Here is a 243,793-nt window from a genome sequence, read left to right on the forward strand (position 1 = left end):
AATAGCTCAGGACCTCTCCCTCCCTTGAATCACCATATCATTTAAGGTGGCCCCTTGTGTTTGCTGCTCCTGGATCAGAGCTTCCCAGAAACCAAGCTCAGAGGATATCCCGCACATCAGATGGATGGACACTCCTTGGCATGGGTTCATGTCCTTCATAGGTCCACCTGCGGATTCAGTTAAGATACTGTCTCAGACTCACAACTGCCTCTCCAGGAAGGTTTGTTGAGGTCAGAAGAATTAGATAACTAGTTCTGATAACACGATTCTGTTTGCCATTTCCTTTCTCCCAGACCTCAGGTTTATTGCTGTTTATTCCTGTGACTCTGCTCTTTTGCTGGAAATGAAGCCATCAGACTGTTCAGGAAACCAACACAAACAGATGGAGTTAGAAGGTCTGATGCTCTTCCTCAGGCCCCTGTCTTCCTTCTTGCTCTTCTTCAGCATTTGTAAGATGCTGGAACCAGCCTCGCCAAGGAAGCTCTGTGGTCAAGACCACCAGAGAAAAGGGAAACGTAGAGTTGGCCAGATGGACCACATTTGTTTGGCTGCCTTTCTAGCATCAGGTGAACAACCTTGTTTCAGCTTCATAGGTTAGTGTGTGAGATTTGGGGGCAGGAGGAGCGCTGCAGTCACACCAGAGCCGCAGAGTTTCCATGACTCTGCCTTTGCAGAAGGTGGCTCTTCTTGGGTTCATAACAAAGACGTGTCATACATGTCACCCCAAGGCTCACACTATGCTTCTTCCATTTTCTTTTGGTTCTCTGCAGTGACAGAGGCACCCCATCCCCTAACCAGGAAATACCGAAAAATTCAGCATCGCGTGTGTTAACAAATTATCAGGAGGCAGCTACAAGGGGTGATTAAATGGTCTGGTGGTGAGTCATTGGAGTTAGAGGCACACCCTCTTTGTGACATGCCCGAGCGCTCAGTTCTTAGTCGTGTCTGACTCTTTGCGGCCCCGTGGACTGTAGCCCACCAGACTCCTCTGTTCACGGGATTTGCCAGGCAAGAATACTGGAATGGGTTGCCCTTTCCTCCTCCAGAGAATCCTCCTGACCCAGGGATCAAACTTAAATCTTCTGGAGCTCCTGCATTGGCTGGCGGATTCTTCGTGACACAACCTAAATATTGGGCCTACTATGATCACCTTCTATCAAATACAGAATTACTTATTAAACACATTCATTTATTTGGATTCAGAGTTTCACCAGAATCAGTGTACTCATGAAACCACTGATGTTTACTGGATGCTTAATTTTCTCGTAACAGTAAGCCCCCTGTATATTGAAGCTTCAACTTGCAGATTTTCAAAGACGCATTGAAATGTAGGTTCCAGCAACATCAGATGTGAGTGAAATTGCAGCTTGCCCTCTGTTTCCTATTGCCGACGATCCTTCAGCTCTACCATCTCCCACCTCCCCTTCCTCCTCCAGTCGGTAATTCTTCTTGCCTGTTCACTTGATGCCAGCCCCTGTATGCCAGCTGTTGTACTGTACTACTGTATTTTTCCAAGATACAATACTGTAAGACTAAAAATATGTTCTTAATTTTTTTTTAAATGCATTATTTGTGTGAAAAGTATTATAAACCTATTACAGCACAGTACTGTATAGTCAGCTGTGTTAGTTGGGGACCTAAGCTAACTTTGTTGGACTTACAAATGCATGCTTGGAACGGAACTCATTCATATGTAGGAGACTTACTGTATCTGCTAAATGAAACCATTTCTTTGGTCTAAGAAACAGTAGGGGTCCCTTTGGTTGTGGGGGCTATGCATCAGTGCCTAGGAAGTTGCTGGGCTTCACGGCACAAAGAGCTGGAGGTGAATAACAGCTGTCATCGGAGCCGCCAGCCCTCACCAGGCCGAGTTCCATGCTGATTGATCGCTTTTTATCCCTTCACTCTTCCACTGTTTCCTTACCTCTCCGCCTCCCCCTCCACCCAATTCTATTGCTACTTTCTCCCTAAGTAATTAGTAAATATTCGCTTCATTTTATAAATACTGAGATGTCAGTGACATAAGTGCACCTACAAGCTCTTGCATTTTAGTACAGACAAAAGGAAAAGGCAGCACTGAACTGAAAAGATGGCATCTGATCCTAGAACGTTAGGCAATGGATCAACCAAAGGAGTGCATACAGGTCTAGAAGACCTTGACTCCTCATATTCAGTGAATATTTGGTCTCCCCACTTACCATTGGTGCGTCTCCAAAACAGGCAAAATCCTGCTGAAAAGGCACGTGAAGAGAAGGGGATTAACTTGACGGAATTAGGACATCAGCTGTATTCCACCGAGGCTAGTGGGTGACACAGGAGGGATGGTTGATGCCCTTGAAAAACTGGGGGTTGGCAGAATGGCTTCGTTCTCCTGTCAACTCTTCCACTGGACCAGATCCAGGCCCGGTCATGAAGAGTAAGGATGTGGACCAAGTGGCCAAGCTGGTGTTGGAAACAAGAAGATCACACTGAGGTTAGGCCTGCTTGGCGCTAAAGGTCAGTCTTCAACTTGAAATGATGGACCTTGATAATTTGGGGAATATTGTTCTCTCTAAAAAAAAGAGATTTCTATTAGATGTTAGTGCTCCAAAGACCTTTTCGTTCTTCCTGAGAAAGTGTATATTTCCTCTCTTCTGATAATAAGAGCAGTCTACCAGACTAGCTTCCTCTTTTCCTTGCTAGGAAGCTCTGTTCATAGAGTTAAGCTTTCAATTTACAAAACACAGCAACTACTTAATAGGTTTTAATTCACATTCTTTCTCTTAGTTGCTCTACTTTTATAGTTTCTCTTTTCAATATTCCACATACATATATATAGTTTGTGTATAGAACTATTACAGTTTCAATGTCTTTATGTCTATTCTAATGTAATTTTATTTTGTGTTAGTATTGTAAGCTGCCTCAAATAATTTGTAAGTTACAGAGTGACTTAGAGTCAGCTACCTCTGATTATTGGTAACTGTAGAGTGTTAGTTTTCAACTTGGATGGGAGAAAGAAACTTATGAAAGAAGTTAACAAGGTTTAGCATGAGGTTTTCTAAGGACAAACAGCATACTGAAAGCATTTGTCCTGTGCGTACATGCCAGGGCTCTCCTTTGCCCACCTTCATTCTGTAGTATTCCGAAGAGAAGTCTGAAGTGGCTTCATCTGGGAAAGCAGCAAACCCATTATTCAGTGTTGTGCAAGAAAATCAGAAAAGGAGAAATAATATCTGTCTCTCGCCATACCCCACCGGTATGACCCACCTCTCCCCACCTGAAATTTACACACGGAGGGCTGCATTCCTTCCGCTTTATGAGGTATGACCCTGGGTGTCCAGAGGCTGGTTGTGGAAGCTGGACAGAGTGACATTGTGAAACACGCGAATCGAGGACAGAAGTGTCCTGCATTCCCCTGGAGCGTTTTCCTCCCATTTCCCCTCCGTCATTTCTGTCTGCTGGGAGAATTGTTAGGTCATGGGCTCTGAGTCCCTCCCTCTTACCAGGCCTGATAGGGACTCTAAGTGGGAGGGAGAGTCAACAGAAAGGTATTTTTCTCTTCCTTCTTGAAGGGGGTGTGTTCTGGGCTTGTCTGCCTACAGGGTAGCAAAGTGCTACAGAACCTGCTAGCGAGCTGCTGTGGCTCAGATATTACAACTGTCTTTCCAAACAGAACAAGAAGTGATTGAGCCACGATTACCCCGGAGGAAGGGCTCCCTGGGGCTGTGATGTGAAGAGTGGAATCACAGGTAAGCCCCAATGCTGTGATTTGATTCCTTAGAACGTGTCTTAGCATCATCCTTACCACCTGTTAATCTGAGATTAGTCCTCAATAATTGAAACTCATATTTCAATATCCCATTTCCTGAAGAAGGGTAACAAAAGGAATGGAGAGTGGAGAAAACAATGAACAGAAACCATTGAGTTCAGTGTTTTGGTAACTATATAAATTGAGATGTTATGTGAGTCTCAGGCTCAAAGCTGTTGATTCAAAGCATAACCTTCTCTCTATCGATTTCAATCCAGTACCCCTTCTTCTTGGGGGGTGGTGTGTCTGGGAGGTGGATTAACTGAAATAAAGAAAGCTCCGCCAAGGATAATTTTATAAACTTCAATCTCATGGCTTCCACAAATTGGCAATATATTAGTCTTGTTGTTTAGTTGCTAAGTCGTGTCTGACTCTCTGCCACCCCGTGGACTGTAGCCAGCCAGTCTCCTCTGTCCGTGGGATTTCCCAGGCAAGAAAACTGAAGTGGGCTGCCAGTTCCTTCTCCCTTGGCCCCTCCTGACCCAGGAACTGAACCTGAACTTCCTACACTGGCAGTGGATTCTTTACCACTGAGCCATCTAAGAAGATCAAGTCTATTTTCCCTTTAGGATGAATTAGTTTAAGATTTGACCTAATTGCTATATTTCCAGGAGTTTTCCCAATTTAACTTCTTCTCTGGTCTCTGAAAAATCCACAAACTGATGTTTTGTGTCACTTCCTCATCTCTCTCCCCTAAGTAAGTACAAAGGGACACGTTATATTTTCTGACAGGCCTTGAAACGTAGTCATTTTCCTTTTCCTTTTTGTTCTTTTTCATGAAGAATCCATGTATGGAAGCCTGATATTCGATTTAATTCATCCATGCTGCTGCTGCTGCTGCTGCTAAGTCGCTTCAGTCGTGTCTGACTCTGTGCGACCCCTAAGACGGCAGCCCACCAGGCTCCCCCGTCCCCAGGATTCTCCAGGCAAGAACACTGGAGTGGGTTGCCATTTCCTTCTCCAATGCATGAAAGTGAAAAGTGAAAGGGAAGTCGCTCAGTCGCGTCCGACTCCTAGCGACCCCATGGACTGCAGCCTACCAGGCTCCTCCGTCCATAGGATTTTCCAGGCATACCAAAGACTAAACCATGGGAAGTTGCCAAAGGAGGTATGGAAGGAAGGTCAGGCTGCAGAGGTGCAGGGGAATGATGACTCAGGCATTTCCATGGACAAATCCATTAAATCAAACCTGGTAATAACACATGATAGGCTGGAGTTTACAGAATCGAGGGAAGTAACAAAATCAGATTAAAATACATTTTGTAATTTACCAGAGTATTAACACAAACCTTTTGTTATGTTTTTAATAAAACAACTACTAATTATTCAACCGTAACCCAAATTTAAAAGGATTGTACATTATACGACCACCCAGAGTACTTTATTCAACTATCGGTTGTTTAATCACTAAGTCATGTCTGACTCTTGCGACCCCACGGACTGTAGCCTGCCAGCCTCTTTTTCCCATGAGATCCTCCAGGCCAGAAAACTGGAGTGGGTTGCCATTACCAAGTGGCATAATCTTGAGCAAATTATTCAGCTTTTCTTGTTCTAGTTATTTAATGTGCAAAATAGTAGCCATGAGCATAAAGTGTTAAAATTAGAGCATGAACATGTTGAGTCTAAGAGGCTTGACTTGCACACACTCCTATTTAATGCATGACCACAAGTTGATGTAAATTGTTGCTGACGTGCCTCATAGGTACGTATATCTTGCTTCTTTAAAAAGACAGTGTGTTCCTTTACTCTTTTTTAAAAACAGGGACAGGGTTCTCATGAAGGGTTTATGTCTTGTTGCACTGAGGGCGAGGGACTCCATACTTTGGTATCCTTGTGCCCTCTGATGTCATTCGTTCTGCAATTAAAGAGACAGAAATATCCTCTTAGAAAAGTAAATGAACACATTCATTCAAACTAGGGTGTCAGTGACATTTTTTGGTACTTTCAGTTCAGTTCAGCCACTCAGTTTTGTCCTACTGTTTGCGACCTCAAGAATCGCAGCACACCAGGCCTCCCTGTCCATCATCAACTCCCGGAGTTTACTCAAACTCATGTCCGTTGAGTCTGTTGATGCCATCCAACCATCTCATCCTCTGTCGTCCCCTTCTCCTCCCACCTTCAATCTTTCCCATCTTCAGGGTCTTTTCCAAAGAGTCAGCTCTTCGCATCAGGTGGTCAAAGTATTGGAGTTTCAGCTTCAACATCAGTCCTTCTGATGAATATTTAGGACTGATTTCCTTTAGGATGGACTGGTTGGATCTCCTTACAGTCCGAGGGACTCTCAAGAGTCTTCTCCAACACCACAGTTCAAAAGCATCAATTCTTCGGTGCTCAGCTTTCTTCACAGTCCAGCTCTCACATCTACACATGACTACCGGAAAAACCATAGCTTTGACTAGATGGACCTTCCTTGGCAAAGTAATGTCTCTGTTTTTTAAAATGCTGTCTAGTTTGGTCATAACTTTTCTTCCAAGGACTGAGTAAGCATCTTTTAATTTCATGGCTGCAGTCACCATCTGCAGTGATTTTGGAGCCCCACCCCCCTGCCGCAAAATAAAGTCAGTTACTGTTTCCACTGTTTCCCCATCTATTTGCCATGAAGTGATGGGACCAGATGCCATGATCTTAGTTTTCTGAATGTTGAGCTTTAAGCCAACTTTATCACTCTCCTCTTTCCCTTTCATCAAGAGGATTTTTAGGTTTTTTTTGCTTTCTGCCCTAAGTGTGGTATCATCTGCATATCTGAGGTTATTGATATTTCTCCCGGCAATCTTGATTACAGCTTTTGCTTCATCCAGTCCAGCGTTTCTCATGATGTACTCTGCATATAAGTTAAATAAGCAGGGTGACAATATACAGCCTTAATGTACTCCTTTCCCTATTTGGAACCAGTCTGTTGTTCCATGTCCAGTTCTAACTGTTGCTTCCTGACCCGCATACAGATTTCTCAAGAGGCAGGTCAGGGGGTTTGGTATTCCCATCTCTTTCAGAATTTTCCACAGTTTATTGTGATCCACACAGTCAAAGGCTTTGGCATAGTCAATAAAGCAGAAATAGATTTTTTTTTCTGGAACTCTCTGTTTTTTTGATGATCCAGCAAATGTTGGCAATTTGATCTCTGGTTCCTCTGCCTTTTCTAAAACCAGCTTGAATATCTTGAAGTTCACGGTTCACGTATTGCTGAAGCCTGACTTGGAGAATTTTGAGCATTACTTTACTAGCATGTGAGATGAGTGCAATTGTGCAATTCTTGGCATTGCCTTTCTTAGGGAATGAAATGAAAACTGACCTTTTCCAGTCCTGTGGCCACTGCTGAGTTTTCCAAATTTGCTAGCATATTGGGTGCAGCACTTTCATAGCATCATCCTTCAGGATTTGAGATAGCTCCACTGGAATTCCATCACCTCCACTACCTTTGTTTGTAGTGATGCTTCCTAAGGCCCACTTAACTTTGCATTCCAGGATATCTGGCTCTAGGTGAGTGATCATACCATCCTGATTATCTGGGTCGTGAAGATCTATTTTGTATAGTATTTCTGTGTATTCTTGCCACCTCTTAATATCTTCTGCTTTTGTTAGGTCCATACTATTTCTGTTCTTCATTGAGCCCATCTTTGCATGAAATATTCCCTTGGTATCTCTCATTTTCTTGAAGAGATCTCGAGTCTTCCCCATTCTATTGTTTTCCTCTATTTCTTTGCATTGATCACTGAGGAAGGCTTTCTGAGCACTTTGGTTTGGTGCAAGCATGAACTGGAAGAAGCAATAGGGTACTTGGTATGGAAGGATGTGAGCAGTGGCTGGGGTGTGTCCCCAGGGTGAACAACTCAGAAAGTAGAGGAATGGCTTCCCCACAACAATGTCACTGAATTCACAGTTTTGCTTAAGGACACTCATGTGGGCTTCCCCGGTGACTCAGTGGTTAAAGAACCCACCGGCCAATGCAGGAGATGCAGGTTTGATCTGTGAGTTGGGAAGATCCCCTGGAGAAGAAAATGACAACCCATTCCATTATTTTTGCCTGGCATATCCCATGGACAAAGGAGCCTATAGTCCATAGAGTCACAGAAGTCCATGGGATCACAAAAGAATCGAATATGACTTAGTGACTAAACAAACAAAAACGCCTTGTGAAACCACATTCCAACCAATCTAAACATATGTCTTTGCAATTTTCAAAATATTCTGTAATGTTCTCTTTCTAAAGATTTTTGGCAGGGAATACCCATAGTTACATAGATTGTGTTTGAGCAGAGATGTGCTTGAAGGATGTCAAGGCCTTCAAAGTTCTGGGCTGGATACATGGTTAATAGCTGTGAAAATAATCTAGGAACCTAGAAGGATGGTGCAAAAGATGTAAAGCATCACCCCCTCTCCCATGCCCAGCTGCTTCTAGTCTTGCTGAATTCCACCACTGCAGTACACAAAACCAGAGGAAATGTGGGGAGGGGGGCCTCTTATAGCACCCCACTCCCCAGCAAGCCACAGAGAATCTCATAGAAGCTCCAGTTCAATGGCAGATGAAAACCTGGGCTCTGGCATATGGAGGACAAATATCCATAAGAATTAATAAGTATGAAAGTGCCCTAGCATTTTCTAGAGTTATTGTAAATCTCCTGTGCATGGTCAGTTAAAGAAATAAAATCCAAAAAGGTGAACAGACATGAAAAAAGTGCAAAATACAGTTAAATTTTGTTGATGAGGATGATCTGGTCCTCATAGTCTCTGGGTTCTCAGTGCAAATGTCAGTTTTTAATCTTCAGAGGCCCACAGACAGTGAAAATTGTTGTTTTGCTTTAAAGAAGGTCTTTTGAAATAAAGAGTTTAAATGAAGTCTTGAAGATAATTTCTTTATCATTTGCCTCTTCCTCATAAGATAAAATTTTTTAAAAATCTGATCATAAGGGTTCCTCTATTATTTAGGGATAAGCAGACATTTACTATAAAAATGTGGTGTTAGGACTGGTTCACACCTGCAACGTTTTGGGTAAAGAGACTTTGGATTAAGCAGGTTATATTTTCCATGAAAACCTTTTAGACTTTTTTGTTTGTACTTTGGCCCAGTTTTGCTTGATGACATTCCCGTGCTTAATAGCTTAAGAATATCAGGTTAATTCTTTCTAATAAGACACTTAACGATATAGTTCTTAGGCATATAACGTAACACTCTTCTATACTGTTGATCCAGATGCTAATTAAGCAAGTAACTAATAAAAGAAAAGACAAAGACAGCATAGAATTTTAAAAATATTCAGGTTAGAGTTTTATGATGACAGTATGCACCTTTAAAATTGATAAAGATTTTTCTAGGTGGTCTTGATAAAGAACAGTTCAGTCAAGAAATGTAGTTGGGATAGCTAACTATTCATTTGGAGGAAAAGGAAAGTAAAGCCCTTGTTGTTTAGTCGCTAAGTCATGTCCGACTCTTTTGTGAGCGTGTGGATTGTAGCCCACCAGGCTCCTCTGTCCATGGGATTTCCCAGGTAAGAATCCTAGAGTGGGTCTCCATTTCCTCCTCCAGGGGATCTTCCTGACCCAGGAATTGTACCCTTGTCTTCCACTTGGCAGGCAGATTCTTTACCACTGAGCCACCTGGGAAGCCCTAAAGCCCTATTTTATACCAAAACCTAAAATAACTTCAGGAAGATTGAAGATATAAATGTGTATAACAAACAAACCAACGAACTTGCCTAAAGAAGTGTGAGAAGTAAATATGAGGATTTTTTTTTACCATATTTGCATAGAAAAAATTTTTAACATAACCCCAGATTTAACATCCATAACGGAAGAGATTGACAGATGTGATTCCATGAATGTTTTAAACATTTGGGCTGAACAGGACAACATAAAAAGTTAAGAGACCACAGACGAATCATGGGCAAATATTTATAACATGAGTGACAAAGAGCTGATATCTATGCCCTGATGAGCTCCTAAAAGCAGCTGTTAAGATAAAAGTGAACATATCAATAGAAACACTTGATATAAAGACTTAATAGTCAAACCAGAAAAATACATATAAATGGCCAATAAACATCTGAGAAAATGTTTTATTTTATTAATAATCAAAAGCTTAGAAATTAAAACAATTAGATTAAAATTTGCGAACTAGTTTGGCAAGCATTATAACCATGGTGGGGCCAGTGTGATGAAACAGGCATTTCTACACCTTACCAGGGACTGTAACTGGATACAAATTAGAAGGCTCATTTGGCCATGTCTATCAAAACTCAAAATAATCTGGAATGAAGGATGAACAAGAAAAAGGTTAATAGAAGGGACGTTTAAGACAGATTATAGGAGTCTAAATAACAATTCTACCATGATAATGTGTTTGCTTTTCGTCTGTACATAATGTGAAGGTGTTTTAGTTTTGAATTGGCATGGTATTTGCAGGATAGGTCGAATGCCAGGCAACTGGTTTTATTTCTAGAAAAAATCATTTGAGGAATATGATTGTAAAATAGGTTTTTACTTACTAGGAAATTATGATGAAAATACTTTTAATACGGTTAGGGAAACTTAATAAAATGAGTGTTTTTTTGGTAGATTTGAAACAAGGTTTATCAATGTGAGCACTGAATGAGAAGTCAGATATTGTTTTACTCATTTAAAAACAGATCACAAAAGAACAGTTTGTAAGATTTTAATCTGACCTTTCACCCTTGAAGACCCCACAAACTCTGCTCTGTAGGTTCTTCCCAGGAGGCCTGATGAATTCTGTTTTCACTCTCGAAGAGTTAGGTTTCCTTGGATACAAAATGACATTCACATTTGTTAGGAAGATAGCTTTGAAACATACATTCTTCTTTTTCTTGCACAAAGAGACCTTAACTGAGCTACACGTGGAAACAGCACAGTCATCTCTAACAGCCATCTTCAACAAATTGGTCATCAGTGGTCTGACCAACATCATCTCAGTTGTTTGGGGTATGGTTAATCTTTAGTTCCAGGTCCACTTGTTTCCATTTCTTTGCAGCCAGTTACTGAGACTGTGGCAGCTCATGTCCTGGGTACAGTCTGATCATCATATAGTTCACTTCTCCCACCCAGTGTTTTAACATCTGTGAGACAGCTCACAGGATATGGCTCTGAATATTATCTATAGACCTTGAGAAAGAACTAAAGGTCTTTGACTCTGCTTAATGACTGTATTATTATTATTTAGTCTCCTTTGACTCTTTTCCTTTGTTTCAGCATTTCTCTCTTTTATGATTATTCTTTGACTAAAGTTTTCCACAGGCAACAAGCAGGCAGAGGACATGCAGGGCAAGGACCATAGGGTCCTGCTCCGTTTCACAGGGAGCTCAGCTCGGTGTTCTGTTTTGACCTAGATGAGTGGATGGGGGAGGAACGGGAATGGGTTTCGAGAGGCAGGGGATATATGTGTACATATGGCTGAGTCACTCCATTGTACAGCAGAAACTAACACACCATTGTAAAGCAATTACACTCAAATTTTAGAAAAACCATGGCCCAAGCAATAAAATGAAGCAGGCCCAGAGTCTAAGAGAAGTATGAGGTTCTTTAGGGAGAGAAATTTAAGGAAATCAAAGATACAGTCTTTTTATTTAGAATTTAGGTTTACTCTTCTCATTTTATACAAGTGTGAAGCCAAAATAATTCCCACTTAATTGCCAAAATAATCAAAGCAATACATATGAAAGCTTTTTGTAAATTAGAAAGAATTATCCTTACTTCTTCTTATGTAACTATCCCCTCCCTTGAGTGTGATTCAGGTACTTTTTTTCAAGTTAACAGTCCAAGAGGAAGCTCAAGTTTTCTGGGCTTTACTGATTGTCAGTAGGCAAAATCAAGCAGGGAAGATGGCAAATAATCACCAGGGGATTCCAGGAAGGCTGGGTCCCCATTGCTAAGCTTAAGTCTTGGCTGCAAGAAAGAGCTTGGCACCTCCTCTGGAGTGCCATTAATCATGTTTTATGGGCTTGGTGGTAACTTGTGCTCTACTGAACCGTGAGTGACAGGAGAAAATCTTCAGTTACAGGGGGTTGGAATAGACCCAACCCTTGAGGCTGGCAGTCAGGCTTTTTACAGCACAACAGAGCTAGACTTGTCTATGAGAAATAAACTAGAACACCCTAAGAAGTACTGGGTGATGAGTTAAGAACGACAAGTCATTCTGTATCTCTTTGCCAGTGCAGGCGATGTAGGAGACTCGCGTTCGATCCCAGTGTTTGGAACATGCCCTGGAGGAGGAAATGGCAACCCACTGCAGTAGTCTTGCCTGGAAAATTCCATGGACAGAGGAGCCTGGTGGGCTACAGTCCATAGGGTCGCAAAGAGTCTGATAAGACTGAGCACTCTTGCAACTCTTTTAAGATGTAAAGTGGAGATAAATGAATTAAAAAACAAACAAACACCAGAATCCATGTGAGGAGGGGGCAGACAGCTGAGCTATACTGACAGCACCAGCAAGAGGAGAAATGCTCTCTAGCTGAAGTTCCAATTCATGGCAAAGGACACAGGGACTTGTAAAAAAAAATGTATCTCAATTTTTGAAGGAAAACGATCAGGGAAGAAATAGGGTCTTAAGCTGGACTCTGAAAGGAGATCCATTCAGTGAGCCATCGGAAATTTAAATAGGGACGTTGGAGGAGAGAAACTCAAGCAATGCAGCAGCTGTTTTCTAAAGTAGGTCTGATCACGGTTCTTGGAGTTTCCCCAAGAGGGTGGAGCTACGATGAGTAAACTCCCTGCCTAGGAAATTGGAGGGAGCGATTGGGCAAATTAAAGCTTTGCAGATTGTTGAAGTGTCCCAAGGGAAAGGCCAGCTTAGCTAAGTAGGTTCTTTTGTCTCTTCCAGCCTTGGGAGTTCTTAAAACACCCCACTGCTATTCTCATCCTAAGGGCTTAATTCTAAGTAGATTCTCAGATCACCTTAAAAGATGTTCAGTTCAGTTCAGTTCAGTCATTCAGTCATGTCCCACTCTTTGCGATCCCATGAATCACAGCACGCCAGGCCTCCCTGTCCATCATCAACTCCTGGAGTTTACTCAGATTCACGTCCATCGAGTCAGTGATGCCATCCAGCCATCTCATCCTCTGTCGTCCCCTTCTCCTCCTCCCCCCAATCCCTCCCAGCATCAAAGTCTTTTCCAATGAGTCAAAAGATGCTTACTCCTTGGAAGAAAAGTTATGACCAACCTAGATAGCATATTCAAAAGCAGAGACATTACTTTGCCGACTAAGGTCCATCTAGTCAAGGCTATGGTTTTCCCAGTGGTCATGTATGGATGTGAGAGTTGGACTGTGAAGAAAGCTGAGCACTGAAGAATTGATGCTTTTGAACTGTGGTGTTGGAGAAGACTCTTGAGAGTCCCTTGGACTGCAAGGAGATCCAACCAGTCCATTCTGAAGGAGATCAGACCTGGGATTTCTTTTTGGAAGGAATGATGCTAAAGCTGAAACTCCAGTACTTTGGCCACCTCATGCAAAGAGTTGAAAAGATGTTCAGGAATGATAATAACTAGAGAAAATAGGACTAGAGTCCAGTAAAAAAGAAAATTAATTTCCCCAAGCTCAGATTCAGTTACTGACAGGCACTAATGTAAAGAACAATTACATAAATGGTATATATATAGAAACTGTGAAATAAGCATATAATGGAATCTGAATGAGGACAGTTCTGAGTGCATCTTATTTTCTTGCTTACTTTAGGGAAGAGGAAACAGTCCAGCAAGAGTTCTTTTTAGCTTGCACAAATTCTAGCAGAAAAAGGACAAAGTTGAGGTTAGGGTCTAATTCATCTAGGTCTTTCCCCACCAAGTTTATTAAATATTAACATACTAAAAACATGCTAATATATAAAATATGTGTTTAAATTATACTGGGGACACAACACAGACACTCACTGAAATTTTAGATATCTTTATAGTCCTTCCAAAAGAATTTAGTCTAGCTCAAAAAAATGACCAAACCACCGAATATTTTTCCAAGTGTGACACTGGTTATCTTTTTTTTTCCCACCTATATGTCCACCTGTCTTCTCTACTGTATCTGCCTATTGAAAAACACGAAGAAATTCTCAAAGGCAAATGGCTGAAGGATTCCTATACAAAGGCAGATCCCAATGAAAACATGACCAAAAACTCATAAAAAAAGAATAAAATAAAAACAAGGTTTGGCAGGTTCTCACCTGTTAACCAGTCCTATTTGAATCATAATTTTTTTCATATCCCAGTTGGAGATCTGCTCTTCCTGTGTGTGTGTGTGTGTGTGCGCACGCGCACACGCGCTCTGGCACATATGTGTGCATGCACATAAGTCCAAGGCAGAGAGGAGGATGACGATTCTACTGGGAATTCTTTTATTTATAGAGGAAGAAACACAATCCCATAACTACTGATGCCAGGAAAGCCGCCCAAGTTCAGCTCTGCCTAAGAATAGATTATTGCTAAAAATTCTGGAAACTGTAGGTGAGAGCAGTCCCAATTCAGCACCACTGTTGATAAGGAGACAGCTGTTGACATAAATAAATGATATCTGATCCATAAATACATAACCGGAAGACTGAGAAGACATTGGGCAGCTGACTCCAGAAGCATAATAGCAAATGCTAATGATTGTTCTCCAAAAACTGAAGGACAAGGATTATCAGGAATGAATTCAGTTGAATGAATTCAAGGAAGTGAAGGGGTCCCACTATGGCCAAGCCTTCCCATGGATGCCAGGGCCGACACAGCTGCAGGTCAGGTATCACTGACCCCCAGCGAGGTGTGATACAAACAAACACACACAATCTGATGATAACAACAGCTCCCCATCTCTGGCAAGGACACTCGGATTCTGAGAACTTTTCTTTTTTTTTAAATAATCAGGACACTTCCATTTGAGAAGAAAGTGCTGAAAATACCATGGGGTTTGCCTCTAGTGAAGGCAAATTTAAGTAAGATTTAAGATTACACCTCCTCAACACATGGAGAAGGAAATGGCAACCCACTCCAGTATTCTTGCCTGGGAAAATCCCACAGACAGAGGACTTTGGTGGACTATAGTCCATGGGATCGCAAAAGAGTTACACATGACTTAGCTACTAAAGAACAGCTCCTCAACACACACACACACACAATTAAACATCTTTAGAATCAGTTAACTTAGTTATTGTAAACATGTATTTTTACTTCCCTGAAGCTTGGATCCCTCCATTGATACCATGCTGGCCATCAACCCAGGAGTAACTTTTATTTGATTAGTTAATTTGACTCAGATTGAAGTCAAATTCTGAAACAATCCAACAAGTTACCATGGAAACTGGTGGTGAGATTGAAATGCTAGTTGTGCTAATATTAGCAGCTATCAATCATTGAGGCTCACCATCTGCTGGGCATTGCTCTAGGTTTTCTATATGCAATTACTCATTCAATTCTCTAAAGAATCTCTGAATTTGATACAACTTTCCCCATCTTATAGATGAGCAAACTGAGGCATAGAAAGATTAAGAAAGTGTCAAAAGGCATCCAGTTAATAAATGTCAAAGCCGGGACCTGAATCCTAGGCAGGATAACCACAGGGCCTGTTTTGACCCATGCACCTTGAGATACCCATGTCTACGATTAGTTGTCAAGTATAAGATGCCCAGTTTAATTTTTTTTAATTTTTATTTATTTTTGGCTGTTCTAAGTCTTAGTTGCAGCACACAAAATCTTGAGTTGCGGGATGTGGGATCTAGTTCCCTGACTAGGGATCTCACCTGGGCCCTTGCATTGGGAGTGTGGAGTCTTAACCACTGGACCATCAGAGAAGTCCCTTAGTTAAATTTGAATTTCAGAAAAACAACAGTCATCCTGGACAATAAATAGTGTCTTAAATATTGTGTGGCCCATGCTGCTGCTGCTGCTAAGTCACTTCAGTCGTGTCCAACTCTATGTGACCCCATAGATGGAAGCCCACCAAGCTCCTCTGTCCCTGGGATTCTCCAGGCAAGAACACTGGAGTGGGTTGCCATTTCCATCTCCAATGCATGAAAGTGAAAAGTGAAAGGGAAGTCGCTCAGTTGTGTCCAACTCTTAGCGACCCCATGGACCACAGCCCACCAGGCTCCTCCATCCATGGGAGTTTCCAGGCAAGAGTACTGGAGTGGGGTGCCATTGCCTTCTCTGTGTGTGGCCCATACCTAACACTAAAAAATTATTCTCTATTTATCTGTAAGTCTTCCGACCCTACCCCAGAGGAAGCTGAGTGTACCAAGGAAGCAAAGAAAACATTCTGGTAAGTTGAAACTTTGGTCTCAAACTCCAAAAGAATTCAGATCACAGTATTAGCTTAAATTGTGGTTGTTCAGTCGCTCAGTGGTATCTAACTCTTGAGACCCCATGGACTGCAGCAGGCCTGGCTTACCCATCCTTCAATATCTTCCAGAGTTTGCTCAAACTCTTGTCTATTAAGTCGGTAATGCCATCCAACCATCTCATCCTCTGTCACCCTCTTCTCCTCCGGACCTCAATCTTTCCCAGCATCAAGATCTTTTCCAGTGAGTCCACTCTTTGCAACAGCTTCAGCTTCAGTCTTTTCAATTAGCCTTGGAGCAGAACCTTCTTTTCTTCTCCTAGAAGCAGTTTAGAATAACAGCTCTCAGATCTGTCTGGGGGTCAGCCTCACTTGGGAAGCTTTAATAACACACATGGCAGAGCCTGGTTTGCATAAGATTTAGTAGGTTTATGGTGGAATGGGGGTGCCTGTATTTTCAAATTGGCCCTGAAGTGTTTCCTTTTCTCCTTCTCAATGCCTCCCTCTCCTTGTCTGGCTATTCATGATTGGCCTCTGGACCAGTGACTGGGAATCCCTGGTCTGAAACCGTGATTAAAGTTCCAGTTTACCATTTCTAGCAAGTCCAAGGAGACAGAAAGCCCATGCTCCACCCACCTGGGAGGAAGAAAGAATAAACCAGGCCAAGAGGATAAGAGAGTTTCCTCCCAATAGTTGGAACTATAGCCCAGGCCTCCTCACGTTGGGTCTGCAGCCTCAGGCCTGGGTGCCATATGCGAGAAAGAGATTTTCAGAGAGAGAGAGAGAGAGAAATGGAGAGAAAGAGCTATGTAAGTGCCAAGCCTCCCACATGGAAGCAGGTCCTGGCACAAGAGAACAAGAGGAGATCATGTTAAAAATCATCCCCAGAAGTGGAGAAAACGTGGGAAAGGGGCTAGAAGGAGCACCAGTTCCCTCCACAATGTGACTTCACTTCAGGAAGATACTGGAAAGTTGGCTTAGCAGAATGTGGTAAATTGGAACTTAGGATCAGAGTTTCAGTTTAAGGGGATGTGGCAGTTCACCAACAAATAAGCAATAACAACACATGTATAAATAAAAACAAATAGAAAATATACAAAGGACATAGGAAAAGAAGTTCTATTTCATAAAAATGTTCAGCTATTTTACATCTATATGAAATTTCATTATGTATGAGTGTGTATATACACATAATACAGATATAGATAGACATGTTTTATCATGTATGTGTGTATCTATCTATGTTTACATCTATATTTTTCTTTTTCTTTTTTTCACTTAGTTGCTTATTAGGTCCAACTGTTTGCAATCCCCATAGATTGTAGCCCATCAGGCTCCTCTGTCCATGGAATTCCCCAGGCAAGAATACTGGAGTGGGTAGCCATTCCTTTCTCCAGGGGATCTTCCTGACCTAGGGATCAAACCTGGGTCTCCCAAATTGCAAGTAGATTCTTCACCACCTAAGCCACTAGTGAAGCCCCAATACAGATATGCAGGCATACCTGTGCACTAAGTCACTTCAGTCGTGTCCGACTCTGTGCAAGCCTACGGGTCATAGCCCGCCAGGCTCCTCCGTCCGTGGATTCTCCAGGCAAGAATACTGGCATGGGTTGCCATGCCATCCTCCAGGGGATATTCCTGACCCAGGGACTGAACCCACGTCTCTTACGTCTCCTGCATTGGCAGGCAGGTTCTTTACCACTAGTTCCACCTGGGAAGCCCCCATATCCATGTACTCATGTTATAAAATATGTCCATTTTTATGGAGTCAATTTTTAAATTTTTTAAAATTTGATTTTTAATTAAAATTTAATTTTATATATGTATTACAAATTAAATTAAAAATTTATTATTGGAATATAATTGCTTTACAGTGTTGTATTAGTTTCTGCTATACAACAACATGAATCAGTTATATACATACACACACACACACACACACACACATATATCCTTCCTCTTGAGCCTCTCTCTCATCCCCTCCATCCACCCCTCCAGGTCATCACAGAGCACCAGGTTGAGCTCCGTGTGCTACACAACAGCTTCCTACTAGCTGTCTATTTTATGCCTGATGGTGTATATGCATAGTGTATATCTGAAAAAACAAACACCCCAGAGACAAAAACCTATCACTTTCAGAAAGCAAAAAGCACGAGTCAGAGGGACCAGGACTCAGAGCAGGTAGGTTTTGGGAAGCAAGATGGAGAAAATGATCCGGAGTCTGGACTGCTGCCCAAAGAAAGTTAAAGCAGTCTATTTAGCGGGAGTCTTGGCAGGCAGGGGATGGGGGCATGTGAGCCCCATTCACTAAGGGAAGCAGGTAAATACAAAAGGGGTGTGTGTCCCATGGCTTATTTTTCATGCTGCCCTAGAAAGCCCTAAAAAGACTCTCTACTAACATATAGGCCATATTAGTGGCAGTAGTTGTACTGTCTTTAATGTCTTTTTTCTTTATTTAATCAATATTTTAAGAAATATTTATTTATTTATTTGGCTGCATTGGGTGTTAGTTGCAGAATTTGATTTTCAATGTGGCATGCAGGATCTTTAGTAGTGACATGCAGGATCTTAGTTCCTTGACCAGGGATCCAGCCCTGGGCCCCCTCTGTTGGGAGTGTGAAGTCTTGGTCACTGGGAAGCCAAGGAAGTCCCTTAATTGTAATTTTTTTAACTGAAGTGTAGCTGATTTATAATGTTGTATTCATTTCTGCTGAAAAGAAGGTGATTTGGGGATTATACTCATATACACATTATCTCTTATATTCTTTTCAGTTATGCTTTGTCACGGGACATTGAATATAGCTCTCTGTGCTATGCAACGCAGGAGACCCCCGCTTAATTCATGGGTGGGAAAGATCCCCTGGAGAAGAGATAGGCTACCCACTCCAGTACTCTTGGACTTCCCTGGTAGCTCAGGTGGTTAAAGAACCTGCCTGCAATGCAAGAGACCTGGGCTTGATCCCTGGGTTAGGAAGATCCCCTGGAGGAGGGCATGGCAACCCACTCCAGTATTCTTGCCTGGAGAATCCCCGTGGACAGAGGAGTCAGGTGGGCTGCAGCCCACGGGGTCGCAGAGTTGGACACGACTGAGTGGCCAAGCACACACAGCACAGCCCTGCTATACGGCAGGACTTTGTAGTCTGCGAAGTCGCTCAGTCGCGTCCGACTCAGTGCAACCCCATAGACGGCAGCCCACCAGGCTCCCCCGTCCCCGGGATTCTCCAGGCAAGAACACTGCAGTGGGCTGCCATTTCCTTCTCCAATGCATGAAGTGAATAGTGAAAGGGAAGTCGCTCAGTCATATCGGACTCTTAGCGACCCCGTGGACTGCAGCCCACCGGGCTCCTCCGCCCACGGGATCCTCCAGGCAAGAGTACTGGAGTGGGCTGCCGTTGCCTTCTCCACTTTGTAGCTTATCCATTATCTATATAAAAGCTTACAACTGCTAACTCCAACCTCCTCTTCCATCCCTCCCAACTGTTCTATTTTCATGTGGATCAGAGAGCAAAGCACAAGGCAGTGCTGTTGGGATGGCAAAGCTTGCATGAAGTTTAAAGGGCACCCAGAGAGGAAGGTAAGTGCTGGGCTGATCTGTGGTGCTGAATCCAGGCACTGGTTCCAATGCTGGGGACTCATAGCTCTTCATCTTTTCCCGTGGAGCTGTAAAGGGCATTTTATGGCCATGACTGTGGGCTGAGTTGTGTCTAACTTATTCTGAGATAACCATGAACTGGAGGACAATTTGTTGCTAGCCGCATGAACTATGAAGAAGGAAATTTGATTGCTTCATGACTATTTAAATTCTAAAATACTCTGATTCTATCTTAATATTAGTGTTTCTAGGGTCTTTGGTTATTTGAGTGTTTGTCTTTACTGAGATGAAAAGAAAACCTCAGTGAAATATAAAAGGCTGGATGTTAAATGCACTCAGTTGCAAAGTAAAGCAAGTCAAGATTTTAAAATAGCCTGTGTTGAGTCATGTAAAAGTGTTAGTCACACATGGGTGTCCAAACACATGGACTATATATAGCCTGCCAGGCTCCTCTGTCCATGGAATTCTCGATGCAAGAATACTGGAGTGGGTAGCCATTCTCTTCTCCAGGGGATCTTCTCTACCCAGGGATCAAACCCAGTTTCCCAAATTGCAGTCATATTCTTCACCATCTGAGCCAACAGGGAAGCCCTGTGTTGAGTAATATTTGATCACTTAGAAGAAACCCCAGAGAAATTTTCTAGTAAGTATGTAAAGAGAAAAATTCACTAGTTCTATAGTGAGAGTAGAAGAGATGGTGTCTCTGGTGAAAAAAGTAACCAAACCCTCAGAGTGTCTGATGAACCCACTTCGGTTTCCTCCCCTGGGCATTTTATTTTACTTGGCTGCACCAGGTCTTAGCTGTGGCATGGAGGATCTTTGAGCTGTGGCATATGGGATCTAGTTCCCTGACCAGGGACCCAACCTGGGCCCCTGCATTGGGAGCTTGGAATCTTAGCTACTGGACAACCAGAGAAGAACTCTCCCCTCCCCACTCCCACCCCCAACAATGCATTTTAAAATTTTGGTTTGAATGACTTGTCTTCATGTCTCATCCTTGCATGGCACACACTTCTAGTCACAGACTGTGACTCCAGCTGTTTGTGTCCTGTCCAGGACCAGGAGGGGCCAGCAGAAGATGAGATTTTCTTCTCTCTGGCTATTCCTCTTCCTCACGATCACCGAGGGCCGAGGTGGCTTCCTAGAGGTGAGTTGGTGTATGTCCTGTTTTTCTCTCTGTCTTTCTGCCACTTTGAGCTCCCATCACTCTCTAGGCAACTGAAATGACACAATTTCGTAGACTTGGAATCAGAAGTGCTGGGTTCTTGTCTCAACATTACCTGCCTTAGTTGTGTGGCCTTAGATGAGTCATTTTATCTCCTGGAGCTTAGATGATTTGACAGCAAAACCAGCATCTTGGACAAAGCCATCCTGGAGATCACATCTAACTCAGCATATCCCCTCCTATGACCTCTTTGTTGGAGAAAAAGCATATAAATCCATGTTAATCAACATTAGCAATCCTTGGACTCTTCCCTACCTAGTCTCACTTTCTTTTTTTTTTCCAATAGTCATTTTTAAAATAAAAAGTTGTCTATTTTTAAAATTTACTTATTTGGCCATGTCAGGTTTTAATTGCCAGCTCACAGGCTTAGCTGCTGTGCTGCAGGCAGGATCTTAACTCTTTAAGCAGGGATGGAACCTGTGTTCCCCACATTAGAAGATGGCTTTGTAACTGCTGGACTACCAGGAAGTTCCCATTTTTTTAAATTGAAGTAATAACTTACGTATTTTAGTTTAGCTAACATAGTTAATTTACAACGTTGTGTTCAGTTCAGTTCAGTCGCTCAGTCATGTCCAACTCTTTGCGACCCCATGAATCACAGCACGCCAGGCCTCCCTCTCCATCACCAACTCCCAGAGTTCACTCAGACTCACGTCCATCAAGTCAGTGATGCCATCCAGCCATCTCATCCTCTGTCATCCCCTTCTCCTCCTGCCCTCCCAGCATCAGAGTCTTTCCAGTGAGTCAACTCTTCGCGTGAGGTGGCCAAAGTACTGGAGTTTCAGCTTTTGCATCAGTCCTTCCAAAGAAATCCCAGGACTGATCTCCTTCAGAATGGACTGGTTGGATCTCCTTGCAGTCCAAGGGACTCTCAAGAGTCTTCCCCAGCACCACATTTCTTCACAGTCCGACTCTCACATCCATACATGACCACAGGAAAAACCATAGCCTTGACTAGATGGACCTTAGTCGGCAAAGTAATGTCTCTGCTTTTGAATATGCTATCTAGGTTGGTCCTAACTTTTCTTCCAAGGAGTAAGCTTTTTTTAATTTCATAGCTGCAGTCACCATCTGCAGTGATTCTGGAGCCCCAAAAAATGAAGTGTGACACTGTTTCCACTGTTTCCCCATCTATTTGCCATGAAATGATGGGACCGGATGCCATGATCTTCATTTTCTGAATGTTGAGCTTTAAGCCGACTTTTTCACTCTCCTCTTTCACTTTCATCAAGAGGCTTTTTAGTTCCTCTTTGCTTTCTGCCATAAGGGTGGTGTCATCTTTACTGACTATGCCAAAGCCTTTGACTGTGTGGATCACAATAAACTGCGGAAAATTCTGAAAGAGATGGGAATAGCAGACCACCTGACCTGCCTCTTGAGAAATCTGTATGCAGGTCAGGAAGCAACAGTTAGAACTGGACCTGGAACAACAGACTGGTTCCAAATAGGAAAAGAAGTACATCAAGGCTGTATATTGTCACCCTGCTTATTTAACTTATATGCAGAATACATCATGAGAAAGGCTGGACTGGAAGAAACACAAGCTGGAATCAAGATTGCCAGGAGAAATGTCAATAACGTTGTGTTAGATTCAGGTATACAGCAAAGTGATTGGGTTGTTTAGTTGCTAAGTTATCTCCAACTCTTTTGCGACCCAATAGACTGTAGCCCACCAGGCTCCTCTGTCTATGGGATTTCCCAGGCAAGAATACTGGAGTGGGTTGCCATTTCCTTCTGCAAGAGTTCTTCCCAATCCAGGGATTGAACCCATGTCTCTTGCATTGCAGGCAGATTCTTTACCACTAAGGCACCAGGAAAGCCCAATATATACACATATGTATTCTTTTTCAGAATCTTTTCCATTATAGGTGATTATAACACATCGAGTATAGTTCCCTGTCCTGCACAGCCCTTGCCACAGCCCAGAAAGTTCTACAGGACCTGCCTCCCCAGAGATAGTCTCTGACCTCATTTCCTGCCCCTCCCCCACACCACATAGCTACTCTGGCCTTCACATGCCAGGCATGTTCTTATCCCGTGGCCTTTGCATGTGCTGTTCCCTCCTCTTGGAAAATTCTTTCTCGGAGATCCTCACTTTCCCACCTCCTTCAGATCTGTGCTCAAAAGATGTCTCACTCACCATCTCGCTAGGTTTTAAATACATAATTTTAATTTATCTGGGAAATCCAACAAGGCTCTATGAAATACAACATGACAAACCCTTGTTGTAATTCTTTTTCTTTTTAACAGAGGGATGAAGGCATCAAAACAAAACAAGAACTCAATGTGAATAAGCAAAAGCCTCTAGGTAAGACTCTTACATACCCTGGAAGCACACACTGGAGCCAGGAGTGAAAGTCAAGACGTTAGTCACTCAGTCATGTCTGACTCTTTTAGACCCAAGGACTGTAGCCTGCCAGGCTCCTCTGTCCATGGAATTCTGCAGGCAAGAATACTGGAATGGATAGCCATTCCCTTCTCCAGGGGTTCTTCCTGACCCGGGGATCAAACCCAGGCTTCCTGCACTGCAGTCAGATTCTTTACCCTCTGAGTCACTGGAGCCTGGAGAGCAGGGTTTAAGTCCTAGGAGTGCTTCTGATGGGTTGTATGATCTTGGGCATGTCATTATATACCTCAAATCTGTAGAATGATAATAATAGTAATTCCTTGTGAGGATGAAATAATATAATAGAGGCATAGTATCCTACCCTGTGCCCAGCCAGTAGCTGCCCTTATTCTTCCTTTCCTTCCTCATCTTGATCCCAACAATGTAATTAAAGGCACAGACTTCAGTCTAGAAATGAGTTGTGGTCTGAAATTTGATTTGTAAGTGTGATGTCTCAAGCATTGAGTATATTTCCCCATGGAAACAATACACACCAATGGTTGTTAGATTCGTGGGTCAGACCACTAAAGCTTTGTTATGGTTCAGTGAATCTTCCTCCCCAATCCATCTGGGCCTCCCTCATAGCTCAGTCGGTAAAGAATCTGCCTGCAGTGCAGGAGACCCGGGTTTGATTCCTGAGTTGGGAAGATCCCTTGGAGAAGGAAATGGCAACCCACTCCCGTATTCTTGCCTGGAGAATCCCATGGACAGAAGAGCCTGGCAGGCTACAGTCCATGGGGTCCCAAGAGTCGGACACAATTTAGCGACTGAATGATGATAGTAAATTTGCCATCTGACAATATACTTACAGGGCCATAAAGTGAAGTCGCTGAGTCGTGTCCGAATCTTTGCAGCCCCATGGACTGTAGCCTATCATGCTCCTCCGTCCATGGGATTCTCCAGGCAAGAATACTGGAGTGGGTTGCCATTTCCTTCTCGCACAGGGCCATAGACCTTCCCACATTGTAGCAAGGCCACAATTCTTTGGGAAAATGAAATCAGAATTTCAATTTGGAATGCCACAGAATGGAAAATGCACAAGGACTCACTGAACTGCTACAAATGCCAGGCACTATTTTAGGTGTGTTAGATGACTTAAATTCCCCCATGGAGCCTACCAGCTAGGTTCAATCACCATCTCTATTTTACAGAGTGTGAAACTGACAGAGCCCAGGGAGGGGCGGGGGCGGGTGGAGGCTTGATTCAAGCCCAGTCAGTCTGGTTCCAGAACAAGAAACATTAACCCCTGACAGTGTGACCAGGGTCAGCCTTTCCCCAGTGCCCCACCTCTCACCTGTCTGAGCCATGGGAGTGGATATCTCCTTAGCCCTCATCACCGGGGGTAATTCCCAAGGCTGGGATAGAGTTTCCGGCCTGAAGGAGGTGGGGGAGAGGTGAGTAGGTGGCAACCATGACAGACAGGAGTCTCCTGTTCATGTCCCGGGACAGGCTGCAGCTTCTGGATTTCCTTCCAAGAAGCCTAGGGATCGTCCTGTGTGTGTGTTCAGTCACTTCAGTCATGTCCCACTCTTTGCCATCCTGTGGAGCATAGCCCACCAGGCTCCTCTGTCCATGGGATTCTCCAGGCAAGAATACTGGAGTGGGTTGTCATGCCCTCCTCACCTAGGGATTGATTCAGCTGCTTTTCTTCCCTATAAATCTTCCAACTCCCCAGGACCCCTAAGAAATGAGACAGTTTCATAGGTGCCCTCCCCATCTCATCTGTGCCCGTTGAAAGCACGGTGGTGTCCTGAGAAATCTAAGGGATTCTTAGAGGTTTCTTCGTCAATGGCAATGAAAGGAGACTCGGGGGGGGGGGGGAAAGATATTCACCTTTTGCCTCTTTGTCTCTGAAGTCCTTGACATTCTCAGTCTGGGGTCCACAGAGGACCTTGGGAGGCTATTAAGACCCCCATGGAATTTGATACCAAATTTCATGTGAATGTGTCTAAGTAAATTCTGGGTGGGGTTCCTCTTCTCTCCCAGCCTAAAGCACCTAATGGCCTCTCCTTAAGGAAACGAGAAGTGCTGCTCAGAAACGATAAGGTGGAGGTGAGAGTGTGTTAAGGTTCAAGTAAGGTTTGCTTTGGTTTTTACTTTTGCATTTCATCTCAGTATCAAACTCAGCTAACTAGTGGAACATTTGTGCATGAGAGAGGAAGGCTCTTTGGAGAGGAAAGAGGGGACTGGGGGTTTTATTTATTTATTTATTTTTTAAAGATTTTTCTGGCAGGATCATTTTTAAAGTCTTTATTGAATTTGCAATATTACTTTTTTATTTAATTTCAAATTTATTTTTATTAATTGAAGGATAACTACTTTACAGAATTGTGTTGGTTTCTGTGAAACAGCAACATGAGTCAGCCATAGGTATACATATTATTGCTTCTTCTTTTTTTTTTTTTTTTTTGGTTTTCTGGCCTGAAGTCATGTGGGTTCTCAGCTCCCTGACCAGGGATTGAAACCACACCTCCTGGACTGGAAAGCAAAGTCTTAATCACTGGACCACCAGAGAGGTCCAAACAGGGGGTTTAGTATCAGAGATGCTTTCAGAAGACCAGAACTGAGGGAGCAAGAGGGGAGAGTGATTAAGACTTCCTCACCTCTTTTCCCTTCAGTCTTGACCCTGAAGCTTGACTCTGGATGTGACCTGAGAAGCAGGGAGAATCAGGACGTCAGAGCTGAGCTGGATTGGAGAGCACGGAGCACCTAGTCTGGCAGAAGTCAGAGAAGAGATGTGTCTTGGGCCTGTGTGGGTGGTCTGCATGCTTTACTCTGGAGGTTTATTTTCAGTCCATGACTGGATGAGCGGAAGTGAATACCAAGCAGCGCCCATGAGCCCCACGCTGAACCTGACCTCTCTTCTGCCCTCACTTGCTCGGCAGTGTCTCCCTCCCAGCCCGAGAAAGGATGCCTCTGACTGTCTCTCTTCTTTCTAGGCTCAATCCAGGAATACGAGCTGCTCCTTCAGGTGCACTATGGAAATTCCAAGAAGAAAAGAGAGCTGAAGGAATTTCTGAAGTCGTGGGCGCCTCCCTTATTTTTCTTACCTGAGCCAGTGAATATAATCAGAGCAAAGGCCACCACGTGTGAGTCCATCTCTGTTGACTGGGAGTAGAAATGGGGAATATGATGCCTGAGTCGGGTAGAGCTTAGGCTATCCTGTGGAATCCGTCACCCCCACAATAACTATGGCTGAAAAGAATGTTGTTGCTGTTGTTTAGTTGCTAAGTTGTGTCCAACTCTGTGTGACCCCGTGGATGTAGCCTGCCAGGCTCCTCTGTCCATGGAATTCTCCAGGCAAGAATACTGGAGTGGGTTGCCATTTCCTTCTCCAGGGGATCTTCCCAGCCCAGGGATGGAACTCGCATCTCCTGCTTGGCAGGAGGATTCTTTACCACTGAGCCACCTGGGAAGCCTCACTAACAACCACCACAGGGGGGGTTAGGAGAAATTAAGAAATTTATCTAAAACAAGAGTTCTCAGGGTGTGGTATCCAGACTGGCGGTAGCAGCAGCAGCAACAGGGAATGCAAAAAAAAATGCAAACCCCAGACATTGCCTCATAAACTTTGGAATGAGACCCCTCCCAGAAGATTCTGATGCACGATCAAGTAAGAGAGCCACTTACTGGGCACAGTTGTGTGTAATTTCACAACAGTGTCTGGTAACTTTGCCCCAGGTTGTTTTTTTTTTTTTTTTTTTGGTCTGTTAAAACAGAAAGATTGTTGCTGGGAATTTAGGTCAAATAGAAACATACAGGATTGGTTAATAGAATTTTTCCTTATGACTTTCAACAGAAAGGTCTCTCTGTCTTTGCCATAAGGCTAACAGGGACTTTGGGGGACTGATGCTAGGCTGATGAGAGCCTCCAATAAGACAGTGGACAAATACCTTCTAGAATCCTTCAAATAACTCTCAGGTTGACAAACCTTCTTCTGCTTCTTTCTGCATTCAAAGGGTATCAATGGAACATACATCCTTCTTTTGGATGCTAGTGGCTCAAATGGTAAAGAATCTGTCTGAAATGTGGGAGACCTGGGTTTGATCCCTGGGTTGAGAAGATCCCCTGGGGAAGGGAACAGCTACTCACTCTAGTACTCTTGCATGGAGAATTCCATGGACAGAGGAACCTGCGGGCTACAGTCTATGGGGTCGAGAAGAGTCAGATATGACTGAGAGGCTAACACTTTCACTTTCCAAGATATTTGATTGTTTGCTGGATTTCTGATCCAACCTTAGTATCTATTGAGCAGGATGTTTCCTTAACTTTAAATATGCTTGTTTCCATTTTGGTTTCATTCTTCTAGCTTTTGGAGAGAGATACCTCTAGCTTTTGATTCAGATTCTGTGTCAAAGCCAAGGATGAGAACTCAGCTAGAGCCACTTTATGAAAAAGGCCTGGTAAGACCAAGCTCTGTTTTTCCTGCAGACTGTAGCTACCAGAACGGGGTCCTGCGCTGTGCCTGTGAAGACAGCTACTCCTGGTTTCCTCCCCAGTGCCTCGATCCCCAGATTTGCTCCCTTCTCAAGGCAGGATCACTCCAGAGCTGTGACTGTCATTCCAGCAACCTCACCCAGAGCGTATATTTCTGTGAGAGAACAAGTAAGCACCTACGGATACCCAGAGGGGAGCCAGGGTGCCTCCCACCTCCACACATGACAGAGAGAAAAAGGACTCTTAGCTCTGCGCCCTGATGTTTCTTTTGCCTTCCAGAGGAGAGCTAGTGTTTACAGGGAGATGGAAAGGCAGAGATGACATACCATGTTAGGCTTGGCTGGACACACTGAGAAATTTGGAAGTGCAGAAAATTCAGATATGCAAGTTGGTGTTTAGGTGCCAGTTTATCCTGGAGGTACTTCTAGTTCACCTCAACAATTCTATGATTCTTCTGAAATTTAGGGAGATTCCTTGGAATTCCAAACCAGGCAACAGCCTGAGTAAATAATGTTTTCTTTCCACTTCTTGGGCCAACATCAATTTCCAGAAAATAAAAAATTCAGAGGGGTGAAACAGGGAGGGTTATCTAGTAATTATAGTGAAAGAAATGCTCTAATTTGCCAACAAATACATGTACTGAATGACTTGCCAAAACTAAACGGAAGTTGAGTCTGGCTTAGGAGACCAGTGGATGCTGAGGGAGCTACTGCCAGCTTAGGCTGATGTTCAGTGTATGGTAAGGTGAGCCGGATGATGCGGGCCCTCAACAGACCAAACGACTTAGGAAATGTCCCCAGTGACTAGTTCAGTTATCCTGAAGCTCCAGAGTTTGGTAAAGTGGAGCAAAGAGTAAAGGAGGACCTGAATAGCCCATCTTCTCTCGGTATCCCTCGGTCCCTTTCTCAGGACCACAGCAATTGAGGTTAAGGTGATGCTTATTTATTTACGTTTTTATTTTTAAAATTGTATTGAAATACAGTTGATTTACAATGTTTAATTTCTGCTATACAGCAAAGAGATTCAGATACACACACACACACACACACACACTTACGCATCTGTGCATGCCAAGTTGCTTCAGTTGTGTTTGACTCTTTGCAGCCCAATGGACTGTAGCCCGCCAGGCTCCTCTGTCCATGGCATTCTCCAGGCAAGAATACTGCAGTGAGTTGCTATGCCCTCCTCTAGGGGATCTTCCCAACCCAAAGAGTGAACCCATGTTTCCTATGTCTCCTGCACTGGCAGGAGTGTTCTTCACCACTAGCATCACCTGCGAAGTCCATATACATATGTATATGTATGTATATATACATGTATTCTTTCGATATTCTTTTCCATTATGATTTATCAAAGGATATTGGATATAGTTCCCTGTGCTATACAGTAGGACTTATTGATTATCTATCCTATATACAATACTTTGCATCTGCTAATCCCAAATGGCCAATCCTTTTCTACCCAAATAACATGTAATTATTAAGCACCATCTTTATACCCAGATCTGGAGCAAATTCTGGCATTTCTCTTGCTGTTGATGAATTAGCAAGCTGCTTGGGGAGGCCAGATTGTTAACACAGGTAAAAAGACAATGTCATCTTTTTGATAGATTTTAATGGAATCCTACTCTTTGAAAAGTGGTCCATTTCTGATCCATCTTTGGAGGAATACAAGTATGAATCAGAAAGGGATTACATTCACAAGGGTCTTTCCCACATAGAGTAGGAACATATATACATGAGGTGTGTTCACAGATAGATGTGTAGGTGAAAAGGCTGGAAAGGAGGTATGGATAAAGTACTGTAGGAATTTGAAGGAGGGAAAGACTCTTTCCATATGGGACCTAGGGAAGGCCTTGCGAAAGAGGTGCATTTAACCAAGTCCTGAATGAAAGACACAGGATTTGTCCATCCAGAGGTAGGGAATAGCCTGTCCCAGAGCAGAAAGGCACCAGTGATAGGTAAGCAAGGGTTAAGCTGGAATTAGCAAATAATGATTTTTTTTAAGTGTTTTTTTTTTTTTTAAATAGGGACAGTGTTTAAGCTCAGTGCCTAAACTGAGATATAGTTCATTGCTAGTGACTGTTGTTTGTAACCACATATGAGTGCTTACTTGCTTACCTGCTTATAAGGTCATCCCCTTCATCAGCTTTACCATTGCAAAGGGGCTTATGTAAGTCAATAAAGTCATGAGCCATATCACTCCAGTAAAGGACAAAGGGAAAAATATACCCATCTGAAGCAGAGTTCCAAGGAAGGGCAGGGAGAGATGAGAAAGCCTTCTTAAGTGAACAATGCAAAGAAACAGAGGGAAACAACAGAATGGGAGAGACTTGGGATCTCTTCAAGAAAATCAGAGATACCAAGGGAACATTTCATGCAAAGATGGATACAATAAAGGACAGAAACACTATGGACCTAACAGAAGCAGAGGTGGCAAGAATACAGAGAAGAACTATACCAAAAAGGTCTTAATGACCCAGATAACCACAATGGTGTGGTCACTCACCTAGAGACAGACATCCTGGAGTGTGAAGTCAAGTGGGATGTAAGTACCATCACTATGAACAAAGCTAGTGGAGATGATAGAATTCCAGCTGAGCTATTTCAAATCTTAAAAGATGATGCTGTTAAAGTGCTACACTCTATATGCCAGCAAATTTGGAAAATTTAGCAGTGATTGGAGGACTGGAAAAGGTCAGTTTTCATTCCAATCCCAAAGAAAGGCAATGCCAAAGAATGCTCAAACTACTCTACTATACAATTGGGCTCAGTTCACTTGCTAGCAAAGTAATGCTCAAAATCCTTCAATCTAAGTTTCAGCAGTATGTGAATGGAGAACTTCCAGCTGTACAAGCTGGATTTTAAAAAGGCAAAGGAACCAGAGATCTCATTGCCAACATCTGTTAGATCATAGAAAAAGCAAGGGAATTTCAGAAAAACATCTACTTCATTGACTACACTAAACCCTTTGACTGTGTGGATCACAGTACACGGTGGAAAACTCTTAAAGGGATGGGAATACTCGATCACCTTACCTGTCTCCTGAGAAACCTGTATGCAGGTCAAGAATCAACAGTTAGAACAGGACATGGAACAGTGAGCTGGTTCAAAATTGGGAAAGGAGTATGTCAAGGCTGTATATTGTCACCATGCTTATTTAACTTTTATTCAGAGTTTATCACATGAAATGCAAGGCTGGATGAATCACCAGTTGGAATCAAGATTGCCAGGAGAAATATCAACAACCTCAGATATGTAGATGATGCCCCTCCTATGGCAGAAAGTGAAGAGGAACTAAAGAGTCTTTTGATAAAGGTGAAAGAGGAGAGTGGAAAAGCTAGCTTGAAACTCAGCATTCAAAAAACTAAGATCATGGCATCTGATCCCATCACTTTATGGCAAATAGAAAGGGAAAAAGTGGAAACAATGAGAGACTTTATTTTCTTGGGCTCCAAAATCACTGTGGATGGTGACTACAGCCATGATATTAAAAGATGCTTGCTCCTTGGAAGGAAAGCTATGACAAACCTAGACAGTGTGTTAAAAACTAGAGACATCTCTTTGCTGACAAAGGCCCATAGAGTCAGAGCTAGGATTTTTTCTAGTTGTCATGCACAGATGTGTGAATTGGACCATGAAGAAGGCTGAGTGCCAAAGAATTGAAGCTTTCAAATTGTGTTGCTGGAGGAAACTCTTGAGAGTCCTTTGGACTGCAAGGAGTTCAAACTAATCAATCCTAAGGAATCAGCCTTGAACTTTCATTGGAAGGACTGATGCTGAAGCTGAAGCTGTAATACTCTGGCCACCTGATGCAAAGAGCTGTCTCACTGGAAAAGTCCCTGATGCTGAGAAAGATTGAAGGCAAAAGGAGAAGGAGCGGCAAAGGATGAGATGGATAGATAGCATCACTGACTCACTGAACACGAATCTGAGCAAGTTCCAGGAGATAGCGAAGGCCAAGGAAGTCTGAAGTGCTGCAGTCCTTGGAATATCAAAGAGTCAGCCATGACTTAGCCACTGAACAACAACAAAAGGTAGTCTTGATTACTGCAATTTCCCATTATGTTCCAAAACCACAAAAGAGAATTATTTTTCTTCCTGTATTACTTACTTTAGGGGAACATTCATCATAAAAAGAAATTGACCAAAAAAATAAAAATAAAAGAATTGAAGTACCACTGTCACATAGATGGGCTGAATTAGACTTTTGTAATTTTATGCTATATCAAATGAGTAATTTTTATCTCTGTAAATTTCTTATTTTCCATAGAGGTTTGGGGTACTTTCAAAATTAATGAAAAATTTACAGAAGACCTTTTGGATTCATCTTCTGCTATGTACGCCAAATATACCACTGGAATTGAAATGCAGGTAAGCATTTTCCTCTTATTACATAAGAATTTGTTGGTTAAACATAAGTTCAGATGTTTCTAATTCAACAAGTTTATTTAACACATATTCTCTATTCATTTTTCAATTAGTTCTTACACAGCAGTTAATCACTCTGACCACAAGGAATATATTTTAAACATGTTCTTCCAAGGAGTATTAAGCAGCTGACCTCTTCTCATTCCTTTAGTGCTTGGTTTTGCTCATTCATTAGGGTAATATTAAACCAAGCCCTATTGACTATTTTCTGATTTTTATTTGTCAAAAGAAAGTTTTCATGATCTGAGTGCAATTGTTAACACTTGGGATTTTTTTTTCCCTTAAAGAAGCCTCTCTTGTTAGAGGCTAAAGAGAGTTACTCTCCAAAATTCTGGACTCCATACTGAAGTCACATAAAACCACTTCTGTCTAGGCTGCTGGTTCAGGTGTGGTCCTAACTGAAGACATGCACAAATACCTCACAAGTAGATTCAGTTTAGGCATCTGTCAAAATAAATGGCTTATTTAAGGGAAGGAAAAAATAGGTTTGGGGTGAATTTATTATACTATCTGGCACCAAATTCATCCTCTAATCTAAGCAATTGCTCCTATGTTCTTTATTAGCCATCTCAAGATTAAACTGTATGTGTGTGCACAGGCGTGTGGGTGTCCATTCTCTGCTGTCATTTTAATAGTATTTCTGTAACACACAATTACCTCCCGCCACGTGTCTTTTCTTTGCTCAGTGCTTCAGTTGGTTTATTTCTTGTCTGCATCCATTTGTTTTTTTGCTCAAATGCCTTTCTTGTGTGGGGACAAAGATCAACACATTGCCCTTTGCTCTCTTTGTAAAGCTGAAGGAAGCATACAAAGGAATCCAAGGTTTTGAATCCGTTCGAGTCACCCAGTTTCGGTAAGTACCACAGTGGTCTTAGAAGGGCCTCCCCGGAGCCAAGTAGGATGTCCCATGCTGTTTCCAAGCGACCACAACAGAAAATAGGTCAGAACTGGTCTTTGACGTAGGATTCTTACTAAGGCTGGATAAAAATCTGTGATGCTTGCAAAAGTCTGAAGAAGAAGGCCTATATTCTCACTTAAATGTTTTTGCAAGCATAAATATTAAATGTCATTTTCAAAACTATGGATCAGAAACTAGAATCAGAAACCCAGATGGCAGGGCAGAGCTTGGAAAGAAGCAGGAAGGCATGAATAGGAAGGGGCGAGGAGTGGGGATGAGGATTGTGGGTTGTGAAGGAATGGGTTTGCTCCTCAGCAGAGAGGGTGTAATGTTGTATAGCTGGGAGCCAGAAGGGGCTCCTTGGGTAAAATATTACATTTTTTGTGTAGATATCATGTATGTACCATACTTCAAAGCCCAGTAGTCCTTGTCTACAGCAAATAGAGAGGTATTTAGTAAATTATCCTTTTGTTTATACTTTAATTCAAAAGCTACTTGGTTAGTTACCCATGTGTGTATTGATTACCAGCTATTTATAGTCTGTTAGAGGAAGTGACTTAGAGGTCAGAGAATTTAGCTTCTTATTTTTTTTCACAGTTAAAGAAGAGTTATAGGAAATTTTCAATAACATTTGTTACAAATGTACTGTTTTGAACATTATCCTTTAAGTCTTCTCATATACTTACAAAAAGGATCACAGGTATAATAGTCTTTAAAATTTAGTGCTAGGAAAAACTCTGCTTCTTTTTTCTTATATGAAGGTCTATATTGTTCATGTAACTTCTGCTTCTGACTATGTCATTATTGAATTCATAAACAAAATTGAAAATCAGTCAACAGTTTTGTATTCAATATTCACATTTTTCTTTTCCTTGGTCCTTGTTTTCTATTTATATTTCTAATTTATGTTCCACCAAATTATCTATCTATCTTACAAATTGTCCTCAATAATTCATAGACAAAGTCACAGTAAAAGTGGACATGTCTATAAAATGCAACTATTTTGGTCTTGCTCTTTACGTATATGATCTAAAGTAAATCTTAATCTCTCACTGTCTCTATTTATCTGTCAAACAGACCTATTAATAGCTATGGCATCTGACTGAAGCTCAATTACATAAAATGAAATAATAGGCAGAAAAATACTTTTTAAACACTATAGAAGATCCATATCAATGAAATGACATTGTGACCATCACAACCTAAAATAAACCTATTTGGGTTTATTTATTGTGAGTTCAGTGTAGCTCAATGTTAGTTCAATGAAATGATTAATAATTTGACCTTTGGAATAATCTTTGTTTAAATCTAAAAAAAAAGAAAAGAAAAAAAAATTGAGCTTCAGAGAGCCAGAGGTTCTTATCCATCAATTAATAACTTTTAAGAAATATTAATTTATTTGGCTACACCAGGTCTAGTTGTGGCCCACAGGATCTTTTTAGCTGTGGCATGCAAACTCTTTGTTGCAGTATGTGGGATCTAGTTCCCCAACCAGGGATCAAACATCAGGCCCCCTACATTGGGAGGCTGGAGTCTTAGCCATTGGACCATCAGGGAAGTCCCCCATCAATTAATAATTAATGACCTGACCCAACTTCTCTTTAGGACTTTGTTCCCTTATCTACAAAATGAGAATAACCCTAAAGCTTAACCCTCATTGAATCACAGCATTAAATTAATATATATTATCTCACTGGCTTTCATAACTTCAAATACCCTCTGTATGCAGGTGGGTTCTAAACGTGTTATACAACTTCAGCCTCTCCCCTAAATCCCAAATTCAAATATCCAATACCTATTAATATCTCCAGGAGAAGGCAATGGCATCCCACTCCAGTACTCTTGCCTAGAAAATCCCATGGACGGAGGAGCCTGGTGGGTCGTTAAGAGCCGGATACGACTGAGCGACTTCACTTTCACTTTTCACTTTCATGCACTGGAGAAGGAAATGGCAACCCACTCCTGAGTTCTTGCCTGGAGAATCCCAGGGACAAGGGAGCCTGGTGGGCTTCCGTCTATGGGGTCGCACAGAGTCGGACACGACTGAAGCGACTTAGCAGCAGCATTAATATCTCCAGTTGATTTTCTAGTAGATATGTCAAATGTAACATGTCCAAAATGGGGGTCCTCCATCTCCTCCCATCATAACCTTTCACATTCTTCTCCCGCCATCTTCCCCATCTCAGTTCCAGAGATGCTGTTCTCCTAATTGTACAGACCCAGATCTTAGAGCTCTCCGTGCTTATTCTAGGGACTTTTCCTGGCTGTGTCATGTCTTAGTTACAGCGCATGGGACACGGATCTTTCACTGCAGCACACGGATTCTCAAGCTGTGGCGCATGGGCTCAGTTGCTCCACAGCACGTGGCATCTTAGTTCTCTGATCAGGGATGGAAACTGCATCCCCTGCCTTGCGGGGGGGGGGGGGGGTGCTCTTAACCACTGGACCACCAGGGAAGTTCCAATATGCTTTTACAAAGACCTATATGATGAAACCTTTATTTTGAAATTTTTATAGGATATAGTTGATTTACAATGTTGTCTTCCTTTCAAGTATATAACCAAGTGAATTAGTTATAAATATACATTTATCCACCCTTTTTTAGATTATTTTCCCATATAGGCGATTACAGTGTATGGAGTAGACTTCCCTGTGCTATACAGTAGGTGCTTATTAGTTACCTATTTTATATATCAGTTCAGTTCAGTCACCCAGTCCTGTCTAACTTTTTGCAACCCCATGGGCTATAGCAGGTCAGGCCTCCCTGTCCATCACCAACTCCCCAAGCTTGCTCAAACTCATGTCCATCAAGTCGGTGATGACATCGAACCATCTCATCCTCTGTTGTCCCCTTCTCCTCCAGCCTTCAATCTTTTCCTAAAATCTGGGAAAGATTTTATATATAGTGGTGTGTATATGTCAATTCCAGGCTTCCAATTTATCCCTGCCCCCATGTTAAACCCTGGTAACCATGTTTGTTTTCTATATCTGTAACTCTATCCCTGAACTTGTCTATCACAACGCTTAACAAAATTTAGAATTTATATACTTATATATAATTACCACCGGGTGGCTTAGACAGTAAAGCGTCTGTCTACAATGCGGGAGACCCGGGTTTGATCCCTGGGTTGGAAAGATCCGCTGGAGAAGGAAATGGCAATCCACTCCAGGACTATGGTTATTTGTTTCTATTTTCCTTGCCTTCTCTATCAGCATGTAAGCTCCACGTAGGCAAAAATCAAATCTGTTTGATCTATCCCTACAGACCTAATGTCACCCCCACAGAGTAAGCTCTGAGTGACTGAACAAATAAATCTGATTTTTCTTTCCACATCATCACTGTAGAAATGGAAGCATCGTTGTTGGGTATGAAGTTGTTGGTTGCAGCAGCACATCTGAGCTCCTGTCGGGCATTGAGCAGATGGCTAAGAAAGCTAAGACATATCTGTGCAAGCTGTATGCCCTTGAAGAAGATTCTTTCAGAGTGTTCGGAGAAGGTAATTCTGGATTCTATCCAATTAGGTTACCTGTATGTGGGCTCAGACGCTCAGTCATGTGGGACTCTGTGACCCTATGGACTGTAGCCCTCCAGGTCCCTCCGTCCATGGGATTTTCCAGGCAAGAATAATGGAATGGGCTGCCATTTCCTCCTGCAGGAGATCTTCCCAGACCAAGGATTGAACCTGCGTCTCCTTTGTCTCCTGCATCACCAGGTGGACTCTTTATCAGTGAGCCACCTGGGAAGCTCCAGGGAAGTAGGTTGGGGGAGCCTAATTAGTAGATTGTGTATTGGAGATGTTCCCAAAACAGCATTGTTCTAAGACTGACTTTATCAAGCAGCTGTTCCCTCCCCCCTCAACTCCAGCCAGGATGAAACTCAATTTCAGCTGACTATTTCAGACTATTTCAGACTCTTGCTCATGGGTGATCTGACCTCTTATTCTTAATGCAAATGTCATGCAAGACTGATTCACTGCAGGCTCTGTTGGAAATGACTCAGCAATAGTTTACTGGTGACCATATTGAAAGAGCCCTGGGGCTGATGACATTCCTAAATTATAATCCAAGGGACCCAGGAAAGAATGCATTTTTTTTTTTCAGGTCTTTCACAAACACACACAGGAAATACACAGGCACACACACTCCACTTCATTTCTTCAAATGCTTGAAAAATTCTTTACATTCAATTTCAATCTCTCTTACCAAGATTTTTGCCACTTTCAACATCTATTCCACAAATATTTACTAAGTGTACAAAGAGCTTAGACACTTACGACAGAGCAGTGGGGAAAAGAAACAAAAATCACCGCCCTTGTGGTTCTTCCCCCTCCCAGTCGCGATCATGGTAAGAACATATTATGAAGGGCCTGGTGCAAGGGGAACTAAGCGGTTGGTCACAATGTGAGAAGCTTTTAGGGGAACAGAGTAGGACATGTCATCCCCAAATGGCAACTGCCTATCTTTTAACCTTATCATGCCCGCTTTGTCCCATAGTATCTTAAAGCTTATCTGGTATTCTAGCATTCCCTTAAAGAGGGTAAGTATTTTCTGGGAGGGATCACACCTTGGCTTGTTTTCAGTGAATACTTACTGTTTGATAGCTCACTAAAAGTCAGATTGTTAGCCTAGATTACATACCTGGAGGGAAAGGGGGCCAGCCTTGGGGAGGGCAGAACATCAGGAAAGAGGAAAGGGGACTGATGGGGGTAAAGCAGGACATCAAAAATGAACTTCTTCTACTCCTGAACTTTGCCTAGGTTTGGCTCTGAAAATATGACTTCTAAAGCACTGCTATTAATACATAGTTTATATAGAGTGTCAAGACCTTCTAAAGCACTGCTATTAATACATAGTTTATAGAGAGTATCAAGACATTCTTCTACTATGTTTATATTCTTTTCTCTATTTCTCTGTTTCTATTGTTTTCTAGCCCAGTGTAACAGCATTGCCTTTGGATTTGGGTTTGAGAATGACGAGTACACTCTTCCCTGTAGCCTTGGCTACATCGGAAGCATCACGGTCAGGTGCCAACCCTCGGGGTGGCATATCCTCGAGGAGATGTGTGTGCTCTCTGAGCTGGAAGAACTGAAGAAGGTAAAACAACAAAAAAGGCATTTCCACTTTGCAGACTTGCCCTGGGTTTGAGTTTCACAGTGGGTGTCTCCAGTGAACCCTCCTGGGGGTAGGTAATATGTATCAGGTTGTCTCATTGCTCAGATGTCGGTGACGTCAGACCCTGGGAAACCCAGGGAGAGTAAGCATGAGTAGTGAACCTATGCGGCAGCTGAGAATGTCAGAACGGTCAGATTGGATGGTTTTCAGGGGAGGGTGCTGCAGAGGTGTGAATCAGTGCGGCGGAGAGCTACTATAGATGGCAGAATAGCAACTAAACCCAGAGAGCCTGGGAATTAAAGATCTAAGTGAAGGTGTTAAGTCAGAAGCCATAACCTTAGTACAAGTGAAGATGTCCATGGGTTAGCAATGGGGGTAGGGACTGGGTGGGCCAGAGGTGAACCATAGAGAATGAGAGAAATGCAATGGCTCTCCAGGGCCATGCCCCTTACCAGTTTCCTTCTATAAAAGGAGAGACTAGGGGGCTAATGGTCCCTCAGGTAGCAACAGTGTTGAACTAGAAATGTGGTCACTGGATTAGGGCTGTGACCTTCATGTGATGCTCTCTTAGGAAGATTCAAGTACTTAAGATAAATAGAAAAATGGAAGCAATGGTGAGGAGTTAAAACTCAGGTGTGGAAAAGGGACTTCAAGACCAGTTCACAGATATGGTCCTGCAAATACACCTTCATAGTGAACAGGGCTTCAGCCCCAGCTAGAGACCCCACTTCAGAAGCAGAGAACCCACCATGGTATTCATCAAGGGACTGTGGAAGCTTTACCCTCCCTTTCTGGATCTCAGTTTCTCATCTGTAAACTTGGGAGGGAGAACGGAGCAGATGACTTCTGGGGCTTATCCTTATTCTTGTCTTCTTTGCTTCAGCTCTGGACATAAACCATAGCTGGGACTAGGCCACCCCAGGTTATAAGGACAAGCAGATCCCAGGTGCCTGAGGCAGTGTACAGCTCTGTCAACTGAGAAGAGTAAAAAGGAAAACAGAGGGATCTGGGTTCCAGGGTTGACAGGCTTTGAGTAAAGAGAATATCCCTTCTAGCTGCCTTCCAAATTAGCTCAGTGTTGTGGAAGCAGGTGGGAGCCTCAAGGAAAAAGTAAAACCCCAAATCCAGTGACCAAGTATAGTCAGATCTCCACGTACAGCCATTTAAATCCTTTATAGCAGTGGTCCCTAACCTTTTTGGCACTAGGGACCGATTTGGAAGGCAATTTTTTCATGGACTGGGAGGTAGAGGAATGGTTTCTGGATGACTTAAGCACATTACATTTATTGTGCACTTTATTTCTATTATTGTTACATCAGTTCCACCTCAGATAATCAGGCATTAGATTCTGGAGGTTGGGGACCCCTGCTCTACAGGGATTTCTCAGCATAGTAATCGGATATAATATTTAGTGCCAAGCAGACCATGCCTTTCTGCTTCCCAGCGGGGTACTGTTTGGAAAGTCACTGAATCTCACTGAACTTCAGGTTCTGTATAATTAGGGTAATAATTTATATAAAAATACTTTTTAATGAAACTCTTCAAATTTTAATTTCCTTTTTTCATTTTTTATTTTATTTTATTTTTTTAGTTTTTTATTTTTTTAATTTTAAAAAACATGTTTTACATGTTTGGGAACGCATGTAATTTCCTTAATCAAAATGAAAATAATCACGGAAACTCCTTTAAAGGGTAGTGTAAGGAAAGCTGAAACTCCAATACTTTGGCCACCTCACGCAAAGAGTTGACTCATTGGAAAAGACTCTGATGCTCGGAGGGATTGGGGGCAGGAGGAGAAGGGGACAACAGAGGATGAGATGGCTGGATGGCATCACCGACTCGATGGACATGAGTTTGGGTAAACTCTGGGAGTTGATGATGGACAGTGAGGCCTGGCGTGTTGCAGTTCATGGGGTCGCAAAGAATCAGACATGACTGAGTGACCAAACTGAACTGAACTGAAGGATTAAATCAAACCAGTGAATCCCCAGTAAAGCATTTAGAACAGTGTATGGAAAATAGCACTGAAGGACAGCCACTGTGGTGTTATTGCCATTGTTATATGATTATCCTAGGTTATCAAGCACCGTATGTTAGTTATAGGTGGCCATGGAACTGATTTAAGTCTGATGAAGCACAGCATTACGTTGTTTCCTAGAATGTAACCGTTTCTGTTCCTAGGACTTAACTGAGCTCGCCAGCAACAATACTGACACTGAGGCAGCTGTGTCATCACTGGTGCAGAAGCTTTCGATGGTCATTCAGCAAAGCCCATCAACCACAGCTGGGAATCTGGCTTCCGTGGTGTCAATTCTGGGCAATATCTCATCTCTGAAGAAAAACTTCACGGTGTCCAATTCGACAATGGAGGTAAAGTCTGCGTGAGCTCGAACAGCTCACTTTAAATGCTCGATCTGGTAGGAGGAATGGCAGAAGCCCCAGGTGATGAGATGTTGTTGAAAAGGACCAAAGAGCCATGTAACAGTCTTTGTGTGAGCTTCGCTGCTTCCTCTGCAATGTATAAGAAACCCCTGGATTCAATTATGTGTGTACAAAGTAAGAGGGAGCTGCCCCCAGGCAGGCCGCCTGGGTGACACCTGGCTAAGGGAAAGGTGTAAGTCTCTGCCCTACGTGACACTGAATGACACAGGTGCCAACTTTTTGATACTTAATATTGAGTCTTCAGTTTTTCCTTCCCGTGGCTATAAGCTCTGACTCTAGTATATTATATTTAGTATATATATATATATTTATATATTTTATATTTAACATATTTTAAGAACTACATTTTTTGAGTGGGGAATTCATGATTTAGTTTGGATATTTTAAAACCAACTTTTTTTTTTTTTTAGTTTCAGGTGTAGAGGGTTTTTTTATTATTTTTTTTTTAATTTTTACTTTATTCTACTTTAAAATACTGTATTGGTTTTGCCATACATTGACATGAATCCACCACAGGTGTATACAAGCTCCCAATCCTGAATCCCCCTCCCACCTCCCACCCCATATCATCTCTCTGGATCATCCCTATGCACCAGCCCCAAGCATCCTAAAAATTCCCCAAATAAGACATGCTCACTATAAGATATGAAAGTAAACAAAAAGAAAAGTAAGTGATATGTAAGTTTGTCACTCTAGAATGGCCACTGCTTACATTTTAGGTGTTACATCAGTACCTAGAAGATTGACAAGGGACACATAGCAGATACTCAATAACTATTTGTTAAATAAATATCTTTCCAAAAATTTTGGATGTATGCATTTTATATGTTAAAGCATATAATATTTTACAAAATTGGGTTTTATATTATGTATACTGTTACATAATCACACAATGGTCCTTAACTATATAAGGTGAACGTTATATGTCAGAAGTGACATTAGATGTGAATAAGTGAAACTCCCTGAAACAAAGATGCTCAGATTTGTTTTTTTTTTTTTTCCAAAAAGTCTGAGTATGTATTGTTAATGAGACCAAATAAAACAAAATGACACACACAAAAAGCTAAAAATGAAATGAAGGGGAAAATAGAGCTGCAAACACAGACCAAAAGAAGGCAGAGGTTGCTGAAAGCAGTAAAAAAAACCCACTATGGGATTTGAGCCAGGAGTCACAGAGGGCTCAGGGTAAGACTCAGCTAGAGTGGCAGATGCCCACAGCAGATGCCTGGGGATCAGAGCCATTAAGAGTGAGTGAGGGTCCTAGGGGGGAAAACATTGCCTTTCAGGGATGTTTGGAAAAGGAATGTCTTAAACAGACATTAAGAATGACCCTTAAAACCCACAACTCAGTTCAATGGTTCCTTATTGCATGTCCAGGGTTTAAGAATTTCTGTTTTTTAGTTTCCTCTGTTAATGTCATAAATATACATGAATTAAAGCTTGAACATTCGTGACATGAATTTAGAACTTCTGATGTTAGCAAAATAAACATAATATGGGGAAGTAGTTACAAAGAACATCTCACTCTTGGACCCTCAGCCTGAGGAGGTGTGCAGTCCCATTTGCTATCTCAGAAGGAAGAAAATGCACATTTTGCAGCCCCCATTGCGGCATTCTCCTTCTTCACGCCTAAACCCTGTTTAGCTTATGAATTCCTGGCAGGTGTTCACCCTGGAACTGACGTGATTCTGTGGGTCTTTTTTCTTTAGCCCAAAGCTTTCCCTGTGTGGAGCACCATGCTATATTTCACTGCTAAGTTTTAATGTGTGATCCTCGACTGAGCCAATTCTCTGGGCAATTTTCTTGACCTTAAGATTAATGACTATCCATCCACAGTCCTCTGACCAGTTTACTCAAAATCCAAATTGACTTTCATCCTTGTATTTTAGAATGTCATCAATATAGCTGATCACATCCTTAATTCAGCTTCGCTAACCAACTGGACAGTATTACTGAAGAAAGAAAAGGATGCCAGTTCCCAGTTACTAGCATCGCTGGAAAACATCAGCGCTCTAGTACCTTCGACAGCTCTGCCTCTAACTTTTTCTCGAGACTTCATTAACTGGAAAGGGATTCCAGTATCTGCAAATCTCAGCAATCAAGGTTACAATTATGAGACTGAATTTTTCCCCCAAAATACCCCCAGTCCCATCACAGGCCATGTGTCTATTGGGCCAGAACAATTCAAGAAGCACCTTCTACATACTATCATCAGCATGACCTCTTTGACCCTGGGGAACATTCTACCCATAGCTAAAAATATAAATGCTCAGGTTAATGGGCCCTTGATATCCATTATTATCTCAAACTCTTCCATTGATGAAGTTTCCCTGACTTTTTCTAAGATGAAATTGAATCTGAGTCAACCTCATTGTGTGTTTTGGGATTTCAGTCATTTGCAGTGGACAGATACCGGCTGCCACTTAGAGAATGAAACTGCAAACTCGGTGACATGCCTCTGTACTCACCTGACCTCCTTCTCCGTGCTGATGTCCCGCACTGTCTCCCCTGCCATCGTCCCCATTGTGAAATGGATCACCTTTGTGGGGCTGGGGGTCTCCATCGGAAGTCTCATCTTATGCCTGACCATAGAAGGTCTGTTTTGGAAGCAGGTCAACAAAAACCAAACCTCACACAGCCGTCACATCTGCCTAGTGAACATAGCTCTGTGCCTCCTGATTGCTGACGTCTGGTTTATTGTTGCTGCCACGGTGGACACAAACTCTGGCGTCTGCACAGCTGCTGTGTTCTTTGCACACTTTTTCTACCTCTCCTTGTTCTTCTGGATGCTTCTGCTCGGGTTCCTGCTGGCATATCGGGTGATCTTCGTGTTCCATCACATGGCCACACTTTTGATGGTGGCTGCCGGGTTCTGCCTGGGCTACGGGTGCCCTCTCATTATATCCATCGTCACCGTTGTGGTCACGCAGCCCAGCGATGGCTACAAAAGGAAGGATGCATGTTGGCTTAACTGGTCTGACAGGAGCAAGCCTCTTTTGGCCTTTGTGGTTCCTGCCCTGACTATTGTGGCTGTAAATTTGGTTGTGGTGCTATTAGTTCTCACAAAGCTCGGGAGGCCAGCTGTTGGAGAAAGGCTGGCCCAGGACCACAAGGCCACTGTCATGCGTATAGGGAGGAGCCTCCTCGTCCTGACCCCTCTTCTGGGGCTCACCTGGGGTTTCGGCATAGCAACAATGGTGGACGGCTGGAATCTGTCTTGGCACGTTATTTTCTCATTTCTCAATGCATTCCAGGTAAGAACAATGAGAATAACCTATCGTATAATCAGGAAACTGGAGTGTAGAGAATCGAGGATGGGAAGACCATTCTGGAGATGATCTCATCTCCCTGCCTCCAGCAGGACTATTACAAACAAAACCGCCTACAACGGTGAACAGAAGAAAAAGATCCATTTTTTTCCCCTGATAGTAAATACTAGGCTTCTTCAGTAATCCATTCCAGGGTTTTAAATGTTCGAATTCATGTAGCTAACACTCATCTCCCTTGCTGTTGACCCAGCCCTCTTTGTCTTGTGCTGATCTCTGTGAAGGCACACAGGGAAAAGGAAATAAATCAAGAATACTTTTTGAGTCTGAATAGTGCAAAGGAAGTCCCTGGTGTGCCACAGAGCAGTGCCTGGCCAACTGCAGGCAGCACTGTTTTTGTAAATAAAGTTTTATTGGACCACAGCCACGCCAGTTCATTTGCATAGGGTCTGTGGCTGTTTCCCTTACATGGACAGAACTGAGCAGTTGTAAGAATCTGGATGACCTGCAAAACCAGAAATATTTACTCTCTGACTCTTTAGAGAAAAGGTTTGCGGACCTCTGCTGCCAAGCACGGGTTTTACACGCCATGATCAAGGAGTGTTCCGCAAGTAGGCGGGCAAAGTATTCCTTAGATTTGGAGAATCTGGAAGAGAGCCCTCAATCCTGGTTCAAAGAATATTGGCTGGGTCTCTTACGCTGGACAATGTCTCAGGGTAGTGGTGGTTAAATGTTTGTGCTCTGGAGTTAAATAGCTCTGGGCTCAAATATGTCATGTTATCCAACTCTGTGACTGCTAACAAGTTATTTAATTTTTCTATCCTCAATTCTTTTATCTGGTAAACAGGGATAATATTATCATCTGTGTGCTCTGGTGCTGGTGCTCTGTTGTGTCCAGCTCTTGAGACCCTGTGGACTGTAGCCTGCCAGGCTCCTCTGTCCATGGGATTCGCCAGGCGAGAATACTGGAGTGGGTTGCCATTTCCTACTCCAGGGGGTCTTCCCCACCCAGGGATGGAACCCAGGTCTCCTACGTCTCCCGAATGGGCAGGTGGATTGTTTACCACTCTGCCACCTGGGAAACCCAATTATTACCTGTATCTTAGAGTAAATACGAGGGTTCAGTGAGATCATTCAGCACTTAGCACTGTGCCTGGCACAGAGTAAGTGGTCAGTAAATGTCTCCAGAAAGCAGTTGGTTCTCCACCTACTTCAGCAAACCAGGGTACGTTTAGGTGGTGGCACAAGGATTTTCATGGAGAGCACACACCTCATGGTGACAGGTTTAGGGAGCTTTAATCCAGGATCCTTGGTGATATGCTGTCTGAACAGGCACCAACTGAGGGTGCTCCAACCAGGAGGAGGAGTTCAGGGTCCAAGAAAGACGCTACCGAGGATTCCCCAGGGGCTGGACCTGATGGAAAACGTGCTGATATAGTCAATTTCCTCCACTTAGCCTTGGACTTCAGAGCCAGCTGACATCATAAGATGCTGAGTTGGCATTCGTTTAATGTCTAAAGAAAGTGTAAAACACAGAAGCAAATGGAAGTTCTTTATTTGGGGTTTAGGATGATACAAAGGGGAACATGAAGCTCCACGTGTGTTTCAAACTTTATTTACTCAGTAATTTAATGAGCAACAACAACAAAGTTGTTGAGTACTTTGTGTTACTCCAGGCACTGTGGAGGTTTCTTAGTATCCTTGTCTTCAGGGAACCCACAGCCAGTAGGGGGACAGACAAGGAAATAATTTCAATGTTGGAGAATATAATAGAATAGTAATAATATAAAAACTTTCTTTTCTGGAAATGGAAGAGATAATACATGTGCTTTATTTCTTCATTTAAAGGGTCTTTTCATCTTATGTTTTGGAATTCTCTTGGATAGTAAGGTATGTGTATTCATTTCTCTCTTCCTCCTTTAACCCAGGAATCTAATCCCTCCCCTTCAGTTCTAAGGTCTTTATTCATATGTAAGAGGTTAGACCATGGGTACTTTCATTAAAAAGTTCTATAATTTTACAAAAGGCAGGTTCAGTCAGGATACAAAGAAACTGAATGCTCTTTGCTGATAATGGAGCTATAGTGAATCAACCGCATATAATGTGACCACTGTAGAAAAAAGGGGGAAACTTGATTTTACTTTCAAATTTCGACTTGGCATACTTAGCCAGCAAAAAAAGACTTTCCTTATGCTGGAAAAGCCTATTTATTTCTATGTTTCTAAAATTTTATATAGTAAATATTTTGTAGCTTCTAACATAGAAATAGAATTCTTAATGAAGGATGACTAATCCAAGAAAAAGATAATAGAAAAAAAAACTTATACTACTTTCATTATTTTTCCAAGCTTTTAGCAATTCTGCTGAGAGAAGTAAAGATAGTAAGTTAATAAACGTAGCCTTTGTTTTAATAAAAAGATAAGGATATTTTATAATTATTATAATTGTTGTTGTACATGCCCCCAAACCCCTGTTTACAAGGAAGTAATTTGCTTTCTTCTGGACTGGAAGGATTGTAAGGAAATAATTAAATAAAAATAAATAATTCTGTGGTCTTCACCATTTAGTCAGCGAGGAGACTCTTCACTTCAAAGATAAACTTCAAGTTAGCAATTACTGCCAATTACCAATGTCTAGAATCTGAATTATTATAGCTTTTGGTACTGTCATTCTTGATTTTTTTGTAAGAAAAGACATAAAAGAAAAACCCTGTCATCAGATCTCTATGCTTATAGTCTATTAAACACTGCTGGGAAATACTATTACTAAATAACAATTTTACTAGTTTTGTATTTGATATGTCTATGTATGACTGCATACGGGTAGCTCCTCAATATATCTTTTTTGCCCTATAGCTGCGACAGCTGCTACTCAACAAGTTGTCTCCTTTAAGCTGTTGGGACCAGGCTTCAAAGGTAATTATCTCCTGCTATCATGGAGGCAATCTGTGAAGTTCTGTACTTTTTACACAGTCCCACAACAGGCCCAGTTTTGTGTAAGCCCATTTAGTTTCTGTTGCCATTATATTCCTGGTATCTGGCACGATGTCCAGCACACAGTCAATATTCACCAGAAAGCTTTGCAGTGAGTGAGTGAATGAGTGAGTGAATGAATGAATGCAAATGTGTTGAAAGCTTCAAAGATGCTCAGGCATAGGGGTCTGCAGTGTTCGTGTGAGCAAATTCATTCGGAGCATATCACTTGCTGTAGTCGGACTTGTTCTCCAACATCTAGGGTCCTTTTCTCTGCCTAACTTTCTGGATCTCCTGTAGACCCCTTTTCCTTCTCCAGAAAAGCAGAGTGGAAAGTCTTCATTAACTTCTAATATAAAAAATTCTCTCTTTGAATTTTCTCTCTTATGCTGTTATAACAAACTTTGTCCCTTGCAATTTTAGGTCTTTAGTCCACAAACTGCCAAGTTTGTATGGAGACAGGATTTCTGTTTTCATTCTTTGCCACAAAAGTGCAATCCATGTAAGGAACTGTACAGTTAGAAACAAAAGTACTTGCCTCCCTATTTTGTATTTTTGACATTTCCTCATACTTTTGTCTTTCAGTAAGACATGGAGGGTCTTTCAGAAAGGATTCTAAAGCAGAAATTTGTGTTTGATAAAAATCAACTGACCTAAGTGCATGAAAAAAATACATAGATATTTAGAGGGTTTTTTTTTTTTTTAAATATGGGATAAAACAAACTTTTGAAATAAAGAAACAGGGAGGCAATTAGCTTCTGGCATTAAAGTAACTTTCCTAGGTCTGCATTTCATTGGAGAGTACTGTGAATTAGGACCCATGACTCAGGAACTGAGAGAACTGCCCTGTATTTCTGACTCTGTAACCAACTGATTGTGTGATCATAGGAAAGTCACTTAGTAACTTTTGGTCTCATGTTCTCAAACTGTAAAAATTCAGTGTTGGACTAGTCACTCAAAGCAGAAGTTCTAATGCTCTGTGATTTTAATTGTATGTCTTGAAGAACTAAAATGCCTTGAGCTAGAAAATGTGAAATTAATGAATAATTCTCTGCTATTAAGAAAAGAAGGTTCATTATTAGAGAAATACAAATCAAAACTACAATGAGGTAACATCTCACACCAGACAGAATGGCCATCATCAAAAAATCTACAAACAATAGATGCTGGAGAAGGTGTAGATAAAAGGGAATTCTCTTGCATTGTCAGTGGGAATGTAAATGAATACAGTCACTGTGGAGGACAGTATGGAGATTCCTTTAAAAACTAAGGATAAAACTACTGTGGCTTCCACGGTGGCTCAAACTAAAAAATTTTCCTGCCAATACTGGACACCCAAGTTTCATCCTTGGGTCAGAAAGATCCCCTGGAGAAGGGAATGGCAACCCACTCCAGTATTCTTGCCTGGAGAATGCCATGGACAGAGGAACCTGGCATGCTATACTCCATGGGGTCACAAAGAGTCAGATATGACTGAGTGACTAACACTTTCACTTTTCTAAAGTACCATATGACTGAACAATCCCACTAGTGAGCTGAGAAAACCATAATTGAAAAAGACAAATGTACCCCAAAGTTCATTGCAGCACTATTTACAATACTTAGGACATGGAGGCAATCTAGATGTCAATCAACAGATGAATGGATAAAGAACCTGTGGTACATATGTACAATGGATTATTCAGTCAGTTCAGTCACTCAGTTGTGTCAGAACTCTGTGACCCCGTGGACTGCAGCATGCCAGGCCTCTGTGTCCATCACCAACTTCCGGAATTTACTCAAACTCGTATCCATTGAGTCGGTGATGCCATCCAACCATCTCATCCTCTGTCATCCCCTTCTCCTCCTGCCCTCAGTCTTTCCCAGCATCAGGGTCTTTTCGAATGAGTCAGTTCTTTGCATCAGATGGCCTCAGTATTGGAGTGTCAGCTTCAACATCAGTCCTTCCAATGCATATTCGGGACTGATTTCCTTTAGGATGGACTGGTTGGATCTCCTTGCAGTTCTAGGGACTCTCAAGAGTCTTCTCCAACACCACAGTTCAAAAGCATCAATTTTTCGGCACTCAGCTTTCCTTATAATCCAGCTCTCATATCCATACATGACACTGGAAAAACCATAGCCTTGACTAGATAGGTGGACCTTTGTTGGTAAAGTAATGTCTCTGCTTTTTAATATGCTGTCTAGGTTGGTCATAACTTTTCTTCCAACGAGTTAGCATCTTTTAATTTCATGGCTGCAGTCATCATCACAATGTCACAATGGAATATTATTCAGCCAGAAAAGGAATATGTCTGAGTCAGTTCCAATGAGGTGGATGAACCTAGAGCCTATGATACAGAGTGAAGTAAGTCAGAAAGAGAAAAACAAATAGCAAATATTAACACATATATATGGAATCTAGAAAGATGGTACTGATGAACCTATTTGCAGGGCAGCGATGGAGACACAGATGTAGACAACAGACCTGTGAACACAGTGGGGGAAGGAGAGGGTGGGGTGAATTGAGACAGTAGCCTTGAAACTTACACATTGCCGTATGTAAAATAGAAGGCCAGAGGAAATTTGCTGTATGATACAGGGAGCCCAAGTCCAGTGCTCTGTGACAAGCTGGAGGGGTGGGAGGGAGGCTCAAGAGGGAGGAGACATGTGTATGTTATGCATACCCATGGCTGATTTCAGGTTGATGTATGGCAAAAACCAACACGGTATTTTATAATATATCCTCCAATTATCCTCCAATTAAAAGTAAATTTTTTTTAAAAAGGAAGGAGTTAACAGCCTGTGTGACTGCATTAAAGACAAACCTTTAGTAAAGTAAGACAGGACACCCCCGACCCTACAAACAAGGAGTCAGAATTTTCCTCACTGGATAATCAAAGAAAGAAAAACATTCAAAAGTAAAATAAACCCAAAAGTAAAGATTCCCAACAGTGGTTTTTTCTCTCTGTTTCTAATATAAAATATTCATTTTTCAGAAGGCAGCTGTGGTCAATGAGGGCTTCACATCTTCTCCATTTGTATTCCTCCAGTTTCACTTTCTGGAGAAGGCAACGGCAACCTACTCCAGTATCTCTTGCCTGGAAAATCCCGTGGACGGAGGAGCCTGGTAGGCTGCCGTCTATGGGGTCGCACAGAGTCAGACATGGCTGAAGCGACTTAGCAGCAGCAGCAGTTTCACTTTCAAATTAGGTGACAAAAATGAGATTTTCATCTTCAAAGAACATTTGGCTGAAGAAAAGATTAGCATTTGTAATCTTTTGAGGGAATGTGAATGAAAAAGGAAGCATGTGAAAGAATGCTTTGAATGCCTAAGTAACTTGGTTTTCTTTGGTGTAGCAGAAGTTACCAGATTCATCTGTCAAACTCAGATTCGAAAAGACTTTCAACCCATTCCAACAGAAAGGTGAGTAAAAACAGACCGAAGTTTCCAAAGGGTAGGAAGAAAGAATATGCATCTATCATGGGTAATTCACTTTAGATTCTGATCAAAATTCTTTGAATTTCAGATAAAGTTCAAGTGTCTTAACTTGAAAAAGCATTTCCCACCCCAAATGCTCAACGTGCTCATCCAAAAGCATCGGGTCCTGTTATTACTGCCACCAACCAGTGTGAGGGCTTTTGTGGGTAGTGGTGGGGGATAATACGTTATTTGTGTAATTAAAGGTCTTAGGGTTAAAATAAAGGAATGCGTGGCTATACATGACAAAAGTTGCACCAAAGTCGGCCTGAAGGCTTTTAATAAATCTCTTTACCTTTTTGGACATTGATTCCTCATCAGTAAAATGAAAAACTAAGAGACCACTAAGGTTCCTTCCAGCAGTAACATTCAGTGGTCTCAAACCTTTATCTCATTCCCCAGGATCTGAAAATGTGGGGTTTCTCTTCTCAAATGAGAGAAATATGAGAGATGTAAGCTTCGATGGCTTTAATAAAATGCTGTGTACCCTAAGTTCTTCATGAGTCTGTCCAGAATTGTAAAGAATTGCATAGGCTTACTCTAATTTTGATCTTAAGCTTGTTCCAACATAACAGCAATAATTCTTACCCTCTTTTTCCTCTTTTAGGCCTCTATGTATTTTCTTATACTGGAGAATCCTCACATGACATCATGCTAACTCAGTTTTCATCAGCTGAACAAAGCGGGGAATCCTAAAATCAAGGATAATTTTGTTTTTTTTTAGTAAATCGACATTCAGAGCTCAATGTCAGTGAAGAAATGATATTCAATGGAATTTTCTGATTTAAAAATCTGGAAATAAAATAAAGAATTTTCAGCAGCTTCATGACCACCATCTTTTATCTTCAATTAAATGGAGAGATTTACTTCCGTACGGTTTGATTTAAAGGAATTGCTTCACAAATGTAGAAGATTAATTTTGTGTCAGAAATTTTGTCAGTTGTACTAGCTTCTCACTGCCACAAACTGTGGTGTTCTTTTTCATAAATTAGCATTATGCATGTGACATTTCCAATTATCTGAATTGGAATAAGGAAATGTCATGAATCACTTTAAATACATTGATGGACCATGTTTACTTTCTTATAAGAAAATCACTGGTGAAATTTCCTAGAGAAAAGGCATTTTCTTCCCCAATTTCCAGTCAAATTTTTACTTGTTCTTATTTTTTAGATTCAGTCACTGAAGTTTGAAGTTTAATCAGAAGCAAAATAAAAAGTGTCCATTTCAGACAGCTTTGTAGCCATGACTTAGAAACCATAACAATGTGATTATATATATATATATATATATATATATATATATATAATGCAGTATTTGTCAAAGAACTTTCATCTGGTCCCATTCCAGTGACTTGAAGAGTCTGGGCAGACAGAATGAAGGGATGAGGAGACTTAGGCTTTGACAGGTCAAGTGACTTCCCAAACATTGTGATGAGCCTAAAAAGGTATTGGGCACTTTAGGGCTTTGGTTCCTAGTCGATTTCTACAGCCCCGTAACAGCCTTGAAAATTACCTACAATCCTAATCAAGCCTTGTGAGGTTCAGTTCTTTATTTCTTCCTCCCAGAATTCTCTCTATGTCAGAGGCAAAGTGAGGGAGAGTTTGACTGTTGGTTTTCAGGAAAACCTTAAAGCACCCAGATTTTCTTTCATACAGTAGGCATTTACTGGAAGTTACTTACAGGTATAGTTGGCGCTACTTTTGGATGAGATAAAAGGCAGCAGGTGAAGACACTCTAGGAAGTGACATTTCCCTTCCATACTGCTATCACTTTGGGCTCACCTGAATTTCAGCCCTGACCACAGAGCCCAGAAGAACTAAGCCCTTTGAGTCATCCTTGCTTCCAGAGTTTCCTAAAAAATCTGCAGCGGTATTTCTTAAAGCAAGCATCCACTCCTTTCAGTAGCAGTAGCGAGGATAATGATGCTGATGGTGATGGTAAGAAATCAAAAAAGAAGAAACAAGATGTATATGTGCTCACGATGTGTCAGGCTCTACTCTGTATTTATTTTTTATTTATTTATTTTAAATAACTTTTTAATTTTGTGTTGGGATGGAGCCAATTAAAAAATAATGTCGTGATAGTTTCAAGTGAACAGCAAAGGGACTCAGCCGCACATATACATGTATCTGCTTTGAGTTTATTATCTCATGTAATCTTCACAATAAGCCTGAGGTGGGGGGATATTATTATCCCTGTTTTATAGCAGCTGAAACTAAGGCACAGAGAGGTGAGATCATGTGAGCAGGGCGACATGGATGGGAAATGGCTGTGCCTGGATAGAAGTTATAGAAGTTGAATTACAGTAAGAGAGGGGTTATGTAAGTCAGTCTAGCCAGATTGACATTGTTTATTTAATTGTTCTTAGAATCCTAGACTGCTTGGTCTGCAAGGGAGCTCAGGCCTCTTCTAGCCACTATTTTACGCATAGCCCTGATATGGCAACCCACTCCAGTGCTCTTGCCTGGAGAATCCCAGGGACGGGGGAGCCTGGTGGGCTTCCATCTGTGGGGTCGCACAGAGTCAGACACGACTGAAGTGACTTAGCAGTAGCAGCTGATGTCCTAAGACCCAGCAGTTTGTGATTATGAAAGCAAATCATGTCCATATTTACGGCTATCGTAGGAATATATTAGTCAGCTCAGACTGCTGTAATAGAACATCCCAGACTTGTGGTTTAGACAACTGAAATGTATTTTCTCACGGTCCTGGGGCTGGGAAGTCCAAGTTGAACGTGCCGTCAGACTTGTCTTCTGGTGAGACTGCGCTTCTGTCTTGTCTGTGTCCTCACATGGCCTCTTCTTCATCGCATGCAAATAGAGCTCTCTGGTGCCTCCTCCTCTTCTTATAAGGACACTGATCTTATCAGATTAGGGCCCCACCCTTATCAGCTTGCTCCACCTTAATTCAGTTCAGTTCAGTTCAGTCACTCAGTCCTGTCTGACTCTTTGCGACCCCATGAATCGCAGCACACCAGGCCTCCCTGTCCATCACCAACTCCCGGAGTTCATTCAGACTCACGTCCATTGAGTCAGTGATGCCATCCAGCCATCTCATCCTTGGTCGTCCCCTTCTCCTCCTGCCCCCAATCCCTCCCAGCATCAGAGTCTTTTCCAATGAGTCAACTCTTCGCATGAGGTGGACAAAGTCCTGGAGTTTCAGCTTTAGCATCATTCCTTCCAAAGAAATCCCAGGGCTGATCTCCTTCAGAATGGACTGGTTGGATCTCCTTGCAGTCCAAGGGATTCTCAAGAGTCTTCTCCAACACCACAGTTCAAAAGCATCAATTCTTCGGCACTCAGCCTTCTTCACAGTCCAACTCTCACATCCATACATGACCACAGGAAAAACCACAGCCTTGACTAGACGGACCTTAGTCGGCAAAGTAATGTCTCTGCTTTTGAATATACTATCTAGGTTGGTCATAACGTTTCTCCCAAGGAGAAAGTGTCTTTTAATTTCATGGCTGCAGTCACCATCTGCAGTGATTTAGGAGCCCAAAAAGTAAAGTCTGACGTTGTTTCCACTGTTTCCCCATCTATTTGCCATGAAGTGATGGGACCAGATGCCATGATCTTTGTTTTCTGAATGTTGAGCTTTAAGCCAACTTTTTCACTCTCCACTTTCACATTCATCAAGAGGCTTTTTAGTTCCTCTTCACTTTCTGCCATAAGGGTGGTGTCATCTGCATATCTGAGGTTATTGATATTTCTCCCAGCAATCTTGATTTCAGCTTGTGTTTCTTCCAATCCAGCATTTCTCATGACGTACTCTGCATATAAGTTAAATAAGCAGGGTGACAATATATAACCTTGATGTACTCCTTTTCCTATTTGGAACCAGTCTGTTGTTCCATGTCCAGTTCAAACTGTTGCTTCCTCACCTGCATACAGATTTCTCATGAGGCAGGTCAGGTGGTCTGGTATTCCCGTCTCTCTCAGAATTTTCCACAGTTTATTGTGATCCACACAGTCAAAGGCTTTGGCATAGTCAATAAAACAGAAATAGATGTTTTTCTGGAACTCTCTTGCTTTTTCCATGATCCAGCAGATGTTGGCAATTTGATCTCTTGTTCCTCTGCCTTTTCTAAAACCAGCTTGAACATCAGGGAGTTCACGGTTCATGTATTGCTGAAGCCTGGCTTGGAGAATTTTGAGCATTACTTCACTAGCATGTGAGATGACTGCAATAGTGCAGTAATTTGAGCATTCTTTGGCATTGCCTTTCTTTGGGATTAATTACTTCCCTACTAACCTTATCTCCAAATAACCACATTGGAGGTTAGGGCTTCAACATAGGAATTTTGAAGGAATACTATTCAGTCCATAGCAAGTAGCTAGAAATGTTTACTTGCCTGTTTTAACTGAAATTAGGGTCTTTTAAAAGTGTGTCAGGTCACATACCATGTGCCATTGTTATCTAACTCACTGATTGCACACACATTCACCTCAGCTTCCTTCCAGTATGCAACTGAAACAATGATAAAAGAACTTAAGGAACTTCCCTAGTGGCCCAGTGGTTAAGAATCTACCTTCCAATGCAGAGGGCACCAGTTCAATTCCTGGTTAGGGAACTAAGATCCCACATGCTGTGTGGTACAGCGAAAAAATAGAGAAACTAAAAAAAAAATAGAATTATAAAAAGAGAAAGACATTAGAATAGTTTCTATGTATAAAAAACTGCCACAAACTTAGGGGTTTAAAGCAACATGCATTTATGATCTCATAGTCTCCTGACTTGGAAAACCAGGCACAGTTTAACTGGGTCCTCTGCTCAGGGTCTCACAGACTGTTGTGAAGGAGCTACCTGGGTGTCATTTTCATCTGGATGCTCAACTGGGGAAGAATTCATTTCCAGCTCATTCAGGTTATTGGCAGAATTTATTTCCCTGCAACTGTGTGAATGAGAACGTTGACTTTTTGCTAACTATTGGCCAGAGGTTATCTTGTGACCCCAGAGGCCACCTAGACATCCCTCCCATGGGGATTTTCCTACAAGGCCACCTTACATCATTGAGCCTGAAAGGAGAGTCTCTTATTCCAGTATGCTTTTAAGACAGAGTCTTGTACAATATAAGTTATCAGGGGAGTGACATCCTATAACTGTTGTCATATTCTATCAGCTAGAAGTGAATTACAGGTTCTGTCTGCACTCAAGGGAAGGGAATTTCTGAAGGTGTGAAGAGCAGGAGAAAGCGATTATCTGTGGTCACAGACATGAACTCCCAAGAATAAAGAGTAAGAGAGGAAAAAATAACAATAGAACTTTAGAAAGCAGGTGGGATGAGTGCAAACTGACTTAGCTAGCCTAAGAAAGCTAAATATTAAGCCAGCAGTAGGACTTCCCTTGTGGCTCAGACAGTAAAGCGTCTGCCTACAATGAAGGAGACCCTGGTTTGATCCCTGGGTTGGGAAGATCCCCTGGAGAAGGAAATGGCAACCCACTCCAGTACTCTTGCCTGGAAAATCCTATGGATGGAGGAGCATGGTAGGCTACAGTCCATGGGGTCGCAAAGAGTCGGACACGACTGAGCGACTTCACTTGGTCTTGGAGAAAGCCAAGGGGCAATCTGATTTTATCCTGCAAAATTTCTCAAAGACTCGACTTGGCAGCATCAATTTCCTTAAGAAGTGAAGTGAGTCTGGGCCTAAACCATACATGTAGTTCAAAGTCAACTTAGGAAACAGACTCTCAGATGCCTCCTTCACCCCAAGTAGTCAAGTAATCACCTCTTTCTCCATCCTAGCTATAGACTATACGGGGATATTGAGATAGGAGGTAGATGCCTCTTCCCCCCCATAAAACAACTGGACATTCGTCTCCTATGGACTGAAACTCCAAGGCGAAAATAGTAGGACAATTAAGGGGGGAGGCTGGGCCCTAGACAGACCACGTATTTCTCATTCCCAAAGGCAGGAGACCTCCCTGACCACATGTGCGCAGAAAGGCTCCTTGGAGGTCAAAGGGGAAGTAATGTCAAGGGATGCTCTACCCATACGGCTTTGTGGTAGAATCTATCCTGGCTAAGAGATGTGTGCCCACTAAATGACAGCTCACTAGGCTGTCTAGGAAAACCCCCAATATTAAATGCAGAAACAGACAAACAAAAATACTACAGAAAGAGTCAGTATGGTGTCACTTAGAATCCAGTTTATGGACTTGACTAGAAGATGAAGGAGAAAACTAAGAAAGGCAACTTGGGAGAAAAAACACAACTAGGAAGAGAGGAAGGGCAGGGATCAACACTACCCTCCAACAGAACATTGCCTTTATGAGTAGGATGCCGTAAGAAGGAATATTGGGGCCACAGAAAGAATCTTTGGAACTAAAGATAGAATAATATAACTACTGATATATTTCAATTGAGGTGATGGAAGATAAAGTTGAGGCAATGACTTGGGAAATAGAAATAAAAGAAAAAGAAGCAAAATGAAAGAGAAAAAAAATTAGAGGACTAGACCCAGAGTTTCACCATTTGAATAACTGGATTTTCAGAAAGAAAGTGCAGAGGAACAAAAGGAAGGGTATCATTAGAGAAGCTAATAGAAAACAGCTTTTTTCACTTAGGGACATGAGTTTCTCTACTGGAATGGCTGAATGAATGCCCAGCATGATAAATGAAAATAGACCAAATAAATTCAGAAAGAGGCAATAAACCCGGAAAGAGGAAGACTTAGAATTCAAGATTCAGTAGAAGAGAGAGAGAAGGAAACTCCAGGGTTGCAGTAAAGAGAGCTGCTAGCCAGACAACAGCTGGGGGGACAGGTCCAAGCTGGATCTTCAGGGGAAATTGCTCAACAAGGTGAAAATGGTAGGGTACCTGATATACTTAAGTGGTTATTTAGAAGAGACTTACATATCGTGAGATGGGTTGGGGATGGATTTTTCATAAGAACACAGAAATCCAAGCAACTGAAAAAAGTCACATATAAGAGAGATAAAATATTGTGCCTAAAAGGAAAAACAATTAAACATACTACCTGCCTTAGCTATAAATAGAGCACGCAGAGTGCCAATAAAGTGAAATGATTTTGCTATAACCCAAATGATAACAATATCCTGGGAAGGTGGAGAATAGGAGGTATATTTGGGAGGACGGGTAAAGAGATCTAAATTTTAATTGTTTGTTTCTGGAAATCAATAAAACTGAGAAATCAAGGAGTAACAATGCAAGCACGTTATTTAGAAACACAGAAATAAATATCAAAAGAATCAAGTAAATGAGTTAAAAGAGTTGATTTCAGGGACTTCTCTGGTAATTCAGTGGTTAGGAATCCGTCTGCCAATTCAGGAGACGTGAGTTCAATCCTTGGTCCGGGAAGATTCCACATGCTGTGAGGCAACTAGACCCATGTGCCACAACTACTGAACTCCTGAGGCCCGCACACTCTTGAGCCTGTGCCCCGTAACAAGAGAAGCCACCACAGTGCCAGCCTGTGCGCCACAACTAGAGAGCATCCCCCGCTTGGCACAGCTGAATGAGCCTGAGCACAGCAACGGAGACCCAGCATAGCAAAGATGAATAATTAACTTAAAAAAGAGTTGATCTCCAAGAATCAGGAAATTATAGAGTTATTTGACTCTTGAAACCATATCGTGTGACTTAGGTTAAATGCAAGTGTGTTTGTGTGTGTGTGTGTGTGTGTGTGTGTGTGTGTGTGTGTGTGATTAGAGATAGCGTGGTGACTTCTGAAGTTAGAAGTCACCTTGATTGACTTGCTTGGCCACAAGCTTATGTTGCTTTGGTCACCTGCTTCAGGTCTTGGAGACGCCTATGAGAGCTTCAATCTGTCCAGTAGGTCACTTGGTATACCAGCATATGGTTCAAGGGAGGGTCTGGGCTAGAAATGCACTCTTAGAGTCCTCAGCTTAAAGATGACGGTTAAAGCCATGGGACCAGAGATCAATTAGCAGGTATGGGGAAAGAAGTGACGAGGTCCAGGCATTGAACTCTGAAGGTGCCCCATCATTTAGAAGTAGGGAGAAGAAGAGGATTCAGTAAAGAGGAAGGAGAAGGGTAGCCTGTGAAGTAGGAGGAAAACCAAAAGAATGAGATCCAAAAGCAAAGAAAAGCATTTCAAGAGGATTTCGAGGAAGCAACTGGGTTAACTATTGCTCAGAGTCAAGAAAGAGAAAGAGCCTGACTTGCCTATTCCAGTTTGAATATGAAGATTACCAATACACAAATATAATGAGCATTTCGAGTAGGAAATTTCACTAGAGGAAATTTTCACATTGAATACAGAGAATGGAATTGTGTTTAGATGTTGCCATGCCTCATGCTGGATAAGCTCTTTACAGATCTGCAACTAGTTATTTCAGAAAGATGAATTTCCCCCCCTGTTTTTCTGATGCTTCCAAACAAATGAAGGGGCTGAAGGATGGTCGTTTTGTCGAATCTTTCTAGATCCCAGCCAGGTATAGATTTTCAAAAGCCCCAAATCTATTTCTTTCTAAATGGTTCTTATGGGGAAAGACAATTTGCCTTTTGTTAAGAAGACAGCAGAGCTGTGCTGTACTTACCTTTATTAAACTTCAGGGGGCGGGCTCTGACCAAGAAATAAGCTCTGGACGAATTGCTCGATGCTTAAATACACCCGAGAGCCAGCCTGGAATCTGGGGAGATGAAAGGCATTTTAATCCAACTACTCTAATTAGGAACAATTTACAGTGTTGCTGCTGTGTTTTGTCTAGTAAAAGAGATTAGGGAACTAAGAGCATAATAGCTCTGTTTGGGACTGGGAAACAAAACCTCTGTTTCCTGGATTTATGCCCAAGGGTGCTGGCAAAGAGTTAGAAGTTGCTTTTAAGCAAAAGGAGAAATTAGCCATGGTTGGCAGGTGATTTTCACTTGCTAGAAAACCAGTGTTTTATTTAAATGTGAGTTGTCTCAAAGGATGTACATTGGGTAACTTAGGAAAAGGAGAGGTCCTTACGCTCGGTCAGTCGACTCTTCACAACACCACGGACTGTAGCCCACCAGGCTCCTCTGTCCATGCGATTTTCCAGGCAAGAGTACTGGAGTGGGCTGCCATTTCCTACTCCAGGGAATCGTCCCGACCCAGGGATTGAACCCGCATATCCTGTGTCTCCTGTATTAGCAGGCGGATTCTTTGCCACTGAGCCACTGGGGAAGCGCTAACTTAGGAAAATGCAGAGTTAATTCAAATGCGTGGTGCCAAATGGAGTGAGAATATTCCTAGACTTTCACATTCATTGTTTACTTTGGGAGAAAACAGTCTGGCAGATCTTCTGCAGTCTTGTCACACGTGAACTTCCATGTACAAGTTACCCCAACTCTTCACAGATTCCATTTTGTACCCAAGGTCATAGGAGCGGAGGAAACAAAACAAAAACATAAAATAGTGACTTCATTCAAGCAAAGATTTGCTAAGTCCTCAAAGATGTATCCGGAAAGATCAAGGCTGCTTACAATTTGCTCCTCAGCCCTGCACTAGCTGCCAGGGCTTGCCTTTGTGTCCCCCAGTCCAAGCTCCTGCTGCTCGCCCCACGACAGGCCAATAAATCCAGAGATGAAGTGTTGGGGTAAACAACGGAGGCTTTATTTGGAAAGCCAGCAGATGAAGATGGTGGACTAGTGTTCCAAAACACCATCTTGCCCAGATTTGGATGCTAGTTTCTTTTAAGGAGCCAAGACAAGAATATGAAGATGTCAAGTGAAAAAGGTGGTGTGTGTGTGTGTGCTAGTCCATCAGCCGTGTCTGACTCTTTGTGACCCCGTGGATTGTAGCCCATCAGGTTCCTCTGTCCATGGGATTCTCCGGGCAAGAATACTGGAGTGGGTTGCCATTTCCTTCTCCAGGGAATCTTCCAATCCAGGGAATGAATCCAGGTCTCCTGCATTGCAGCCAGATGCTTTACTATCTGAGCTACTAGGGAAACCTTAAAAAAAGTGGTACATTGTAAATATTTCCTGGTTCCAATCAGACTTCAAGAGACGTGTTCATTTCTTTTTTTCTACAACTATTTGTAAGCGGGCTAAGGGCTTCCCTGGTGGCTCAGATAGTAAAGAATCTGCCTGCAGTGCAGGAGACTTGCATTCAGTCCCTGGGTTGGAAGATCCCCTGGAGAAGGAAATCGCAATCCACTCCAGTATTCTTGCCTAGGAAATCCCATGACAGAGGAGCTGGCAGGCTACAGTCCATGAGGTCTCAAAGAGTTGAACAGGACTGAGTAACTAACACCAACACTTTCTTTCACTGGTCAGGACGTTTCTTGTTAGCTAAACAAAGGCATTTTGGCTTATTGCTCAGGCAGGGGAGGCAGGGTTCCCCCAGATGGGCCATTATGTATACTTTACATCTTAGGCAACAGCCCATTAGTGATTCAGTTCAGTTTAGTTGCTCAGTCGTGTCCGACTCTTTGCGACCCCAAGAATCGCAGCACACCAGGCCTCCCTGTTCTTCACCCTCTCCCGGAGTTCACTCAAACTCACGTCCATCGAGTCAGTGATGCCATCCAGTCATCTCATCCTCTGTCGTCCCCTTTTCCTCCTGCCCCCAATCCCTCCCAGCATCAGAGTCTTCTCCAATGAGTCAACTCTTCGCATGAGGTGGCCAAAGTACTGGAGTTTCAGCTTTAGCATCATTCTTAGCTTGTAGCAAAAGCAATAGCTTTCTCTGTCCACTCCATGTATCAATCTGGTATTGCAGTACCTCCAGGAATGTTGCACCTCCCCAGGGGAAAGAGGAAAAACAATAGAATACATAATTTAAAGTAAAAGAAGCAGATCCAATGTGGAGTCACGTTTATTCTTCCCAATTACACTAGCACAAAATGGGTTTTGAAAGAAAAGATAGGAGAGGGAATAGAAGGGACCAAGGCCCTTGGGATTCCAGTTTCTGTGCTAGACTCAGCATAGATCACACCCTTTGATCCTAAAAATGACACAGTAAGTTGCCTATTATTTTCCCCCTTCTACAGATGAAGCTGGGACTCAGAGTTTAGGTAATTTGCATGCCTAAGAAGGGGTCCAGAGCACTCCGCTCTTTGCAACCCCATGGGGCCCACCAGCCTCCTCTGTCCATGGGATTCTCCAGGCAAGAATACTAGACTGGGTTGTCATTTCCATATTCAGAAAGCCTCTCAGCTTCATTCCATGCAAGCAGCAACCATTCCTAATATTCTGAGAATAAAGATTTATTGCTTTGGAATAAATACCAGACTCTGAGTCTGTACCATGAAGTAATTTTTCCAGACTTGACTCCAGATTCTCCAGATAACCCAGGCAAGGTCAGGGAAGGGTTAGAACTTGAGAAGAGGACAAATGATGGGGGAAGAGCCCCACTGATGACCACAAATTCTTTCATAATTGGTCCCCATTTCAGCTGGCTTGTTCCTAAAAAAATGTGCCCAGGTACATAGCCTTAATGGGCTCCGTGGGGCTAACGTAGAGAATTCTCTTTCAGACGGAGTCCTTTGGCTCAACCTCAGGTGGTGCAGTGGTAAAGAACTCGCCTACCAATGCAGGAGACACAGGAGACTCGAGTTCAGTCCCTGGTTAGGGAAGAGCTCCTGGAATAGGAAACAGCAAGGCATTCCAGTATTCTTGCCTGGAGAATTCCATGGACAGAGGAGCCTGGCGGGCTACAGTCTGCGGGGCTGCGAAGAGTCAGACACGATTGAGCATGCACGCTCGCACACTAGTTTGCCTCCATCATTTCTCTGCAGGTCAATTTCCCATCGGTAAAACCACAGTTCTGCATTCATGAGATAAGCTCAGCGATCCCATCCAGTCCTGACCTTCTCTGATTCTGTGCCTCTGCATAGGTAACACCTTGGGAGAAAGAAATTTATCACCAAAGAATACCATGTGGGTTTGGCATGACTTTATCTTGCTGGCTAGGAATCACAGATGAAGCACTGCCAACAGCTACATTTATGCCAACCAGATGGGAGGCAACACCCCTCTGGAATTCTGACCTGATACTTGAAACCAGAGCAGAGGAGCGCCCCAGTGTGATGTGCTGCCAAGGGACACATTGCTTTTGTGGATAAGGTTTCCCGGTTCTTAGATCTCAGCCATGTCCCCCAATGGGGCATGGCGAGGTGGCTGTGGATTCCGTGACAACACATGACCGGGCACTGCCAAGGACAACTCTTTGTGGCATGAAAGCTTTGCCTGCTGCTGGTGATAACATGACTTTGTTTTCCTGAAGTAGACTGGGTTGGGGCAGACAGTCCTGCCTGTCCTCTACATCACCTGATGATGGGAATGTTATACAGCCCTTCCTCATCAAGCTTTATTTAAAAATAAGCTGTATTCATGAAATCACTTCCAGAATTTATGTTAACAAGGGTTTACGTATTAAATTCTGCAAACATGCGGTGCACCTGCCCACTTTCATTTAGACTCGAGCAATGAGGCCCAAACTATAGTCCCAACCAGCAACATCAGCATGTCTGGAGATTGTCAGAAATGACAATTTGTAGGCCCCACTCCAGACCTCCTAAATCAGAAACTCTGGAGTGGATCCCAGGGACCTCTGTTGTAAGAAAGCCTCCTGGGGGAAAGAACCTGATGCTGGGAAAGACTGGCAGAAGGAGAAGGGTTTGGCAGAGGATGAGATGGTTGGATGGCATCACTGACTCAATGGACATGAGTTTGAGCAAACAATGGCACCCCACTCCAGTACTCTTGCCTGGAAAATCCCATGGACGGAGGAGGCTGGTGTGCTGCAGTCCATGGGGTCGCTGAGAGTTGGACACGACTGAGTGACTTCACTTTGACTTTTCACTTTCATGCATTGGAGAAGGAAATGGCAACCTACTCCAGTGTTCTTGCCTGGAGAATCCCAGGGATGGCGGAGCCTGGTGGGCTGCCATCTGTGGGGTCGCACAGAGTCGGACACGACTGAAGCGACTTAGCAGCAGCAGCAGCAGCTGGAAGATAGTGAAGGACAAGGAAGTCTGGGGTGCTACTGTCCATGAGGTCACAAACAGTTGGACACAACTTAGTGACTAAACAACAAATTTGGGGACTCTGATGCACACTCAAATTTGGGAACCACTGACTTAGAGAACTCTGAGAGGGAATGTTCCAGGCTGAGGGCAGGAGATTAGGATCTGAATAAACCTTGCCCTGTTCAGGAGGTTAGTGTGGGAATTTTCTGTTTGTTTCATTTTCTTGTCGACACTTCCACGAACCTCAGGAATCAAGACAATATTGGTACTGGTGTGAACAGGTGTTAGTGCTGGATGGCCATATTCTGCACAACAATCCATAACTGGTAAGGAAGAAAAAGGGGGTTGAAGCCTGGCTCCAACACTTACTGTATTAACTTGGTTCCATTACCAAGCACCACTTACTTCATCTGCAAGCAAAGTATAACAACTCTTTGCAAAGTTGTTGTTAGGAGTTCATGAGAGAAATGTGAAAACTCTCAGCATACTGTCTGGTGTTTGGTAAACCTTCAACAAATATTGGTTATTACTAACATTTATAATGCTGATGCTAATAAAGCAGCATGAATTCTATATGATATTGTCACTGCCCCCAAAGCAGTGCACATAGGGGATAGCTACAGTCTTTAGGGACCAGAGACAAGGGTTCATATCTCAGTCCTGGTACTCACCACATTAGATAGGCGGTCAGTATCAATATATTTTCTCTAATTATTTGTTTAAAATGGGAAAGATGATAATCACCTATTGTAAGTAAATTAAAGCAGCTTATTTAATTCCTGAATGATATAGGAAGGAGGTCAGTACATTTTCTTTTGTCTTCTTCCTTTTCATTGGAAAAATAAACCCAATTTTCAAGGGTATGAAGGTCAGTGTGCCAGAGATTTAGTCAAGTAGAGCATTCATATTGGAGTATTCAATCGAGGCAGCTTTGAAAATACCTGTTTAAAGCTGAGAAGAAAGGCTATGGCCAGTTATGAAGGAGAAAGGGACCCTGGATGTATATTTCTCTTTCTTCTTCATTATCCTATAGAAAAGTTTAAGGATCCTGACAATTAGGAAGAAAAATAGCCCAGGCCAAAGAAGGCTTTTACAAGGAAGATTCCTGAAGACTCACTAACTGAAAGAAATGTTGAATTATATTTCCCTTGTTGAAAAAAAAAGAAAAAGATAGACTTTAAGCATATAAAAAGCATTACCACAACTTCTGCTTAGGGCATCTCCAAATGAACAGGATACTCAGGTTCCTAAATTACAATCCCTTGCCAGTGCTTATCACTTGGCCTTTGGTTCTTCACTTTAAGAAGACTGGCCACTGGGCTCAGATGTCTTTTTCTGGCCTCTCTTCCCTTCTGCTTCCACTCCCCTCCACTGTGTATACATTTTCCTCATCCTGTTGTTGCAGGTGCTGGGAGCGGTTATGTAATACAGTCATAGACATTTGGTTGAGTGTCTAACTGAGCCAAAGTGTACGTCTCCAGTACAAAGCATAAGAAATAAAAGAGGTGTGACTATAAGATAGTAAGATTGAGTCTTCGATTCCAAAAATGAAATCTTAACTTTTCTGTATTTGAGGAAGTTGAGTATGATGACTAGAAGTATGGACTCTGGTCTCTGAGTTTACACTATGCTTCTTTTTTAAAAAACAAAACTTATTTGGTCACACAAGGTCTTAGTTGAGGCATGTGGAATCTAGTTCCCTGACAAGAGACTGAACCTGGGCCCCCTGCATTGGAAGCGCAGAATCTTAGCCACTAGACCACCAGGGAAGTCCCAGGACTGTAGCTCTTGAACTTAGCCTTGTGTCCTCTGGCAAGTGATTTTTCATTCCTTTAAGGCCTCGGTGTGCTCAATGGTAAAATTGAAGCAGTGATAGTATCTGCCTACAGAGTTGTTATGGGAATTAGATGAAATAACACATGAAGCAAAATTCCTGGAACATAGTATGTACTTCATAAATATTAGCTATAATTACTTTCAGGGCTTCCCAGTTACGCTTAGTTTCTCAGTCATGTCCGACTCTTTGTGACCTCATGGACTGTAACCTGTCAGGCTCCTCTGTCCATGGGGATTCCCCAGGCAAGAATACTGGAGTGGGTTCCCATATCCTCCTCCAGGGGATCTTCCCAACCCAGGGATCGAACCCAGATTGAGCCACCAAGGAAGCCCAGGAACACTGGAATGGGTAGCCTATCCCTTCTCCAGGGGAACTTCCCAATCCAGGAAGTGAACCAGGGTCTCCTGAATAACAGCTGGATTCTTTACCAGCTGAGCTACCCAGAAAGCCCAAAGGGGACGCTATGGCTGCATGGGCCTGGAAGCTAACTCCAGCCTCCCATGTGGCAGGTGGTTCAGTGATAAAGAATCTGCCTGCCAAGCAGGAGACATGAGTTTGATCCTTACGTCAGGAAAATCTCCTGGAGAAGGAAATGGCAAACCACTCCAGTATTCTTGCCTGGGAAATTGCACAGACAGAGGAAACTGGAGGGCTACAGTCAATGGGGTCACAAAAGAGTCAAACACAACTCTTAGCAACTAAACATCAATAACGGCAATTGCTTTTAGCTTTTATTTAATACAAATATAAACATTCATAAGATAGAATATAAAAATTCCTTCCTATATTTTATTTTTGACTCCCCAGTACCCTGAGCCCTTGCACCCCTCTGGCCCCTCACCTATAAGACATTACCATTGCTTTTGGAATACATCGTTCAAGCTTTAGCCTTCCACCCCAAAGGGATCCACTTGATATATGTATGTATTCTCCCTTGTCAGCTTATGTTTATTTCAAGAATTCACAGAAGAAATTTGGAAAATTTCTATGAGACTGAACCAGGCATGAAATACGGAGTGAATAGATTAAAAATTGCGTTGTTCTACATGGCTGCTTATATCCACAAAAAAGGGTCTGGATGAATGTTATTTTCTCAAAAAATTCATACCTTTCTCAAAGCTGCTGATACTGTCATCACAGCAAATATTCAAAAGATTGTGCTGGTGGCCCTGAAGGGCGCTGGAATGATAATTCTGCATACACACACACCTTTTCGTTCTCATCTTCCCGCCAGAGAATTTATCTTTTTATTTGCTAATTTAAAAGCTTTTCACAACATTGTCAATCAGCTCTGCTGAATAAAATACATTGTTTTTAAGCATTTAATAATTGAGGTATGTTCTGAGTTACTCATGCATTTATAAATTTATTTAACATATTCTGAATTCCTATTATGCCCTAGCAATGTTGTGCTGAGGGGGATGGAAAGGAAGTCGAACACACAACATATACCCTTAAGGGATTACATTTTCCTAAATGAGCCAAGAAATGCTAAGAAAAGATTAAACAGTTGTAAAATTAAAAATAAACCCATGCTGTAATTCCTGGTATCGATGACCAGAAATTGGTTGTGTATATGTATGCGTGTGAGTGTGCATTCATGAGTGTGTGTGGTGTGTATTACATTTGGCTGATAAGAGGAAAGGTCAGCTTTGCCTTAATTTTTTTTAGAGAACTTTTATGCTACGTTAAAATTTCCTATAGGAAAACCAGGTGATCAGATAAAAGCTAAAAAAAGATTTAATTGATTACACAGATGTCAAAAACACAGAGAAGAAACCACCAGAAGACTGACCTGCATTTTCTCAGTTCGTGTGTGTTAACTGCACAGTTGTGCCTGACTCTTTGGGACCTCATGGACTGTAGACCGCCAGACTCCTCTGTCCATGGAATTCTCCAGGCAAGAATACTGGTGTGGTTTGCCATTTCCTTATGCAGGGGAGCTTTCTGACCCAGGAATGGAAGCTGAGTCTCCTGCGTTGCACGCAGATTCTTTACCATCTGAGCATTTTCTTGGTACTAACCTACTAATTCATAAACTGGCCTTAATTGTTTGTACACAGACATCTCATTCTCCATGCAATTTGAATAATGGGTCTCTCTCTGACCCAAACAGTTGTTTGTTTGTTTGTTTTCAAATTTTATTTATTTACTTATGGCTGTGCTGGGTCTTCGTTTCTGCACACGGGTTTTCTTTAGTTCCGGCCAGCAAACTGCTTGTTGCCCTGGCTTCTCTTCCTGCCGAGGCCAGGCTCTAGGCACACGGACTTCGGTAGCTGTGGCTCATAGGCTTAGTTGCCCCCCAGCATGTGGAATCTTCCTGGACCAGGGATTGATCCTGTGTCCCGTGCCTTGGCAGGTGGATTCTCAATCACTGGACCACCAAAGAAGTCTCTGTCTGGCCAAAAGAATTTTGTCTTCTGTATTATTCATGTGTAAATCTGGAGTAAAAAGGAAGTAAATATGGCTGGAAGAGATGAGGAAAGTAAAGCTCATCCATTGAATGTGACTGTCTATTCACCTCAACCCACCAGGATCCAGAGCCACTCACATCTCCCTGTTTTTTTGTTTTTTTTTTTTCTCTAAGCACACAAATCAACACTTCAAGCTGCATCTTGGTATTTTCCCATCTCAGTTCTCTCCATTGTTTGCCAAGCCCTTCTGGACTAGGCAAAACGAAATGTATTTCCTTCTTGGTGATTGTTTGGTCTGTAGACCTGTGTGTGTGCGTGTGTGCGCGCACTGCCTGGCTGGTAGGTAGACAGATTTCCCCCACACCCTCAGGCTTTGAATGGAGCAGAAAGGTGGAGATTGTTTTTTAACTTAGCAATAACAATGATGTTATGAAAATAATTGAGACAATACCTAAGGCAGCATCAAAAACAACTAACTTAGATGTGACACATAGCAGCTGTGACTGTCATTAAAGACAAGGCCAAAGATAATTCTTCTAGGTCCTCAGACCAAAAATCATTGAGGCAGACTTTGTGTATGAGGGAAAGTGGGAAGTGATATCTTATTTCCCCAAGTAGGATATCCCAGGTCTATTTCTGTATTTTTACAGTCTTTTTTGCAGATGCTATGATATTTTCCGCTTGGTGCACATGTAAGTATACCTGTGTTTATTTTAAAAAGCTGTAACTTATCCTTTCAATCAATCATTTATTTTGAAGGAACATAAACTTGTGTTTTATATTTTATTTTGTTTCATTTTATCTATTTGTTTTCCTCTGCAACAAATGGCAAAACCAGAAATAGTCCCAGGTGAATGACCGTGAAACTGTCGGGGGAGTGTGTAATTTCCTCAGTTCTATCTCATCGCAAGAAAAATTTGGAGCACCGGATGGACCAGCGTTACAGCCCTTGGATGGACCAGTGTTATAGCTCCATGTTACAGCTCAGTTTTATTTAGAAAGTAAAACACATCTTTGAGGCATGAGGGCATACAGATCCAAAAGATAGGAAGAGAAGAGAGGCCCCTGGCACAAATTTGGCTCCTCTTTTTATATGTTTATTCTCTTCCCCCTGGGCCTGCCCTATGTAAATTGGGCTAGCTAGGAGAGCTGTTTGTTTTACCAGAGGTCCTCACTTAGGTCCTCAGGCCTTTCTTTGTTCTATTTTCGAGGGGTTTTGCCTTCCTTATCTTTTAGCCAATGCCATTCTGGACTCCTTTTTCCTATTCTAACTACCTAACATTCTCCTCTCAAGAGGTAAAAGGCCCAATTCTTTGGGAATAGGGGCATTGAAGTCTTTCTGGCTACTTCCTGCTGAAATGGGATGGCAAGGGGCATTGGGCCTCCCCCTCTTGCTAGTCTCAAGCCTCAGAGTCCCTATAGCAGTGTCCACCTAAGGGTGAGTGATATTTCCCGTGGTCAGCCTTAGTTTTGTATATCCTTGTTGAATTGGCACCGCATATTGTAGCTTGTTGACCTGGGCAGAGACAAAATGGGTTAGACAACTGATAATTCAGGGCAATCATAAGCAGCATAAATATGGTGATAACAAGGACTAGCAGGGGCATTGCTGCTGCTGCTGCTAAGTCACTTCAGTCGTGTCTGACTCTGTGTGACCCCATAGATGGCAGCCCACCAGGCTCCCTCGTCCCTGGGATTCTCCAGGCAAGAATACTGGAGTGGGTTGCCATTGCCTTCTCCAGTGCACGAAAGTGAAAAGTGGAAGTGAAGTCACTCAGTCGTGTCTGACTCTTAGTGACCCCATGGACTGCAGCCTACCAGGCTCCTCCATCCATGGGATTTTCCAGGCAAGAGTACTGGAGTGGGGTGCCATCCGCCAATTTCCCCATCACTAGGAGAATCCCCCAAAGAGAGATTGTAGCCACCCCAAGAACTCTCCAGCTCATTCTTTGAGATCCTGTAGGGTCTGAATGTTTTTCTTGAGGATTGTGAGACTTTCTTTAACTTAGTTGGAGGTATTTAGACAGAAACAACACGTCTCATTCAAGATGGCGCAAGTCCCTCCTTGTTCAGGGATCAAGAGCTCTATCTCCTGTCTGTTTTGGAGTACAACCCCTGCCAAGCTGTGCTGGCTCTTTAGAGCTGTCCTGAGAAATCTTATCCCCAGAAATTTAATTTGGGGATGTTCATTAGAATGGCACTCATTGGTAGTTCTGAATAGGTATCTGAGATCTCCCAGGGGCTCACAGGTGTATTGAGTGCCCTCTTCTGTTCTCTTCCACAGCTTGACTGGTGAGTAATGAATCCAGGAGTCATGTCCTGGTACCTTGACTGCTGTGGGGATAGAAAGTATTACAGAGTAGGGGCCCTTCCATGTGGGTGGCCCAATTTTGGCTTCTCTTTATATATGTTTTTTCCTCCCCCCCCGGGCCTGCCCTATGTAAATTGGGCTCGCCAAGAGTGCTGTTTGTTTTACCTGAGGTCCTGACTCTGGTCCTCAGACCTTCCTTTGTTCTCTTTTCATAGGTTTTTCCCTTCCTTATCTTTTAGCCACCGCCATTCTGGACTCCTTTTTCCTATTCTAACTACCTAACACAATCAATGAAAATTGGGCATGGGAACCTTGATGTCACTGGAGGTGCCTCCTTTAGGTATCGATCCTGCTATTCTAATGACTTGAATAGCAATGCAATGGGCCTTTTGAGTATGAGAGAAGGATGGGAAGCAAGTGGTCAAGCTACAAAGGAAATAGAAGAAAAGAAAGATAATTGTGATTCTGGGTCCATAAGGTGGCAGATGCCTGTGTCTCCGTCTTAACACTGCATTCTGAGATCTGTTTATGGCCTGAAAGGTACAGGATCTATGGAAAGAGATGAGTTCCTTGTGGTTGCCCTACTTCTATGGCTCCAGCTAGAGGAAACTCGCATTTATTTTGTAAGTTTCTAGACTGGAACATGGTGGGGCACTTTGAGTTTTCAGGAGGTCAGAGGACACCTTGTCACACGTGGTGGTTTAGTCTCTATATGTCTCCTGTGGCCAGATTCCTAGTGCTTTGAGCGTATGAACACATGGCTCATGCATCTCTATAGCCCCAGCCTTGCACATATTCTGTGAGCTTTGTTCAGTGAAAGAAGGAATGGGGAATAGATTTAACAGGCAGAGAAACTTCTTACTGAGAAATTCTCTTCTCTCTACAACTGACTTTGTGAAGTGATTTTCTATTCATTGACTTTGTAAACATGGCCCCAAGACCTGGTTTGGGGCTAAAGGTGATCAGAAAAATGGAGAAACTTCTATTATTCTATAAGAAAATGCAGAACTTAAATTGGGGAATAAAAAACACATTTCGTGGAAGCTAAATTTGTGGACAATTGGAAAAAATCATTAAAGCATAAAAATGTAAATACGTGACTGTTTAGCTGAAAGATCTTTCTTTCTCTCTCACACACACATACCCACAGAGTTTAAAAGATGTACAAGGACTGTGTATGTACACGTGTGCGCTGAGCCACTTCAGTTATGTCTGACTCTTTGCAACCCTATCCGCAAAGGCTCCTCTGTCCGTGGGGACTCTGTCCATGGGCAAGAATACTGAAGTGGGTTGCCATGCCCTCCTCCAGGGATCTTCCCAACCCAAGGTTTGAACCTGCCTTTCTTATGTCTCCTGTATTGGCAGGCATGTTCTTTACCTCTCAGTTCAGTTCAGTCGTGTCCGACTCTTTGCGGCCCCATGAATTGCAGCATGCCAGGCCTCCCTGTCCATCACCAACTCCCGGAGTTCACTCAAACTCACATCCATCGAGTCAGGGATGCCATCCAGCCATCTCATCCTCTGTCATCCCCTTCTCCTCCTGCCCCCAATCCCTCCCAGCGTCAGAGTCTTTTCCAATGAGTCAACTCTTCACATGAGGTGGCCAAAGTCCTGGAGTTTCAGCTTTAGCATCATTCCTTCCAAAGAAATCCCAGGGCTGATCTCCTTCAGAATGGACTGGTTGGATCTCCTTACAGTCCAAGGGACTCTCAAGAGTCCAACACCGCAGTTCAAAAGCATCAATTCTTCGGCACTCAGCCTTCTTCACAGTCCAACTCTCACATCCATACATGACCACAGGAAAAACCGTAGCCTTGACTAGACGGAACTTAGTCAGCAAAATAATGTCTCTGCTTTTGAATATGCTATCTAGGTTGGTCATAACTTTTCTTCCAAGGAGTAAGCGTCTTTTAATTTCATGGCTGCAATCACCATCTGCAGTGATTTTGGAGCCCCCAAAAATGAAGTCTGACACTGTTTCCACTGTTTCCCCATCTATTTGCCATGAAGTGATGGGACCGGATGCCATGATCTTCATTTTCTGAATGTTGAGCTTTAAGCCAACTCTTTCACTCTCCACTTTCACATTCATCAAGAGGCTTTTTAGTTCCTCTTCACTTTCTGCCAAAAGGGTGGTGTCATCTGCATATCTGAGGTTATTGATATTTCTCCCGGCAATCTTGGTTCTAGCGTGTGCTTCTTCCAGCCCAGCATTTCTCATGATGTACTCTGCATAGAAGTTAAATAAGCAGGGTGACAATATACAGCCTTGACATACTCCTTTTCCTATTTGGAACCAGTCTGTTGTTCCATGTCCAGTTCTAACTGTTGCTTCCTGACCTGCATACAGATTTCTCATGAGGCAGGTCAGGTGGTCTGGTATTCCCATCTCTCTCAGAATTTTCCAGTTTATTGTCATCCACACAGTCAAAGGCTTTGGCATAGTCAATAAAACAGAAATAGATGTTTTTCTGGAACTCTCTTGCTTTTTCCATGCCCTTTCTTCTATACAAGGACAATGCTCTACAAATTTCTGCATGTCCTAAGTAAGTTGCAAAACATTTTTAGTGAGCTGCACACTCCTCCATCATGTTGTACTAGATTTAATTTAACCAGCTCCCCTACTTGGGGGGCTCTGTAGTAAAGAATTAATCTCACCCAAAGAGAGGTCTGGTATCCAACTTTGGCTGCGGGGAAATATTCTTTTGGCAACTGAAATGTCCTGCCTGATAAAAGAGTCTTTGTTTACCTTGGGGTCTTGTGCCAAACCAGATAGCCTAACAGTATAATTTATGATGGGGTCCTTTGGCTACACAGCACCTGTTCCATCTGCAGAGGAGCTGGAGACTAAGTAGGATACGCAACACAGTGATACAGGGAGTCACTCAAGTCTACAAGATCGAACCCGGTAGACACCTGGGTCCGCCAAGGACCAGGCGGCCTTCTTTGGGTGGCAATACTCTAGGTATAATGTCACACACTATTTTGAGGGGACTTCACACTGTCCATGACTCTACGGAGAGAGGCCAAATGGAAACTCTGCCTCTAGAATTTCCTTGGGACTCTACCCTATCACATCTGTCCTTGGCTGATTTTAACCTGTAGTCATTCTTTGTAATAGACTATAACTATGAGTGTAATAGCTTACAGTGAGTTCTGTGAATTCTTTTGCTGGATAATCAGGTCAGAAAGTGACCTTGACAACTAACCTCAACTCTGCAGTTGGCATCAGACGTGAGGGTGGTTTTGTGGACTATACTTCCTAATTGTACTCCCTCCAGCACAGGGAAGCCTGATGTGCTGCAATTCTTGAGGTCACAAAGGGTCGAACACGTCTTAGTGACTGAACAACAACCACAACTCCCTAACTTCACCGGAGCTTTACTGTTTCCCTCTGTACTAAGTTGTCAAAGATTTTTAAACGAAAGGTGAGTTTAACATTTTGTAGACTAAAAAAGATTACCTTAAGTATACATCATTTGCAATATGCATTAGAAAGGCTAAATGTGTTAAGATATGGCTCTTAGAATTAAGAAAATAAAATAAGATGCTTCAATTTTTTGGAATATATAATAAAATAGTAATATATAGAATGCCAGTGGATATGGATCTTGGATCATTTCCTCATATTAGGTTTGTAAAAGTAGAAGTAGTGGGTTCAAAGACCTGGACATCAAGCTTGAAAGATGTGGAGCTTTGAAAGTGTAGCACAAGATGGGAAACAGGGGGAAAAGCCTTCCAGGTGGGTCAATGAGAAGAGGCCAATGAATGGAGGCAAGGAGACGGGAGAAAATGTATTTCATCACACTCTTCCATTTGGATAATTAGACCTTTTTTTTTTTTGCACTAACATTATGAAGGACAAAAAGCTTATTCAAATGAATTTTCCATTGGAATGACTTATATTTCCCTACTTAATGGGAAAAGAATAAAAATATCATCAGCAGACTGTACTCTTCTTGGAAGTTGCAACCCTGAGTTCCAAAAAGAGACAGTTGGAATTACATTTGGAACCAAGTTCAGGTTTAAAGAGTGCCTACTTTGTGCTCCTGAGTATCCAGGGAGAAATTCATTCTCTTCTTAAGCATTTGAGTTGCTTACCCAAGTCCCATCAGAAGGCTGTCTCCTCTCCAGTTTTCATGCTCAGCTCTCATTTGCTTTTTTGCTATATTTCAAAGGGATTGAGAAGTGATAGCTGTATGGCAGCTGTGTACAGACTGAAAGGGCATTGTGTAAGAGAGTGACATAGCCCTGTAGTTCCCCATTTGCAGAGGAGTGACAGCTTGATTCAAATACTGGCTCCATCACGTACTCTGTGGATGACTTTGGCCAAATACTTAGCTTCTTCAAGCCTCAATTAAAATGTACCTATTCACACCAACTATGCCAAGGGCACATAGCTGAACCAGTTTAACTGTTAAATGTTCTATGAACACCTATCTGGCTAGGCTAAGGGCACAAGAAGAGATGCAGGTGGAATGCGAGGCATAGGGAGCCTTTCCTAATCTAACTGGGAGATTTCCAGGTTCTTCTTATTTCCAGAAACTATGCTAATGCCTCCACCTAGGGTGGAAGGCTTTGGTAGTGAGTACAAGCAAGTCATGACTTATTCTGATCTTCAACACCAAACAGGATCCTCCTTTTATATTCCCGGTCTCAGAAAATGTCACCATCACCGATCTCCTCGGTCTTTCGCCACCCTGGACATTGTCTTGGCTCCTTTAACTTCTCACCGTGCCCTCTATCAACCAGTCTACTAGAAAATCATTTCTGCCTCTTAAATATTTCTGCCTCATCTTTCTCCTCGCTGCACCCACTAATTCAGAGAAGAACCTTGGAAACAAAAGTACAAAACCTGGCATAGTTTAAGCCCCAGGCTTTCAAGGCCACATCTGGGGATCACTGGAAGTCCCCAAAGTGGTCAAGGACTGCAGAAGTGTTCAAGGTTGTAATGTTCTCACTTTGCTTCATTGCCCTTTTCAAGCATGTTATATTGTTGTTTCTGCAAATATTTTGTATTATATCAGGACTGTGTGATGAAGTCATGTATAAATCACACAAGCTAATAATTGACTGTAGGCATTTAAGATTTTTCACTTTATATTTAAAATTACATACCATGCTGTTTGAAATCTCTCTCCCCTCAAACTCGGAATGTTTGTGTAAAGAAAAAAATAGCTTTTCTGTCTAAATTTTTACAAAATCCCCAGTAGACCTGTGAATCTATTCTTTTATAATTTACCTTTCTGAGACTGACATGTATGTGAAAAATTAATTTTGTGTTGATTGAAGCCATATTTCCTGATGGCTTAGGTAAATATTTGCCTTAAAGTTTCAGAAAGATAGGAGCAAAGTGTTGAAATAAAGGTATCATTTGTCTTCAATGCGAATTGCCCTAGTAAATCTCAAAATGTTTGCTTTCTTGAGGGAGGGACTTGTCAGTTTCGTCAGGCAATCCACATCTTATCAGGAGTTGTCTGTACTTTTGGGTCAAATAAGAGCACTGGAGAAAATAGCTACATTGGTGAAACAAGAATAATATTTATGAAGAATGAATTAATTACCCTCCATTAATAACATGTCATATTTATGGCTTTGCAAAACGATTAGCTTCAGGGAAAGCGATACTTCCACTTTTCCCAGGCTCAAGTTTTGTTCTTTCCTTTCTCCTTCCAGAGGACAGAATGCCCTTCAGCATGGAAGCAAGCAGACCAGGTAGCCAAAATATCAGCAGATTCTGGTTGAAACATACAGGAACAAACACACTTGGAGAGAGTTTCTCTTGTTTGATGATATGGTTCCAAGATTTTTCAAACCAGAAGTTTTGAAAACAAATGTGTTCCACAGTCTCCCACCTCTGAGAAGCAGTTATTTATTCCTTTTCGTACAGGTGTGTTTACTCCCATAAAAACTGAGATCTTTTTCTGAATCAGCAATTAGATTGGTTATCCTTGTATCGAAACTACAGTGAGGAACCAACTCACGTGGGTCAAAGTGGCCATCATTTAAAAGTCTACAAATAACAGATGTAGAAAACAAGTTTATGGTTATCAGGAGGAAAGGGGAGGGGCAGGATGAATTGGGAGATTGAAACTGACGTATACTCAGTACTATACATAAAATAGATAACAAACAAGAACCTACTGTATTGAACTCAATTTAATTTCTATAATGACCTATATGAGAATAGAATCTAATAGAATAGAATCTAAAAGAGTGGGTGTATGTATAACTGATTCACTTTGTTGTACAGCGGAAACTAACACCTCATTGTAAATCAACTCCAAAAAATTAATTTTTAAAAAGTCTACCAGAAAAATAAAAAAAAGTCTACAAATAACAAATGTTGGAGAAGGTGTGGAGAAAATGGAACCCTTGTACACTGTTGGTGGGAATGTAAATTAGTCTGCCACTATGGAAATAGTATGAAAGCTCCTTAAAAAAGTAAAAATAGAGTTGCCATATGATCCCGCAATTACACTCCTGGGCATATATCCAGAGAAAACTCTAATTTGAAAAGATGCATGCTCTCCCAATATCTATACAGATCTGAAGAACCAAGGAATCCTGTTAGGGTAAATCAGTAATATGTTATTTGTTTCTTTCCCCCTCTTTTTTTAATGCCAAAGGAAAGGCAACTCCATGTCATTTATTTCTGCTTTCTGATGCTTTCTAACCCTTTCAGCGACCCTAATACCATAGACTAAAGAGTTTGTCTACACATCTGAAATCTGACTCATTAGTCACACAATGGGAAGCTGTTAAGAAAAATTATACTTAACTCCTCGAAGGACGTTCTATTAGAGCCATACATTTCTCAATGTTTAAGACAAAGAAAAAATATTTAGTGAAAAATTGAGCCTGAAGAGATGTTAAAACTGGCTCATTTAGAAGAGCAGCCTTCCATCAATCCCTGTTTAAGTGTATTCAGCAAATTTTTAGTGATGTTGTCTGTATATAGGGGATCATATTAGGAATAGGGAGGAGATAAGAATAGAGAGATCAAGACTTTGACTACAAGAAGCTCATAGTTTATAAGGGGAAAGAGACAAGGAATCAACCAACAGCAAAACAAGAAGAATGTCCTTCCCAGAGGCGACCAGGATATTCTGAGAGGGAGGTATCCTTTGGTTGGGAAGACCATCTAAAGCTTCATGAAAGAGGAAAAAAACCTGATATTGATTTTGAAGGATGCATAAGATACCTGCAAAGGGAAATCTGGGAGAATGAATGTGTTCAGCGAGCAGCTTGACTTGAGCATGAGAGAGCCTGGGAGAAGGGCATCCAACTTAGAAGCCTATTTAAAAGTCTGGACATGCTGTAATGATGGCCCAAATTAAGAAAGTGTAAGTAAAGCCCAAAAATGGAGGACCGAGAGAAGAGACATTGCTGAGATAAGACCGTGGGACTGACAGATGACATTAATCATGGGGTAAAGGAGAGGGCTGAAGGAACGGCTGAGCTATTATCAGAAGGCTAAATGTGGAGAAAATGGCTTCATTAACACATTTGAAATCGGCTGAAATTCCAATATGGCAGGCAGAATAGTTTTAAAGGAGACATTTTGTCTTTGTGAATGAATAAAACTACCCCTGAAAAGTTATAACTTTTGCCTTAGTCCTTCTTAATAATTTGAATGGTATAATAAAACGGCCTTGTCTTCCAAACATATTTATTTACAGATATAGAGTGAACTCTGGGAGATGGTGATGGACAGGGAGGCCTGGCGTGCTGCAATTCATGGGGTCGCAAAGAGTCGGACACGACTGAGCGACTGAACTGAACTGAACTGATAAATAGTAGACTGGGTCCTAAAAGCACCTGATTAGAGATGTCCTTTAATTTATTTTCCTCTTTAAATTCATGTGCATCTTTGTATGAAAGCTCTGGGCATTTTAATAAAAACAGAACCCAAGCCTTCTAACTAGGCAACCGATTTTTATTTTAAATTCAGAGTATTTTGACACTATTGGTCCAAGTTTCATAATCCACCTTCAAGATCAGCTTTGGCCAATGAAATTATTTGTGACTGTAAACTCCTAGACTCTCAATAAAGGAACCAAAATGATATACACAGAAAAAATAGCATTTATTAGAACTGGAAAATAAAGGTTGAGTAAATGGAAAACAATTCACAGTATTTAATCACTAAAATAGTCCATTGGGCATTAGGTGATATTATTAAAGGAATAATATTATGTTCAATGTTTATCCAAGCATAATGATGTTTTTGTGGCAATAACAGAATAGTATTTACAGAAAACAATGGAAAATTTCTAGGTTAAGCAGGAATGATTTCGAAATTTGATGCTAAAGTGGCCAAACATAGATAAAATCACAGATTAAAAAATAATGAAACTAGTGATCAGTATCTAGAATGGAAAAAATTTTAAGGGATTTTAAATCAAGAGTCCTAAGATAAAAATATTTAGTACATAAAATTTTGAAGTATACATATCTCAAGTCAACTGAATTATATTAGTAATAAAAGTCTACTTGTATGCCTACATTTATTATACAAATTATTAAAAACTACTAGATGAAGAAATAAAGAGGTGAACATTTACAAATGTTTTGTAGGCTTTTACATTATTTGTAAAGCTAAGAGTTTTGGCTTATATAAAAAGCTGGCAAAAACAAAACTTTTAATTTTAGGCATTGATTTAAAGTTTGCTAAGAATTTTGCTCAGATGAAGAAAAAACACATAAACCAGAAATGAACTCAACATAGTTTAAATTTGTTACCAAGAGACAAGATTTCAACTTTAGGATAGTAATGGCATTCTATGGACAAATGTAAAGATTATATATGTTATAGTCTCTGTCTGAAACATTGAATAAACCAATGTAAAATTCAAGCTTGCAACCATCATTAAACATGTCATGGCAATGCTAACTGAACACTAGTAAAGCAGTAAAATTTAATTTAGACAAGATGTCAATGTATAGCAGATTTAAGTCAAACCACAGAAGAGGTTCAAATATACACCAACTATGGTCTTCGGCAGAAAATTAAAATTCATTTTGAATGTGAGTTTCCCATGCTATTTTGTTAGTTGGAATGAACTTTATTTGGTATGAACATTTAAGCGAAACCTTGTAAAAAGAAAAGATTAGAGTTCAACTATTTCATTTTAAAAGGGTTAAGGATTTTTTTAAGGAAAATATGTTTTTATGAATCAAACGAAACTGCACATAACCTGCACAGTAAAGTGACATTCCAATAAAGTATTAAAACAAGGAAATAAAAATGTGCACATGAATGTAAAGAAGATTCATGTACAAATAATCCCCAAACATAATTGGTAAGGATGATTTTCAGTTTTTTATGTATCAGTGTGTTCTCTATTAGAGATTTGGGCAAATGTAACAACACAGTGGTATTTTCAATTTTCTTGTTACTAATGCTGCATTAAAAACTGAAAAAAAGAGGACATTTTAAAACATCATACATGTCTAAATTTTGCTTTAAGAAATGGTTAAAATTACAATATGTGACAGCAATTTATATGATAAAACATCTCACAGAATTTTCTATGATAATGTTAATTTATCATATGTGATTCTATTATTTGAACAAAACACATAAATTCGTGATTATTTCTCAATCTAAATATTTAAGACATTTATTGGGAATTCTAGTTGTCCCTTCCCCATAAATTTTCCAAATTTAAATCAACATATAAAACTACCTAGATGGGACTGCAAACTGGTACAGCCACTATGGAGAAGAGTGTGGAAATTCCTTAAAAAGCTGGAAATAGAACTGCTATATGACCCAGCAATCCCACTCCTGGGCATACACCCTGAGGAAACCAGAATTGAAAGAGATACGTGTACCCCAATGTTCATTGCAGCACTATTTACAATAGCTGGGACTTGGAAGCAACCTAGATGTCCATCGGCAGATGAATGGATAAGGAAATTGTGGTGCATATACACAATGGAATATTATTCAGCCATAAAAAGGAATGCATTTGAGTCAGTCCTAATGAGGTGGATGAAACTGCAGTCTATTATACAGAGGGGAGTAAGTCAGAAAGAGAAAGACAAATACCGTATATTAGCGCATATACATAAATATATGGAATTTAGAGAAATGGTAACAACAACCCTATATGCAAGACAGCAAAAGAGACACAGATGTAAAGAACAGACTTTTGGACTCTGTGGGAGAAGGTGAGGATGGGATGATTTAAGAGAATAGCATTGAAACATGTATATTACCATATGTGAAACCGATGATAAGTGCAAGTTTGATGCATGAAGCAGGGCACCCAAAGTCAGTGCTCTGGAACAATCCAGAAGGATAAGGTGGGGAGGGAAATGGAAGGGGGATTGATGATGGGGGGCACATGTATACCTGTGACTGATTCATGTTGATGTATGGCAAAATCCTTAACAATACTGTAAAGTAATTATCTTCCAATTAAAATAAATAAATAAATTAGAAAAATAAAACTATCTAGAAATGATAATGACTCAAGAAAGATTGTCTGAGTTGAATTATTATTAACATAACAAAATCTTGATAACAACATAACGTGATGTTGTTGCAGTTAAGACAAAAAAATAGATTTTTATGAAATAAATACATAATTGGAAAGCTGCATGTATCTTTATTTTATGAAGTGTCCAAACTTTACCGAGTGGTCAAGAGAACACCCAGAAGTGGATAATAATAACTTTGAGCCATCTTTGATACTTTGCTGGTTTATCACTCATTTTAAAACCACTGCTTAGTATATATTTTTAATATTATCATGATGACTAGAATTATCTCCCCAAAATGTTCATCTCCCTCCTCTATTTAGACCCGTTTCTTTCAAACTTCAGAGTTCAATATTTAAATCTTTTTTGTCCAAAATATTTAAGTTTCTGCATAATTTTATTACTAAGATTGTACTTATTTTTTGTGCTTATTTTTCTTTGCATATGGACAATTTCATAGCTTGCATGGTTGGTTTCAGGAAGCCACTGGTTCATTTATTTCTTTTTTAATTTATTTATGCAGTATTTACTATGAGAATCAAAAAGTAATTCTGTATTTATAAAGTACAGCTAAGTGTCCATGAGTAAGTTACACAATTTCTCTGAGCTTTAATTTTCTAGCAAAGATGAAAGGCCTCATATCCACCTTTCAGAATTATTATTAGAATGGAATGAAATGTCTTTCAAACTAGTATAATATCTGGTACATTATAAGTACTCAGCAACTGTGCTAAGTTGCTTAAAAAGCCGTGTCTTACTCTTTGTGACCCTATGGACAGTAGCTCACCCGCCCCTCTGTCCATGGGCTTCTCCAGGCAAGAATACTGGAGTAGCTTTCCATGTCCTTTTCCGGGGGATCTTCCCAATCCAGGGATTGAACCAATGTCTCTAATGTCTCCTGCATTTGTAGGCAGATCTTTACCACTAGAACCACCTGGGAAGCCCAAGTATTCAGTAAATGGTAAAAATTTTTATTGTTGTTAATTTTAGTAATTTTGTCTTTGTTAAATTTACATTCTGCCTTCCCAAATAAATGACTGTGTTTTGGAGTACAACATTTTTGGTGACTTCTAAACTACCTTATCCTCATGTCTACCCTATTTGCATCAGATATGGAAATATGATGGGAACAATTGAAATAATTTTTTTTTTTAATGGTTGTGAGAGTTGGACTATAAAGAAAGCTGAGTGCCGAAGAATTGATGTTTTTGATCTGTGGTGTTGGAGAAGACTCTTGAGAATCCCTTGGACTGCAAGGAGATCCAACCAGTCCATCCTAAAGGAGATTAGTCTTGGGTGTTCATTGGAAGGACTGATTTTGAAGCTGAAACTCCAATACTTTGGCCACCTGATGCAAAGAGCTGACTCATTTGAAAAGACTCTGATGCTGGGAAAGATTGAGGGCAGGAGGAGAAGGGGACAACAGAAGATGAGATGGTTGGATGGCATCACCGACTCAATGGACATGGGTTTGGGTGGACTCCAGGAGTTGGTGGTAGACAGGGAGGCCTGGCATGCTGCAGTTCATGGGGTTGCAAAGAGTCGGACATGACTGAGTGACTGAACTGAACTGAATAATTTTTTTCCAAATGACATTAAAGTTTTATTCAAACTCTCAGTGAGGTTAACATTCTGAAGTTAAAGTGTCTCTAAACTTTAAATAGTTATGAAATTACTTAATTGCTCAGACTGTGAACTTCTTGGTTCTTTATTCTTAGGAACAAAACCTGACTTGGAGGGACTCTGGGCTGGAATTGTCACATCTTGGGTGGTGTTGGCAGATTTTTCTCCCTAAGGTAGCTGGGGATGATTAGGGACAAAGCATGTTAAATGAAGAAGATTCTTTGTGATTCTCAGTGAGGAATCAGGAACATGTTTCTATAAATTCAAGCTGATGTGAAGAATGAAGAGCTGAGAACATTGCTATTTCTGTGAAAAGAAATGACAGCTTATTGAGGCAGAGAGACGAAAGTTATCCCCTGGGAACGCACTGAATCACTAGCTTTGGGGCCATTTCAACAATGATAAACCAGAGGAAGTGGTTTCAATTCAGGGCTGCCCACGCCCTGGTGTGAGGGTTCAGTGTAGGGAAGCCTTGATGGCAACTGAGTTTTCCTCCATTTCTCATTCCAGAACACAAAGGACTTGAGAGTACTGAGATGCTCAGTATTCTGTCTTTACAGAATACATTTTTTCCTTGTAATCTTGGCCCTAGTAAGAGGCAGTGTACTGTGGAAATTGTACAGAACTCTTAAGACCTAGTGAATTTTTTGGTGTGCTTTCTATCTCACAGCTTTGGATTATCTGCAACCATGCAAATGAGGCTTTCTAAGTTTTCCTAGTCTTTAATAGAAACCATTGTCCCTTCTCTTTATCCATCCTAAAAGCCATCTGTCCTTATGCTTTTTCTTTCTCTTATTCATTTATTTATTCAAACAAGTATGTGCCATACAGGAGGGTACAAAGCTGTTTAAAAGATGCAGCCAATGGATATATGTCAATGTATGGCAAAACCAATACAATATAGCAAAGTAATCAGCCTCCAAAAAAAAAAGACAAAGGCTGTCAAAATATTCTGACTTCTTAAATGGTCAATCCATCAATAAATTTACTAATAGGAAAAAAAAAGATGCAGCCAAGATGCTTACAATATAGAATAAAAGATAAGCCAGGAATATACCAGGAAGCTACCATATACACTGGTGAGGGAAAAAAAAGAAAATGTTACTGTTTAAATTGAGAAAAATACAGCAACCTTCTAAGGGGGTAGCATAGACAGGGAAGCTTATTTCAGAAGGTACTTCATTTGGGTCATTTTGGAGGTGGAAGCTAAAACTTGCTGGGCATTTGGATGTAAGAGTGCAAAAGAAGAAGAGAGATGAGTTGCTTTGCATCATGTGGGTGAGAAGTATTAGAAACTGACACAGCAATGAGAGCATGGGAGGAGGCAGACGTCAGAGGAAGAAGAGCCCAGGCATGTGAGATAAAGACTTTAGGAGAACACCATCCAGGAAAATTCCCTGTACGGTGGTACAGAGGGAGTTTAGGACAGTAATTTCAATGATCAGTGCAAGCTGTTTTCTAGATTTTGATGTAATTACCCTCTTCCTTTTTGCAGACTGTCAGCAAAGAAATCTGTTCCCCAGTAGCCTCAAAGCTAATGAGGCTCTGGGGAAATGAAGTCTTTAGGGTTCAAAGGCAGGAACCAAGCGCTATATCCTGGCAACAAGCCATTTGGTGCTGCTTCCAGTATAGCCTCCAGTGAGGACAGCTCACAGGAACTCAACTCCTTCCCCCACCTCCTTCTTTGAGGATCCCAGAGGAACAGAGGGTGGGAAGCCTGGTGGAGGATTTCCCACAATACATTGGACGGAAACTCCTGCCATTCCTTTGGTTATCATATAGGAAAGGCTGATATCATCCCAAAAGATTGTGTGTTGGAAGAATCAAATAGGCTATTATGTCAAGGACTTGGCATATAGTAAACGCTCAGTGGGTTTTGGATGTCATTATTATTATTATTTGAATATCTGGGTTATGAAATCATAAATAGATAATATACAAGACCAAAAAGATTTACAAACCATAAGAGTACAAACAATATGTATTCTAGACTTTTAGTCATGGGAGAGCTTACCTCTGGCATCATTTATCAGAGAAAGGCTTCTGGAAGAGCTAGATTTCTTGCTGCACGACTGGATGTACGTGAGACTGAAGGATGACCCCACCTGATGCTCCATTGGCAGGGAAAATCTCAAGGAGGTGAGAGATCAGGGCCTTGAGTGTAGGGATGCAGAAATCCTAGAGAACATTGCAGAGGAAAGAGTCAAAGCATGAGCCAGATGCCAGTGATCAAGAAACAGTGGAAGAACAAGGTGTGATGGCTGAGTACGAGGAGGACAGAGTGGGGAGGGAAGGGGAAGGACTTGTGCCTGAAGGTACAGGGTGGGGCAGGTGTGGTGACCAGAATGGGACACCCATCTTCTCCTGAGAAGGCAGAAGGCTTTAAACCCAGAGCCACATTTCCTACGTTGGTGGAGTACAGAGATGCCTCAGGGTAACAATCCAGGATGCAGAGGCCCAGGAAGCCCTGCATCACCAGGGGCTGTAACATCATCACAGTACCTTCTCCTGGGCTATGAGTGGCTCCCCTCTCACAGCTTTAAAGAGATATGGTCTTTGTTTATTTACTTTTACATCTGAGATGTTGACTCGCAAGGCTGGATGTGAGTCTGAGACTCACCTACCTCTCATCCGTTATCTACTAGGAAAGTCAGAGTTTAGAGGAATTTAGGACACAGCTTACAAAGCCGCAGTTTCTTCCTCTATCACTACAACAAGAAAAATTCTTCAACCCACACTAGTTTGCTGCTAAAATTCCATCAATCAAACCAACCAAACAAAACAGGATTTATGCTCGAGGCAGAATACGTAAGTTTAGTTTTTAAAAACAAGTTTCTCCTTACATCATTCAAATAAATTTATTTCTTCTTAAACTTCCTAAGGTACACATATTTTTAGTCTTTGGGAAGTTTTTAGATGTATTCATGGAGGTTTTGCTGGTTCTCTGGTGAACTGTATCAAAGAGTAGGTGGAGTAGATGATGCTGAGCTGCCAGTAAACATGTGGGTCTCTGTGTACCTAAAAGGCCCCTGAGGACGCAAGGTTTCATTTCACGTGGAAGGAGTGAGTGAATCTGAGATGGTAATGCCATTCCATCAAGGACTGAAGACAATGATCATTTTCCCAGAGTTCTTTTCCTGATTATTTTTTCTGCCACAGTTGCAGGTGAAGGATATGAAAAGAATGTGTCTAATCTATGACTCAACATATCTCTATTTTTTAAAATAATATTTTAGTGGCTTTGATCTTTTCTTTCTAAAAAGATAAACTATAGAGAAAAACCAGCATCTCTATTACATGCCAGACAAATTTAAAGTATTAGTATTTTGCCATTTTTCTTTTTTACACCAAAGACATAGAATAAAATGTAAAAGTTTATATTGTCTACTTAGTTGTGTTCCATATTTTCCTTTGCCTGGATTGTATTGTGCATTTTTTCATTATATATCATTGTGTATAATTTTTGAAACTGGCTTTTTTCACCTGGCCTTTTTTTTTTTCAGTTAAAAAAATTATCCATCCATGTTGACACTTAGAGATCTGGTTTACTATTCCTGTAATAATATTAAAATATTTTTATTCATCTCCCTATTGATAGACATATATGTTTCTTCAGATTTTAACTATTAATAATAGTAATGATACTGAACACCCATATTTTCTCCTTATATATACAGGCAAGAATTTCTCTCAGATATACGGTAGTCAGTGGAATTTTGAACTCTCCTAGACACACCAGGGGACTCCCTGGTAGCTCAGAGGATAAAGCATCTGCCTGCAATGCACGAGACCTAGGTTCGATCCCTGGGTTGGGAAGATCCCCTGGAGAAGGAAATGGCAGCCCACTCTAGTATTTTTTGCCTGGAGAATCCCATGGACAGAGGAGCCTGGCGGCCTACAGTCCATGGGGTCACAAAGAGTCGGACACAACTGAGCAACTTCAACTCACTTTACTTTACTTTAGACACACCAGATTGCCCTTGCAAGTGATTTAACACTTACTAGTGTGAATTTCTCGGAGAAGGCAATGGCACCCCACTCCAGCACTCTTGCCTGGAAAATCCCATGGACAGAGGAGCCTGGTGGGCCGCAGTCCATGGGGTCGCTAAGAGTCGGACACGACTGAGTGACTTCACTTTCACTTTTTACTTTCATGCATTGGAGAAGGAAATGGCAACCCACTCCAGTGTTCTTGCCTGGAGAATCCCAGGGACCGGGGAACCTCATGGGCTGCCGTCTATGGGGTCGCACAGAGTCTGACATGACTGAAGCGACTTAGCAGCAGCAGCAGTGTGAGTTTCTAATTTCCCTCAAAATGCTCAGAAGTATATGAGAATTCCTAGTTTTCCAAAACACCTGGATTTATGTCTTCCTTCTTTCCTTCCTCCCCCTCTCCCCGACCTCTTTCTTTTATTTTTCTCTCTTCTTTCCTCCCCCTTTCTCTTTTTCTTTCTTCCTTTCTCTCTCTCTCCCTTCCTCCCTCCCTCCATCTCTTTCTTTCTTTCTCTCCCCTCTCTTTCTCTTCCCTCCCTCCTTCCTTTTTCTGTCCCTCCCTATCTCTTTCTCTTTCTGTCTTAATGTTTTCTAACACCTTTATTTTCCATGGGAGCATGTGACCATGGTCTTATTTAAGGCAAACAATCACTTTCCAAGAACAACCCTGCTGATCTTTCTTGTATGTGTTCTCTCCTTGACAGTGTTGATATTATGGAACACACACTTCCTCTTTACCCCTCAGTGACATAATGAAAGTCATAGAGCTCCTCAGTAGTCCCCTCTCAGCGTTCCATCTTCAATGACAAGTGTGATATAAGTAGTTGACAATGACTTAAAAAAGGCTAATGGAACATGACTAATTTCACCTCCAGTGTAGGTGGAGCCAAAGCTGGTTGGACTGACTTTCTATTCAGGAGACTTTTTGAGCTCGTGCAGAAGGAGCCCTGTATTTCCAGGAAGTGATCTCTGAGTATCCAGCAGATCACACCTGTTCTGTTACTTGCCATGATTGTTTGTGTCTCCCAACTCAGGAACCATTCTTCCCAGGAAAACATACAAACTTCCACATTGAGCTCTTAGGTGTGTTATTCTGTTCCTTCAAAAAATAGAATCAATGACAAATTAACTCAAAAGCGAAAAACAAAACAAAACATAAAAGCCTGTATGTAGACCTGCTTATCTGGCACCAAGAGCTTTAGGGAGCAGACTAGATTGATTGCCTAGAACATTCCTTAAAGATAAATCATGTTATGTCTTTAATATTAAAAAACTTAAACTAAAAACACAACAGGTATCAAAATTAAACAAAAAAAAAACCACACAAGTATACTGATGGCAAGATATTTCTGAATGGTTGTATATGTGATGGCAGTCTCTGAAAATAGTGTGTTAAAATTTGTCAAATACCTGAAATATATGCACTTTGCTTTTCAAGGTCATCTTGCCTCCAAGTAACTAGTTTCATTAGGTCCAGGCATCACTGCTTTTCCCTTGCCCAGAAAACCCGCATCCAGTTATGTTTTGTAATATCTCACTTTGAACTTCCCCAAATTCTGCCCTTCCTGGAACTCTGTATCCTCCTAACGGTTCAACTGAAGCAGTTCTGCCATTTACTATCATAATCAACTTCATTCATGCTTCATTCACAGTCAGCCTCATACTTCATTCTTTCTCTGTTTTTATTTTACATACTCAGGGAACATACAAAATTAAGCAAAATATCGAAGAAAACAGAGTTCTGCCCCTGTAAATTTCAAACATGACTTACTTCACTGATTATCACCTGACTTCTGTTAAAAGATCATTTTCAAAAGGTGACATCATCAGTCTCATACAAATATAAAGCACGTGACAAAGGTTTTATTTAGCTCATCTATTAATGAAGGGATGGTAAGTCCTGAAAGCTCTTTCACAAACAAATCTCAAGAGTAGGTCTATTAGTGCAGGCAAATCAGGAACACTAAACTGAATTGGCTCATAGACGCAAAATTGACTCATATCCTATAGAACATTTGTATTTCTATGGACAAGAATCATCTGTGTTACTATCAGAATTATAAAACAGCCAAAATAATCGAAGATATAGACCCCCTATAGATTCAAAACCTCACACAGGGTCTGCAACAATACTTCGTGTTCTGTTGACAGGACACTCAGTCATCTTTTCACCTTTTCACATCTTTCACTATGTTTCTCGACTATTCCACTTTCAGTGAAAGTAACACCCATTAATTAGAAACAAAATTGAGAATCCATGAAGAAAATTCAAACTGTTGGTTTAAGGAATATCTTTGCTTTATTATAGATCTCTGTTGCTTTTGTTTAGTTGCTAAGTCATATCGGAATATTTTGTGACCCCATGGACTGTAGCATGCCAGACTCCTCTGTCCATGGGATTTTTCAGGCAAGAATACTGGAATTGGTTGCCATTTCCTCCTCCAGGGGATCTTCCCAACCCGGGGATAAAACCCGTGACTCATGTGTCTCCTGCATTGGCAGGTGGGTTCTTTACCGCTGAGCCACCTGGGAAGCCCCTTATAGGTCTCTACATATACTAAATTACAGTTAACTGCACAAAACTAGATCGTCAGAATAATACACCTTTACCTTATCTTTATAAGTATTATGTTATACATCTCTGCTACTACAGCTTTGTTCTCCAATCCAACAACCTCAGCTGAGGCTTCTCAGTTAAACACAGCCCTTATATTTACACGAAGTGACCTTTTGGTCCAGAGAAACCATGAGAAGTAACCAGAATACACAAATACAGGCTCAGAAATTCTAGCAGGAACATTGTCACGAAGTATTCACAATCGTGAAAAGAAAAATAATTCTGTGACTTTCAAAAAGTTCCCAGACCCAGGCAAAAAACAGAAGCTAATTTCTGTGTCCTAACAGCTACTCTGTGGCACATCCCGGACTCTCTTCTGCCCTTTGGGTTTTAGGAAACATGGGTTTGACTTATTTGTGAGCATAGGAAAGGCACTGGGGAGTCATGTAGAGAACAAGGAGTTCTAGATACTTCTAGAGGAGAAGACGACCTGGATAGTCACCCCTCCCCCCTCCCCCATCCCTCCACCCCCATTGTTTTCAAGCCTTCATTGGACTCTCCTGTTTCTTCCTGCCTCTCCATTTTTACCTGTCTTCCTCCCTTCCTTCCACCATCCACCTGCTTCTTCCCTCTTTTCCTTTCCTTCCCTTTCCCATTTGGCATCACCTCCAACCTCTTCCCATTTTCCTTCACCCTTTCTTACTAACTTAAGTCCCCCTCCTCTTGGCATGTCCAAAGCTTCATTTTCTGAATAGGGATCATTTCCTACTCCTAACACAGTCCCTATGGGAATGGGGATGGACAGCCCATGGCAAACTGTGGCATTTCAGTAACTGTTCAGCAATAACCCTGCCATATTGCCCATGAAACCACTCCACTCTGTCTGCCTGAATTTAAACGGTAAAACCATAACAACAATCTTATGTTTTCCTCTGAGTCATATGTTTTCCCCTTTTCAAAAAGTGGAGCTCTGTAATGAATAATGCTCCTCCTGCTAAATCTCATCTTACACAAATCATGCCTTTCCAAGTCCTAGGCTTAGGATAGATGCTGAAACAGACACCTTCATGATTTTATCAAGATTACAAGCGGGAGATGGGACAAGTGACAGACCTTCAGTGCCTTAAGCTGTGAGTGCTCGGAGAGAGAGAAGCATGGTCACCTAAGGATGAACACCAAAGGGGTCCAGCAATCCGAAAAGGACTTTCTAGAGGACTTGATATTCGAAGGTTTAGGGGTGTGTAGAGGGCATCCTTCATAAGAAGATTTCTAGGAGAGGAGAGGGGTGGAGAGGGAGGGAAGGAGAAGAGTGTGAGGAGAAAGAAGAGGATTAGGGCTCCGAGTCAGGTGGGAGAGGACAGCCAGTGCTGGTCCTGAAGGCATTGTGAGCCCTGTTCAAACATTCGGGCTTTCTCGTTAGGCTGCTGAAAGATTTTAAGCTTCAGATCATTTCACAAAGACAGAAATTGAGAGGTTGCTCTGACTTCAGGAGGGCTTCCCCTGAAGCAACTTAACATGCACGCACTGACTTCAGGGAAAAGAATGGATGAGGGCAAAGCGGTGGACCAAAGAACATCCAGGAAACCACTGGGGATTTTAGCTCAGGGATGTGTCTGTGGTCTGTGCCTGCTCACATCCGCAACCCAGCCTCTGCCGCTTTGCACCAGCTTCTGAGTGCCCTGTCCTTCAAAGTCTGGCTGTCGCTCCTCAGAACGAAATAGCCAGAGTCCAGCCTCTTGATGACAGAACTTATTAGACCCAGCATGCCCACGGTTCCAACCTTCCAGCTGGACACTACGGGATCTTTCCGAGGAGAACCCCTCCCCTACATCCTCTGCTTTAGTTCCTCTCCAGAGTGCCCAGATAATTGTATTTCATGCATATTTCCTGAGTTTTTCAGATGTTAAAAACCACCACCAAACAGAGGAAATTAACTACATGTTGATCATGAGCACTAGCCCTGGGACCTTCCGGCACCTAAGCTTAATGTTAACCCCTGTGACCCTGTCCTGTTACCTCATCACCAGCCAATCAGAGAACTGTTCTCCAGTTATCACACATTCTTCAACCTCACTCCTCATCCGGGCTTTAGAAATGCTTTGCTGAAACCTTTTGTGGAATGTAGGATTTGGGGGGTGTGTGCCCCTTGTTCCCCTCCACGGCCCTGCAATTAAACCTTTCTCTGCTCTGAAGCCTGATGTTTCAGTTTGGTTGGCCTTAGTGTGTTTCAAGCACATGAACTTGTGGTTGGTGACTCTAAGGTAGATGGGCCTCATGGAGATACTAGCTACACAAGCCACAAACGACTCCCCTCCTCAGAAGGGTCTCCCACTTGGTTTAAAGATCTGCTGTTACCGTCTCAAAATTCTTTTTTTTCTCAATTTTTTATTATTTCGGACCTGCCACATAATATCTTAGTTTCCCTACCAGATTGAACCTGTACCGCCTGCAGTGAAAGCAGAGTTTTACCCACTGGACCACTAGGGAAGTTTCCCCATTTCAAAATCCCTAATTTTTGAAGGAGCCTCACATTTCCATTTTCCACTGAACCCTACCAGCTATGTAGAGAGGAGTCCTGTTGCTAGCAATCTATAGATATTAGCCCTCAGAGAATTCTTTAAACCCTAGGGGAACATGGCCAGAGAGTTTGAGGAAGTGTTCCAGAATTAGACACAGACTGTCATCAGCGTTTCCAGGGTCAGAGCTAAAGGGGTCTGTCCCTCACTGGCAAGCCAACCCTTCCCAGGCCCGTTCCCGCCTGCCTCTGACCAATGGCTCCACATCACGGCATCTGGAATGCGGCCAGAAAATTCTTCAGCTCTCTACAAGAGGATGAGGACATTCTTGACTTTTGCAGAGTTAAACACTTGGAGAAACTTCAGGAAGAAAGCACTTGGTGCAAGGTTAAGCTAGCTGGCCCACCAGTCCTGCAAATTTTCATTTCCACGATTCTTAGCATGTTTATTCTCTTCTTGCCAATGGCCAAAGGACACGTTTAAATGTCTTATTTCCTCCAGGGAGCCTGGAGAGAAGCAACCAGCACCTAATACAGGAAATCGTGAAGAGATTTAACACAGGCTCCTGTATAACTTCCCTTCCCCCAGCCTCCGCCCCCACCTCCAGCCACACTGAGTCTGTCGGCTTCTTCCTGCAACAGAGACTAGACGGCAGTTCACCTCTGCTCCCTGAGGTCCCTGTGAGTCCGAGGAGCTGGAGTCTGGTCTTGGGAAAACCCCACCCTCCCACAGCTGATATTGAACCGGAGGTGCTTCAGTGCCACCTTCCCAAAGTGGTTCTTTGGGGGCTTTCCAATACAGGATTAAATTTCAGAAGCCTGCAAAGCACAGAAGAGAAAGGTGGGTTCCTGTAAGGATTTTTTTGTCTTGTTGACTGTGAACCAGGCTGTTCTGAATTGCGTGTCCACATGGCTTTTCTCGTAGGCTGTGTGTTTTCAACCTGTGTATCTGGTTGAGGCTTATTCATTTATAGGAATGTGGAAGGAAAAGAGTGAGAGGGGAGAAGACCTTTGGGGATTTTAAATTTGTGCATCTTTGGATAAAGAATGCTGCCCAGCAGAGTACCTAGAACACGGAGCTGAGTCTTCTTCCCTTTGGAGAGAAATCTCATGAGAAGTTGCATTTGGAGGCTTCAATATAAAGTAAAAAAGTTTACCACCTGCCTTTCCTTTACAGCAATATAAACCCCTCCTTAGATTTTCTTTTTTTTTTTTAGTCCTTTCTGAGTTTTGTTCCTTTCAGTTAAAGATGTCCTAGGGGATTTTCTGACACAAATATAAATAGGTGTTTCTAATTTGGGGTGCTATTGAGTTATAAGAAATAAACAAGCACTGTGTTCAGGATCTGGTGGACTGCCGTGTTGTTTTCCAGAACTTGCTGTGAATCAATTGTTCTTCCTGAAGCTTCCTGAAGCTAGATGCAAGTGCCTCTCAAGTGATGGCTGAGAAAGCTAATTTTATTTGCTCTCTTGTGATTATCGTCTACAGGATCCTGTTTCCCTTGTTGTTGTTTAGTCACTAAGTCATGTCCAACTCTTTGCCACCCCATGGAGGGTAGCCTGCCAGGCTCCTCTGTCCATGGGATTTCCCAGGAAAGAATACTGGAGTGGGTTGCCATTTCCCTCTCTAGAGGATCTTCCCGACCCAGGGATTGAACTCTTGTCTCCTGCATTGGGACACAGATTCTTTACCAGTGAGCCACCTGGGAAGCCTTGCTCCCTTTAGCTGGTTGCTTTTTCAGTCCTTACTGGGGCTTGAGATGATGTGTCCACTGAGACCCAAAGCAGGGGTTGAGGTAGGGGGCGGTTGGTCAAGGTTTATTCAAGTAACACTACACACAGCATGTTTCTATGATTTTTTTTTTTTTTGCCTCTTATGTTTTTATTGTTTCATTTTTGTCCTCATAAGCAACTCTTTCTCTAGGAGAAATATTTTATAGTAAGTCCATAAAATATCAGTCAACTTACACCTGTTTATTTGAACGTTGACAGTTCTTTCCTTTACAGCTCTTTTCTTTCCTGAACTTTATTTCTTTCAGGTGCTGAACATTTCTTGCCACTTTTGCATTTCACCCCAGCCACAGTCTCCTTCCATTCTGTTCTCCATACTCTGCTATAGGGTTCTTGGGAAAATGCAATTCTGATAATGTCACTTTTCAGTGAAATACTTCCATTGCACCCCACTGCTTTTAGCCTTGCTTCCTATAAGGTTGTCCAGGGACTGGCTGCCTCAGGACAAGCTGCAAGGGCAGCTTGTTAGAGATGCTAGTTTTCCATCCCCTCCCAGACTGACAGAATCTGCATTTTAACCAGGTCCCTGTGTAGTTCACATGCACTAAAGTTTGTGAAGCCCCAGCTTAAACTCTGATCATTATCATCCTGCCAGCCTTACCTCTCACTCCTGACTTTCCAGCTGTATCCAGTACCTTATAAATACATGAGAGCTCTGCTGCCTGTCAGTGTCTAGGTGTGCACTTCTCTCTGTCCCCAACAACTTCATTCATCTTTTCCACCCAACTGCTCATTGCAGGCTGATTCTCCACCTGCCTCATCCAGTCCACCTTATACTAAGTGCGCCTCAAGTCTGTGATTTTATGGCACTTAGCAAAATGCTTCTGCCATAGCCCTTAGTACATTAAATGATGGTTGCTAGGTTTATTTTCATCCTTGAGGAGTTACTGGTCATTGATTTCTGAATGCATAATCCTTGAACCAATGCCAGATACATAGCTTGTACTCAGTGTTTTTGAATTCATGAATGAATGGATGGATGGACCCATGAATGGATACATTGTCCCAAGAACCCCATATCTTCAGACTGAAATCTTGAGTTTGGAGTTTTCCAAGGAGATTGCCAATCTCTATAACATTTTCCCACACTCTCCTTTATGAAATTTGCTGGATTCTTTTCTTCACCACATACTTTGAGTACCTCCCATGTGCTATACCTTTTTGAATCTTTTTTTTTTTTAATTTCACCATGAATAGCTTCTCCTGGGAGGTGTTTCTCTATCAATGCCCCCATTCTCCACCACTCCATTCTCCGACTCTCCAAGATGGAGACTTACTCATTTTTCAGCAAATATGTATCGAACACCTTTCCCACACCAGTTCCAGTGTTACTCTCGAGGAATATGATGCCCGAAGACAGAGATGTGAGTCCTGCCTCCATGTAGTTGCCCATAGAGAGGGTGTGTTTTTTTATTTTCCTTGATCTTGCTGCTTCTCAAAAAGCCTCAAGGAAAACTGGAAGCCTCATCTCTAACCAAAGCTGGCACATCCAAGTAAAGACAGCAGGAGTTCGAAGGTAGAGTGATTTAGTTGAAAGAAAGTTGGGCTGTGTTTCAGCATCTGATTTAGTACACTACGTGCAACTCCCTTACCAAGTGACCTTGGGTGGGGCCACATCCATCTTGTGGACCTGGATTTTCTCAACTGGTGAACGAGACAGAGAGCGATAAAGGAAAAAAGCCCCTGTCTTCATGAGCGAACAGAGAAGATACTATCCAGGGACCCTATACACTCAGGTCTGTCATGTCACCAGAGGACTTGAAAAGCAGGGCTCGGTTGTTCCCTGGGTCAGACTGGCAAAGAGGAGATCTTAAGGGAGTCATTTCATATGCCCAGGGCTTAGTCATTACATTGTCCTTGTCACCTTCCACGGAACACAACGAGGCAGTGGCTTCCAGGGAGCAGCACCCTGCAGCTTTGAGGAGTCCACTTGGCATTCGCTGTTGGGTGGAGAGCTGGTTTGAAGTAGGGCAGCTGAGGAGGGAGGTAGTGTCATCCTCAGGCAATCTCTGCTTTTGGAAAGCAGCCAGGAGAAGGGAAGGAAGTAGCTCCACCAAGTAGTGCGCGAAAAATCCAGGAACCTATGAGATGCGGAACAAAGAAGACATCCCGGACCCCAGCTGTGTGCGGCATGGCTGTGAAGACTTCCGTCCTGATTACATTGGGTTTTTTCTAGTTTGTGTTCATTTCACCTAGAATCAGAGGTTGGGAGCCAGCCTTGGTTTCCTTTGTCCCCAAGCTTTGTACCTGCGTGGAGTGCATACACAGCTGGGAGGAAACAAATACTTTCTATTTGTTCTCCAGACACAACCACTAGGCTTAGGCTGCAGCAGACTCTTTAGGCATTTGCAAGGGACCACCCTTCCCCTGCCTGAGCCTTCCCTTCCTGCTCCATCATTGTGTGAAGCTTCCAAATGAAATGCCTTCCAGACATCCTGAGTTCCTTCTTGATTCCTATTCCTTGAGCATCTCTTTGCCTCAACATTTCCTGCACAACCACCTTGCCACCTAGCAGGCAAAGTACTTTCTGCCGGTCATTTCCTAGCCTCTCAAGTTAGCATTACACCTTGTAGCAACAGAAAAAAGAGGTTTGCCTGCGTGAGGTGTCATGGGTCTGTTGTGGGTCTCGGGATGTGTCTGAGATCAAGCTTGCCTGTACCGGATGAACAATTTTTTTTTTTTCATCAAAGGCATAGAGTGGGCTTAGAAAGAGGCAGACCCACTTCTGAATCCTCCATCTGCCACTTCCTTTAATAAGTGGTTATATATCGAGTCTTAGATTTCTTTCTGAAAATGCAGATAATATTTACCAAGCAAGGTAGTAAAGATTAGTCATTTATAAAGTACCGAATATGTTGCCTGAAAAAATAGATCAGATCTCAAAAGAGGAAGCTAACCAAGATGGTGAAAATGATTTAAAAAAAAAAAAGTCATGTGCAGAATAGTTGAAGGAACCAGGGGATATTTGGAGTAAGAAGTAACTCTTGTAGTCCACGAAAGTTAAAGTGTTAGCCACTTAGTTGTGTCCATCTTTTTGCGACCTCACTGACTGTAGCCCTCCAGGCTCCTCTGTCCATGGAATTCTCCAGGCAAGAACACTGGAGTGGGTTGCCATTCCCTTCTCCAAGGGATTTTCTTGACCCAGGGATCGAACCCAGGTCTCCTGCATTGCAGGCAGATTGTTTACCATCTGAGTCACTGGGGAAGCCCCGTAGCCCATGAATGCTGCCTTCAAATATTTAAAGGTGGTTGTGTGTGGGAAAAGTGGTCAACATGAGTGGAAATTAAAAGGTAAAAAGTCTTAGCTCACTGTACAGAACGATTTACCCACCATCAGAATTGTCTAAGCTGGGTAAGCTGCCTTGTGGCAGGGTGAACGCCCTGTTCTGGGCAGTATTCCAGGACCCTGGAAGCATGGCCGGGATGTTCCCAAAGGGATGCCTGCACTGGGTGGAGTGTGGATGATGACCTCAAGGTCTTTCCCGCTCAAATCTACTAAGAGCCTTGTGATATCAGGGTTCAAGTCCAAGCCACCAAATAAAGGTATACCAAAAAAAAATTATCAGGCTACAGAGTGCCTGAGGCTGCCTTTTGACTAGCTAGCTCTACCCAGACATGCTGCTAAGCTCTGTGATGCTTTTTAAATAGGTTCTTGGCAGCAACAATCAAAAGGTTCGACTTCCAGGAAAAAGAAAAAAAGAAACGAGAACAATGAGATGGGAAAAGTTCACTCCAAACCACTCTTCTTGGGTTACTCTTCAACTAGATTGTGGGTTACTCCTTGTGTTACAAACAGGTTTCTATTTGATGGCAAATTGCCACATTTTAGGATATTTTCAACTGCACTGGGGTCAGGCAAGTAATAGCAAGACTCAAATCTTTGTCCTTGATTTCTGTTCTATCTATAAAACAAAAGCACAGCAATATGACTATGTATTCTTTGTCATCCAGAAATCTATTTTTTTTTAATTTTTATTTTTAATTGGAGGATAGTTGCTTTACAACATTGTGTTGGTTTCTGCCATACAACAAGGTGAATCCACTGGAAGTATGGCTATTGCTGTATCCCCTCCCGTTTGAGCCTCCCTCCCACCCCTCTAAGTTATGCTGGAGCACTGGCTGAGCTGTATGCACTACACAGCAACTTCCCACTAGCTAGCTATTTTACGCATGGTAGAGCTACTCTCTCAATTCATCCCACCCTCTCTTTCCCCCTGCTGGGTCCACAAGTCCATTCTCTATGCCAGAAATCTAATTTTAAGAAGTGCAAAGTAAAGTAATGCCATCTTCTAAATTGCAGGGATTGTGAGTGCAGTATTTCCCTTTGGGGGGAAGAGGAGAACTGGCTGTAGCTGGCTGCCTGCTCTAAGTTCACCAACCATTATTTTCCACCCACCTTTCCTTTTCTGCTAAGTGAGCCACATAACAACAACTTTCTGCCAGCTAAGGACCTGGAGACTTTTATAAAAAGGAGAATTTAGCTTAGGCAGAGAAGGACCTGTACTCAGCATCCACTGCTCCCTAGGATGTTTTGCTCATACTTCATCCTTCTAGGACTCAGAAGAACTTTCTGGTCTTGTCATTTTTATCCCTCACATCTTTCCGCAGTCGCTTGGGCAGCATCTTGGCATGGTTTTCGTTTTCGCAGTCTTTGTTTTGAAATCTCAGGGAAAAGAAACTGTTGTTCTTTCAACAGAAGCGGACATCAACGGATGATGTGTTTTGTCAAATCGAAACAAAACTACAGTATATTTTATTTTCCAGGTTTACCTAGGTTTCTTGAAAACAATTTTAAAAAATCCTTTTGAAATATAATCAACTATGCAGGACAAAAATCAGAGAAATCCATGCAGAGCAGCATGTTTATTTTTAGATGCACATCAGCAAGCAGCACAGCATAGCAAAGCAACTGTCTAACGTCCAAACTAAGGCCCTGGGAATTTCCTCTAACAAGCCTGCGCTTCCGCGCATTGTTACAGTACAAAGGGCCGTGGGGGGCCTGAGTGCAGGGCTCCGGGTGACCCCGCCCACCGTGAAATCTGGACCCTGTCACTCCTTAGTCTACATGGTCCTCAGGGCCGGGGTCACTGTGCAGGTCGCCCCGGCAGCTCTGGGCACATTCAAATGAGTAGATGTGTATGCTTATTTCATCTAAAAATATCTCAGAGACCACTGATGGCGTTTCAGAAACAAAGGTTCAGCTTTCTATTTTTGGCTGTGGATCTCCTCAATCCTCACCCTTGTCGTGAAGTGGACTCTGGTCTAGCCCAGAACTGGGTTAGATTACAATTAATAAAGTGGTTTTAAAGCATATTTTGTATATATATATATATATATATATTTTTTTTAAGCATAGATGCCTATACACACAGCCCCAACACACACACACATACACACACACGAAAAGAAATCTGACACCTGAACCACCTAGATCTTTCATATTATCCTAGATTAGTTTCTGATTCTTGATTTATCTGCAAAATGGATGCAACAACATCCATTTTGGATGCAACACATCCTATTAGTTTGAGGAGAAATAACATGCAGCATTACAAATAAACTGACCCAAACTAGACTTCCACTTAAAGTTTTGTATTTTGGCCCTAATATACTTTAAGTTGACTCTAAGAAACTATTGTCAGAATCTCGGTTAGTGCTGGGTTAGTCGGTGGAAAGTCTTTCTTCTCTCTAAAGTGACATACAATTTGTTGTGTTTAGTTCCTAAGTCATGTCCAACTCTTTTGCCACCCCATGGACTGTAGCCCACCAGGCTCCTCTGTGCATGGAGTTCTCCAGGCAAAGAATACTGAGGCGGGTTCCCATTTCCTCCTCCAGGGGATCTTCCCTACCCAGTGATGGAACACACGTCTCCTGCATTGGCAAGCAGATTCTTTACCACTGAGCCACCTGGGTAGCCCTCTTGTAAGAATATTTGCCATCAAGTCTCCAGGGGTTTTTGTTGTTTGGAGGTTCTGCATGTTTTGCTTTTGTTTTGGTTTGGTTTGGCTTTTTGCCCTTGCAGAGGAAGAGTCCTCATTTGTTACTAAATGGACACACTATGCTTGGAGAGTTTTCAGGCCTTTGTCAGTCTCTCGCCACCCCGGGGAAGGTCAAGGCTGCCAAGCTCAGGGCTGTGTTGGGGATTACCAGGGAAGAGGAAGAGTGGGTCTCAGAATCACGAGCAGGGGTCCATACCTGCCCTGTGGGGTCTACTTTCTGCATACCAGCAGCCGCCTGTGAGGATGGGGTCCGGCATGATCAGACACCGCGGGGGACCTGCACAGAGAAACGCAGGCTCTGAGCCCGGATGAGATGGCTGGGCTTTTTAGGCAGGTGGACGGCCAGGCCACCTCCGGGCCCACAGATGCAGGAAAAGGTGTTCTAGTCCTTCGGTGAAAAACGTGCAAATGTTAGTAAAAAACGCCTTTATGGATTGTTTTGTTTGCAAGTGTTTATTATCAGACACTCCTCAGGGGTTCACAGGGCAGGTCGCGAATGTCCGAAGTAGGGCCTGGGAATTTCCTTCCACCAAGGCTGTGCTTCCTCTCTTTGTTACTCCTCAAAGGACAAGTGGAAGCATTGCTCGAGAGCCTTACTTAACCCTTTCTTCTGTCCGCCTGCCCCATCGCAGACAAATCCATTTCTCAGCCTTTGAAGAAGCAGAAAAATTGCAGACTTGGGTTGTGTGGGGACACCCACAGGTGCATATGCAGACAGGCTTGTATATATGTGTGTGTATATATGTATATGTATTTATGTGTATATATGTGTGTGTATATGTTTGTATATATGTGTGTGTGAATGTGTATATGTGTGTATATGTGTATGTACGTGTATATGTATATGTTTGTGTTTATACATGTATATGTTTGTATATATGTGTGTGTGTTTGTATATATGTATGTATATGTGTGTATGCATATGTATGTGTATATACAAGTGTGTGTGTGTGTGTCTTAGTCGAGAGGAGATAGATAATAAAGCATAAAACTTACTTCTTTTTTTAAAACTTTTTCTTTTTTATTGGAGTATAGCTGATTAACAGTGTTGCGATAGTGTCAGGGGGACAGCAAAGGGACTCAGCCATCATATATGTGTATCTATTCTCCCACAAACCCCCTGCCCATCCAGGCTGCCACATAACACTGAGGAGAGTTTCCTGCGTTGCACAGTAAGTCCTTGTTGGTTATCCATTTTAAATATAGCACTGTGTACTTGTCCATCCCAAACTCCCTAATTACCTCTTCTCCCAACCTCCCCCCTCCAACCATAATAAAACTTGCTTCTTTTTAAAAATTCTCTTTCAGTATTACTACATACACCCAGTCGTTGAAATTTCTACTTTATTTACCAAAACATACTTTCATAGTAAAAATGCTCACCCAATTTTAGCTCCCTGTCCCCAGAGCAGGCCCCTCCTAGGATAATGGTTGTTGTTCCCCTTTGGAGTCGGTAAAATGAGTGGAAAGATCTTTCATGAGCCAAGTTCTTTATGGAGCATAGGTCACCTGCCTGAACTCCACTAGGGACCAAGGGAAAGCAGAAGTTCTGCCTGTGAGAAAGTTCAAGCCCATCTGATGTATTTGTACCTGTCTGCGACACATACACGCATGCCTTGTAGTGGAAGTACAAAGCAGTCAGGGGACTGTGTGATCCAAGTCCAGGAAGATCAGAAGAGGAACCCAAGCCCTTGTGTAGCCAGAGATGCTATTATGATACCAGACACATTTTTCTGGTGACTCCATTGTCCTCAGCTCTCCAAGCACCAACACAGCCAAGTACACGCATACAGACACACATACACACACGGAGGACACACAATTCACTCTCAGGAGACAGCTCTGCCATCTCAGACGAAATTGCCTCTCAACCCCAGCTTCACAAAAGTTCCTTCTTCCACATCCATCTCTTCTCATTCTTTTCCTGCCTCCAAGGAAGAGACAGGCCTTTGCTGCATCCAGAGCTTGGCTTTAACCCCATGTTATCTCCCAATAGGCTTTTCAGATGGCACAGTGGTAAAGAACCTGCCTGCGAAGGCAGGAAACACAGGAGATAAGGGTTTGATCCCTGGATCGAGAAGATCCCCTGGAGAAGGAAATGGCAACCCACTCTAGTGTTCTTGCCTGAAGAATCCCATGGACAGAGGAGCCTGGTGAGCTATAGTCCATGGGGTCACAAAGAGTCAGACATGACTGAGAACACACACACCCACTCACCCTCCCAATGGCATCACTACCTCACTACACTCTCCTCTGATTGGCTCCTCCCACTGTCATTTAAACCTGCGTAGGACCATCTCGTGGCAGAACCTTTACTGACCACGCAGCTACTCTTCATCTTCCCTTCCTCCTCACCATGAAATGCAAGAAAGAACTGTTGATGTTCACGTCCTGTGTCATAATTAACTACTCAACCAGCAAACAGCTCTGTTCTGTCTCCTCATCTCCATGACTTCCAAGACTCTCTGAGACCTTCATGCCTCCAAGCCCACCTCACTGCCTTGTCTACAGCATGTGACCTTGTGGACTACACCCTCTGTGCTCTCCTTCTGCCTTCTGGGGTTCCAGAGTCTCTGAGTTTCTAACTACTCAGTTTTCTTTGCAGGTTCCTTTCGCCTACTGTTCCTGCCACTCCCCAATGGCCACAATCTGGACCACCTTCCCTTCTCCATCTCCATCACCCCCCTGCTGAAATTCACCTCTCTGTCCAGAGTTCTCTTTTCTCCCTTCACTGTTAAGTAAACTATTGATCATCCAAGGGCTCAGGCACTCAGTCCATGTTCGACTCTTTGTGACCCCACGGACTGTAGCCCTCCAGGCTTCTCAGTCCATGGAATTCTCTAGGCAAGAATACTGGAGGTCTTCCCGACCCAGGAATCGAACCTGCGTCTCTTGCATTTCCTGCCTTGGCAGGCAGATTCTGTACCACTAGCACCACCTGGAAAGCCTTCATTGATCATCCAAGTCTGCCTGAAATGCCACTAGATTACTTCCTTTTTACATGTCTCTCCATCCATGAGCTGACTTGTCCTCCAGGCATCCTCTCAACCCTTCCTTATAGTGCCTTTCGTATTTGTATTCTCAGTAATTGTTCCCATACACTTATTTCCTAGAACATAGAGATGCTTCCTCATTCATCTTTGTATTCCTCATCCCCAGCACAGCTCCTGGCACATTGGGTTTTTCACTAAATTATAAACAGTGGAGGATGTCAAAGGGTCATTTAACAGACACTTTAGTGAACTTGTCCCTAAGTTAAATAACAGTAAATGTAAATGGCTTTACTCTTTGGGGATAAATGGTATTAGTAAATTTTTATTTAGATATATATTTAAATTTTAAAAGTGCAAAAATTATATTTGAATGTAATTTTTAAAGTTAAACAACTCACATTTAGACTACTAACAATATTTCACTTTTCTTCAAGATGGAAGTTAGAATCGTGAGCACCTCCTATTTGAGTGTTCAGCCTCTGTTTAAAAGCAGAAAGGAATGACAATTTGGATTTCTTGTCGGATTAAATTTTCCCTCAGGGAGAATGTCTGAATGTGTCATGAATGACGCTGAATTTTCATGCACCTGAAGTGGGGTTGCCATGGTGGAGCAGGGCTAATATTTTGCCAAGGTTTTGCCACTTCACTATGCAGCTGGCATTACGTAAAGTTTCCCCAGCTGCACCTGCAGGTCTTTTGAAGCCACGGAGATGGATTTGCTGAATTGTTTGAAACAGAACCAGGGGCAGCCCAGGAGAATCAGCCTTATCACTGAGTCAGTACCAAATCTACTCAAGGTCCTGTCTCCCAGGAGCTCAAATGCATGGGTGGGTCTCAGAAGGTCGGGCCAGAGGCTCATCCAACTCTGGGTGGTGATAGTATTCTACCTCCTCTCTGGGGCTATGAAGAGGAAACATAGGAACTGCTATTTATGTTGAAAAATGTCATTCCTTTAAATCTCTACATTAGGTTTTTGTAATAATGCATGTAAAATATTAGTACAAAAGAGCAGGAAACGGCAGGTAAAATATGAGCCATAGGTAGCATGGTTTGTCCAAGTATGGTTGAGAGATGGCTGGAGCACTGGTCAATATGCAGATTGCCAGGCTCTACCTAGATCTATGAAATCAAGGAGGAATGTGGGGCAGGAAGCAGGAAGTAGAGTTGAGCTGGGGAATCCACATTTTTTTAACCAGCACTTTAGATGGTTCCTCTGAAGTCTGATGGACATTTTATTATGCATCAATAACAATATATAGGAAACACCTGGCAACCTGTGTTTAGAAAAGTGTCTACACTGGGCAGGTCGTGCAATGGTAAAGAACCTGCCTGCCAGTTCAGGAGATGCAAGAGATGCTGGTTTCATCCTTGGGTCAGGAAGATCCCCTGGAGGAGGGCATGGCAACCCATCCTAGTATTCTTGCCTGGAAAATCCCAGGGACAGAGAAGTCTGTAAGGCTACAGTCCACGGGGTTGGAAAGAGTCAGACACGTCTGAGAGCACACATGCGTGTGCACACTGGGCACCCCGACCTTCTGTGCACCCCACTGGGGAGCTTAATGATTTTGCCATCGGGGCTCATCTTTGATGCAGTATGCTTCCTGCTGAATGTGTGGCCCTTTCATGGGCTCCAGGTTTGGAAGAGAATCCTGTACCGTTCTGTAGCACCCTTCACACTGTCATTTTTAACAATTTGTGTGTTTATGTCTTGGCAGCTTGTCTCAGCATGATATATTATAGAAGCAAGAGCTGGATTTAGGATTTGGATCTACCCCAGATTCTTCCATTTCTTTGATCGCCAATCTATGTCATTCTTAAATGAGACTTGACAAGTTGATTAACCTTTCCAAGCTTCCCTTTCTCAAGCGGGAATAGCTCACCAGCTCCTAGCTTATTGTGAAAATTAAACATCATGCACACAGTTTTTTTAAAGGCACTCAGCACAGACCCTGTGACAGAGTGGATTCTCAGCAAGAGAGAGCAATTGAAAATAACAACAAATGAACAAGCTCCCACTGCATAGCACAGAAGACTGTATTCAATATTCTCTGATAAACTATAATGGAAAAGCATATTTTTAAAAAGAATGTCTATGTATATATTAAATATATGTATAACTGAATCACTTTGCTGTACAACAGAAATTAACAACATTATAAATCAACTATATTTCAGTAAAAAAATAACAACAAAATTTCATCAACACCAACCACTCAGGAAAAGAGATTAAGTAATTTGTCCAAACTTACTTAGCCAGTAAGTGGTAGAACAAGGACGTAAACCAAGGTAGCCAGGTGCCACAGCCCATGTCCTCAATATTTTATAGCAATCCTAATAATGTGCAACCTGGGGAGTCATTATTAACAAACAGGAAATGAGCACCAGACTATAGTGTGTTATGTGCCAGGATATAGCAGTAGACAAACAAGGCCCTTCCTTGGACATGAGGGTGGGGCCAGGAAAATCAAAGGATAGAAGAAGAGCTCACAGATCTTTTTGATGCAGTTCAGGAAATGCCTTGATGGAGGCAAGTGACAGGCAGAGGTGTACACACAACTAGGAGTCAAAGCAGCTTCTTGCCTGGAATGACGTTGACTTGGGCCTTGAAAGACAATGGGCATTAGACCAGTGAAAATAGGGGAAGAGGGCAGTTCTAGGCAGAGGCTGGAGAACATGCTGCTGGCAGGGCACAGAGGAGGGTCAGAGAGGGGAGAGTAAGAAGAGAAGAAAGTGATGGAGAAAAGTGAAGCTGGGAGGGTAGGCAGAAGCCCTAATGATTCAGGGTTTTAGCTGAAGACAATTGTATGTCAAGCTTCCCAGGTGGCTCAGTGGTAAAGAATCTGCCTGCCAATGCAGGAGATGCCGGTCAGTCCTGGGTTGGGAAGATCCCTGGAGAAGGAAATGACAACACACTCCAGTATTCTCACCTGGGAGATCTCATGGACAGAGGGGCCTGATAGGCTACTGTCCATGGGGTCACAAAAGAGTCGAACACGACTGAAGCAACCAAACAGCAACAGCAAATTGTACGTCACTTTAGAGAGAGGAGAGACTTTCCGTCAACTAACCCAGCAGCTGTCTCTCTGCCAGTGTTTCTCTAAATTTAGGCACAGCTTCTGATTCTACTGGCCTGGACCTGGAGACCAGACACCAGTACTTTCGCAAACTGAGAGGCACTATGGTAAAAGAATCATTTTATATCTCGGTGATTATGAAGCTTTCTTGTGCCTCAGAATCACCCCCTGCACATTTTTAAAGCACTGATATCTGGGTCTACTCCCAGAGTTTTAGATTCTGCAGGTCTGGAGTGGGCTCAAAAATTTGCATTTTTAGGAAGTTCCCTGGCAGTCCAGTGGTTAGGAGTCTGCACAAAAAAGCGTTTGCATTTCAAGCAAGTACCTAGGGAGTGTTAAAGCTGCCAATCTTCAGCACTTTACAGAGGAGAATCTCGGGGTGTGAAGCCAGGAACTTAGGCAACAGTACTTAGGTGATTCTTAAGCTGCTGATTTGAAAATTCCTCGGAGGAGGAATCACTGAAATCTCTTGTCTTCTTTGCTCTAATGCTTCTTTAACTTTTAAATATTTTCATAGTGTAAGAAAATCAAAGCCAAGTATTCCTGATATTCTGGGTCATTTTGCCCTATGCTGCTGTGCTGTGCTCAGCTGTGCCTGACTTTGCGACTCCATGGACCATAGGCCACGAGGCTCCTCTGTCCATTGGATTCTCCAGGCAAGAATACTGGAGTGGGTTGCTGTTCCCTTCTTCAGGAGATCTTTCCTCTCCAGGGATCAAACCTGTGTCTCCTGCATTGCAGGCAGATTCTTTACTACTGAGCCACCTAAGGAGCCCTCGTTTATGCTCTGTAAGTGGTCAAAATATGGTGACTTGGAGGGTTCTTCGGAATTTTAAAAATCCAAAATTTGAAACGTTTGTTTGCCAAGCAGGAAGTTTGTTTGCAAAGCAGGAAGTCACTTGCTGCGCAGAGCAAACACTCAGGTGGAGGGCATGCCCACTCCGAGGCTTTAGATGTGCGATTTTTGAGCAAGTTTCTCTCCATTTTTAGAACAGCTTGAATTTGAGTCTCCATGGAAAGGGCTGTGAATGTAGAAATGTGAGATGGGTGTCTTTGTGTGTGGTCAACCAGCTAAGTCAGGAAGAGGCTGGGAAACCCAAAGGCAATGAGAACAAGAAAAGTGAGGGCTTCCCTGGTGACTCAGATGGTAAACAATCTGCCTGCTAATAAGATTCAGGAGGCTCAGGTTTGATCCCTGGGTCAGGAAGATCCCCCGGAGAAGGGAATGGCAACCTACTCCAGTATTCTTGTCTGGAGAATTCCATGGACAGAAGAGCCTGGCAGGCTATGGTCTATGGAGTCACAAAGAGTCGGACATGACTGAGCGAGTAACACTTTACTTTTAAAAACCAAATCCTACCCAAACTACCTTTTTTAAATGCCATGGCCACAAACTAAATTTCTCACACCAAAGATTTGAAGAAAAATATTCGTGGCCAAAATAGCTAGTGGCCAAATTAAAACTCTTTAATACCAGTGAGTAATGAATCAAAATGAGGCTCCCAGGAACAGAAATAATTACAAATCATAAAAAAGCAAGTTGCGGTGAGGGTTTTATTACCAGTCTGGTGTCTTACGTTCCTCTCTCTGGAGCATTGAAATGCAAACACTTTTCTCAATATCTGGAAGCATCTGGAAATCTTCATTCGTCCAAAGAGGATTCAGCTCCATTAACTATCTCTATTTCATAAAGAACAAATGGACTAACTGTATGCTTTAAGGTTTTCCAATACTGCAATTTTCCAATTTTTGACCTTTGTTTAATAGGAAAATGAATTAATGGAGTTCCCCCGTTCCTTGGGGGCTTCCCTTGTAGCTCAGCTGGTAAAGAATCTGCCTGCAATGCAGGAGACCCTGGTTTGATTCCTGGGTCCAGAAGATTCTCTGGAGAAGGGACAGGCTACCCACTCTAGTATTCTTGGGCTTCTTTGGTGGCTCAGATGGTAAAGAATCCACCTGCAGTGCGTGAGACCTGGGTTTGACCCCTGGGTTAGGAAGATCCTCTGGAGGGGGGCATGGCAACCCACTCCAGTATTCTTGCATGGAGAATCCCCATGGATAGAGGAGCATGGCAGGCTACAGTCCATGAGGTCACAAAGAGTCAGACACGACGGAGCTACTAAGCACAGCACCCATTTCCTATCCTCACAATATATTCAACCTCTGATGTAAGTTACTTATGAATTTTAAAACAATGAGTTCAAAGGGAAGCTACTAAAAATAACTGACGTGAACTATGATTGTATGAAAAGGAAATCAACAGAAAACTACTTTCATTGAGTCCGAGAAACAATAAACTTTTATTGACTCGCTCTTTCCCCTCCATTTATTTAATTTGCACATAGGGATTTTAGTGGAAACTTTCAGGTACACCAGTTTGGTTGCCTAGTTACTTTGTGCTTCTGCGAGCTCACAGGCAGTGGGGTGCCTTCACATTTCCTGATGTTCCCCCTCAACACTTTTGAACCCACCTGGATTCCAGTCCCAGCTCAGCCCTCAGTTCAGTTAGTTCAGTTCAGTTCAGTTGCTCAGTCATGTCCGACTCTTTGTGACCCCATGTACTGCAGCACACCAGGCCTCCCTGTCCATCACCAACTCCCGGACTTTACTCAAACTCATGTCCACTGGTGATGCCATCCAATCATCTCATTCTCTGTCATCCCCTTCTCCTCCTGGTTTCAATCTTTCCCAGCATCAGGGTCTTTTCAAATTAGTTAATTCTTCACATCAGGAGGCCAAATTATTGGAGTTTCAGCCTCAGCATCAGTCCTCCCAATGAATATTCAGGACTGATTTCCTTTAGGATGGACTGGTGGGATCTCCCTGCTGTTCAAGAGACTCTCGAGAGTCTTCTCCAACACCGTGGTTCAAAAGCATCAATTCTTCAGTGCTCAGCTTTATAGTCTAACTCTCACATCCATACATGACTACTGGAAAAACCATAGCTTTGACTGGATGGACCTTTGTTGGCAAAGTAATGTCTCTGCTTTTTAATATGCTGTCTCGGTTGGTCATAAGTTTTCTTCCAAGAATAAGCATCTTTTAATTTAATTCAGCCCTGCTTGTGTTTAATCCAGATGCCTTGAACATGGCCATATAGCTGACCCTGTTTACTCATGATTCCTACCCATAGGAAAGAATCACTAGTTAAAGGAGGAAACAGTCTCTTTTGCTTTGATGATGTCTGAAAAACAAAAGGTGAATCACAGGGGGGAAGATAAGGGCCCCTGTGAAGACCTTTGTGGTGGAACATGGTAGGTGGTCTCTAGGATGACACTCCTCAGAGTGTAATTTGCATAAGAGTCACCTAGAGAATTTGTTAATGATTCTGGAGATCACCACCCCGAGATTCTGGTGAGAAGGCTTGAGAGTCCCCATCATTGAACCTCATGAGCTTATTAAGCATTCTCCCCATGAGGATCAGCCAGTCCAGGTGCTGATCGGTACCCACCAGGAGTTTCCCTCATATGGTATGAAGAGCAGTGGGCCCCAAGGTCTCACCACTGGCTTTGAGGTGAAGGAGAGGAGAAAGCTTCCCTCGACCTCTTAGAGTCACTGGCTCCGTCTGAAACTTGGACTGACAAAGGCAGGTGAACAGGAGGAAAGTATACACATTTATTTAATATGTTTCCCGTGACGATGACTCCTTTATGAAGAAATGAAGACCTGAAGAGACAGTTAAACCTGAGTGCTTCTGTGGTAGGGCTGGTGAAGAGTGGCGAGTGGAGGAAGACTAAGGAAGGACAGAGTGGGAGGAAGTGTAGGGAACTGGCGAAAGCTTAGCAAGCTTAGCAAGTCTTCTTTGCTCAGATTCTTCTCAGCATCCCTGGGGCAGAGAGAGGGCACCTCTCACATGAACGTCCTGTGATCTGCTTCAGAGTGGAAGGGCAAGGGAAGATCAGGGAGACTTTCCTGCTTCTGCCATTTTCCCAAACTCTCACATTCCAAATCCCAAGATGCCATCAGAATTCCATCAGAGAGCAACCCACCTCCCGTGGCCTCATCCCATCACTTCCCTTTTTGATGGCAGCCTCCAAAGTGGCTCATTATCACTGGCCACCTAGATGCCTGATAGAACAGAAGTTACAAAAATATACAAGCACCAGTCAACAGGTGGTAGGGTCTAAGGCCAGCAGAAAGCAGGGCAAGAGAGGAAGATGCTTTGAAGACATTCTGAGTATTGTCTTTCTAGTAAGAAGTTTCAAGAACAAGCATTGGAATTAGTTCTGCAGGGAAAGAAGTGCCTGGGTTTCCCAGACACACAAAATTTAATTATAAATCATGTTGACCCACAAACTACATGACGTAGAAAACATGTCTGGTTGTTGGTAATGGAGGATCACCTTGGAACTAGGATGGTAACTGAAGGAGTGCATTTAGCTTGGGAAGTTGGGATACACATTTGAAGGGCTGAGGGTGATAGGTTGACCTGCTTTGATTAATACAGATAAGAAAAATTGAGGATCCAGTGGAAAACCCAATAATAAGAGATTTGAACCAGTGAGGCTGGGGAGGGATGGCACAAGGGTTGGAAAGGGGATTTTGGGAAACATGTTAGAAAGAGTAGTGTGATGCCACCTCATCAACACACATGGACACACACACACACTCTTTATTACTTTTATGTTTCTACATAGCATGTTTGCCCATCTGATAAATAACTTATGTGTTTGTTTATTGTCAATATTACTGTACCTGTCAAGGCCACACCAGGAAAGAAACCACACTCTCAAAGGTTCATTGAAAAGGTGTAGGCTTTTAGTCAACAGGAGATTTGCAGCACCAGGAAGCCCTTGATCACCTCCTGTAGGGCAGGAAAGGGTCAGAGATTGGGGTGGGGTGTCAGAGAAGCCTGGCAAGACCTGTGGCTGTGGAAGAGGGGGTTCCCCAGAATCTGTGGCTGAGGATGGAGCAATGCAGCCACTGCCAAACTGTAGCCCAGCGAGGAGGGAGGGCAGCAGATCCCCAGCGCCGCTTTCCTCCCATCCTACCATCTCCTGCTGGGATCTCCTGCTCTCCCAGATGACAAGGTGCTACAGGGTGTGGAGTGGATCCCTCGGTGCACAAAGCCAGGCAGCGAAGAGGGGGGATGGACCGGGAGTCCAGCCAGCATGCTCTTTCAGCTGGAATGAAGCTCCTTGGGGACAGTTGTGTTCATTACCGCTTATCTCTAGGGTCTCCGTTAGTGTCTGGTGTGCAGGTTTTTAACAACGTCTGGTGAAGGAATGAATGATGCATGGCTTGGAAGAAGAGGCCTGGCATCTGATTATACACATATTATACTAGTAAGTTATCCAGAAGCCCACTTGGCCCACTTCTAAGTCTTGCTCTGTGAGCAGACACGTGATTCACAGTACCCCATGGGTCCCCATGCTGTACATCCAGCAGCACGACCACAGGTTCACGCTCCAGTGTCTACAGATGCTAGGAGCACAGGAGGGACTCACCCCCCAGCTAACTGCCCCCAGGCAGGACAGAAAGGCTTTTGGACATGGGCTGCTCTGGTTCTTGCATTCTCACGGAGTCAGAGGCTCTGAGACCAAGCATTCCAGACTGGCAGTAAAATGGGGATGAAAATCATTCATCCCTCCCAGAAACATGAAGCTTGGCTGGGCGCTGACCCACTGTCTGGCATGGTGTAAACACTTAGCAGTAGCTGTAAGGATTGTTTCACATCTCTGCTCCTGAGAGAGGCATGGGGCCTGCGGCAGAGGCTCTGTTTTCCGTGCTGGATCCTTGATCAGGCAGAGGGTCAGGGAGAAGAACAGGACAGCTCGTCCCAGAGGGGGCTCCACCCCATCCCCATGCAGGGCTTCCTGCTTCCTTCCTTCAGAGTTAAGTGGAGCGAAACTGGTTTCCCTTCTGACTTCCGGGTCAGTGCCACAGGCACACTTTTTTTCCTCCAGGTGGCCTGGGGAAATGCTTAGAAGAGTACTGAGAAAGAGACTGTGCCATTCTTCCTTCCTCAGGGTCAGGGAGATGTTTCCAGATGGAGACGAGACGAGAAGCAGGTAAGGGACTCCTGGAAGATGAGCTTCCCTTGGAGAAGATGGGCATTACCTTAGAGTCTGGGGATTCAAGTGGACTTCCTTTGCCAGAGGGTCTCCTCCACTTCTGTTTGCTGGTGCCAAATCCTTCCTCCAGCCCTTTGGGTCTGTATTTCTAATAGCACCGCTCCAAGCTAAAACAGAAGAGGCTAATAAAGACAGGATAGGTGACCCTCTAATACCAGTCTCCTGTAGTTGTGAGACAAGTTTACAAGACACTCTGGAATCCAGCGCACAAAGGTGGGTGGTGGGGAGAGGTTCCTCTGGGTTGCAGGCAATAAGGTGGTACATGTCTGGGGAGAATTTAAGATCAATAATGAAACAAACTAAACGTCTTTAAAAAACAAAAATGATCACTGTGAAGTGGCAATTCCAAACAATGTCTGACAAAATGCTCTTCCTAAAAAAATCGTTTGTTGGTTTAAGTTCTATATAATTACTATTATCACAGGCAAGTTTCCGTAATAGAGTCTAAGCTCCTAGTTACCATATTTGTATTACTTATCTTTTGATGAAGGTTGTGTTCTGCATAGAAGTTAATTCAGAAAACTCTGTCATATACTGGCTCCTGGCACACAGGGACTTTGCTAAATATGCTGGTTCCAAGAATAAGTTCCTGATGGTTTGGAACTGTCTGAGGTTGCTCCAAGTGCGTCTGCGTGTGTGTTAGTCACTCAGTGATGTCCGACTCCTTGCTACCCAGTGGATGGTAGACCACCAGGCTCCCCTGTCCATGGGATTTCCCAGGCAAGAATACGGGAGTGGGTTGCCATTTCCTTCTCCAGAGGACCTTTGCATCTCCTGCATTGCAGGCAGATTCTTTATCATCTGAGCCACCAGGGACGCCCCCTGGCACGTGTCTCTGTCCCCTTGCATTTGTACAGTACGCTGCCCTGTAAACTGCTACGCACGGTCTGCCCCTACATTTGAACAGCGGGCTAAACATAAGCCAAATTAGCGTGGTAATTGTATACACAAATAAACTGGACAACAGTTGCTTCAATTCTGTCATTTTGTGGGACTTCACAGAATTTTTACTTGTGTTTAAAATTTAAAACAGCCAAGGAGAGTACTGCTTGCACAGTGTCCTCATTTTGTTTGACAAATACAGGTGTTAGCTCACACCAAAATGTTTTACTGAGAATTAATGTTTCCGTGAATTTTTTTTTCTTTAGTTGTTCTATATCTAAAGAATTAACCAAGAAAATAAGGGTTATTACTGAAAATAATGTTCTCATATAAAAGAGGGGAAAGTCAATAAAAGATCTGGTCCAGATGTCAAATATACTAGAGGCTTCCATGGTCCAGGATTATGAGTGCTGGTTGCTGCCTTATTCAATCTGAATTTACAGTGCAGAGGAGTGTGTGTATGTGTGTGTGATAAAGGTGTACATATGCAGGTCTGTACCTGTGTGTATGTGTGCATTCATGGGCTTAGGGAATACACACATGTATTTTCTTTGTCATTATATAATTCTTGGGAAAGTTTATGATGTCAATCATAAAAGGATATTTAAATATTGCTCTTAGTACACATAAATATCCCTAGACAGGCATTTGATGTATAAGGTGATCCTGGCACTTAGGAAGGGACAATATGGGAGAATTACTGATGGAGGTCACTGACCCAAGGGCCGGAGGTCACTGATAAGAGTTCCCTTACTTAGTGAGGGTCTGTGCACTTAGTCACTCAGTCATGTCCAACTCTTTGTAATCCCATGGACTGGTATGTAGCCTGCCAGGCTTCTCTGTCCATGGGGATTCTCCAGGCAAGAATACTGGAGTGGGTAGCCTATCCCATCTCCTGGCCAACTCTTTGCAATCCCATGGACTATATGTAGCCTGCCAGGCTTCTCTGTCCATGGGGATTCTCCAGGCAAGAATACTGGAGTGGGTAGCCTATCCCATCTCCTGGCCAACTCTTTGCAACCCCATGGACTATATGTAGCCTGCCAGGCTTCTCTGTCCATGGGGATTCTCCAGGCAAGAATACTGGAGTGGGTAGCCTATCCTATCTCCTGGGGATCTTCCTGACTCAGGAATCAAACCAGGGTCTCCTGCATTGCAGACAGAACAGCTGAGCTACCAGGGAAGCCCTTAGTGAGGGTCTAGAAGGTTCAAATAAAGAAGTTATGTATGTGAACATCCCACTGGATAAAGCACAAAGACCAGATCCTTCTGGCCATAAATAAGATGGAAAAGGGAACAACACTTGAGGAATTCAAGAAAACACTAAAAATATATGTGGTTTTCCCCCAGTTAATGTTCCAGGTCAGACAAGGCAAACGGAAGGGGTGGGTCCTGGAGTAATCATATTGTTAAAAGGTAGCTGTGTTTTGTGTACTATGCATCAACTCTAAAAATAGTTCAGTGGTCCCAAGAGGCTGGCTTTGAATTATGGAGGGTGATGTAGTTAGGAAAGGTCTTGAACTTGGAGACTTGGACTCATTGTTCTGGCCTAGGTTGTGGAGTTGGTGGGGGCTGGCAACCCCTTGCTCCATGCTGGGTCGTGGCCCAGGGGCATAGCAGCCACTGTGAACACCTTTCCCTTCCTCTCTTAACTCCATCTGTCCCTGAAACACTCAGTACAGGCTAGAACCCAGGACAACTAAACTTTGGGTTTGCCAACCTGATCGCCAAGCACGCTGGCAGGTCAGACAGACTCTCAGAGTTTGCCATCATGGCATGAAATGAAACAGAGGAGTTTCCAAAGAGATAGCTTATGCATGACTTAGATTTCAGGAGACAGAGAATTCCCTCAACCTCTGGGTAGGGCACTCGAAAAACGAATGCTTTTCCCAATATTAAAACAGATAAGTTGCTTTGAACAGGAGCTAGTTTATTGAGTAATATGCGTAATATCTGGTATGTGCCCTTCCATTTTCTTCAAAAGCGATTCACTTCTGGTAAAATAACAAGCGGTGTTCGCGGTCTAATGATGGACTAATCGCGCTAATGATGGACTAGCTTGTTCCCTCAAGGCTCAGTCATGAGCCATCTGCACTCCACATCTCTGGGCTTTTAAAAGCACATTCTTCCTGCTCCCCAAGGAGCTGGACTTCAGAAACGTTGATGGATTACCATTTGTGCTTCATTTTCCATCTTCATCACTCTTCCCCCCATTTTATGCTTCTCCCCCTGGAGCTTATTTTAGGCCCCTTCTTGGAGCTGGACTTGAGAGCCATTGTTGTTCACAGACACAGGCATCAGCCCAACCTTTTCCGATTTCTTTCAGAAACAAATGCTGTCATTGTGCCTGACATAATATGTATTCTTGAAAGAGCATTTTAAAAAGAATATATCATGGCTCCGAAGAACTGAGGGAAGTGGAGGTGGAGAGACCCGACTGTTAGATGTGAAGCAGCCTTGGAGCAGGGATTCAGATGGAAGACAAGAGGTGTCCCTTGGGGGCAGCCAGTTTACCATAGGGATGGCCTTCGCTGGTTGACCAGAAGGTAATACTGACCAAGTAATGTTACCCTTGTGTTGTAGGTCTTGGGAAATTTATTGAGTGTCTCCTATGTGCTGAGGATTTCTAACTTTACCTTAAAAGTTGTTTTCTCTCTTTGGCTAAGATGGTGGAGTATCTCCTGCCCACCACCAACTGCCTCCCTGTTCCCCGCCCACCCCGGTCCGCATGGGGGCTCCTGCAGCCTTATAAATGAGTGGGGGATCTTGGTGGGCATGGTGTGTAAGCAGTCAAAACCACTCCGTGTCTATGCCCTTGAAAATACTGGATTCTCCTGACAGTGTATAATCCTAGTCCTTGGAAAGGGATGAACCCATAAAATAAAATCTCCCCTTGATTCATTTAACGATCAGAAAAATATTCATTGAATACATACCATCTTCCTTGTCACAGTTACTTATTATTTTGGTACATATTTTCTTTTATAAGCTTACCTTCAAATTAGTCATTTTTAACTAATAATTTTTTAAAAAACTAATAGCTAAAAAGTAGATTTTAAAGGATCAGTTCTCAAGAACTCAATTTTTTTTCTTAAATACATTAAGTTTCATGGACACCACTTGAATGAAATTCAGGGGTGGTGTCCACAAAATTGAAAGGAAAAAAAGTCTTTATTTTTTATTAACACCTAATTGCTATATAGGATTTCCTTTAATTAGGAAGCTAAGTGACAAGCCACAGCCACATTAACAGTACATATGACTTTGTCACCAAGAAATGTCATTACTGTGTTGCAGACCCTCAAAAATCTAGTTTATTCCCATCTCTTCATAAAGTGTGTGATAGTTATTAAACCTGTCTCATCAAAACTTTTAATTGAATAGATTAAGAAAGAAGCAAATATGTTACTGAATCACATTATTTTAATATTTTGACAACCATATTTCAGTATTATTATTTTGCCTTGTAATACTATTTATTTGTTTTATGCATTTAAAAGCATTATTCTGAGAAAGAATCATAGACTTCACCAGATAGCCAAGAGGGTCCGGGGCACAAATTCTGATTTCAAATCTTATTTTAATAGTCCTTCCAGCCAGGGCCAGGGAGATACAAGCTCTTTTAGTCTATGTCTAGAGATATCTTTTTCTTAAGACTTTTTTTTTTTTTTTTTTTGACATGGACCATTTAAAAAGTAGTTAGTGAACTTGTTACAGTATTGCTTCTGTTTCATATTTTGGTTTTTTTGCCATGAGGCATGTGGGACCTAAGCTCCCTGACCAAGGATCGAACCTGCACCCCTTGCATTGGAAGGGCAAGTCTTAACCACTGGACCACCTAAGAAATATCTTTATTTTGCCCTCACCAATGAAGGTTTTTTTCAAGTGTAGAGCCAGGTGAGGCTACCCTGTAAGAAAACATAGGTGGAAAAGAATGCTGGGACCAGGGACCAGGCTAAATTTAGAGGGTAAATAGAGGAAGAAAGGCCACCAAGGGGATGGAGAGGAAGGAGGAGAGACCCTTGGGTAGGAAGAAGATCTGAAGACTGGATGCCACAGAAGCCCTGAACAAAATGGGGTTTCAAGGAGGAGGGAACAGCCAACTCTGTGACATGCTGGGTCAAGGACGATAAAAACAGCAAATGCACCAGTGACCGTGAAGACGTGGAAATGAGGGTGACTGTCGTGGGGGCCACTAGCGCAGCGCCAGGGAAGGAAGGTGGACTGGACTGACGCAGAGGTCAGAGAAGAGACACGAGGAAGTGGAGAGAAGCGTCAGTGTTTTCAACTCTTTAGTCAAGAGTTGCTGTGAAAGGAGCAGAAAGATATTGCAGTCAGTGAGGAAGGATGTCAAAGCAAGGCTTTTCAAGAGAGATTCTGGAGCATGTTTGTGTGCTTCTGGGACTGATCAGTGCTGAGCATGAAAGAGGAAATGGGCCTCAGAGCCAAGAGAAGAAAGAGGCAGGGAAGAGCAGGGCTGAGTCATCCTCTTAAACCAGACAGAGGGATGATTTTAATGAATAAGCTGTTTGTCAGCCGTCAGGCACAGTTAAGAACTGCTCTCTGAAATATTCCCCTCTTTCCATGGTTCTCCACTTCTCTCTAACCCCACTACCCTCTTTAAATTTTTTTTTTTATTAAGGTATAGTTGATTTACAGTGTTGGGCTTGTTTCAGGTATACCACAAAGGGAATCAGTTGTATGTATATCCACTCTTTTTAAGACTCTTTTTCCATGGAGGTTATTATGGAGTATTGTGTAAAGTTCCCTGTGCTGTGCAGTAGGTTCCTATTAGTTATCTATGTAATACATAATAGTACACATATGTCAATGCCGGTCTCCTAGTTCATCCCTCCTCCCTTATCCCCCATTGCCCTCTTGCTATCTCTGTGAATGAAAGTCGCTCAGTTGAGTCCAACTCTTGGTGACCCCATAGACTATACAGTCCAAGGAATTCTCCAGGCCAGAACACTGGAGTGGGTAACCTTTCCCTTTTCCAGGGGATCTTCCCAACCCAGGGATCAAACCTAGGTCTTCCACATTGCAGGCGGATTCTTTACCAGCTGAGACACTAGGTCATTTCCATATTAGAGCCTCATTGAAGACTTAAACTAATTCAAGCTTATATGCAGCTCATTGGAAATGGACAACATGTCCACCTTTCAAAGGCATTTGAGTCAGAGCAGAGGTTGTTCTTTTGCTTAAAGCAATTTGTCTCTGAAAGTATAAGTTTAGGAATTAGGGGCAGGAGGACATAGGTTTTTTCTGTTGCTTCTCAAATCCTCCCGCAGAGGTGATAGTCTATACTGCTAATGTCACCTGGCACCCTATTTTTTCAGACCAACATGGTGCCCTTCACTACACTTCTGATCCAGCTATATCCTAATATGATAGCAAGAACCATTTAACATTCTTTCTTGAAAGACTATAAGCACTGAAAAAATTGGGATGATTCATTTACAGCTTCATTTCTGGTACTAGTTAAATTGTGGACCAATCATCATAAAGGAAAAAGATTAACACAAGGTTAACACTGTCTCTGTCTACTCAGGAATCATCACTCTATTTTGGGCATTAGGCTTAGGGATCAATCCCTTACCTGTACCTGGAGAATTGTCACGATTTAGGTGAGACAAAAATGTATCTGAGTATCTGGAGAGGATCGGGGCAGGCTCCAGGGCACAATGTTAAGAGTCCCGCCTGGGAAGATGGAAGATCTCGATTCTAAATCTGTCTCTGACACTAAAGGGTTCTATGAACTTGGTGAAGCCTTTCAATTCCCTCTAACATGGTCCCTGGGAAGAATGATCACTAGGCCACCTTGGCTCTAAAATCCTTTGAGTCTGATTTTTCTCCTATCATGGATGACTCTTCAGCTCATATTGTCTGGTGGTTTTGGCATCATGGCTCTTCACTCATCAGCTTGATAAATTTGGAGGTAGTTATTTCTCCAGTCAAAGGCAAAAACAGGGGAATCTCTGTTTTGGTGTCAGAGAAAGTGCTGAGGCCCTGAAAACAATAAAGAGCCCTGGTGTCTGCACCAGGGAGGCACCTTAGGGGAACGGAGACTTGCAGCCCCAAACTATGGTCTGCTAGATGTTAGCAGGTTCCCTCACTGCTGCTGGAGGTATGTGAAACCTGCTGACACAGGTTTCTGCACCCAGGACACACAATAGAAAAGCAGAAGTTATAAGAGGAGTGACCGCCCAGTGTTCATGAGCAAAGGAATTTTGCACACTTGAGACCAAATGCAACTTCCTTCAAAATAGCTTCCTTCCCAGACCAAGACAAAAGGGCATACCCATGTCCCCCAGGACTCAGCTTTTCTCCGTGATACTCACATGGCAGGGGGAGGAGGAGTCAACGACAAGTGTGGTCAGTCCGTAAGTCTGACATCATCTGCATCACGACTGGAGCATGTGGGTGATATATGTCACGACATGGGCATCAGTGAGCTTTTTTTGCTATGCTGTATGTCACCTCTAAGAGCTAAAGGTGAAATCTGAGGGCTAGACATGGTTCCAGGCCATTGCTGGTAAACCCTCCATAAGAAAAGGTCGTGAGACAAGGTCAACAAAATGCAAGAGAAGGCTGTTGATGGCACCTCTATGGAGCTGTCTCCTGAATCTGCCTCCATTTCCCCTCTATGCTGTCTCTACCTCTTTCAAGAAAAGGCAGGAAAGGTAGTCTTGGCAGTGATCCAAAACAGGGCTTTCCTTGGAGGGTACTTTGGATTTCTAGCCAAAGTTGGTGACATCACTGGAGACATAAGGTGGGTAGAATATGGCTGTCAACTGTATCCAGTTGGTCCAAAAGATGGAAAGCTTTACAGCAAAGCTTCTACAGGAAAGCTACTACAGCAAAATAAGTCTCTGAAAGATATGCACACCAAGAATGCGTAATAAATCTGTGCATTGGTGGAACGTGTCCAGTAACAGCAAGTGCAAATAAAACCTAAAAGGCCACAGCTGAGCATAAATATGAACAGGTCCAATTAGCAGAGACTCTGCCAAGATATACACATGAAAGATAAGAATGAGCCCATTTGTATACTATAAAACTGCCCAATTATTTGTCGGTTCCTTCCTTGTGTAAGGACAGGTCAGTGCCAGAAGGGAATTTTCCTGGCCTCACTATAGTAAATACCAAAAGAGAGTGGACCCTGGGCCACATTGGGTCAAGAGGGTTACCAACATCTGGTTGTGAATTAAAAGGGGAAAAAAAAGCTACTCCATCCAAATGTGAAAGTATGTTTTGCAAGTGGAGGCTTCATGGACTTTTGTATACCCTTCTGTTGGGTATATACTAATATTGTGGCTTTCTTAACTTTGCTTGCATGTTAAACTTTCAAATACATTTCTTTAATGAACCAAATAGACATCTCTGCCCTCAGGGAGCTCGCACAGTAGTGGAGGATTGGAAGGTGGAGACAACCAGTAAAATATTAATAAATAAGTATATTGAGGGAGGAGCCTGGTAGGCTACAGTCCACGGGGTCACAAAGAGTCAGACACGACTGAGCGACTTCACTTTCACTTTCAAGTACATTAAAGTGTATTGGACGGCTTCCCAGGTGACGCTAGTGGTAAAGAACCCACCTGCCAATGCAGAAGACATAAGAGCCCTGGGTTTGATCCCTGGATTGGGAAGAGCCCCTGGAGGAGGGCATAGAAACCCACTCTAGTATTCTAGCCTGGAGAATCCCCATGGACAGAGGAGCCTGGTGGGATACAGTCCATGGGGTTGAGAAGAGGGGACATGACTGATGTGACTTGGCACACGTGCACAGTGTATTAGAAGTGACATATGATGTGGAAAAAATTCATCATGGAAGGGGGTTCGAAGGGCTGAAATGTGACATATGGTGGTCAGGGAAGCCCTCACTAAGGAAACAGTGTTTGGAGCAAGGTAGGAATGAGGTGAGGGAGTGAGACAGGAGGATATCTGAGCTAAGAGCATCCAAGCAGAGGGAACAGCCAGTGCCAAGACTGCGGGTGGAACATGGTGGCTCACAGGGAGGCCAGCACAGCTGGAGCAACATGGAAAGAAGAGGAACTAAGTGAGGTATAGTCTGTTCGTTTCCAAGGCAAACCATACAATATCACGGTAATCCAAGCCTATGCCCCAACCAGTAATGCTGAGGAGGCTGAATTTGAACGGTTCTATGAAGACCTACAAGACCTTTTAGAACTAATACCCCCAAAATATGTCCTTTTCATTATAGAGGACTGGAATGCAAAAATAGGAAGTCAAGAAACACCTGGAGTAACAGGCAAATTTGGCCTTGGAATACGGAATGAAGCAGGGCAAAGACTAATAGAGTTTTGCCAAGAAAATGCACTGGTCATAGCAAACACCCTTTTCTAACCACACAAGAGAAGACTCTACACATGGACATCAGCAGACAGTCAACACTGAAATCAGATTGATTCTATTCTTTGCAGCCAAAGATGGAGAAGCTCTATACAGTCAGCAAAAACAAGACCAGGAGCTGACTGTGGCTCAGATCATGAAATTCTTATTGTCAAATTCAGACTGAAATTGAAGAAAGTAGGGAAAACCGCTAGACCATTCAGGTATGACCTAAATCAAATCCCTTATGACTATACAGTGGAAGTGAGAAATAGATTTAAGGGCCTAGATCTGAGTGCCTGGGGAACTATGGATGGAGGTTCATGACATTGTACAGGAGACAGGGATCAAGACCACCCCCATGGAAAAGAAATGCAAAAAAGCAAAATGGCTGCCTGAGGAGACCTTATAAATAGCTAGCTGTGAAAAGAAGAGAAGCAAAAAGCAAAGGAGAAAAGGAAAGATAAAGGCATCTGAATGCAGAGTTCCAAAGAATAGCAAGGAGAGATAAGAAAACCTTCCTCCGTGATCAATGAAAAGAAATAGAGGAAAACAACAGAATGGGAAAGACTAGAGATCTCTTCAAGAAAATTAGAGATACCAAGGGAACATTTCATGCAAAGATGGGCTCGATAAAGGACAGAAATGGTATGGACCTAACAGAAGCAGAAGATATTAAGAAAAGGTGGCAAGAATACACAGAAGAACTGTACAAAAAAGATCTTCACTTCCAAGATAATCATGATGGTGTGATCACTGACCTAGAGCCAGACACCCTGGAATGTGAAGTCAAGTGGGCCTTAGAAAGCATCACTACAAACAAAGCTAGTGGAGGTGATGGAATTCCAGTGGAGCTATTTCAAATCCTGAAAGATGATGTTGTGAAAGTGCTGCACTCAATATGCCAGCAAATTTGGAAAACTTAGTAGTGGCCACAGGACTGGAAAAGGTCAGTTTTCATTCCAATCCCCAAGAAAGGCAATGCCAAAGAATGCTCAAACTACCGCACAATTGCATTCATCTCACATGCTAGTAAAGTAATGCTCAAAATTCTCCAGGCTTCAGCAATCTATGAACCGTGAACTTTCAGATGTTCAAGCTGGTTTTAGAGAAGGCAGAGGAACCAGAGTTCAAATTGCCAACATCCGCTGGATCATGGAAAAAGCAAGAGAGTTCCAGAAAAACATCTATTTCTGCTTTATTGACTATGCCAAAGCCTTTGACCGTGTGGATCACAATAAACTGGAAAATTCTGAAAGAGATGGGAATACCAGACCACCTGACCTGCCTCTTGAGAAATCTGTATACAGGTCAGGAAGCAACAGTTACAACTGGACATGGAACAACAGACTGGTTCCAAATAGGAAAAGGAGTACGTCAAGGCTGTATATTGTCACGCTGCTTATTTAACTTATATGCAGAGTACATCATGAGAAACACTGGGCTGGAAGAAGCACAAGCTAGAATCAAGATTGCCAGGAGAAATATCAATAATCTCAGATATGCAGATGACACCAACCTTATGGCAGAGAGTAAAGAGGAGCTAAAGAGCCTCTTGATCAAAGTGAAAGAGGAGAGTGAAAAGCTTGGCTTAAAGCTCAACATTCAGATAACTAAGATCATGGCATCCGGTCCCATTACTTCATGGGAAGTAGATGGGGAAACAGTAGAAACAGGGTCAGACTTTATTTTGGGGGGCTCCAAAATCACTGCAGATGGTGATTGCAGCCAGGAAATTAAAAGATGCTTACTCCTTGGAAAAAAAGTTATGACCAACCTAGAGAGCATATTAAAAAGCAGAGACATTGCTTTGCCAACAAAGGTCCATCTAGTCAAGACTATGGTTTTTCCTGTGGTCATGTATGGATGTGAGAGTTGCACTGTGAAGAAGGCTGAGCCCAAAGAATTGATGCTTTTGAACTGTGGTGTTGGAGAAGACTCTTGAGAGTCCCTTGGACTGCAAGGAGATCCAACCAGTCCATTCTGAAGGAGATCAGCTCTGGGATTTCTTTGGAGGGAATAATGCTGAAGCTGAAACTCCAGTCCTTTGGCCACCTCATGTGAAGAGTTGACTCACTGGAAAAGACTCTGATGCTGGGAGGGATTGGGGGCAGGAGGAGAAGGGGACGACAGAGGATGAGATGGGTGGATGGCATCACTGAGTCGATGGGCGTGAGTTTGAGTGAACTCTGGGAATTGGTGATGTACAGGGAGGCCTGGCGTACTGTGATTCATGGGGTCTCAAAGAGTCGGACACGACTGAGCCACTGAACTGAACTGATACACATGTTCGGGGCTTCCCTGATGGCTCAGCAGGTAAAGAATTCACCTGCAAAGCAGGAGACACAGGAGATGTGGGTTCAGTCCCTGGATCAGGAAAACCCCCCCAGAGGAAGGACATGGTGACCCACTCCAGTATTCTTGCCTGGAGAATCCCACAGACTGAAGAGCCTGATGGGCTGCAGTCCAAAGGGTCACAAAGAGTCAGACACAACCGAGAGACTGAGCACACACATGCATATACATAGTCATTCTTTTTCAGACTCTTTTCTCAAATAGGTTATAATAGACTATTGAATAGAGGTCCCTGTGCTATACAGTGCTTGCTGGCTATCTATTTTATATATAGCAGTGTGTGTGTATTAATGACTCCTAATTTATCCCTCCCCCCACATTTCCCCTTTGGCAACCAAATTTTTGGTTTTCGAAATATGAGAGTTTGTTTCTGTTCTGTAAATAAGTTAATTTATATCATTCTTAAAATTAGATTCCACACATGAATGATATCATGTATTTGTTTTGTCTGGCTTACTTCACTTACTATGATAATCTATAGGTCCGTCCAAGTTGCTGCAGGTGGCGTTATTTCATTGTTTTTTTATGGCTGAGTTGTATTCTACTGTATATAGGTACTATATCTTCTTTATCCATTCATCTGTTGATGGACATTTAGGTTGGTTCCCTGTCTTGGCTACCTGTAAATAGTGCTGCTAAGAACAGTGGGGTGCATTATTTTTTCAAATTATGGTTTTCTTTGGATGTATATCCAGAAGTGGGATTGTTGGATCATGGGGTAGTCCTTTTGTTTTCTTTTCTGGATTACCTAGAACGTACCAACACAGAACAAGGATCTGGGCATACAATACATAAGATAAGGCCCAGCCCTCAAGGCACTTACAGTCAATGCATTAAAATGATCATTTGAGTATAGTGTGGTACGTGCAGAAAGACACATACCTCCTCATTTGAGGTCAGTGAGAAAAAATACTTGACTCAGCCTGGGAGGAGTGGGAAGATCTTTGGAAGAAATAACATCTGCTGCTTAACTGAAGACTAAAAATTAGCCAGATGAAGAAGGGGGAAGCATGACACAGCCTGGAATGTTCCGGAAAGACACATTTACTTGGTGCTTACATTTCTGCCTGAGCAAATAGCTCTGTCTCCAGTGAGGCTAACCCCTCAAGTCCTAAGCGATGGCCTCATACTAACACAAATGTTGATAACACGACTAGTTGAATTAGTTACTCAGGCTACACCATTGCGGTCAGGCAGAAGTCTGGTTTCAACTTGCCACCAACTCCAGCATCTTAGAACTCAGACAAGGGCTCTTTCCCAGTGAACAGCAGCTGTAGCTGCAAAAGGGCAAAGTCTTCCCATCAGCACTGGCCTCTGGGTTGCAGCCGAGACCATATGGTGGTTCCATCTTTTATTGGTCTTTGTTTTCGCTGTGAAGAGAGTGCCACAAGCACGGAGTGTTCCTAGCAACAAACAGGACAGCGGGTGAGAGAGGAATTGCTCCTCAGGGAGGCAAACGGACAGCCACCTTGACAACGCCCAGTCTGATGTCAGAGTTGACGGCGCCCCACAACCCGAGGCAAACAGGAAAAAGACAGTATTTTCAAAGTGTGAACCCAGGATCTGACTCTGGCAGCAGGGTGTTTTTTAAGGCAAGAGGTATCCAAGTCAAGGTCCCCCACATTGTTACTCTTTCTTTATTGAAGGACAATTTCTTTACATGCTGTGTCAGTGTCTGCTGTACAACAAAGAGAATCAGTTATATAGATACATATATCCCCTCCCTCTTGGATCTCCCTCCCACCTTCGCCCTCCTCCCCATCACCCCTCTAGGTCATCACAGAGCACTGAGTTGAGTTCCCTGTGTTGTATAACAGCTTCCCACTAGCTATCTGTTTTACACTTGTACACATGGGGCTTCCCTGATAGCTCAGTAGGTAAAGAATACTCCTGCAATGCAGGAGACCCCGGTTCAATTCCTGGCTCCGGAAGATCCCCTAGACAACGGACAGCCTACCCCCTCCAGTATCCTTGAGCTTCCCTGGTGGCTCAGATGGTAAAGAACCTGCCTGTAATGCAGGAGACCTGGGTTTGATCCCTGGAGGAGGGCACTGCAACCCACTCCAGTATTGTTGCCTGGAGAATCCCCATGGACAGAGCAGCCTGGCGGGCTGGAGTCCATACGGTCACACAGAGCCTGACCCGACTGAAGCATCTAGGCAGCAGTGTATGTATGTCATTTCTAATCTCCCAATTCATCACACTCTCCCTTTCCCACCCCACGTCCACAGTCCATTACTCTAAGTCTCTATTCCCGCCCTGCAAATAAGCTTGTCTCTATCATTTTTTTCTTTTAGATTCCACATACACGTGCTAATATATATCTCTCTTTCTGATTTACTTCATTCTGTATGACAGACTCTAGGTCCATCCACATCTCTACGAATGACCCTCTTTTCTGAAGGTCTTCGAGCTTTCCTCCCCTGGACTAGGTAAACTCCTCTATCAGACATTCAATCCTCCCTTGCAATTACTTTCCAAAGCTCTCAGCCTGCAACATTCTTTTAGGGACACCCCCTTTTTTTGGAGTATAATTGCTTTACAATGTTGTGTTAGTTTCTGCTGAACAACTAAGTGGATCAGCTATATGTGTACATACATCCCCTTTTTCTTGACCCTCCCTTTCACCACCACCCCCAATTCCACCCATCTAGGTCATTACAGAGCACTGAGCTGAGCTCCCCATGCTATACAACTGGCTTTCCTCCCATGTTTTCTCCATTCCTTCCAGTACAGCTGATGTCATTCATCTACACTTATACTAATCCATTCAAGCTACCCACAAAGGAAACAAATCTCATGACAGAGTCAGGAAGATATATTTCGGAGGCATCTTCAAAGTGCCAGTCTGTGTGGAACCAGAGGCAAAGCTAGCAGAAAGCAAGAGCAAAGGCAGTAGCAAATCCCTCCATGTTATTACAACAAAAATCTCATTCCTGCAGAAATAACATTTTTGTTGTTGTTCAGTTACTAAGTCATGTTTGACTATTTGTGACCCCATGGACTATAGGCTCCTCTGTCCTCCACTATCTTCCAGAACTTGCTCAAATTCATGTCCATGGAATTGATGATGCTATAATAACAGTAGCAATAGCCAACACTTAACACATGCTTACTAAGTGCCAGGCACTTTCATAAGCATTTTTACAGGTGTGGAACTCATTCAATCTTCCCTACAACCCTGAGGTAGTTCTTATTATTACTCTGATTTTGCAGATGAGAAAACTGAGGCACAGAAAGATGAAATAACCAAGTAAGTTTTTTCTGTGGAGCTATGAGTGGGCAGATCTGGTGTCCACACGATTAACCCCAAGTTACTCTGGGTTTTCAAGACCCAGGTGTTTTTTGCTACCTATATTTAATATTATAGGTTTTTAGTGTAAAAATGAATCTGGAATATCTTTGTCCATTTTATATAGGAAAAGTCAATATGCAAATATTTAGCACAAGAAATTTGGAATACAGTAGACCTTTGAACAACATAGGTTTAAAGGTAATCACTTCTTCACAGCTGAAAATCTGCACATAACTTTACAACTGTTACTCTGTATCCTGGTCCCACATATAAGGAGTCAACCAGGCAACTGTGGGTCATGTCACACAGTGCCTTGAGAACCCCATGAACAGTATGAAAAGGCAAAATGATAGGATACCAAAAGAGGAACTCCCCAGGTCATTAGGTGCCCAATATGCTACTGGAGATCAGTGGAGAAATAACTCCAGAAAGAATGAAGGGATGGAGCCAAAGCAAAAACAATACCCAGCTGTGGATGTGAATGGATAGAAGAAATATCCAATGCTGTAAAGAGCAATATTGCATAGGAACCTGGAATGTCAGGTCCATGAATCAAGGCAAATTGGAAGTGGTCAAACAAGAGATGGCAAGGGTGAACGTCGACATTCTAGGAATCAGCGAACTAAAATGGACTGGAATGGGTGAATTTAACTCAGATGACCATTATATCTACTACTGCAGGCAGGAATCCCTCAGAAGAAATGGAGTAGCCATCATAGTCAACAAAAGAGTCTGAAATGCAGTACTTGGATGCAATCTCAAAAATGACAGAATGATCTCTGTTCGTCTCCAAGGCAAACCATTCAATATCACAGTTATCCAAGTCTATGCCCCAACCAGTAATGCTGAAGAAACTGAAGTTGAACGGTTTTATGAAGACCTACAAGACGTTTTAGAACTAACACCCCCAAAAGATGTCCTTTTCATTCTAGGGGATTGGAATGCTAAAGTAGGAAGTCAAGAAACACCTAGAGTAACAGGCAAATTTGGCCTTGGAAAGCGGAATGAAGCAGGGCAAAGACTAATAGAGTTTTGCCAAGAAAATGCACTGGTCATAGCAAACACCCTCTTCCAACAACACAAGAGAAGACTCTACAAATGGACATCAGCAGATGGTCAACACCAAAATCAGATTGATTCTATTCTTTGCAGCCAAAGATGGAGAAGCTCTATACAGTCAACAAAAACAAGACCAGGAGCTGACTGCGGCTCAGATCATGAACTCCTTATTGCCAAATTCAGAGTGAAATTGAAGAAAGTAGGGAAAACCGCTAGACCATTTAGGTATGACCTAAATCAAATCCCTTATGATTATGCAGTGGAAGTGAGAAATAGATTTAAGGGCCTAGATCTGATAGATAGAGTGCCTGATGAACTATGCAATGAGTTTCATGACATTCTACAGGAGACAGGGATCAAGATCATCCCCATGGAAAAGAAATGCAGAAAAGCAAAATGGCTGTCTGGGGAGGCCTTACAAATAGCTGTGAAAAGAAGAGAGGTGAAAAGCAAAGGAGAAAAGGAAAGATAAAGGCATCTGAATGCAGAGTTCCAAAGAATAGCAAGGAGAGATAAGAAAGCCTTCTTCAGCGATCAATGCAAAGAAATAGAGGAAAACAACAGAATGGGAAAGACTAAAGATCTCTTCAAGAAAATTAGAGATACCAAGGGAACATTTCATGCAAAGATGGGCTCGATAAAGGACAGGAATGGTCTGGACCTAACAGAAGCAGAAGATACTAAGAAAAGGTGGCAAGAATACACGGAAAAACTGTACAAGAAAGATCTTCACGACCCAGATAATCATGATGATGTGATCACTAATCTAGAGCCAGACATCTAGGAATGTGAAGTCAGGTGGGCCTTAGAGAGCATCACTATGAACAAGGCTAGTGGAGGTGATAGAATTCCAGTTGAGCTATTTCAAATCCTGAAAGATGATGCTGTGAAAGTGCTGCACTCAATATGTCAAATTTGGAAAACTCAGCAGTGGCCATAGGACTGGAAAAGGTCAGTTTTCATTCCAATTCCAAAGAAGGGCAATACCAAAGAATGCTCAAACTACCACACAATTGCACTCATCTCACATGCTAGTAAAGTAACGCTCAAAATTCTCCAAGCCAGGCTTCAGCAAAAGTGAACCGTGAACTCCCTGATGTTCAAGCTAGTTTTAGAAAAGGCAGAGGAACCAGAGATCAAATTGCCAACATCAACTGGATCATGGAAAAAGTAAGAGAGTTCCAGAAAAACATTGATTTCTGCTTTATTGACGATACCAAAGCCTTTGACTATGTGGATCACAATAAACTGTGGAAAATTCTGAAAGAGATGGGAATACCAGACCACCTAACCTGCCTCTTGAGAAATCTGCATGCAGGTCAGGAAGCAACAGTTAGAACTGGACATGGAACAACAGACTGGTTCCAAATAGGAAAAGGAGTACGTCAAGGCTGTATATTGTCACCTTGCTTATTTAACTTCTATGCAGAGTACATCATGAGAAATGCTGGGCTGGAAGAAACACAAGCTGGAATCCAGATTGCTGGGAGAAATATCAATAACCTCAGATATGCAGATGACATAACCCTTATGGCAGAAAGTGAAGAGGAGCTAAAAAGCCTCTTGATGAAAGTGAAAGAGGAGAGCGAAAAAATTGGCTTAAAGCTCAACATTCAGAAAACGAAGATCATGGCATCCGGTCCCGTCACTTCATGGCAAATAGATGGGGAAACAGTAGAAACAGTGTCAGACTTTATTTTTTGGGCTCCAAAATCACTACAGATGGTGACTACAGCCATGAAATTAAAAGACGCTTACTCCTTGGAAGAAAAGTTATGACCAACCTAGATAGCATATTCAAAAGCAGAGACATTACTTTGCCAACTAAGGTCCATCTAGTCAAGGTTATGGTTTTTCCTGTGGTCATGTATGGATGTGAGAGTTGGACTGTGAAGAAGGCTGAGCGCCGAAGAACTGCTGCTTTTGAACTGTGGTGTTGGAGAAGACTCTTGAGAGTCCCTTGGACTGCAAGGAGATCCAACCAGTCCATTCTGAAGGAGATCAGCCCTGGGATTTCTTTGGAAGGAATGATGCTAAAGCTGAAGCTCCAGTACTTTGGCCACCTCATGTGAATAGTTGACTCATTGGAAAAGACTCTGATGCTGGGAGGGATTGGGGGCAGGAGGAGAAGGAGACGACAGAGGATGAGATGGCTGGATGGCATCACGGACTTGATGGACATGTGTCTGAGTGAACTCCGGGAGATGGTGATGGACAGGGAGGCCTGGCATGCTGCGATTCATGGGGTCTCAAAGAGTCGAACACGACTGAGCCACTGAACTGAACTGAACTGAAGTGAAAAAAAAAAATCTGCCTGCAAGTAGACCCACACACGTTGTCCAAGGATCTACTGTATTCTAAAATATGATTTAAGCTTTTTGATTCTGTGTCTATGTGTCTTACTATTTTATTTATTTATTGGCCAAGGGTAGCATTTTATTTATTTTTTATAGAATTATTTTTTAATTGAAGTATCTTTGACTTACTGTGTCATGAGTATTTTCTATAGAAAGAAAAGATTTATTTTTCATGATGATTCACCACTTTACTACAGGTAAGGCAATTAGTACTGGATTAAACAATAAGGCCCTTTATTGTGCCAGGTGGCTCAAGGGTAAAGAATCCGCCTGTCAGTGATCCCTGTGTTGGGAAGATCCCCTGGAGGAGAAAATGAAAACCTACTCTAATATTCTTGCCTGGGAAATTCCGTGGGTAGAGGAGCCTGGTGGGCTACAGTCCATGGGGTCACAAAAGAGTCTTACATGAGCATGCACACACATTGTGCCATTGATAGTAAATCCAGAGGTGACATACATCCACATCTGGCCACATGTCTAAGCATATCCCAGGGTCCAGCAAGGAGAATGACGTCCCTGCACTTTAAACCTATCACAGTGTACCCCTGAGTGCATAACCAGGCCCAGGCTGGCAGCAGAGAAGAGGTGAAGGGTCAGCTGTTGGGGGCAACCACCACCATCTCCCATGCTGGTGTGGAATGGGCTGGAGAATACAATTGAGAATCAGTACCAAGAAGTAGAATAATAATGTTGACTTGGCCAAAAATTCGTTTGGGTTCTTCCATAAGAGGTTACAGAAAAACTTAAACAAATTATTGGCCAATCCAATATTTTGAAGGTTCATCCTCCTTTTGCCAAACACTTCACCCTTGTCCCCAGCCTGAATATGACAAGTAGTTGCTGACCTGCCTACAGGATGGGAGCTCTGGCTGGAAGGGAAGGCTGGCCAGGAGGAAGGGAGATGATGTGGGACAGGGAAGATCCAATAGCTTGGAGGATTCGAGCCCAGGTATCCTGTTCTGGAGTTCATCCTCCATGCCAGGCTTTTATCAGAGCCTTCATAGCCTCAGCAGTATTATTATTCCACTTTCACACATAATAAAACTGAGTCTCAGTGAGGTCTCATCACATCTCCAAGGCCACATAAATAGGAATCAGTGGCCCTATGGTTTGAATCCCTGCAGTCTGACTCTGGGGTCCTTGCACTGACACACTGTCCTGACATTAGGAGGGTATCTCTCAATGCAGTCCGGGGATGCCCTTTTTACTAGGGCACTTATAATGCAGATTCCTGGGCCCTAGGCCAGGGTCCATTCATCAGGCTTTCTGTGGGCAGGGCTTCAGAGTAGGAAGTTGAAGAGTATTCCACACAGAGAGATGTTTAAGAACAATGAGGTGACCATTTGTCACTTCCCATCTGTGTTCTGACCTTGGGCAAGTCACTGTTTCTCCCTGGATCTTGGTTTCCTTGTTTGTAAAATGAGGATGGATAGGTCACTTTCATCTCAGGAACTCTAATTCTAATTCATCTTCATTTTTTACTGCAGTGTAATTGCTTCATCTAATTCATGTTTAAACCCAACAAATCAGCTACAGCCTGCCTTTTTCCCATGTATCTCCTTATCTTTAAACATTAGTATTAACTGAGACAATAGGTTAAATATTACAGAATTTGTAATTTGATGCACAAATATTCACAGAGTTCCCCTGGAAAATCTGGAAGAACTACATATCTCTGAATGTGGTGTATTTGAAGGGCAACCCTCCCTAAAACCCAGGGCTAGGACCAAATGATTTCATTAGGTCTTCCCATGTTCAGGACTTTTAAAATCTCTGATTTCTTGGTGCTGCTAGAAATGACGCTGATTGATAATTTTAATTTTCCTTCCACTCTGAAAACACAGTCTCATTTAGTGGGCATCTTTCAAAGATTTAAACCAGGCATCCTACACTGGCCATAAGCTCAACCCCATTTGCGGACTCTCTGGTTTCGTTTTCTGAAGTTTTTTCTCTGAAGAAAGGAAAGCAAGGATTAGGGGCTTTGGCCAAACAAGTCTGGCTACTCAGTGAATAGGTTTCCAGATAAGAAGGATCTGAAGGACTTCCCATGGGCGGGAGGGAAATAGCACACACCATCTGGGGAAGAGGACCAGGAAATCACTTCTTGTTTTCAAACAGCGGCCAGCCGTCGGGGATGGCTGTGTGAGGCTGGAAGGACCACAGCAGAGAGGCACCGGTCAGAGAGGAGGCTGAGCTTGGCTCGGAGCTCCCAGTCCTGTCTGAGCCCTCCTCATGAGCCCAGCTTGGCTCACCCTTCACCGAGCATGAGGCTGCGGGGCGAGTGGCCTTGTAGCAGAGAGCTGGAACTTTGTTAGACGTCTGATTAGAGCCGGAGCTGGCCTGGGGACGACGGTGCTGGGCAGGTAACAGGCATTTCTCCTACTGGGGTTTGTCTCTCTTGGTAGCAAGACCTCAGGGGCACCTAGGTCACTCTGAGGCTCCTTTTAAGGCACTTTTCAGTTACAATCCTCTTTTCTGTGGCTGTGACTTGCATGTTGCGAGCACAAAGCATGGCTGGCCAGGGGCATTGGGCGTGCGGCTGTTGGTCAAGTCGATGAGACTGTGTTTAGGAAGATGGAGTGTCAGGCAGTGAGCTGGGGTGCTTTTAGGATTTCCTCTATAATGAAAAAAGCTTTCCGTTTTCTATCTTTTTAATGAGTTTTCCCATCCCTGAGCCAGAAACTACCATAGAGACCAGAAGGTTCGTGAATTGCTGGCTGTGGATCTCCACGCCAGGCAGCCGGGGAGGCTACCCTGCGTGTAGCAGGAGGTGTGCAGGTATTCTCACATCCTAGGCAGTCTGGAAACGTAAAATGCAAGCTACTCCCTTCCTCCCCCAACTACTGAATGGAACGGGGTTTGCAAGTCATCTCTGGGAAGGAGGTCAGATAAAGCACTGGGATCAAGAGCAGGCAGGCTTGCCTCAAGTGTTCTGGAAAGGAGGAGTTGCCCTATGGTGTGCGGTTTGCTTCAACTGTGTTTTCTCATACTTTGCAGAAAGCCGGCTCATACCCCTTCACTGCAGCTCAGTTTTTCCCTTCATAAAGAGCTAGTGTATCTGGACTTTCATTTCTGAATGATGCACGTAATGCATGGTTATATTCTTACTATAACAGAATATGTCTCACGGTTTTTCAAACCCCACATGCCCTGTATGCATTAGTTTCCTTCCCTCCCCAATGTTATCCAATCAATTGTTTGCCATCTATCTTACCAGTTAAGTGACTGATTTTTCTGTCTTCCCAGCTCTTAGGGCAAGCCAGGGCATTTAGGAATACAAGAAATTCTTTTTGTCAGATCCATGTATTGGTCTCTAACAATCCCTTCCCCTCACTGCAAAGAAAAAAATAATACATGGGGAATGTGAGCAGTTGTTTTAATATTTAGAAAAGCTTGAAATAGTTTTTTTTTTTTTTTTTTCATTTTTACCATTGTTGTTTATATATTGGTTTTGGCTTGAACAATGCATAGTATTTGTAACAACCTCCCACGGATTAAATTCTAGATTTGTCAACTAGTAGTTTGGGATTCTCTCTTGAAGTCCATCAAAGGTATTTTGTTCTGGAAAAAAAAAGAAGATTAACTGAATAGATGGATGGATTTATAGATACATAAATGACAGCTAGCCAGCTAGATTAAGTAGTTGGCTCTAGGGAAATGGGGGGACAATGGGAGAGATTCCCTTTCTTAGTGAATAATAGATGTATTTAACATGTGGGTTCACTTTCTATTTCTTTTAGCTTTCTGTAAAAAGGTGACCTTTAATTTTTTCCTTCTATTCATTATTATGAGACAAGTGAATTATAAATAAAATACTGTGAACAAATGAGTATGGGTCATGGAGAGAGGATTTGCAATGAAGTTACACATGCAAGGTCAAGTCTAAGAATAATCACAAATTACTTTTCAACGGCTATTAGGCATTTTCTTACCCTTCCCAAGGTTTCTCTACTCCGAACTAGAGGGCCAGTTGGCCCTGATTTTGGACATTCTCTGGTGCTTTCTTGATCATCTTGTTAAATTTGCCCATGTTGATTCTTTCTCTGGGTATTTTGATGAACATTTCACCCCGCTGCACAGTGCTAGCCCCTGACAGAGACCTCCTTCTCTTTCAACTCACTCATCACAGGTAAAGCAGGTAGCTTGTTCCCATTTTATGAAATACGAAACTGAGAGGCTCAGAATTCCAGGGGCACTGGAATGAGAAGAAGCCTTTCCAACCAAGAGGCTGATAACATCACGAGAGTGAAAATCATACAGAGTAGAGAATGAATGTGATTGGCTGGATTCTATCAGTTTTGGAGCAACGTGGGTTTCCAGTTGTGCTGAAAGTCTGTCGGTAGATTCAGCTATTGCCTGGTCCAGATTTGAGCACATTCTAACACCTGCCGTTGATTGGCATCATCCTCAGCAACTTAGCAAAAGAAAATGGTGCCCAGACACTTCCCTGGAACAACTGAGTGAGAATCTCTAGGGAAATCTCATGCTGTTTTGCTTGGTTGGTTTTGTTTGTAAGTCTCCAAAGTGATTCTTTTACGCAGCAAAGGTTGAGAATTGAGTCCAAACCGTAAGAGACAAAGTCTAAATAGTGAAGCAGAAGTAATACTGCTTCAGGTTGCTCAGAAGTTGGGGTCAGACATGCCAGCAGGGGTGAGCATCTTGTTTTAGGATCTGGCTGCGGCTGTTAATGAGTGGAACGCTGCCCCCCACACACACATCTGCAGGTGAGAATGAGGAGGCAACCCCAGCTCCCCAGACATGGCCCTATCTTTCAAGTTTCAACTGGAACCACCCCCTAGCTTCCATACAGAGTCACTGGCTCCCTGTCACTTGCAGAGTTTACAGAATCTGATGAAATGTTCCAGGTAAACAGGATGTGTTCTTCTGCTGCCAAATGACTATGGGTGGGAGGGGGTCATCCTTTTATTCAATGTCACTTTAACATGTGTCTCAATTCCCAGAAAAAGAAATACTAGTTATCTTTTGCCTGATCTGCCACTTTCTGGATTGATCTATATAGATGGGTAGAAAATAAATCAGAGTTGGGTTCTTGTTGTTGTTGTTTTTCAGAGCTTTTTTTTTTTTTAAATCAGAAAATGTGCCCCTAGAAAGCTTCCCTGCCAACATTCCTCACAGAGTCCAAATTAGTATCGTTCATCGCTGTAATCTTTGTCTCTAAGTGGGGGCCCTCATAGGCTCAGGTTCCCCCATGTCAGGGACTTTCAACCCAGAGTAGCTGCTTTAGGAAAGCTAGTTGAGTTAAGTATCTGTGTTCACTGTGGGGACGCTATGAATTCACACGGCTCAGCATTTCAACTCACATTGCCTGATTATGGTGATGATGGTTAAAATAACTGGAGTCTTGCCCGTTTCCTAAAAGATAATCACAAAACTGAAACCTTTAAAGTCACAGCTTAGTAGAAGCATCTATACTGATAGATGTGCAAAGAGCTGTGGAATTACAAAGACAGAGAATCCTTTCCTTTAATCAGTTTATACTCATAACTGGAGGCAAAGCACTGGTCCTGGGGATTTTAATAACAACAGGTAATGTTTACTGAGTACTTACTTTGTGCTAGGCACTGTGTTCAGTACTTTACAGAGGTGGTTAAGTCATGTAGTTATTTCAATAATCCCATGCCTCAGTTTCTATTATAATGCCTAATTTATAGACAGAAGGACACACAATTTTAACTAAGCTGCCCGAGGCACAGAAAGCTGGCAAGTAGGCAGTCTGACCAGTCCATATGCCTAATAACTATGCTGTGCTACAAAAACCACAATAGAGCTACAGAGAAATCCGCATGCCAGGGCCAGAGAAGCAGCCAAGGAGGGAGATGCGGTGTATTCCTAAGAAAGGGTAAGAGTTCAGATTTAGCAACAGAATTGGCTATTATTGTGTGACTTGGGGTGTGTGATTTAATTTACCCAAGTTTCAGTTCCTTCGTTAGTGAAATGGAGATAACTGATAGTTCTAACGATATAGGGTTTAAGGATTAAAATGAGCCTGGCATATCAAGTACACCGTTTAGTCTAATGACCAGCATATAGCTGGTGGTGCTGGTTTAGTCGCTAAGTCGTGTCCGACTCTTGGAACCCAAAGACTGTAGCCCGCCAGGCTCCTCTGTCCATGGGATTCTCCAGGCAAGAATACTGGAGTGGATTGCCATTTCCTTCTCCAAGGGATCTTCCTGATCCAGGAATTGAACCCAGGTCTCCTGCACTGTAGGCAGATTCTTTACCAACTGAGAGAAGCCTGGCATATAGCTAAGGCTTGATAAATGATAGCAATTCTTGTTGCTACTAAGGAAGTACAAAAGACCTGAAATAATGAGTAAATCTCAGAAGGGAGAAATGGGGCATTTCAGGTTGCCAAGAATAGTGTGAGAAGAAGTTAAGAGGTAGCAATCTCTTCAACCAATACTTAGTGTTAATATTTATGATGCATTTTGCAAAAAAAAAAAAAGGTACAATAAATGCTTGTGAGTAGGTCAGCCAGCCAGTTCTGTCTCCAAGTGGTACAGAAGAAAATTGTGTCAGAGCTGGGTTTCATTCAGTTGTGGTAACCATGCTTGCCAGGTGAATTAGCCCAGATTTCCTCTGAGCATTTGAGAATGTTTAGAGTATCTGACATAATAGCAATATATGCTACGTATAGAGTATGGCATAGTAGCAATATATGACAAATAGTGTTCTAGGCAAATGAACTGGCATATGGTATTGGATATTGGACAGAGAGGGAAAGAGGAAGGTTCAGGAGGTTGCTGCAGTCCTTCTGGTGATAATGCTTCTGAGGAGATGATACCATCCACGCCAATATGGCGGCCGAGGGAAAGAAAATGCGGGCACTGGAGGTATTCACAAGACTGAGCGAAGGGCTGGATTGCTCATTCCTACCCTCAAGGCTTGTGACCCGGAATACCTGTGGGGTTGTGAGCCTGGGAACCTGGAGAAAGAAGCCAGCAGTTTGTAAATCTGGGAAGAGATGGGTTAGGAGAGAAGAGGCACATTAGTTCTGGATGAGCTGAATTTAGACCCAGGTGGAAATAGTGCATTTGGGAAGATGTTAGAAAAGTGACTAAGGTGGAAATAAAGTCTGAGGGATTCTCATATAAATGGATAGTTAAAGCTGTACCCTAAGAGTGTCAAGAGAGATCAGCCAAGGACCCAGGGGAGGTTTGCAAGCCTACACTCAGATGGTGTAGGATGAGGAGGACAGAATCATAGGAAGAGGGAAAGGAGAAAAGGCTGAAGCGAAGAGAGACCCCAAAGTGAAGTGAAGGAGAAAAAGGGGAAGGCATGAAGGAGGAGCAGCTAAGTGTTGTCAGAAACCAACAAGAAACCAGGAAGGACGAGGATTAGTGAATATCACACTTTAGAAGATGCTTTTCATGATGAGATGAGGACAAAAGTCAGACTATCCAGATTAAGAAAATCTTGGAATGGCCATGACTTCCCAGTGTGCTATATTTGGGGGGAGGGAATTTTAATCTGTAATATTTAATTAATATGCAATATTTAATCTGTAAATTTTAATCTGTAGTTTTTTTTTCATTTTAAGTAGCACACACACATCTTTTCTTCAAAATAGGCAAATAATTATTTCTATTGAAGTATAGTTGACTTACAATGTTGTGTTAGTTTTTGTTGTACAGCAAAATGATTCAGTTATACATATATATATATTCTTTTCCATTATAAGTTATTACAAATTATTGAATATAGTTCCCTGTCATCCAGTATTCTTAAATTCTACCAAAATGCCTAGGGAGGAAAATAGAAATTTAAGAGAAGTGAAGTCATTGGCCAAGGACCCCATGCCTGATGTCAGGGAGATGGAGGAACTGGGAGGTGGGAAGGGAGGGAATACAAAGATCTAAGAGGGTCCTGCCAATTACTAAAATGTTGGAATAGTTTAAACCACGTGGTAAAGACATAAGTGCTACCCTGGGGCCCCTGGAGGGTCTGGAGTGTTGCCTCCAGTCTCTGCCCCCATCACTCAGTCGCTTGCCTTGGGCCCTTGGGCCCAGGGCCTCTGTTCTTGCAGTGACCAGAGATTGCTCTGATTGGCCCATTATTGTTGCTATTGGAAGACTCAGTATCATTTCAGATCTTACCTCATAAAGAGTAGGACCACAAAACTGTAAGGCTTGGACCCATGCCCAAGCCCTTGGAGTCTCACAGCCAACCCCAGGGCCACCCTCCATGGCAGCTGAAAAACACCTCAGGCATTGTCTTGCCAGGGCTTAGGAAAACCCTTCCACGTGGTAAATGAAAGTACCAAGATGGTTGAGACAAGAACAGAGTTAGGAACTCACTGGTTTCATGGAGATGGCAATCTCCTGCTCAAAGGTTTCAGGGAGATGGCAATCTCCTGTTGTAAAATCCTCCAGTGATTTACAACAAGAAGGATGAAAGGTTATCAACGCCACACACATGTGCGTGTGTTTTGGAAAACTTGACCCCATTGTGTACAAACAAATGTTCCTCTCTAATCTGATAGGACTGAGTTACCCTGACACAATGCTTCTCCTGAACCTTATTTTAAGGCAAAGGAAAATGAAACAGGAAAAAAAATTTTTTCAAGGCAGTTCTTTTATTGGTATTGTGTTTCGTGTTTGTGTTAAATAAATATTTAGTTTATAGTTCTGCATGTGCAAGGGAGATTCATCTCATTAGATAAGGTCAGCAAAGGCAAGTCATCACCTCTTGCTGTTGAAAACACAGATTTGTGAAGGCAGGCTGTTAGAGGAGTCCTTGAGGGCTTTTAATCTGTACTTCTGCACTCCAGGAGGGAGGTTATTGGTGCCATCCTGTCTTTATTGCAGTCTTGAGCAAAGAATAATATGCTCTTTTCTCAGTCACTAGTCATGTCTGACTCTTTGTGACCCCATGGACTGTAACTCACCATGCTCCTCTGTGGGATTTTCCAGGCAAGAACATTGGAGTGGGTTGCTATTTTCTTCTCCAGGGGATCTTCCTGACCCGGGGATAAAACTCGTGTCTCCTGCATCTCCTACATCTGCAGGTGGATTCTTTACCAACTGAGCCACCTGGGAAGCTCACGTGTGCATGCTAAGTTGCTTCAGTCATGTCTGACTCTTTGCAACCCCACGGACTATAGTCTACCAGGCTCCTGTGTCCCTGGGATTCTATAGGCAAGAATACTGGAATGGATTGCCATGCCCTCCTCCAGGGTATCTTTCCAAACCAGGGATTAAACCCAACTGTCCTGTGTATCCTGCATTGGCAGGCAGGTTTTTTATCACTAGCACCACCTGGGAAGCCCATAAAGAATAATAATCTCAGTCAAATTTTCAAAGAAAGTCCTGAAATTTGCTACTACCATCCATCATCTGCATTGAGGAACTCTGCTTTGAATTATTCTCTAATAGTAGAATAATATATATGCATATTTATTTTTAGTCTCCCATCTAGTCTCTATTTTGATCAAAAGTACATGACTCAGGCATATATATATGTGTATATATAGAACAAAACGTAAGAAGATATACCTTTGGCTTCGTTCAAAGAATACAATAACCTGTTCAGTTGGTCAGACGCAGGCCACAATGCATGCTTGCCTTGTTAGTGTCCTAGCATACAATGCAATTCTTTTGTTAAAAAGAAAGCCATGTATATAGCACCACGTTCTGTGCATGATCTGAAACCAGGAAGTTTACCTATGGGAAGAATTGCCACTCTTTCTCTTCTACTTTTTAACAAGATTTCTTGTGTTCTATGTACCTGACCTCCTGTTTATAGTTGAACAAAGCAGAGAATCTCCAACCAGGATGTAGTCATTTTCCTGAGCACTGAAGGGTGGGTAGAACTGAATATGCAGCAATAATGTTGAGGCAAAAGGGCAGGAAAAAAAATGGAGACTCAGAAATCAGGTAAATCACAGGATTACTTTGGTTTTGCCAAACAGTGAAAAAGAGTTTGAGCAAATAATTACTCTTACATCTCAAAGATTAATTTTCATATTTTTACCTTTGAATGGACAATGGAAAAATCTCTTGCACTATTTTATTTATTTATTTTACTTATTATTTAATTATCAATAATCCATTTTGCAAACAAGTAAACCAAGTTTCAGAAAGGCTAAAAAAGAAACTTTCAATTCAGGTTCATATCTGAAGGCAAAGTCCCTGCTTCTCTATTCACTATTGCCTATGGGGCTGGTGGAGTCAGTGAATAAAACATCAACTGTGAAGGTTTGACCACAGTGTTTTTCTTTCAATGTTTATTTAAGTATCTGCTTGCATTTTCTGTCCCCCTCCCTTTTTTTCATAGTCTTTTTGTTATTGTTGTTTTATTTTTATTTACTTATTTATCTTTAGGACATGCTATGTGGCTTGTGAAATCCTAGTTCCCCAGCCAGTTATCGAACCCCTGTACCCTGCTTTGGGAGCTCAGAGTCTTAACCACTGGACTGCCAGGGAAGTCCCAGACCATAGTCTTAATTTTAAAAGCAAAACTACTCCTAGCTCAAGATCTGTCTTGCCTTATTTTAAATGATGAAAAAGTTACCAGCTTTAGTCGAGAAAATGTGATAGATGCTTATTAACATGCCAGATCTGAAAAATAAGATCCAGGTCATGGAGGGCCTCCAGCATCAGCAAACACCATTGTCTTTGTTCTGGAAGCAGTGAAGAGCTGAACAGAGGTAACAGGTGTGAAGAGTGCTTGCAGAAGGCCAGTCTTGCATCTATGAGGATGGTAGGGTAGAGAGGAAAAGAAGGGAAGCCATTGCAGTGGTACCTGTGTGGGGCAGTGAAGGCTTAGCTAGCAGAGTCAGTCAGAGGTGGAGCGGACAAGTGCAAGAGAGAGTTATGATTAGGCTTGGAAACGTAATGAGGTTACAATGGATTTGAAATAACTGTGAGAAACTTTAGACTGTTTGAACAGCAATGGGACCATCAGAGTCCATGTCTTTCACCTCAATTTTGAAATCACCAAGGGCCATCAACTCCATGGCTTTGCCAAAAAGAAAATTGAGATGCAGAGGGGTGAAGTGACTTGCCCCAGATCATGAATGAATCAGTAGCAAGGTGAGGCTGGAACTCAGTTGCCTGGACTAGGGTTCACGTAGAGAAAGCTTTTCACTTGTTGATAACCCCCCAAGAAGATCTCTAGCCCAAATGGTACCTTTTTCCCCAAGAAACAGATGGCTAAGTTTATAATTTTGTCACTACTACCTATCAGCTCTTTGACCTTGGTGAGTTACTCATCCTTCTAACCTTCCATTTCCATATTTGAATATGGAATAATTAAGGATAATTTAGTGATATTATAGGATTAATTGAGAGGGTTAAATGACATAATTCTTGAAGTGCCTCTTATAGCATTAGGCCTGAGACAGATATAATAGCACTATGAATACTGAAATAGCTCTAGGCCTGAAACAGATCTAATACCCGTGATCTGTAACCACCACCATCACCGTCATCACCATCACCATCATCATCTTTGCTGATAATTATTCTCCATCATTATACGACAAATGACTTGTCCGACTATGGGACAATATAGTTGTCATACATTGTCCGCTATAGGACCATATTATTATCTAGATTCTTTGAAATCCTTAATTAATCTCTTTAGCCCTGACTAATTCAGCTCCCAGCTGCCTTTGAGACACACAGCCATTGCCAGGTCTTAGTTTTGTCATCTAAAAAAATTGGACGTGTGTGTGTGTGTGTGTGTGTGTGTGTGTGTGTGTGTGTGTAGAGGGCTGGGGGTAGTATTTAAATGAAAGGCAAATTCTTTTTCTTTTTTCCTTAGCAAATCATTTGCTTTAAATTTATTTTTAATTGGAGGATAATTACTTTATAGCCTTGTGTTGGTTTCCGCCATACAGCAATGTGAATCAGCTATATGTATACATAGATCCCCTCCTTCTTGAGCCCCCTCTACCAACACCCCATCCCACCCCTCTAGGTCATCACAGAGCACCAGGCTGAGCTCCCTGTGTTACACAGCACGTCCCACTGGCTATCTGTTTTACACATGGTCGTGAATATATGTCAATGCTACCGTCTCAATTCATCCCACCACTTCCTTCCCCCACTGTGCCCACGAGTCTGTTCTCTACCTCTGCATAAAGATTAATTCTAATCTGTCTTTCAGTTTTAACTGTGTATGTTTTGTGCTATAGTCAGATAACCCATTTTTTTGATTTGCATAAAAACATTCACAGTATAAATAATAAATATTGGGTAGCAGACCAGAGGGTCAGACTCATACTTCTTGGGTGATAAAAAATAAAAAGAAGTATCATTTTTATTAAATTCTGTATTAGTTTTCTCAGAGTGCCATAATAAAGACCTGCAGACTGGGTGACTAAAAACAGAAATTTATTTTCTCACAATTCTGGAGTTTGGAGGTCAGAAATCAAGGTGTCAGCAGAGTCGGTTTTTTCAGAGGTCTTTCTCCTTAGCTTGGAGATGCTGTCTTCCTCCTGTGTCTTCACGTGGTTCTCCCTCTGTGTAGGTCTGTGTCTTAATCTCCTCCTCTTATATAAGATGACTGTTCATCATCTCTCAGCCTTTGGGCTAAGATCAAGTATAGTATCTGTTCTTATAAGGTCACTGGTCATATTGGATCAGGGCCCCACCCATATGACCTCATTTTAACTTAATGACCTCGTTAAAGACCTGGTCTCCAAATAAGGTCACATTTTGAGCTAATGGGGGCTGGAATTCAACATATTAGTTTTGGAGGGCACAAATCAGACCTTAACAAATTCAACCATGACCAGGCTTTTTCAAGCTTCATGGGCACAAGTCTCTAATCTCCACAACAATGCTGCAAGGCCAGTACTGTGATCCCCATTACTCATATCAGGAAACTGAGCCTCTGTGGGGTTAATGTTTCACCCACAATTAATAAGTGGTGAAGCTGGAATCAGAACACAGGCCTGTTTGGCATCAAAGTTGGTGTTCTTTCCACTATAGTCTATTACAGGAAAGAGGGAATCACTGGGGCCCTAAAGCCATTACATTCATTTTTTTTCCCAAAGCAGAGCAGAAAATAGCTCTGCCTTCCCTTGTTGAGACTGTTCAGGAGAACAATGTGCTCTCAGGGATGGTGGCCGAGCCTTCATCACAGCGGTTGGACAAGCTACCCTTGGTAACGTCCACTAAGGGCTCAAGGGACAGGTAAACATCACCCTTTGGGATGTTTTGTTCCCTTTAAACAGGGATAAGCCTCTCCACCTATGGTCTTCTCCTTTGCCTGAAATTCTCTTTTCTTTCCCCCATCACATGTTTAAGCATTGCCAATCCTTCAGGGTCTGGTCAGTGACCCTGGTCACTCCAAAATCCACCCAACTCCCCCAGGCCAACTTTTTCTAGTCATCTTATTGCTTCACACTGCAGCTCACTTTCCCCACCAGGCTCATCTGTCCGTGGAATTCTCCAGGCAAGAATACTAGAGTGGGTTGTCGTTCCCTTGCCCAGGGGATCTCCCTGATCCAGGGATTGAAGCCAGGGCTCCTGCACTGCAGGTGGTTTCTTCTCTGATTGAGCCACCAGTGAAGCCCCGGAGACAGGCCCAAACGGGGGCAATTCTTACTGTTATTTACTAGCTGGACAACCTGAATAAGTCTGGTAACCTCTCTGAAAGCCTTCATTTTCTCATCCATGAATTAGGAGGAAACACCTACCTCTTAGTCTTATTGTGAGGCAAATTAAGTGAACGAACATACTAATAATTACATTTAGGGCAGTGTTTGGTACCTAGTAGACATTTAGTAAATAGCATCTTTTAAGCTCACATTTTTCTTTCAGTCTGTTTCATGCTTTCCTGATATGATTGAGAGCATTTTTGAGACAAGGAACATAACTTATTTCATTTCATGCATGCTTAACTTAGCACTATTTTAGGCCTATGGAACGTTCTTTGTCATGTTGTAACTGTGCACCACATTTGATACTACGTGAAATATATGACACAACCTCAAGTAACAGCCTTGGCTGCTGAATTGCATCAACTATTGGGTAGATGACCTCTGAGTCTATACTCCCATGAATCCATTCATTCATCCACCATTGATTGATTGCCTCCTAAATGCATCCCCCCTAAGATTCTGTTTCTATGTAATTTCTTTAGTGGAGAGAGGACTATAGGCTTGTGATAGAAAGTGCCAGGAGTATGGCTAGGGCAATGGGATGCTGAAAGCAGGAGCCTTGCAGACCTCAAACCTCCGTCTGCATCAGAAACAGCTGGGGTGGATACAGCCACCCTCTCACTCCTGCCCCCACCAAAAATGCTAATTCAGTTGATCTGACATGATGTTAAAACAACAAATGAAGAGAGGAAGCAAAGAAATTCCCCTGGAGCTTATTCTAATGCGCAGCCAAGGATAAGAACCATTTAAGCAGATGATGCTCAAATACTCCAGCAAGCTTCCTTCTAGGGTGGTGCTACCCAGGGTGATGTTAAGGGGAGAAGTTGTGCTTGGACCCAAGCCAGAAGCAGAGACCTGAACTGGAGGAAGGAGGAGGCACCTGGGCAGAGGGTAATCAAATGTGGGCATTCTTTTACCTTCTGCCTTCTTTCTCCCCAGGGGGAGCCAAGGAGAGTATTAAGGCTGGGGTCCCCAGGGAACAGGGGCTGAGGACACCTGAGAGCACAGCAAGGCAGAGCTGTGTAGAGCTTAGGAATCATTTTCAGAACAAGCCTCACTATTACCCTCTATATACTAAGCTTGGAATCACATCTTGATGATGATATTGGGTCATCAGACCTCACAGATAAGGCCATTTCATGAACAGTCTTCGTAACTTGCAAGGCGTACAACCTCTTGACTTCTCCTCCCACCCCTTCAATCAAAATTGGGCTGCTCAGAGCTGATGAAGGGATAGAGACCAGTTCATTTGAAGCCCTGGTTGTTCAGAAGATTTAGGAGAACAGTTCCCTGATGTGTTTCAGGTCAGTTTCACAATGAATGTTCCTGGTGCATAATCCCTCTGAGAGAGAATGTGGTTTAAGACCGCTTCAAGTAATCTAGACCTTTGTCCTCCAAGAGCAGTAGTGCTGAGAATCACTGCCACTTCTTCCCGGCATATGATGTCAGAGTGCTTTGTTCCCCTCCCCCATCTTCTGACTTCACAGACAGGAAAATGGAGTCTGAGGAACCAGGAAGTTGCTCATCCATCACAAGGTTACTGCTGAGCATGAGGTCATACCTCTCAACTTTTTCTAAGACACAGCAGGCTCATATAGGTTGGTGAGTTTTAGTAGACAGTGTCCAGAATTTATAATTTCAAAGGATAAAGAAATTGAGAATGACATAAGATAATTCTCTTCTTCTGTCTCTGCTTGTCACTGAGTCTTTTAGTTGTTGTCTGCCGTTTATGCTGGAGAAGGAAATGCCAACCCACTCCAGTATTCTTGCCTGGAAAATCCCATGGACAGAGGAACCTGGTGGGCTTCAGTCCATGGTGTCGCAAAGAGTGTGACATGACTGAGCAACTGAGCACATTTATTCCAGGAATTTGGAATGAATAGGAACGTCTTGGGGATTTACAAAAAAAGGGGGAGCCCTACTCAAGATATATCACCTTGATGGTGGAATTCTACTCTGAGCTTTTCATTGGATGGATTGGGAGTTTTTTCCCATTAGCCAAGTTAAACAGCCTCCACTAGCTTCCTCACTGATGAAAACAGCTGGAGGGTTACTGAGACATTTTTGATGTAGGTGAGAAAAGTTCATCTTCAGAACTCCTCCCAAACATAGTAGGAACCCTGGAAGTGGGACTGAGCTTCAGCTGGTATCCTTGTTCATATGGGTCAGGCTCATGCCATATTGGTTGTCAAATATTTTTAATATTACCTCTCTCTCAAAACGATGGCCTTCTTCCTTTAAGTGAAGGACCTTCCCTTTATCCTTATTATGTAACTGATGACTTATTTTGGGGGGCTCCAAAATCACTTTAGATGGTGATTGCAGCCAGGAAATTAAAAGACGCTTACTCCTTGGAAGGAAAGTTATAACCAACCTAGATAGCATATTTAAAAGCAGAGACATTACTTTGCCAACAAAGGTCCATCTAGTCAAGGCTATGGTTTTTCCAGTGGTCATGTATGGTTGTGAGAGTTGGACTGTGAAGAAAGCTGAGCGCTGAAGAATTGATGCTTTTGAACTGCGGTGTTGGAGAAGACTCTTGAGAATCCCTTGGACTGCAAGGAGATTCAACCAGTCCATTCTAAAGGAGATCAGTCCTGGGTGTTTTTTGGAAAGACCGATGCTAAAGCTGAAACTCCAATACTTTGGCCATCTCATGCGAAGAGCTGACTCATTGGAAAAGACTCTGATGCTGGGAGGGATTGGGGGCAGGAGGAGAAGGGGACGACAGAGGATGAGATGGCTGGATGGCAACACCCACTTTATGGACATGAGTTTGGGTGAACTCCGGGAGTTGGTGATGGACAGGGAGGCCTGGCGTACTGCAATTCATGGGGTCACAGAGTTGGACACAACTGAGCGACTGAACTGAACTGAATTGATTCTACATAGCTGTTATCTTTTTTCTGCATCCAGAGAACACCCCCTTCCCCATAGTGTGGTCCTTTCTATAATTGTATTTCTGTCGAATTGTGATTCTGTGGCTACAAAATAGGTCAACAGAGAAAAAGATGTCAATTTAATCAAGAACTATGTCCAAGGAAGGTGGGGGAAGTTGGGGACAGCAGAAAGCATTGGCCAGTAGCTATTATACAAAGGGACCAGACATGACCTTTTGGGGGGCAGGGTGTGGCCATTTGGTCATTATCATGACCAAGGTAATCCTTGGTAGCTGACAAAGGCCAATATTAAAAAGTGATGAAAAGATGTGCCGTCAACTCCAATCCCTTTAATACCTGAGTCCCTTCCTGGCTCTCAAGTATTAAGGGAGACTCATTAACTGAAGCTACTAACTTTTCTCTCCTTGATTAACTGCTTCAAAATGGAACCAGTTAGTAAGGCAGAAAGTGGATGCCTAAAAAGATTAAATTACCTCTGAAATACCTGATTCATCCCCCAGACAGTTGTTACCCCCAGGCCAAATCAGCCTGCTCCATACCCACCAAAGTCTACTGCTTTTCAGCAGGGAATGAGCTGCTGTGCTTTCCCTATGGTAGATGCATATGTCCTTAAATATCTATTCCTGTAACCTAAATTGCGAAGCATTTTCCAAAAGCCATTGAGTTGCAGAATTTAAAAAATGCATTTCATTGCCAGATCTGCAAATTGGGTCAGTTTTCCAGGGCCTTATGCTTCCTTCTCTCCCACTGGGGAAGAGGAAAAGGAGGCAGCCAACAACTGGTGATTGAAACATGACCCTTGCTGGCGTGTAAGTCTTGGCTGTCTCTCCGTGTGCCAGCCTGGCCAAGTCCGCTGATGCTCATGGCAATGCCTGGACCAATGCCTGCCCTTCCTGGAGGCTGCCCTCTGGATTCTGCTGTCAGGGTGGTTCCACTGCAGCTGGCATCACTGAAGCTCTGCATGGCTTTTAATTACATTTGAGCCCCAGAAAAGTCAACGAGAGAATTAGAGGAGGTCTAAGTATCCCCATGTCATAGACAGACAAACTGGCTTCAGAGAAGATAAATGACTTATTCAAGGATACAATTAGATTAGTTTTTTTTCCCTGTAATTTTGTTTATTTATTTAAGGCTCTGCTGGGTCTTCACTGCGAGTCGGGCTTTCCTCTAGTGCGGCGAGTGGGGCTGCTCTTTAGTTGCAGCTTACAGGCTTCCCATTGTGTGGCTTCTCTTGTTGCGGAGCCCGGGCTTCAGTAGTTGCGGCACGTGGGCTCAGTAGTTGTGGCTCCCAGGCTCTAGAGCACCGGCTCAACAGTTGTGGCCCACGGGCTTAGCTGCTCCGTGCCATGTGCGATCTTCCTGGACCAGGGATCAAACTGGCGTCTCCTGCATTTGGCAGGCGGATTCTTTACCACTGAGCCACCAGGGAAGCCCCAGATGCAATTAGTTTGGTTCCTACCTCCTGCCCCTTTGTCAAGTATTCTTTTCACAAAAATATGGATTTTTAAAAGTCACTAAGGAAAGTAAAGTAGTTTGTCTGGTCCCTAGACCCATAGGATCTGGGATTATTCCATGTGATTCTCTACTTTTCATATGCAACCGTGATTAATCTGGTCATCAAAAAAACCTTGTTATCATCACCAAAGTTGTAAAGAGATAGCAATCAAGAATCAATATATGATATATTCTCTATTAATATTCTATGTTATACACTCTAAAAATCTCTAAAATATATCTTGTATTTTTGTGACCAGTTCCAGGATTTTTCATACTAATAGGGCATAGCCCATTAACATGGGTCTTAAAGTCAATTTAGGGGCCTCCCTGGTGACTCAGTAGTAAAGAATCCACGGGCAATACAGGACATGTGAGTTCGATCCCTGGGTCAAGAATATCCCCTGGAGAAGGGAATGGCAACCCATTCTAGTGTTCTTGCCTGAGAAATCCCATGGGCAGAGAAGCTTGGCGGGCTTTAGTCCATGGAGTTGCAGAAGAGTCAGACAGGACTCAGCGATGAAACGCACACACAAAAGTCAGTTTAATGGATTGTTGCCAGGCTTAAAAGAAGACATAGGGTAAGAGAATAGAACAGAACTGAAAACATCAGAGTGTGATGCATGCAAGCAAGGAAAGTGCTGTTCTCTGAATCCTTTGGTTCATATGTACTGAACCACAAGGTTAAAAGTATCTCATACTGAGTAGTCTTTCCTCTTTCTCCTTTCTCTTTCCTCTTCTCTCTGCTTCTCTCTGTCTCTAGGAAACCTACCTAAAGATCTGCTATCTTTGTTCCATTCGCAGGTACCATCCGCGGTCTTCCCCAGCCACCATCTTTCCTGACATTATCCTTTCATCACCCCAGGGTCTGGAGTGGACACTGTTTTCTACAGTTGATGCCTTTAAGCTCTTTCCCTTCTCCCCTCCACTGAAAATGCCCATTTGTAGTGTGACCTTGGAGTCAGCATTTCCTAGTCCTTTTGTAAGTTTGATAAATAAACAACTCTGTCTCTAAGCCATCTTTATTTTCATTACAGGCAAGGCAACTCAAACTTGAAGACATGAAGTCCCCAAGGAGAACCACTTTGTGCTTTGTGATTATTGCGATTTATTCTTCCCAAGCTACACTGAGTTTGAATTTAGAGTCTATTGTCTATCATTCGGTGAGTAAATCCATGTCTGCTATATTTCCCTGTCACATTTTTTTTCTGATTTCCTGGGAAAATAATAGACAGAAACTGGTTTACACAAATGTTCAGAGCCTTTGAGAACATGTCACAAATGGTAGGAGTGAGTGGTGGACCATAAATGGTATTCATCGACAATAACACCCTGGGTACAGCACGTCATACTCTGGAGTCAGTGGTGGTGTCAAGGGAACATTCTCCTGGCTTCCCTCCTTAATGAATTTACCGCTTCTAGGCTTGGAGCTCCACCCTATGAAACTGACAGCACCATTGATAAAGCAGATTTTGAAGACAGAGGAAAATTCAAAGGAATTTTTTTTTTTTTTTTTAACCAGGAGCATCAGACTAAAACACATTTCAAGAGGTGTTAATTTGTGTCGTGTTATAATCACAGATCGATATAGTTGAAAGGGCCATGGGTGATCACCCAAGCTTTTGTAAAACAAATTAGCCAGGTCATTTTGTCCTTGGGAAGTTAATGGGAGTTTAGCTCACCCCCTTATTCCTTGTGGGAATCACTGGGATCTTCTTTCCTTAGGCTACTCCATGCACCAAAGCGGAGCTTATTACTGGTTATGAAATCTCATGGGACAGATGTGATTCTCTCTGTGTCTCAGCTTTTTCATCTGTAAATAATGAAAATAATAGTATTGATTTGCTGATTGCTATGACTCATTGGAAAAGACTCTGATGCTGGGAGGGATCGGGGGCAGGAGGAGAAGGGGACGACAGAGGATGAGATGGCTGGATGGCATCACCGACTTGATGGACAAGAGTTTGAGTCAAGTCCAGGAGTTGGTGATGGACAGGGAGGCCTGGCGTGCTGCGATTCATGGGGTCGCAAAGAGTCGGACACGACTGAGCGACTGAACTGAACTGAACTGATGAGAATTAAATTAGTTAATATTTACAAAATGCTTTAGACTAGTGTCTGACACATGTAAAAAGGCCTTATCACTGTTTGCTATTATCATTTCCCTTCTTGTATTTTTTTCTACTGACTTTTTGAAAAAGATATTTCAGTGTTACTTCGTTCAGTCTGTCAACGATTGTTAGAGTTTTTCATTGATAGATTTTAGCATCAGAAAATGTCTTATCTTTTCCTGGTTGGAGAGTCTCAACTTTAATCCTCTGTCCTCTATTCTAGTTGTCGGTTCTGTTTTTGTGTTTGCTTGATCTTTATTCTTTATTTTTTGTGTAGCTTTTAGTATATACCTTTGCTTTACTGGTTCTTTTATAAACAATGCATGTTTGAGATTCCTTTCTTTTAACATGTGGAGAAGGAAATAGCAACCCACTCTAGTACTCTTGCCTGGAAAATCCCATGGACGGAGGAACCTGGTAGGCTACAGTCCATGGGGTCGCAAAGAGTCGAACACAACTGAGCGACTTCACTTTCTTTCTTTCTTTGAATCTGACTGTGACTGGGGAGTATAATTTATTTACATTTGATGTCATTGAAAATTCTTGCTCTTACTTTCAGGATTTTTTTATGGGTTTATGCATTTCCTTCCTCTTTTTCGTTTTTGTATCTTTCTTTCTGTGACCTAGGTCTTCTCTTTTTATTTATTTCTCTCATACTTTGGGAAGTATACTTTGTATCTCTTCTTCCAAATTGCAATATGCAGGATACAACCCTTGCAATTCTATGCAGCAGCTTGCTCTTATAAATAGAAGGTGGAAACACTACTTTTCCCGAGGATGTGCATGGTCAGTACAGAAGTCTACTTACCCCATGCATATGGGGAGAAAGCCAGAGACTGACCTGATCTTAGCAGTGGGGTCAGCCTTGCCTCTGTTCCAGAGATTCCCAGCATTCCTGGCTACAGCCATGCCCTTCCACTGTGCCAGCTCTACCTTCGTGAACATCCATAACAGAGCTCCTCCACCAGCCTGGTGGACCAGGATATCTTCCTGGATATTCCCACCACCATCCTAAAGAGCCCCACTTGCCCCCTTTAGATCTGCCTTCAAGATAATATTTTCATCCAGTTCAGAGACTGAAGACCTCCATTGAAGAGATGCCCTTGAAACTGCCTTATCAGCTTATACGGCCCTAGGTTGCCACTCAGCTACTATTGTAACAGTACACGCAGTGTAACATACAGTGATGACCTGTTAAAAAAAAATGACCATTGTCACCATTTTTAAGTGTGTATTTCAGTAGCTTTAAACATATTCACATTGTCACACAATCAATCTGCAAAACCATCTTGCAAAACTGAAACTCTGTATCCATTAAACAAAACCCCCTCAGCCCCCCACAGGACCCCAGCTCCTAGAGCTCACTGTTCTACTTTCTGACTCCATGGTTTTGATGACTCTTGAGTACTTCATACAAGTGGAATCATACGGTATTTGTCTTTTTGTGACTTGCTTATTCACTTAGTGTAAAGTCCTAAAAATGTATCTGTTGTATTAATAGTATGCATCAGAATTTCCTTCCTTTCTTAAGTCTGAATAAGGATCCATTGTATGTATATCCTACGTTTTGTTAATCTGTTTATCCATTAATGCACATTTGGGTTCCTCTCACCTCCTGGCTGCTGTGAACAATGCTGCTCTGAACAGGGGGGTGCAAATATAGCTAGACGGCCTTTTGAAGTGTGATTGATGATGTAGCTTCTTAAACTTCAATGTGTGCCTGAGTCCAGCTGGGAACCTTCTTAAAGTGCAGATTTCAGCTCAGGAAGTCTGAGGGTGGGGCTCTGGGTGTTGCCTTCTGACTAGTTACTCTTGTTCCCATCCCAGTGATCACACTGGGAGCAGCAAGGCTGCAGATTCTCAACGCTGGGATCAACCCTGAGGCCAAAGCCCAGCTCTAATGCTCACTAACTTTGGAAATTCCATCTCATTTTTTCATCTCCCTGAACCTGTTTTCTCACATACTATGAGAAATAAATAGTGTCTCATTCTTCAGCTTCTTCAGGATTACATGTTCTCAGATCTACATGGCTTAGCATCATGATTGGCACACGGCAAATGCATAAGATTTGGTGGTTATTTTTACTATTCTGATACAAATAAACCTGGGTTTGCATGCCCAGGAAGAAGATATTTTAACGGGATCCTTGCTGAGACAATTGAGGCAAAGATGCAAAACTGGGTGAGATCTGTGACTATTTATTTGTTTGTCCTCTGGCTCCCTGTTTGTTTTTTTTTTTCTTTTTCACTTCTAAAAATGCCATCTCTCATTCCTGTCTGTCTGCTCCCTTTTCAGGCCACTTCCCACCCTCCCATTACTTGTAAAGTTCAACAAGTGGGGCATTTCCTGGAATCGGTGACCTTGCATCTTCTGACTGAAGCTTGGCAAACAGGAAATCCCTTCTGGGCAGAGCTGGTCATTGTCCTCCGATACCCATCTGGGTACCTTTCCATGGACAGGCAGAGGCTCTGGGTTTTGTCTGGAATCGTACTCAGCATTGGGAGACCCTGGCAGGATCTGTGTGCAGCCTCATAGTTCCCCGAACTGGGGCGACGTGAGACTCAGGCAGGCAAGACTGTCCCCCTATGAGCCCAGGCCAGATGGGCACGTGGGCTGTCAGCCCTGCCAGAGATGCATCACGTTTCTCATGCTCGTTGTTTTTCAAAATGTGAGGCTTGGAATGAATGAATGACTTTTCCAGTTAGGGAGAAGAAAAGGCAGAGGGATCAGTTCTTGGTGTGACTCCAACACCTGCCTTCTTGAAATCCAGGCCCCATGACCTAACTCTTGGTGCTTAGTCAAATCCGGGTGGCCGAGGGTCTTTGCCCCCACCAGCATCACCAGTGAACAACCCAGAGGCTTCACTGCTTTTAGTATGTTTTCCCTCCGTCTTTTCCCAGTGATTGTTGTTCAGTCACTAAGTCATGTCTGACTTTTTGCAAGCCCATGGACTGCGGCACGTCAGGCCTCCCTGTCCCCCACTGTCTCCTGGAGTTTGGCCATTGAATCGATGATGCTATCCAACCATCTCATCCTCTGCCGCCCTCTTCTTTCGCCTTCATACTTTCCCAGCATCAGGGTCTTTTCCAGTGAGTTGGCTCTTTGGCCAGCAGGCGGCCAAAGTATTGGAGTTTCAGCTTCAGTGTCAGTCCTTCCAATGAATATTCAAGATTGATTTCCTTTAGGATTGACTGGTTTGATCTCATTGCTGTCCAATGGACTCTCAAGAGTCTTCTCCAGTACCACAATTCGAAAGCATCGATTTTTTTGGCACTCAGCCTTCTTTATGGTTCAACTCTCACATTTATATGTGACTACTGGAAAGACCATAGCTTTAACTGTATGGCCCTTTGTCAGCCAAGTGATATCTTTGCTTTTTAATACACCATCTAGGTTTGTCATAGCTTTCCTTTCAAAAAAGCAAGCAACTCAGTGATTACAGGGTTTAAAATCAAAAGTCAGTTATTCTCATAAAAAGCTGTGAATCCTCACTGAACAATGGAGCCAGTAGGTGACAGCTATGTGGAAGCAGCACTTAATTAGAGGTATTCCGTGTAAGTTTCAGATAATCACCATGAAGATTCAAGAAGTAGTTAAAGAGCAGAGGTTCTCAAAAACTGGCCTCCTGTCCAGGGATGTGCTTCTTAAAAAAAGCAGTTTTCTTTACCCTATCTGAGACCTGCTAAATCTGACTGGGGGAGGGAAGGGAGAGGAGTCTCATGCTCATGAAGATTAGAAGTGCTTTACTAGAGAGGACTGAAATGTACCTTGATTTTAATCCACTGTTGCCAGTGGCAAGTCATTAATTCTCTAGTGACCCCTGGAAAATGGAGGAAATGAAACCTTGGCCTGCTTCCCAAAGGTGACCTCCGGTAGTCACCTTCTCCTGGGCTGAGTCCCCCAGCAGCAAGCCCACAAAGAACAGAGAAAGCTTCCTGGTGGCTCCCCCTACCTCCCCCGAATCCCACGGAGGATGGAGGCAGGAAGACAGCCAAAGAACCTTTCCTTCTGCCCAGGTTCAGCGCCAGAGCAGGCTCCCGGGGAAGTCGGGCAGGAACCAGCCTTACACATTGACTTTGTTATTTCTTGGTCCGTTCACATCTCGGTAGAGCTGAGACAACCTCCCAACAGAGGAGGCAGAGCCTGAGCTTGCACATCCCAAACATCAGTCATCACTCCTCTGTTCACGTCTTCAAGAACATTTATGGACTCTCAGGGCCCTTCACATTTCCTGTGGACATTAATACTAGTAGCTGCAAAGAAGGCAGGGGTGGAAGAGGCAATAGAGAAACAGACGAAGTACTGGTTAAGAGAGACGGGGTCACCGAGAGGAATAGTTTCCCCATGCTTTCCCAGGATATCGCCTGGTAAGATGATGCTGTGCCTGTGTGGATAAGTGCAGACTTAGGAGGAAGGTTAGCTGGGTTTGAGTCCTGATTCTGCCATTTCAAGGCCGTGTGACCTTAGGCAAGTTATTTGACCTCTCCGCGCCTGTGTTTTCTCATCTGTGAAATGCAGATGATAACAGTATCTACACCTTAGATTGTCATGAGGATAAAATAAACAAGCACACACCAAGCACTTAACAGTGCCTGGCACCGGGTGTTGAAGACGAGTTATGAATTATTCTTCTTGATATCGTTAAGATGGGAGATAACTAGGAAAAAATGGCAGAGACCACAGAGGGCAAAACAAGCTCTGTCTCAGGTGGTGCTCTCTGGTAAGGGGGAAGTGGTGGTGGGGGGTGATGGGAGTTCAAGGTAAACTACACACCCTGGAGGCAGGGGTTATCTGGCTCCTCTACTGAGGCTTAAAGGAAGTTGGGTTGGGAAACTCATTGCAGGAAAACTCACTTGGAGGCAGGGATGAGCTAGGAGCCCCATATCAGCTCAAGGTGAGGTTATAAGCTACAGAGCTGCAGTGAGCCCAGCAGCAAAGCCAGTCAATGTCAGTTCTTAAAGAGGCCCATGTTGACAGTAGATGAGCTTTATGGAGATGAAGCAAGTGGTTTATGCAGTCGGGGGGCAGGGGGTGGTCTGTGTGAATGGTGCCCCCAGAACAGTGTGAAGCTGTGTCCCAGAACAGCGTGATGCCGTGTCCCAGAACAGCACTTACTATGTCACTAAAGCTATTCTAGTGTTCTACATTGATTAATCATTTGCTCCTCACAACAACCTTATGAGGCAAACTATTTGTATCTGTATACTACAGTTGAGTACTGAGGCACAGAAAGGTTAAGTAACTTGCTCAAGGTCACACAGCCATTTATGGAAGAGCTAGGATTTGAAGCAATGTCTGCAGAGTACTTAACTCTTAACTATCATACTATCAGTTCAGTTCAGTCGCTCAGTCGTGTCCGACTCTTTGCGACCCCATGATTCACAGCACGCCAGGCCTCCCTGTCCATCACCAACTCCCGGAGTTCACTCAGACTCACATCCATCAAGTCAGTGATGCCATCCAGCCATCTCATCCTCTGTCGTCCCCTTCTCCTCCTGCCCCCAATCCCTCCCAGCATCAGAGTCTTTTCCAATGAGTCAACTCTTCGCATGAGGTGGACAAAGTACTGGAGTTTCAGCTTTAGCATCATTCTTTCTAAAGAAATCCCGGGGCTGATCTCCTTCAGAATGGACTGGTTGGATCTCCTTGCAGTCCAGGGGACTCTCAAGAGTCTTCTCCAACACCACAGTTCAAAAGCATCAATTCTTCGGCGCTCAGCCTTCCTCACAGTCCAACTCTCACATCAATACATGACCACAGGAAAAACCATAGCCTTGACTAGACAGACCTTGGTCGGCAAAGTAATGTCTCTGCTTTTGAATATGCTATCTAGGTTGGTCATAACTTTTCTTCCAAGGAGTAAGTGTCTTTTAACTTCATGGCTACGGTCACCATCTGCAGTGATTTTGGAGCCCCAAAAAATGAAGTCTGACACTGTTTCCACGGTTTCCCCATCTATTTCCCATGAAGTGATGGGACTGGATGCCATGATCTTCGTTTTCTGAATGTTGAGCTTTAAGCCAACTTTTTCGCTCTCCTCTTTCACTTTCTTCAAAAGGCTTTTTAGCTCCTCTTCACTTTCTGCCATAAGGGTGGTGTCATCTGCAGATCTGAGCTTATTGATATTTCTCCCGGCAATCTTGATTCCAGCTTGTGTTTCTTCCAGTCCAGCGTTTCTCATGATGTACTCTGCATAGAAGTTAAATAAGCAGGGTGACAATATACAGCCTTGACGTACTCCTTTTCCTATTTGGAACCAGTCTGTTGTTCCATGTCCAGTTCTAACTGTTGCTTCCTGACCTGCATGCAGATTTCTCAAGAGGAAGGTTAGGTGGTCTGGTATTCCCATCTCTTTCAGAATTTTCCAGTTTATTGTGATCCACACGGTCAAAGGCTTTGGCATAGTCAATAAAGCAGAAATAGATGTTTTTCTGGAACTCTCTTGCTTTTTCGATGATCCAGCGGATGTTGGCAATTTGATCTCTGGTTCCTCTGCCTTTTCTAAAACCAGCTTGAACATCAGGGAGTTGACGGTTCACGTATTGCTGAAGCCTGGCTTGGAGAATTTTGAGCATTACTTTACCAGTGTGAGATGAATGCAATTGTGTGGTAGTTTGAGCATTCTTTGGCATTGCCTTTCTTTGGAATTGGAATGAAAACTGACCTTTTCCAGTCCTGTGGCCACTGCTGAGTTTTCCAAATTTGCTGACATATTGAGTGTAGCACTCTCACAGCATCATCTTTCAGGATTTGAAATAGCTCAACTGGAATTCTATCACCTCCACTAGCTTTGTTCATAGTGATGCTTTCTAAGGCCCACTTGACTTCACATTCCAAGATGTCTGGCTCTGGATGAGTGATCACATCATCATGATTATCTGGGTCGTGATCTTTTTTGTACAGTTCTCCTGTTTATTCTTGCCACCTCTTCTTAATATCTTCTGCTTCTGTTAGGTCCAGACCATTCCTGTCCTTAATTGAGCCCATCTTTGCATGAAATGTTCCCTTGGTATCTCTAATTTTCTTGAAGAGATCTCTAGTCTTTCCCATTCTCTTGTTTTCCTCTATTTCTTTGCATTGGTCGCTGAGGAAGACTTTCTTATCTCTTCTTGCTATTTTTTGGAACTCTGCATTCAGATGCCTATATCTTTCCTCTTCTCCTTTGCTTTTCACTTCTCTTCTTTTCACAGCTATTTGTAAGACCTCCCCAGACAGCCATTTTGCTTTTTTGCATTTCTTTTCCATGGGGATGGTCTTGGTCCCTGTCTCCTGTACAATGTCACGAACCTCATTCCATAGTTCATCAGGCACTCTATCTATCAGATCTAGGCCCTTAAATCTATTTCTCACTTCCACTGTATAATCATAAGGGATTTGATTTAGGTCATACCTGAATGGTCTAGCGGTTTTCCCTACTTTATTAAATTTCAGTCTGAATTTGGCAATAAGCCACAGTCAGCTCCTGGTCTTGTTTTTGTTGACTATATAGAGCTTCTCCATCTTTGGCTGCAAAGAATATAATCAGTCTGATTTTGGTGTTGACCATCTGGTGATGTCTATGTGTAGAGTCTTCTCTTGTGTTGTTGGAAGAGGGTGTTTGCTATGACCAGTGCATTTTCTTGGCAAAACTCTATTAGTCTTTGCCCTGCTTCATTCCGTATTCCAAGGCCAAATTTGCCTGTTACTCCAGGTGTTTCTTGACTTCTTACTTTCGCATTCCAGTCCCCTATAATGAAAAAGACATTTTTGGGGGTGTTAGTTCTAAAAGGTCTTGTAGGTCTTCATAAAACCATTCAACTTCAGCTTCTTCAGCGTTACTGGTTGGGGCATAGACTTGGATAACTGTGATAGTGAATGGTTTGCCTTGGAGACGAACATACTACATGATATAACTAATGTTTTTAAGAGCTTAGTATATTCCACATTGCCATTGGCTTAATTCTCATAACAAGTCTGTGAGGTCGGCACTATTATTCCATTTTATAGAAATGAAAACTGAGACTCAAAGAGACTAAATAACTTCTTCAAGGTCGCAGGCAAGTTAAGGGGCACAGCTCTTTAGCCTAGCAGTCTGGCCCTAGAGCTGGGTCTCAAAGCCCTTGACCCAAAAAGCAACCATAAAACCATCTAGGAGTAAAAGGGCTAGAGAAGGAGAAAATAATTTCTAAACATGCATCACCTAAATAGTCCCAAGGCCACAGAAATACTGGGGTGGGGACAGGCCGAGTGAGTGCAGAAGAGAGGTTGTGAGACTTGTCTGAAGTGCCGCCTGAATGACTCAGGATTCAAGCCCCAGTGCAACGGAGCGCAGCATAATTTATATTTCTTGACAGGCCTCAAGCTGCAGGAACCCTGAGAGACTCAGATAGGCTGATTTCTTCCGCTTCTGGATCTAGTGACTCGGCTATAAAAAGTCAATGCCAAGGTCATATCCCAGAGGCCAATCCATTGCATTCCCTACCTCCCATTGCTGGTGGCCCGCCATTCACAGGGCACGAGGTATTGGCCCAGAGCCGCAGCCCTATGCTCAGCTTGAACATTCTCGGGCCTGTGAGCAGAAAACCATCATGAAAAGACATTGCTAACACTCACTATTTTCTAAAATGTTCTTTCAGCTTCTCCGTGAGCATGAGCTAATGGAAGAGGACCCAGTAAGACCAAAACGAGCTGGTATGTAAACATTTCCTTGACCATCTTTTCTAGTAAGTCCAATCAAACAGCATGTGTTGTAACTTTTTGAAACACTGGGATCTACATGATTTGGTCTCCAAGCACCCCAGGATTCAATTTCTAGAAGTAACTGCGAAGGCACTCCATTCTCTGTCAAATGACATTAAAGGGATCTTATCAACACCTTCTATCCAAGTGTCCTGTCCCATCACCGCTCCTCAGATCCCAAAGATTACCCCATGGCCCTTCCCCCAGCAGCCCTGTAGCACCACCAAAAAGCCTGCTTCTCTTCTCTCAACCCAGCAGCCTTGCCTCTTTTCTTTTTCCTTTTTCTTTTAATCTTGGCTCCTCTCACTCCTCACTTAATCTCATGGATCAATTTAACCACTAGACCCAAGTCCTCCTCTGTTTCCCATTCTAATTTCCTCACTAAATTCCAAAGAAGAGGTCTGGGAAACCCAGGGCTCTGCCTTTTGGAGGGTTGGGGGCAGGTGAAAGCTGTGAACACCTGCGTGATGAGCCTCAGTGTCCCCTCCCCCATGGGAGACCTGAGGCAGGTGGTTCTGTCTGGAGGCTGCATTTTCCAAGGACCAGATCCTCCTTCTATCACAACAATCTTGTGATAGCATCAACCGGATGCTGTCATTTCCCTTCATAAATCCGATCATCCTCTCACATATCTCTGTATCTGCGAGAGTCACAGAGTCAGCATCCCACCCACCACGCCCCCTTTGCTTGTCTGGGGAATCAATTCATATGGATTCGTGTCTTAGAAGCTCTTCCATCAATTTCCCCAGACAAGGAGGGCTGTTTTCCTGGGTTCTCATTATCCATGACACATCCTCATGGCCCAACATCTATCCCAATGCATTGCAATTCTTTAGCTTCTTGTTTGCCACTCCCAGGAGACATGAGCCCCCTTGAACCCTCTTCCTCTCTGTAGCCTGGCCAGTAGCCCAGTGTCTCAACAGACCAATGAACAAATAAAGAGAAGGCGTGTCTCTGCCATAGCCACTTGTGTGAATTCAGAGGCTGTGTCCCTTTTTGCTAGGAGTCTGCTGGCTTTGTGGCTAGACCAACCATCTAGAAACTTCTTAACTTGAAGCACGGTGGTGAAATCGTGACTTGATCTGTTCAATCTTGTGGTAGGAAAGAGACATTAGACTGCCAGAGAAAGCAAGCTTGCCCAGAGCGCAGGATAGAGGTATCTGGTAGACCCTTCATTGGCTATAACCAGGTCCGACTGTTACCCAGTGCCTGAAAGGAGAATTCGACCACATTGCTAATAAACTATCAAAAAGCTCATCAAAAGTTTATACTGTTGTTCTTCTCTCCTTCCCTTCCCTTCCTTCCCTTTCTTTTCTGTTTTAGCCTGGTTTTATATCCCTGTGGGATTCTCACTCACCCTCCTCCTTGCTTTCCCTGAAGTGATCCACAGCAGGGGTCTCCAGCCTCCAGGATCTAATGCCTGATGATCTGAGGTAGAGCTGATGTAACAATAATAAAAATCAAGAAAAAAAGTGAAAGTGTTAGTTGTTCAGTCGTGTCCAACTCTTTGTGACCCCATGGACTGTAAACACCCAGGCTCCTCTGTCCATGAGATTCTCCAGGCAAGAGGATTGGAGTGGGGTGCCATTCCCTTCTCCAGAGGATCTTCCCAACCCAGGGAGTGAAGCCAGGTCTCCTGCTTTGCAGACAGATTCTTTACCATCTGAGCCATCAGGGAGGCCAAGTGCACAATAAATGTAATGTGCTTGAATCATTCCAAAACCAGCCCCCCCCCACCCCAGTCCATGGAAAAATTGTCTTCCAAGAAGCTGATCCCTGGTGCCAAATAGGGTGGGGACCACTGGTCTACAGCGCAGACTGTACTTCCTGTGCTTTAAAACAAGTATCATCGTCTCTACTCCATCCCCGACAACCCCTTGAACCCTCCCGTCCCCATGACAGCTACAGGGCCAACGAGGTCCCCAGTCAAATATTTTGAAAGACTTCTCTTCCTAAAATCAAACCACCTGTGTTGAGTCCCAGCTTCCTCAGGGATGGTTGGTGACCCCCACAGCTGGAAAAGTATCATCTTCCTGCACTTCCCAACTATTCGTGACCCTTGGTGACAGCCTGCGAGGTCAGCCGTCAGGGAGGAAACCACTTCCACGTCTAGGAATTTTACATTCCACAGTTTTTCCAGACACGCTTTCATTAAAAACGATCATGGCAATGATAAATCACCATGAGATGTTTTCTGTTTTTTAAAATATGTGGTCCTGTGTGCTCTTGGGCCTCTGGAGTCATTTTGGAAGTGTTAATGACTCAGCTCATCACCTGCAACAGATGGTTTGGCTTTGCTACTTTTACAAATCACTGAAGCAAGAACTGATCATGGAAAGTCCCAGGCACTAGGTCACGGACACTCAGGATGTAAGCTGCAGTTAAGAGCATCGCACCCCAGGAAAACTAGGAAAGCAACAGGAATGTTAAATCCAACAAGGCCCGGACAGGAATGTCTGTGTTCTGGAGCCTTAATACCAAACAGAGGCAAACAGAGGTTTCAGGAGAAAAGATTCTTAAAAGAAATTTTCTTTTGAGGCACTGGACCAAATATTTAGAGCTTTAGGTTTTGAGATAGAAATCACCTTTCAAAAGAGCATCAATACTCGCATTTTTTCTGAGCTATAGACTTCTTCCTCTATCACCTATTATGTATCAAGAATCTATCACACATACCCAAACCCACATATAGATACATACACACAAATATATGTATGCTTCGTCACTCAGTCATGTCCAACTCTTTGCAATCCCATGGACTGTAGCTCGCCAGGCTCCTCTGTCCATGGAGTTTCCCAGGCAGGATTACTGGAGCAGGTTACTTTTCCTACTCCAGGGGATCTTCCTGACCCAGGGAATGAAACTGCATCTCTTGTGTCTCTTGAATCGTCAGACAGATTCTTTACCAACTGCGCCACCTTGGAAACCCACATACAAATCTCCAAATATATTATTACTATACAGGCATTGAGAGAATTAAATAATATTTAGTACATATTGTTCAATATTAATAGCATCATCTAGAGGGTACTTGTTTCTTTTAATGTTTTTTTAATTAAAACAAATTTAATTGATTTTTAATAAAAAAATGTTGTGTCTGAAAGAGCCCAAACTATACACTTGGTGCAGAGAAGATTTCATATAACTCCTGAAGGCAGAAGGAAGGATGTCGTGACATTAGCATTTTAGGAAAACTCTTTCGAAACTCTGTTAAGGAAGAGCCTGCGCAAAAACCCAGAGGCCAGAGACAAGAATAGCGTAATACTTCCTGTTAGAGCAAAGTGGTTCCTGGGGAGCAAGAGAGAAAAAAACACTGGCCAGAGTATTCAGAATTCTGCCTCAGTTCCACCAGGACGTGGATTCCATACCAGCTGGGAGGCTCGCAGAGAGAGAACTGGCGGAAGCCATCAGAAGTGAAAATTTGCCAGGTGGTTATGGCTGAAGGAGTTAGGTGAAGTCAGCGCTGGGAGACCAGCAAGGATGCTCAGCAGTGCTGACCATCATGGGCCAGGTCTCCGGAGTGACCTACGAAAGGGACAGAGGGAACACTTGTGAAAGACATTTTGAGGAATGAGTCAAAAGGACCTGGGGACAGGCTTGGCATAGGGGCAACAGGGAATACACAGACCTGGGTAACTGGGAAGGTGGAGGCTATAAGCAGAAGCCGGAGCTGGAATGAAAATCTTATTTTGGAAACATGCCAGTCAGCTGGAAACTTAGTCTTTATGGCACTCTTTCCAGGGGATTGAAAGCAGAAGTTTCTTGGAACTTCCCTGGGGGACTAGTGGTTAGGGCTTCGTGCTTCCTCTGCAGGGAGCGTGGGTTCCATCCCTGCCTGGGAACTAAGATTGCACATGCAGCGAAAAACAAATAACTAAAGTGGCTGGATGGACTGACTTAAAAGTATTTTCTAAAAAAAAGTTTCTTGTTGGTTGGAAATAATACAAATGTATCCTCAACATCAGCTGTCAAGTTCCCCAAGCCAGCTTTTTTAGGTTAACTGGGAATGCGTCTCGGGTCCTGGACTGAAGAGTCCACACTGATTCTTCTTTGGCTTCAGAAGAAATGGCTGGTGGAAGAAGACATTGGGAGAAAGGGAGCCCCAGGATGTCCTGACCCCGAGCTGGAGGCGCTTCTGTCTTCATGCCTGTTCAGGGAGAGCGAGGTTCCTACCAGGTTGGGTTGCCAGCTGCCAGCCTGGAAATCCTGAACTTTCTGCAGATCTGCAGTCTAGGTGTGCTGGCTCTTTTTGATCTGGATTTAGGAAATTCAGTGCCTTCTCCAGGCTGGGGAAGAGATTTGCAGGTTTTCCTGGCATTCATCTTCCGTATGATAACTTGTGGCATTTCTGGCTCTGAGCCGGCAGTGGTGGTGGCAAAGTAAGGAGAAAGCAGTGCTGGTGTTCTCTGCCTGTTTGTTTGCTTCCCTAGCTCAAAAGGGAGACCTGATTAGAATAGAATCAGAAGTTTTGTTGACCTGCCAGCAGACATGTGCATAAATGCTAATCCTTATTATGATCATTATTATTATTTCTACACTGTTTCAAAGTGGCTACTATATGCCAGGCAGTTTGTTAGGGGTCTTCATACATCAACTCCTTAGCAACAATTGAGCAAAGAAAATAGTGCTTCTAATTTACAAACAACCAAAACTTGGCTCACAGAGTTCAGTAGCCTCCCAGGTAAGAGGACATTTACCTCAGCTCTGGCTCCAAGTCCAAGTTCATAGTTACAAGTCATAGTTTTCAACATGTATTTCTGGCTCTTGCCTATGAGATTCCATGTTATGGTTTGTTTTGTTTTTTAGCAAAAAATTGTCTCCAACATGTACTTAGTATGTATGTGTTGAATGCCTTTTGGGCACCAAGAACATAAAACTCACTGACTGACTGCTGTCAACTTTTAATCTGGTTATGAGGATAGGGTATACACTGACCAAAGTTAAATTCAAAGTTTGTAATATGGAAAGTAGAGTCATCACACACTGGGAGTCTGCAAAAGGCAAAGCTACTGCCAAGGAAGTAGTAGCAGCTACAGAGAAATAGGTCTGAACTAGATGTAAGTTACTAACAGAACTGACTAATGATGGGTTGCACCACTTACATGGAGGCGAGTTTGATGTCATGCGAAGTATTCAAGCCAATCTAATAAGTACTTGACAGGAGTGTTTATAGAGGGCATCTGAAGAGTGGTTACCCAAGATGATCTTTAAAATACTCAACTTCACAATGCCTTGATTCTGTGAGTCCTCGGGTCAGTGAGCACCCGTGGGCTCAAGGAGTGACCAGGTTGAGGCCTGGAGGAAGGAGCAGATACGGGACAGAAGAAGGGAGGGAGGAGGGAGCTCCAGGCAGAGGGAATTCCAGGAGACTGATGGTGGTCTGGGGCTTTTTCTTGTGCATATATTGCAGGAGGAAACTGAGATCTCGCTAGCATATTTAGGGGAAGGTTATGTAGCTGTGAGTCTCAGAGCAGCTTTACTGAGTAAGGGGAACTATCACCACTTTATATGGTGCTGACTTTGATTATTTGGGTGTGTAACAAGCGACTAGAATTGACTCTTTTCTTTAGACCTCACAGCCCAATGTTTTAAGCCATAGTGCTGTCTACCCTCCCCACCCCACCCCATCCGCATCTGCCCCTGGGGTTCTGGCAGTTTTCTGCTGCGTGAACAAACCTTTCTAAAGGCTAAAGGGAGAACCGGGATCTTTGATTCTCCACTGACAATGGTATAGTAGAGCCAGACGATGGTGCCAGACTGCTACCTACTAGAACATGTCAGGAAACAAGCAGAACAGGTAGCTTTTAATATTTACCTGCTACAGGACTAAGGGGGAGAAACCAGAGAGCCAAATCTTCCATAATAAAGAGGCGTGGTCCCTGCTGGTCAAGAGAAAACCAGAGCGAACCCATTTTTTCCTGGCGAAGTCAGCAGGCTCGTTCTCTTGCAGGTGGGAGATTGATTTATGCATTGACTGCGTCTCTCACTTCTGAAAGAGCCATATTTCCCAGTGAAGTAGTCAGGCAAAAATCACATCGTTGGCTTAAACAGCTGTGATTAAGACCCAGAACTGTGTGTCACAGTTTGTGGCCAACTTTCCAGAAATGTCTCTTTAAGATAAGTGCTGTGCGGCAGGCAGAGATTTATGGGAAAGGAGAGGGGAAATCCTGCCTGGTTTGTGCCTCCCAGGGCCGACGAGAGGCCTGCATCTGTGACATTGATGATCTGCCTTCCACTGGGGCATCGGTGAGTCTGTGAGAACTCAGACAAATAATACCAGGGTGAAGGAGCTCGAGACAAAGCACACTGAACTTTCTGGAATCCGGTGGCCCAGAGGCAGGCGAGGAGCACAGAAGGGCATCGAAAAAGTACACTTACAGAGCAGAGGCAAGGTCGGTCGTGTTCCTCCTGGGTCCCTTGTGGCCTCAGCAGGACCACCAGCTTCGCTGTCCCAAGCTCGGAAGTCCTTAGGTTTGGAGGAGGCAAAGAGGACAGAGAGTGGTCTTTTGACCCCAAATCATGCCCCCTGACCCCACCCTCTGCAGTCATGCTGATCCTGAGCATCTGGGCTTCCTCGCTTAAATTCAGGTACTCTCCCTAGGGCATTACAGGGACTGGAGGCCCAGTGGTGTTTGCATGTTCTTTTTGCCCATAGCACAGTGATACTCCAGATGGGGAGAAATGACCCAAATTAGGAAGGGCATCTTCTTCAGCCCAGGCTACAGATTTCTGGACCTAACTGATAAAGATTCTGCCTTGACTCACCTGAGTTGAGGCTCCAGAGTATTTGTGTGTAGAATTCCCTACCTGTGGTGATCATCAGCCAGGGGTGGGGACCGCTAGAATAGGTGATTCTCAAGGACCAGTCTGTACACAGCTTTCTGAGTTACTACGCCTGAGTTCTTGAGCCTGTTTGAAGAACTGACCATTTTCAAGAAGATATTTCTCTATTAAAATTTCCCCATCCTTATCAGTCTCTGGAGAATCGCTGCTCAGGCTGAGGGTTATTCTGAAACTCCCTTAGAAGTTGTCAAGAACATAAAATACGGATGAGGAGAAGAGGGTCTCAGAGGCTCGTGTTTTAGTGATTACTTGCACAGGGACTTCCCTGGCAGCCCAGTTGTTAAAACATCGTGCTCCCGCTGCAGGGGGCATGGGTTCAATCCCTGCTCAGGGAACCAAGATCCTACATGCTGCTCAGCAAGGCAAAAAAGAAAACTGACACAAATGCCATAGGCTAGAGCTCACTAAAATCACAGGAACAGTCCTCATGGAATATACTTTCAGAGAGCTATTTTATTATTCCTTTATTTTCATATTTGTGTATTTAAATATTTATTTATTTGACTGTGTCGAGTCTTAGCTGTGGCACATGGGATCTTCTTGAGTCATGTAGGATCTTTCTTGGTGGCACAGAGACTCTCTAACTGTGGCACAGGCGTGGTTACTGTGTGGCATGTGGGATCTTAGTTCCCAGCCCAGGAATCGAACCCACATCCCCTGCATTGCAAGGCAGATTCTTAACCACTTGACCATCAGGAAAGTCCCCTCTTAGTATTATTTTAGGCTTTCGGCTCAGCTCCTTGTAGGGTCTCAGCAGAAGAACTACCTTAGTTTCAGTGGGGAATGACATCCAGGAATTACCATGTGCTTTTCAAGTACATGCTTGTTCTCCAAGCATGTAGAGAAAGGTGGGCTCAGGGATGGCTTACACTGCCTTCAGGCAGGCACGGAAATCATGCTGGGATCAGACCCTGGGAGGCAAAGATGCAGGTGATGAAGTGGGTGATGTGGGATTGTTACTGACCTCACTTATCACAAAAGCAGCTAGTGTCCAGGAAATCCTGTTTACATTCATTCATGGGAGGGGAGTAGACTGACCACACCAAAGAGGATCCTGGAGCTTCTGAATCCTCTGGAAAGTATAAACATTGCTGCATTACCTTTCAGGAAAAAGAATGTACTCTCAAACAGACCTTGTAAATATCATGCAGCCACTATTGCAAACGTTCCTAGAAGACAACAGGTTAGGATAGCTCAGGAGAAGATTAGCAGTCCTTCCAGGAAGCTTGCTTTTCATCATAGAATCATTTGCAAATCAGAAAGAAAACAGGAAACCTCAAGATATGCCGCAGTATCATGACAGACTGAGATGTCATTCTAGGTTTTAAAAGTCACTGTGTTCTACTTGTAAATACATGTTTATATGGAGGAAACATAGCTTAAGAGGCATTTGTAATTTTAAGAAAATGTGCGCAGACATCTTTAAAGGTTTGAGTTAATTACAGCAAGTTGATGAATGCCAAAATGAAATAGTTCTCAACAAGTTTGATAAATAAAACCAAACTCCTAGAAAAAAAGAGTTTACACCTCTAAATGGACAAATGCTACCATTTTCTGCAGTAAACGTTTATCAGTTGGAGTTTCCCATAGTAAATGTATTTCATTTTAAGTTTGCAGATAAATAATTCTTGGAATATTTAAAACAAATCTGGCAATATTATGAGAGAAATTCTTTGCCCTTTTAGAAAACAGATATAAATTTTAATGTTAAGGTTTTAGATTTATATATAACATATCATGTATATTTATATATTATATATTTTATATATCATATATATTATCATTTTAAATATATAGTCATATATATGACATTATACTTCCAGATTTTATATTTTTGCAGATTTTACTTATATTTTGAAAGGAAAAATTTTACAAGTATTCATTAATCTTTTCCTTACTTGACCAGCAAAATAAAATAAGCCACAACTTGCCTTCTCAAAGCATCTGTATAAAAAGATTCTCCTATTTGCCAAAGGCTCTGCATTAGCTACTAACTAAGCCCATGGCTTCAGCTCCAGTTATGTATTCCAGCCAAGAGTGAGCCAAAGATTCTATCTATGACATGAAGGTGAATCTGAGGCTCAACTCAGAAATCACAGGTTTAACAAGAATCTACTGGACATGAATTTATTACGTGCTGGGCTCCATGCCAGATGGAGTGGGTAAGGCCATGAGAAGCGAAAGAAGCAGTTTCTGCCTTTAAGAAGCTTACAGCCAGTGGCCCAGATGTGATGTCATAGTGGAAACTATGCAGGCACCTTCTGATAGATCTATTGTCTGGCTTGCCTGGTGTGGGAAGCAGACGCATCTAGAATGCCATCCAGGCAACCAATCTGGAGACAATTTGGAAAAACAATGAATTGCTGAAGGTCTGTATTATTTTACTTTACAATTTGCCAATTTCACTTTTATCGAGTGTCTATCATGTTCTGGACATGGGAGATACAGAGTGAGAACAAAGAGTCCACACTGCGTGCACAGGCTAAGAACAAAGGGAATTAACTAGATGGCTTTCCCCAGAGGTCTTCAGACCGTGCATCCTTGAGCTCTCAAAACACGTGCATGACCACTTCACGGTGTCAGGAATGTACTGACTCATTCTGGAGAGTCAGGACCCTGGCTTTGATTGCCTAGACAGTTGCCAAGTCCCCCTGCTGGGTCTCCCTGCTTCTGTTCTTGTCTCATTAGAGTCTGTTCTCACACAGCCTTGGACATCAAGAGGGGTTATGAGAATGGAGAGGATGGACAAGTCCTCATCTTGGTCTGTGAAGCTCTCAAATGCCTGGAGACCACAATGCTGATACCAGTTAGATCTATTTCATTTCTCCTCTAAATAGCAAAGTCATAGAGAGGAAGCCCATGAAGGGAGGACTTGGTGGTGATCAGTAAACAAACTTTTCTTTCTCAGTAAACAAACGTAAAATAAAAATGTTTATTAGAACTTCTTAAAGGGTGATGTGTCCAGGCATCCATGTGTCTCCGTCACTGGCTTTTAAAAAATGTTTCATTTTATATTGGCATATAGTTGATCTTCAGTGTTGTGTTAATTTCAGGTGTACAGCAGAGTGATTCAATTATACATATACCTATATCCATTCTTTTTCAGACTCTTTCCCCCATATGTTATTACAGGGTATTGAGTAGAGTTCCCCGTGCTATATGGTAGTTATGCATATAGTATTATATGGTAGTTCTTGTTGGTTATCTACTTTATACATAGTAGTGTGTATACGCTCATCCTAAACTCCTAAGTTTCACTGGCTGTAAGTTCTAAAATGTCCATCTGTTCTCGCTCCTCCCCACATGGTAAGTGCTCACAGCCTTTGTCTGCTTTCTTTCCAGTTGCTGTAAGCAGCCCTGCAGCTCAAGAGTTCACCATCGATGTTGAGATCAGTTTTGAAAATGCCTCCTTCCTGGAGCCTATTAAAGCTTACTTGAACAACCTCAGTTTTCCAATTCAAGGGAATGACACTGACCTAGCTACCGATATTTTGAGCATCGAGGTGTCAACAGGTGAGTAAAAGGCCTATTGCTTGAAAGAGGAGGATTGAGTTAATCAGAAGAAACTACTCTGGGCTGCTTACTGTTAGAGGGGGATGTGGGGTGTGAAGGGGAGCAGCCTGGGAAGAGGGAACCTCAGGCAGGAGGCGGTGGGATGGGTGGGTGAGGAGACTTACTGACCCAATATTTATATCTTAGCACCCCAAATTTCCTCCACCCCCCCTTTTCTGTCTCCCCCTTCAACGCTTCCAACAGCTTATGCTATAATCCTTTCAAGAAAGGCATTTTTAATTAATGTTTTATTGAAGTATGGTTGATTTGCAATATTGTGTTAGTTCCCATTGTACAGCAAAGTGAGTCAGTTATATATACACATATATCTATTCATTTCTAGATTCTTCTCCCATATAGATCATGACAGAGTATTGAATAGAGTTCCTTGTGCTATTCAGTAGGTTTTTATACGTTATCTGAAAGGTATTTTAAATCCTAGTACACAAAACTGAGTATTTTGAAGGCCGGACAATGTGTGTCAAACATTAAACAATACCTGGAATGTGGTAGGTGGTCTGGGGATGGTCACTTTTGCCATCCTCTTAAGGCATATTCATTTTTCACGTGGGAGTCCAAAGTTATTCAAATCCCACCCCCACATCAATCTCAAAAACAAGCAAATTGAAAACAGCACCAACAAAACAAAACAACCAAGAAGGCTTTAGCAGTGGGATTTCAGGTCAGTAAGAGAGAGATTTTTGACCAAGAGGGCCTCGTTGGTTTCCTTCGAATTACCAGTGCCCACCACACTCACTAGCAGCCTCGACTTCCCTGTTTCCACTTCACCCTGTCTACTGCTGGCTCACAGGACGGCAGCAGTGTCCAAGGATTCCAGGAGACTTGGGTGTCGCTCCTATTTCAGCAACAGTTCTTAGACGACTTTGCTTTGGAAAGTCATCCTGTGGGCCTTTGCCTTGATGCCCACCTGCAGAATTCCCAGGAATATGGTGTTAGTCCAGTTTTAGATATAACCTCAAAGTCTTCAGAGCATTTTTCAATGTCAGTTTTCAATGGGATATAGAGTCTGCTTGGGCTGTTCACATCTGGCTTGAATACAAAAGGCACAAGTTTAGAATTATATTCTATATTTGTTATCTATTGCTTCCCCGAAACTTAGCATCTTAAAACAACAAACCCAGGATTCCCTGGCATTCCAGTGGTTAGGACTCTGTGCTTTCACTGCCAAGGGCCTGGATTTGATCCCTGGTTGGGAAACTAAGATCCCATAAGCCACATGGTGCAGCGAAAGCAAACAAATAAAAGCAGCAAGCATTTATCATGCTACACAGTCTCTGAGGGCCAGGAATCCAGGAAGAGCTTAACTGGATGGCTCTGGCTCAGGGTCTCTCGTGAGGCCGTAGTCAAGCCATCAGCCTGAGCTGCAGTCATCTGAAGGCTCAACTGGGGCTGGAAAACCCGCTTCCACGCTCACGCGTGTGGATGCTGGTAGATCCTCAGCTCCTCCATAGCTGTTGGCTGGAGACCTCAGTTCCTAATCGTGGGCCTCTCTGTGACATGTCCTCATCAATGCAGTTGGCTTCCCTCAGTCCAAGTGATCAGAGGGAGAGAGAGAGAGAGAGACGGAGTACATGTAACCAAGAGGAAGCCACTTTGTCTATTAGAACTCAATTTCAGAAGTGATATAGCACCACCTCTGCTGTATACTATCAGTCACCCAGAACAATCCTAGCACAATATGAGTTATTGTTGCTGTTTAGTCACTAAGTTGTGTCCAACTCTTTTGCAACCCCATGGACTATAGCCCACTAGGCTCCTCTGCCCATGGGATTTCTCAGGTAAGAATACTGGAGTGGGTAGCCATTCCCTTCTCCAGGGGATCTTTCCAACTCAGGGGTTGAACCTGTGTCTCCTGCATTGGCAGGTGGATTGTTTAGCACTAAGCCAGAAGGAATCTATAAAAGGGTGTGGGTACACAGAGGCAGGGATGGCTGGGGCCATCTTACAGGTTGGCTTCCATATACTCAAAGTCTGAGAATCTGTTTACCACCTTAACACTGTAGGCAGAGGCTGGGATAGTTGGCATTGCCCTCTTTTAGATGGCCATGCCTCACAAAAGGTGATATGAATGGGAATTACATGAACCTCATGCAGAGCCACTGAGCTTCCCAGAAGGGCTATATGGAGTGGCGTTAGGATTTCCTACAAGCATAGGTACTTGTAACCTGTAAATTACACATGTTTTTCTCCTCACTGTTCCGGTTGATGACAGTCTGCAGACCTAATGGAAATGAAATCTGGTGCTCCTGTGAGACAGGCTATGAGTGGCCTCAGGAAAGTTGTCTCCACAATCTCACTTGTCAGGGACATGATGGCTCCTCTGCAGGGCGTCACTGTCATTGCCTTAAGGGACTGCCTCCCAAGGGACCTTTCTGCCAGCTCCAGGGAGGTAAGTAGCTGCTCATTGAATGCTTGTTTGTTGAGTGCCCATTTGCTTTCAACTCAAGAAAATGTTTCTCTGTCTTGTGTGTACTGTGCTAACATGGGATTTTTTTAAATATGGCCCTGTGTTCTTAGCAGATGTTATCCTGAGAATGTCGGTCAGACTCAATGTGGGCTTTCAAGAAGATCTTAGGAACTCTTCCTCTGCCCTGTATAAGTCCTACACGACTGACCTGGAAACAGCGGTAGGTTGTGGTCCCAGGAGTCTCTTCACCAACAAACTCTGAGCTGAGCGGAATCTATTGCATTTACAGTGGGTTGTTTGCTTGAATCTGTCAGAATTCATGAAGCTTATGTTGAAACAATTTCTATACCTCTGGGATGATGATTTAAGAACTGCTCAAATCATACTGTGTTCAGAGGATGTTTTGACTTCTTGACATGATATAGTCTTGACCCATGGCATTATCTTGACCTTCGACATCATCTTGACCTTTGACATCATCTTGACCTCTTTGGCTTCATCTTGACTTTTGGCATCATCTTGACCATTTTGACACCATATTGACCTTGACATCATCTTGATCTACCATCTTTGACATCATCTTGACATATAGGTGGAAATTCTTCCCGGAATAGAATTGATTCAGATAAAATTCGGTGGCATTAACTCACTAAAACCTGTTCAAAGGTCCAAAGCCTTGGTCTAGAAGTATCAGATGGTGCATTTCTATTCATTTTTACACATCACACTGATGAAACCCCTAACATCTTTTGTGCAGACCAGTTAAGTCTGACATAGAGGATTCCACACCACTCGATACTAGAGGTCCTTAAGCATCCACACTTAAGGCAGATTTAAATTTTACTCATGTAGATAGGTTTATCTGTGTCATACTTCAGATGCCACGTACCAGAAACAGACTCACAGATCCAGAGCACAGACTTGCTCCCAAGGGGGAGTGGAGGAAAAGACTGGAAGTTTGGGGTCAGCAGATGTAAACTATTGTACATAGAATGGATAAAAAACAAGGTCCTGCTGGTAGCATAGGGAACTATATTCAGTATCCTGTGATCAACCATAATAGAAAAGAATACGAAAAAGTTTGTATGCATATGAACATCTGCTCATGTTAAATTAAAGCATATTTCCTCAATGTAAAATGTGTGCCGGACACTATTCTAAGTGCTTTACATTGGATTAATTCAGCTAAACCTAAATACTTTGGTTGAATCAACTCATTTGGAATAGAGCTTCTCAACTAGGTGTGGTACAAACTGCTATAGGTAGACTGATGTAATGACTCCCCTTAACTCTCCAGGCAGCCAACCGCCTGCCTCAAACCAGGAGCAGCCTTCCGCTTACCCCAGTCAAGTAGGGGTTAATATTTGTTATCGGTGCCATGATGCAATGCTGATACAGGAGAGGTCTTGGATATCTGATTTGTATATCAGGCATGCAATAGTTCTGCACAGCATGAGAATCCTCCTCACGCACACAAGTCACACTACGCATATCACACGACATAGTTTACTTTTGAGGAAAAAAGACAGTAACATATTAATTGTTTGATTCTGCCCATCCAGCTCCCTAACACAGCACTTTGCAGGTGTAATCTACCCTGTAAATGTAACTTGATTCAAATAGAATCTCCTGCGGAGTTGGAATTCAGGGAAACAAAGTGGAGTTAAAAACATCAGTAAAAACCACATTGGCTCAACCAAAGCTGTGATATGTTTAGTGAGGAACAGGGCAGTGTATTGGTCACAAGAGACACCTCATAGATTTTCAACTTCAGGAAATGTAAATTGACTGTGGCTCCCAACTGCTGCCCACTACCAGTGAATGAGCAGGGCAGATCTGTCTAACAAACACCTGACTCCGTTGAAGGCTAGACTGCACGTCTAGGCTCAGTCTAGATGATTTCATCTAACCCCACCCCACTCCTGTTCAGTTTCACTTGGGTCTGCTGTCTCTGTCTGCCTTCCCTGATGCCTCCTCATTGCTTTCCTCTAGGCATTTCCCTAAGTCTTTTTTTAAAATTTGTTTGTGGTTGTGCTGGGTCTTCATTGCTGCATGAGCTTGCTCTAGTTTAGTGAGTGGGGCTGCTCTTCTTGTGATGTGGGAGCTTCTAATTGCAGTGGTGTCTCTTGTTGCAGAGCAGGGACTCGAGGGCAAGTGGGCTTCAGTAGATGCAGCACGCGAGCTCAGTAGCTGTGGGTTTCGGGCTTGGTTTCCTTGAGGCGTGTGGGATCTTCCCAGACCAGGGATTGAATCCATGTCTCCCCCATTGGCAGGTGGATTACTACTGAGCCACCAGGGAGCCTCCCTAAGTCAATATTTTTGCACATTTACTCTGGCGTTTGCTTCCTGGAGAACCCAGAATGACCTAGGTAAATAGAAATTACTTCTCCAAAGATTTGACAAAGCTAGCGCTTATTTGGCCACTTAGCAAAATATACAGAGAGCATTTTACAGAAGGAGATAAGAAATGTGGGCTTCCTGGTGGCTCGGTGGGTAAAAAATCCACCTTCAATTCACTAGACACAGGAGACACGTGTTCAGTCCCTGGGATGGGAAGATCTCCTGAAGGAGGGCATGGCAACCCACTCCAGTATGCTTGCCTGGACACATCAGAAGTGACCGAGCATGCACACACAATAAGAAATACACACTTTTTATTCTGTTTTGAATCATTTGACGTATCTTTCAGTGGACCTTGATTAATGGTACTTGTCTTGCTTTATTTTCCAGTTCTGGAAGGGTTACAGTATTTTACCAGGCTTCAAATTGGTGACGGTGACAGGATTCAGGTAAGAATGCTATAATAGGGTAATTTTATCCAGTGGCGGGCTCAGTGGTAAAGAATCCGCCTGCAAGGCAGGAGCCGCAGGCGACATGGGTTTGATCCCTGGGTGGGAAAATCCTCTGGAGGAGGTCTTGGCAACTCACTCCAGTATTCTCACCTGGAGAATCCCATGGACAAAGGAGCCTAGCAGGCTACCATCCATAGAGTCAAAAAGAGTCGGACACAACTGAAGCGACTTAGTGCATGCACGCATCCAACAGCAGACACCAAAAGGTCAGTGAAAAAGCAAAAGCCTGTTAGAGGAGCACTGTCTGGGATGCCCAATGGGAACAGTTTGATAGAGGTGAAGACAATGCCAGATTTCCAGGGCTTAAAGGGGAAGGAAATAATGGTAACACTAGCTCACTCCTCAGAGATATACCTATCTAGAGGGAAGGTGAGAAAAAGATTTGTTATTCTATGCATGCCTGAATTTTGCAAAGAAAGATGTGGCATCTAGAAGGTCAGAAATACAAAAATGAAGTAATGTCATTCAATGATGCCCTTATTTTATTTTTTTTTAACATTTATTTATTTGGCCGTGCCAGGTCTTAGTTGCGGCACAAGAAATCTTTAGTTGCAGCATGTGGGATCTAGTTCCCTGAACAGGGATCAAACCCAAGCCCCTGCATTGGGAGCATGGAGTCTCAGCCACTGGACACCAGGGAAGTCCCAAATATGCCTTTATTTTAGAAAATTAGCCAGCCATGGCTATCACGTTGCACAACACCGTGTAATGCCTCCTCGTGGAGTTAGGTGCCCTGACAGCGCTGAGTATGTTTGCCCAGTGTCTCAAAAAGTCACTTGCCAATTGAAAACTTAAGAATGTTTCCAGAAGCACTGAAGATTTTGACTTCACTGGATATTCAGCATAGCTGGTAACCCTGGGTCAGCATGGCTGTGAGCCAATAGTCTCTACCTTGTAGTTAATACCCTTTGACCACTTGTGGGATTCAATTCACTCCACCCCATCTGGCTATTCTGGCCATTTATGTTATCTGTCTACAGACATTTGAGTGTTTGAACCCTGCCTCAGGCTTTCAACTAGAGCTTAGAAATAAGTGGATTTCAGTGGACCCTCAAAGAAAAAGGTCCCCAAGCTCTTCCTGCCATTTTGTTTTCTTATGCAAACAAACCATAAGGATCTAGACTCTTCCAGGTCACTTACTGCTTTTACTGAACTGAGTGGTCTCCATCCAGGCCTGGAAGTGTGGTTGTGACGTACGAAATCACCACAACAACAACAACATCACCTGCGTTAATGCATAAAGCGAACGAGAAAGTCACACAGAACCTCAATCAGACCTACAAGGTGGACAGCAGTTCCTTTCAGGTCACTTACAGCAGTAAGTAGACTATTGCTGTGTTCTCCCTGTGTGCATTCTACTTAGATGTGGTAATAGCATTTAGCATGATGTGTAGACCTGAGACGTCACATGCCGACTTCCTCTGTGGGAAGAAACTCTCCAGTTCCTGGCTTACAGGCTTTCTGCCTTCTCCCCACCATCGGCCACTTTGGCACCTCCTTTGGTTGGTGGCAGGCATGGAGGGTCCCAGCAGGGAGAGATTTTACAAGGCCACAGAGCCGTCTGGCCACAGAGCCACCTGGTTTAAGGATTTGTTTTTTTTAGTTAACAGACTCAAAACATTCAAAAAGGAGAACTAACATTGTGATGGTTGTTGCTGTTGTCACTCAGTCATGTCTGATTCTTTGTGACCCCGTGGACTATAGCATACCAGGCTTTCCCATCCTTCACTATCTCCCAGAGCTTGCTCAAACTCATGTCCATTGAGTCAGTGATACCATCCAACCATCACATCCTCTGTCTCTGGCTTCTCCTTCTGCCCTCAATCTTTCCCAGTTGGAAAAGACCCAATGAGTTGACTCTTCGCATCAGGTGGCCAAAGTATTGGAGCTTCAGCCTTAGCATCAGTCCTTCCAATGAGTATTAGGGTTGACAGACCCAAAACCTCCCCAGAAGTAGAACTAACATTGTAATGGTGGAGGGGGGAGGTATTTATGAGATACACTGATATGGACCAGGGGTGCATTGTTACTTTGGAGCAGCAGTTCTCAAAGTGTGGCCCCACCAGCAGCATCCGCACCATCTGGGAGCTTGTTAGAAAAGCAAATTCTGGGGGTCACCCCAGACCAACCTGGGCCAGCCTGTATTTTGGCAAGCCCTCCAGGTGATTCTGCTGCAGGGGAGATTTGAGAACCACTGCTTCGGATCACATATAGCAGTGATAAGAGTCCTGGCATTTCAGATGCTCTCCCTCATTTTCCAAATGGGCTATAGAGTTGGGCTCTGTTGTGTAACTAGGTGGGTGGATCTACTGTTACCGGAGGGAAAGCAAGGGGAGTCAACTGAGCAGAGATGTGACGAGCAAGTGATGACTGGCAGCTGTTGTGCGTAACTCAGGCCCATGGTTCACGACTGAAGGGGACGCCTCTTTGGAACAACACAGCCCACCATGGGGACGGCACTGGAGGGACTGTTGCAGGCACAGCTGGAAGGAAAGGCACCTCTTCTCAGGAGTGAGACCATCCTTACAATGGAGTCATACTCTATCTCTTTACATTCAGGGCTAATATTTTTAGACATCCTCTCATTTGGGAAGGAGAGGGTGGGACAAACTGAGAGCAAATCACCCTCAGGGTAAGTGACTTGCTCCAGGCCACATGGTGAATAACATCATTTTGCATGCCTCAGGTCACTATATGAAATATGCACAGGTGGCTTTGCTTCTGAATAGTTGACTGTGATGCTCTGAAATCTTATTTAATTCAGGAGCCCGAAAAATGTGGCAAGAGATATTTAGATACCTGGTTATTTTGAACATCATAGCACCCCAAATTAATTCTATGGTATTTTAGTCCCATGTTTACAGTACGAATGGGCTTCCCTTGTGGCTCAGCTGGTTAAGAATCTGCCTGCAATGCGGGAGGCCTGGGTTCGATCCCTGGGTTGGGAAGATCCCCTGGAGAAGGGAAAGGCTACCCACTCCAGTATTCTGGCCTGGAGAATTCCATAGACTGTATAGTCCATGGGGTCGCAAACAGTCCGACACGACTGACTGACTTTCACTTTCACTTTACAGTAAGAACAGGGTGTGGCCTAAGCATGAAGAACCATCCAGAAGATGCCTCCCAGAACCTTATTCTTCAGCGCCTTAGATTTTCTCAGTACATGGAATTCATGAATAACATAGCTCAGCTTAGAGGGAAAACCTGTATGTTATATAACCTGTTATATAAGCCATAAAAGCCCCAAAATAGCGAGTACTGTGTTTTTATTTCTGTCTGTGAAATGACTTAATGCCACTTTTCTCGAGAAGTTTACTGTGAAACCAATAAGAATAGCTACGGTCCCTCCAAGTCACCCCCCACAAGATAGCTCTCACTGCTCCTATTTTCCAGACAAGGAAGCCAAGGTTCAGAGATACTCAGCAAGCTCCCCAGTGCCACACAGCTATGCCTGGCTCAGAACCGGAATTCAAATTCAGATCTGTGTGTCTATAAAGCTGCCACTTTTATAGGCCCATCAGTCTTAGGTCTTTAAAAAACGTCTTGTTTCCCAAGCACACTTTATTGTAAAAAATTAATTGGTTTTCCCACTTTTAAGTTATCAAAGGCACAAGACAGAGCTTTCAGTCAGCGTGAGGTATCAATGATCAGTAACAAACAGTTGATGTTTCTCAAATCAGGGGCAAAGAAACTTGATGTTTAAGTTAGTTGGTGTGACTTTTTCATAAGATGTGCAATTTTCTACCAGACTATTAGAAATTTTTTTGTGTGCTTTTATTTTATAAATTTTATTGAAGTATAGTTGATTTACAATGTTGTGTTAATTTCTGCTGTACAGCAAAGTGGTTCAATTATCTATATTTATATTTGTATGTTCTTTTTCACATTCTTCTTGACTGTGGTTTATAGTTCCCTGTGCTATACGATAAAACTATAATAGTTTGTATCTGCTAATCCCAACCTCCCAATCCATCCCTCCCCTATTCTCCTTCCCCTTGGCAACCACAAGAAAATACAAGTTCCTTGTATCTGTGACAGACTATTTGAAACACTGAAAATAGATTCGGAATCCCCATTAGCATCATTGACAACTCTTAAAGTGTGCAAAAATCCCAAGCTAGAAACCGTGTCCCTAATAGCTGGCTCGGTCACTCCCGGGCCCTCAGGTCCTAGCTGTCCAGGGAAAGAGTGTGGGGAACACGTTGCATCATTCATCACCACGGAGACGTCTTGAGAACACCAGTGGTGGTAGCACTGGGGAGTAGCATTAATTCCATTCATTTGCTTTGGGATCCTAATAGCTTTTGTTTGGGTTTCCAGATGAAACGAAATTCTCCATCACACCAGAAATCATCTTTGAAGGAGATACAGTAACCCTGATGTGTGAGAATGAAGTTTTTTCCACCAATGTGTCCTGGATGCACGTGGAAACGGGCCTCGACATCCAGAACAGCACTGAAGTCTCCATCTACACCTCCATGCTCAACAACATGACCTCCATGTCACGCCTTATTATCCACAACATCACTCGGGTTTACATGGGTGGGTTGCCATCCAGCAACTGGGGCGAGGAAAGGAATGAAGGGCTAAGAAAGAATCAAACTGTGGTAGTGTGTGTAGACAGCCTTTTCCTCTTCAAAAAGAAGCTCCAATTTTCACAACTGAAAATTAATCCCATGGTGAATGAGCCAAGCAAATTCAGCCTGGGGAAACAAATATAATTTGCCACATTCACTGAAGCTTATGAGCTGGAACCTAAGACAAAAAGCAGGTTTCTTTTTTTTTAACATTTTTTTAAACTATGAGAAGAGCTTTGTTGAGGTAGAATTGACATAGAATAAACTGTATATATGTAAACTTAATATGCTTACATTTATAATTTAAATTATAACTTGCAGTATAATTTTGCACATATAGTTTAATAAGTTTTGATATGTGTGTACACCTGTGCAACTACCACCGTAATCAAGATAGTGAACATAGTCATCATTGCTCTCCCCAAGTTTTCTTCTTCTCTGTCGTAAACCCTCCCACCTGTTCCTCCCCAGCAACCACGGAAGCATAACTCTTACACCTGACATTCTAAAATTTAATAGCATCACTATAATCCAGATGTCAACAGAGGCATCTCATTTTCTCTGAATGAGAAACTGGACTGCAGACATGGATTCTATCAGGTGTTTGTTGACTCTGACTTTGCCACAGAGTTAAATAGGATGCTAAAATGATCCACGATCTTCTGATTCTCCAAGGTTTTCCCATCTTCCCTTTGTACCTCTGAAGCATCCCCACACATTTTTTTTCTTACCAGCAAGGACTCAGATTTCTGCTTTTTCCTTAGAACCTCTCTCTACTCCTCACCTTGTGGCATCAGAAATATCTCCCTCAACCTTCAGTACCTCCTGAATATTCCTTTAGGGATGCTTACAAGAAGTCTCATATGCTTTTGAAAATGATGTTTCATGAAGTACCACCACGATACATGAGATGAGGCCATCCTTCTTCTAGGGAACTAAACATGTGTAATAGTAATAATTCATGTCTTTTTGTGTATTCGCTACAGGTGAATACATTTGCAAACTGACATTAGATATTTTTGAATATGCATCCAGAAGAAAATTGGAAGTTATACCCATCCAGATACTGGCAAGTGAAGCTGTGGAGGTGATGTGTGACAACAATCCTGTGTCTTTGAACTGCTGCAGTGAGGTGAATGTGAATTGGAGTCAAATTGAATGGAAGCAGGAAGGGAGTATAAGCATTCCAGGTGAGCCTGTTAGAAACCCTTTCGCAAATAGGGTTTTTGCCTTTTGGCCAAGTAAAAGTGGAGATGCGGTGGGTAAAACAGCAAATGTCAGGTAGCTGGGTTTTTTCTAGACCTCAGACTGTGGAAGAAGTACTAGGTTTGAGGCCAGCTCCAGCTAAGCCTTGCTGGAACGAAATTCCCAAAATATGTACATATAAGTGTCTCGTGTGCTCTGTGCTTAGGCATGGCCAGCTCCTTGTGACCCCACGCACTGTAGCCCAGCAGGAATACTGGAGCAGGTTGCCATTTTCTCCTCTAACAGATCTTCCCAGTCCAGGGATTGAACCCGAGTCTCCTGCAGCTCCTTGAATAGCAAGTGGATTCTTTACCTGCTGAGCCATTGGGGAAATCCACAAGTGTCATGCCTGGGTTGTAAACAAGACTCTGGCAGAGAAGATTCAAGAGGGAGTGATGGGATGACATAGGTTTATGGCATCTCCCCTGCAGAAAATCTCGTCCCCAATTCACTTTGCTTTCCCTCTTCAGCCAAGAGACAAAGATGAGGTCAATGGGTTTTGCTTTGAAGTCTGACTTGGAGAGTCGAACTCCTGAGTCTCTCCTTCTGGTGCCTGTCTTTCCCACTTATTATCTGACGCTGTGTCTTTGGTTCTATATCTTTATCTATCAACCTGTTTGTCTCTCAATCAGTGTCAATTTCTGATCCTGTTGGTTATCTGAGATCACGCTTGAAATTCCCGCCTTTCAGTTTGTACTGATGAACAATAATAAGTGAAAAGTGAAAGTGAAGTCGCTCAGTCGTGTCCGACTCTTTGTGACCCCATGGACTGTAGCCTACCAGGCTTCTCCATCCATGGGATTCTCCAGGCAAGAAAACTGGAGTAGGTTACCATTTCCTTCTCCAGGGATCTTCCCCACCCAGGGATCGAACCTGGGTCTCCGGCATTGGAGGCAGATGCTTTAATAAATAATAATAAGTAGAAAAAATTTAAATAACAATAGTGCTCTTTTTTGTGTAATGATTTATGATCAATTTTTTAAAAACATGTTATCACTTGAAAAAAATTTTATATATTTTAATTGGACGATAACTGCTTTACAATGTTGTGTTGGATTCTGCTGTACAGTATGAACCAGTTATAAGTATGCACATATTGTTATCACTTTAATCACATTTAAATTTGACCACAAGTTTGAAGCAGGCATTTTTTTTGCCTTCCATTTTCAAATAAGGAAATTGAGGTTCAAATTCAATGACTTATCCAAGGATGTCACAATAGAAAAAGAAAATAATTCACCTTGCTTCACAGTCTTTGTCTTGGCCAAGCTATATCACACATGCCTGGTGAGTCAGCCTTGGCATGAGCTGATCCAGCAGAAATTGTGCTGTGAAACAGAAGACTGTTCTCTGCCTAGAAATCTCACATAGGCCGTTCTTCTCTTAAGAAATGACACTATTATGTGCTCATCTTTCAAGTTAAAAAAAAAATCATTAAAGCAATTGTAACTTTAGCCATGAAATCCATCAGTGTGGTAGAACTTTTATAAAGCCTTTCCTATTGGACAATATTAAATCATAAATAAAATAAGGATCAATTGAGATGTAACATTTTCTGAGCACATCTAGTTTGCAAAGCACATTTGTTTGCACCTTAAAGTACTCCGCAGAATGGTAAAGGCATCTGGTAACTGTTGAACAAGTTGACATATGGTCCATTTAGCCACTTCCTTGATTGTTAAGGAAGAGGAGGTGTAGACATCCTGAAGGAACTGCCAGGTGGGAGAAAGACCTTGCACAGTTCCCGTGACACTGACTTAGACGCTTTTAACTGTGAGTGGTGAAAAGCCTCACCCTCTGGCAAAGGAACCAGGAAGTCTACAGTCCAGATGCTCAGGGACCTCTCTGTGGCCGCCCCTGCTACAGACATTCTTAATGCCCTGGGCAGGCTCAACCAACAACAGAACAATGGATTTCCTGCCACCCAGCTGGGGCTGGCCACATGGGGACCCTTACAGGGGGTTCTCTGATGAATTTAACCTCTGCTTTCTCTAGACACCTGTCCTCTTTCCTTCTCCTTTGCCCTCCCCTCGCTGGGGCCATCTTTCTCCAAATTCCACAAGTTCTCTTAGCAGCCATTTTTCTAGATCAGGAGAAAGCAATCTAGCTAAATAATTCACCCCAATGTGTTGGAACTGAACGCATCGCCTCATCTCAGAAATGGTTGCACTCGGTTTTCAAAGCACTTCTGGCAAGGGATAAGATGGAAAGGAAGTAGTCCATAGTGTCAGAATTTCTAACTTTTAAGAAGATGAAGGTGGTCTTTTTCAAACAGGTTGGGCTTTCTGGGATTTTGGGGTATTTCAGGGCTTGTGGAATCTTAAAGATTGAACTCTCCAGGGACAGCGAAAGTGCCAAATCCTAATCAATAGATCGCTAAGGAGCTCCCAGATTTTCATCTTTTAAATAGAGACAATGGTACCCATTTTGTGAGACTTTTGAAAGAAGAGAAAAGAGATAATAAATGTCAACATTTAAAACAGAGTTGAATACATTGAATCTGCCACAATAACTGCTTTCTGATAATGATGATAGCTTTGAAAACCACGCCTTCACTTATCCTCAATGTCCTGGGAGTTCTTCATTGGATATTATTTAATCTTGAGCAACAAACTTGTAACTGCCTACTACCTCTACCCTGGAAAACAGAGTGCCAACTTACAGGCTGCATTTAGTACCTTCCATTGTTCTGCAGCCAAGGGAGAGGGATGGAGTGAAAGGTCCTGAAGGAAGTGGAGGAAGTAGGTTTTCCAAAAATGAGTGGAGGTATGAGCCTTGGAGATGAATGGACATTTGTACCTATGAACCAGGAGGTATTAATAATATACCCAAGGTGGGAAATCAGTTTGGTGTTCGGAATCACCATTTGGGAGACTGGGGAGAAAAGCTGGTTCCTTTTCAATCAGAATATTTTAAATATCATTGATCCTCCAGCTAAGGCTGAAAAAGATGCATTTATGTTAGAGTTCATCAGAAGGGTTTTTTCTTTTCTTTAATTTTTGGAAGATTATCAGTGTTTGAGGCACCCCACTCCAGTACTCTTGCCTGGAGAATCCCATGGATAGAGGAGCCTGGTAGGCTGCAGTTCATGGGGTCTCTAAGAGTCGGGCACGACTGAGCGACTTCATTTTTGCTTTTCATTTTCATGCATTGGAGAAGGAAATGGCAACCCACTCCAGTGTTCTTGCCTGGAGAATCCCAGGGATGGGGGAGCTGCTGTCTATGGGGTCGCACAGAGTTGGACATGACTGAAGTGACTTAGCAGCAGCAGCAGTTGCGATGTGAAAGCTTCTCATTGCAGCGGTTTCTCTTGATTCAAAGCACAAGCTCTAGGGCCCTTGGGTCTCCTTACTTGTGGCATATGGGCTCACCAGTTGTGACTCCCAGGGTCTAGAGCACAGGCTCAATAGTTGTGGTGCACGGGCTTAGCTGCTTCGCAGCATGTGGGATCTTCCAAGATCAGGGATCAAACCCATGTCTCCTGTATTGGCAAGCAGATTCTTTACCACTGAGCCACCAGGGAAGCCCCCGATTTGGCTTCTTTGCTACCAAATCAGAGAGTCAGATAACTGTGACAGTAAGAGAACCTCTTATGTCGTTGCAGGAAATGCTGAAATAGACACAGACAGTGGCTGCAGCAGATACACCCTCATGGCCAATGAAACTCAGTGTCCGAGCGGGTCGTCTGGAACGACAGTGGTCTACACGTGTGAGTTCATCAGTGCCCACGGAGCCAGAGGCAGAAAGGACATAGAAGTGACATTCATCTCTGTAGGTAAGGACTCTTTCACTAGTATTTTGGGGCTTACCCCCTCAAACTAGGGGCTGCCAATGAACTGGGAGCATCCACGAGCAGTGAAGCCGGACCTCCCCTGGTTGTGAGAGGGTGGTTGGGGTAAATCACACAAGGGGTTTGCATCTCTGCTGTTTAAATTCACATGAATTCCTTACAAGGAAGGGTAAGAGTAGGAAGCAGTGGTTGCAGGGAAGGAACCGCCTACGTTGTACTGAGAAGGCAAAAAGCTGAAGTAGGTTTCACGCTCAGATTAGTCACTGAATAAGGAAGGAATCCCAGGGTCTAAGAGTCGGACACGACTGAGCAACTCTCACTTCACAAGGATAATGCCGTTTATCTCCTACTTTTTCTCCCATAATCTCATTCTCTCTCCCTTGAATTGCAATAGGTTGGCTCACTCCCCACCATCCTTCATTCCCCCCTTTTCTCTCCCGTTTTATCTTTTTCAGAGAGAATGCAGCAGAAAGCTTTAGGAGTCTGGTATTTCCTGGTCATCTTACAGTTGTAACAAGTGGTTTTTTATTTTTTTAATGTTTCAATTAATTCTAGGACTCTTAAAAGTATCATTTCTACTGCTTATATCTTAAAGCATTCTAACTTCACCCCTATATCAGACGCTTAAAACCTTCTGCTGCATTCTCTGCAAAAATTGGGCAGGCAAACATGTTTTTGCGCCCATCACACAAAAACAAGTTAGATAAATCATAAGTCCCCACTTCTGAACAATTTGGGTGTCTCTGCTTCTCAGTCCAGATATAATTATTTGGGCAGTGTAACTGCTGTGATCCCTCTGCTTCACAAGTCATTCCAGAAACTACTCATCTGCTTGGTAAGCACCGACTGGGTACTGGACCTAGTGCTGATGCTGGCGATGTGAACGAGGACACACATGAGAGGGTCCTGCTCTTAAGGAGCTCACATTTTTATGGAGAAGAGATACAAAAGAGCGAAATGAAAATAACTATGGCATTTTAAGTTATTTCAAAAGAGTAGAAAATGGTACAGTCATAGGAACTGAGCCATTAAGTCTCCCTTGAGGTACCTGGAAGAGGTTGGAGGGGAGTTTGGGTTAAGTCAACACTCTTAAGTTTGCAACCTTTTGCCCTGCTGATCATTAGGAGATAATTCCAGCCACAAAGGGGAAGTGCGCGAATCCCAAAGGCTTGTGATGGAAATGAGTACAGTTCAGAGCACCACCAAGAACAGCCTAGAAACAAGTAAAGCCCCGGAGCAGCAAGGTACCAATGCCGCGTTGACCCCAGTAGAGTCAGGACCGCTCATGCTTTCTGTCTCCATGTGAAATTTCACTCTCTGTGGACGTCACCAGAAAGACTAAACGTTATACTTGTTGTTGGTTTTCTTTTGTCTGTTTTATTTGCATTCTTTTAGCCAAGCTAAACATAACCCCGGACCTAATTTCTGTTTCTGAGGGACAAAGCTTTTTTATAAAGTGCATCAGCGATATGAGTAACTATGATGAGATGTACTGGAACACTTCTGCTGGAACTAAAATATACAAAAGGTTTTATACCACGAGGAGGTATTCGGACAGAGCAGAGTCGGTGCTGACAGTGAAGACCTCAACCAGGGAGTGGAATGGTGAGTGAAAGCCCAGATACCCTGCACCCTGGTTCTGGGACCCCTAGAAATACACTGGAATCATTGCCATCCATGAAGGGCCTGGCCCGAGCCATGCCTGTGCCAGCCACTCTACAGGTCATACGTCATCACTCAAGGCAACAGCCCTTTGGGGGAAGCTGTCACTATTCCCATTTTACAGATGTGGAAAGTGAGGTTCAGCGAGGATAATAAATGTGCCTAAGTGTCCACAACTTAAGTTGTAGAGAAAGAATTAAAACTGGTCTCTGATTCTAGAGCCCGTGCTTTGCTGTTAAGATTTTTTGTTTTAATTTAACTATAGGTAATTTACAATGTTGTGTTTAGTTTCAAAGTGATTCAGTTATATATATATTTATTTACACACATATATGAAGATATCATGTATATGTGATATATATAATCCCCATGTAATCACATATAATCACCTATATATGTGATTCAGTTTTAAATATAAAGCGATTCAGTTTTTATATATGTATGTGAGTCAGTTTTTTATATGAAGTGATTCAGTTATATATATATACATATATGTGTTCTTTTTTAGGTTCTTCCCCATTATAAGTTGTTGTAAGATATTGCATATAGTTCCCTGTGCTGTACAATAGGTCCTTGTTATTCACCTATTTTATGCATTAATGGTATGCATATAATTCCAAACTCCTAAGAGGATTGTTTTTTAAAGTATTTTTACCAGATTCTTGTTTCACCCAACTGAGGTATAAAAATTCTTCCTAAAGGTTTTATATGCCTGGTTCCAAAAGAGGAAAGAAAAACATTTTTGTTTTCTACTTATCCCTAGATACTGTTTAAGTTGAGAGAAAATGCAAATTTTTGAAAGGAAATGAAATTTGATAGGATCCCTTTGATAATAACTGACATTTCTTGAGCTTCTGCTGTGTGGTAGATGCTGTGCTAAGTATTTAAAACAATAAACCTAGAAGAGAGTGTTGTTATCATCTCCATGTCACAGATGAGGACACTGGGGCCCAGAGAGGGTGAGAAACTGCCTGAGGTTATGTATGTGTCTGCTGAATGGCGGAGTCAAAGGGAAAAGGTGACTGGCTCAAGGCCAGTTTTGTTTTGTTTTGTTTTTTTTTGGTGAGGGTTCTGCACTTGTGGGATCTTAGTTCCCGGACCAGGGATTGAACTAAGTGTGGTGTCTTAAAACACTGGACCACTAGGCAAGTCCGCAGAAGCCAATTATTAACTACTTTTTTCTAGAGCTTTTCATGAATTATAGGCTTAATCAGTCCAGATCCTGTGAGTTCCAGCTCATCTTGATATTTTCCTATAAGGAAGGCTTAGGCAACACTGTAGAAATAACTGCTTCTTGTCTGGCTGGACTTGGTGGATACCATCAGAAATGGGAAATATTCCCATTTCTCCTATGCTGAGCTCATACTTGCTCTGCCCAATAGCCCTTTCTGACTATCAGACAATATTGAACTGTTAAACAGTCCCACTCAGGTCCTAAAAATCATCTGTTCTCATCAAAATTGACTACACTTTTCTATTCAATGTTAAGTTCCCTCCCTCACAATGGGAATCAGAAGGCATTTTCTCTCTGGTCTTTTCTACTTGTTTTTTCTCTGCCCAGCAGCTGCTCTGACTCCCCCAAAGTTAGGGCAAAGAGAAGGGATGTCAGCAACATTGAAATGTCCTACTTAACTGTAGATGCTGTTATAAACTTCCGGCTGTCCCCACCGCAGCTGACCCAGCAGCGGCTCATTCCCTGATGGGCTCTGGTGTGAAGTCCAGTGGGAAAGGTGGCTTTTATGAAGGTCAACCCAAGCCCTGTCCACAGTCCACTCTGCTTCACCAAGTACTGGGCTTGCAGGCAACTCCTGCTGCAGCTTTCTCTTTTCACTCCTGCAAAGTTGAGTCGGCCCATTCTCATCTTCAGACTTTTCTAGATAAGCGTCAGACATGTAATCCCAGAGTCTACAGGACAAGCTCTCCCAAGAGTTCACCATCCACTTCCTCCACCTTCCCCCTTCCCTCTGCTCTCCTTAGTGGTGCCATGATGTGCCAGAACCAGAGGCATCTACTCCCTTAGAGACGGGTGTCACAAGACCCCAGGGCTCCAGCTCCATCTCACTGACAACTTTCTTCAAAGAACTCCCCAGCCCAGCACACACCAAAATTCTCATTTTTTTCCCTCCTGGTTAAAGAAAGAGCCTTGGAGGAGGTCTTGGGAACCTGATTTGAAACTTGATCCCACTCCAACAGGCTGTTTGACTCTGGATAAGCCACTATACTGTATTCAAAAGTAAGTGAATATTTCCTTGAGGATGGGTTCAAATGCATAGAGAGCCCAGGAGGGGACTCGATGGAGCATTTTCTCATCTAGGGCCCAGGAGGGGTCACTGTGCGCTTGTCCCAGCTTGACAAGGAAACCCAATCCTCTTCTTAACTTTTTCAGCCAGTGCCTTCCTGTTTTTGTTTTTTGATTTTGCAATGGCTTTATTAAATAAAATTCATGCACTATAGAATTGATTCATTCAAAGGATACAGTTCAGTGGCTTTTAGTATACTGGAGTTGTGCAAACTCAACCATAGTCGACTTGAGAACATTTTCATCACTCTCCACCCCCACCAAGAGAAATTCCATATGCTTTACAAGTTACCTCATTTTCCCCCAAAGCCCCAGCCCTAGGCAACCACTACTCTATTTTGTGTTCCCGTATATTTGTCTACTGTAGTCGTTTCACAGAACTGGGATCATACGATATGTGGCCTTTTGCGTCTGGCTTCTGTCACTCAGCATGATGTTTTTGAGGTTCAGCTAATGCCTTTCTGGAGCGATGACTTTTGTTCTGTCTCATCTTGGCTTCCTTCCACTCAGGAACCTATCACTGCGTATTTCGATACAAGAATTTGTACAGGGTCATGGCCAAAGATGTCATCGTGTACCCGCTGCCTCTAGAGTCCAACATCATGGTTGATCCTGTGGAAGCTGCAATTCCATGCCGAAGCTCCCGTCACATCAGATGCTGCGTTGAGGAAGATTCAGACTACAAGGTCATTTTTCAAGTGGGTTCCTCGTCCTTTCCTGCTGGTAAGATGCCCACTGCTGAATTGTTAGGACATAAGATTCCATATACGTGGAGTCTACATATTTACTGTTAAAGCAGGGGTAAAGAGATGTAAGGATTCCATCAGACAGAATATAACAGAGGAGTCCATGAGGCTTTACTGCCTTCTATTTTGCTATGTGGCCAGTGGCTCATTGAAAAGTGAAAGTGTTAATTGCTCAGTCATGTCTGACTCTTTGAGATCCCGTGGACTGTAGCCCACCATATAATTCTCCATTTAATTCTCCAGACAAGAATACTGGATTGGGTACCCATTCCCTTCTCCAAGAGATCTTCCCGACCCAGGGATCGAACCTGGGTCTCCTGCATTGTAGGCAGATTCTTTACCATCTGAGCAAGTGGTTTGTGACAAAATCTTGAGAGTCAGTGAGAGTGGAGCCCATTGTTTTTAGTGATGGCTGTTGAAGACCATATTAAGTTACTGTCACGAGCCTTCTACATGTTCCATATAGTAGACTAGATATTCTGATCATCCCTCCCTCTATGCAGGAGTTAGCATGCAAGCAACGTACCACAAGAATCCTGTAAATGCACAGTTGAGCAGCCCAAAGAGTAACAGAAACAATCAAAAAGAATTAGAGGAAATGTTTTTGCTAATGATGGGATGCCCTGAAGGCATTTGCCAAAATCAGTAACCCAGAATCGTGAATTTGAATTTGAAAGCTCTGAAATGTATGAGACAGAAGGCCTTGATCCCAAGGCAGTAACTAAGGCACCCCACCCACCAGCACAACGTCAGGGCCCTCAGATGATAACAGGCTTAGTAAAAGAAGAAGAATCTAGGGAAAAAAAAAAACAAAATTCATCTGCCAAAGTTAAGAGCTTGGCCTCATTGCTGATAAAAGGCAAAAATTTCAACTGAGAATTATGACTGTCTTGCCCAGGTTTGGGGCTTGAATTTATACTACCAATGTGGTCCAGGAACTCCAAGCTGAGGAATAATTAACTTAAGAGGGTCCACTGGTAGCACTCAATGGTACCTGACCCCCCCCCCCAAAAAAAAATTCAAGTCCTGTCTGGTAGAATGTACCTTCCACCCAGATCCCTCAGGATTCAATCAGATAAAGGTCAACCAAATATGACTTCACAACCCCAAATCTCAACTCACTGACACCATCACCAGGGATTTAGGAGCTCACTCATACTTTTAAGAATGGTTCTTGGGGACCTCCTGCTTAATACAGAACACAGTGAATACAGGAGGAAGTGAGAAGGAGAGCAAAGAAGTGGGGCATGTAGATTAGTATCTAGAAGAGCATATGTCATAAAAGGCAATATATAGAATATTAGATACCCCAAAATGAGCACTAACAGATCAAAAGCACAATAGAAGTTCAGAAAGGTGGGGAATCCCATAAAGACTAGACAGTGTGGAGAAGGATGCGTGGCTGGGGGACATGAAATCAATCTGGGTACTGAAATATTTAAGCATTTCAACATTCTGTGGTAAACACGCATGCGTTCAGTGTTTTCTGTGTGCCAAATACTGAGCTAGGCACTAGGGATGCAAAGATAAATATGATCAGGTACCTACTCTCTAAAACCTTAGGGTCTGGTAGGAGTTGTTGTTCAGCCACCCAGTTGTGGCCAATTCTTTGTGACCACGTATGCTGCAGCATGCCAGGCCTCCCTGTCCCTCACCATCTCCTGGAATCTGCCCAAGTTCATATTCATTGCATCGGTGACGCTGTGCAGCCAGCCATCTCATCCTCTGACACCCTCTTCTCCTTTAGTGAAGTGTGAAAGTCGCTCAGTCCTGTCCGACTCACTGCGACCCCATGGACTATGCTGTCTGTGAAACTTTCCAGGACAGAATACTGGAGTGGGTAGCTGATTCCTTCTCCAGGTCTTCTCCTCTGGTGACCTCTAAACAAATGCAGTGAAATCAGGATAGGATAAAAGTGCAGAGCATGATGGGGTTTTGTAGATAGAAGGATGCTGAGAAAGCATTCTGATGGTCCGAAACCGGGTGGGCATAGGCTGGGAGCCGTGAATGGTGGAGGTAAGGTTTTGGCCAGCACGCCTGTCAGTGCAGGCTTAGTTACTTCTAGGCAAGTGACATTTTGAGAACCACATGGAAGATGGATGTGGCACATAATCCTGAAAAGAGTTGAAACAAGTTTATCCACGTTGGATGATTTTAACAAAATCCGTGCTTTGAATACTTATGTTGTGACTTCGTTCTTTGATTTCATTTTAGTAAAAGAAGTTGATGAAAAGCAAGTGTGCTACAAACACCATTTCACGGCAGACTCAGTTTCCTGTCCAGAAAATGTGGATGCGTTTTGTCACTTTACCAATGCCGCTAATAATTCAGTCCAGAGCCCGTCTATGAAGCTTAACCTGGTTCCTGGTGAGAGTGCTTTTAATTATTTTAAAATGTTACAGTCATGAGCAGAGATTCATTTATTGATTCACTTCCTCATTCATCCATCAATAAATGTATGTTAATCTCTTTCATGTGGCAAGACTTGAGCTAAGCATGGGGGATTGAAAAGAAATAAGCTGTGTTTCTTGGCCTCACATCTAGGAGAGAGATACATGTGATTTTAAAATGTTATCACATATAGTGTGGGAAGTTCTGCTCTGGAGACGGTTGTGGGTGGCTAGAAGAGGCTATCTGATTAACTCTGGTAGTGATTAGGTGAGAAGAAATTGATTAAGAAAGCTCGGCAGATAAAGCCATATACCCATTGATTCTGAGAGTTGAAGCCCTGCCCTCACCAGTTAAGAGTGGATGGTGTTTGTGTAGGGCTGAGGCTACAGCCCTAACTTTGAACTTTCAGCAAAGTTATAGACTTTCAGCAAAGTTCAGATATCTAGTCTACTTTATGCCCCCATCAGCACTGTTTCCCAGAGCTACAGAAAAAGAATCAGAGGGACTTGCCTGGCAGTCCCGTGGGTAAGACTTCACGTTCCAATGCAGGGGCTGTGGGTTCCATCCCTGATTGGGAAGCTAGGATCCCACATGCCTCGGGGTCAAAAAACCAAAATATGAGACAGAATCAATACCATAACAAATTTAATAAAGACTCTAAAAAATGTTCCACATCAAAATACCTTAAAAATAATAAAACATCGGAAACTGTCTTTCCCATCCTTTGTCATCGTTGAGCCAATACCACCTCATATACTATTTTTCAAGGTAAAAAGATACTTCTGGGCCTGCATCATAAGCAATCCCCTGGCCTCAGAAATCATCTCTATAAAAGACCCCATGATATTGAGGGATTTTTGGTCCTTCTCATCGGTGTTGGTATCTGAGGCCCAGACACCAAAGTAGGAAGCAATGAAGAGCTCCCTGTGTCTCTGAGTCACCATCCCTTGACCCCACCAAGCACACCTCTTCCAGAGGGCAGCCAAGGTCACTTCTCCTCTGTCCTCCCATCTTAGCCCAGCTGCCATCATGTTTTATTCTTACCTTTGTTCTCCTCTTTGTTCTTCTTGCAAAGTCTGATTCCTCAGCGTTTTCCCAATAGAAAATTACTTAGGTATTTTAAGATTTTTCTACAGTGGCTGAGAACTCAATAAATGCTAAAAGGTGATGGGGAGGTGGTTCTACTCATCAGAGAGTCCAAGTTCCCTGGAGATGGAGATTCTCAACAAATGCCATTTTCCAATGAAGTCTGGTCTTAGGTAGAGGAAAAGTCAAGTCATCCTTAAGGGAAACCAGAAGGAATAAATGCTTATAAATATTGTCTAGAATATTCAGGTCACGGGTGCCTAGAATTCCTAGGGCTAATTATAGCTTTAGATTAAAATGGTGCTTCATGTCCTTGGCTGCACCCAGGAATCACAAGGATGCTTTAAAAACTGTTGGAGCTTGAATTTCAGCCTGAGAGGTTCTGATCTACTTGGACTGGAGTGAGCCTAGACATGGGTATTTCCGAGGGTCCTCTGGTGGTTCTTAGGCATCAGAGTTGAGAATCCCATACCTGAAGATCCCATGCGTCCCTAACACTCAAGGTCACCTGCATATCTTTTATCTGGATGAGTACACATTAAGCTCTTGTTATTTTCATGGCTTAGATTTTACAGGCAGCAAAGAGAAAATTCCTGGAGATCGGAGGTGGGAATGAGGCTTAGAGGAAAAGCCAGTGCAAATTAGAACCAGATCTGTGTGGAAACTCGGAAAATGAACTGAAAGTGAACTGAAAGTGAAGAAGATGAGTTCAAATATCAAAATGGCACCTAAGCCTGGTCCTGTTTCAACTATCTTTTCTCCTCTTTTCAACTGTGCCTTTTATGTCCACGTTTCCAATGCAGGGGAGAGCATCACTTGCCAGGATCCTATCCTAGGTGTTGGGGAGCCTGGGAAAGTCATCCAGAAGCTTTGCCAGTTCTTGAACATTACCAGAAGCCGTGAGAGTCCTATTGGAGGGATCATAACTTATAGATGCGTGGGTTCCCAGTGGCAGATCGAGAAAAATGACTGCATCTCTGCTCCAATAAATGCTCTGCTCCAGCTGGCCAAGGTGATCCTTAAACCCTTGACTCTGAGCTCTTGGTGGAGAGCTGTGTTTAGCTGAGCCTATTTCTTAGCACTTAGGAAAATGGACTTTGAGCTGCTTTGTGTTGCTCTCAAAGCTACACTTGTTTATTTCCGAAGAAAATGCAACCTTAGACATGCTTAATATTTTACTTAAATACCAATAGAGAGGCAACACAATGTGTGTTCTGCCCTAGGGCCAGCTGTGCACCTTCCCCTTGGTTTCCGTTAGCTCAGTGATAAAAGTCATGGTGGTGAAGTCATCCCCTCTTTTGAAGACTTTTTATATCAAGCTAATAGTTCTAATCTTTTCAGAAAGAAACCAAAATAAAAAGTAAGATTCAGGGACCTCCCTGGTGGTTCGGTGGTTAAGAATCCTCCTTCCAATGCAGGGGACACAGGTTCAGTCCCTGTTCAGGGGAACTAAGATCCCACACACCACAAGGCAACTAAGCCTTCACACTGCAACGAAGACCCAGCACAGCCAAAAAAAATTAATTTTTTTAAAAGTAAGGTTCATCAATAGGAAGAAAAATATTGGGCTTTATGTTTTTATACGTCTGAGATTTCCTTTATCCTTACAAGTCATCTATAGTCCTAGAAGGGGCTAGCTGACCTCTCTTACCTAGAGTAGAAGTGAGTGCCAAGTGGAGAGGACACATGTTTCATTTCATCAAAATAAATACTTCCACCTCTCGTGCCTATGTTGCTGAGAATGCAAGAGTCCTCAAATTCCATGAGTTACGATAAATGAGTTGCAAATATATATATATATTTTTTGTCTTGTCTGATTGTGTTGGCTTTTTTGTTCTTAGGCTTTGGTTAAGAGCCCCACCCAGGATGAGAAGCTCCCGTCCTACCTAGGGAATCTTTCCATTAGCACAAAGCAAGCGAAACTTGAAGTCGATTCATTTTCTGGGACCCTGGGAGCTATTATTAACATTCTGGACCTGTTCTCAACAGTTCCAACCCAAGTGAATTCAGAAATGATGACGGTGAGTTTGTTCGTCTTACAGGAGTCTGGCTTCTCATCTCTTCATCCCTCAGCACTTGGGGTCAAGAAACATAACTTCTCTCCACTGCAAATTCTCTCTTTTCCTAAGCAGTGCCTTGCCAGCTCTGGCTTTTAGCATGTGCGTGTATATCTCGGGATCTTAAGATGATTTTTTTAAAAATCTCATTAGTTTCTTCATTAAAAGAGAATGAATTCTTACCTGCTTTCTAAGAAAACTAGGAATGAAAGGTTTTCAGAATATGTACAAGGTGGGATTCTCAACAATCTCTCACTAAACACGACCTTTGATGCAATCAATGTTCTTTTTTTTTTTTTAAATTGAAGTATAGTTGCTTTACAATGTTATGTTCATTTCTGCTGCACAACAGAGTAAATCAGCTATGCATATACATATAGCCTCTCTTTGGGGGATTTCCTTCCCACTTCAGTTGGGGGCTTCCATTGTGGCTCAGCTGGAAAAGAATTCACCTGCAGTGTGGGAGACCTGGGTTCGGTCCCTGGGTTGGGAAGATCCCCTGGAGAAGGGAAAGGCTGCCCACTCCAGTATTCTGGCCTGGAGAATTCCATAGGCTGTATAGTCCATGGGGTCACAAAGAGTCAGACGCGACTGAGCGACGTCCGCTTTCACTTTTCCCACGTCTGTTACACAGAGGACTGAGTGGAGTTCCCTGGGCTGCACAGTAGGTTCTAATTCACCATGTATTTCACATGTAATAGTGTAGGTATGTCTCAATCTCCCAGTTCATCCCATTCCCCTTTTACCCCTTGGTATCCATAGGTTTGTTCTCTACATCTGTGTCTCTATTTCTGCTTTGAAAATAAGATTATCTATACCATTTTTCTGTATTCCACATATATGCATTAATGTACAATATTTGTTTTTCTCTTTCTGACTTACTTCACTTTGTGTGACAGTCTCTGAGTCCCATCCACATCTCTTCAAATGACACAATTACATTCCTTTTTATGGCTGAGTAATATTTTATTGTATATATGTACTACATCTTTTCCCGTTCCTCTGTTGATGGACATTTAGGTTGCTTCCGTGTCTTGGCTATTGTAAATAGTGTTGCAACTAACATTGAGGTGTATTTATCTTTTTGAATGATGGTTTTGTCTGGGTATATGCCCAGGAGTGGAATTGCTGGATCATATGATAGTTCTATTTTTAGTGTTTGAAGGAACCTCCATACTATTTTCCATTCTGGCTATATCAATCTACATTCCCACCAACAATGTAAGAAGGATTCTTTTTTCCCAGCAGTTAGTGTTCTAAGAGGAAAGAATTCACCCACCAGAGTTCAAATGAAGATACTTTAGTGAAGGGATACTTAGAGAGGTAAAACTAGGAATTGTTTAAAAAGTGTGAGGCAACCAGAGACCAGAAACATTTAGAAACCTTTACCACCCTGAGGATTAACAGGAAGAGGAGGGAAATAGTGCACCCATCACCTTGGAGGAGGGTCACTGAGCAGCAGCTATACTATGGGAAGGACATAACTATACCAAAGATATGCTGACAGTAGAAATGAGGATGCAGGAAAAGCAGATCTCAGCTTCTTTCTTCTCTCATCATCTCACCTCCTGCTGATGCTTCTCACTGGACAAACCCAACCAGAGGCAACCGGCAAGCAGCTTGGGTTACAAGAGTCCCAGGAGCTTATACAGATCTCCGAGGGCTGTTAAACAAATTGCCGTAAACTGGGTGGCTTATAATGACAGAAACTTCCTCTCTCACACTCCTTGAGGTTAGACGTCTGAAATCAAGGTGTCTGGGGACCATGTTTCCTCTGAAGGCTCTAGGGAAGAATCTTTGATCACCTCTTCTAGCTTCTAGTGGGTTTTCCTGGTGGCTCAGATGGTAAAAAAAAATCAGCCTGCCGATGCAGGAGACCCAGATTCAGTCCCTGGGTCAGGAAGATCCCTGGAGAAGGGAATGACTACACACTCCAGTATTCTTGTCTGGAGAATCCCATGGACAGAGGAGCGGGTGGGCAGCAGTCCATGGGGCTATACAGAGTCAGGCAAGACTGAATGACTAGCACGTTCGCTTCCCAGCTTCTAGTAGCTCCAGGCTTTCTGTGACTTGTGGCTGCCTCACTCCAACCTCCGACTTTGTCCTCACACGACTCATTTTCTCCATTTATCTCCTCCTCTTCTGTCTCTTTTAAGGATACTTGTCACTGGATTTAGGGCCTACCCAGGTAACCAGGATAATTTTTCTCTCAAGATCCTTAATAACATCTACCAAGACCCTTTCTCCAAATCAGGTCACATTCACAGAGTTTGGGAATTAGGACAAGTCATTTTGGAGGCCACCATTCAACTAACCCCAGGGCTCATTATTTCAGAGAACAGAACCAGGCGAAGAAGGGCAGAGAGAAGCCACTTCTCTCCACGGAGATAAGCCACAAATGACAATTCCAAGTTTATGGGAGAGAGAATCAAAATGTCAAGCAAAAAAGAAAGGTGCCTTTAACAACACTCACGTGTCTTATTTGATGCTCATCATTTGAGACGGTCTTCTGAGACTCTCTCACCCTTGCTGGTGAAATACCACCCACCCAAAAAGCCTTTACCGGCTTGAGATTTAAAAATAAAACATAAAGCAATTAATAAATATCTCTGCCAGCCTGCTGAGTTGACCTTAGTGAGTTGTATGGATGGTTCTCACGATCACGACTGCTAAACATTTCACAAAGTCTTGAAGTTGGGGGCGGGGTCTATCCTCTGCTAATTTTCCCCTTAAGAAGGTGGATCATTGTCCCCTCAGCCTGTGATGCTGCATTTTCCCCTTCTCTTTTCTTCTTCCCTGTACCCACTTAGAGCTTCCCAGGTGGCTCAGTGGTAAAGAATCCACCTGCCAATGCAGGAGACACTGGAGACTTGGTTTCCATTCCTAGGTCAGAAAGATCCTCTGGAGGAGGAAATGGCAATCCATTCCAGTTCTCTTGTCTGGGAAGTCCCATGGACAGAGGAGCCTGGTGGCCTGCAGTCCATGGGGTTACAAAAGAGTCTGACATGATTTAGCAAATGAGCATGCACGCCTGCATGTACCCACTTAACCCGTTTCCAAGGAGATGTTCTGTTTTTTCCCCTCTCTCTTTTATGATTGAAAACATTCAGTTGGTTTGATCTCATGCCTTGTCAATTACAGCACGTCCTCTCCACGGTCGATATCATCCTTGGCAAGTCTGCCTTGAATACCTGGAAGATTTCACAGCAACAAAAAACCAATTATAGCTCGCAGCTATTGGATTCAGTGGAAAGATTTTCCCGAGTTTTACGGGCAGAAGACAGCACCATCTCCCAACCTAACGTGCAGATGAAGAGCATGGTCATAAAACCTGGCCACCCCCAATCGTACAGGCAGAGCTTTGTCTTCTTAGACTCTGACCTCTGGGGCAACGTGACCATCAGTGGATGCCAGCTGGAGCACCTGCAGCCAGATTCATTTGTCGTCACCGTGGCTTTCCCAACTCTCAAAACCATCCTCGACCGGGATGTTCTGGGAGAGAATTTTGCCAACAGCTTGGTGATGACCACCACCGTCAGCCACAGCGTAACCACACCATTCAGGATTCTGATGACTTTCAAAAACAGCCACCCTTCGGGTGGGATACCGCAGTGTGTCTTCTGGAACTTCAACCTCGCCAACCACACCGGGGGGTGGGACAGCAGTGGGTGCTATGTGAAAGAAGTCACCGAGGACAGTGTGTCCTGCAGCTGTGAACACCTCACCTCCTTCTCCATCCTCATGTCCCCCGACTCCCCAGACCCCGACTCGCTCCTGAAAATCCTGCTGGATATCATTTCCTACATCGGGCTGTGCTTTTCCATCTTGAGCTTAGCGGCCTGCCTTGTCGTGGAGGCCATGGTGTGGAAATCGGTGACTAAGAACCGGACCTCCTCCATGCGGCACACCTGCATTGTCAACATCACCGCTTCCCTGCTGGTGGCCGACGTCTGGTTCATCGTGGCCGCCGCCATCCACGACCATCGCTTCCCGCTCAACGAGACGGCCTGTGTGGCCGCCACCTTCTTCATCCACTTCTTCTACCTCAGCGTCTTCTTCTGGATGCTGACCCTGGGCCTCATGCTCTTCTACCGCCTGGTTTTCATCCTGCACGACACAAGCAAGTCCATTCAGAAGACGATCGCCTTTTCCCTGGGGTATGGCTGCCCTCTGGTCATCTCAGTCATCACGGTGGGGGCCACCCAGCCCCGGGAGGTCTACATGAGGAAGAATGCCTGCTGGCTCAACTGGGAGGACACCAAGGCCCTGCTGGCCTTCGTCATCCCGGCCCTGATCATCGTGGTGGTGAACATGACCATCACGGTTGTGGTCATCACCAAGATCCTGAGGCCTTCCATCGGGGACAAGCCGAGCAAGCAGGAGAAGAGCAGCCTGTTCCAGGTCACCAAGAGCATTGGGGTCCTCACGCCGCTCCTGGGGCTCACCTGGGGTTTTGGTCTGGCCACCGTGTTCCAGGGGAGCAATGCTGTGTTCCACATTGTGTTTACCCTCCTCAATGCCTTCCAGGTATGCTCTGCAGGGCAGCGCTCTCAGCGAGGATCTGCAATGATAGAAACACAAATAAGGGGAGGAATGAGGAAGGGTTTAAGTTCAGAGGAGGCCCTGGCCCTAAAGACCTCAGTGAAAGAGAAAAGGCACATTCCTCTGCTCCCATGGAACCTCATACCTCTTATCACCTGCATTATAATTTAGTTGCATATGTGCCCCCCTGCTAACTGCCTTGATGATGCACATGGGAGGAAAGTCCCTCCACTACACTGGACTCTGCTATTTATCCAGTGTTATCTTGATGCCATCTATTATATCCTAAACGCAAATACCACCATTAAACCAAACAGCCTCTCCAGTTAATTTCCACAAGCATTAAATGAGCTTTGCCTTGGTGAGGTGGAAGCACCTCTCTTACTTATCAGTATATCCCTAGTTCCAGCAAAGAGCTTGAAACAGGCTAGAAGTTGGGTAACCTTGACAAATGAAGTGAATGCTTGGTACCACATAGTAGGTTCTCAGGTAACATTTGCTGAAGGCTGAAAGAATTCTGCTCCATTCATCATATGAATGGGCTTCCTTGGTGGCTTAGATGGTAGTCTGCCTGAAGTGTGGCAGAGCTGGGTTTGATCCCTGGGTTGGGAAGATCCCCCAAAGAAGGAAATGGCAACCCACTCCAGTATTCTTGCCGGGACAATCCCATGGGCAGAGGAGCCTGGCAGGCTACAGTTCATGGGGTCACAAAGAGTTGGACACGACCGAGCAACTTCACTTTTACAGTACGAAAATGAAACAGACATTCCCTTTGCTCTCCAGCAGTGCAAAACTAAGTATAATACAAGTCACATTGTTAGGAGGGCTTTAGCAGAGGTGCAGACAACAAGCCTTTGGAGCACAAGGAGAGGATGCTTGATTGTGATTCAACCAATAGATGAATGGTAACCCTAGGCTCCCATGCGCTGGTGAGTAGGCAGGGCAGCTGGAGGTGACGCTGAGACATCACCCTAGATGCTCATGCCGAGACCACACAAATCCTGCTACTCCAAACTCCAAGGCTCACATCTAATGATGTCTTGACTAGGAGGGACTGATTTTTCTCCTTCATGCCGTATGTTCCCATTACAACCATGAGGGCTACTGTAGACATAAGAGGCATGTTTAATAACAAAACCAGCAGGACCTCCAGCTTACAGTTCAGTGGAAGTAGAGAAATTGAAAATATCCTTATAACATTGAAGGTCCCTTGGCGTGGACCTGCCACATCATTGTCATCCACTTGACCATAAATGCAGCTGTAGAAAGAAGTAGCTTACAAATCCTATGCTATGTGAACAATAGTTTCTATTTTGCTAGACAAAAATATGATTAGTAAATAATATGATTACAATGCACCTCTTTCTAATTTTTTTCAGGGATTATTCATTTTACTCTTTGGATGCCTCTGGGATCAGAAGGTAAGAACCGTGACAGTGATGCTCCTAGAAAAGTCTAACGAACCATGACGTGTTAGGTTGACAATGGCCTCTTTCTTCTTTAACCTTTTCATTTTAGACTGGAATAGAGCTGATTACCAATGTTGTGATAGTTTCAGGTGAACAGTGAAGGCACTCAGCCATACATATGCATGTATCCATTCTCCCCCAAACCCCCCTCCCATCCAGGCTGCTACATAACATTGAGCAGAGTTCCCTGTGCTATAGAGTAGGACCTTGTCCGTTATTCATTTTAAACACAGCAGTGTATACATGTTGATCCCAAACTTCCTAACTATCCCTTCCCCCCACTTTCCCCTCCTGACAACCATAAGTTCATTCTTTAAATCTGAGAGTCTGTTTCTGTTTGGTGAGTAAGTTCATTTTATCATTTCTTTTTAGATTCCACATATAAGAGATGTCACACAATATTTCTTCTCTGACTTACTTCACTCAGTATGACAATGTCTAGGTCCATTCATGTTGTTTCAAATGGCATAATTTCATTATTTTTAATGGCCGAGTAATATTCCATTGTATATATGTACCTTCTTTATCCATTCCTCTATCAATGGACATTTAGGTTTCTTCCACGTCTTGGCTAGTGTAAACAGTGCTACAATGAACATTGGTTTGCATGTATTCTTTTGGACCATATCGCTCTCTGGGTATATGCCCAGGAGTGGGATTGCAGGGTCACATGGTAGCTCTGTTCTTAGTTTTTTAAGGGACCTCCACACTGGTCCCCATAGTGGCTACTACCAATTTACATTCCCACCAACAGTATAGAAGGCTTCCTTTCTCTCCATACCCTTTTCAGCATTTGACAATGGCTTCTCTTAAACTCTGCAGGTGCAGGAAGCCTTGCTGAATAAGTATTCACGGTCAAAATGGTCTTCACAGCACTCAAAGGTAAATAGTTTCTTTGTAGAGACTTTGAAAAACCCCTCTCTCTCCACTACCAATTGTAGTGTAGTGTAATAATTATAGATTATGCCACTGTGTTTGCTTTGTACCTGATTCTGCCTTTTAATCAAAATCATGGCAATGAACTAGCATTTAGATGCTGTCCCCACATCTTAAAATAGGGGTTACAGGGGCCAATAGCACAGATAGTATCAACTGGAAGCTAAGACCAAATTTCAATGGGAAGCAATCTTCTGGGGAAACTCAAGGCCATTTATGAGCCTTGGGAACACAATTTGAAGAAATGATGAATTTTGTCTGGTTCTTCTTGGAAAATAACTTTGTTTTCACATGTCGGACGATAATAAGCCTTATCAAACAGTAAAATATGTATTTGGAAGTCAATTGCCTAATACCTATGATGAGATTCCAGTGTTTCAAAAGGTGGCTTTCCTGCTTAAATTGAAAGTGGTATTCACTCAGTCGCATCCAGCTCTTTGACACCCAAGAACTTAAGCCCTCCAAGCCCCTCTGTCTATGGAATTCTCCAGGCAAGAACACTGGAGGGAGTTGCCATTCCTTTCTCCAGGGGATCTTCCTGATCCAGGGATTGAAGCCAGGCCTCCTGCATTGCAGGCAGATTCTTAATGGTCTGAGCCACCAGTAGGCTTTCCCGCTTAATTTGTCTGAAATAGAAATTCAGGTCACCCAGGCCCTCTCCTTAGGTGAGATGAAAGATGCAGGCAGTGACCACAAGAGGGCAGCAAACAAATCATCTTACAGATTCAAACCGGACCTTGGACTAAAATGTTTACTTTGTAATTCTTTTTTCCTTCTCTAGTCAACATCCATAGGTTCATCTACACCTGTATTTTCTATGAGTTCTCCAATATCAAGAAGATTTAACAATTTGTTTGGTAAAACAGGTACGTAGCGTCCTCTGGATGTCTCCTGGGTTGACCTAAACGTATTTGCCCTGGGGGGACAGCTCACCCCTAGTGTCCAACTGTCCACTTCATAACTTTGACCCACAATGGCCTTATTTGGGGCAGAGTTTAAACACTTGCTTATATTTTCCCAAACTACCAGGAGGTTGGTACAGAGGGCAAATGCCTTCAGCCTGCAGAGAACTCTACATCAAAACCATATCCACCGTAAAAATGGGAACTGTATGTTAATTGCTATCCTGATCAAACACAAACTTCTATTCATGTTATATAAGAATAGGTAGGTCATAGTTCTGGGTTACGGTACAGCAAAGAAAATAATTAGAGGATCCTACCATAGCATCCCAAGCTGTGAGTTTCATTTCTATTTTTTTCTCTTTTTGGAGTGTTCTCGTTTTACACATGGGCATTTTTAAAACCTTGCATACGTATGAGGGATCACCCGAGTTAGCTATTCTATTAGGGACATGTGCAATGAACATTTTCTCCGTTTAGACATAAGATGAAGGATGTGAATGATTTTGGGCAGTGGGTCTCAGCGGTTCTGGCAAGCTGAAAGCCCTGTCCCATGTCACCCCAACTCCTCACCTCCTGCCAGGGAAAACAGGCATTAGAATTCCTTCTAGCTCCTCCACACTGAACAGATCTCTCAAAAGAAGAAGTGTATGAAATGTGTCGAAAGCCTTCCACACTGTGGCTCTCTGGATAAGAGTGAATTTGGGGAATGCCTATTAGTTATTAAAGCTCAGGAGAACTCGGCATTTGGGGCTTCAGCTTGATGTTTTACTCATGAAACTGGAGGACCTTCGCTTTTGGTTGGATCTGTTGTGAAATCATCCGAGATCCAGGGTATGTTAGAACATTTCCCCTTGGGGGGCATTGTCCCTGGATCGTGTTTGTGCGTGCTAAGTCGCTTCATTGTGTCCAACTCTTTGGGACTGCATGTACTGTACCTCACCAGGCTCCTCTGTCCATGGGATTCTCCAGGCAAGAATACCAGGGTGGGTTGCCATTTCCTCCCCCAGGGGATCTTCCTGATCCAGGGATCAAACCAGCATCTCTTAAGTCTCCTGCTTTGGTAGGCAGGTTCTTTACCACTAGCCCGCCCTGGGAAGCCCCGGATGGTGTTTAGCATTTGCATTAAAGTGAGAACAGTGAAAACTCTACGAAATGATTCCACAGAATCTGAGTTACACACTATGTAAGGCCAATGAAGTGTGTTCCCTGCTCCTGAACCAGTCAGATCAAGAGCTGGGGCCCAGATCCCAAGGTCCTAGGACCCGAGACTCCGGGCCGCTGCCACTCAGCCTTTCAGGGTCATTCATGCTGATCCACGGTGGCCTATGCGAGGGCTCCATAATCACTGTAACTTTGGTTTATGTTGTCAGCAGCCCCAAGGGCTCCCCCAGGCAATGATGGAAACCCTGTTAGCCGTGGCAGTCCGCCCATCTGATGGTAGGGTGGGCCCTGTGTCACTTCCCCTGCCCAACACACAGCCCCTACTGTTCCCCTGCTCTGTGCCCCGCCCCCACGCTGGCATCAGTCTGTGCCCTTGCTCCCTGCTACCCCCACCCTCAGCACTTCTGTTGCCATCCCCTGACTCCGGCTGCTTTCCTGGTCCTGCCTCTTCTTCCCCTGCAATCTCCTCTTTTCTTTACTTTCCTCCCTTTCCCTGGCTCAGACCCCTCCTGAGAGCTTCCCCAAGCCACACCAACCCAAGGGGACCAGGGATGTTCCTCCATATGGATGTCCCCCAGGCTGTTGCATGAGGCAGCATGCAGAGGGCTGCCCGTGTCAAGATCGCCCTGTCCTCTGTAGAAATCTGGCTGCTGGTGTGATGTGAAGTAGTTAGTGCTTGACTTATCGGCTGCCACGCATGCTTGAGAACAGCTTGGTTTGTTCTCCAGGACTTCTGGGTCTGGGGAGGCGGGCAGGCACGGGTTGGTTTCCAGGCATGGCTTACCTGGCTCCTGCAGTACAGCGCCCCCTGGGCGATCAGCAGAGATTCACACCCCAGTGATCACGAAGCAGTGTGACCTTCCGCTGAGCCGCTGTTCTGTTTTTTAGGAACATACAATGTTTCCACCCCCGAAACAACCAGTTCATCCCTGGAAAACACGTCCAGTGCTTATTCATTGCTCAACTAAGGACAGGAAAATCCAGCCCATGGGACCTCTTGGGAAACAGTGGATGTGCTCTGCAAAAGAGATCCTTTCCAAGCCGTGGGTAACATGTTTTTTCTACAGGCCTCTGGGAGCAGATGCTTAAGAGACTTTTTCATGAAGGAAGAGGCTTTCTTTTGTAAAGACAGACCAAAGGAAATTGTTGCATTTATGTTGCTGCCCCACCCCTGTCTCCTGTGTGATACCAAATGTGTATAGTATTTAATTGAAACTCACGCCAACTTCTCTGTCTATAGTGTAAAGTAGAATTTCAGAGACATTTTTCCTTTTCACACCCTGGGCCCAAAGATAAGCTTTGATTAAAATAATAAGTAAAAGGCCAGGACTTAGTAAACTCTTCAGTGAATTCTAGGAAGGAAGGATGGAAGAGAGGAAGAAAGAAAGAAGAGGGGGATGGAGGAAACTACCAGGAAAAAATATAGAGAATAACAGAAGGACCATGTGTTAAGATTTCTATGTTAATGACCCACTACTTTTACTACTCAGATAATGCAACACTGAAAATTAAAAATGTCTCCAAAATGAAAACTGAAAATTAGCCATGGAGAAAATTGAATATTTTCCTGGTGTTTTCTTAGCTAAGAGAGATCAAAAAAGGAAAAAAAAAAAAAAAGGCAATGAAAAACTAGGGAGGAAATTATATCGTCAAGATGCTTTTAAGTGGATGATGATATTTACAAGAATTTCACAGAAGACAGGACTCTCCTTATGCTAAACACATACATATGTGTTACTGCGTGTTAAGGTTGAAGCTAAGAGGAATGAATGGACAGAGGAAGTGTGATTAGATTATTAGATCCCAGCTGACCACCTGCTGATTACATTTTTATTATTAATAGTTTAGCAGAACAGCCTTAGGTTTTGGTTTGTTCCACTTTTTATAAGCAAAAATATATATATTTGTCTATCCATTCATTTCCAAATGTGATATATTGCACTGAAAACAGACCCCCCAACTGTCATGAATTATATTTAACAGCTTTAACCAGGTACTTTTCTGTGCATGCTAGAAAAGATTTTAATGATCTTACAGTGTTGTATATTATTATTTTTGTAGTTACTGTGGATGAGAGGCCCTGGATGTGCTGTATAGCTCTGTTAATTCTTTCAGTTCCTAAGTTCCCAGACCAATATACATTTGGAGTTTTCTACTGTCTAAATGGCATTTATTCTAACTACTTAGAAATCTTCTGGAAAAAGCTCTACAGCTGGCTAGTCTGTGCTCCTAATGACACTTTACCTTGATGAACAGATGGTGCAGATTGTTTGTGAACTATGTGCATGTGTGTGTTTCACCTGTGTGTGTGTGTGTGCATTTCATAAAAATATAATATAAATATTTATTAAAATATTATCCATAGCAAAGTTTACCCTGTGCTGTTGCTACAGCAACCAAATATTCCAAATCAAAGTCTGATCCTAGGGCCATAACGAAATAGAATAAAAAATGTGGGACTTCTCTGAAAATACGGGCAATGTGGTCTTCATGAGGATGGATCTAACGGGTCCAACCATCAGGAAGAAAGGACCAAAGAGGCTGAGATGCAATGACCATTTATTCACCGAGGTTTGAAAGAGTTTTCTTTTAATAATTTTACTGTTTAAAATCACTTCCCTTTATTTTTAATTAAATTCTACCTCTGTCTCTCTTTATGGGAAGGGAGAGATCAGACAGACAGAAATCCCAATCACGTTTCAAGGAAATGAACTCTTTTTTTTTTTCCTTTTTCTACATACTCACAAGTGACATAAATGTCTATGCCCACATTTGCCAGCAAACTGTCACATCATTATCCCAACTGAAGAGTTCGTTATTTAAAGTCCCTGAAGGAAATGATTCTAAAGCTCAGAATTCTCCAGGGAATGATCAACTTTGGGCAGAAGCTGGTACTGAGAAGACAGAGCCAGAGGTTAGGCTGATGATCAACTGAATTTGATTTAGACATCAGGAAAAGAATGGCTTTACTGATTTGGTTTCTGGGGTTGTATCCGTGAAAACTGAGACAAGGTTAGACAGTATTGATGTGATCAGCCAGGGAAAGCATTGCATTCAGAAGGCTGTGGTTCTCTTGTTCGAAATCACAAAACTGTAAGAAACACTGACCTTCCTTCCACCCACTTCTTAAGGATCCTCTGGGAATTGTTGTCCTGAACTTTGTAATGACAGGAACCTCCAGTGGGGCTCCCCAGCATGGGGATCTGGTTCTTTGCCAACGTTCATTAATGGAGGCATGTTCCCTCACCCCCAAGGCACACACACACATGTGCACACACACACATGTGCACACACACACATGTGCACACACACACACGTTCAAGGTGTGCCTGTACCTCCCCCCTTTCAAGTCAGAGTGTTGGATCCACGTTCCAGAAAAGCTGTGCAAACAAAACCCTGGAGAAGTACAGTACATGCTGGCTCTCTGCTCAACTGCAAGAGACATAGTTCAGTCACTGCTCTTTGCCAAGAATACCCTGAAATAAGCCACAGAATTCAACACTGTAAAAAAGAGTGGTCTGTGAATCTGTTTATTACAGCAGGAGCCATGCTTGGCCCTGGGGTCACCTGTTTTCAAACAGAAATGCTTTCAAGGCTCTGGGCAGCAGATTTCCGAGGGAAGGAAGAATGGGAACTCTGGTGTTGGCACAAGGTGAGATGCGGCGCCTACCTCAGCTGGAAAGTGTCCACTACTTTCCCACGTCCCTGAAATCTCAGTGTATAAAGCCGGTTCCACTGGGCAAAACCTTCTTGCATTAAGGGACTTTCTGGTAAGTCAGTTTCTTGCAATGGAGTCTATACTAATGCTTCAGAGGCTGTGAGGTCAGGGCATCCACCACTGAGCAGTGGATACAAACCACAGAGGGAGTCTCAGCCCAGAATAACATTCTGAGTCCAGTGCAACACATCCTCTCCTGGATGAGTCATACATCTGCCACCCTCCCGTCCGAGTCATACTGTTTACTTGGAGAAAGAGGTAAATACAAGTCCGTGGGGGATTTCAGGATCTAGGTTGCTAAGGCCAGAAATTAAGAAAGACTGTGGGAAGACATAGCCCTTTGTGGTTTGTGCAGGGAACTTCACAGAGGTTGAAAGACTAAAACAAAAAAGTTTTGCGAGGATGAGAAAGATTATAGCAACCAGCAAGCACAGAGGAGGCAGAAGACATTATCCTGAGTCACAGGTCACAACCACTTCAGAAGACAAAGGAAACAGTCGTGAGGTCATAGAAGCGGCCTGTGGGCAGAATGCACTGTGTTTGTGGCAGGTGAAGGTGCTGTCGAATGGGGCTCCACGTCCCCTAGAGAAAGTCAGTGACTCAGGCCAGCAGAAGTCTGATTCCCCAAGTGTCCAAAATAAAGGAGGGGCTTTGTAGTTTTTGAACACCCATGAAAACAGTGTCTCATCATATCAGAGGTATTAGCTTTGAAGTGCGGAGAAAGCGATGGCACCCCACTTCAGTACTCTTGCCTGGAAAACCCCGTGGATGGAGAGCCTGGTAGGCTGCAGTCCATGGGGTCGCTGTGAGTCGGGCATGACTGAGCGACTTCACTTTCACTTTTCACTTTCATGCATTGGAGAAGGAAATGGCAACCCACTCCAGTGTTCTTGCCTGGAGAATCGCAGGGACGGGGAAGCCTGGTGGGCTGCCGTCTATGGGGTCGCACAGTCGGACACGACTGAAGCGACTTAGCAGCAGCAGTAGCAGCAGCTTTGAAGTGAGATGCTATAGGTTTCTAAAATTATGACTTGGGATGTTCAATCATGTCTTAATAGCATTCCAGCATACAGCTCTGTTCACGGGGTTCTTGACTCAGTGGACATGAATCTGAGTGAACTCTGTGAGATAGTGAAGGACAGGGAAGCCTGGCATTCTGCAGTCCATGGGATCGCAAAGAGCCAGACATGACTTAGCGACTCAACAACAACACATATCTCTATCTTTCCCCTGCTTATAATAATAAAATATCTAAAAAGATGGTGTGAAGCTTCTTTTTAATATAAATTGTCACCACTTTTGCAATAGGCTACTGCCACTGTTTCAGACTTCTCCACGTCCACCAGAATTTAACTCCTTCTTCTCCAGCGAATGGTCACTTCTCTTCTCCAGGCATGGGGACGTTGGGGGGTGGGTGTCTGAAGCTCACAAGCTGAGGGCTAACATCTTTCCTCACACAATTCACGTTCCCACTCAGCATATGGAGCCCAGAAACTTAAGAGGCTTTAAACAGGAGACCTGGGGGTAAAGTTTTCAGGACCGGACTGTGGGTGAATCAAATTTTAAAAAATGTCTGTTCTGACATTGGCATGTGGCTTGGTTGGCATTTTCATGGACAGCTGAAAACACAGCCCTGTGGCTTCTGTGAGCAATAGATATTTCTGCATTTCCTGTATTTCCCAGATTAGTTTTATATGGCTGTGTGACATATTACCACCAAGTTAGAGGCTGAAAACCATATCCGGTAGTTAGCACACAGTTTATGGGCATGGTTAACGCTACCTTCTGCTCAGAGTTTTACCAGGCTAAACTCAAGCTGTCAGCTAGGGCTGTGGTCTCATCTGAAAGCTAGGGTCCTCCTCCAAGCTCAGCAGTTGCTTGGCAGATTTCTACTCCTCAGTTACAGGACTGAGGTCATCCTTAGTTCCTGGAGGTGTCTTACCATCCCCTGCCCTATGGTCTTCTCCCAACAGGGCAGGTGGCTTCTTCAAAGTCAACAGAAGAGCTTCTGCGGCCACTCTGAATCTCTGGCACTTCTTCAGTCTCAGATCTCCAGACACACTTTTAAAGGACTCACCTGATTAGGTCTGGCCCACCTGGGATAATCTCCCTTGAGATGAACTCAAAGCCAGATGATGAGGGACCTTAATTACACCAGCAAGATCCCTTCATCTTTTCCCTGTAATGTAATCTACTCATGGGAGTGATATCTCATCAGAGACGCAGGTCTTGCTCACAGTCCAGGGGAGAAGATGACACAAGTTTTATCTTCAGATTATTTTTAAAAAAGAAGTTAAGGACCCCACACTGCTCTGTAGAATCTGTATGAGGTCTGAGCTGTAGACATGGTGACCTGCAAACTTTCCTTTATCCTTAGGTGTAATCACCCAGAGAAGGGTCTCTCTGGACAGTATCAGTAATACGGCTTGTGTGCTGCAAATATGTCCATCCTATTCTGTCCACTAAATATGCAAATACAACCAAAGTCACCTTTCCCAAAGGCATGGCTTCCAGGTGTGTGGACAGTTCAGGGAAAGGGTGTCATGTGGGAAAGCTTGATTTATCCAGATGAAAAGAGGCTCACAGCTCTGCAGCTGACAACCTTCCCCACACTGTGTGTGTCTGGTGTGGCAGGTAGAGTGAGCCCAGGAGCTACTATACCATTGAGGTTTAGGTCAACAGGGCAGAGATCTGAACACACAGGTGCTGGCCTGTCCTCTAAGCTTTTGTTCTCAGACCTCTCTCTCCTTAAAAACCAAACCAAAATGCTTCTCCCATGCTGGGCACGTCGCCTTCGAGTCCTCCACCACCAGTGAAGTACTGCCACCTGCAGGTCATATTTGGGACTGCAAACATTTTCATACCTTAAGAGAGTCGTGTGTGTGTGTGTGTGTGTGTGTGTGTGTGTCTGTCTGTCTGTCTGTCTGTCTGTCTGTCTATCTGATAGTTGCTTAGTTGTGTCCGACTCTTTGCAACCCCATAGACCGCAACCCACCAGGCCCCTCAGTCTATGGGATTCTCCAGGCAAGAACATTGTAGTGGGTTGCCATTTCCTTCTCCAGCCACTATGGAAAACAGTGTGGAGATTCCTTAAAAAACTGCAAATAGAACTGCCTTATGACCCAGCAATCCCACTTCTGGGCATACACACTGAGGAAACAAGAATTGAAAGGGACACGTGTACCCCAATGTTCATTGCATCACTGTTTATAAGAGCCAAGACATGGAAGCAACCTAGATATCCATCAACAGAGGAATGGATAAGAAAGCTGTGCTACATATACACAATGGAGTATTACTCAGCCATTAAAAAGAATACATTTGAATCAGTTCTAATGAGGTGGATGAAACTGGAGCCTGTTATACAGAGTGAAGTAAGCCAGAAAGAAAAGCACCAATACAGTGTACTAACGCATATATATGGAATTTAGAAAGATGGTAATGATAATCCTGTATGCAAGACAGCAAAAGAGACACAGATGTATAGAAGTCTTTTGGACTCTGTGGGAGAGGGAGAGGGAGGGATGATTTGGGAGAATGGCATTGAAACATGTATAATATCATATATAAAATGAATCGCCAGTCCAGGTTCAATGCAGGATACACTGGGGCTTGGAGCTGGTGCACTGGGATGACCCAGAGGGATGGTACGGGGAGGTACAGGGAGGGAGGCGGAAGGGGGGTTCAGGATGGGGAACACGTGTACACCCATGGCGGATTCATGTAGATGTATGGCAAAACCGATATAATATTGTAAAATAATTAGCCTCTAATTAAAATAAATAAATAAAAAAGTAATAATAAAAGTGGATCATAAAAAAAGAAAGTGAAGTCATTCAGTTATGTCCAGCTCTTTGCAACCCCATGGACTGTAGCCTACCAGGCTCCCCCATCCATGGAATTTTCCAGGCGAGAGTACTGGAGAAGAGACTCACGGAGGGAGTGAATTTGCAATGCTGGGGTCCCAGGTTCCGTCTCTGGTCAGGGAACTGGATCCCACGTGTTGCAACAGGGTTTGCATGCTGCAACTAAGACCCAGCACAAGCAAGTAAACAGATAAATATTCTGAAAAAAGATTCATCGATCTCTCGTGGGATAAGCTGCTACCACATGCCTACATGGGTCAGAGGACTTTGGAATTTTCTGGTCATTTGCCCTGATGTCTTTTTTTACTTTGTGTGTGTGTGTGAATATTTTTATTTTTTTATTTTTATTTTTTGGCTGTGCTACATGGCAGGTAGGATCTTAGTTCCCCAACAAGGGATGGAACCTGTGCCCCTGCAGTGGATGCTTGGGGCCATAACCACTGGACCAGAGGACAGTCCCTGCCCTGATGTTTCTCTTTGTAAGATAATGTATACATCATCCAGAAAGGAAGACATGTAGTTTCGTATTTTGAAGCCTTCCTCCCCAACCCTGACTGTATGAAGTTTATACTTTATTCATGTAAATAGGAAGAAAAATATGCTTCCTAAAATCCTTTATGTGCAAAGGAACACATTTTGAACTATTGAGGAATGTAGGGAGGGCAGAGTGATCTGGTTGGACTATAAGGTGAGTCACGTATATATATGTGTGTATATATATATATATATATATATATATATATATATATATATATATAATTGGCTGAACCTCACAGCATGTGGGATCTTAGTTCCCCAGCCAGGAACCAAACCTGAGCCCCCTGCATTGGAAGCACAGAGTTTTAACCACTGGGCCACCAGAGAAGTCCCACGTGTATTTTAAATTTTGTAGGAGCCACTTTACAAAACATCAGGAGGTAAAATGAATTGCAGTAATATATTTGATTTAACCCAACAGATCCCAAATCTTGGCATTTCAGGGTGTAATTTATGTAAAATTCTTAATTAGTATTTTATATTCCTCTTTGTTTTAACACCAAGTGTTCACAACCTAGTGTGTGCTTTACGCCACAGGTGCCCAGCAGATTTCCAGTGCTAAGGACCCACGTGTATCTAGAAGCTGCTGCACCAGGGAGCACAGCTTAGAGCATAATCAGGCACAAATGCTTCCGCTGTGCTGTTTCCTTTCTCTGTAGGAACACCAGGGTAGGAAAATGAATTTAAAACAGGCCTTGCCACATCATTCGGGCCGGTCTCTGCAGAGATGCTGCACATATGGGAGATGGAGGGACCAGAAATCCATAATATTGGGGGTGGCCATGAAGTTCGTTGGTGTTCGTGTTCATTCATGTTCATTTGTAATAGCTTATGGAAAAACCCAAATGAAATTTTGGGCCACCCCCAATACTTTTCTTCCATACAACTCCTGCCCCTCCAAGCTGGCTTGAAAGCCACACTCTTATACCCTGTCCTTGGAGATCGCTGACAAGCATGGGGTATCAGCCCCGGAAGATGGCAGTTTCACGTCTTTTCGAGGAAGAAGTAAGGGGCCAAAGATCCCCATTGCCTTCTTTGTTGAAGGGAAAGCTTGAGGTCTCATTGGCGGGATGTCGCAGAAAGCACATGGCTCCTGGAACAGAAGACACCTTTCCTCATTCTTCTGGACCCTTCACGAAAGCTCTCTGGCCCTTGGTTTACCCATCTGAAAAATGGGAATCATTTTAATTACCTCTCAAGTCTATTCTTAAGCCCCCAAAGCATAGTTTATAGGAATATGTTTTGGAAGCGTCAAGTATCATGCAAGTAAAAGATCATTTTCAGGACTTTCTTGGTGGCCCAGAGGTTAAGAATCTGTCTGCCAATCTAGGGGACACAGGTTCGAGCCCTGGTCTGGGAAGATTCCATATGCTGCGGGGCAAGTAAGCCCGTGTGCCACAACTACTGAGCCTGTGCCCTAGAGCTCGTGAGCTGCAACTACTAAAGCCCGTGTGACCTCGGGCCTGTGCTCCACAGCAAGAGAAGCCACCACAATGAGAAACCCGCGCGCTACAATGAAGGGCCCCTGCTTGCCACAAACAGAGAAAGCCTGCGCAAAGCAACAAAGATCCAGCGCAGCTAAAAATAAATAGAATTAAAATAACCTGTTTAAAGCAAAAGATCATTTCCAGTATCACTTTGAAAGGCAGGGAGAGGCTGACCACAGGGGAGCTTTGGGAAGGGGACAGTAAGCTCTGGTGACCCTAGTGAGAGTCCAGGGGAGTTCTAAGCCTGGGTTTCAAGGGTCATCAGGAGAGACACAGGGGTCATCAGGATGGGTAGGGTACTCTTCATCAGATGCCCATGGGGGCGTGAGGGAACACGCAACAAATGACTGACTTTGAAGATTTCCTCCAAGGAAATCGTCCTGCAGGTGACAAGATGACTTTTCTCCCAAGGACCCAAAGCCCATGGGCAGGTTGGCAATCTTTGGGCAGTGTTGCTCCAAGACATGCCTTTACATTGATGTTCTGTACTTCCCACAAGGGTCCAGTCTGTCTTCCTGGAGTCCTAGGCATGACCCTGCCCCAGGCACACACAGCCCAGTGGGCATATACCGGACCCCTGTCACCCGCCAGTGTAGGGAGAGCCATCAGAGGCCCAGACCAGCCCCAGGTGCCTTCAACCCTCCTGCAGGTGGGGACCCCTAGAGATTGACTTCTCGCCGTGACTACCTCAGGGCCCTCTGAGCTCAGGTCAGAGGGCCTGTCCCAGGGGATGAAAGCCGGGGGAAGCAGGAAAGCCTATGAAGCCGTGATGAGTGGGTTGCCAGGGGAGGCCTGCTCTGAATATGGCCTCCCCAGCATCAGATGGACCCCAGGTGTCCTCTCTCCCAGGAGCAGCAACATCACTCACAGGCCTCCTGTCCCTCTGGGGGCTCATTGCAAATCACCCTTTATCTCCGCCAATGTCAAGCAGTGGCCAAGAGCAGAGAGCAGAATTGCCCCCTGGGCCAGGCCTGACACAGCCCCCTGTCTCTCTGTTCCCATCCCTGGTCCTGAAGGAAGTGGGGTGGGGATGAAGCCCCTAATTGTTCCCATTTACCAACATCACCGCCCCATCTTTCCTTATGTCCTGGTGGACAGATGTCGAAGTTTATCCTCTTACATGCTCTCGAGAGGAAACAATTTTCATGACTCTACAATTAACTGAATATGGAGCAGACAGGGGAAAAAAAAGAAGAAAGATGGGCACAATTACTGAAGCCAGCCCTGTGCCAGACTCCTATTATTTATCTCCAAATACAAGTTTCCATGTGGTGTGGGTTTGATCTAGATACAAGCATCTTGTCTATTTAGAAAATAATTATCTAAACATCTCTTCTTTCCTTTTCACCTGAGAATTTTGAGGGGACAAACTGAAAGGTCATGAGTGTCCCCCGTGCACGAATGGGCCAACTTTGGGGATTACTCCAGCCCGTTCTCATCCCAAGGTTTTTGTTTTTTCATGCAGAGCCAAGTCACAAACGAAGTATGCTGATGACTATTAGAAACTAAACAGCAAATTCAGAAGTCCAGAAAAAAAGCAAACAAAAAACAACAAGGAAAAAAAAACCACCAGGCTCTTTCCTCATCATGAAAAGAAACAGGAACTGAGTGGGCAAGTCCTGAGCAGATGGCTGCCACCTCCCACTTCCCATGTCCCTGTGTTGACTTAGGACCCCGCCTTTTTGGGAACCACCTTTGATGGGTATCATCCTGGGTCCTCCATCCTGCCAAACGGCCCACCCCTACCCGCCACCCCACTCAATGCAAGAGGGGCCCGCCGGCTTCTCCTGAGGCTTGATCGCCACCTGCTGGTTATTAGAGGAAGCGCCTTCTCTGAGCCCCTTGGCAGGACCTCGAAGGTGTGCAGCTACTGTTAGCTGGTGGGTGAGAGCCTGGAAGGCGGCGGGCAGAGGGCAAGTAACTTGGGACGGACGTATGAGAGGAATGACAGAAACCAGGCACGAAGAATGACTCTCGACGCCCTCCTCCTAACACTTTCATATTATGGTCCTGGCAGGAGAAAAAGAAATGATGCAGAAAGTGATGTCAGATTATAGACACGCAATTGCACTCGGTGTGATGGGTTTGCAGGCAGGCGTGCATTTCTGAGGGGTACTAGCCGGGATCACTCCCTCCTTCTGTCTTTTATCCTCCTTCATGGACAGAGTCTTATTTATGGATCTAAAAGCAAAGCTAAAAGCAGCCCCGGAAATCACCCGGCCCCCTCATTTCAGACAGGAGTGTAGAAGGCAACTTGAGCTCCTAGGGACCTTCCCACTTCCCCCTCTATGCGCCTTCTAGAGGGTGAACCAGGATGGTCTTATTCCTTTTTTTTTTCATTCACCCACAGAAACCTACTGCTGGGCTGGGCTTTCGTTTTCAGACTGTGTTGATTCTGCAGCTGTCTCAGGGCTAGGGACACATCAGCCAGCAGCCACGGCCAGCTGGTAAGGTTTTAGCCTAGTCTCTGGGACACACAATGAAGAGGGGGCCACTGACTCTGCAGCCAAATGTGATCCAAGAAGATTCAGAAGTAAACAGTACAGCTGCCGAAAGGGCCGGCCCCTTGGGGCAGAGGGACAAGCTGACCCGGCTTTGCATGAGAGGCAGATGACTTCCGACTGCAGGGGAATGTCATATGCCTGGGAAGTTACTCATAGCCCTCAGGATAGCTCTCAGCCCTTCCCTCTTGTGCAGGACATCCTTTTAACAAACAAAATCACAAGGAGAGATGAGGCTTAACATGGACCAACCTCCAGGAGAGGGACACAACAGAGGACAGGAAATGTACCCTCCGTGGAAAACAGCTGATAACTCTCTATGTTAACCAACATTTATTGAGTTCTTGCTATTTATTTGGTGCTGTCCTAGAATCTAATTTAAGCCTGACAACAACCCCTGACAGGGTGGAGGAAGTATTCTTTTTCTCTTCATTTCACAGATGAATAAACTAAGCACAGAGAGGTTAATCACTTTCCCAGAGTCACACAGCTCAAGAATGATACCAAATGCAGTGTCTGACCTAGAACATGAGCACATCGCCACCTCACTTGTTGCTTTCCTGTGATGGAGACAGACTCCCACGGTGGGGAGTGTTCTGAACACAGGAAACAAGAGAGGGAGAATCAGATGACACAAAGGGTGGAGAAGCTAAGACATCTCCAACCTTAATTCCACTTTATAATTTCATCTTGGGGCAGCCCATGCTAGTGTTTTGTGCAAACATGGAACCACTTCCTTTTCCAGTCTCTGATGGAGCATGAAAGGATGCCAGCTTTGCTGAAAGTAGATCTCTCCAATCTGAAAGTTAGACAGCACTCGGCACATATTTTAACTCTACGCTCTTGTCTATCATCCCATTTTATTACTCTGTAACCCTGCAGATATTAAAGTGGGCTTAGAGACGTCGCTGGTGGTCCGGTGGCTAAGATTCTATGCTCCCGATGCAGCAGGCTGGGGTTTGATCCCTGGTCAGGGAAGTAGATCTCACATTCCACAACTAAAGATGCTGCAACAAGGACCCCATATGCTACAACTAAGACCCAGTACAACCAAATAAATAAACAGGTTTTAAATAAAATAAAGTGAGCTGGGAGGAGGTAGACAGCTATTACTTCCATCCGACAGATTAGTAAAGGAAGACCGAGCGTATGAGTGATTTTATGACAGTTGCAGAGCAAGTTACTAATAGATGGCCCACTCAAGCCTGTAGCCAGGGAGCCTAAAGTTCAGGCCTCTTTTCTGTCCACTAAAGCAGCAGTTCTCACATCAGCATCACCTGGGAACCTGCTAGATGTGCAAATTCTTAGACTCCATCCCAGAGCTACTGAATGAGAAATTCTGGGGGCAGTGCCTGTGATCTGTGTTTTAACCAATCCTCCTGGGGATGCTGACACACCTTTGGCTGGAGAGTCGGTGTTGGGTGCAGAAGCTGCACCTGCTACAGACTCTTCTCACACCTGTGCATGAAAGGGACTCTTCTTAACCCCTTATGTTTATTTCCAGAATGGCCGTGAAGTATATGCTTAGAAGGCTGATAATGTAACGCCTTCCCAGGTGGCGCAGTATGGTGCAGTAGTGAAGAATCCACCTGCCAACGTAGGAGACGAAGAAGACTCAGGTTTAATCCCTGGGTCGGAAGATCCCCTGGAGGAGGAAATGGCAACCCACTCCAGTATTCTTGCCTGGAGAATCCCATGACCAGAGGAGCCTGGCAGGCTACAGTCCGTAGGGTCACAAAGAGTTGGACACGACTGAGCAGCTGAGCACACACAAGGGATAGCCTGGACTACTCAGGCTCCGTTAAGTACTGATATTTTCTTTTAGGAAACTTCTGGAGCCAGCGTTTTCTGGGGCTTGTGTTGACTGAGGATGGGAACCTCAGCTCTCCTTATTTAACCTCTCTCGTAGCTTTCTCGCCCCGGGCAGTTTGGTCTCCTTAGGAGCTGTGGAAAGAAAGTATGTCTACAAATACTTTCTTCTACCTGATACTTTCAATTTGTTTATAAGATAATTTTATATAGAATAGCATATCAAATATACTTTAAAACTTAAAAAGAACTAAGGAAGACCTTTTGAATGATTATTCCCTGCCCCCCCAAATGGACACACACACACAAATTCGCATACAATTCTGGACGTTTTGAAGGTACTGACAAAATAGTTAATGAATTTATTAAAGATTTTCCCCTCAAATCGGAGGAGGAAAGCAAATGCTGTTGCTTGGAGAAGCCTTTATTTAAAATTCTTTAACACACAAGATCCTCAAAGAATAATAACACTATTGTGTCCGATGGAAAAACAGGTATTTGAGAATTGGATTCTGGTACAAAAAGAAGTGTGCATTTCATTGTCCATGTCTTACCTGCAGTCGAAAGCAGAGAGTTTCTATAGCTTAGTTATTCATTCAGATATTGGTCCATTCATTTGCTTTTGTTAAGTGATCCCCCGTGCTGGGCCAGGCAGGCTCCCAGGCATCGGGCTAACATGGTAAAGGAGGGTCTGCCCACATGGAGCTTACCGTCTTTGAGAAAGACAGTCTGTTAAAGAAATAATTTACAATCAAGTGATATGAGTGCTGTCACAGGACACCCTGGGTACATTGGGAGCACGGAGCAGGGTAACAGAACCATGTGGGGGCAGGGGTATAGAAAACAGAAGGGTCACACAGGAGGCTGGAGGCAAAACGAGGCTGAAGAAAACAGCCCCAAACTACACTGAGCAGCGGAAGCAAAGGGAGGGCCCAAGGGCAGGGGGCATTTCTGTTTCTGGCTGACATCCTTGGGCATCACTGCCTTGACCTTTGGTAAAGGATGGAGATGATGGTGAAGGTCAAGAAGATCACGCTGGCCACGCCTCCGATCAGCAGGCCTAGGACGCTGCTGTGCACCTGTATGGCCTGACATCGCTCCCCTGTGTAGAAGAAGGCGTGACCTGAGACGCACCTGGGGAGACAGGACAGAGGGGAGGGTGGGAACCACATAAGCCCCCAGGGCTTCCTGACCAAGAGACCGACTCAGCAACAACAGCTTTGTTAAGAGCATTTGCATTCGTTAACCCCCATTTCTTGGCTTTGCTAATTGGAATTTGGTTACCGAAGATGTTGACTCTAAGTACCGGGAATTCTGTAGTATTGTATCAATGCATGTGCACATTTGGAATTCTCTCAAAATAAAAGTTTAACAAAGAAGAAACAAAGTGGAGATCAAAAAATGCTGAGAAGGGAAATTCCTGGTAATCCAGTGGTTAGGATTCTGCACTTTCACTGCAGAACGGGTTCTGCACTGGGTTGGATCCCTGGTCAGAGAACTAAGATCCCACATGTCACAGAGTGTGGCCAAGAAAAAAATTTAGTAATTAAAGAAAATTTCCTTTACTATTAAAAAAAAGAAAAAATAATACAAAAATCCATGATGAATAGAAAAAGTCAGTTTAAAGAAAAAAAAGAGGTGAGAGGAAATGTTGATATTTTGAACCTATCAGACCAGCTGCCACATCTGCTACTATTGTGTCAAATGAAAGTGATGCTTCTGTCATCCCATACATCCTTTTATGAAATATTTTATACAAGTAACAAGTATTATCAAAAGAACTATTAAATGTAACTAAGTACAGACAGTCAGACCTGGATGCAGGTCCCAGCTCCAACATTTACAGACAAATTACTTATGTCTCTAAGTTTCAAATTTCTTATGCCCGACTTATGTCTCTAAGTTTCAAATTTCGTGTGCCATAAAGGAAGGGCCTTTATGTCACAGGGTGGCTGTGAGGAATAATTCAGATCATGAATACATACCGCTTGGGGAAGCACATGACATACAGTAAGCAGCCCCCAAATATCAGATATTTTTATTACTATCATTGAAAACATAACTATGATTATGGGACGAACTAGTGGACAGTAGAAATAATCATAATTAATAACTCATAATAATATCTATAGTCAGGGAAGATTTAAGCTTGGTCCTGAGTCTCACCGTGATGGAGCATGGAAGCTAAAAGCTCTGGGTCACTTTCAGGACCAAGGAGGAGAGTTCAAAACTCCAACAACATTCAAGCTGTTGTTGACGATGCCCCAGAGGAGATTCAGGACTCTTCTGCTCTGGCAGGACCCTTGCTTTGCCCGTCAATTCGGGGCACAGCCTCGAAGTTAAGAGCAGCCACAGCTGACCACCTGATGCTACGGACGCCTGACCTGAGACTGTGCCTTCTAGCAGGGTAAGAAGACATGGGGCTCCTCTCTGCCACCCCTCACCTGTGCCCCCCCCCATCACCCTGACCACAGAGCCTACCTGCAGCTCACCATGCCCTTCACGTTCACGCAGATGCCCTCGTTTTGACAAGGGTTCGGGTCACACGGGTCTCTGAAGTACTGTGGCCAGTTGTGGTCCTCCAAGGGGCCCGTGTTGTCCACTGACCGCTTCTGTCGGCTGCTCTGCCCCTGGTCCAGGCTGCTCAGGAGGGCTGTCTCTAAGGGGGCCTTTCTCGAATCTTCTGAGGTCTGCTGCTCCTGGCCATGGAGAACAAGGCCTTGGGGGCTCAGCCTGCTGTTTTGAACTTGAACTTCAGTCTGGTTAAGATGGGTGATATCTTGAGGAAATAGACAAAGAGACATGAGGGCAACAATGCACTTCTGCTCCCGGAGAAAGTCCCTGGGCCACGTCCACCCCTCTTGGACCTCACCTTAGTGACACAGGAAAGTGGCTTTGAATCCAGTAGATTTTTTTCATGTCAGCTATTTATTTTTTTATTGATGTATATAGCTGACAGATATTCTATTCGTTTTAAGGTGTTCAGCATAGCAATTTGACATTTTTATAGATTACACTCCCCATAGGTGAAGGTGAAGTCGCTCAGTCGTGTCCGACTCTTTGCGACCCTGTAGATTGTAACCTACTAGGCTTCTCCGTCCATGGGATTCTCCAGGCAAGAATACTGGAGTAGATTGCCATTTCCTTCTCCAGGGGATCTTCCCAACTGAGGGATCGAACCCGGGTCTCCCGTATTGGAGGCAGACGCTTTAACCTCTGAGCCACCAGGGAAGCCCTAAGGTTATTATAAATATTGACCATATGCCCTGTGTTGTACATTACGCCCTTGTAATTTATTTCATACATAGTAGTTTGTACCTCTTAATCCCCTCCCCCTAATTTGTTCCTTCCTCTATTACTCTGGTTCTCTATATCTGTGAGTTTGTTTTATTATATTTGTTCATTTCTTTTGTTTTTCAGATTTCACATATAAGTGAAAACATAGAATATTTGGCTTTCTCTGTCTGACTGATTTCATTAAGCATAATACTCTCCAAGTCCATCCATGTTGTCACACATGGCAAGACTTCATTCTTTTTATGCTGTGTTTATTTTTTATAAAGTAGTCCAATCATGGTTTTATTTATTCTGACTTAAAAAAAGAAGCATAATGTGAGCATGGATAGACTGATTGAAACTACACGGAAGTCAGTCTGAAAACTGTCACATTTGATTAATTATGCAAAAAGATGGCACTAAAATTGTAGTTTCTTCCAAGGACAGTTAAAATCAAGATAGAAGTCTTTGAAAAAAATGAGTAAAATGTTGTTCCTTTAGAGCACATCTATTTTTTAACCTAGTTGCCCCCCAGAATATCCCCACCTTTCATGAGCTGCTTAATCAGTAGAACACCCAGAACATAGGATTACATATTCAGGAAAGCCAGCAAAATACCTTCAAAGTCCACAAAAATTATAAGGTCATCATTTTTAAGGAAGCTTCTCCTTTTCAGCATTTGGTGGGAGATGACAGCACTCCAACCCCAGTCAATGCTTCTGAAACAGTCACAGCTGTTGTCATAGGACCCCACGACCGAGGGCCTGTCCCAGATGACGGAGCCATTTATAGCTGCACAGTTACAGATAACAGAAAGTCACATCATCGCTTTAGCTTTCACTTTCCATTTGTCTTTGATGAGTATAGAGAGTTTTGCGGGATTATTTTAAAATTAAAATATAATTGACTTACAATGGTGTGTTAATTTCTACTGTACAGCAAAGTGAGTCAGTTATACATGTATGTATATAAACAGTTTTTAAACATTCTTTTCTATTATGGTTTATCATAGGATACTGAATATAGTTCTCGGTACTATACAGTAGAACCTTGTTTGTCCATAAGGGCTTTGTTAATCAGAAAAAAATGTGTTGGAAAAAAATCAGGTTCTTTACTTTTTCCAGGAGATTTAAAACTGAGAATTGGGAGAGGGAGGAGCAGAGAACCACTGCTCTGGAGGGTCACGGCCCACTCCTGAGTGGCTTCCTCAGTGAAGGGGGAGAGGCAGCTGTATCATCTTCCTTCCAAGGCTTACGTCTCTTCTTTTGAAAAGAACAGTAATAACAACTTGCCCGTTCCTTTGTTATCCAAATTTGCTTCCTAGACATACTGGCAATCAGTAACATTTTAGAGTGCATCAGTTCAGCATAGAGCCTCACAAATTCTGAGTATTTAATAAATGGCTAGCAGGATCTGTCTTCTTGGACTGAGCTCAGTGAAGCAGAATCTGCCTGATTTGCTCGTATTCTAAGGAATTGGCACAGAGTTTGGCACATTGCAAATCCTGACTAGATGCGCAATGGATGAATTTATGAACACGAGAGAAGATGACATTGAAAATTTTAATTTACCTAGAAAAACGAAGTTGTTACTAAAGGGGAAAAGGAGTAGGGGGGATAAATTGGGAGTTTGGGATCTGCAGCTACAAACTACTGTATATAAAATAGATAAATAGCAAAGTCCTACCGGATGACACATGGAACTAAATCCAACAGCCTATAATAAACCATCAGAGCAAAGAATATGAAAAAGAATATATATGTATGAGTGAATCACTCTGCTATACACCAGAAACTAACACAACATTGTAAATAAACTGTGCATTAATTAAAGAAAAAAGAAAAATTTAACTTAATGCTCCAACATGATGATATTTTTAAAGTTTATTTTAAATTGGAGGATAATTGCTTTATAATGTAAATTGCTTTACAATGTCGTGTTGGTTTCCGCTGTACAACGTGAATCAGCTGTAAGTATACATATATCCCCTCTCTCCCAATCCCCAAACCCAGCCCTCCAGGCCATCACAGAGCTCCTGGCTGAGCTCCCTGTGTTATGCAGCAGCTTCCCACTCGCTGTCTATTTCAGGCATGGTAGTCTTAGCAGTAGCAGCAGCAGCAGCAGTGGATATACCAATATGTGCCCAAGAGGGAAGTGTGAGAAGAAAGTTAATTTCTCCTACACATATGGGAACCAGATCGGTTGGCCTTTCCAGATGAAGGAGCAGTTCTTCCAACCACCTACCTGTAGACGTCTGGGTCTTGGAGGTAGTAAACACCATGCTGGAGGACATTCTCTTCCTGACATCGGCTTCTTGATCGAGTATTGTCATGATCACCTGTCTGTTCTCCACTGGCCACTCGAGGACAGCATCGTTCTCTCCACTGCACAGGTGAAAGGTGAGTCCCAAGTACCCAGAGCTCCCAGAGCTCGTTCTGCCCTGAGGGTACAAGCTTAACCCCAGACCGTAGCCCTCTGAATTATAGAATCGAGGGCTCTGGAGTTTGTCCCCTTTCACCGTGTTCTGCAGGACCTGGGAGAAATTCCGGACTGTCCAAACCCCCGTGGGGCATGGGGTTTCCGTCAGAGTGATGTCATCCAAGTAAATTCCCCCACTCGAGTTCTGGGGGTCACCTTTTGTGCCCTGGAAAAGGTAGCGAAACTTCTTTTCCTCTCTGAATGTCACATGGGCAATTTTCCAATTGTGGTCAAAATCTCCTGAGGATAGAGAATAAAATTGGTGACAACTGTGGCCAACATTTTTGGAGCAGTCTTTTGAGCCTGGTACTGTGGCAAGCGCTTTACATGAATGATCTCATGTAATCTTCACAAATGAACACAGGAGAGATCTGCTATAAACTTGTTAAGGAATGTTTCCAAAGTCACATGTCTGATATGGGAAAACAGCTAAACAAGAAAGAAAGCAAAAAAGGACCCACTCTGATTTATCATGAAAATCTTCATCATGAATTTCTTTTCTATTATTTCATTCTGCAGGTTTTTTCCCCTGATACAAATGCACCATATCCCTCAATATTAGCACTGCATGCTCCAAACAGACATTTGATAAGACAGAAGTCAAAAGATGGCAATTTCACATGTCCGTATTTACAATCCTTATAACACAGCAAATTCTCACCTCTTAAAGGGCACCTACCTGTCATCCCTCCATTTAATAAAGATGCTCTGTAAATTTCAGCCAGAAAAGTGAACTCCTCAAAACCATTATTTGTAGCATTTTCTACTCACAGAGTGGCCTGAGTAGAGACAATCTGGGCCCCTGTTCTTCTGAGTTGTCTTTTACAAAGGAAGCCTCCTCCCTTCCAGAGCAGCAGCTTATGGGGACTTTTCTGGTGGTCCAGTGGTTAAAACTCCATGCTTCCACTACAGAGGGCATGGGTTCAATCCCTGGTTGGAGAACTAAGATCCCTCATACGCGGAGGCATGGCCAAAATATTAAAAAATATACAAATAAAACCAACATTGACTGGCTTTTGGGACTTCCCTGGCAGTCCAACAGTTAAGATTCCACTCTTCTAATAAAGGAGGCATGAGGTTGATCTCTTGTCAGAGAAATAAGATCCCACAAGTCCCATGGCACAGCCAAAAAAAATTTTTTTTTAAGAAAGAGCAGCCACTTCTTCTGGAAGTACAGAGAATGCTTCCTTTACCTGGATTCCTCATTTAAACTGAGAAATTCTTTGCTGAATGAAAAAAATAGAAAAACACATTTTTCCCTCTCTGTTTATGAATGAACCACCACCACAATAAAAGGAATGTAAGTACTTAGCTTTTATAATCCTGGATCCTGATTTTCAGTCAGATTGCTCTCACATCCCCCTAACTACCTTGGCATTTTATTAATATGATTTTCGTGATCTTTTCATAGAAATGCACAAAATATCACTTAGGAATATATAAATGATTTTTAATGAAGTTAATGTATATGAATGGCTTACTTTCCACCAAATTCATGAGTAGGTTTCGAGGTACTTCAGTGTATTAAATAATGGTATCCTTCACTTTGCTGAAACAGATGCAGAAACAGCTGTGGTCCACTATCTAACCACGTTCTTTCCCTCAGCATCAATTCCTGCTTCCTTTAACCTTCCAGTCTCCACCCTTGAATCAGCAGTTTTCTCTGTCCTGGCTTTCTCCAAAGTTCCAGAGAAAACAGGATTTTTACATTCCAATTGTTTCCTTTCTTCTTTCCCTGATTGGCCTCTTACAATAGTATATAGTTCAGCCTCACCTGAAACCGCAGCTTTTGAATGGTTAAAGCATCCATTGAGTGGTTAAAGCATGCCAGGCATTATGCATTTGGGAGACAAGAAGGGAGGCCAAGGAAAAGGAGGAGGAGACAGAGGAGAGGAAGATTGGGAGGATGTGGAGGAATGGAGATGGGCAGGAGGGTGGAAAGGGCAGGGGAGGGGAAGGAGGGCAAAGAGCACAGAAGAACACAGTCCTGGGTGTGAAGCCCAATCAGTCCCCGCAGGACGCCTCCAGGTACCTTGAAAGGTCTTCACCTTGACCAGCTTGCGCACGTTGCCAGTACTGTCATCCCTCCTGATCCAGACGACCAGTCTGTCTGAAGGGCTGCCTGACATTCTATAGAAAAACTGCAGGCATTGCTGCTTCCTCTTTGGGTAAAGAATCCGAGACTCCAACATGGCCGCCTCCTCCGCTGCCCCGAAGCTGGTGTTCAAGTACATGAAGTAGCCGGCGCCTATGGACAGAGGACCCCAAAGTCCCATCTCTGCCCATCCACACCCCCGGCTTCCCTCAGCCCAGGTAAGGTGACAACAGTGAGCCCCGCCCTTATCCAGGCAACAAAGGCTGGAGCTCTTTAGGGAAAATCGAAAGGTTGCCAGTAAATACTTTGTCTCCATAGACAGAACTGCTGGTCGAAGCCGTAGCACTCCACTGTCTCTTTTTGATCACCTTTGTTCCCAAAGCTAGGGAATGTACACTTTTGACTTAAGGAAATACAGGGTTTAAGCAAAGTTTGATGGAATTTAGTGTCCATGAGATGAATTCCATCTTCTTCATTAAGTTTGTTGTTAAAGAGTCATCCCAAGGAAAAGAGCTGGCCTCCTAGTTATGTCAAAAACTGTGGGATTCAAAGTTTTAAGGGTTGGATTTTACATATTCACAATGATAAGGATTCAGTTTCAACCTTTCCTAGCCTAATAACTGGGTGTAGATCAGTAGTAAAGAATCACCTTTCCTATGTTGAAAGAAGAGGCATTCAAGGCATGTTAGGGACCCATTGAAGGTTTCTCCTGAATGGAAAGAAAGCCTTGGGAGGACACTTAAAATAGGAGGTAAAGGGTCTATATTTGTGCCAGAGGTTGGGTTCACCCAACTCAGGTATCTCAAAATTCTCTCCCTTCAAACAGGCAAGTGGCTAAACACATACATCACTTGGAAAACCAGCTCACTTCTTCAAAGTCAAGGGCAATGAACAATTCTCACATATAAAGAAGTCATTTAAACTTACTCCAGTAGTCATGTATGGATGTGAGAGTTGGACTATAAAGAAAGCTGAGTGCCAAAGAACTGATGCTTTTGTTGATATTTTATGGTTTATTTTGCAATAGTTTTCTGAATTAGAATTGATGCTTTCGAACTGTGGCCTTGGAGAAGACTGTTGAGAGTCCTTGGACTGCAAGGAGATCCAACCAGTCCATTCTAAAGGAAATCAGTCCTGAATATTCATTGGAAGGACTGATGCTGAAGCTGAAACTCCAATACTTTGGCCACCTGATACGAAGAACTGACTCACTGGACAAAGCCCTGATGCTGGGAAAGATTGAAGGCAGGAGAAGGGAACAACAGAGGGTGAGATGGTTGGATGGCACCAGCGACTCAATGGACATGAGTTTGAGTAAGCTCCGGTAACTGGTGATGGACAGGGAAGCCTGGTGTGCTGCAGTCCATGGGGTCACAAAGAGTCGGACATGACTGAGTGACTGAACTGAACTGAACTGAACTGAACTGAATACTCAACCTCTTACCAAATGCTCCACTCAAAACATTTCACCAAGTAAAAAGGAAGTGAACATCTGGTACAGTTCTGCGTTCTGTGACACTATAAATCCCTGCTTCATCCTGCCTCATACATGGGGCACATGCCTTCCTCATTGACTGCAAGCAATGATGTTTAAAGAAGCTTTCCACAAAGCTGAAAAATACAGTAACGGCTTTACTATTTCATCAGGGAAAATTATATTTTCCTGTATGTTCTTCTCAATACTTGATCTTACAAGCCTGAGACTTACGTGTTGTGAATTGCCGAGGGCTTGGGTTAAGGTAAACAAGAGCTCACAGGTCTAAGAAGGTGTCTAGGTGGTCCTTGATCAGGAATTCCACCAGATAAAGTCAGAAGTGTGAAGTGCAAATTCAATAACTCAGATCAGGGAGTTAGGAGACCTGAATTCTTGCCCTGATGCTGCCACTGACTGGGTGTGCACTCATGTCTCTGGGAAGTGGGAAGTGGCTTCTATCCTTCAAGCTCTTTGGGTCTATGCATCTACCCAAATAATGCAGTGCTCTCTAGCAGAGGAAACCCAGTCCCATTAAGTGCCTCCTGTGGAAGAAGCATAGTGGCTGATCAAGTTAACCTGATAGTTTTTCAAGATCATTCTTCTGGGTCGTGGTCCATTCCTTTCCTACTAAAGTGCTAGAATAGTCAGTCAGCAGATTCTTCTCACACAGAGATCACGTTTCTGTTTAGCTGGAACTTGCACGTTAACCTAGTAGCAAGCCTACAGGAGAGATTAGATTAGAGGCTACAATGGGGATTGAGAGAGAACTTCAGTTATAAACCACCCTTTGGACACTGGAGATTATACATTTAATAATCTGATATGTGACAGAGACTTTCACCCTCTATCAAGGTGGGAGGAAGAGGGGCCATGGTTTACAACCTCTGACAGTCCCCCTGGTGGCCTGGTGATAAGCTGGGTTCCTTCTGTGAAGGAACTCTAACCAACAGTCACACAGGTATGGATTAAGTGACTTGATAACAGCCCAGTCTTTAAAGGGCAATTATAATCTGTTACCCCACCTGCTTGCAAATAGGGTTGACATGATTTCAATACCAAGCACATAATAAAAGGATCTTAAGATAGAAATTTAAAGATAAATAGAACCTCCAGAGAAAAGGGAAAGATGGGAGGAGAAAGTAATAGGGAGTGAAGCGGCTGGTCTGCCCTTTAAGGCTCTGTATGCTTTATCTCCTTCCATGCTCACAATGAAGTATCAATAGCTTGATGGCTTGTTATTGTTATTTAGTCGCTCAGTTGTGTCCAACTCTTTGTGATCCCATGGACCCCAGGCTCCTCTGTCCATGGGATTCTCCAGGCAAGAATACTGGAGTGGGTTGCCACTTCCTTCTCCAAGCTTGATGGCTTACAAAAGCCAAAAGACTTAACAGCAGCAACAAAAACAACTTCTTGTGGTCACAATTAGCCAGATGGAGCCAGATTTTAAACCCAGGTCTCCCCTGATTTTATGGCTTTTTTTTCACTGCACAAATCATGTGTAGGAACTATCTGAAGTTATGCTATTCATTATGGTGGCTACCAAACATGCATGCTGATCAATCATTTGAACTGTGGTCAGTCCAAAGTGAAATGTGCTTTAAGGAAAAAACACCACCAGAATTTCAAATACTCACTATAAAAAAGGGTGAAGTACCTCATTAATAGCTTTTATATTGATTACACATTGCAATGCTAAGATTTTGGATGTATTGGATTAAATAAAATATATTATTGAAGAGACTCTTTTGTTTCTTTTTTTATGTGACTGTTGGAAAATTTTACATTACATATGTGGTTCGCACTGTAGTTCTATTGGAGGGCACTGCTCTAGAGACATTACCCTAATTTACAAACTTTCATCCTTTTTTTTAATTAAAATTTTTTTATTGAAGTATAGTTGATTTACAGTGTCATAATAGTTTTAGGTATGCAGCACAATGATTCAGTTTTATATATATAAACTGAATTTAGTGATACAGTTTTATGTATATATATATGTATATTATATATATGTATATACTACAACTCTCCCTTATAAGTTATTACAAAATAATGAGTATAGTACCCTGCACTACACACTATTGCATATAAAATAGACAATCTATAAGTACAAAGTTGTATCTTATCAACCATCTGTCTGTATCAGTTTTGTTATTGCTTATCTTTCTTTTGCATGTCCAGAACCTGGATGCTTTCTATTGAGTTAATAATAAAGATATGAGAAATGTTTTTTGTCCTCATTTAGAGTGTCAGGTTTGATAACAAACATTCCTACTGAAGCAAAACCTGCGGCTGCCGTTACCCCTTGAATCTGGTGGGCCACCTCAGCGTAGCTCCTCGCTGCCTTTACTGACCTGTGCATTGTCCCGCCAAGGTGTGATCCACTTGTCCAGGCTGAGTATTGTCCTCATGGACCCAGTCAGTGTCATCTCTGGTACCCTGAATCATCCCACAGATGTTTGCCTTCTCAAAATCACAATGGTCCAAAAAGGTATGAGTTGTGGCTGCAAATGATATTTTTGTCACCTGGTTAAACACTTGAGGCATACAAAAAGAATGTGTCTCAGAAGACTAGTGAAGCCACTTTGGACGACTCCTCTCTGAGGATTAGATGACTCTAGGAGCCACTAAGCCCGACAAAGAATTCTGCAAGATGCAAAATACTTTCAAGCCTGTAACTATCTTGAGCTTTACGTGATGATGCATCCTTCAGAAGGAAGCCGAAGAAGAAGGACAATTCCAGCTCCTTTCATTGGTCCAATACTCTCATTTCATAAAACACAACTACATAATTGATTTTCGTAACCATTCTGTCAGGTAGGTGTTGTATTTTTTTCTAAGGAGAGAGAAACTATGTTTATGTAGTCTGTGCATTTCCCTTAATGAAATGGACAGGAAATCACAAAATTAACACAAAGGAAAATGTACAGAAAACCTATAAGGTCAATGGGGGTACCCAGTCTTCAGACTCAGAGGTACTCACTGCAGTTGTACATTCGGTTCAGCCTCTCCAAATCAATGGCACTGAAATCCATACGCTGCCCAATGATGGAGTTAAACTCAGGGATCTTGGCCGTGATGGTAGGGACACTATCATTCTTGTTAAACGAGAGAGGCCGGTAGTGCATCAGAGACTCGTAATCATAGGGTGTGTTGAGGTCTGTGATGAAGTTGTCATCATAGGTATTAAAGTTGTGCTGGTAACCTGTCAGGAAGGGAGTCCATAGGTCCTGAGTAGTCATGCCATTTCTCTATCCTACCCTTTGACTAGATACTCAAGCAGAGACCAAAAAGGGGAGAGGCAGAATAAAATTTCTTTAAGTATATATACACATTTAACATATTTTATAATTATATAATATATATGGAGAAGGCAATGGCACCCCACTCCAGTACTCTTGCCTGGAAAATCCCATGGGCAGAGGAGCCTGGTAGGCTGCAGTCCATGGGGAGCCCGGTGGGCTGCCGTCTATGGGGTTGCACAGAGTCGGACACGACTGAAGCGACTTAGCAGCAGCAGCAGCATAATATATGTAATTATTATGTATTTATTAATATTTACTAATAATATTGCAATGTACTGTTGTTATTTAGCCACTAAGTCACGTCTGACTCTTTGCAAACCCATGGACTATAGCCCACCAGGCTCTTCTGTCCATGGGATTTCCAGGCAAGACTACTGAGGTGGGTAGCTATTTCCTTCTCCAGGGAATATTCCCGACACAGGGATCAAACCCACATCTTCTACACTAGCAGATGGATTATTTACCAGTGAACCACCAGGGAAGCCCTATTATAATGTATTAGAATGCTGTATAATAATATATAAAGTTATTATAATGAATATTAAAGTACATGTTATATTAGTAACAAATCTACACATAGAATTGATGCTTTTAAACTGTGGTGTTGGAGAAGATTCTTGAGAGTCCCTTGGACTGAAAGGAGATCCAACCAGTCCATCCTAAAGGAGATAAGTCCTGAGTGTTCATTGGAAGGACTGATGTTGAAGCTGAAGCTCCAATACTTTCGCCACCTGATGCAAAGAACTGACTCATTTGAAAAGACCCTGATGCTGGGAAAGATTGAAGGCAGGAGGAGAAGGGGAAGACAGAGGATGAGATGGTTGGATGGCATCACCGACTCAAAGGACATGAATTTGAGTAAACTTCAGGAGCTGGTGATGGACAGGGAGGCCTGGTGTGCTGCAGACCATGGGGTTGAAAAGACGTGGACACGACTAAATGACTGAAATGACTGATACACATATATAATAGTATATAATATAAAATGTATGTTGTTAAATGTATATTTAAATCAAAGTTTCATTTTTATTCATACAAATGTGTGTGTATGCATAAGACTTTAAGAAAGAGAAGATAAGCTATCAAAGTGGAGGCAGATATTCCTTATGGCATAAAAAAAGAATTTTTGAATTCAGAAAAATATTCAGGATTGATTCATCTCACTAACAGCCTAGTACCTCATCCACCAAGAGTTATACCTGGACAACTCTCCAACAAGTTAGGAAAAAGAAACCTGAGGGGCAAAGGGAAAGGTTAGCAGCTAACAAGAACATCACATCCGATAAATCAAGGCTCACATTCTCCTTTTCCATAAAATTCCCCATGATGAAAAAATAAAATAGGAAGAAAACAGACTTTCCTTTCAAAATAGAAAAGGAAAATATTTTTGATGAGATGAGGCCAAGGAAGAGAATATGCACTGTAAAGTGAAACGTCAAAATGAGATACCACTCAGATGTCCTTTTAATTCAGCAGCCACTAATAACTTACTGTTGTGGCTGTAGGAATGGAAAGTTTACAATTTTTCGTTTTCTCCTTAGGGAGTGACAGGAAAACTGAATGAGAATGCTCAACTCTCCCAATCATAACTTTCCACTTTCATCTCCCTCTCCCTTTTTAGCTTCCTATCCAACTGTATTTAATAATTAGAAGAAAATGTGATTACCTTTCAAAGAAATCAATGCAGGTACACTCAAGATTGGAGCACTCTGGCAGGTGGTCTCCAGATACTTTCGGAAAAGTCCGTGAACCCCTCTGATCAAAAACTTGTCTAACTATAAAACGAGAATACTGATGTTTCATCCTTCCAATTCACAAGGGTTTTGTGGGGACTTAACCCAAGAGGGATCAAAGGTAGGACTGACTGCAAGAAATAAATGACCCAAATAGGGAAGGAAGAAAGTCATTCCTTCTAGAGCACGTGGTCCTTTGATGGCAGTTAAGAGGGTAACATGATGAAAAGCATCAGAGTGGTATGAGGACTGAGGACTAAGTTCTGGGATCTCCTGGTGACTCTCAGCAGCATCTTAGGCAAGGCATTTTCAATTCACTGGCTGCTTTCCTTAACTTTCAATATAATCATTGGATTAGAAGAGATGACTTTATTCTATATTATTCAAGGGGACTTATCAGAATGCTTTACCCAATAAATGTTTTTGATACATTTTAAAATTTAATTCAACACAGTTTTGTCATGCGTACTATTTACTGGGAGCTGTGCTAGGTGGGTGGTGGCCCCTGGAAGTGACTAGGACAGGCATGGTCCTGCCTTCAAGAAATTCGTAACCGAGGGCTTGAAGAGGAAGTGACCTTGTAAAGCAGAGATCATAGGCAAGCCTTTTATGTAAAAGGTCAGGTAGAAAATACTTTTGGCTTTGCAAGCTGTATGGTGTCTGTCACAACTACTAAACTCTACTGATACAGCTGAAAACCAACCATAGGTAATACATAAACAAGTAGGAGTGGCTGTGTTTCCATAAAGCTTTATTTACAAAAGCAGATATGACCCACAGACTGCAGTTCTATAATTTGCAGATCCCTGCTAAACCTCAGAAGTGTTCTCCTTGATGGAAAAAAACAGATTCAGGAAACACAATTCTGACTTCAGAAACAGAGATGGATTTGGAGAGAGAGTTGTATTGCCAATAGAGTCTCTAAGGTAAAGTAAGGTAAGGTGAAGTCACTAAGTCGTGTCCGACTCTTTGCAGCCCCACAGACTGTAGCTTACCAGGCTCCTCTGTCCATAGGATTCTCCAGGCAAGAGTACTGGAGTGGGTTGCCATTTCCTTCTCCAGAGGATCTTCCGGACCCAGGGATTGAACCCAGGTCTCCTACATTGTAGGTAGACGCTTTACCCTCTGAGCCACCAGGGAAGTCTCTTCTTAGGTTAAATAATGAGACTGCCATCAGCTGGAGACAAGATGCAGCAAAAGTCATGAATTACCCTGAGTAATAATACTGCCATTGCTTATGATCTTAATTGGACTGAATGTCTCGCTTGAGAACATTTCTCCAGTGAGGGTAGGCAGTTTAGGTGTAAGGAATTACACCTGATGAAAACGTGGACCAGAGATGAGCAAACATGGTGAGTCATCCACGCTCAACCCAGAGCTGAGCACATCTGCAAATTCTCCTGGCAAATGTGCAGAATCCCTCAAGAAAGGGGATTTCCTATAGCCTTTGTTGTTGTTGTTTACTCACTAAGTCTTGTCTGACTTTTGCGACCCCATGGACTGTGCACCCCATCAGGTGCTTCTATCCATTGGATTTTCTAGGCAAGAATACTGGAGTGGGTTGCCATTTCCTACTCTAGGGGATCTTCCCAACCCAGGGATGAAACCAGTGTCTCCCGCATCACAGGCAGTTTCTTTATATAAAGGAAGATCTATAAATTTTATATAAAGGAAGATATATAAAGTTTCTTTTGTATAAAGGAAGATCCTTTATATAGCCTGCATGCACGCTAAATCACTTCAGCTGTGTCTGACTCTTTGCAACCCTGTGGACTATAGCCTGCCAGGCTCTTCTGTCCATGGGATTCTCCAGGCAAGAATACTGGAGTGGGTTGCCATGCCCTCCTCCCAGGGATCTTCCCATCCAGGGATCAAATCCACCACTCCTGCATTGCAGGTGGATTCTTTACCACTGAGCTACCAGGGAAGCCCTCATTTAGCCTAAAACCATCCTAAAACCTCTGAGCATCATGTTCTTCAAGACCTGAAAATGCACATATTTTCTGCTTCCTCATGTCCTTTTCAGCAGAGTTAAGTATACAGAGGAGAAAGTGAGAAATTCAGGCCTCTAGCAAACACAGACAAAGTCTAAAAACCCCCTGAGCCTCATATTCTGAGATTTGGTTCTTTGACTTTTGACCTGCCCTCTTCTATCCCCTCTACTCTGGGTCTGGGTTCAGACCCAGATATAAAGCAATTAGACCTGGAGACAAGCATATGCTTTTGATCTATTATTTCATACCTGGTAATGGATTAGGGTTTTTGGTTAAGTTTTTATTGACACTGTTATAATATTGCTTCTTTTTTATGTTTCAGTTTTTTGGCCACAGGCGTGTGGGATCTCAGCTCCCTAACCAGGGGTCAGACCCGCACTCCCTGTATTGGAAGGTGAAGTTTCAACCCCTGGACCGCCAGGGAAGTCCTTGGATTAGGATTTTACAAACCACATGCTTTCTCCTCCTCCCACCAGCACTCCACATTCATAAAATATCAGAATAGGAGGTGTCGAGAGGGACACGTACTGTAAACCCCATAGGTGCTTTTGATAGAATTAGCCATCTGTACGCCCTCCTCCTGTGAGAACCAGTGATGCGGCTTCTCCCAAGGAGCTACTTCTGGCAGAAGTCTTTTGGGGATTCACATTTTATTTTAAAGTATGGCCAGTACTTCCAAGTTCATAAAACTATTAGAGATGCACTACCATCCATGAAGTCATACGTGAAACTGAGATCTAAATGAAACAGATAATTACAAGGCCATGATTTGCTTCATGAAAACCATGAGTGGTCATTGCTAAGGCATTTCCAATCCATTAAGGTTTCATTAAGCTATCACTGCCAAAAATAATGCTTTTCCACCTCCTGGACTAATTTCTATTTAAACACTAGGTGTTTTCAGAAACATAGCATGGAATTTTCCCCCACCCACTGGGCAACTCTTTGATAATAATATTTTCATGTACTCAAAAGCATTCAGCTTAGTTGTCTCAAACAAAGAAGGTAGGTAGTGTTGAAGGGAATTCAACAAAACTAAAAAACATCAGAAAATAGTAATATGTGAAATAAAACTGTGTTATCCTTTACAAAGTATGGGCTGGGGGCAAAAAAAAAGTCACTTAGGAAGGAGAAAGAAAAGATTTATACGTTTTGGTTAATCAAAACTCCAAACTATTAGCTACAGTCAACAAAATTGGAAGTATAATTTCAACTAAAAGAGCTTTTTTTTTTTTCTAATGTAGTTGTTGTTCTGTTTTTAAACATCTATCGTTGATTTGGTAGAGCACAAAAATCCTCAAGTGTCTCAAGGTTATTATACTGTTTCTACTTTCCTAAAGTTACATGAGATTTCACATCCAGAAAAGAAGGACCCTCACATCCTCAAAGATCTAGTTCATTTTACACACTAAGACAGGAAGTAGAATTTTAGATAGTTTCAACAATAACACTGAAGCAAAACAAAAGCATCTGATTAACTTTTCAACCCCATATTGAGATGAACACCATTCCTCATTTCCTGAGACCCTTATCTGGGATCAATTATGATCAGATCAACTCAGCCCAGAGGAGAGGTCATAGTCTGAGTTCCTCCTGGAGAAACTGAAGCTCCTGTTCACACATAGGTTTGGCCTGGTCATCCCAGGGTTGATCCCAGCAAGTGATAAACATAATAGCAAATCCCACCCAACCACCTTGGGTTCATACACACCTGGAAGTATTTCATCCCACCAGATATTCACATAATCATCTCTGTCCGTCCTTGACTGCTCATGGTAAAACCCCAGAGCATGCAAAATCTCATGTTCAACGATGGCTTTATAGTCACATCCCTGACCAATGGAGAGGTTCTGTCCTACATGTTGGTCACCAACCTCAGACCAGCACCTTTAGAAAGGAGAGAAATTTTGTTTTAGAAAATTTTCAAGTGGCTGCAATTCCTCAGTTTCCAGAATACAAATTTGAAGGTTAGGTTTGATTTTAAAAAGAAGTTATTAGCCTTTTCATAAGCTCATGGTTCAACCTGCGTGACTGGTTAAAAAAGCAACATTTCCTGGAGGGATTATTATGTAGGCTTTACAAGTGACAGACCGTTATAAAAGTGGTATCTACTTAGAAGCAAATCAAACCTAATAATGCATCAGGTAAAAAGAAAGAAAAAATGGCTATTTTCTTCACCTTCAGAAACACATGGGGTATTCCAAAAAATAACGCTATTGCTTTTACACCACAAAGGTGTCTCTGAGTGGTGGCTGTGGTTGATTTATACTTTCTCCTTTACATTTTAATGACTTTTCAAATTTCCTGTAATGAGAAGGTATATGTTTTATGATTATGAAAAAGACCCTTATTAAAAATGCAAGTTCATCAAGTTCATGTCTTGGGATTTTTCCCAATCTGCAGCATTATGACAGCACACAGCAGGTTGCCTAGCTTATGTCTAAAAGGCTCTAGGCAAGAAGGACCCATAAATTCCCTCAGAAAATAGTGGACTCAGGAACTGCTGTCAGAGACTCTAAATTCCTCATATGCAGGCTCTTTCCCTCTTTTTCCCATTATTTTTGTTTTTGCTCAGAAACCTGATTTTCCATCTCTATTAGCAAGCCAGGAGCTCTACACAAATTGTCTCCTTGCCCCCTTTGAGTTGAGGAACAAGGCTCTATACACTGACCAGTGCTCAACAGAATGAGAGATTTACCAATTATTTTAAATGCTACCAATGAAGGGTGAGTTCCTTGGTGACAATCACATTAAATTACCTGCTATTGCTTTCCCCAAATTGCTAACATCATATATGTTCAAATGCTAATAGACTTGAATTCTACTCAAAAATGAATCTTAGTTATTTTCTAACAACTTTATTAAGGTGTAATTTACATACCATAAAATCCACCAGTTTTAAGGGTACAATTCAACGATCTTTAGTAAATGTATTGAGCTATGCAAATATCACCATGTTCGCCTTGCCTCTCAGATAGTTTGCATTTCCTTACCAAGCCAATTCTTGCAAGATAGTTTGCAATTCTTACCAAGTCAGGATTTACTCTGCAAAATATCCACAATCCAGAGGAAGCATATATTATTCATCATTTTTAACATCCCTCCCCCAAAGAAAAATATAAGTTGTAAAATACCATAGCATTACCACTCTGAAATTTTGACCTTATCTTTCTGGAAGAGCCCCATTAACCTCCAGCTTCAGAGCATCAGTATCTCCAAGGGTTTGGGGTGCTTTGGGCCAGTCATTCTTTGGAACTTCTTCCTCCCTTTTCCTCTCCCTCTAGCTTAAATGTAAGAGACATCCCAATCACAGGCAATAAGAGTCCCTAGATTGATTGATGTTTTGTTTTGTTTTTTCTACGAAAGAATTTTATTTTCAAAAAACTTTATAATTTACTATCTGTTTATGTTTTATTGAAGAATAATGTCTTTATAATGTTAGTTTCTGCTGTACAACACCACGAATCAGGGGATATGTATATCCCCACCCCTTGGACCTCCCTCTCACCCTTCCCCCATTCCACCCATCTCGGCCACCACAGAGCAGGGAGCTGAGCTTCCTGTGTCATACAGGATTTAGCCTCTCTTCCCACTCTCCACTTGTTCTTCCTTCTCTGCCTCTCCAGTCTCCCTCCTGCATCTCTCTGACGCTCAGCGCTGCTCCCCTGACCCTTCGATTCCGGCTGCGTTAGAGACCCTGCGTCTGCACTCACCCTAGCATATTACAGCTTTTCACTTGTTCCGGCCCCTCCTGCCAAGGGCGTACCTTGTGAGGTCTAAGACTCTTTTCTTTAGAAGCTAAAACGAACGCTAACTTCCTTCTTTACCTTTGTTAGTCATCCATGGGGATAAACAAAATCCCCACCTTCACAACTAGACAACCAAATCCAGGCAACACCTAGAGGCTGTGATGGGAACTGCAATATGAAGAGAAACCTCCAGGTAGGTCTTTTTGTTTTTTAGTTGGTATTGGACTATAGCTGCTTTACAATGTTCTGTTAATTTCTGCTGAACAGCAAAGTGAATCGGCTACATGTATACATATATCGCCTCTTTTTTTTTTTGGATTTCCTTCCCATTTAGGTCACCGCAGAGTACTGAGTTTCCTGTGCTCGGCAGTAGGTTCTCATTAGTTACATGTTTTAGACATAGTATCAATAGTGTGTATATGCCAGTCCCAATCTTCCCACTCATCCCATCCCCTTTTCCCCTCCTTGGTATCCCTATGTTTGTTCTCTACGCCTGAGGTACATATATAGAAAATGAAATATTACTCCACCATTAAAAAGAATGAATTGTGCCATTTGCAGAGGTGTAGATGGACCTAGAGACTTTCATACATAGTGAAGTAAATCAGAAAGAGAAAAGCAAATATATAATATTACTTACATTGATAGAACGTTTCAGAAAAGTCTAGCCAACAGAGTTCTAATAATCGAAAACAGTACCATCAAGAGAATGCAGCTTTAATAAACTTGATTTTTTTTAAAAGGCTGTAATTTAAAACATGACCTCAACCCAGAAAAGAACTGAGATGAGTCTTCCTGGTTCCTAGAGGTATCCAAACAATGCATTCTTTATAGAGCACAATAAAAATGTGATGCCACTTTAAAAAATTCACAGTGAAATATTTGATTTTGCTTTTAGTTTCTTTCCAATTTCTTTGTTTAGTCTTTGAAAGGGATGTGCCAATTTTTATAAATCAGAGGACGGATTTCACACTCTGTAACATTTCATACTCACCCACTAAACTCCTGAAAGATGATGTATGAGCTCTCGCCTTCATAGGGCTTGAAATCCACGCAGGACTTGAGGCGGAACATTTCAAAGGCATAGAGAATGGCTCCTTTGGCATTCAGTGCTGTAGAAATCAGTAAAACTATCAATGAGCCTTAGCTAGATCTTGGATAATATATATAACCTAGAAACATAGAAACTCATGCTGCTGTATCAAATCCACTGAAGTCCATGATAAATTTTTTGATAGTAAATGTAGCCCTTGGAAACTAAAACTGACAAACCATTTGTGTATATAAACACACTAAATGTTAAATATATAATGTGTGTATATATATATAAATTTATCTACAAAATAACTTATGGTATGGTATATTTAACAACTTATGGTATATTTATCTACATAATACACTTATGGTATGTGTGGCTAAACAAAATCATAAAATAATTTCCCCACTTTCTCCCTTTCGTTTTCCCTCATTTAAGCAAAAATTCTGAGTGCATTGCCTCAAGAGACCAATATGGCCGGGCAGAAGACAGAATTGACGTCACTTCTGTCTTTCAGAAAAACAGATAAATTACCTTGGAGAGAAGCAGTGAGAGTGGGGTTCCTTCCCCCAATCTAAAGAGACTCTCCCTCTTGCTGGAGAAAGACAGCTGAGAGGGGTTTGAGGGTTCTGAAATCATAAGAAGTTAAATGTAATATTTATGCGGCTTCCCTATAGGATCCCCATGAGATGACAAGGCTAGACAGGGAGTTCTGCAGACAGCCTTAGAAAAGATTTCTGTAACCCAAGTTTGGAACCAAAGCAGCAAAAACCTATGTACCTGATTCAGCAAGAACAGTAGATGCCTGTTAGTAACCTTTGTGGATTGATGACCAAAGATCAAATGTCACTCCTCTTGCTTAATCTGCATGTGTGCCTACCTTGGTATTGCGTAAGACAAGGACGAGGTGGAGGAGAAAGATACACCAGAGGAAAGGAGACTGTTTCTTGCTTTGTGTGTGTGTGGATTTTAACCCCATCAACTCGTTGGTTGTAGGTCTCTAAGTTAAAAATTAAACTAAGTTCTATAAAATTAAATTGTATTCTTGCATACTTGATTTTTGGGGATTCTCCCAAAGAGTTTATCATTTTTGGCACTTTACCATGTACTTATCTCACATTTTTCTGGTCTTTATTTAAGGAACTCTTGAGTTGGAGACTCTACGCTCAGATGTCATAAAAACATATTAAGGTCATTAAAGGAAGTCACTGGAATAATTAGTAAATAAATTATAGAAACATCACAGAACAACAGCAAGAGCATGCATTAAACCTGTTCAAAGGTTTTCATGAACTTTTATGTATTCTCATGGAGTAACATCTTTAAATTGAAGATATGTACCCCAGACAGCTTGGTTGCCACAAAATATAAGAAAAAAGTTTGATTATAATTAAAGTCATGCTGTCTATAAGACTGTGTTGCTTTTGTTATCTTCAACCCAAATGGTGGAAACACTGAGAGTGGTGGATTTAAAAATCCCATCTCATCTGTTTGCAGGGTAGGAATACAGATGCAGACGTAGAGAGTGGCCATGTGGCCTCAGTGAGGGGAGGGAAGGGTTGCACAGATTGGGAGATTAGGACTGACATACACACACTACCATGTGTAAAATAGATAGCTAGTGAGGGCCAATAGTGTAGCACAAGGAGCTGAGCGAGGTGCTCTGTGATGACCTGGAAGGGTGGGATTAGGAGGGGAGGAGGAAGGGAAGTTCAAGAGGGGGAGATACATGTATTCACACAGCAGATTCACTTTGCTGTACGGCAGAAATTCACACAACATTGTAAAGCAATTATACTCCAATGAAGAACATAACGGAGAGCAATAGCACTTGTTTCTATGTAGCTCTTCTCCAGAAAAGGTGCTGGAAGCAACACTGACAAAAGTGATGGAAAATCTTGAAACACAATCTTCATCTCCTGAGAGCCGGAGCAGCCCAGCAGCTCATCAAGACTGGGCAACGCTGTCCCAGCTTCCCCTCTGCTCTGGAGTCTTCCCATCCACAGAGGATGGGCCTCCCAGACAGGCAGCACGTCATCATGGCTGTTGAGCCATCAGTCAGCTGCTTGAGGTCAGCCAGTGTCCATACATGGCTTCTAATATTTATTTTATTTCCACCAACTATTATTTCCAACAATGAGCAAAATCTAACTTATTTTTCTTGAGATAGAGAAGAATAGAAAATTTTAATACCAAGGAACGAGAATGATAAACATATGAAATAAAGCCTTTTCTATTTCTCAAAAGTGTGACATGTTTGTTTTGCAACAGAAAGGGAAGAAATCAATAGGCTGAAACTGGTATCCTGGTACCATATTTAGAGTTACTCAAACAGGTGTTGGAGAAGACTCTTGACAGTCCCTTGGACTGCAAGGAGATCCAACCAGTCCATTCTGAAGGAGATCAGCCCTGGGATTTCTTTGGAAGGAATGATGCTAAAGCTGAAACTCCAGTACTTTGGCCACCTCATGAGAAGAGTTGACTCATTGGAAAAGACTCTGATGCTGGGAGGGATTTGGGGCAGGAGGAGAAGGGGACGACAGAGGATGAGATGGCTGGATGGCATCACTGACTCGATGGACGCGAATCTGAGTGAACTCCGGGAGTTGGTGATGGACAGGGAGGCCTGGCGTGCTGCGATTGATGGGGTCGCGAGGAGTTGGACACGACTGAGTGACTGAACTGAACTGAAACAAACTGTTACCTCAGGTGCACATTTTTCATTGCTATGATGTCAAATCGTATTTCATTTCTGTTCTTTGTGTTGCTCTCTTGGTCTAATTAACATGTTAGTGTGTTCTGCATTTTAAAAAGTACTATTTGATATTCTGTATCTTAGACTGGTTAAGAAGCATGGGTTTCCATAAGATAAAGAATCCTCAGAGCTTAGAGACTCCCTTAGATGCTGGCAGTTACTCAACTTTGAAGCTGATGACCAGGAAGAGAGGGGAGAGAGAAGAGTTCAACTCAAGGCTTCTAATGAAGAACAATTAATGTTACCCAGATTGTCAGCCAGGATGTAAGGAATGGGGAACTTCCACCTGGTGCTTGGATCTCTCAGGCCATTTCTGGAATTCTGCAGAAACAAAAGGCAAAGCTGACTGGACAGCTGGTCTCCTTGGCTTCCTTTCCCCTTCTGTAAACTCCCACATCATAAACAATCTGTCATACTATTCAAATAGTCAAGTTATCTTCAAATTATAAAAACAATAAATATTCATTATAGACAATATAGAAATTTCCAGATAAATTTTTAAGACAAATTAAGGATGCTTGTTCCTTGAAAGAAAAGCTATGACTAACCTACACAGCATATTAAAAAGCAGAGATATTACTTTGCTGATAAAGATCCATATAGTCAAAGTTATGTTTTTTCCAGTAGTCATGTATGGATATGAGATTTGGAGCATAAAAAGACTGAGCACCAAAGAACTGATTCTTCCTAACCGTGGTGGTTGGAGAAGGCAATGGCAACCGACTCCAGTACTCTTGCCTGGAAAATCCCATGGACCGAGGAGCCTGGAAGGCTGTGGTCCTTGGGGTCGCTGAGGGTCGGACACAACTGAGCGACTTCACTTTCACTTCTCACTTTTATGCATTGGAGAAGGAAATGACAACCCACTACAGTGTTCTTGCCTGGAGAATCCCAGGGACGGCGCAGCCTGGTGGGCTGCTGTCTATGGGGTTGCACAGAGTCAGACATGACTGAAGTGACTTAGCAGTAGCAGTAACCGTGGTGGTGAGGATTCTTGAGAGTCCCTTGGACTGCAAGTGGGTCAAACCAGTCAATCCTAAAGAAAACCAACCCTGAATGGTCATTGGAAAGACTGATGCTGAAGCTGCAGCGCCAATACTTCGGTCACCTGAAGAAGAGCCTACTCATTGGAAAAGACCCTGATGCAGGGAAAGATTGAAGGCAAGAGGAGAAGGGGACAACAGAGGATGAGATGGTTGGATGGCATCACCAACTCAATGGACATGAGTTTGAGTACACTCTGGGAGTTGGTGACGGACAGAGAAGATTGGGGTGCTGCAGTCCATGGGACTGCAAAGAGTCGGATGTGACTCAGCGATTGAACAACAATGAAAGAGACCTACATATCCTCGAAACTGAAATAGTCACTTTCAGTACGGCGGTGGATTTCCTTCTCTCTCATTCTTCATTTCTTAGGAAAATTGGGTGGACGAAGAATTTAATAATTATAGACTCTTTTTTCTGGTCGCTAATGATTTCATCTTTTTTTAACCAGCAACCAAAGCAGAAGTCTTTGTCCATAAAATTATGGCTGAGATTCTTTCATCTTCATAATGGTCATCTCAGGGCTGGACACAGAGCAGAGGCTCACTGTCCTGTCACAGCCAGTCCTGTGGGAATGTTCTGGTGTCGCTAGAAGGTACTCACCTGCAGGAGGATGTCCCCTTGAAAGAGGTCCAATCCTGCAGCTAGATGTGGATTTAAAAAGAGAAATATTTGAACAAGAATTGCTAAAATGCATCTCTTATAAAATGAGTCCTTTCTATCATTGTCTTTAGTTGTTGATCTTTATGTGGTTAAACTCTTTTTAAAACAATACAAAAATCCATTTTAATTGAACAAATGTAAAAGCTAATAAATATCATATATCGTCATATCCACTGTTGCCATTTTTTGGAACAAGAAAACTTGGAGGGTATTCTGCTTAGTAAAGTAAGTCAGACAGAGAAAGACAAGTATTCTATGTTATCACTTACATGTGAAATCTAAAAAATAAAACAAACTAGTGAATAATAAAACACAAACATAGAGACACCGAGAACAAACTGTTTACCAGTGAAGATTGAAAAGGAGGTTAGGAAGGGCAAGAGAAAGGTAGGGGATAAAGAAGTACAAACTACTGTTTATAAAATAAATGTCACAAAGATACAGTGTACAGCATAGGAAATATATCCAATATCTTATAGTAACTATGAATGGAATATTATCTATAAAAATATTTGATCACTATGTTGTACATCTGAAAGGAATGTAATAGTGTAAATCAACTGTACTTCAATGAAAAAAAAAGAAACCTTGTCCAAGAATCTTAAAAAGTGAGAGGAGAATTAGAAGGAAACTTTTTGGTCATTGGTATCAAAACTCTTGCACTCAAGGGATCGAAATGGGACTTCTGAGATAGGAAGTGAGGTACTAGGTGATCATTTCAAAATGAAGACTGGAAAAATGAATTTTTTATAAACAAAAATTTTGTTATATATTTCTAGAGCCACTGAATACTCACTAGTTCTAGAAAGTTCAGTCTAACCATTATTCTCTTTTCATGTTTCCATTTTTCAGAAATGCTGAAAATTCTAATGAAGCACCAATGAATAGTTCTCTCCTAAAGTTACTCAATATCATATTCTGAAAGTTAAGAGATTTTCAGCAATTCTATAGCAGGGTTTTAAATTATTTAAAGATATTAATAATGGCAAAAATTACACCCACCTAAGTTGATTTCTGAAATATCCTTCTGTTCGTCAAATTCTCCATCATATACTGTTAAAAGTGGGGAGAAAATTGTTATCAGTCTTGCTGAGCAAAGAAAAGTTCAGAAAACTCTCTATGTATTTCAATTAGTTCTTACCACTTCCTTTAGAAAGATGGTTAATCTGAAAAGAAATAAATATACAGAAAAAGGATAACATATACTAGAATTAATATTTCTAAATACCCTGAAGAGCAGAACTCTACTTACCGATACAGCTGCTATGCGGGCAAAAAACAAGATGAAAGAAAGAATGCAAGCCCATCTCGTCCAAATCATTGTTGCAAGTGAACAGATTTTAGCAAAGACACCTTGTGATAAGCAAAGACACCTTGGACCTTGCTCTGGCTGTCTTATTAGAAACTTTGACCCTTACATATGTTCTGTAGCATTGAAGTCACAAGAGAAACTATCTTTGCTGGTTTGAGGACAGATACAAAGTTTCACAGAAAAGCTCAAGTTCCAGAGACTAGAGAAGTTTGAAAAAGTTAATACTGAGATGAGCATATAAAAATAAGTAACATTCCTACATACCAGCAATAACCGTTCATATACATAGCATAAAATAACAGGTAAAAGATCCATTTCATAATAGGAATAAAAGCTATCTATAAAATGATAACAAATTACTTAAATAAAAATGAATTAGAGTTGTATGTAAATATAAACTAATTATTGAAGA

General features: G+C 42.9%; 3 protein-coding genes across 12 annotated transcripts; 2 read left to right on the plus strand and 1 right to left on the minus strand.

Moving 5' to 3' along the window:
- Window positions 3,563–51,078, plus strand: ADGRF1 (adhesion G protein-coupled receptor F1). Of its 4 annotated transcripts, none has more exons than XM_013973941.2 (17): window positions 3,563–3,728; window positions 15,957–16,015; window positions 19,535–19,607; window positions 20,644–20,772; window positions 23,101–23,158; window positions 26,176–26,325; window positions 27,668–27,841; window positions 31,946–32,046; window positions 32,898–32,956; window positions 36,347–36,498; window positions 37,932–38,095; window positions 40,295–40,483; window positions 42,445–43,809; window positions 45,670–45,711; window positions 46,677–46,736; window positions 50,136–50,199; window positions 50,861–51,078. In XM_013973941.2, the coding sequence occupies exons 3-17, from the start codon at window positions 19,578–19,580 to the stop codon at window positions 50,947–50,949; spliced, it is 2,826 nt and encodes a 941-aa protein (XP_013829395.2). In that variant the 5' UTR covers window positions 3,563–3,728; window positions 15,957–16,015; window positions 19,535–19,577; the 3' UTR covers window positions 50,950–51,078. The 4 variants fall into 4 exon arrangements, with proteins under 4 accessions (XP_013829395.2, XP_017894757.1, XP_017894758.1 ...); XM_018039268.1 differs by having other exon boundaries at window positions 50,133–50,199; window positions 50,861–51,075; XM_018039269.1 differs by lacking the exon at window positions 15,957–16,015 and having other exon boundaries at window positions 50,133–50,199; window positions 50,861–51,075.
- ADGRF5 (adhesion G protein-coupled receptor F5) lies at window positions 91,555–204,701 on the plus strand. 7 transcript variants are annotated; one of them, XM_005696379.3, is made up of 23 exons: window positions 131,191–131,514; window positions 148,216–148,341; window positions 157,906–157,960; window positions 168,194–168,364; window positions 170,637–170,813; window positions 170,942–171,051; window positions 173,562–173,620; window positions 174,856–175,001; window positions 178,004–178,225; window positions 179,247–179,450; window positions 183,110–183,280; window positions 184,420–184,539; window positions 184,691–184,900; window positions 187,767–187,979; window positions 190,217–190,369; window positions 192,283–192,491; window positions 193,321–193,500; window positions 196,678–198,063; window positions 199,458–199,499; window positions 200,370–200,429; window positions 201,265–201,349; window positions 202,759–202,825; window positions 203,438–204,701. In XM_005696379.3, exons 2-22 carry the CDS (start codon window positions 148,240–148,242, stop codon window positions 202,821–202,823), a joined length of 4,140 nt encoding a protein of 1,379 aa, XP_005696436.2. In that variant the 5' UTR covers window positions 131,191–131,514; window positions 148,216–148,239; the 3' UTR covers window positions 202,824–202,825; window positions 203,438–204,701. The 7 variants fall into 7 exon arrangements, with proteins under 7 accessions (XP_005696433.2, XP_005696434.2, XP_005696436.2 ...); XM_005696376.3 differs by lacking the exons at window positions 131,191–131,514; window positions 202,759–202,825 and adding an exon at window positions 91,555–91,762; XM_005696377.3 differs by lacking the exons at window positions 131,191–131,514; window positions 202,759–202,825 and adding an exon at window positions 110,727–110,788.
- On the minus strand, window positions 216,881–243,426 carry MEP1A (meprin A subunit alpha). Its single transcript, XM_005696374.3, has 14 exons — window positions 243,322–243,426; window positions 243,211–243,235; window positions 243,072–243,122; window positions 242,010–242,050; window positions 240,608–240,683; window positions 237,566–237,683; window positions 234,534–234,709; window positions 228,774–228,995; window positions 228,145–228,294; window positions 224,254–224,469; window positions 221,988–222,461; window positions 220,362–220,535; window positions 218,949–219,246; window positions 216,881–217,601 (listed from the first exon to the last, which is right to left on the minus strand). The coding sequence occupies exons 1-14, from the start codon at window positions 243,388–243,390 to the stop codon at window positions 217,445–217,447; spliced, it is 2,247 nt and encodes a 748-aa protein (XP_005696431.2). The 5' UTR covers window positions 243,391–243,426; the 3' UTR covers window positions 216,881–217,444.

The sequence above is a fragment of the Capra hircus genome, chromosome 23, assembly GCF_001704415.2.
Source record: "Capra hircus breed San Clemente chromosome 23, ASM170441v1, whole genome shotgun sequence".
NCBI classification, from domain to species: Eukaryota; Metazoa; Chordata; class Mammalia; order Artiodactyla; family Bovidae; genus Capra; species Capra hircus.

Excerpts from the sequence above, each read along its gene's own strand:
- MEP1A (XM_005696374.3), bottom strand. The coding sequence starts at position 243,390 with ATGATTTGGACGAGATGGGCTTGCATTCTTTCTTTCATCTTGTTTTTT. Across the intron at positions 243,236-243,321 it reads CCCGCATAGCAGCTGTATCG|ATTAACCATCTTTCTAAAGG; the intron begins GTAAGTAGAGTT and ends ATTTCTTTTCAG. Across the intron at positions 228,996-234,533 it reads GTGGGATGAAATACTTCCAG|GTTACCAGCACAACTTTAAT; the intron begins GTGTGTATGAAC and ends CCTTCCTGACAG.
- ADGRF1 (XM_018039268.1), top strand. The coding sequence starts at position 19,578 with ATGAAGTTTAAAGGGCACCCAGAGAGGAAG. Across the intron at positions 32,047-32,897 it reads CCACTGGAATTGAAATGCAG|CTGAAGGAAGCATACAAAGG; the intron begins GTAAGCATTTTC and ends CTCTTTGTAAAG. Across the intron at positions 46,737-50,132 it reads GTTGGGACCAGGCTTCAAAG|CAGAAGTTACCAGATTCATC; the intron begins GTAATTATCTCC and ends TCTTTGGTGTAG.
- ADGRF5 (XM_005696376.3), top strand. The coding sequence starts at position 148,240 with ATGAAGTCCCCAAGGAGAACCACTTTGTGCTTTGTGATTATTGCGATT. Across the intron at positions 170,814-170,941 it reads TTTCTGCCAGCTCCAGGGAG|CAGATGTTATCCTGAGAATG; the intron begins GTAAGTAGCTGC and ends CTGTGTTCTTAG. Across the intron at positions 192,492-193,320 it reads CTCTGCTCCAGCTGGCCAAG|GCTTTGGTTAAGAGCCCCAC; the intron begins GTGATCCTTAAA and ends TTTTGTTCTTAG.